The following is a 288,358-nucleotide window of genomic DNA, read 5'->3' on the forward strand; positions in this document are numbered from 1 at the left end:
AATGGGTTCAGTGACTTCATTAGCTGTGGTTCCTGATGCGTATATGGTTGAATCATCATCATACATGGACACACATGCTTTGTTTAATGCCAGTGGCATGTCATTGGTAAAAATAGAAAAGAGTAGAGGGCCTAGAGAGCCTAGAGAGCTGCCCTGCGGTACACCACACTTTACATGTTTGACATTAGAGAAGAGAGGAGGACAGAGGAGAGAACCTCCCCCCTTCTACTCAAAGTGTGCACTCGCTTCATGGATTTGCCCTTAGTGCAGAGATGTATTATAGGTATTGAGTGTGTATGGGAATGCTAGACTTTGTGGTGCAGCAGAAAGGTCAGTGTACCTCAAATCCCAGGTGGGGTCATACTTCAGTTGAACAGCAATAACACATGAAATTGCACATGTGAAAAAGATATGACTTCGTGAAGTGAAGTGCTCCAAAAACATTTTATTTCACATTTGAAATGTCACGTGAAATGTTCCAAAAACATGTTTTCACATGTGAAATGTCACGTGAATTGTTCCAAAAACACGTTTTCACATGATTTCACGTGTGAAATATCACGTTAAGATTTCCAAAAACTAGTTTTCAAATGTGAAATGTTACATGTGAAGTGTTCCAAAAACATGTTTTCACATATTAAATGTCACGTGAAGTGTTCCAAAAACACGTTTTCACAAGATTTCAAATCTGAAATGTCACATTTGAATTGTTTCAAAAACACGTTTTCAAAATGTTACATGTGAAGTGTTCCAAAAACATGTTTTCACATGTGAAATAAGGTGATTTTCCATGTGAAATCATGTGATAACATAGAATTACACTGTTAGCAGATGCTCTTATCCAAAGCGACTTACAGTAGTGAGTGCATACATTTTTGATCTGGTCCCCCGTGAGAATCAAATCCACAACCCTGGCGTTAGAAGCACCATGCTCTACCAACTGAGCCACACAGGACCAAAATATTATATATTTACTGTCAATTTCAATGAATTTGGGTAGGCTACTTTTTTGGCCCGTCCTGCAATTTAACTTGGCATGCCTCACTTGCAATTGTATTTAAGCTTATAGAATACATTAGATGCACTTATTATTTTATAGTAAGTTACCGGCTACTAAGTTGCGGTGAAAATAGTGGAAATAACTTTTTATGTATTTCTACTGCTGAACTATTAGATTAACTGGTAATAAAAATAGCAGTGCATATGGCACTCTTTTGCTAAGTGCAGAGATGTATTATAGGTAATGCATCTGTAGGTGACTTTCTTAGAACGCTACAGACTTTGTGGCACTGCAGAAATATCAATATACCCCCAATCCAGAGGTTGTGAGTTCAAATCCCAGGTAGGGTCATACTGAATGTCAGCACTAAGTGATCGTGTCAAATGTAATCATACAACATTTTACCTGAACAGTGCACCACTTACCTTAAAAATATCATACCATTTCATTACTTCCCTTACAAAAAAACGCATGTTAAATGTACAGTTTCACATGTGCATTATTTATTTTTTATTTTTTACAAATGTACTGTTTTTTTAAACGTGAAAACAAAAGAGACTTGTGGTCAGTTGCTCACATGTGAAACCATATGTTCACATATTACATTTAGAGTTCACATGTTAACACCACCTCACATGTTAACACCACGTGAGGAGAATAACATGTTTGCAAGTCACGTGAAAAACTTTCACATGTGAAAATCGAACTCTCACATGCTTTAAGAAAATCTTGCAAATGTATAATAAATGTAACACTGAAATATCTCATTTACATAAGTATTCACACCCCTAAGTCAATACATGTTAGAATCCTCATTGGCAGCAGTTACAGCTGTGAGTCTTTCTGGGCAAGTCTCTAAGAGGTTTGCACACTTGAATTGTACAATATTTGCACATTATTCTTTTTTATTTTTATTATTCAAGCTCTGTCAAGTTGGTTGTTGATCATTGCTAGATAGCCATTTTCAAGTCTTGCCATAGATTTTCAAGCCAATTTAAGTCAAAACTGTAACTAGGCCACTCAGGAACATTCAATGTCATCTTGGTAAGCAACTGTAGTGTATATTTGGCCTAGTGTTTTAGGTTATTGTCCTGCTGAAAGGTGAATTTGTCTCCCAGTGTCTATTGGAAAACAGACTAAACCAGATTTTCCTCGAGAATTTGCCCGTGCTTAGCTCTATTCCATTTCTTTTTATCCTAAAAAAATCTGTAGTCCTTGCCGATGACAAGCATACCAACAACATGATGCAGCCACTACCATGCTTGAAAATATGAAGAGTGGTACTCAGTGATGTGTTGTGTTGGATTTGCCCCAAACATAACGCTTTGTATTCAGGTGTCACGGATTCAGCCGAGGCTGCCCCTCCTCCTTGCTCGGGCAGGCTTCGGCGTTCGTCGTCACCGGAGTACTAGCTACTACCGATCCATGTATCTATGTTCGACTTGTTTTGTCTTAATTGGTCACACCTGTTTCCCATCATGTAGTTATGTCTTCCCTATTTAACCCTCTGTCTCACACTGTGTGTTGTGCGTGTTTGTTCATGTTTTTGTTTTAGTGTGCGGGTTTGTTCCCTCCCTGCGTGGAGGTTGTTGTTCATTATTTTACCTACGAGTAAAGTACGCCTTTTGATTAGCTCTGTGTCCTGCGCCTGACTTCGCCTACCGCATTACACTGACGCCTTGACATCAGGACATAAAGTTAATTTCTTTGCCACATTTTTTGGCAGTTTTACTTTAGTGCCTTATTGCAAACAGGATGCATGTTTTGGAATATTGTATTCTGTACAGGTTTCCTTCGTTTCACTCTGTCATTTAAGTTAGTATTGTGGAGTAACTACAATGTTGTTGATCCATCCTCAGTTTACTTCTATCAGAGCCATTAAACACTGTAACTGTTTTAAAGTCACCATTGGCCTCATGGTAAAATGGTGGACGCCTGTATCTTTGTAGTGACTTGCTTTATTGATACACCATCCAAAGTGTAATTAATAACTTTACTATGCTCAAAGGGACACTCAATGTCTGCTTTTTATTTTTACCCATCTACCAATAGGTGCCCTTTGTGAGGCATTAGAACCTCCCTGGTCTATGTGGTTGAATCTGTGTTTGAAATTCACTGCTTGACTAAGGGACCTTACAGATAATGATATGTGTGGGGTACAGAGATGAGGTAGTCATTCAAAAATAATGTTAAACACTATTATTGCACACAGAGTGAGTCCATGCAACTTATTATGTGACTTGTTAAGCACATTTTTACTCCTGAACTTATTTAGGCTTGGCATAACAAAGGGGCTGAATACTTATTGACTCAAGAAATTTCTGCTTTTCATTTTTTATTAATTTCTAAACATTTCTAAAAACATAATTCCACTTTGACATTTTGGGGGTATTTTGTGTAAACCAGTGACACAAAATGAATACTTTCTGAAGGCACTGTAGGCCTCTTGTTTTTTTGGCTACGTGTGGATGCCTCTGCCTTGTCAGAAACGTATCCAAAGCATGGTGGATCCCTTCTCAGGCTGTTTCCCCTCTTATCAACTCAGCACTTTAGAGGGGATACAGAGGATCCAGTATAATCACAATGAATGCGTGTGCCTGTCTGCCTGTGGAAGAAATATGGTTCTGGTTTAACGCCTCATATCTTTTACAGTGTCTCTGAGGCCCTCTCCCCAACACACACACACGCTATGTCTTACTATACTTGTGAGGACTTTTTGGCGACCAACAATTGATTCCCATTCAAAATTATATTTTCTCTAACCCCTAACCCTTACCCTAATCCTAACTCCTAACCCTAAACCTAATCACTAACCTTAACCATAATTCTAACCCTAACCCCTAAACCTAAACCTAAAATAGCCTTTTTACAAGTGAGGACCGGCAAAATTTCCTTACTTCTCCGAAATGTTTGTTGGTTTACTATTCTTTGAGGACTTCTGGTTCTCAAAACTATAGTAAAACGTGCACGCACATGCACACACACACACACACAAACACACACAGCATACTGTTTTAAGGGTCTTTGTTTTACACATAACACAATTCAAATGTACACACACCGTTTCCCACACGTTAAAAACACAGACGTTTGGTTGCAAATGTAATCCATGTTCTATAATTGCAAGTGGAAAATATACACAGGGAGCAGTGAGGTGATTGAGTTCATAGGCTGATGATCTGGTGGTACTCCTCTCCATCTCTCTGTCCCTGTGTTGTGTGTGTGTGTATGTTGGGTTGGTTAGAGTGTTGGGTCGGTGTTGATGTTGACACTACCGAACACGTCTTCCAGAAGAACAGAGTAGTTAATGCTCTTCACCTCTGGGCCCCTGGCCTCCCTGCTCCAGTCCACGTTAAACTGTGGACAATCAATGAAGTTGATTAAATTCAACAACAGCAGGACAAAGGGCTCAAGACAAGACAAGACAAGAGAACACACTGGACTGGACTAGGCCCTCATTGAGGATGACAGTTTACTTGCTTGGTTAAATAAAGGTTAGATGTACAAAATGAAATCACTGACACACTAAAGTAACATCCCTGAACTTAGAGGTAGACATGGGTTATGCACACCAAATACATTCACAAAACATGACAGCATTGGCTTTAAAATAGTGCAGTGTTAGTGGTAAAAAAAACGTGAATTATTGTTCAAACAGTGTGCTCCACAGAGACAAGAGTCCAAGGCGGATACAGGTAAATGCCAGGCATCAGCAGAAGACAATCAGGAAAATAACAGAGCCTGGATGATGGGCCAATCAACACAAAGCAAGTCCTCAAGCAGAATTAGGCAACTCTTCTGATGTCATCACATTGAGACAGAAATGTGAGGACGTGAAGACGCAAAGTCACGGCAGCCATTGTCACTCCTCTCACGTGCGTCCGTGGAGCTGGTTTAGAAAGGCAGAGTAGCCCACCAGAGGATCACTGACTAGTTTGGGCTTTAGACATTGCGAGGAAGAGAGGAGCTGGGAACCAGTGATAGTACACTGTTAGAGAACGAAGAGAGAATGACAGAGATAACACAGACGCACAAGCTCTCACACACACATGCACACGCAAACTCACGGGCATGCACACACACGCTAAGAGACTGATTTTCAAACAGTGCCCAACATTTACACCCACTGCCAGCATGCCACTATCACTAGCCCCCTCTGCTGGATCAGCTCTAGTACTGCATCTCTCTCGCACAGATGGTTCTTCTTAGCTGGCTCTGTGCCAAATCTCTCTCACGCTAAATAACCCACTGAGTCTCTCACCTTCAGGGTGTCGTCAGGCAGGACAGGGGGAGCAGGGTTCTCTCTCCAGTTGATCCCTGCCAGGAAGGCATGGTAGTCTATCTCCTCAGAGCCTGCATCAAACCTGGACACACCACAGGACTCTCAAAGATTAACTATTGTATTAGCACACTTCTCACTCCCTGTGCTACTCCTCTTTCTTTCAGTTCCTCTCTATCTCAGTCATTTCTTACTTCTTGAGGAGGGCCCTCAGCAGGTCCTCAGACAGTGGCAGCTGGAAGGCCTTACAGATGATCCTGGCCTCCTTGGTGGAGAGATGCCCAGTCCTGGAGACACAGACCAGACCAGACGAGCACAGATATTAGGCAGGGGAGACCAGATGAGCACAAATATTAGGCAAGCACAGATGAGAAATCATCATTTATGAAAGGCTTGAGTGTGTGTGTGCGCGAGTGCATGCATGCATGTGTGTGAGTGTGCATGTGTGTGTGAGAGGCCACAGTTGTTTTCCCTGTGTTTTTGAGTAGTCTGGAGCCAGTCCTTGACATTATGACATACCGTCTTCATTACAGGGGCATTGGATAGGGAGGAGGAGGAGGAGGACATTTAAGACAAATCTGAAACTAACCCAGGGTAACTACATGGCCACATAAACAAGCTATGCTGATTGACCCTGTAGCGTGGCTAGCTATCAATTTCCTTTATGCCACAGGTCTACTGTGTGTGTGTGTGTGTGTGTGTGTATGTGTATGTGTATGTGTATGTGTATGTGTATGTGTATGTGTATGTGTGTGTGTGTGTGTGTGTAGCTGCTACATGCCATGCAGGTCTGTGGGGATCATCTGGTTCCAATGCTCCACTCACACACTGCTGGAACTAATTGCTGCTACTCAAGCAGCTAAGGATCTGGGGCCGCTGGCCAGCTGATTGATGGCTGGCCATGACGGTAACTGCCTGTGTGGCTCTGTGTGTGTGGGTATGGGGTATATACACAATATATACAAAAGTATGTGGACACCCCTTCAAATTAGTGGATTCGGCTATTTCAGCCACACCCGTTGCTGACAGGTGTATAAAATCGAGCACACAGCCATGCAATCTCCATAGACAAACATTGGCAGTAGAATGGCCTTACTGAAGAGTTCAGTGACTTTCAACTTGGCACTGTCAAAAGAAGCCAACTTTCCAACAAGTCAGTTCGTCAAATGTCTGCCCTGCTAGAGCTGCCCCAGTCAACTGGAAGTGCTGTTATTGTGAAGTGGAAATGCCACACAAGCTCACAGAACGGGACCGGCGAGTGCTGAAGCGCGTAGCGCGTAAATATCGGCTTGTCCCTCGGTTGCAACACTCATTACCGAGTTCTAAACTGATTCTGGAAGCAACGCCAGCACAAGGACTGTTCGTCAGGAGCTTCATTAAATGGGTTTCCATGGCCGAGCAGCCGCACACAAGCCTAAGATCACCATGCTCAATGCCAAGCGTCGGCTGCTAAAGCTGGCCGCCATTGGACTCTGGCGCACTGGAAATGCGTTCTCTGGATTGATGAATCATGCACCATCTGGCAGTCCAATGGACAAATCTGGGTTTGGCGAATGCCAGGAAAACGCTACCTGCCCAAATGTATAATATAAACTGTTCCAGTGAAGGGAAATCTTAAAGCTACAACATACAATGACATTCTGGACGATTCTGTGCTTCCAACTTTGTTGCAACAGTTTGGGGAAGACCCTTTCCTGTTTCAGCATGACAATGCCCCCGTTAATTAAACATTAACTTCCTGCGAAGCAGCTGCCATTTAAGTACTCAAAAATGCACAGTAACATTTACGTCATTTAGCAGAAGCTCTTATCCAGAGCGACTTACAGTTAATGAGTGCATACATTTTCCATACTGGCCCCCCGTGGGAATCAAACCCACAACCCTGGCGTTGGAAGCGCCATGCTCTACCAACTGAGCTACAGGAGTACACCGCTTGATTGTCACTAGCTCTTTAAAAAATTGCAGACCTGTCCATGTCAAAAGAGGTGCTCAACCTTAAACAACACAACGAAAAAACCACTTAAACTGGTACAACATTCCGACTGACGGTTCGCACAAATACAACATATGCCCTCAAATATGCTAATGAGCCCCCGCCAGCACATTGCCCTACCAACATTGCCCTACCAACATTTAAAAGTGCGGTATAGCCGCATTCACATGCTAGTCGGAACTCTGAAATTTCCGACTTGCTAATTCATTGAACGCGGCAAGTGATTAACTACAACCAGTTAGCGAGTCGGACATTTATGAGTTTCCTAGCTTAATGCTGCGTTCGTAACCAAATGGAAAGTGGGAATTTACCACATATGACTAGGAAAAATCCACTTGAATGGTCCTCCAACTGGTAATTGCTAGTGGGAAACTCGTCCGTCATCCTGAGCTCCCCCTTCTCCCACATGCTGACCTCTGACGTCACCTACCGTATTTTCCGCACTATAAGGCGCACCGGATTATAAGGCGCACCTTCAATGAATGGCCTATTTTAGAACTGTTTTCATATATAGGGCGCACCGGATTATAAGGCGCATAGAATAGAAGATACTGCAGTCAAACGTTTGACTGGGGTTGCGTTATGCATCCACTAGATGGAGCTGTGCTAAAGGGAATGTCAACAAAACAGTCAGATAAAGTCAAACTTTATTAAGCATTCTGACAACAATTTTGGGGTCTTTATACACACACAAGTGGTGTGGGACTGTGAGTAAGCACAGTACCGGTGTTTACTGACTACTGTAGCCGTAATGCTGCAAGCGGTGCGGCTTTGTAGTTTACCAGTCGTACTGAAACATTTCATTATTATTAAATCGTTTTTATTGGTTTTTCATACTGAAACATTTTGACAGAGTGCCTTGAGCGCCGTGTACAACCAGTATGGATCAACCAATTAACCAATTGATCCATTTATAAGGCGCTCCGGATTATAAGGCGCACTGTCGTTTTTTGAGAAAATGAAAGGCTTTTTAAGTGCGCCTTATAGTGCGGAAAATACGGTACTAAGGATATTACCTTTATAACAGCATTTTTGGCAGTTAAATGCAACAACAAAACATTATTAATAAAAAGCAATCTATTAATATGGTTTTTGAACACTATATTTTGTTTGCAAGCATGATAGCTGTACTTTAAGATGATGGTTTACGCAGCTTGTTGGCCATTAGCCAATCAGCGTTTCTCAACAAGTTGAAAGCACATGAATGCATCCAACTGGTATTTATGACTTCACAACTGGTAAATTGCCACCTCCCAAATGGGTATGAATGCAGCATTAAATGGAATATATTGGGTAGAAAAATGTACCATTATACTAGATTATCCGCACAAGTACTCTAAAAGGTACCAACCACTACCATGTGAGTTCCTATGTGTACCTCTTTACCTTTTTGTACACCAGGGAACAACACTGTACCGTAACGTAGTTATACCTCCGTCACTGCCAAAACACCAGCTATGCAGGTGTCGGCTATCGCGTGTTTACGCTTGAATCTAGGCCTTAATATCAAGTGTCCCTGAACACTGCTACTTTTTCGTTGGTGTTGTCGGATAATCACACAATTATTGATTTAATTCCGGGCAACCTTTAGCAAAGTGCAGAAATGCATTCTTGCCAATAAATCTGTGATCGATCTCTGTCATTGCCACAGACCTGGTGGCAAAGCAGGAATTTCAGGTTGTTGGAGTCCAAGAGGTTGTGAGTTCAAATCCCAAGTGTGCTAACCAATGTTGAGGTCAGTTCCAGTCAATTCAGAAAGTAAACCAAATTCCACTGAAAAAAATTGTAATTTCTGAATACAGTTCGTAGAAATACATTAAAAGCGCATCTAAAGTATCCTATAAGTTTAAATACAATCGCAAGTGAGGCATGCCAAGTTAAATTGCAGGATGGGCCAAAAATGTGCCTACCCATGTACATTGCGATTGACAATAAATATATAGCAAAACACTAATACAGTAGAAATGTACAATGACAAATATTTCCCACAAAATTAACAGCTATGGCTAACAGTGTAATTTCATGATACATTATTTCACATGTGAAACGTGAAAACTTGTTTTTGGAACACTTCACATGTAACATGTAACATTTGAAAATGTGCTTTTGGAACACTTCAAATGTGACATTTCACGTGAAATAATGTTAAAACGTGTTTTTGGAAAACCTTACGTGACATTTCACATGTGAAATCATGTGAAAACTTGTTTTTGGAACACTTCAAATGTAACATTTCACATTTGAAAACGTGTTTTTGGAACACTTCAAATGTGACATTTCACATGTGAAATCATATGAAAATGTGTTTTTGGAACATTTCACGTGACATTTCACAGGTGAAATCAAGTGTTTTTGGAGCACTTCACATTTAATGCCCCTGTGCACAAAGCGAGGTCCATACAAAAAGTGTGCGAGTTTGAGCATGTGTCCGTTAGGCCTATGGAATTATTATTTCTTAATCAGCACTAATTAGATTGAGCAATAAAAGCCCTACTCGTGGTCTTCTTAAATTAAACTTGTTTTTGACAATATGGAGGACAACACGAGGGACTTTAGAAGGGAGGAACACCCTTTTATTCCATATGACTGGGAACTGCACTGCAGCAAGAGCGCATTTTTCACTGGCTGTCCACTGGTCGCAAAAACAATGATTGATAGGCAGTTTAAAATTCTTCAATTCAACCATTATTGGGTTAAAATACACATCTACATTTGTGAACAGCCATCCAGAACAACCACCATAAGGCGCAAATAGCTAAATTAGAGAGCAGCAATTTGATTCACATCAATGCGCTATGTAGATATCAATAATAAGTGAAATCAGTATCGCAGGTAGGCTAAGTACCACTGCTGTCGTCCTTACCTCCAAGTGTTTATTCAAGTTGGATAATCTTTGGATGCCAAAAGGAGTCACACCATTGGAAGACATAGCTTTGACTGTAGCCTACAAAAGACTACTCCTGCTCTTTTCCCGCAATCCATTAAACGCATTTGGTGTGTCATCATAGTGGTCTCTGATTTGTGGTCAGACTTGCTTAGGCAAAATAAACTTAAAATTGCTGATTTTAATGTGATTGAGAAAACCGAAAGGTGTGAAGAAACACTCACGCAAACATCCTTTCTGAATGTAAAATTAATCCTAGAAGCAATCATGTAGCATGTGCCTGTATTTCTGTGCTTACGTGTGTGTATGACTCCTTACCTGTGTCGGTCCTCGTGTGTGAAGGCTCTGGTCATGTCGGAGAAGCTCTCAAAGTGTTTCTTGCGTAGGTGGTCCTGAGCCACAGCCAGCATGAGGCCCACTTCTGCTTCAGGCTGCTGGCGCTCACAGAAACAACGACCTAGCATCATCACCTCGTGCTCCGACAGACCACACTCCAGACCCACCAGCAGGCCTCTGGCAAACACACACACACACACACACACACACACACACACACACACACACACACACACACACAACCAGAAACATTTGCTTCAAGGGTCTGCTTATAAAACAGCTTATGAACACCATAGTTTGGTGACTACAAAATCTTGGTACTGGGGCACTAGTTCCTGGCCTCAATCTCATTTGGTTCTGGATTTGTTTTTGATCTGAGGAAAAAAAAAAGAGGAGTGTACTACCTGAATAGTTCGTAGGGGATCAGTCCAGTGTTTCCAGGATCACTGAGGGTGAGGAACTGTTTAATCTCATTCTGTTTGTCCTCAGGGATGGAGCGGATCTTACTGATGATGGAGCCCATGTTAGCCCTGGGGAACTGGATAGAGAGGAGAGGATGAGATGAGAAGAGAGGAGAGTAGGAGAGAGGAGAGGAGGAGAGAAAAAAGAGAAGAGTGGGGAAGGGGAAGAGAAGAAAAGAGAAGAAACAAGAAAGAAAGTGCATCCCACCTCCTCAGCGTGTTGCTCCATGTAGTTGAAGGCGTACTCATCAGCGTCGATCAACTGGAAGCCCTGTTTGTTGAGGTTGAGCCTGGCTCCTACATACAGGTCCTGGGCACTGAAATACTGGGACATCTCACTCTTAAACAGCTCCTGACCAGGCTTCTTCACCCTGCCACGCTCCAGGAACTTACCCGCCAACACACCTGGGGGGGCACATAAGGGACGTTTGAATATGTGGAAGAAGTAATCTCAATCTGTCAAAGTAGAGACTTCCACTTGCCTTCACTGCAGAAGAGAGGAGGAGGAGAGGAAGGAAAGTAAGACCCATTAGTATGTCTACTTGTGTCTTATGGGTATTCTAGAAGTGTCTACTGGTTGCCTGGTCCTAGCTAGACAAACGGTCCCTACCGGTGTTCCTCTGTGGCGGTTCGAACACACAGATGGTGTCGTCACTGAGGTAGAAGGAGATTATGAAGAGTCTATCTCTGTCGATTGGATTTTCAGTCACCATCTTCCCCATAAACCTCAGCACGTTGCTCTCAAGGCCCTGTCTGGCAGGGGGAAACACACACACACACAAGCACGCAGACAAGCAGGCAGGCACTCTCACACACACACACACAGCGAGAGGAGTTAACACATTTCTAGACACTTACAGTAGATCTAAGGAGAATACATATTACTGTCAAGTGTCTACAATACAACCCCTTTAAATTGCTGGCTGTAAGGCCAAAATGGGAGAATCGAGCAAGGGCTGAATACTTTATATAGGCACCGTAATAGGTATAAGGTTTCAAGTATTTATTTGGACAGTGAAGCTAAAATGTGTAAATTTGGCTCTATACTCTGTAGATTTGGTTCTATAATCTGTAAATGTGGCTCTATAATGAGTGAGACAGTTAGCGACACAAGTTCATACCCCGAAAAAATGCTTACCTCTCACCATTACTAATAACAGGGGAGGTTAGCATTTTTTGGGTGGTATGATCTTTGTGCCTCTTTAACTTTCTCACTCATTATTATCATTATTCACGATTGTCCATAATCACGGTTGCAGCCACATTAATGTAGAAGTGTTCAGAAACATCTTCTATTCTTATTTACAAAGGTTTGTAGTCACAAGCTTGATGTATTCATTGTGTGCTAGGAATATGGGACCAAACACTAAACTTTGGACTATATTAATACACTGTAAGTGAATTTGTCCAAATACTTACAGTGGGGAAAAAATGTATTTAGTCAGCCACCAATTGGGCAAGTTCTCCCACTTAAAAAGATGAGAGAGGCCTGTAATTTTCATCATAGGTACACGTCAACTACGACAGACAAATTGAGAAAAAAAAATCCAGAAAATCACATTGTAGGATTTATTATGAATTTATTTGCAAATTATGGTGGAAAATAAGTATTTGGTCACCTACAAACAAGCAAGATTTCTGGCTCTCACAGACCTGTAACTTCTTCTTTAAGAGGCTCCTCTGTCCTCCACTCGTTACCTGTATTAATGGCACCTGTTTGAACTTGTTATCAGTATAAAAGACACCTGTCCACAACCTCAAACAGTCACACTCCAAACTCCACTATGGCCAAGACCAAAGAGCTGTCAAAGGACACCAGAAACAAAATTGTAGACCTGCACCAGGCTGGGAAGACTGAATCTGCAATAGGTAAGCAGCTTGGTTTGAAGAAATCAACTGTGAGAGCAATTATTAGGAAATGGAAGACATACAAGACCACTGATAATCTCCCTCGATCTGGGGCTCCACGCAAGATCTCACCCCGTGGGATCAAAATGATCACAAGAACGGTGAGCAAAAATCCCAGAACCACACGGGGGGACCTAGTGAATGACCTGCAGAGAGCTGGGACCAAAGTAACAAAGCCTACCATCAGTAACACACTACGCCGCCAGGGACTCAAATCCTGCAGTGCCAGACGTGTCCCCCTGCTTAAGCCAGTACATGTCCAGGCCCGTCTGAAGTTTGCTAGAGTGCATTTGGATGATCCAGAAGAGGATTGGGAGAATGTCATATGGTCAGATGAAACCAAAATATAATTGTCGTGTTTGGAGGACAAAGAATGCTGAGTTGCATCCAAAGAACACCATACCTACTGTGAAGCATGGGGGTGGAAACATCATGCTTTGGGGCTGTTTTTTCTGCAAAGGGACCAGGACGACTGATCCGTGTAAAGGAAAGAATGAATGGGGCCATGTATCGTGAGATTTTGAGTGAAAACCTCCTTCCATCAGCAAGGGCATTGAAGATGAAACGTGGCTGGGTCTTTCAGCATGACTGATCCCAAACACACCGCCCGGGCAATGAAGGAGTGGCTTCGTAAGAAGCATTTCAAGGTCCTGGAGTGGCCTAGCCAGTCTCCAGATCTCAACCCCATAGAAAATCTTTGGAGGAAGTTGAAAGTCCGTGGTGCCCAGCGACAGCCCCAAAACATCACTGCTCTAGAGATCTGCATGGAGGAATGGGCCAAAATACCAGCAACAGTGTGTGAAAACCTTGTGAAGACTTACAGAAAACGTTTGACCTGTGTCATTGCCAACAAAGGGTATATAACAAAGTATTGAGAAACTTTTGTTATTGACCAAATACTTATTTTCCACCATAACATTTCGGTGTTCCTCAAGGTTCCGTTTTAGGACCACTATTGTTTTCACTATATATTTTACCTCTTGGGGATGTTATTCGAAAACATAATGTTAACTTTCACTGCTATGCGGATGACACACAGCTGTACATTTCAATGAAGCATGGTGAAGCCCCAAAATTGCCCTCGCTAGAAGCCTGTGTTTCAGACATAAGGAAGTGGATGGCTGAAAACTTTTTACTTTTAAACTCGGACAAAACAGAGATGCTTGTTCTAGGTCCCAAGAAACAAAGAGATCTTCTGTTAAATCTGACAATTCATCTTGATGGTTGTAAAGTCGTCTCAAATAAAACTGTGAAGGACCTAGGCGTTACTCTTGACCCTGATCTCTCTTTTGACGAACATATCAAGACTGTTTCAAGGACAGCTTTTTTCCATCTACGTAACATTGCAAAAATCAGAAATTTTCTGTCCAAAAATGATGCAGAAAAATTAATCCATGCATTTGTTACTTCTAGATTAGACTACTGCAATGCTCTATTTTCCGGCTACCGGATAAAGCACTAAATAAACTTCAGTTAGTGCTAAATACGGCTGCTAGAATCCTGACTAGAACCAAGAAATTTGATCATATTACTCCAGTGCTAGCTTCCCTACACTGGCTTCCTGTTAAGGCAAGGGCTGATTTCAAGGTTTTACTGTTAACCTATAAAGCGTTACATGGGCTTGCTCCTACCTATCTTTCCGAGTTGGTCCTGCCGTACATACCAATACGTACGCTACGGTCACAAGACGCAGGCCTCCTAATTGTCCCTAGAATTTCTAAGCAAACAGCGGGAGGCAGGGCTTTCTCCTATAGATCTCCATTTTTATGGAACAGTCTGCCTACCCATGTGAGAGACGCAGACTCGGTCTCAACCTTTAAGTCTTTACTGAAGACTTATCTCTTCAGTAGGTCATATGATTGAGTGTAGTCTGGCCCAGGAGTGTGAAGGTGAACGGAAAGGCTGGAGCAACGAACAGCCCTTGCTGTCTCTGCCGGGCCGGTTCCCTCTCCACTGGGATTCTCTGCCTCTAACCCTGTTGCAGGGGCTGAGTCACTGGCTTGCTGGTGCTCTTTCATGCCGTCCCTGGGAGGGGTGCGTCACTTGAGTGGGTTGAGTTACTGACGTGATCTTCCTGTCTGGGTTGGCGCCCCCCCTTGGTTTGTGCTGTGGTGGAGACCTCTGTGGGCTATACTCGGCCTTGTCTCAGGATTGTAAGTTGGTGGTTGGGGATATCCCTCTAGTGGTGCGGGGGCTGTGCTTTGGCGGAGTGGGTGGGGTTATATCCTTCCTGTTTGGCCCTGTCCGGGGTTTCTTCGGATGGGGCCACAGTGTCTCCGGACCGCTCCTGTCTCAGCCTCCAGTATTTATGCTGCAGTAGTTTATGTGTCGGGGGGCTGGGGGTTAGTTGGTTATACCTGGAGTACTTCTCCTGTCTTATCCAGTGTCCTGTGTGAATTTAAGTATGCTCTCTCTAATTCTCTCGTTCTCTCTTTCTCTCTGAGAACCTGAGCCCTAGGACCATACGTCAGGACTACCGGGCATGATGACACCTTGCTGTCCCCAGTCCGCCTGGCCTTGCTGCTATTCCAGTTTCAACTGTTCTGCCTGCGGCTACGAAACCCCTACCTGTCCCAGACCTGCTGTTTTCAACTCTAAATGATCGGCTATGAAAAGCCAACTGAGAGACCTGAGCCCTAGGACCATACGTCGGGACTACCGGCCGTGGTGACTCCTTGCTGTCCCCAGTCCGCCTGGCCTTGCTGCTATTCCAGTTTAAACTGTTCTGCCTGCGGTTATGGAACCCCTACCTGTCCCAGACCTGCTGTTTTAAACTCTAATGATCGGCTATGAAAAGCCAACTGAGATTTATTCCTGATTATTATTTGACCATGCTTGTCACTTATGAACATTTTTGAACATCTTGGCATGGTTCTGTTATAATCTCCACCCGGCACAGCCAGAAGAGGACTGGCCACCCCTCATAGCCTGGTTCCTCTCTAGGTTTCTTCCTAGGTTTTGCCTTTCTAGGGAGTTTTTCCTAGCCACCGTGCTTCTACACCTGCATTACTAGCTGTTTGGGGTTTTAGGCTGGGTTTCTGTACAGCACTTCGAGATATTAGCTGATGTAAGAAGGGCTATATAAAATAAAATTGATTGATTGATTGATTGATAATTTGCAAATAAATTCATAAAAAATCCTACAATGTGATTTTCTGGATTTTTTTTCTCATTTTGTCTGTCATAGATGACGTGTACCTATGATGAAAATTACAGGCCTCTCTCATCTTTGTAAGTGGGAGAACTTGCACAATTGGTGGCTGACTAAATACTTTTTTTCCCCACTGTATGACTTCTTCAAATGGGGGGACTAGATACATAAAGTGCATTCATTTCTAAATGGTAAAACAGATAAGTATGAAAATACCCTCAAATAGAAGTTGACATTATGTACTGTCGCCTCATATAAAACATTTGATCTCAAATCCAAAATGCTGGAGTATAGAGCCTAATTTATCAATTTTAATTCACTGTCCAAAAAAATACGGAGGGGAGTGTATTAAGTTTAAAAAAGAGAGAAAAACTTATGAGAGGTAAGTTACAAACTACAATGTCTTATGGCACTTTGACTTGAACTAGAGTGAGCTATCCTAAGTAGTATCTCCTGAGTGATGCTTTCCTGACTCTCACCTGTCTTTCTCCATGAGTTTGCGGAAGTCTTTCTGGGGGGGTTTGGGCAGCAGGCCCTGGCAGGAGCACAGAGAGTCCTCTTCAGAGCCAAAGCCATTGTAGGGAGGTACAGGCCTGGGGGGCTTAAGGGCCGGAGGCGCCTTGTACTGTACTGGGCTGAAGTCCTCTGAGAGAGAGGACAAAGAAATGGATAAAATATATATATATATATATATATATATATATATATATTGTGATGCCACGAGAGGCTACAGCTTCCAGCGGGATTGCCCAAGTAGTGCAAGGAGACCAGGTTCAACCAAAACAAGGATTTTATTAAAGGTCTTCGGCAACTAACGAAATAATAACACCATTCTGTCTCTCCCAGAGCCCAACCTCGAGACCGTGTCTCTTCTCTTCCACCAAACTTCAGCCCATCAGCCCCCTCATTGGTTTCAGCTGCGTCGGAAGATTGGCCACAGAGGGTTGGAGTTCCCGACCATACCAGCAGATGGAGCCATAGCTGTCTGGGTTTGCAGCCATCTCAGGGGGATGTAACGTCCCTCCAGGACACAGCCTCTCGTGACATCACACATCCCCCTCCTCGGGACCGACGTCCTCGTCGGGGTAAAGGCAGCGAAGCAGGCATCACGCCGGGAGAGGGCGTCCGCATTGCCGTGGTGCTTGCCAGCCTGCTCTCTCTTCAACTCCTCCACCTCTAGGACCAGGGACTCAGCCTCCTGTTGTCTCTCCTTGAGTTTCTTACTGAACGCATCAGCCTTGGTTTTAGCAGAGTTTAGCTTCTGTTGAGCAGCTTTCAGTTCCTTCTCTCTCTCTGCCTCCGCATTCTTCATCTTGTTCTCCAACACCTTGTACTTCTCCTCTGCCTTCTTCTGGACCTCCTTACTACTGCGCAGGGTCTCCTCACACTCCTCGATGGTCCTGCGCAGCCTCTCCAGCTCCTCCTGTTGCTTATGGAAGGAGCTCTGTTGGAGTTTAGCCTGGAGGATATCTAACTCTTCTGTCTTCATGTCTAACTGTTGCTTTAACAAACGATACCTCTCAGCGGTCCCCTTCAGACCAGACAGTTCTTTGTCCAGATTCTGTAGCTCCGTCTCTGTGTCGGTCTGGGCACCTGCCATCCCTATCAGAGCCCGGGCGGGAGTGAGTAATTCGGAGGATTGCACCGGAGCCTTCCCAGGATGAGTCTTGCCTCTCCGTTTCCGAGGTACTCGGGTTATCCTCTCCTGAGACTCTCTCCAGAGTGGGTAAAAGGCTGGGCAGTCTCGTCCAATTAGGACAGGGACGGGGAGGGAATCAACCACCCCCGCCGTCGTGTGTATGGTTCCCCGTGTGCTGGTCATTGTAAGTTCAGTAATGGGGTATTCTCTGGTGTCCCCATGGACACAGGAAACTGGGAGGACTTTCCCCGGGGTCAGACACGTTGGGCCCACCAAATCCTTACGCACCAGGGTGGCCCGGCTACCAGAATCCAGTAAGGCCTCCACATCATGGTGATTCACAGTTACCGGGCAGGTGGGGGTCGATCTGGGCCGCCATCTACGACTCCCAAGAGCGAGGCAAAACGGTGTGTGGGTGCTGAGCTGGAGGACTCCGCAGTGGGCATAGGTTCATCGGCTGGTTTCCCACACTGCCAGGAGATATGTCCCATCTCCCCACACCGGTAACACTGTCGAGTTTCCCCCTCCTGGTGTACTCTTCTTGGACCCGCCTGGTTTCTGGCTCCCCCTGGAGCCGGGATAAGTCCTGACGTGGCTGGGTTCGAGACCTTGGGGTCCTTTGGACGGGTTCTTCCCATTTGTGGTGGGGCCGCCCTCCTGGGGTCTTTTCGGGAAGCATTCAGCATCTCCGCTGTGGCCTGGTACTTTTCCACAGCTTCCACGGTCAGATCAGCCGTGGTCAAGGCCTGTTGACTGATGAACCGTTTTGCCTCATAAGGCAGGGCGCGTAGGTAACGATCCACCACAACGGCCTCCACCACCGCCGCTGCTGTATTCCTCTGCGGGTCCAGCCATTTCCTTGCGATTCGGACAAGTTCATGCATCTGCGCCCGAGGAGGTTGGTCTGGTTGGAAGGTCCAGCTGTGAAAGCGCTGGGCCATACCAAACTTTGTGAGTCCATATCTGCTGAGGATCTCAGACTTCAGGGCATCATAGTCAGTAACCGGGTCAGGGCCCAGGTCCCGGACAGCATTCAGCGATTCCCCGGTTAGAAAGGGGGCTAACAGCCCAACCCACTGTTGCTTGGGCCAGGCTTCCCTAGTGGCCGTGGCCTCAAATGCATGCAGGTATGCCTCAATGTCATCGGTAGCTCCCATCTTAGATATAAAGTCACTTGCCTTTATTGGGCGGGTATTTTGGACAACCCTCTGTCTCTGCAACTGCAATTCCTCTGCCTTCAGAAGGTTGGCTTTCTTTTGCTCCTCCAAGAGAGCCACGGTTGCTTGCATCTGGGCTTGCTGGCCAGCAACAAGGGCTTTCAATATGTCCTCCATTTCAGTCGGCGGGGAGCCTACGGCCAACTTGGAAAACTGGGTGATCAAACCTTCGGTATCCTCCTCCGACATGCACTATCAACGCTTGAGCGTGCCCGTATTCTCCACCATCTGTGATGCCACGAGAGGCTACAGCTTCCAGCGGGATTGCCCAAGTAGTGCAAGGAGACCAGGTTCAACCAAAACAAGGATTTTATTAAAGGTCTTCGGCAACTAACGAAATAATAACACCATTCTGTCTCTCCCAGAGCCCAACCTCGAGACCGTGTCTCTTCTCTTCCACCAAACTTCAGCCCATCAGCCCCCTCATTGGTTTCAGCTGCGTCGGAAGATTGGCCACAGAGGGTTGGAGTTCCCGACCATACCAGCAGATGGAGCCATAGCTGTCTGGGTTTGCAGCCATCTCAGGGGGATGTAACGTCCCTCCAGGACACAGCCTCTCGTGACATCACAATATATATATATATAGAGAGAGAGAGAGGGGGGGGCAGAGAGAGAAATAGAGAGAGACAACAACAGTTGAAGGAAGAGAGGAGAAAGAAGGAGAAAGAGTAGAGATGGAGAGAGAAGGCAACAGGGGGTAACAGTAACCTATATAACCTTTGACCCCCTGAAGTCCCCACCAGGCCTCTCCATCATTGACGAGGCCCTGCCAGGATCGGCTGTGACTAATACAGGGAGCCCCCCATAGCCAGCCTAACCTAACCTAGCCTAGGAACACGGGGGGGAGGGGGGGGGGGGACTAACGCCCACAGACAAGAGTTTAGTTACTGCAGACTGGTTGAACCCCCCAAGAGCCCCCCCCCCCACCAAGAGCCCTCCCATCTACAGATAGTGGGCCCCATTTTGATGGCACAAAGCGGCAGATATGTTACCGAAAAAACAAGCGCATGAATCATGCTGATGCTGATAGCGGCTTCATTTGAAAGCTTCTCGCTCAGAGCGGCCAAATGGCTGGCGGCGGTGGGGCGATCATTGGTATCTAGTGTCGGTCAGGAACAGGGAGACTGATAGGCCTGGAGCTGTTGTCCTCACTTTGAGCACCTGGAAAATGTTATATATCTGAAATCTATACTTCCACAGCCTTCAGGACTCTCCTATGGAGTCAAAGCTTTGTTTACTATAATGTCAGTGCTGCAAACGCCACTCTATCACCCAAGTCCACCATTGTTGGTCCAGGCCTGGTCACTGTAAAACACTTTGTGACAAATGTTGTTTCATACAGTATATAAACACAATTTGATTGATTGCCAGGGATTATTGTAGGGCTCGCATGGTTTTGATACAATGGAGAGATTTGCATAACACATTTAATAATAATAATAATAATATTTAAAATGATTATAATTATGTTATTTTAATCTCCAGCATGTCACAAATTGAGCCTTCATTAAATCTGAATGACAACATCTGAATTAGGGATATGAAGAGCATCTAAGGGTACATTTTAAACGTTTTCAGATTATGGGAAATACTTGACAGTGGCACTGAAAACAGCAAAATAACATTGACATTGCAAAACAGGGTTACTTGAGTTTGCCTGGTCAAGGTAGTGAAACTTACAGTTTATTATACTTATACTGACACCCTGTGGTTATACACTACAACTGCAGGTGATGGGCTTGGGTGTGGGATATGGCATTGTGTGTGCGTGCGTGTGTGTCTCACCAATGCCGTATTTGGAGCGGTAGAACTCTTTGGTGAAGTTGTCACAGTCACAGATGATCACCCTGCGTCCCCAAACATTGACCACGCCCCCCAGAGTCAGGTCACTGTCCTTATAGAACTGCTCATGGACCGCACCTGTCTGACAGAGAGAGAGAGAGAGAGAGAGAGAGAGAGAGAGAGAGAGAGAGAGAGAGAGAGAGAGAGAGAGAGAGAGAGAGAGAGAGAGAGAGAGAGAGAGAGAGAGAGAGAGAGAGAGAGAGAGAGAGAGAGAGAGAGAGAGAGAGAGAGAGAGAGAGAGAGAGAGAGAGAGAGAGAGAGAGAGAGAGATAATTGATTGAATGTGTCATTGAACCAATTGCACTTTATGGCAGCGAGGAGTGGGGTCCACTTGCAAAACAAGATTTCACCAAATGGGACAAACACCCCATTGAAACCCTGCATGCAGAGTTCTGTAAGATTATGCTACATGTTCAGAGGAAAACTACAAACAATGCATGTAGGGCAGAATAAGGCCAATATCCACTAATAATAAAAACTCAAAAAATAGCAATTAAGTTTTGGAAAATACAGTGACCCCCTCTCATATCATTACCAAGCCCTGCAATGCCAAGAGCTGAGCAAAGAAAAGAGTCCCCTCATCCAGCTGGTCCTGGGGCTGAGTTCACAAACCTGTTCTACTAACACACTGAAGCCTCAGGACCAGAACATCCAATCAATCAGAATAAACCAAATTACAACACAGTCAAAACAAAACTACATTGCTTATTGGGAACTACATTGCTCTCTCTCTCTCTCTCTCTCTAAAAATTCCTGTTCGTGCCCTTAGCAGGAGGTAAGCAGGAGGTAAGCTTCTCATATGGTGTTGAGTAAAGCTTAAACCATGTATTAGATCGTAGGTAGGTAGTTAGTTGTAGTTAGGTATTGTAGTTATTGTAGGTTAGTATTGTTGTTATTGTAGGTTTCCGTAGGTAATTATTGTAGGTTAGTATCGAAGCACGAGGCTAGCTAGCTAGCGGGTAGCTACTGGTAACGTTTAGCAACGGTGGAGAGCTGTTTCCAATGTTAATGTGCTGCTAGCCAACGTTTAATTTTTGCTGCGTTATGCGTTATGAAAGGAACTAGACACGGACATGAATTATCTGTTTAGTGTGTTAACACACTCTTGGCAGTTTGTTGTAACCAAGTATTGGTGCTAAACTGTGTGTTAATGGATGCTAGCATGCTAGTTAGCTATGGCGTCATAGCTAGGCATCGTGGGTTGTTGTGGGTAGTTACTGTAGGTTGGCAGTGTCTTCGGCCGTGCCGGCTGTAGCACGAAGCGAGCTAACTAGCCGTTTTTCGAACAGAGTCAGAGTCAACACAGTAGCCATTGTGTGCCGGGTGTAGCACGAAGCTAGCTAGCTAGCCGTTCTCCAAACAAAGTCAACACAGTGGCCATTGCTAGCTACCCAACACGACCAGCTAACTGTACTGTAGTAGCTAAATACAATATACTTGTCCTAGCTAGCCAACGTTTAATCATTGCTGCGTCATGAAAGGAACTTGACACAGACACGAATGATCTGTTTAGTGTGTTAACTCACTATTGGTGGTTTGTTGTGACCAAGTGTTGGTGCTAAACTGTGTGTTACTGGATGCTAGCATGCTAGTTAGCTAGTTAACACACTATTGGTGGTTTGTTGTGACCAAGTGTTGGTGCTAAACTGTGTGTTATTGTTATTGGATGCTATCATGCTAGTTAGCTATGGTGTCATAGTTAGCTAGCTGAATAAAGTGGGTTGAGTCTATTCCTTTAAACATTGAACCGCTGTGGTTCACAACAATTCTGATTTCTAAAGGTGGAAGTTGGGAGAGTTTTTGTTCGGGTGGTTCAGTGAAACAATTTTAGTTTCTGAGGTAGAAGTTTTTGGTGAGGGAGGCCCTGCTCTCTCCTCTCCCAGATGCTTAGCTCATTTCATTCCGATCTCCTCTGCATTTTTGTAGCCATTTGCTACAGCCTGTCAACTATGCCTCTGCCTATCCCTGTTCTCTCCTCTCTGCACAGGCTACACAAACGCACCACACCGCGTGGCTGCTGCCTCTCTAACCTGGTGGTCCCTGCACGCACCCCACACCTGGAGTTCCAGGTCTCAGGCAGCCTCTGGAACTGCCGTTCTGCTGCCAACAAAGCTGACTTCATCCCAGCCTATGCCAACCTCCAGTCCCTCGACTTCCTGGCGCTGACGGAAACATGGATTACCACTGAAAACACTGCTACTCCTACTGCTCTCTCCTCGTCTGACCATGTGTTCTCGCATACCCCGAGAGCATCTGGTCAGAGGGGTGGTGGTACAGGAATCCTCATCTCTCCCAAGTGGACATTCTCAATTGTTCCCCTAACCCATCTGTCTATCTCCTCATTTGAATTCCATGCTGTCACAGTCACTAGCCCATTTAAGCTTAATATCCTTGTCATCTATCGCCCTCCAGGTTCCCTTGGAGAGTTCATCAATGAGCTTGACGCCTTGATAAGTTCCTTTCCTGAGGATGGCTCACCCCTCACAGTTTTGGGGGATTTCAACCTCCCTATGTCCACATTTGACTCATTTCTCTCTGCCTCCTTCTTTCCACTCCTCTCCTCTTTTGACCTCACCCCTCTCACCGTCCCCCTACTCACAAGGCAGGCAATACGCTTGACCTCATCTTCACTAGATGCTGCTCCTCTACTAATCTCACTGCAACTCCCCTCCATGTCTCCGACCACTACTTTGTTTCCTTTTCTCTCTCGCTCTCCTCCCACACTACTCACTCTGCCCCTACACAGATGGTAATGCGCCGCCGCAACCTTCGCTCTCTCTCTCCCATTACTCTCTCCTCTTCCATCCTATCATCTCTTCCCTCTGCTCAATCCTTCTCCCTCCAATCTCCTGATTCTGCCTCCTCAACCCTCCTCTCCTCCCTTTCTGCATCCTTTGACTCTCTGTGTCCCCTATCCTCCCGGCCGGCTCGGTCCTCCCCTCCAGCTCCGTGGCTTGATGACTCATTGCGAGCTCACAGAACAGAGCTCCGGGCAGCGGAGCGGAAATGGAAGAAAACTAAACTCCCTGCCGACCTGGCATCTTTTCACTCCCTCCTCTCTACATTTTCTTCATCTGTTTCTGCTGCTAAGGCCACCTTCTACCACTCTAAATTCCAAGCATCTGCCTCTAACCCTAGGAAGCTCTTTGCCACATTTTCCTCCCTCCTGAATCCTCCCCCCCCTCTCTCTCTGTGGATGACTTCGTCAACCACTTTGAAAAGAAGGTTGACGACATCCGATCCTCGTTTGTTAAGTCTAATGACACTGCTGGTCCTGCTCACACTGCCCTACCCTATGCTTTGACTTCTTTCTCCCTCTCTCTCCAGATAAAATCCTGCGACTTGTGACTGCAGGCCGCCCAACAACCTGCCCGCTTGACCCCATCCCCTTCTCTCTTCTCCAGACCATCTCCGGTGACCTTCTCCCCTACCTCACCTCGCTGATCAACTCATCCTTGACCGCTGGCCATGTCCCTTCCGTCTTCAAGAGAGCGAGAGTTGCTCCCCTTCTCAAAAAACCAACACTCGACCCCACTGATGTCAACAACTACAGACCAGTATCCCTTCTTTCTTTTCTTTCCAAAACTATTGAGCGTGCCGTCTTTAGCCAACTCTCTTGCTATCTCTCTCAGAATGACCTTCTTGATCCAAACCAATCAGGTTTCAGGACTGGTCATTCAACTGAGACTGCTCTTCTCTGTGTCACGGAGGCTCTCCGCACTGCTAAAGCTAACTCTCTCTCCTCTGCTCTTGTCCTTCTAGACCTGTCTGCTGCCTTTGATACTGTGAACCATCAGATCCTCCTCTCCACCCTCTCCGAGCTGGGCATCTCCGGCGCGGCTCACTCCTGGATTGCGTCCTACCTGACCGGTCGCTCCTACCAAGTGGCGTGGCGAGAAGCTGTCTCCGCACCACGTGCTCTCACCACTGGTGTCCCCCAGGGCTCAGTTCTAGGCCCTCTCCTTTTCTCCCTATACACCAAGTCACTTGGCTCTGTCATATCCTCACACGGCCTCTCCTATCATTGCTACGCTGACGATACACAACTAATCTTCTCCTTTCCCCCTTCTGATAACCAGGTGGCGAATCGCATCTCTGCATGTCTGGCAGACATATCAGTATGGATGACGGATCACCACCTCAAGCTGAACCCTGGCAAGACGGAGCTGCTCTTCCTCCCGGGGAAGGACTGCCCGTTCCATGATCTCGCCATCACGGTTGACAACTCCGTTGTGTCCTCCTCCCAGAGTGCGAAGAGCCTTGGCGTGACCCTGGACAACACCCTGTCGTTCTCCGCTAACATCAAGGCGGTGACCCGCTCCTGCAGGTTCATGCTCTACAACATTCGGAGAGTACGACCCTGCCTCACACAGGAAGCGGCACAGGTCCTAATCCAGGCACTTGTCATCTCCCGTCTGGATTACTGCAACTCGCTGTTGGCTGGCCTCCCTGCATGTGCCATTAAACCCCTACAACTCATCCAGAATGCCGCAGCCCGTCTGGTGTTCAACCTTCCCAAGTTCTCTCACGTCACCCCCTCCTCCGCACACTCCACTGGCTTCCAGTTGAAGCTCGCATCCGTTACAAGACCATGGTGCTTGCCTTTGGAGCAGCGAGGGGAACGGCACCTCTGTACCTTCGGGCTCTGATCAGTCCCTACACCCAAACGAGGGCATTGCGTTCATCCACCTCTGGCCTGCTGGCTCCCTTCCTCTGCGGAAGCATAGTTCCCGCTCAGCCCAGTCAAAACTGTTCGCTGCTCTGGCACCCCAATGGTGGAACAAGCTCCCTCACGACGCCAGGACAGCGGAGTCACTCACCACCTTCCGGAGACATTTGAAACCCCACCTCTTTAAGGAATACCTGGGATAGGATAAAGCAATCCTTCTACCCCCCCACACACACAGCGGAGTCGCTCACCACCTTCCGGAGACATTTGAAACCCCCACCTCTTTAAGGAATACCTGGGATAGGATAAAGTAATCCTTCTACCCCCCCCACACACAGCGGAGTCGCTCACCACCTTCCGGAGACATTTGAAACCCCACCTCTTTAAGGAATACCTGGGATAGGATAAAGTAATCCTTCTACCCCCCCACAGCGGAGTCACTCACCACCTTCCGGAGCCATTTGAGCTTTCTACTACCAAGGATTACTATTCTCAAACTATACAGCAAATGCTCTGGAAAACAAACAGAAACCTGAAAACACCATCCAACCTGGAACTGAGTGAGTAATGTTTAGTATGAAGCTATTTTTCACTTTCAAAAACCAAGAAGAAAAATTCATTACAATTATATATTTTATATTATAAGGACTGAATTCTAAGGCTACCAAGCTTAAGCTTGCTACAAAGAGATACAATTTCAATTAGCACTGACGTGTGAAGTGAGAGGTGTCAAAGCCCTTGAGCCCAACAATGGCAGGAGAGTCGTACAGTCTACCCCAACTAAATGGAGAGGCCTTAGAAGCACCCCCCACTGTTCAGAGGTCATTAAAATACAGTACCCTCTGAATGTAAAAAACGACAAGACACGAAAAGAGTACAAATTGAAACTTATTTTGGGGAAGCACGAGACACTTTTTGCTGATTTGTATAAAAATGGGAACATAAGCAACCTTATCTTCCACACAGACCATCCCCTGGCATGGCACAGTGCTATACTAGCACACTACCCCTCTGTTAAGAGGGGGGGTGTTAGCGACGGGTGGAAACTCAGGATACTGGACAATGAGGACTCTGAGTCGTCTAATATTAATCTCTATAAATCTGGAACCGTTTTGGTTCAAGGCAACACCAAACAGTTCCAGCTGGACTTTCACCTAATCAAATAAATAGCTCAGCAGGTGAAGCTCTCCCTTGAGAAAGATACTCCTACCCCGAGCAGGTCAGACCAGACCTCTTCATTAAATAACCCCACAGAGCAACCCCAAGCAGAAACTCAACTTCCCAGCACAGAGTACTACTCCCTCATTGAAATGAAGGATACATTCACCCAGCTGGAGGTAAGGCAGGTGGAGCTGGAACAGCAGGTGAACACACTCCAGTCAGCACAGACCCAGACAACAGTCCAGCACAACAACACCCCCTTAACTAGACCTGGAGAGCTGCAGGTGGAGAGAGACATGTCTGCACTCTGGACTGTGGTGAGACAACATCAACAGGAGAAAGAGCAGGAGCAGGAGAAGAACAGAGCACTAGAGGAGAGGATCAGAGTGCTGGAGGAGAAGGTGAGAACGATGACGGGTGACATTGAACAACCCATTAGAGAACAGCCCACCTCAGATCCTGGCCAAAGTCTCGACACCGCAGCAGAACAGTACACCCTAGACCCTGACCATAGCCTCGACATCACACCCAGACAAACAAATGAAGAACCCCAAGCCCTGGGGACCCCAACCCCTCTGAGCAACCCCCCAGTCAGACACCCTGATAGCCCTCATGACGACCCCCCCACACCCACTGAGGACATACACAAGCCACAGATTGTACTCCTTATGGACTCAAACGGGAAATACATACAAGAAAATAAACTTTTTCCAAAACACACAGTGTCTAAACTCTGGTGTCCAAACACCCAGCGCGCCCTAGACCTTCTGTCTAAGGACCGACTAGGATCACCCAGCCACATAATAATACACACAGGTACAAACGACCTGAGAACACAGCAGGAAAGGGTGGCCATATCACTCAAGGGAGTGATAGAAAAAGCTTATTCTACTTTCCCCAACGCACAAGTGGTTATCTCAACCCTGCTACCACGAAAAGACTTCCACCCTGCTACCATACAGCGGGTAAACGCAAGTATTTCCTGTGACTGTGCATCAAAACCAAATGTCTTCCTGGCCCACCACTCCACCCTGGACGTGAACAGCCTTTACGACCAGGTCCACCTATACAAGGCAGCAGTGCCCACCTTCGCCGGACCCTAAAGGATATCGCCCTCAACCGCAGACCCAACACCTCACACAGGAGCAACAGATCAACAGACACCCCGCCCAGACCAGCGAGACACTCTCCCAGACCTGCGGGACCCCCCCCCAGGTCCTACACATAGAGGACCCCCGCAGAGAGGACCTACATCCAGACCACAGCACCATCAACCACATCTACACCCCCACCCCAACCAATTAACTCCCCCCCAAGTCAACCATGCCCACACCCCATTTAGGCCCCCTCAGATCAGACCTATGCCCCTCCTACCCACCCCAAGCCCCCCACTCCCACAAAGAGGGCCTCAACATGAAAGTCACACATACGCCCAGGCCGTGAGCAGGCAAACAGGCCCAACACCCACTCTTACACTAGCCCAAGCCAATGGCATGTACCAGATGCTCAGCAGGCTCTGCTCACAATTACTGGCCTGAGGCCAAACCACACAACCAACAACATTAGACACTTTATGGAACACAAAGCCTTCACTATTTCATCCTGGAATATCCAAGGCCTGAGGTCATCTGCCTTTGGCCTAAAGAGCAGGAATCTGGACTTCACCAAAGAAATCGGAAATACAGACATTGTCATCCTACAAGAAACATGGTATAGAGGAGACGGACCCACTGGTTGCCCCACTGGTTACAGAGAGCTGGTAGTCCCATCCACCAAACTACCAGGTGTGAAACAGGGAAGGGACTCAGGGGGTATGCTAATTTGGTATAGAGCAGACCTAACTCACTCTATTAAATTAATCAAAACAGGAACATTTTACATTTGGTTAGAAATTCAAAAGGAAATTATCTCAACTGAGAAAAATGTCCTCCTGTGTGCTACCTATATCCCCCCACTAGAATCCCCATACTTTAATGAAGACAGTTTCTCCATCCTGGAGGGGGAAATCAATCATTTCCAGACCCAGGGACATGTACTAGTCTGTGGCGACCTAAATGCCAGAACTGGACAAGAACCTGACACCCTCAGCACACAGGGGGACAAACACCTACCTGGAGGTGACAGCATTCCCTCCCCCATATGCCCCCTAGGCACAACTATGACAACATAACCAACAAAAATGGGTCACGACTCCTGCAGCTCTGTCGCACACTGGGTATGTACATAGTCAATGGTAGGCTTCGAGGGGACTCCTATGGTAGGTACACCTATAGCTCATCTCTTGGCAGTAGTACTGTAGACTACTTTATCACTGACCTCAACCCAGAGTCTCTCAGAGCGTTCACAGTCAGCCCACTGACACCCCTATCAGACCACAGCAAAATCACAGTCTACTTGAACAGAGCAATACTCAATCATGAGGCATCAAAGCCAAAAGAACTGAATAATATTAAGAAATGCTATAGATGGAAGGAAAGTAGTGTTGAAACCTACCAAAAAACAATTAGGAAACAACAAATTCAATCCATTCTAGACAACTTCCTGGACAAAACGTTCCACTGTAATAGTGAAGGTGTAAACTTGGCAGTAGAAAACCTAAACAGTATATTTGACCTCTCAGCTTCCCTATCAAATCTAAAAATATCTAACAGAAAACCAAAGAAAAGTAATAACAGTGATAAATGGTTTGATGAAGAATGCAAAAACCTAAGAAAGAAATTGAGAAACCTATCCAACCAAAAACATAGAGACCCACTATGGTGAATCACTAAAACAATACAGAAATACACTACGGAAAAAGAAGGAACAGCATGTCAGAAATCAGTTCAATGTAATTGAAGAATCCATAGACTCTAACCACTTCTGGGAAAATTGGAAAACACTAAACAAACAACAACACGAAGAGCTATCTATCCAAAACGGAGATGTATGGGTAAACCACTTCTCCAATCTGTTTGGCCCTATAACAGAGAACAAACAGCAAAAAAATATACATGATCAAATGCAAATCTTAGAATAAACTATTAAAGACTACCAGAACCCACTGGATTCTCCAATTACATTGAATGAACTACAGGACAAAATACAAACCCTCCAACCCAAAAAGTCCTGTGGTGTTGATGGTATCCTCAATGAAATGATAAAATATACAGACCACAAATTTCAATTAGCTATACTTAAACTCTTTAACATCATCCTTAGCTCTGGCATCTTCCCCAATATCTGGAACCAAGGACTGATCACCCCAATCCACAAAAGTGGAGACAAATTTGACCCCAATAACTACCGTGGGATATGCGTCAACAGCAACCTTGGGAAAATCCTCTGCATTATCATTAACAGCAGACTAGTTCATTTCCTCAGTGAAAACAATGTACTGAGCAAATGTCAAATTGGCTTTTTACCAAATTACCGTACGACAGACCACATATTCACCCTGCACACCCTAATTGACAAACAAACAAACCAAAACAAAGGCAAAGTCTTCTCATGCTTTGTTGATTTCAAAAAAGCTTTTGACTCAATTTGGCATGAGGGTCTGCTATACAAATTGATGGAAAGTGGGGTTGGGGGGAAAAAATATACGACATTATAAAATCCATGTACACAAACAACAAGTGTGCGGTTAAAATTGGCAAAAAACACACACATTTCTTTCCACAGGGCCGTGGGGTGAGACAGGGATGCAGTTTAAGCCCCACCCTCTTCAACATATATATCAACGAATTGGCGAGGGCACTAGAACAGTCTGCAGCACCCGGCCTCACCCTACTAGAATCTGAAGTCAAATGTCTTCTGTTTGCTGACGATCTGGTGCTTCTGTCACCAACCAAGGAGGGCCTACAGCAGCACCTAGATCTTCTGCACAGATTCTGTCAGACCTGGGCCCTGACAGTAAATCTCAGTAAGACAAAAATAATGGTGTTCCAAAAAAGGTCCAGTTGCCAGGACCACAAATACAAATTCCATCTAGACACCGTTGCCCTAGAGCACACAAAAAACTATACATACCTCGGCCTAAACATCAGCGCCACAGGTAACTTCCACAAAGCTGTGAACGATCTGAGAGACAAGGCAAGAAGGGCCTTCTATGCCATCAAAAGGAACATAAAATTTGACATACCAATTAGGATCTGGCTAAAAATACTTGAATCAGTTATAGAACCCATTGCCCTTTATGGTTCTGAGGTCTGGGGTCCGCTCACCAACCAAGAATTCACAAAATGGGACAAACACCAAATTGAGACTCTGCATGCAGAATTCTGCAAAAACATCCTCCGTGTACAACGTAAAACACCAAATAATGCATGCAGAGCAGAATTAGGCCAATACCCGCTAATTATCAAAATCCAGAAAAGAGCCGTTAAATTCTATAACCACTTAAAAGGAAGCGATTCCCAAACCTTCCATAACAAAGCCATCACTTCCTAACCTCCTGCCAAATGTATGACCATATTAGAGACACATATTTCCCTCAGATTACAGCGATCCACAAAGAATTCGAAAACAAACCCAATTTTGATAAACTCCCTTATCTACTGGGTGAAAAACCACAGTGTGCCATCACAGCTGCAAGATTTGTGACCTGTTGCCACAAGAAAAGGGCAACCAGTGAAGAACAAACACCATTGTAAATACAACCCATATTTATGTTTATTTATTTTCCCATTTGTACTTTAACTATTTGCACATTGTTACAACACTGTATATATACATAATATGACATTTGAAATGTCTTTATTCTTTTGAAACTTCTGAGTGTAATGTTTACTGTTAATATTTATTGTTTATTTCACTTTTGTTTACTATCTACTTCACTTGCTTTGGCAATGTTAACACACGTTTCCCATGCCAATAAAGCCCTTAAATTGAAATTGAAATTGATTTGAATTGAGAGAGAGAGAGAGAGAGAGAGAGAGAGAGAGAGAGAGAGAGAGAGAGAGAGAGAGAGAGAGAGAGAGAGAGAGAGAGAGAGAGAGAGAGAGAGAGAGAGAGAGAGAGAGAGAGAGAGAGAGAGAGAGAGAGAGAGAGAGAGACACTTTAGCTGAGAGTAATCTCCCTTCTTTCAGTAAACTATGCTGGATCAAAATGACCCTTTACACTCAAAGAAACAGACATAAAAACATTTGGAACCAAACTGCTGTTTCTACAACATCCCTTATTTTCCGTATAACATTCAATATGGACAAATGTGTCACTTTTTGTCTCTAAAAAGACAGCACCTACTTTGAGGCTGTCCAGGATGTAGCGTCCTCCCTGGCCCATAGGACCAAACACGTTGAGCACCGTACGGTCTGTGATATCCCCGGGCTGACGCTTGGGGATGGGAGCATGCTGCAGGAGAGAACAGAGGAGAAAACACACCGATAGAGAAGAGTCAGAAACACACACACACGCATGCATGCACACGCACACACACATACACACACACACTTACACAGTACAGACACACACGCATGCCAAGCTAAAACACACACACACACACACACACACACACACACATACACACGCACACACACTACACCAAACCACACAACACCAAACCAAACCAAACACTACACCAACCACACCACACTACACCAAACCACACCACACTACACCAAACCACACCACACTACACCAAACCACCACCATAACCACAGCACACAAAGAGTGGCTGGTACTTGCCTCCTGGTTCTTGGGCATGGAAGCAACATAACAGGAAGAAAGAGAAAGAACACAGACAGACCAAATCATCATAATTTGTCTTGAGGGACAGATTTAATTTGTATCTGGGGAGAATCGTTATGTCCAACTGGCTAGGAGGTTCAGATGCAACCTTTGAGGTTGACATTTAGAGAAAGGCAACTGAACAAACAGCATGATAATCACTGGATTTTAAAAAAGGAAAACAGCTGGAAAGGAATGAATGAGCAAGGGCCATCTTTCATGATGAGTTAGTGTCTGAACAGTGACTAGAGAAGAGATGAGGAAAGATGCTTCAGGGAGGCTAGACGTTACTGCAGACCTTTCAGAGTGGATGAGAGCTCTGTGAAGGAGGGAGGCCGAAGCCATTCAAGCAGAAGAGGAAGAGAGGCACCTTTACTCTTTTGACTATACTTCAACCGAAACATATCACTCCCCTTATACAAGTGATTCAAAGCAGCGAAACAATGGTAGTTTAGACTTCCCATCTTCTGCCCTTCCTTTAATTTCCTCTTGAACATTTTGGCAAAATGTAGATTCCCGCCTAAATAGACATACCCAAAAGTAATAATTTTTCATGAGATGGCCATAAACACTAACTAGCAATGCTGCATGCAAGGTCTGGAACTCACCTTTATGGTAAAAATAGTTCTAAATTACTCACTTTTGAGGACACAAGCTCAAGTACATAGTACAAATATTATTAAAATATTAAAAATCATATAACGATAAGGCTTGAAATGACTGACATGCTTTCTAAATAGAGTAACAATCAAATTATAAACAACTTACTGTAAGATTTCACCTTTCTTATAACTGTAAAATAAGTATAATAATATTTAGTGACAGTACAAATTTGGCCCCATTTCATATAACTGAGGACAGAGCATGTGTCCTCTGAGCGACACAGAGACAACATTCAAATATCTGAAGACTCGTTACAACTTCAGCTTTCCGCACAAAGTGATTTTGTCCTTCTGTGACCAAAATAAAGTGATCGTGTTTTAATTATACGAAATGATTTAGTATTTTTTAATGTTGAGAGATCTAAATCCGGCTGAGAATATCACAGCAAGATTTTAAAAAACAGCTGCTGGATTCGCTAGACTGTCCCCTCTCATATGCCGTCTCCCAGGCTGGGCTCTGTCGCTCAGAGGCAGAGCAAATCGATTCTTTGTCTGGATAGGCCAGAAAATGTGACACACCATTCCCTATGCAAATGTCGGGTGTGAAACCTGACCCTGCAAGTCAGCTCTGCTGACAGAGTGATGCGGAAAGCAAACAGATGGGGCTTTCTGCTACTATAAGGCAGTGGTTCCCAAACTGTGGGGCGCATGTATTTATTTATTTATTTTTAAACTCAGTCGCGCTTTCAACTTACTCTTGAAAGTTGTAATAGTAGAATGCTAAAGGTGACATTTCGAAATTCGGTAGTGCATCAGCAGTTTTCCTCTTGTCATGTCAGTCATTGCAGACGTTAGAGAGCTATTTATAACTTGTCGGGAATGTCCAGATCAACTAGCCCATGTCAGCTAACATTTTGTAGCTAGGTTTTTTTGCCCATTTAATTTGTTGTAATGTCTGAGTCACTCAGATATCACATGAACACACATAGGACATGACAAAATGTGTAGAATAACAGGAAATGTGCTTTCAAATGGCAACAGCAACAAAAAACACCCCATGCGGGATGTTCCCCAATTATGAAAGCAGGACCCGAGTGAAAAAGTTTGGGAACCACTGGTAAGGCACTGGACCCTGCGACGTTCACAGAGCGCTCTGTACACCAAAATATCAGTTGGAACCGGTCCATAACCGATCAAAGTTCCTTAAATAGGGGACATAACATCTAAGAGTGAACACCACACCAAGGCAGGACCACGGCTAGCTCCCATGTCCTGTGTGAAATCACCTTGGGCAACTTGCTAGGAACTACATTTCTCATGTGACCTTGGGCAGCTTGCTCCTAAATCTTTGTATGAACTACATTTCCCATCTCACCTTGGGCAGCTTGCTACGGTGCAGGAACTTGGGGGTGGCATCCCGGCCTGAGTTGGGGTAGATGACCTCCCTGATCTCTATGGTGTCATCGGCCAAAAAGTAGTGCAGGGTGAGCTCGCGTGGGTCCCCGAACATGTTCTCTGAGTCGTCCCAGTGGCAGTAGAACCGCAGTACATTGCGGTCGTGGTCCAGGAACTGCTTGAGCGTGTCCAGCCTCTCGTATGGACGCAACGGCTTCATACTCTTTTCCATCTGTGGATACACACACAGATTATTGATAATACTGTATACTTTATCAAAACATAAAGTCTACAGTATACAGCTTGGTAGCTACAGATAGTTTCTGTATGTCCAGAAGTCATGTAATTGTGATAATATTCGATAAATAGATGTCAGTCATTGTTTTCTGACAGGTGGCATCCGTGCAGTGAGCTGCTCTATCTGTCAGAGGACAATGTAAATCAATCAGCCTGAGTAGTTTCTGCTCAGTGTGACATGTTTCTCAGGCTGGCACCTTGGCATTAGATCAATAGTAAAGCACTATGTTCAACACGGAAGATGGTACCACTAAATCGATAATATCACCTTCTCCGTTATCCCTCTCTTCCTCCCTTTCACCCTCCCTCATTCCCCCTCCTTTCTAATCCCACCTCTTGTCGTAGGTTGCTGTAGGGGTCCAGGGGAGTGGAGGTGGGGGGGTTGAGCCGTACCCCCATCTTCCTGAGGAAGTTTCTGGTGAAGGGATCACAGTCGGTGACCATGAAGGTGCGTGAGTACAGCACCATCTGCTGGTTGATGTTGAAGTCGTGCACCGTGTAGAAGCGCTCATCATCTGGAGGGGACAGTGGGATGCGGTGACGACGAATCAGCGTTCCTGAAAATAGGAAAGATCTATTAAAACATTTAGATTTTGTCACAGTTAAACCCCTTTAACATTGAGGACTTTTCCTGTAATCAACTGTATTTTTGCAGGTACCGGTTTCTGTTTGAATAGGGTAGAAATTCAGGTACAGTTGAAGTCGGAAGTTTACATACACTTAGGTTGGAGTCATTAAAACTTGTTTTTCAACCACTCCACAAATTTCTTGTTAACAAACTATAGTTTTGGCAAGTCGGTTAGGGCATCTACTTTGTGCATGACAAGTAATTTTTTCAACAATTGTTTACAGACAGATTATTTCACTTATAATTCACTGTATCACAATTCCAGTGGGTCAGAAGTTTACATACACTAAGTTGACTGTGCCTTTAAACAGCTTGGAAAATTCCAGAAAATGATGTCATGGCTTTAGAAGCTTCTGATAGGCTAATTGACATAATTTGAGTCAATTGGAGGTGTACCTGTGGATGTATTTCAAGGCCTACCTTCAAACTCTGTGCCTCTTTGCTTGACATCATGAGAAAATCAAAAGAAATCAGCGAAGACCTCAGAAAAAAAAATGTTGACCTCCACAACTCTGGTTCATCCTTGGGAGCAATTTCCAAACGCCTGAAGGTACCACGTTCATCTGTACAAACAATAGTACGCAAGTATAAACACCATGGGACCACGCAGCCGTCATACCGCTCAGGAAGGAGACGCGTTCTGTCTCCTAGAGATGAACGTACTTTGGTGCGAAAAGTGCAAATCAATCCCAGAACAACAGCAAATTACCTTGTGAAGATGCTGGAGGAAACAGGTACAAAAGTATCTATATCCACAGTAAAACGAGTCCTATATCGACATAACCTGAAAGGCCGCTCAGCAAGGAAGAAGCCACTGCTCCAAAACCGCCATAAAAAAGCCAGACTACGGTTTGCAACTGCACATGGGGACAAAGATCGTACTTTTTGGAGAAATGTCCTCTGGTCTGATGAAACAAAAATAGAACTGTTTGGCCATAATGACCATCGTTATGTTTGGAGGAAAAAGGGGAATGCTTGCAAGCCAAAGAACACCATCCCAACCGTGAAGCACGGAGGTGGCAGCATCATGCTGTGGGGGTGCTTTGCTGCAGGAGGGACTGGTGCACTTCACAAAATAGATGGCATCATGAGGAAGGAAAATTATGTGGATATATTGAAGCAACATCTTAAGACATCAGTCAGGAAGTTAAGGCTTGGTCGCAAATGGGTCTTCCAAATGGACAATGACCCCAAGCATACTTCCAAAGTTGTGGCAAAATGGCTTAAGGACAACAAAGTCAAGGTATTGGAGTGGCCATCACAAAGCCCTGACCACAATCCTACAGAAAATGTGTGGGCAGAACTGAAAAAGCATGTGCGAGCAAGGAGGCCTACAAACCTGACTCAGTTACACCAGCTCTGTCAGGAGGAATGGGCCAAAATTCACCCAACTTATTGTGGGAAGCTTGTGGAAGGCTACCCGAAACGTTTGACCCAAGTTAAACAATTTAAAGGCAATGCTACCAAATACTACTTGAGTGTATGTAAACTTCTGACCCACTGGGAATGTGATGAAATAAATAAAAGCTGAAATAAATCATTCTCTCTACTATTATTCTGACATTTCACATTCTTAAAATAAGTGGTGATCCTAACTGACCTAAGACAGGGAATTTTTACTAGGATTAAATGTCAGGAATTGTGAAAAACTGAGTTTAAATGTATTTGGCTAAGGTGTATGTAAACTTCCGACTTCAACTGTATATCTCGATCAGCAATTTACCTGCTCAAGACCTAGGGTAAAATACCTCACCTTGTGGTATCCCACTGTTCTTGAATTCAGGCTCTACCACCTGGATGGTGTCGTCTTCCAGGTAGAAATAGATCTTACACTTCCTGACACGGTACTTCTCCTCTCGCTTCTGAGGCACAGCCTCCTGGAAGAACGCATTGAAGCTCAGCACCTGAGGGAGGGAGAGGGAGGGATGGTGAGAATGGAGCAGTCTGTCTGTCTGTCTGTCAGTCTGTAATCTACTGCACCTTTCAAGGATTATTTGGAAAGCACAAAAAGTTAAATGACAGACCTGCTTGTCGAAGGCCACCCATGAGGGAGTGTCACTGCCCTCTCCATTGGGGAAGACAGAATAGTTTAGTTGAGACTTCTGGCCCAACAGAAACTCCCCTCCAATGCCTGGCTTCCCTGAGCCCACCATCATAGGGACCCCGTTGGAATAGTCAAAATGCTGGGACTTGTGGAATTTGTCTTTCCCCAACTGGAGGATAAGGATGTCACAAGTGAGTCAAGTAAAGACAAGAGCCAAATGCAGGGAAAATATTATGGTTTGTGGTTAGAGGATAATGTCAGAAATAGCAGAAATTCATCATATTCAATTTATTTTCTTAACGTACTTGCAGCAAACAGGAATGCATTTTAATCCAATAGATTTGCACAATCTATGGACGCTGCTGCTAGGGAACATAGTGTAGCTAGCTAGCGCTGTGTTGTTCTGTTCGCCTTAATTCGCGAAGTAGGCTAGATAGGGTCAATACTCAAAATAATCTCACACGTATCCAGTAATTTAACAGGAAACATTGCACAAAACTTACGTTTTTGTTGAGAGAATTGCCAGGCAGCATCGGCAGTGCCATAGTGGCATTAATTGGGATATAAATATAATTTTTCCTCCGTCCAACTCTTGAGCATTTCTTTCTTCCGTCCCGTTTGAGGTTGCCATGGAGCGTGCTGTTTTCTTGCGTTGCCTGGCAACGGTGCAGCGTCAGAATCTAGGCTTGCACCATTTTAGCAACATTCTTCTCAGAAAATTGTAACATTGCACAGAAACATTTTGCTACATTGTAACATTTTATGTATAATATACAAACTAGACCTAGTAATGATGACTAACTTGAAAGATGAACGCTGACTCATTAAGGTAATTTAACTCAAATAGTAGGACAGGCAATTAACTGCACCCTAAATGCATAGCTGTAGGAAGGACACAGACATATTATTTCATCTGAAATAAAAAAAGAAAACCATGATTGCTGCATTGTCTTTTATTAAGGATATATACACAAAGTACAACAACATTGTCATTCAATGAAAGGTAAATTGCTTTCCTGTGAAAGAGAAGACACAAAAGAGGCTACACTACCTCTAAGCAAATATTGCACTGCTTGTAAAGACAAAATAATATATAGTCATAGTAATCCTAAATCACTCAATATAATGTGATTGAAGTATTAACTCATACAATGAAAATGACATGTCATGCATAGTTTCCTGAGCAACATGATGCACTGCATGATTGGAGTATACTGGCGGTGTAGGACTATTGACCAGAATAACAATCGAACTGGAAAAGAACTAGACCCAAATGTAATCAATAAGGTCCAGAAGTACAGCCCAATAAGGTGTGTGCCTGTAACCAATGCAACAGTACACTCTACATATACTGTACTGTACATAGGTCCCGTGTAGCTCAGTTGGTAGAGGATGGCGTTTGAACGGCAGGGTTGTGGGTTCGATTCCCACCAGGGGCCAGTATGAGAAGAAAAAAAATTTATGCACTCACTAACTGTAAGTCGCTCTGGATAAGAGCATCTGCTAAATGACTAAAATGTAATATTCTTCTATGGGCTCCATGGAAGTCTGATGAAGACCACAAGGTCGATCTCAATAAATACAGTATGTGGTGTCTTCCTATCCTTTTTATGTACATACATACTTTGATCTCCAGCACCTGCTCAAAGCCATTGGATGAGTGTATGTTTCTATCTTTTCATATGATGAATACATGAATCAGTGGGACAGGACCACTAGATCCCATGTACAGGATCACAACACGTGTGCTCTTACGGAGTGTTGATTAACTGTTTTGTAGACCAGTGTTTCCCACAAGACCCACTGACTCCTTTAGGTCGTGCCCAATTTTCTTGAATCAAAGCTAAAGCCTGACTAGAAACATGGTTTTGTTTATTCGGTGGAGCAGCAGAAAATCTTGGTTCCAGTTTCAAGTGGCGCTAAAACCATGCATTTACATGGTAGATGCATGGGTAGGTATTGTGTACAGTGGGGGAAAAATGTATTTAGTCAGGCAACAAATGTGCAAGTTCTCCCACTTAAAAAGATGAGAGAGGCCTGTAATTTTCATCATAGGTACACGTCAACTATGACAGACAAAATGAGAATTTTTTTTCCAGAAAATCACATTGTAGGATTTTTAATGAATTTATTTGCAAATTATGGTGGAAAATAAGTATTTGGTCAATAACAAAAGTTTCTCAATACTTTGTTATATACCCTTTGTTGGCAATGACACAGGTCAAACGTTTTCTGTAAGTCTTTACAAGGTTTTCACACACTATTGCTGGTATTTTGGCCCATTCCTCCATGCAGATCTCCTCTAGAGCAGTGATGTTTTGGGGCTGTCGCTGGGCAACACGGACTTTCAACTCCCTCCAAAGATTTTCTATGGGGTTGAGATCTGGAGACTGGCTAGGCCACTCCAGGACCTTGAAATGCTTCTTACGAAGCCACTCCTTCGTTGCCCGGGCGGTGTGTTTGGGATCATTGTCATGCTGAAAGACCCAGCCACGTTTCATCTTCAATGCCCTTGCTGATGGAAGGAGGTTTTCACTCAAAATCTCACGATACATGGCCCCATTCATTCTTTCCTTTATACGGATCAGTCGTCCTGGTCCCTTTGCAGAAAAAACAGCCCCAAAGCATGATGTTTCCACCCCCATGCTTCACAGTAGGTATGGTGTTCTTTGGATGCAACTCAGCATTCTTTGTCCTCCAAACACGACGAGTTGAGTTTTTACCAAAAAGTTCTATTTTGGTTTCATCTGACCATATGACATTCTCCCAATCCTCTTCTGGATCATCCAAATGCACTCTAGCAAACTTCAGACGGGCCTGGACATGTACTGGCTTAAGCAGGGGGACACGTCTGGCACTGCAGGATTTGAGTCCCTGGAGGCGTAGTGTGTTACTGATGGTAGGCTTTGTTACTTTGGTCCCAGCTCTCTGCAGATCATTCACTAGGTCCCCCCGTGTGGTTCTGGGATTTTTGCTCACCGTTCTTGTGATCATTTTGACCCCACGGGGTGAGATCTTGTGTGGAGCCCCAGATCGAGGGAGATTATCAGTGGTCTTGTATGTCTTCCATTTCCTAATAATTGCTCCCACAGTTGATTTCTTAAAACCAAGCTGCCTACCTATTGCAGATTCAGTCTTTCCAGCCTGGTGCAGGTCTACAATTTTGTTTCTGGTGTCCTTTGACAGCTCTTTGGTCTTGGCCATAGTAGAGTTTGGAGTGTGACTGTTTGAGGTTGTGGACAGGTGTCTTTTATACTGATAACAAGTTCAAACAGGTGCCATTAATACAGGTAACGAGTGGAGGACAGAGGAGCCTCTTAAAGAAGAAGTTACAGGTCTGTGAGAGCCAGAAATCTTGCTTGTTTGTAGGTGATCAAATACTTATTTTCCACCATAATTTGCAAATAAATTCATTAAAAATCCTACAATGTGATTTTCTGGATTTTCTTTTCTCAATTTGTCTGTCATAGTTGAGGTGTACCCATGATGAAAATTACAGGCCTCTCTCATCTTTTTAAGTGGGAAAACATGCACAATTGGTGGCTGACTAAATACTTTTTTCCCCCACTGTAACTGTAGGTACACATTACAGAGTATTTACAACCTTTTGCAGTTTGTGTAATTACACTTTGGCTCATTCTGATATAGTGTGCTGTGCATCTGTTCTTGTTTTTCCCATCACCATTTAAGAAGGGCACTTTACTTCACAGCCATGATAAAGCAGACCTCGCAAAAAAAGCCTCAATAAACTGCAGGTCTCCATTTTTTATATCTTAGGATGCCAGTCCAAGCAAGAAGCCTCCGAAGAATCCACTGGTGATGATTATGTTTGTCTTCACAAACTCTGTGGACTGCGAGAGAGAAAGACAAATAAATATGCAAAATTCATCAATTGAATTAGTAGTCTGTACAAGTAAGCAGAGTCAATATTATGTTAGTAGGTGTAGTTTAAATTCACATTGCTTTGTCCCTTGTAGGATGAATAAAATATTGTATGATTAAATATTAGACATGTTATGTTGACCAGCTACAGTGGGCTACCTGGTCAATAAAAGAGTTAAACTCTGGTACAGCCCTGTCGGCTTTCTTCTTCAGGTGTCTCTTGGCTTTGTTGACATCCTTCTCCACTCTCTTCCAGTCCACCTGCACATAGCCACTGTGGTTGGCTATCTGGAGATTAGAAAAGGAATAGAACGTTAATATTTTCGGGACGACCAAGACCCAGAGCAAAAACATAATGTACTGTAATCGATGACAATAAGGATTGTGGCTAATAATGACATTCAGACAGTCCTATGAAAAATGTTTATGAAATGTGTTTATAAAACATTCAGATGTGTTATTCATTGATAAATCCAAGTCCAAGCTCCTCTTTGAAGTGGGTTGCCAGCTGACAGAACTCATTTAGACTTTTATACTGTAAATCAAGAACTTGTGTTGAGTTCCTACCTGTAATAACAGGAATCCTCCACCCACAGCGGTGGCTGCAATCTTCCCCACCTTTTGGAAAAGATATCCTGCACACCTGCCAGTGAGAGACAATGCAAAACTGAAATGACACCCTATCCCCCATAAAGTGCTCTTCAATATTCATGGGAAAAAGCATAATCTACAGCAGGAGCCTTTGTATTTTGACCATACCATGCATAAAGCACCGTAGCATTGAGCAACATGTGAGAGAGATATCACATGATACTAAAGAAGTACTGAGGATGCATAGCATAATCAATAAACCCTGGCCTGGCCTGGCCTGCATGACTTACCAGCCACTCAAGCCCCCCAGTACTATTTGTGTGGCCACCGAATACTTCCCAGACATAGGACCCGAATTGTTCCCACCAAATAGGCGGCCCCACCATTGTTGACGTCTGACATATTCTGTTAGGTAGACCACCTCGTATGTGTCCTCTTCCTTCTCTGGGTCTTGGGAGACAAACAAAATAGAGCTTGATGTACAAGGGGAGAATAATTAGCAGCAGCACAAGTATTTAAAAAAATCCTTATCAGACATTTTGGTTAATTTTACCATATGCAATTGCCAATTCTATTTCGTTTTCGTAATAGGCAGTCTAAAAAAAGTAGCCTACTGTAAATCATGTAGGAGCACGAGAGGATTGAATCTGCAATTTGTAGACAAATCTTGACATAAGAATTAATCCGCGTATGTGGGGAAATATAACTCTAAAATGTCAAGTATCACAGCGTTATTTTAGCCACTAGCCTATCATAATCATCTTGATAGAACCTATGACGTTGATACATTGAAACCCACGGAGGGAGTGCGATCAGACAGACCGAGAGAATAGGTCAAACAGTTTTTTTTTTGTTGCGAATACTTTGCCACATATTTGATACATTTGGATATGACTTAATGCTCTATTAAGTACATTCAAGATGCAATCATTGGTCCAAATATCGAAACATAAAGGCCACTTACCCGCTTCACGATCCGCCATTTTGGAGTGCTCTGACTTAAATGCTGTCCCAGGCATGATGGGATGGTAATGTTATACGTCGTTTGCATAGCTTGTCAGACAGTCAAACATTTTAATTTCAGCATTGATTATACAAAATATAATGCTTATTTAAATGACCTTATTGGAAAGTCTCAATGCAGTTTATCATTCAATGCAGCTGTCATGAATTTAGGTTTCCTCACAAAACAAAACTGACTTAAAAATTTTTTTATTGACTTTTAACAAAACATTTGCCCATTTGTATACATATTATACAACTGCACACAGTTAAAGCTACTGCAGAATAGGCTACTTCAGTCTGGGATTGAGGAGCAGGGTCGGTTCCCTAGCTTTAATAGCTGAGTGAGGTCCGTTGCCTAAATTACTCTGATCAATGTTTTTATGTTTATTTTTTTGTATTCCACATTTACAACCATCAGAGTCATTTATGAATAATATAGCCTTTGGTACTATTGTATGGTATGTGGTATGTCTGTAGTATGCAACTGGGATTCTGGGAGATGTTTTAGGATGACACCTGAACTAACTCAACATCTCCAATACCTGAGAGCTCTTGACCCTTATGGAAAAACCACATGATTTTTTTCACATGATTTCACATGAGGAATGACGTGTGAAATCATGTGATTTTCTGTAAGGGTGAGCTTTATGTAACTAGGCCTGTTCTATGACTGCATGGTCGGTTATTATTTCATTTTTATTGAAAGCCAAAATCCAGAGTCTGTGTTTCATCCCTTCGGCAGCCCAACAATTTAACTGACACATTTTTATCAGACAGACTCCAAGTGCAAAAGTTCTCTGTGTTTCTACAGTATTTCTATAATGCTAAAATATGTAGAGTTGAATCTTGGGTCAAATAATAAGCAGATTTAGTAGGCTTATGAATATTGGGCTTGCTGCCTATGTGTTTGATAATCACTATTCTTAATTGAAACCAGGAGTTTGATTTGATCCTTCCTTTGTCCCTCATACTTCACTGCTTCCTGTTCCAACACACTGACAGGTGGCCATCTATCTCTGCCACCATGACAGTGATGACAGATTTACAGCCCAGTCAATCTGTGGTAGCAGAGGGGGGCTTGTGCGTATTCCAATCAAACTGAAAAGTGACCTCTGCTCTGAGTTATCATGTCTGATTGACAAAGCCACATCGTCTGGAGGAGACAAGAACAACAGCCAGCAGGACTCAAGACTCCCCATATACCGGATCAAATATCAGCTCTTCCTCCAATACCCAAACCTTCACCTTATGCCATATGAGTTGAACATTAAAAACAGCCCAAACTCCCCAAGGCGTGTTGTGTTGTGATGGGCATGTTTTGTCAGCTCCCATATGAGTATTCCAGCATCAGGCCATTGGCATATGTCTGAAGATATCTTGCCTACAATAGCAACTTGCGAAGACATACTTGTCTATGCATAAACACTTATATATATATATATATGGTCTACTCACATGAGGAGTTTAAGTAACCAATGTTGGGGAATGTTGTTGAGGACAGGACAGTCTTGGGCTGATTATACAGCAGAGAGTATGCTTGCTGTCAGTTGAGGTAAACTAAAGTGAACCTATTAGCATCAAGCAGCCATAGTGAATAGGATAGGTATGGATAGGTTTATAAAAAGGAATATTACACTTTAGTATAAAAGGTTTATAAGTGAGTATAACACATTTTTGCGTATGTCTATATATTAGGGATCTGTTTGATATAGATATAGGAACAGAACCCATACATACAGTGATAATAGCCACTGAGATACAACTATGACAGCCATACTAATAGTGAAGTATTAAATGCTATAATTTTGTAAATCACATATTACACTGTTATAACAAGCTGATAACAAAGCAATACCATCAAATAGCAACACTTTAGCAGTAACGCTTGATCCTTGGCAGCTGACCTGTACCGCCTCTCATACTGGCAACACTCAGTTACCTTAACCAATAATATACTTCAAAGTACAGTTACGTAATCATAATACAACATGGGAAACCAATCGAAAGAAGCTGAGGAGATGCGTGAAGTTGATGGTTTGTTATAAAAGTGTGTCTGAGGAACGAAAAATCAAGTCACATGACTACACACAGATACATTCATTGGTCACGGAGAGGGGAGGGCGTTCTTACGGTGGCGGCGTGCGTTCGCCTATGTGACAATTACAACAACTTTGAGCTGTTCTGTGGGGGGAAGTTTACGATATTACCAAATAACGCCCTATCGTAAAATCCGGCATCAACTTTACTCCATGCATTAATTGGCAATGAAATACATGTAGTATTTTGTGTACAACCATGCGAGAAGAAGGCTTTTTTGGACGGGTCTTGTTTTCCTTGAGGATTTGGCAATCACTCGGCTAAGCTACGTTTTCAGTGCTGGATAAGGTGGTGTACTTTCGTACTTATTATATTTTGGTGAAGTTTGTCGCCGCTTCCCTGTTGTTTTTCCATGAAATCGTGCGGAGTGTCGCTCAACGTCGCTGCTTCTGCTACTGCTCGAAGTCTCAGCGCTGCTGGTGATGAGGAAAATAAAATGGCGGCGGGAAAAGCGAATGAAATAGAAGAGGACTTTCCGAAGCTAACAGCGCAGGAGAGAGAAAGCTTGTTCGAAATTGACAGGTTAGCGAATTAACAATTAACTTATTTTGTATATGTTTTTCTGTGTTGAGTTTTCGTGCATTCAATTCTTTAAAAACGACGTATATATCCCCAAAGTAATACGGAACCGCCTGTGTTGTCGTATACTTTGCAGTTCACTGTTTGGATTTCAGAGGCTTCATGAAGATGGCGCCAGAACGAAGGCCTTACTGTTAAAGGTATGTCACACATAGGACAAGTTCGCCCGTCTCCGCTAGCACTCCTGATTCCTGCAGATCATCTGGAATAAGTGCCAGGGACCTCACAAAACCCTACTTGACAGCTGGACATTTACTAAACTTAACCAAAATTCCCTTACATTAGCAAGAGGCCAGGCGGACTTAGCAAGTGAGTGAAGATTACATTATGACCTTTCCAGTGTGAATAGTTTTATGTTGACTATCACCAGTCATGCACTTCTACCATATCACAATAGCACAGACCTGGCTTCGGAATTACATGGTAGGAAGCTAGTTAATATTATTACCATCATTTACCTTGCTGGCTATGTTAATTCTTGGGGGGCATTGCTGGCCGGTGGCTGCACACTTTTGACAGCTGAACAAACAAGAATGGTTCTAGTTGGAAGGCAATAAGTTGGTCAGGAAATCATCATTCGACTGTCCCAATGCCACCCACTTCACTTGCTGCTGAAATAGTGGTCCTGACATTTTGTAACATTATGCACGCGCAGCAATCAACGATGGACAGCTCGCGACAATGTAACGTTTTCACGGCCCAAGTTAGGAGCGTCCTGTCCCGTGTAGCTGGATAGCCAGTGGATACTTAGCTAGCTAGCTGCTGTTAGCATACCGTACGGGTCCTTTCCCATATATTGCCAGGACATTGGTGTTAGGTGTGCTCGAATGAGATGTTGTTTTGTTAATTTAACGTAATAAGTCACTAGTAATGGCTGCGGATCAGCCCAAGATGGCGGGGTTGGTAGGAGAGGAGTTGGCTAACTAACGTTAGCTAGCTAGTCTATATAAAGCTAGCTAGCTACGTTATGTCAACTGTGTATATATATATATATATATATATATATATATATATATATAAATGAAATGCGACCAAACTAAATTACATTTACATCATTTAGCAGACGCTCTTATCCAGAGCGACTTACAAATTGGAATTGAATATATTTGCATGAGATTATTTAACTGCTAAGCATTGAATCAAGATGAGTAACAAAAAAACGTTTTGTTTCTCGCTGCTGTTTTGAATATCCGTCGGTAGTTTGTGTAATGTAACTAATTAGCTATCGTTAGTGCAGCTATCTGGCGAAACAGGCTAGCTAATGTTGAAGCTAGCTACGTCTCCAGTGTGTCATCATCAACATGTGGCTATCACCACAACCCCAAACAAAAGTAGTTCGCCGACCGTCTAGTAATTTTTTACCCTTTCGATTCTCCAGTCTCCACCATTATTATAATGTCATGCAATTGAGAAACAAATCCACGATTTGTTCTGCAGCAGATGAGTATTATGTCAGAGCTCGAGCTCTTATGGATGGGACACTCAGGGGGCCAGCTAGCTCACGCACCGACTACACACGCACTAAGTACTTTGTTTTGAAATGAGGCGTCTTTAAATGAATGACTCTTTGCAGTCATTTTTTGTGTTGGTGACAGATATATGAATATGTCCCATTCACATTGGAGCTTGCCCCATCATATAACTGCGATAAGCTCAAATAATATGCAGTGTGATCAGAGATAGTTGGGGGGAGGGGAGGTTTGTGGACCACTGGTTTACCCCACACTACTATGTACAGACGCATGGCTGATGAAAGACATAGGCCTGTTACTTACTGGTGTACTTCTCCTTTTTGTATATGTATTCTGAGTTTTTGTTTAGTAAATTAACCAAGTTGGAAACCATTAACCTAACTCTGTCATCTACATAATACAACACTGGTACATTAATATTAGTCATGTAATATTTATTGGACTGGTTAGGTAATAACCCATGCTGTTAGACTGTGACGAGATGAATAATGTCTGATGTAATGAGTAGAAATGTTGCTGATGCTCAGTGGGCTCTGGTAGGCCAGGTGTCACGCAGAGCAGAGAGAGCTGTGCTTCTGCTGGAACTAAAGACATGTCACTTAAAGGGATTCGGACCACTGGGGATCCATCCAGCACGCCACAAAACATTCCTCTTATTTCCTCTTTTATTTAAACCCTCTTCTCTTGACACATTGCAGGCTTTCAGCTGATAATTAAATGTAATTAAAAAAAAAAAATTAAGGAGAGAAAACAGAGCACTAGTGTTTGCTCTGTACCTGCTCCATAAAGAGGGGGGAGGGAGAAAAGGGTTGCCTTGAATTGGAAAGCTTTGTTCGGTTACTGTACCGTACCATGTATGCACTAGTTCCTATTATAGAGAGGAACTCTTAATGTTTTTGGTTCTTCATGCCAATGGATGGACTAGCAGAAAGGGTAAGCTTAATGTAGGCTAGCCTTTTATTAGGGCATATTTGGGGAGGTGGTTGGAGGTACTGTATAGGGTTAAATATTTTCCCAGTATTTTACAAATGTTCCATCCCAAGAATAAATGTATTTTCTCCCGGGTAACCTGGTATTTCCCACCAAAACCATAATTGTCATTCAAAAACATTATAAAGCATATACAAGTCTGGATTTGATAAGAGCTTTGATCAGCATGAAAATTCAAACCTGATGCTACCTGAGCCTGGTGAGCCATATATTAAATACAATTTATGAGGCCAAGCCCAAATGATTGTGCCGTTATCCAATACATATATGATTTAGGCACAATATGCGCGACAGAAAAACATAAAAGCAAATAGATGTAGCTAGCTATATGCTCTCTTGGGTAAATAAATGAAACTAGACAGTAGGCTAATCTTTTTGAGTGTGAACTGTATTACTGTACTGTATTGTTCGACGAATGGCACCGGAGGGGATGGCTGCCGTTTTACGGGCTCCTAACCAATTGTGCTATTTTGTGTGTTTTTTCGCATTGTTTAATTTATTTTATGCATAATGTTGATGCTACCGTCTCTTATGACTAAAAAGAGCTTCTGCATATTTTTATTTATTTTTAGGTGTAGATCAGCTTTAATATTGCAGATAGATTGTAACTTCCATCAATGTAATTGTCTGCATCACTTCCAATCCCCCATATGTTTTTATTTTCTCACATATACATACATACATACATACATACATACATACATATACACTGCTCAAAAAAATAAAGGGAACACTTAAACAACACAATGTAACTCGAAGTCAATCACACTTCTGTGAAATCAAACTGTCCACTTAGGAAGCAACACTGATTGACGAAAAATTCCACATGCTGTTGTGCAAATGGAATAGACAACAGGTGGAAATTATTGGCAATTAGCAAGACACCCTCAATAAAGGACTGGTTTTGCAGTTGGTGACCACAGACCACTTCTTAGTTCCTATGCTTCCTGGCTGATGTTTTGGTCACTTTTGAATGCTGGCGGTGCTTTCACTCTAGTGGTAGCATGAGACAGAGTCTACAACCCACACAAGTGGCTCAGATAGTGCAGCTCATCCAGGATGGCACATCAATGCGAGCTGTGGCAAGAAGGTTTGCTGTGTCTGTCAGCGTAGTGTCCAGAGCATGGAGGCGCAACCAGGAGACAGGCCAGTACATAATAATAATAATAATATGCCATTTAGCAGACGCTTTTATCCAAAGCGACTTACAGTCGTGCGTGCATACATTTTTGTGTATGGGTGGTCCCGGGGATCGATCAGGAGACGTGGAGGAGGCCGTAGGAGGGCAACAACCCAGCAGCAGGACTGCTACCTCCACCTTTGTGCAAGTTGGAGCAGGAGGAGCACTGCCAGAGCCCTGCAAAATGACCTCCAGCAGGCCACAAATGTGCATGTGTCTGCTCAAACGGTCAGAAACAGACTCCATGAGGGTGGTATGAGGGCCCGACGTCCACAGGTGGGGGTTGTGCTTACAGCCCAACACCGTGCAGGACGTTTGGCGTTTGCCAGAGAACACCAAGATTGGCAAATTCGCCACTGGCGCCCTGTGCTCTTCACAGATGAAAGCAGGTTCACACTGAGCACATGTGACAGACGTGACAGAGTCTGCAGACACCGTGGAGAACGTTCTGCTGCCTGCAACATCCTCCAGCATGACCGGTTTGGCGGTGGGTCAGTCATGGTGTGGGGTGGCATTTCTTTGGGGGGCCGCACAGCCCTCCATGTGCTCGCCAGAGGTAGCCTGACTGCCATTAGGTACCGAGATGAGATCCTCAGACCCCTTGTGAGACCATATGCTGGTGCGGTTGGCCCTGGGTTCCTCCTAATGCAAGACAATGCTAGACCTCATGTGGCTGGAGTGTGTCAGCAGTTCCTGCAAGAGGAAGGCATTGATGCTATGGACTGGCCCGCCCGTTCCCCAGACCTGAATCCAATTGAGCACATCTGGGACATCATGTCTCGTTCCATCCACCAATGCCACGTTGCACCACAGACTGTCCAGGAGTTGGCGGATGCTTTAGTCCAGGTCTGGGAGGAGATCCCTCAGGAGACCATCCGCCACCTCATCAGGAGCATGCCCAGGCGTTGTAGGGAGGTCATACAGGCACGTGGAGGCCACACACACTACTGAGCCTCATTTTGACTTGTTTTAAGGACATTACATCAAAGTTGGATCAGCCTGTAGTGTGGTTTTCCACTTTAATTTTGAGGGTGACTCCAAATCCAGACCTCCATGGGTTGATAAATTTGATTTCCATTGATAATTTTTGTGTGATTTTGTTGTCAGCACATTCAACTATGTAAAGAAAAAAGTATTTAATAAGATTATTTCATTCATTCAAATCTAGGATGTTATTTTAGTGTTCCCTTTATTTTTTTGAGCAGTGTATATACACATACATACACACAGTTGGAAGTCGGAGGTTTACATACACCTTAGCCAAATATATTTAAACTCAGTTTTTCACAATTCCTGACATTTAATCCTAGTAAAAATTCCCTGTTTTAGGTCAGTTAGGATCACCACTTTATTTTAAGAATGTGAAATGTCAGAATATTAGTAGAGAGACTTATTTATTTCAGCTTTTATTTATTTCATCACATTCCCAGTGGGTCAGAAGTTTACATACACTCAATTAGTATTAGGTAGAATTGCCTTTAAATTGTTTAACTTGGGTCAAACGTTTCGGGTTGCCTTCCACAAGCTTCCCACAATAAGTTGGGTGAATTTTGGCCCATTCCTCCTGACAGAGCTGGTGTAACTGAGTCAGGTTTGTAGGCCTCCTTGCTCCCACACGCTTTTTCAGTTCTACCCACACATTTTCTGTAGGATTGAGGTCAGGGCTTTGTGATGGCCACTCCAATACCTTGACTTTGTTGTCCTTAAGCCATTTTGCCACAACTTTGGAAGTATGCTTGGGGTCATTGTCCATTTGGAAGACCCATTTGCGACCAAGCTTTAACTTCCTGACTGATGTCTTGAGATGTTGCTTCAATATATCCACCTAATTTTCCTTCCACATGATGCCATCTATTTTGTGAATTGCACCAGTCCCTCCTGCAGCAAAGCACCCCCACAGCATGATGCTGCCACCCCCATGCTTCACGGTTGAGATGGTGTTCTTCGGCTTGCAAGAAACCCCCTTTTTCCTCCAAACATAACAATGGGCATTATGGCCAAACAATTCTATTTTTGTTTCATCAGACCAGAGGACATTTCTCCAAAAAGTACGATCTTTGTCCCCATGTGCAGTTGCAAACCGTAGTCTGGCTTCTTCCTTGCAGTGGCTTCTTCCTTGCTAAGCAGCCTTTCAAGTTATGTCGATATAGGACTCGTTTTACTGTGGATATAGATACTTTTGTACCTGTTTCCTCCAGCATCTTCACAAGGTCCTTTGCTGTTGTTCTGGGATTGATTTGCACTGTTCGCACCAAAGTACAGTGAGGGGAAAAAAGTATTTGATCCCCTGCTGATTTTGTACGTTTGCCCACTGACAAAGACATGATCAGTCTATAATTTTAATGGTATGTTTATTTGAACAGTGAAAGACAGAATAACAACAAAAAAATCCAGAAAAACATTATGTTATAAATTGATTTGCATTTTAATGAGGGAAATAAGTATTTGACCCCCTCTCAATCAGAAAGATTTTTGGCTCCCAGGTGTCTTTTATACAGGTAACGAGCTGAGATTAGGAGCACACTCTTAAAGGGAGTGCTCCTAATCTCAGCTTGTTACCTGTATAAAAGACACCTGTCCACAGAAGCAATCAATCCGATTCCAAACTCTCCACCATGGCCAAGACCAAAGAGCTCTCCAAGGATGTCAGGGACAAGATTGTAGACCTAAACAAGGCTGGAATGTGCTATAAGACCATCGCCAAGCAGCTTGGTGAGAAGGTGATAACAGTTGGTGCGATTATTCGCAAATGGAAGAAACACAAAATAACTGTCAATCTCCCTCGGCCTGGGGCTCTATGCAATATCTCACCTCATGGAGTTGCAATGATCATGAGAACGGTGAGGAATCAGCCCAGAACTACACAGGAGGATCTTGTCAACGATCTCAAGGCAGCTGGGACCATAGTCACCAAGAAAACAATTGGTAACACACTATGCCGTGAAGGACTGAAATACTGCAGCGCCCGCAAGGTCCCCCTGCTCAAGAAAGCACATATACAGGGCCGTCTGAAGTTTGCCAATAAACATCTGAATGATTCAGAGGAGAACTGGGTGAAAGTGTTGTGGTCAGATGAGACCAAAATCGAGCTCTTTGGCATCAACTCAATTCGCCATGTTTGGAGGAGGAGGAATGCTGCCTATGACCCCAAGAACACCGTCAAACATGGAGGTGGAAAAATTATGCTTTGGGGGTGTTTTTCTGCTAAGGGGACAAGACAACTTCACAGCATCAAAGGGACGATGGACGGAGCCATGTACCGTCAAATATTGGGTGAGAACTTCCTTTTCCTCAGCCAGGGCATTGAAAATGGGTCGTGGATGGGTATTCCAGCATGACAATGACCCAAAACACACGGCCAAGGCAACAAAGGAGTGGCTCAAGAAGAAGCACATTAAGGTCCTGCAGTGGCTTAGCCAGTCTCCAGACCTTAATCCCATAGAAAATCTGTGGAGGGAGCTGAAGGTTCGAGTTGCCAAACGTCAGCCTCAAAACCTTAATGACTTGGAGAAGATCTGCAAAGAGGAGTGGGACAAAATCCCTCCTGAGATGTGTGCAAACCTGGTGGCCAACTACAAGAAACGTCTGACCTCTGTGATTGCCAACAAGGGTTTTGCCACCAAGTACTAAGTCATATTTTGCACAGGGGTCAAATACTTATTTCCCTCATTAAAATGCAAATACATTTATAACATTTTTGACATGCGTTTTTTCTGGATGTTTTTGTTGTTATTCTGTCTCTCACTGTTCAAATAAACCTACCATTAAAATTATAGACTGATCATGTCTTTGTCAGTGGGCAAACGTACAAAATCAGCAGGGGATCAAATACTTTTTTCCTTCACTGTACGTTCATCTCTAGGAGACAGAACGCGTCTCCTTTCTGAGCGGTATGACGGCTGCATGGTCCCATGGTGTTTATACTTGCGTACTATTGTTTGTACAGATGAACATGGTACCTTCAGGCGTTTGGAAATTGCTCCCAAGGATGAACCAGACTTGTGGAGGTCTACAATTTTATTTCTGAGGTCTTGGCTTTCTTTTGATTTTCCCATGATGTCAAGTAAAGAGGCACTGAGTTTGAAGGAAGGCTTTAAAATACATCCAAAGGTACACCTCCAATTGACTCAAATGATGTCAATTAGCCTATCAGAAGCTTCTAAAGCATGACATCATTTTCTGGAATTTTCCAAGCTGTTTAAAGGCACAGTCAACTTAGTGTATGTAAACTTCTGACCCACTGAAATTGTGATACAGTGAATTATAAGTGAAATAATCTGTCTGTAAACAATTGTTGGAAGAATTACTTGTGTCATGCACAAAGAAAATATCCTAACCGACTTGCCAAAACTATAGTTTGTTAACATGAAAATTGTGGAGTGGTAGAAAAACAAGTTTGAATGACTCCAACCTAAGTGTATGTAAACTTCCGACTTGAACTGTGGACATTTTCCTTTAAAAAAATATATTTCCCTTTATTACTGTCCAACCCCACCACCCCTTCCCTAATTTGAGTAAACTAGTGAACAACAATGCTTAGGCCTCTACTTCCAGCTTATACATACTATATACATTTTATGGACACAGTCAATTTTACAATAATTCTATTTAGTTTGTTTTTACTCCTGAACTTCCTCTATCCTCAACCTCTCCGATCATTTTCATGATGTCCATCTGGTTTTCTTCTATATGCTATATCTTTCTAATTGTGCTCTTTCACAAACGCTCTCAACCTATAACCTATATACTTATTATGGACACAGTATGCTTACATTATTAGTTATCTTGTTGTTATTAGTTGTTGTTTTTAGTCCCATCCTTCAACTCCATTCAACACCACCCATCTACCTCCATCCATATAGGATTTCTATTTGCCATATATTTTTCAACTGTACTGTGATGTTTTACAAAAGTTCTGAACCTTTCTATTCTCATTGTTTCTACAGATTGTAAATTGAAAATAAACATTTTTGCTAAAAGTATTATTATATTATTGATCGATTGACTATGACTTTTCAGATCACCCAGTAATGCTATCTGCAGGGTTAGCGCCAGGTAAATATTGCAATCCTTTAGCCATTCCTGGACCTGTGTCCAAAAACAAGCTATAAATGGACAGTACCAAAACAAATGATCGAATGATTCTGTTTCTTCGCAGCAAAATCTGCAGAGCTGGGAAGATTGTATCCCCCATATAAATAACATTCTATTGGTAGAAAGAATTTTATATAATAATTTAGATTGAAAAATTCTAAGTTTTATTCCGGCGTCGTTTTGCGTATCAGTTCATAAACACTATGCCATGGGATCGGTATGTCAAAAATCTCTTCCCAACTATTTTGCAATCTATATGGGATGGCTGTCAATCCTTTGGTCCTTAAATGAAACTGGTATACTTTATTCATCACAGTTTTCCTTAACCAATTATGTTCTTTAATGCAAGGCCGACAGACAAGTTCCTTACATTTTCCCCCTTCCACTTTCCTCTTCCATTTTTGCAGTAATGCTGCAATTATTTGGTTGTAATTTTGGGTAGAGCAGACATTTCCATATGTTTTTGTTAGCTGCATGTGCGACAACTCCACCAGTCCTACCGATAATATCATTTACGAAGATTATACCTTTTAAAAAACATTTTGTCAAAAAAAAGAAGGTTTTTTATCAATTAGTATATTTGAATTTAACCACAATATGTGTTGCATTATTTGTTCTGTCGTTTCTGGAGGATTAAATTGAAATTGCAACCAACTTTCTATGGCTAGTTTTAGAAATAGTGATATTTGGGAGATTCTTTCCTTTTCAAATAATCTGAATAAAGGGAAAAAGGTCATTCTTGAACATTGGGTGAGACAATCTTACTAATTTGTTTTAGAACCAGTTCAGATTTAAGTATAACTTTTGTATGACTGAAGCTTTTAGTGATAGGTCTAATGCTTTAATATTTAATAATTTCTGTCCTCCGAATTCATATTCATTATATAAATAGGCCCGTTTAATTTTGTCAGGCTTGCCGTTCCAAATAAAATTGAATATTTTTTTCTCTTATAATTTTAAAAACTCTTCGCTAGGTGTAGGCAAGACCATAAGCAAATGGGTAAACTGGGATAATACTAAAGAGTTAATCAAGATGACTTTTCCACAAATTGACAGGTATCAAGATTTTATCTATTTTTGCTAACTTTCTATTAATGTATTGGAGTGAGATCATTTATTTCATTTGGGATATGTATTCCGAGTATATCCAAATCACCATCAGACCATTTTATTGGTCAACTACATGGTAATGTAAAATGTTAATTTTTTAGTGATCCAATACGTAATATAGTACATTTATCATAATTTGGTTGTAATCCAGAGAGGTTAGAACATTTATCTAGATCCTCTATGAGGCTGTGGAGGGATTCAAGTTGTGGATTTAAAAGAAAACATGAATCATCAGCGTTCAATGACACCTTTGTTTTTAAGCCCTGGATTTCTAATCCTTTGATATTGTTGGATCTGATTTTAATAGCTAACATCTCGATGGCCATAATAAATAGTTATGCCGATGGTGGACAATCTTGTTTCACTCCTCTTGACAGTTTAAAACTTTCTGAGAAATAGCCATTATTTACTATTTTACACCTAGGTTTACTATACATGATTTTAACCCATTTTATAAGAGATTGTCCAAAATTGAAATGCTCCAGGCATTTATATATAAACCCCAGTCGTACTTTATCAAATGCCTTTTCGAAGTCTGCTATGAATAGCAGGCCTGGTTTCCCAGATTTTTCATAGTGTTCTATTGTTTCCATTACTTGCCTTATATTATGTCCAATGTATCTTCCATGTAAAAAACCTGTCTGATTAGAATGAATAATCTCACAATATGAGCTATACATTTTGATAGAATATTTGCATCACAACACTGAAGTGTAAGGGGCCTCAAATTTTTTAAATGGACTGGATCTTTGTATTTTCCACTTGTATCCTGTTTCAGTAATAATTAAATCAGACCATCTTCTTGAGTGTCTGATAATCTACCATTTACATAGGAGTGGTTAAAACATGCTAATAACGTTCCTCTGAGTATATCAAAAAAGGTTTGGTATACCTCGACTGGTATGCCATCCAACCCTGGAGTTTTCCCGGACTTAAAGTCTTTAATTGCATCCAGAAGTTCCTCCTCTGTAATTTCACCTTCACGTGAGTCTTTCTGTATGGCTGTTAATTTTACATTATCAATAGAAAATAAATCTCTACAATTATCTTCAGTTAGAGGAGATGGAGGCGACTGAAACGAAAACATATGCTTAAAGTACTTTGTTTCCTCCTTCAAAATATAATTTGGTGAATCATGGGTGACTCCATCATTTGTAACCAGTTTCAGTAAATTCCTTTTGGTAGCATTCCTATGCTGAAGATTTTCCCCATATTCCATCCAGTTTGCTTTATTTTTATAATATATTACACTTGATCTTTCTTGAATAAGTTTTTCCATTTCTTTTTGTTTTTCCTCTAATTTATTTTGAGCCTCTATGTTACAGTTTTTATTGCTATCTATCTGTTCTCTTAGACCTTCTATTTCCTTTGTTAGTATGGACTCCTTTGACCTTAATTGCTTTTGTTTTCGAGATGAGTACTGAATTGCATGGCCTCTAAAGGCACATTTAATGAGTTCGAGACTATCCTACCAATGGGACATTAACTGTAATACGTTATGTTTCACCGAGTCGTGGCTGAACGACGACACGGATAATAGACAGTACGCTGGGTTTTCCGTGCATCGGCAGGACAGAACAGCTACGTCCGGTAAGACGAGGGGTGGGGGTGTGTGTCTATTTGTCAATAACAGCTGGTGCGCAATGTATAATATTAAGGTAGTCTTGAGGTATTGCTCGCCTGAGGTCGAGTACCTCATGATAAGCTGTAGACCACATTATCTACCAAGAGAGTTTTCATCTATATTTTTCGTGGCCGTCTATTTACCACCACAAACCGACGCTGGCACTAAGTCCGCACTCAACGAGCTGTATAAGGCCATAAGCAAACAAGAAAATGCTTATCCAGAAGCGGCGCTCCTAGTGGCCGGGGACTTTAATGCAGGCAAACTTTTTTTTCCTACCTCATTTCTACCAGCATGTCACGTGCAACCAGAGGGAAAAAACTCTAGACCACCTTTACTCCACACACAGACACATACAGAGCTCTCCCTCGCCCTCCATTTGGAAAATCTGACCATAATTCTATCTCCCTGATTCCTGCTTACAAGCAAAAACTAAAGCAGGAAGTACCAGTGACTCGCTCAATACGGAAGTGGTCAGATGACGCGGATGCTACGCTACAGGACTGTTTTGCTAGCAGAGACTGGAATATGTTCCGGGTTTCATCCAATGGCATTGAGGAGTATACCACCTCGGTCACCGGCTTCATCAATAAGTCGACGACGTCGTGACCGTATGTACAGGCAACATGTTCATTGTTACAGCTCAACGTTCAACACCATAGGGCCCTCAAAGCTCATCACTAAGCTAATTACCCTGGGACTAAACACCTCCCTCTGCAACTGGATCCTGGACTTCCTGATGGGCCGTCCTCAGGTGGTAAGGGTAGGCAACAACACGTCTGCCACGCTGATCCTCAACACGGGGGCCCCTCAGGGGTGCGTGCTTAGTCCCCTCCTTTACTCCCTTTGCACCCACGACTGCGTGGCCAAGCACGACTGCAACACCATCATTAAGTTTGCTGACGACACAACAGTGGTAGGCCTGATCACCAACAACGATAAGACAGCCTGTAGGGAGGAGGTTAGAGACCTGGCAGTGTGGTGCCAGGACAACAACGTCTCCCTCAAATTGAGCAAGACAAAGGAGATGATTGTTGACTATAGGAAAAGGAGGTCCGAACACGACCCCATTCACATCGACTGGGCTGTAGTGGAGCGAGTCGAGAGTTTCAAGTTCCTTGGTGTACACATCAGCAACAAACTATCATGGTCCAAACACACCAAGAAAGTTATGAAGAGTGCATGACAATGCCTTTTCCCCCTCAGGAGACTGAAAATATTTGGCATTGGTCCCCAGATCCTCAAAGTTCTACAGCTGCACCATCGAGAGCATCTTGACCGGTTGCATCATCGCCTTGTATGGCAACTGCTCGGCATCCGACCGTAAGGCGCTACAGAGGGTACTGCGTACAGCCCAGTACATCACTGGGGCCACGCTTCCTGCCATCCAGGACCTACAGTACCAGTCAATTTTTTTATTTTTACTATATTGTAGAATAGTAGTGAAGACATCAAAACTATGAACTAACACATGGAATCATGTAGTAAACAAAAAAGTGTTAAACAAATCAAAACATATTTTATATTTGAGTTTCTTCAAAGTAGCCACCCTTTGCCTTGATGACAGCTTTGCACACTCTTGGCATTCTCTCAACCAACTTCAGGTAGTCACCTGGAATGCTTTTCAATTAACAGGTGTGCCTTGTTAAAAGTTAATTTGTGGAATTTCTTTCCTTAATGCGTTTGAGCCAGTTAGTTTTGTTGTGACAAGGTAGGGGTGGTATACAGAAGATAGCCCTATTTGGTAAAAGACCAAGTCCATGTTATGCCAAGAACAGATCAAATAAGCAAAGAGAAACGACAGTCCATCATTACTTTAAGACATGAAGGTCAGTCAATACGGAAAATGTTAAGAACTTTGAAAGTTTCTTCAATTGCAGTCGCAAAACCCATTAAGCGCTATGATGAAGCTGTCTTGAGGACCGCCACAGGAAAGGAAGACCCAGAGTTACCTCTGCTGCAGAGGATAAGTTAATTAGAGTTACCAGCCTCAGAAATTGCAGCCCAAATAAATGCTGTACAGAGTTCAAGTAACAGACACATCTCAACATCAACTGTTCAGAGGAGACTGCGTAAATCAGGCCTTCATGGTCCAGTTACTGCAAATAAACCACTACTAAAGGACACAAATAAGAATAAGAGACTTGCTTGGGCCAAGAAACATGAGCAGTGGACATTAGACCGGTGGAAATCTGTCCGTTGGTCTGGAGTCCAAATTAGAGATTTTTGGTTCCAACCGCGTGTCTTTGTGAGACGCAGTGTAGATGAACGAATGATCTCCGCATGTGTAGTTCCCACCGTGAAGCATGGAGGAGTAGGTGTTATGGTGTGGGGGTGCTTTGCTGTGATCACTGTCTGTGATTTATTTAGAATTCAAGGCGCACTTAACTAGCATGGCTACCAGAGCATTTTGCAGCGATACGCCATCCCATCTGGTTTGGGCTTAGTGGGACTATGATTTGTTTTTCAACAGGACAATGACCCAACACACCTCCAGGCTGTGTACGGGCTATTTGACCAAGAAGGAGAGTGATGGAGTGCTGCATCAGATGACCTGTTCTCCACAATCACCCGACTTCTAACCAATTGAGATGGTTTGGGATGAGTTGGACTGCAGAGTGAAGGAAAAGCAGCCAACAAGTGCTCAGCATATGTGGGAACTCCTTCAAGACTGTTGGAAAAGCATTCCAGGTGACGCTGGTTGAGAGAATGCCAAGAGTGTGCAAAGCTGTCATCAAGGCAAAGGGTGGCTACCTGAAGAACCTAAAATCTAAAATATATTTCGATTTTTTTGTGTGTTTTTTTGGTTACTACATGATTCCATGTGTGTTATTTCATAATTTTGATGTCTTCACTATTATTCTACAAAGTAAAAAAATAAGAAAAACCTGTGGTCCTCTGTAGCTCAATTGGTAGAGCGTGGCGCTTGTAACGCCAGGGTAGTGGGTTCGATCCCCGAGACACCCATACAGTGAGGGGAAAAAGTATTTGATCCCCTGCTGATTTAGTACGTTTGCCCACTGACAAAGACATGATCAGTCTATAATTTTAATGGTAGTTTTATTTGAACAGTGAGAGACAGAATAACAACAACAAAATCCAGAAAAACGCATGTCAAAAATGTTATAAATTGGTTTGCATTTGAATGAGGGAAATAAGTATTTGACCCTTCTGCAAAACATGACCCTTGTTGGCAATCACAGAGGTCAGACGTTTCTTGTAGTTGGCCACCAGGTTGGCACACATCTCAGGAGGGATTTTGTTCCACTCCTCTTTGCAGATCTTCTCCAAGTCATTAAGGTTTCGAGGCTGACGTTTGGCAATTCGAACCTTCAGCTCCCTCCACAGATTTTCTATGGGATTAAGGTCTGGAGACTGGCTAGGCCACTCCAGGACCTTAATGTGCTTCTTCTTGAGCCACTCCTTTGTTGCCTTGGCCGTGTGTTTTGGGTCATTGTCATGCTGGAATACCCATCCACGACCCATTTTCAATGCCCTGGCTGAGGGAAGGAGGTTCTCACCCAAGATTTGACGGTACATGGCCACGTCCATCGTCCCTTTGATGCGGTGAAGTTGTCCTGTCCCCTTAGCAGAAAAACACCCCCAAAGCATAATGTTTCCACCTCCATGTTTGACGGTGGGGATGGTGTTCTTGGGGTCATAGGCAGCATTCCTCCTCCTCCAAACATGGCGAGTTGAGTTGATGCCAAAGAGCTCGATTTTGGTCTAATCTGACCACAACACTTTCACCCAGTTCTCCTCTGAATCATTCAGATGTTCATTGGCAAACTTCAGACGGCCCTGTATATGTGCTTTCTTGAGCAGGGGGACCTTGTGGGCGCTGCAGTATTTCAGTCCTTCACGGCGTAGTGTGTTACCAATTGTTTTCTTGGGGACTATGGTCCCAGCTGCCTTGAGATCGTTGACAAGATCCTCCTGTGTAGTTCTGGGCTGATTCCTCACCGTTCTCATGATCATTGCAACTCCATGAGGTGAGATATTGCATAGAGCCCCAGGCCGAGGGAGATTGACAGTTATTTTGTGTTTCTTCCATTTGCGAATAATCGCACCAACTGTTGTCACCTTCACACCAAGCTGCCTGGCGATGGTCTTGTAGCCCATTCCAGCCTTGTGTAGGTCTACAATCTTGTCCCTGACATCCTTGGAGAGCTCTTTGGTCTTGGCCATGGTGGGGAGTTTGGAATCTGATTGATTGTTTGCTTCTGTGGACAGGTGTCTTTTATACAGATAACAAACTGAGATTAGGAGCACTCCCTTTAAGAGTGTGCTCCTTATCTCAGCTCGTTACCTGTATAAAAGACACCTGGGAGCCAGAAATATTTCTGATTGAGAGGGGGTCAAATACTTATTTCCCTCATTAAAATGCAAATCAATTTATGAAATTTTTGACATGTGTTTTTTCTGGATTTTGTTGTTGTTATTCTGTCTCTCACTGTTCAAATAAATCTACCATTAAAATTATAGACTGATAATTTCTTTTGTCAGTGGGCAAACATACAAAATCAGCAGGGGATCAAACACTTTTTTCCCTCACTGTACGTAAAAATGTATGCACACATGACTGTAAGTCGCTTTGGATAAAAGCGTCTGCTAAATGGCATATTATTATTATTATTATTATTATTTATATTTTGAATAAATCGGTGTGTCCAAGCTTTTGACTGGTACTGGATATATTAGGCAGTGTCAGAGGAAGGCCCCAAAAATTGTCAAAGACTCCAGTCACCCAAGTCATAGACTGTTTTCTCAGCTTCCACTCGGCAAGCGGTACCGGAGCGCCAAGTCTATGTCCAAAAGGCTCCTTAACAGCTTCTACTCCTAATCCATAAGCCTGCTGAACAATTATTCAAATGCCCCCCCTTTTGTTTTTACACTGCTGCTACTCACTGTTTATTATCTATGCATAGTCACATTACCCATACCTATCTGTACAAATTACCTCGACTAACCTGTACCTCCGCACATTGACTCAGTACAGGTACCCCCTGTATATAGCCTCATTGTTATTTATTTTTTTATTATTTTTTTTACTTTAGTTTATTTAGTAAATATTTTCTTAACCAACAATGCAGTTTTAAGAAGAAATAATTAAGGGCTTGTAAGTAAGCATTTCAAGGTAAGGTACCTGTTGTTTTCGGCGCATGTGACAAATACAATTTGTATTGTATTATATGGACTGGAATTACGCCCATCATTCAAACCATGATAAAGCATTTACATTTACATTTACGTCATTTAGCAGACGCTCTTATCCAGAGCGACTTACAAATTGGTGCATTCACCTTATAGCCAGTGGGATAACCACTTTACAATTATTATTATTGTTTTTATTTTTTGTGGGGTAAGGGGGGGGGGTGTAGAAGGATTACTTATCCTATCCCAGGTGTTCCTTAAAGAGGTGGGGTTTCAAATGTCTCCGGAAGGTGGTGAGTGACTCCGCTGTCCTGGCGTCGTGAGGGAGCTTGTTCCACCATTGGGGTGCCAGAGCAGCGAACAGTTTTGACTGGGCTGAGCGGGAACTGTGCTTCAGCAGAGGTAGGGGAGCCAGCAGGCCAGAGGTGGATGAACGCAATGCCCTCGTTTGGGTGTAGGGACTGATCAGAGCCTGAAGGTACGGAGGTGCCGTTCCCCTCACAGCTCCGTAGGCAAGCACCATGGTCTTGTAGCAGATGCGAGCTTCAACTGGAAGCCAGTGTAGTGTGCGGAGGAGCGGGGTGACGTGAGAGAACTTGGGAAAGTTGAACACCAGACCGGCTGCGGCATTCTGGATGAGTTGTAGGGGTTTAATGGCACAGGCAGGGAGCCATTGCCATTAATGGCGAGATCATGGAACGGGCAGTCCTTCCCCGGGAGGAAGAGCAGCTCCGTCTTGCCAAGGTTCAGCTTTAGGTGGTGATCCGTCATCCATACTGATATGTCTGCCAGACATGCAGAGATGCGATTCGCCACCTGGTTATCAGAAGGGGGAAAGGAGAAGATTAGTTGTGTGTCGTCTGCGTAGCAATGATAGGAGAGGCCATGTGAGGATATGACAGAGCCAAGTGACTTGGTGTATAGCGAGAATAGGAGAGGGCCTAGAACTGAGCCCTGGGGGACACCAGTGGTGAGAGCACGTGGTGCGGAGACAGCTTCTCGCCACGCCACTTGGTAGGAGTGACTGGTCAGGTAGGACGCAATCCAAGAGTGAGCCACGCCGGAGATGCCCAGCTCGGAGAGGGTGGAGAGGAGGATCTGATGGTTCACAGTATCAAAGGCAGCAGACATGTCTAGAAGGACAAGGGCAGAAGAGAACATGGGATTCTGGTGCAGCACATGCGGCCTACAAATTTACAAATATAGGCTAGCGAATTTGATTTTAATTTTGAAATATAATAGGGCCTATTTGTATACTTAGTTGGCTGACACATATATACCTTTCATAATGTTTCCCCTAATGTTTTTAGCCTACCTCCTCTTTTTCTCTCTATTGTCGCTTCGTTCCTTCCTCGCTTTCAACAGTTGAATGAAATAAGTTTTGTTGTCCTTATCTTCATCATTCTAATGACATACTAGAATAATATAGGACTAGAATTAGATGCAGAAGGCTTTCTCTTCACGAACATTGAATGGTCTGAATAAATAACTGCTATAGCCTACCGCCATCGCGCATTCACTCTTCTTTCAAACAACCCATGAGATCTATTGGCTGCTGTATTTAACATTCAGCAAAAAAAAGCTGCCGTCCCTCTTCTAATAGTCTATTGCTATAAGAAATGCAAAGACATTATGTTCAGCTAGCTATTCTAGTGTAGCTTTTCCTGCATGGGACTCCAAGAGATTTAAGGAGAGGCCAGCAGAGCACAGTTGCTTGCGTATTGCGCAAGAGCCAGTCTCCAGACCTGAACCCAATAGAACATCTTTGGAGGGAGCTGAAAGTCTGTATTGCCCAGCGACAGCCCCGAAACCTGAAGGATCTGGAGAAGGTCTGTATGGAGGAGTGGGCCAAAATCCCTGCTGCAGTGTGTGCAAACCTGGTCAAGACCTACAGGAAACGTATGATCTCTGTAATTGCAAACAAAGGTTTCTGTACCAAATATTAAGTTCTGCTTTTCTGATGTATCAAATACTTATGTCATGCAATAAAATGCAAATGAATTACTTAAAAATCATACAATGTGATTTTCTGGATTTTTGTTTTAGATTCCGTCTCTCACAGTTAGTGTACCTATGATAAAAATTACAGACCTCTACATGCTTTGTAAGTAGGAAAACCTGCAAAATCAGCAGTGTATCAAATACTTGTTCTCCCCACTGTATATTGTGATGTCACGAGAGGCTGTGTCCTGGAGGGACGTTACATCCCCCTGAGATGGCTGCAAACCCAGACAGCTATGGCTCCATCTGCTGGTATGGTCGGGAACTCCAACCCTCTATGGCCAATCTTCCCACGCAGCTGAAACCAATCAGGAGCTGATGAGCTGAAGGTTTGGGAAGGGAAGAGACACAGTCTCCAAGCTGGGCTCTCTGGAGGACAAGAGTGCTGCACGTCCACTTCCATGAGGAATATAAGGATTTGGAGATACTTACCTTTGGGAAATACTCACCTTTGGATATATGCACCTGTGGAAATACGTGTGGGACATTTGGAAGGACGTTTTGCTGGGTTGGCCACTAGCTGCAACGTGGAATACAGTAAGACTGGGGAAAAGTTATTTGAGCGAGGGAGAGTTATGATTTTGGATGTGGAAGAGACATCCCTGAACTGTTAACCCTTAAAGAGCCACCAGAGAACAGAATTGTGTTATACTTTCGTTAGTTTCCCAAGACCTTTAATAAAATCCTTGTTTTGGTTGAACCTGGTCTCCTTGCACTACTTGAGCAATCCCGCTGAAAGCTGTGTAGCCTCTCGTGACATCACAATATATATATCTCAAACATTTTGAATGCAATTTGAATGGAGTTGATGGAGAGAGAGACAGAGTGCTTGCACGTGCACTGATTTTAAAGCAACGGTATTCGAGTGACAGGCTGTTCTTAAACTCTGAAGCTGCAATAAAAAAGAAAACATCTTTACAATTACACAACAAGGTGATCCCAGAAAGCCAGATGGAGATGGGTAAATTAGACGCACATTCAGTCTTTGTTACTGTAGCATAGGCTATGCTGCAGCAAATGTAGACATACATGTCACAAGGAAAACAGTTACAATGATGAGATGATAGGTCTACACATACATTGTGAACTGCGCTCCTTTCTGAGATGGGCTGTCTGTCCCCACCCTGAGTGTTGATTCATCATGCAGATGCCATAGAGAAGCCATATTTGGACATCACATATAATTTAACAGTTCATTTCACGCAATGCTGTTCATATAAATAATTTACCGGTTTCTCGCAGTTATTTATCCTGGGAAAAGGGAGTGGTTTTGGGCGGTAAATCTCGGTACCTGGGTTTCCGACATAAAAAAAAAAGACATTTGGCAGACATTTGAATACTAAACCTGGGTGACATTTGAATACTAAACCTGGGTGTGTGTTTATTGCTGGGCTGGAACAAAAGCCTGCCCACCACATAGCTCTCCAGGACCAGGGTTGGTTGGGGGACCACTGTATTTAAAGCAGGGGTTGGAACAAAAAAATATTTTCCAATTGTTTAGTTCTGAACAGAAGCACTATTTGTTTTGTTCCATTCCACTGTTCTGACCAGCAAAATAAAGTTCTGAACCGGTTCAAATGCCCAAATAAGTACCGTTTTATATCGTTCCTTTGGTTCCTTTTTTTAACCTGTGAAATCAACAGTTTTTTACATTTAGCTCATTAAATTACTTCACCAATCAGTGCGTATAGAGCAGGCAAGCTAGTTGTTTACATGCGTGATAGACTAGTGTAGCCTATGGCGCAAGAATTTTGCGTGTGGGAAGAGGGTGAGAGAGGGTTGAGGAAGAGGCTTGAAGCGCTGGACATCTTGTTCTGACATGCATTATCTGAATTAGGTCCACAGAATTATACCTAGGAGGAGCAACTTCTATGGAGGAACTTTGAATGTCCTTTGAGCTAGCTAGATAACAAGCTTTTTTTGTCAATAAATCCAATGTGACACGCGATAACTAGGCCTATAGTATCCTAAACTAGCATTGAAAAAGTTAATTCTTATCTAGCTAATTAAAAATCTCTATCTTCTGAATCCCGCATGTAACGTCAGTACGGTAGCCTATGCTTGAGAGGGGCAGGTAGCCTAAACACGCACACACTTGCAAAGATTTTCAGCTTGCAGGCAGACACGTGGTCAAAAATATTCAGCGGTTTGCTGATATCAATGTTGTGCACAGAGTGCCCCATGGTGGGGTTATGGTATGGGCAGGCATAAGCTCATGTTTCAGCATGATAATGCACAGCCCCATGTCGCAAGGATCTGTATACAATTCCTGGAAGCTCAAAATGCCCCTGCATACTCACCAGACATGTCACCCCTTGAGCATGTTTTTGGATGCTCTGGATCGACGTTTACGACAGCCTGCTCCAGTTCCCGCCAATATCCAGCAACTTCGCACAGCCATTGAAGAGTGGGACAACATTCCACAGGCCACAATCAACAGCCTGATCAACTCTATGCGAGAAGGAATGTATGCACGCATGACTGTAAGTCGCTTTGGATAAAAGCGTCTGCTAAATGGCATATTATATTATTATTATAAGGAGATGTCGCGCTGCATGAGGCAAATGGTGGTCACACCAGATACTGACTGGTTTTCTGATCCACGCCCATAACTTTTTTTTAAGGTATCTGTGACCAACAGATGCATATCTGTATTTCCAGTCGTGAAATCCATAGATTAGGGTCTAATTAATTTATTTCAATTGACTGATTTTGTTATGAACTGTAACTCAGTAAAATCTTTGAAATTGCTGCATATTTATATTTTTGTTCAGTGTAAAATAAATGGAGTCCGCACACTCATAAGCTCCACCACGTACTTTTATTAATAAACAAACAACGTTTTGATCCTGCAAGGATCTTCGTCAGGTCATTTCACCGGAAGTGTACCATACCCATATTTATAGACATAAGACAAGCACTAATTAGGGCGGTCTATACATATTTAAGTTGAAAGGAACAATGCAAAAACAATAATATACACTGAGTGTACAAAACATGCTCTTTCCATGACAGACTGACCAGGTGAATCCAGGTGAAAGCTATGATCCCTTATTGATGTCACTTGTTAAATCTACTTCAATCAGTATAGATGATGGGGAGGAGACGGGGGTAAAGAAGGATTTTTAAGCCTTGAAACAATTGAGACAAGTATTGTGTGAATATTGTAACTGTATAACCATTCATATCAGGTAAAAAAAACGAATGTTGCCATACCCAACAGTGGTTGTCATAATGATACATGAATCACATGGTGTTCACAGGAAATGGCTAATGGGAAAGTCCTCATTAAGCCCTTTTGGAGACATGGTTTCCAATCGGAATATCCAGTAGGATTCTCTTTGCAATACATTTACATTTACATTTTAGTCATTATCCAGAGCGACTTACAGTTAGTGAATACATATTTTTTTATACTGGCCCCCTGTGGGAATCAAACCCACAACCCTGGCGTTGCAAACGCCATGCTCTATCAACTGAGCTACATCCCTGCCGGCCATTCCCTCCCCTACCCTGGACGACGCTGGGCCAATTGTGCGCCGCCCATGAGTCTCCCGGTCGCGGCCGGCTGCGACAGAGCCTGGATTCGAACCAGGATCTCTAGTGGCACAGTTAGCACTGCGATGCAGTGCCTTAGACCACTGCGCCACTCAGGAGCTTCATAGAAGTCTATTGATTTTCCCCCGCTCGCCTCAGGACTTTGACATGCTCGATACCATGTACTAATGAGGCAACATTGTGTCTGGCAGGCATAAAGTGCATAGCGACTGGACTTTTGGGGTCTTGGTTTCTGATGCTACTCCTATGTTCGGATATGTGGGTGTGGTACACTTCCGATGAAATGACCTGACGAAGATCCTTGTAGGATCTAAACGTTGTTTTGTTTATTAATAAAGGTATGTGGTGGAGCTTAGGAGTGTTCTGGCTCTTTTTATTTTTATACCGACTTTTTTCGGCCCTGCACGCCAATAAACAATGTGCGTTTGATCACACTTTACTACCTCCCTAGTCACTACAATACCTGCTCTGCAGTGTCAGTGGACGCTGGACATTTTGGGTCAAATGAGGAGCACATAAACACAGCTTTACCCTAGGTTCCTGGAATACCATTGCTCCTGCACTGGGATTACAAACCTAATGACTGCAAATGTCGTTTTGATATCAAGTTGGAGGATTTGAATGATTGAAATGGTTCGAGCAGACTGCTCTCTTCTATGACATGCTATGGGCTGAGTGGCGAGGCTATATCCTGGTCCTGGTAATGATATATACCTGTGTTGCGCGTCCTTCCTATTCACCCAGTGAGGCTCCAGCCTACTCTCTCATTTAGCAAAACTGGGGACAAACTCACACATTCACTTCCCTCTGTGATTATTCTGTGGTTCTAACTATCTGGATGATTTTTGTGGCCGCTATTTAAATCTTTCCCGGGTATAACCCACAGATTTGGTATTTGAGCTGGCCTGGAACCATGCAAAATGACTTGGAAAGGCCTTGCAATGCCCTCTCCCACTGAAAGGACATCCGTTGGCTCTGTGTGTCTGGGTCATCCTCTGCCATAAACCTGTATCAATTCTATGAGAGGATCGGTGATATGGTTCAGTGATATTCAAGCTAGGTGAGGGACTTGCATGTTGCTGTTTTGTAAATCATTAGATGGCTGTTTATTGTTTTTAAGTAATTCTTGCAATAATCACTTTTTCCTGGCATTATACAGAATGGTTATTTTTTTTTCTTCTGGAGATTTAGGCCTAGATTTTGAAGATCGAACTGATTTTAAGTGTGGATTTCTGAAAGTTGTGGACCTTCCTTAGGCCACCGTGTAATAGGCTATGGGGTGTTGAAATGATTGAAATGTAACCTCCCTCTCCCATCTCTCTCCAGGCTGTAAGCTGCTATGACTCTGTCATCCTGAAGGCAGAAGGGAAGGTAGAGCCAGAGATGTTCTGCCAACTGGGCCACTTCAACCTCCTCCTGGAGGACTATCCAAAAGGTGGACATGCATGCACGTGTATACACACACACACACACACACACACACACACACACACACACACACACACACACACACACGGTCCACACCAGACATCATTTGAGTTGATTGAGAGATCACATCCTGAATTTAAGCTGTACCAATTTGCCGTAAGTTTCTGAATTGCAGCTGACATTCAGCAAAGCAATTTAGGCTACTGCAGCCCATTTTTAGTTTTGTCCTTAATGTAATAGCAATGCTTTTGTAATTGTATGTTTGGCAGAACGTAGTATTTTGACATTGGGATTTAAAGCAGCATCCACCAGACAGACTACACGCCCTCTTAATCTCCACAAACCATGTAAAAAGCGACTGGGAAATGATATACTAGACTGTCATGTTTGCATGTGGAGTAGGGGTGTAACAAATGGAAAACATTTCTTAATGTTTAAACTAGGGCTGTCAAAAATAGCGCGTTAACGACGTTAATTAGTTGTTTGCTGTTAATTACGTCAATTTTTTTAACGCATTTCACGCATGCGCAGTGTGACAAATTATTCAGGTCAGGAAAGTGGTTGGGAGCTAGAGGCGAGATGGAGCAAGGTGAGCAAAGTGGGCCTATTGACGGATTCAAATATAAAAAGAATGATGATGGTACAGTTAACAAGTACAAGGTTATTTGCAAGATTTGTAAGAAGGAGTTTCAATTTCACCGGAGCTGTTCAAGCTTGAAGTACCATGTCAACGCCAAACATGCGTTTGCTGGGCCGTCAGATTCAGCAAGTGGTTTGCGCCAGACCACGCTGAATGTTTGCAGGCAATTAACAAAATCAACCTCAGATAATTTGACCAACACAATAGCAAAATGGATTGCAAAGGATTGTAGACCCATTAGCATTGTAGAAGACTCAGGTTTCCTTGATGTTTTGCAAGTGGCGTCTCAAGACTCATTCTATAAGCCACCGTCAAGAGCCACAGCCAAAGACAAATATTATGGTGTGTAGTATGTTTCAGCTTGATTTAAAACACCATTATTTGGCTGTGTTAATAAACAGACATAATATGAAAATTATGTATCTGTGTCCTGTTATTTATCTTTTGGTATGCATTTCAGAAAAAAAATGGTTAGGATTCAGGTGTAATTGCAAATAGTGATTAATCATGATTAATCCACTGAAAATTCTGATTAATTTGATTAAACATTTTAATCATTTGACAGCCCTAGTTTAAACAGCAATTTACTTATTGGTTTTCTGTTAAGACGATAAGAAAAATCCATATAATTCCACGTGAATTCACAATGCAGCTGCACTGCTGCCAGTAACGGTTTAGGTCTGACGGTGTGTCCCTTTCAGATGGTTAAGCATTGCACCTATTCTACCATTACTGTACCTCAGTTGCAATTCCTTCTCATTTAACTTCTCAAAGTATTGCCATACAGGACTTTGCTGCTGTTGTTGCCGTTCTCTGCCATTTTCCCAACTTTTAAAGACGATGACGTAGTGGTGGAGAGTCGACTCCAAAATAATTGATTCATCCACTCCTTGCACGTCGACTCAGTGTCGACTCCCATTTCTGAGTGTCAAGATTCGATTCCGCTAGGATTCAGTATATTTGGAACAGAGGAGCCTGATTAGTTGCCATACTTCCGAGAACACAAACACTTGCATCTTTCATAGTGAGCAACTTCAGTAAAGCAGGGCCTATCATCAATGAATAGGCTAGGATATTGAGATGAGTGAGATGCAACACTTTGCGGTCACACACAGTATCTGTGCATGGGTTAGCTCCACACTGTTCACAGTGTCGTAGCCAGGGCACCAAAACAGTGGAGAAGTTGAGCCTCATGCTTCAACCCTCTTAGATGTTGCGGAAATTTACTTTCTGCATCTACTTTATATTGAGTGTACCTTTTTTAAATTACACAACTTTCCCGTCTAGTTAGGTTATAACATAGGAAATATGTTTTGTGACAACTGCACTGTGACTTTTAATTTTGTGAAAAAACAAACAAAAACATATTTTTTCAGTTAGGGATTTTTCTTAACGTTAAAGATACCAATTCCGTTTAAATGTTTTAAACGTTCACACCCCTAATGTGGAGTGGTCTGCTCTCTCTGCTGTCACACTTGATTGTCTGAGCATTCTCTCCATTGCCGTTATGCAAATCCACTGCCATTGAATTGGCTCTAGGCATTATATGACTAAAAGTCTGAAGGAGTTGCCTGAAGATGTCTCTAGTGTCCTAAACTTCCAGTTTTCTGGAATGCGTGCTTATTGGGAGTGTTAACTTCAAATAACGGTTTCTTTTTATGCCCTGGGCAGAAATTCAGTCCAATATTGCCTGAGGTAGTGGCACCACAAGATTGAATGGAAAGAGTCTGTGTTATGGAGATGGTGAAATGTAGACTTATTGTAACCCCATTGTATTTATCTTCAGTAACTATGTTCTCTTTCTCTCGCAGCATTATCTGCATACCAGAGATACTACAGTTTAAAGTCGGACTACTGGAAGGTGAGTGGCTACTTAAACATCATGTATCCAAGCAGATCTAGCTGTTGACTGTTGATGACCCCTGGTTCTCTTGGCTTACAACTGCATAAAACAACTGTGACGATAATAAAGAGTGCTGTGAATGGAGTTAGACAAGGGTTAGACCAGTAACTGGGTCACCTCATCCAGCCAGGCCAGCCACCAGCTCTCTGGTGGTGTGGCCTCTCCCTGTTCCCAGTGTGGCTGGAGAAGAGGTGGATGGATGTTGAAGTTTCAGTCTGCAGTGGTGCCCTTTGGAGGGTGAGATGATGTGTTGGGGGTGTGCCAGTGATGGGGGCAGACAGTGTTGGGTTTCACTGCTGCAGAGCTGGGAGAGAGTTTGAGGATCTATCCTGGGCTGGGGTTAGGGAGCTGGGACAGGGGCTGCCTGGGAGAGAGGGCTAGGGCTTGAGACCGGAGGAAGGAAGGGCTGAAGCTGGTGTGTTGAGCTGGGCTAGGTCTTGGACTAGGGTCTGACTAGAACTGGCTTGGCTTGGGTACAGGGTTTGGGGCTTGAGTGTGAGGCTGTGTGAGAGTGGACAGATCTAGGGTATAGCCTAGCACTTAACTGAGCTACCAGTATGCTGAGACTGGGCGGAGCAGGATGGCAGGTTGAACTAAGAGGGAGAGCAGTCTGGAAGAAATGGTTAAAACATTGACTGAACTTAACTGGGTCTCTCTGTCTCCCATGGGATAGATACATGAGATGAATGAATATGTAGGATAGACTAACAGGCTTTCAGAAACATCCTTACTCTGACTCACGCTTCCTCTGTTTCTCAACTCACACATTGTTTCGCCCTCATGTCCCCTGTTTTCTAAAACCCAGCTATTCTCAGCTCTTTCTAGACTTCACACTTTTGAGGGCTGGTTGAAGCAGCATTAGTTCCTTCCTTCCTGTCCTGCTCTCTCTCTCGTGTTTTGGTAGTGAAGCACTCTGAATGGCATTGTTATGTACAATAGTTACATCTGATTGGTATCGAACGTGAGATTAATTTTCCACATGATTTGTGTGTTTGTCTGAGTAGGAGGTGCTGTGGTTAGAGATTTAACACCCCTGCCGGTTTCGGTTCTGACTATTACTACAGTTTGTCATATGAAACTGGGCCACAACAGTTACCTATGAAAGGTGAATTTCAGACTCTTTCAAAATGAACTGCACTATGTATTTGGGCCTCTACTCTACCAGTTACCCTATGGACATACAGTAGAATGCACTTTAATCCTGTGAGGGATGAGATGGCTACTGTTTCTGTCTCCGTTAGCTAAACTATATCTGTTGCAGTAATATAGTGACAGTATTGAGGTGTGTAGGTGTGTTTCAACAGGTATGTTTCTCTACCTGAGCAGGTGTGACTGGAGAAGCAGTTTAACCCCCGCAGACTCCCCTGCCTCATTACACACATACAAACACAGGGGACTGGCACAGGGATATGTTTGTGTTAGCCATTGACCTCTGATACTTTCCAGTGAGATTGCTCAGCCAGGACTGTATTTTATTAGTGATCTGGTTGTTTTTATGGCCTATTTTGTTTAAACTTGAGTGAGTAATCAGTCTTGTTCAGTCACGGCATCTTTAAATAAGTGCTCTGGTGCTGTTCCTGTCACTCATTGTTTTTCTCCTCCTCTCTTTCAGAATGCTGCCTTTTTATATGGCCTCGGTATGGTTTACTTCCATTACAATGCATTTCAGTGGTAAGTAGCTACACATCCTGAGTATTTTCCATTGCACTCTAGTGCGTTTTATTAGCTAGAGACCTGAGACCTATATTTGCTTTGCTATTTCAGCATTTAATGACCTCATGGGCTTTGAAATGAGTCCTGAAATTATGTGTATGGTAATACATAGGCTACTACAGTACATTATATTTGTCTAGCTATTGTATGATCCATACTGTGTGTGTTTTCATTTAACCCTTACCTGACTGGTGGGAGTCACTGTTGAGGAATAGGCTACCTGTTATCTTGTTGTAATTACTGTGTCAGTCATGCATTCAGCCTGTCGGTGCTGTCATGGCTTTATATTACGTTTCGTTTTTCGAAGAATGTTGCCATTTACTGCTTCTGCCACTTGAAGGCCAAATATAGCCTAGAACACTGCTTACAGCAAATATAGAATGAGCCGCCCTTGAAAATGTGATATGCAGAGAGACTAGAGCCTGTTGGTGCTTCAGGGGGTTTGGAATGAGGAACTTTGCTGACAGTTCAGGGAAAGGAAATCCTTTACTGTAGACACGCTCAAGTTATGGTCATGAAAAGGTTAAATTGTGGGAATAAGAAGAGGATGTAGTGTGATATGCTATGTTGTCCAGTGTTGTTGTGGTCAGAGTGTGGGGGTGGGGGAGGGTGCATTTCTCTGCAAACTATTCAAAGAAGTTAATATCCCAGTGTGGAGTTAGGCAGGGCCTGTCTTTTATGCAGTCAGTTCATGCACAGGCTCTCATACACACGTGCTCTCACACACACTCAGTCTTGACAGGGATGGCTTGCTGTTGATGCTGTCGGCACGCGCGCACATGCACACACACACACTCTGCAGTGGGTGCTCTGTGTGTGTAATCCAGGGTTCACGGTCTGTTTTCCCCCACTGCTCAAGCTGGTATTTAACCCCCCCTCATGACAAAAAAATCCCCATCAAAATCCGTCAGTTTAAGCTAGAGATATCTGTTTTTTAGTGTTGGATGCGTCTCAATCCACCGCATCCGCCAGTGTCGCACTTCGCATCTGTGGTGAAAGGTGACAGAACTAGAGTGGTGTTTGTCAGACCATGAGACATTCCGAAAAATCGGTCTTCTCACGAAAACATCTGTAGCGTCCGAATGGTTTGACCTACGAACTACCACTCTATGGAAAGGGGAGACTCTCACGAACATGATGGTGTTCTCCGTTTTGCTCTACGCCCCCCACAAGTCACGGGACTTGTCTGAAGGTAACCAGTACTGGTTTTAAAAAACAAGATGGTCATACTATGGATCATTTGGCTATCTGATTTTGAATTTTAGGTCACCTTTAGGTATAATAAAACAAATATATTGATTTTGGCCATTACTACTGAAGCCCATAGAAACACATTGAATAACACATTCATAAATGGCAAAAAGGACAGTAAAAAATAAAGCAGCTAAAACACACTAGGAGAGGTGCCACTATAAATTAATAACTGAATAATTTTCCTACATTGCACCAGAAGCGTAGTAACTAAATACCCTCCCTCCCCCCATATACCTGTGATGGGGAATGTATTACTGTACTTTAGAGTTAAAGTTGGGTCCTTGATGAGTAAGTGCTTTGCTGAGGCTGTGTAGTGCTGCTAGGTGTCTGTGGCATTGCCTGATATTGACTACTGTAGGTCCCCTTTCTCCCTGTCTAGGCCAGTGCAGCCCCCCTCCTCAGAGGCCCAGGCAGGACAGCGAAGGTAGGCCCCCTCTATTAGTTTCCATAGGGAGTAATATTGCTAGGATGTGTCTTTGATGCAACTGGCTGTCATCTTGTATCTAAATGTTGTCTAGGCAGTCATTATGCATCTACATGTTAGTTATTTTATCAAGAATAATGCAGCTAGTGTTACTGCTGTGATTAGGAGCCATATTGAATCTAAATGTTGTAAAGCCAACAGTCAAGCCATCGATTCAGGTTATTTTCCATTTCTGTTTTGCTTCTCTCCAGAATGTATTGTTGGTAATGGGTAATGCACTGGCTGCCTGTGAGTTTTAGAATTAAGATTCTTCAATTGGTTTTAAAATCAATCCACGATTATGCACCCCAATACATGTCAGACATGCTTTTAAGTTATGTACCCAGTAGGTCCCTCAGGTCCTCTGGCACTGGCCTTTTAACTATCCCAAAGCCTAGGACCAAGAGGCATGGAGAGGCATAGCCTGCAAGAGAACATGAGGGGGGCCGAAACTGTGGACACATTTAAGAGATCTTAAAACATATTTTTAGGTTTACTGTTCCTTAGTGTGTTTTTTTAGTTGTTCAGTTTGTCCTTCTTTTGTTTTTGTATCTTATGTTTGTTGTGTAGTGAATGTGTAGTTCTGTGAGGTTGTGTGGCCTACCACTGCGCGGGAGAGCCGTTGTTGCGCCTAGACGTTTCCACTTCACAATAACAGCACTTACAGTTGACCAGCAGCTCTAGCAGGGCAGAAATTTGACGAATTGGAAAGGTGGCATCCTATGACTGTGCCATGTTGAAAAGCACTGAGCTCTTCAGTAAGGCCATTCTACTGCCAATGTTTGTCTATGGAGATTGCATGGCTGTGTGCTCGATTTTACACACCTGTCAGCAACGGGTGTGGCTGAAATAGCCGAATCCACTAATTTGAAGTGGTGTCCACATACTTTTGTGTATGTAGTGTAGCCCATCTCTCTCCCAGGGGAAGGGAGTTCCACATGGGGGGAGGTGGGCTTTGAGAGGGGGCTACAGAGAAGCGGGTCATCTGGGTTTCTCCCTCTATGTAGGACATGTTACATCACCAGCTAGAGGCTACAGAGGAATGCAGAGCTGTCAGATGTAATGTTACCTCATAGGGCCAGAGCAGTGGTCACCAATAGAGATGAGGGGGAAAATTGACACAGTTACATATTGGGATATTATTTTTGAAGATGTAACGTTTTGACAATATATCTATATTATTTGTTGCGCTAGTTGGATGTACCTGCACCAAAACTCCAGTGTTTTTCCTTCACAGCTTGTTCTCCATCTTTTTAAATAGGGAGCCAATTTATTTTCGGCACTTTTATTTCCATGACTGATCAAAACAATATGTTTTGAACATCGAATGGCAATATATATCGTATCGGCACCAAAGTACAGTCCTAGTCACCAACCCTGTTCCTGGAGAGCTACAGGGCTAGAGCAGTGGGTTAAATTGCCGACATCAGATTTATAATACAACAGGACTTTGTCACTAATAGCATAACTCTGGTATAATTGGGGTTCAGTCAGAGAACACTTGGCATTGTTTAGTGTTCTCCCTCTGCCTCTATCAGTCTCTGTCTGTCCTGTGGAAGGTATTCTCTGTTAGCTTGTCTGCCGTGCGCTCTATGTCACTGCCAATGTGTTCCAGCCTAGAGAAGCTGGAGTGCTTAGCACTCTGGAGAGAACAAATGAAAGAGAGCGGGAGGAAGGGAGGATTGGAACAGGGATAGGAGGGGGAGAGAGGCCAATGGGTTCAGAGCGCTTTGCTTCAGCACAGCACTGTGTGTGTGTGTGTGTGTGTGAGTGTGAGTGTGAGCGAGCGCTGCACAGGCAGCCTCAGCAGTGAGATCAGTGTTTCTACTGTAGTCTCTCTTGCTGTGGCAGACCTCCGTGGTGACATACGATAGCCTTTGTTTTCACAACCGCACTGTGAGTGGATTTATTTGTGTTTGTGTACGTTGTTATAGTTGGTGTTTATGTGTAGGATATGTGTATTTGTATAGGATAGGGGTGGAGCAGTGGAGTATGTTTCTTTTGTCGCCTATATGGGGTGTCTTATTTGTTTGTGGTTTATATGAGGGTGGTTGTGGGTGGGGGTAATGTTGGTGACAGCAGTGCTTGCTCTCCTGCTTCTGCTTGTTTCTCTCTCTCTCTCTCTCTCTCTCTCTCTCTCTCTCTCTCTCTCTCTCTCTCTCTCTCTCTCTCTCTCTCTCTCTCTCTCTCTCTCTCTCTCTCTCTCTCTCTCTCTCTCTCTCTCTCTCTCTCTCTCTCTCTCTCTCTCTCTCTCTCTCTCTCTCTCTCTCTCTCTCTCTCTCTCTCTCTCTCTCTCTCTCTCTCTCTCTCTCTCTCTCTCTCTCTCTCTCTCTCTCTCTCTCTCTCTCTCTCTCTCTCTCTCTCTCTCTCTCTCTCTCTCTCTCTCTCTCTCTCTCTCTCTCTCTCTCTCTCTCTCTCTCTCTCTCTCTCTCTCTCTCTCTCTCTCTCTCTCTCTCTCTCTCTCTCTCTCTCTCTCTCTCTCTCTCTCTCTCTCTCTCTCTCTCTCTCTCTCTCTCTCTCTCTCTCTCTCTCTCTCTCTCTCTCTCTCTCTCTCTCTCTCTCTCTCTCTTCTCTCTCTCTCTCTCTCTCTCTCTCTCTCTCTCTCTCTCTCTCTCTCTCTCTCTCTCTCTCTCTCTCTCTCTCTCTCTCTCTCTCTCTCTCTCTCTCTCTCTCTCTCTCTCTCTCTCTCTCTCTCTCTCTCTCTCTCTCTCTCTCTCTCTCTCTCTCTCTCTCTCTCTCTCTCTCTCTCTCTCTCTCTCTCTCTCTCTCTCTCTCTCTCTCTCTCTCTCTCTCTCTCTCTCTCTCTCTCTCTCTCTCTCTCTCTCTCTCTCTCTCTCTCTCTCTCTCTCTCTCTCTCTCTCTCTCTCTCTCTCTCTTTCTTTCTCTCAATTCAGGGATGCTCTAGCAATCAGAATCAACAGTCCTTTAGTTATTTGCCATAGCTCTGATGTCAATGACAAATGTTTGTCAGGGTCTGGTTTTTCTTACTCGCTCGATTTTATTCCAGGAAAAAAAGCAGCCTCATTTTTAATTTCTGGTTATTTCCACACATTTTTGCTTTTGTGAATTAAAGTATTTTTTAATGTGTGTGGTTTTGTTCAACCCTATCCTCCTGTCTCTCTCTCTCTCTGTCCGTGTGTGTGTGTGTACAGGGCGATAAAAGCGTTTCAGGAAGTGCTCTATATTGACCCCAGTTTCTCCCGAGCAACGGAGATCCACATGAGACTGGGCCTCATGTTTAAAGGCAACACAGATTATGAGTCAAGTCTAAAGGTATGTACTGCTAATACTACTACTGTTAGTACTACTGCTGCTGCTACTACTACTACTGTTAATACTACTACTATTATTAGTACTACTGCTGCTACTACTACTATTAGTACTACTGCTGCTACTACTATTACTGCTACAGCACAGGATAAGCCTAGGTACAGTGGGGGAAAAAAGTATTTAGTCAGCCACCAATTGTGCAAGTTCTCTCACTTAAAAAGATGAGAGAGGCCTGTAATTTTCATCATAGGTACACGTCAACTATGACAGAGAAATTGAGGGAGCAATTATTAGGAAATGGAAGACATACAAGACCACTGATAATCTCCCTCGATCTGGGGCTCCACGCAAGATCTCACCCCGTGGGGTCAAAATGATCACAAGAATGGTGAGCAAAAATCCCAGAACCACATGGGGGGACCTAGTGAATGACCTGCAGAGAGCTGGGACCAAAGTAACAAAGCCTACCATCAGTAACACACTACGCCGCCAGGGACTCAAATCCTGCAGTGCCAGACGTGTCCCCCTGCTTAAGCCAGTACATGTCCAGGCCCGTCTGAAGTTTGCTAGAGTGCATTTGGATGATCCAGAAGAGGATTGGGAGAATGTCATATGGTCAGATGAAACCAAAATAGAACTTTTTGGTAAAAACTCAACTCGTCGTGTTTGGAGGACAAAGAATGCTGAGTTGCATCCAAAGAACACCATACCTACTGTGAAGCATGGGGGTGGAAACATCATGCTTTGGGGCTGTTTTTCTGCAAAGGGACCAGGACGACTGATCCGTGTAAAGGAAAGAATGAATGGGGCCATGTATCGTGAGATTTTGAGTGAAAACCTCCTTCCATCAGCAAGGGCATTGAAGATGAAACGTGGCTGGGTCTTTCAGCATGACAATGATCCCAAACACACCGCCCCGGGCAACGAAGGAGTGGCTTCGTAAGAAGCATTTCAAGGTCCTGGAGTGGCGTAGCTAGTCTCCAGATCTCAACCCCATAGAAAATCTTTGGAGGGAGTTGAAAGTCTGTGTTGCCCAGCGACAGCCCCAAAACATCACTGCTCTAGAGGAGATCTGCATGGAGGAATGGGCCAAAATACCAGCAACAGTGTGTGAAAACCTTGTGAAGACTTACAGAAAACGTTTGACCTGTGTCATTGTCAACAAAGGGTATATAACAAAGTATTGAGAAACTTTTGTTATTGACCAAATACTTATTTTCCACCATAATTTGCAAATAAATTCATTAAAAATCCTACAATGTGATTTTCTGGATTTTTTTTCCTCATTTTGTCTTTCATAGTTGACGTATACCTATGATGAAAATTACAGGCCCCTCTCATCTTTTTAAGTGGGAGAACTTGCACAATTGGTGGCTGACTAAATACTTTTTTTCCCCCACTGTATGTAGCATAGCTAGTACTGTACTCATCCCTATGGACATTGCCTGCACACACAGCAGCCCTCTAGGACCAGGAGTGACCTAGTGCCCCAGTCCCGTGTGGCTCAGTTGGTAGAGCATGGCACTTGCAATGCCAGGGTTGTGGTTTCGATTCCCACAGGGGACCAGTACGAAAAAAGTATGAAAATGTATGCACTCACTACTGTAAGTCGCTCTGGATAAGAGCGTCTGCTAAATTACTAAAATGTAATATAAATATCAACAGGTCCCCCTCTGGGTAACTAATGGCCTTAGCAGCCTCTCTTCTGCCTGTTCAAAACAGGTCCTTTATGACTCTACTGTAAAATATGAGACAGGCTATCTTCCCTGCTGGATTATGTGTAAGAATAGTGTGTTGTTTGATGGGTGTGTAGGCCTGTGTGGTGCCATTGACACTATAAGCCAGGGTGGCTCTCTTTGTCTATTCCCCTGTGAAAGTGATACATCTGAATGTATATTTTGTTTTGTCCAGGCCAGACAGAGAAACGTGCGCACACCTACCTGAGGGCTTCTGACCCAGACAGTGTTGGAGCTGCCATACATTTGATAGGTGTTGAAAGGTGCTATTATTCCCAGTAGAGCTCATAGAAGGGTTAGCTGTAGTAGTCGGAGTCTGCTTTTGACTGTTTCTGAGTCGTTATTTACAGCCAGCAAAGGCTGTAACTATGGGTTTGCATGCAGTATATTTGCTAATGGTCATAGTCCTAAGGGATCTGTCCAAATAAGGCTGCTTCAGCTGCAGCTCTCCCTCCCAGCATGTTGAATTCCATCACCCTAGACAGTAGTGTTGTCACGATACCCGTATCGCGATACTACAATACCAGATTTTCCTTGGCAATAAAGAAAACACGAAGCAGACTTTTCTCTATGGACCTTTAGCCTACTTTTGTAAAATATAGTGTGCAATAGCTTGCAAAATAAGAACATGTTACTCTGGGTGAAAACATAAGGCATTTTTTTCCCAACATAAGGACTGTTTCCCTCAAGAAAGGAAGTCTGCTTCATGTTTTGTTTCCTTTGCTCTCTTACTTCCCTGCACTAGATCGTGACTTACTGTAAATACCTGTTGTAGCTACAACACATACAGTGAGGGAAAAAAGTATTTGATCCCCTGCTGATTTTGTACGTTTGCGCACTGACAAAGACATATAATTCTATAATTTTAATGGTAGGTTTATTTGAACAGTGAGAGAATGAATAACAACAAAAAAATCCAGAAAAACGCATGTCAAAAATGTTATAAATTGATTTGCATTTTAACGAGGGAAATAAGTATTTGACCCCTCTTCAAAACATGACTTAGTACTTGGTGGCAAAACCCTTGTTGGCAATCACAGAGGTCAGACGTTTCTTGTAGTTGGCCACCAAGTTTGCACACATCTCAGGAGGGATTTCGTCCCACTCCTCTTTGCAGATCTTCTCCAAGTCATTAAGGTTTCGAGGCTGACGTTTGGCAACTCGAACCTTCAGCTTCCTCCACAGATTTTCTATGGGATTAAGGTCTGGAGACTGGCTAGGCCACTCCAGGACCTTAATGTGCTTCTTCTTGAGCCACTCCTTTGTTGCCTTGGCCGTGTGTTTTGGGTCATTGTCATGCTGGAATACCCATCCACGACGCATTTTCAATGCCCTGGCTGAGGGAAGGAGGTTCTCAACCAAGATTTGACGGTACTTGGCCCCGTCCATCGTCCCTTTGATGCGGTGAAGTTGTCCTGTCCCCTTAGCAGAAAAACACCCCCAGAGCATAATGTTTCCACCTCCATGTTTGACGGTGGGAATGGTGTTCTTGGGGTCATAGGCAGCATTCCTCCTCCTCCAAACACGGCGAGTTGAGTTGATGCCAGAGAGCTCCATTTTGGTCTCATCTGACCACAACACTTTCACCCAGTTCTCCTCTCAATTATTCAGATGTTCATTGGCAAACTTCAGACGGGCCTGTATATGTGCTTTCTTGAGCAGGGGGACCTTGCGGGCGCTGCAGGATTTCAGTCCTTCACGGCGTAGTGTGTTAACAATTGTTTTCTTGGTAACTATGGTCCCAGCTGCCTTGAGATCATTGACAAGATCCTCCCGTGTAATTCTGGGCTGATTCCTCACCGTTCTCATGATCATTGCAACTCCACGAGGTGAGAACTTGCATGGAGCCCCAGGCCGAGGGAGATTGACAGTTATTTTCTGTTTCTTCCATTTGCGAATAATCGCACCAACTGTTGTCACCTTCTCACCAAGCTGCTTGGTGATGGTCTTGAAGCCGATTCCAGCGTTGTGTAGGTCTACAATCTTGTTCCTGACATCCTTGGAGAGCTCTTTGGTCTTGGCCATGGTGGAGAGTTTGGAATCTGATTGATTGATTGCTTCTGTGGACAGGTGTATTTTATACAGGTAACAAACTGAGATTAGGAGCACTCCCTTTTAAGAGTGTGCTCCTAATCTCAGCTCGTTACCTATATAAAAGACACCCGGGAGCCAGAAATATTTCTGATTGAGAGGGGGTCAAATACTTATTTCCCTCATTAAAATGCAAATCAATTTTTAACATTTTTGACATGCGTTTTTCTGGATATTTTTGTTGTTATTCTGTCTCTCGCTGTTCAAATAAACCTACCATTAAAATTATAGACTGATCATTTCTTTGTCAGTGGGCAAACATACAAAATCAGCAGGGGATCAAATACTTTTTTCCCCTCACTGTAGCTGGGTTGGCTGTGGATGGATACACATTGTTGTGTCTGGTTTGATTAATGTGCTAATGAAAGCGGTCAGATGAGCCATGTAGTCTCTGAAGTCCCAGACCTAGGGCAGCAACAGCACAATGTCTGGGATTAAGGGATACTTTTAGATTTTTTAAATCTACTTCCCCAGAGTCCGATGAACTTGTGTATACAATTTGTATGTCTCTGTGTCCAGTATGAAGGAAGTTAGCATGCTAGCAAATACCCATAGACTTCCAGTCATTGCACTAACACTAGTTAGCATTGGCATGCAAAATTACCTCTAACTTCCTTATATTGGACACAGAGACATAAAAATGGTATCCACGATAGGGTTGGGCGGTGTCCAGATTTTGATAGTCATTTCGTTTCTGTACCATACTGGGGTATACGGTATTACTGAATGTGCACACAAGGGGCGCTATTTCAAAAAAATATATAATTTCACTTTTTGACGCACAAAACAGTTTAGGCAACAGGGAGGGGATTGAATGTCTCTGCTGTATATTCTTTCTTATAGTTATACTTAACCTTGTATACTGAACAAAAATATAAACACAACAATTTCAATGATTTTACTGAGTTACAGTTCATATAAGGAAATCAGTCAATTGAAATAAATAAATTAGGCCCTAATCTATGGATTTCACGTAACTGGGCAGGGGCGCAGCCATGGGTGGGCCTGGGAGGGCATAGGCCCACCCACTTGGGAGCCCAGCCAATCAGAATGAGTTTTTCCCCACAAAAAGGCTTTATTACAGACATAAATACTTATCTAAAATGACGTTGGAGGCGGCTTATGGTAGGGAAATTAACATTCTCTGGTGGACATTCCTGCAGACCGCATGCCAATTGCACGCTCCCTCAAAACTTGAGACAACTGTGACGTTGTGTGACAAAACGTGTGACCCCAGCGCAAGATGCACCTGTGTAATGATCATGCTGTTTAATCGAATGTTTAATCAGCTTCTTCATATGCCACACCTGTCAAGTGGATAGATTATCTTGGCAAATAAGAAATGCTCACTAACAGGGATGTAAACACATTTGTGCACAGAATTTGATAGAAATAAGCTTTTTGTCTGTATGGAACATTTCTGGGATATTTTATTTCAGCTCATGAAACAACACTTTACATGTTGCGTTTATATTCCTGTTCAGTATATATAAAATACACATTTTAAAATGTAGACCAAGCGATTGTTGGAAAGAACAGATGACTCGGTCGACCAATATAATTGTATTTTGTCGGGAACTAATCTTCGGTGACGTTGTCTGTTCTTTTGACCAAACGATTGGTTGAAATGTTTTTCCGTATTTTTCCATAGATAGACACATCTATCTATGTGTTTTAATCAAATCAACTATTTGCACTGAGCTTGTCTGATGCTATAAGCACACGAAATAATGAAGACACAAATGACTAGAGGGTGTCCTACCGCAATTTATTTGATTGTGCCGGGATCAGACTTGCTGTGTAAAAAAAAGAATTACCAGCGAGTGACTGTGTGACTAGCACCCGTTGTTTCTCTCTCCTCCCTGCTGCAGCAACCACCACGGAACATCAACAGTGTTTATCGCTCTGTCCATGTTGCTGAAGCTGCAACATAATTACAACAATTTCTGACTGAAAAGTTCTGTTACCAAAATCCCTCATTTTTTTAAGGAAAAACATTCCCTTTTCCCTTAACCCTTGCTCTCTTTACATGACACATGTATGCATCGCATGCACGTACGTGACCAATAGGGCCTGACCTATAGCATATCATAATCACATCAATAAATTGGTTATAACAAACTCTGAACACTGTAACGCGTGACAGCAAAATGGATGAATGCAGAGGACGTGACAAACTTGAACAGGGGCATGTTTACTGGTTGCTCAGGAGGTAAAGGGGATGTCAGATGTGTGGAATAAATTTGACTAGTTGTAGAGAATACTGGAGATCAAGAAAAATAAGGTAAGGAGCAAGCGCTGCGTGCATATGATGTGTGCCAAACAGGTGATGTTAGATTACAATATAATTTTTCTGACCGTTTGGAACAAAGTAAACAGCATTAAATATATTTTAGCGTACTAGAGTCGCTTTGTTGTTTTATTTTAAAACTAAAATGCTTGATTGCATTTCCAATCATGAATGACTCGTATGCTGTGTGATGACATGAACGAATAAGTGATTGATTGATACAGTAGCCTATATACGTAAGCATTGAAATATAGGCCTGAGTAAGTTAAGACTAAACAGGATGCGCTCTTAGGCCTACAGCTCGATGGTAGTTATACAAGGCTGCTATACTAAGCCTACTAATGATAATGACATGACATAACTTATTATTAAGATGATAATAATAATGAGATCAAGAAAAAGGAGGATTATTAATATACAGTGGGGGAAAAAAGTATTTAGTCAGCCACCAATTGTGCAAGTTCTCCCACTTAAAAAGATGAGAGAGGCCTGTAATTTTCAACTATGACAGACAAAATGAGGAAAAAAAATCCAGAGAATCACATTGTAGGATTTTTTATGAATTTATTTGCAAATTATGGTGGAAAATAAGTATTTGGTCAATAACAAAAGTTTCTCAATACTTTGTTATATACCCTTTGTTGGCAATGACACAGGTCAAACATTTTCTGTAAGTCTTCACAAGGTTTTCACACACTGTTGCTGGTATATTGGCCCATTTCTCCATGCAGATCTCCTCTAGAGCAGTGATGTTTTGGGGCTGTCGCTGGGCAACACGGACTTTCAACTCCCTCCAAAGATTTTCTATGGGGTTGAGATCTGGAGACTGGCTAGGCCACTCCAGGACCTTGAAATGCTTCTTAAGAAGCCACTCCTTCGTTGCCCGGGCGGTGTGTTTGGGATCATTGTCATGCTGAAAGACCCAGCCACGTTTCATCTTCAATGCCCTTGCTGATGGAAGGAGGTTTTCACTCAAAATCTCACGATACATGGCCCCATTCATTCTTTCCTTTACACGGATCAGTCGTCCTGGTCCCTTTGCAGAAAAACAGCCCCAAAGCATGATGTTTCCACCCCCATGCTTCACAGTAGGTATGGTGTTCTTTGGATGCAACTCAGCATTCTTTGTCCTCCAAACACGACGAGTTGAGTTTATACCAAAAAGTTATATTTTGGTTTCATCTGACCATATGACATTCTCCCAATCCTCTTCTGGATCATCCAAATGCACTCTAGCAAACTTTAGACGGGCCTGGACATGTACTGGCTTAAGCAGGGGGACACGTCTGGCACTGCAGGATTTGAGTCCCTGGCGGCGTAGTGTGTTACTGATGGTAGGCTTTGTTACTTTGGTCCCAGCTCTCTGCAGGTCATTCACTAGGTCCCCCCGTGTGGTTCTGGGATTTCTGCTCACCGTTCTTGTGATCATTTTGACCCCCACGGGGTGAGATCTTGCGTGGAGCCCCAGATCGAGGGAGATTATCAGTGGTCTTGTATGTCTTCCATTTCCTAATAATTGCTCCCACAGTTGATTTCTTCAAACCAAGCTGCTTACCTATTGCAGATTCAGTCTTCCCAGCCTGGTGCAGGTCTACAATTTTGTTTCTGGTGTCCTTTGACAGCTCTTTGGTCTTGGCCATAGTAGAGTTTGGAGTGTGACTGTTTGAGGTTGTGGACAGGTGTCTTTTATACTGATAACAAGTTCAAACAGGTGCCATTAATACAGGTAACGAGTGGAGAACAGAGGAGCCTCTTAAAGAAGAAGTTACAGGTCTGTGAGAGCCAGAAATCTTGCTTGTTTGTAGGTGACCAAATACTTATTTTCCACCATAATTTGCAAATAAATTCATTAAAAATCCTACAATGTGATTTTCTGGATTTCTTTTCCTCAATTTCTCTGTCATAGTTGACGTGTACTTATGATGAAAATTACAGGCCTCTCATCTTTTTAAGTGAGAGAACTTGCACAATTGGTGGCTGACTAAATACTTTTTTCCCCCACTGTATGTATGTATGTATGTGTGTGTGTGTGTGTGTGTGTGTGTATGTGATTATATATATATATATATATATATATATATATATATATATATATATATATATATACTGCTCAAAAAAATAAAGGGAACACTTAAACAACACAATGTAACTCCAAGTCAATCACACTTCTGTGAAATCAAACTGTCCACTTAGGAAGCAACACTGATTGACAATAAATTTCACATGCTGTTGTGCAAATGGAATAGACAACAGGTGGAAATTATAGGCAATTAGCAAGACACCCCCAATAAAGGTTCCTATGCTCCCTGGCTGATGTTTTGGTCACTTTTGAATGCTGGCGGTGCTTTCACTCTAGTGGTAGCATGAGACGGAGTCTACAACCCACACAAGTGGCTCAGGTAGTGCAGCTCATCCAGAATGGCACATCAATGCGAGCTGTGGCAAGAAGGTTTGCTGTGTCTGTCAGCGTAGTGTCTAGAGCATGGAGGCGCTACCAGGAGACAGGCCAGTACATCAGGAGACGTGGAGGAGGCCGTAGGAGGGCAACAACCCAGCAGCAGGACTGCTACCTCCGCCTTTGTGCAAGGAGGAGCAGGAGGAGCACTGCCAGAGCCCTGCAAAAATGACCTCCAGCAGGCCACAAATGTGCATGTGTCTGCTCAAACGGTCAAAAACAGACTCCATGAGGGTGGTATGAGGGCCCGACGTCCACAGGTGGGGGTTGTGCTTACAGCCCAACACCGTGCAGGACGTTTGGCATTTGCCAGAGAACACCAAGATTGGCAAATTCGCCACTGGCGCCCTGTGCTCTTCACAGATGAAAGCAGGTTCACACTGAGCACATGTGACAGACGTGACAGAGTCTGGAGACGCCGTGGAGAACGTTCTGCTGCCTGCAACATCCTCCAACATGACCGGTTTGGCGGTGGGTCAGTCATGGTGTGGGGTGGCATTTTCTTTGGGGGGCCGCACAGCCCTCCATGTGCTCGCCAGAGGTAGCCTGACTGCCATTAGGTACCGAGATGAGATCCTCAGACCCCTTGTGAGACCATATGCTGGTGCGGTTGGCCCTGGGTTCCTCCTAATGCAAGACAATGCTAGACCTCATGTGGCTGGAGTGTGTCAGCAGTTCCTGCAAGAGGAAGGCATTGATGCTATGGACTGGCCCGCCCGTTCCCCAGACCTGAATCCAATTGAGCACATCTGGGACATCATGTCTCGCTCCATCCACCAACGCCACGTTGCACCACAGACTGTCCAGGAGTTGGCGGATGCTTTAGTCCAGGTCTGGGAGGAGATCCCTCAGGAGACCATCCGCCACCTCATCAGGAGCATGCCCAGGCGTTGTAGGGAGGTCATACAGGCACGTGAAGGCCACACACACTACTGAGCCTTATTTTGACTTGTTTTAAGGACATTACATCAAAGTTGGATCAGCCTGTAGTGTGGTTTTCCACTTTAATTTTGAGGGTGACTCCAAATCCAGACCTCCATGGGATGATACATTTGATTTCCATTGATACTTTTTGTGTGATTTTGTTGTCAGCACATTCAACTATGTAAAGAAAAAAGTATTTAATAAGAATATTTCATTCATTCAGATCTAGGATGTGTTATTTTAGTGTTCCCCTTATTTTTTTGAGCAGTGTGTATATGTGTATGTGTGTATGTGTGTGTGTGTATGTGTATATATATATATATATATATATATATATATACTCAGCAAAAAAAGAAACGTCCTCTCACTGTCAACTGCGTTTATTTTCAGCAAACTTAACATGTGTAAATATTTGTATGAACATAACAAGATTCAACAACTGAGACATAAACTGAACAAGTTCTACAGACATGTGACTAACAGAAATTTAATAATGTGTCCCTGAACAAAGGGGTCGGGTCAAAATCAAAAGTAACAGTCAGTATCTGGTGTGGCCACCAGCTGCATTAAGTACTGCAGGGCATCTCCTCCTCATGGACTGCACCAGATTTGCCAGTTCTTGCTGTGAAATGTTACCTCACTCTTCCACCAAGGCACCTGCAAGTTTCCGAACATTTCTGGGGGGAATGGCCCTAGCCTTCACCCTCCGATCCAACAGATCCCAGATGTGCTCAATGCGATTGAGATCCGGGCTCTTCGCTGGCCATGGCAGAACACTGACATTCCTGTCTTGCAGGAAATCACGCACAGAACGAGCAGTATGGCTGGTGGCATTGTCATGCTGGAGGGTCATGTCAGGATGAGCCTGCAGGACGGGTACCGCATGAGGGAGGAGGATGTCTTCCCTGTAACGCACAGCGTTGAGATTGCCTGCAATGACAACAAGCTCAGTCCAATGATGCTGTGACACACCTCCCCAGACCATGATGGACCCTCCACCTCCAAATTGATCCCGCTCCAGAGTACAGGCCTCGGTGTAACGCTCATTCCTTCGACGATAAACGCGAATCCGACCATCAACCCCGCTGAGACAAAACCGCGACTCGTCAGTGAAGAGCACTTTTTGCCAGTCCTGTCTGGTCCAGCGACGGTGGGTTTGTGCCCATAGGCGACGTTGTTACCGGTGATGTCTGGTGAGGACCTGCCTTACAACAGGCCTACAAGCCCTCAGTCCAGCCTCTCTCAGCCTATTGCGGACAGTCTGAGCACTGATAGAGGGATTGTGCGTTCCTGGTGTAACTCAGGCAGTTGTTGTTGCCATCTTGTACCTGTCCCGCAGGTGTGATGTTCGGATGTACCGATCCTGTGCAGGTGTTGTTACACGTGGTCTGCCACTGCGAGGAAGAGCAGCTGTCCGTCCTGTCTCCCTGCAGCGCTGTCTTAGGCGTCTCACAGTACCAACATTGCAATTTATTGCCCTGGCCACATCTGCAGTCCTCATGACTCCTTGCAGCATGCCTAATGCACGTTCACGCAGATCAGCAGGGACCCTGGGCATCTTTCTTTTGGTGTTTTTCAGTCAGTAGAAAGGCCTCTTTAGTGTCCTAAGTTTTCATAACTGTGACCTTAATTGCCTACCGTCTGTAAGCTGTTAGTGTCTTAACGACTGTTCCACAGGTGCATGTTTTATTAATTGTTTATGGTTCATTGAACAAGCATGGGAAACAGTGTTTAAAACCTTTACAATGAAGATCTGTGAAGTTATTTGTATTTAAAAAAAAATATTTGAAAGACAGGGTCCTGAAAAAGGGATGTTTATTTTTATATATGGAACTGTGTAAACACTACATCTCATCTATCAACTCTGCTGCTGCCTCTGCTGCATTGTTTTCAACACCAATATGCTGGTTAACTTTACTAATATGCACATAGCAACATGGTCTAGGAAAAGGCGCCAATTCAACAGCTTACTGATGTTTTAGAACCGCGGACAGCGACCGCTATCAAATGCTGTAGAAAGTGCATTTGTTATAAAATAGTATTTTTATTAGTGTTGCACCATTGTCCTAAACCATATACAATTTCAGTAGCACATATCTTAGTGATGGACTGTGCCATCCCCAAGGCCGCCACAATGGATTAGTCTACTCAGACAGGCACGAATCAGACATGTCTTGTACACCATTCATATTTTTGTTTTTTTGCTACTGCTCGACTAAAGAATCTCGGTCGACCAACAGCCTATCGACCAAACAATTGACCTGTCTGAATACTTATGTAAATAAGGTATTTCTGTTTTCTTATTTTTGATAAATTTGCTAAGATTTTGAAAAACCTGTTTTTGCTTTGGCATTATGGGGTATTGTGTGTAGATTGATGAGGGGGGAAAACAATTTAATCTATTTTAGAATAAGGCTGTAACGTAACAAAATGTGAAAAAATTGAAGGGGTCTGAATACTTTCCGAATCATGGGCATTAATATGGAGTTGGTCCCCCCTTTGCTGCTATAACAGCCTCCACTCTTCTGGGAAGGATTTCCACTAGATGTTGGAACATTGCTGCGGGGACTTGCTTCCATTCAGCCACAAGCATTAGTGAGGTCGGGCACTGATGTTGGGTGATTAGGCCTGGCTCGCAGTCAACGTTCCAATTCATCCCAAAGGTGTTAGATGGGGTTGAGGTCAAGGCTCTGTGCAGGCCAGTCAAGTTCTTCCACACTGATTTCGACAAACCATTTCTGTATGGATCTCACTTTGTGCACGGGGCATTGTCATGCTGAAACAGGAAAGGGCCTTCCCCAAACTGTTGCCACAAAGTTGGAAGCACAGAATCATCTAGAATGTCATTGTATGCTGTAGCGTTAAGATTTCCCTTCACTGGAACTAAGGGGCTTAGCCCGAACCATGAAAAATAGCCCCAGAATATTATTCTTCCTCCACCTAACTTTACAGTTGGCACTATGCATTCTGGGAGGTAGCGTTTACCTGGCATCTGCCAAACCCAGATTCGTCCATCGGACTGTCAGATGGTGAAGCGTAATTCATCACTCCAGAGAACCCGTTTCCACTGCTCCAGTGTCCAATGGCGGCGAGGTTTACACCACTCCAGCCGACGTTTGGCATTGCGCATGGTGATCTTAGGCTTGTGTGCAGCTGCTCGGCCATGGAAACCCATTTCATGAAACTCCTGACGAACAGTTATTGTGCTGATGTTGCTTCCGAGGACAGAAGTGAGTATTGCAACCGAGGACAGAATTTGTACGCGTTACGCGCTTCAGGACTCGCCGGTCCCATTCTGTGAGCTTGTGTGGCCTACCACTTTGTGGCGGAACCGTTGTTGCTCCTAGACGTTTCCACTTCACAATAACAGCATCTATCTTTCTAAAATCATACCATCGGTATTTCGAATACCCGGTATACAGTATATTGCTCAATCTTGCTAGCTCCTATTTTGTGTCCGGGGGATGTTTACGCTAGGGCAACAAGCGGATAAGGCAGTGACGTGAGAAAGCCAGATGTCCCAACTCCGCCCTTTCCTCTATGCCAAAGTGACGTTGTATACGTACAGACATGTTAAGCTGGAACATTGGTATATTGTAGGAGGCAACCCTTTAGCCTTGAGAGACTAGGAGCCATGGGGAGATTGTACCCAGGATGGGTTCTCTCAGACTGGGGAGATGGGCCGGGATGGACACCCTTCCCTGGGAGAGGAGGGGAATGAGCCAGGTGTCTAGTGTTTCTGGTCCTGCACTGGCTTCCCCTTGATTGGCTACTGACAGTGTATCAGTTCTGTGGCACACTGTGTGTGTGTGTGTGTGCGTGCGCAAAGAGCAGTATTGAACTGAAAAGGCTGCACACGTGCTGCACGTCCTCCCTTGCCTTAGTCACACACACGCCCCACTGAGCTCTACGGCACCCTGCCAGCCACGCGCGCACACACACACACACACACACACACACTGGCCCAGTTATCTACGGAGAGAGGGAAGAGGAGGTGTGAGCAGAGAGAGAAAATAATAGGGTAGGGAGAAAGGAAAGAGGAAGGGAGGAGAGATGTAGAGGGTATGAGTAGACGGAATAGAGGAATGAAAAGAAGGGAGGCTGAGTGATGAGTGTAAAGGAGGGGAGAGAGAAGGGAGGGGTGGAGACCTCACAGCATACAGCCTTAGCGACAATTGCTTTCCCTCCTTCCTGAAAGAGCGGGGGGAGGGGGGAGAAAGGCAGTGGTACGTTTGCTGGATGTAGAAAAGGCTTAGCCATAGTGACAGTTTAGAAATGCTGTTTGTATTTTCATGTAAAAGGAATCAATGAACAACCTATGGAAATACTCAGCGATTTTGCATAACATGCATGCTCTTGCCAGTTGCCACCAGCTGCTACTGTACCTACAACACACACACCTACCTCACAATTTAGGCAGTGAGAGAGACAGAACAAGAGCGTGAGAGGGAGGAAGAGAGTAATTGACTGGTGCATATTAGTCAGGTGATGAGAATCCTCCTTCCTGTGTGACCATAGAGAAGATTCTCAGTTGGAGGAGAGAGCGAGAGAGCGGGGGAGGAAGATGAAAGCTTGCCTGGATTTATCGTCATCTCTCTACTGCAGCCGTCTGCTCAATAGTAATCAGTGACACAGAGAACGGAGAGACTGAGGGAGGGAGTGGAGAGAGAGCGAGAGGGAGGAAAGGCAAGCTGACAATCCTGCTGCATTATCTGCCTGGTAGTGGAGTGGTAGAGCTATAGAGGGAGAGAAAGGGAAAGAAGGAGAGAGCTGCTGGAGGATGTAATGGCGTTTCAGGGAGGTCCTGCACCGTACCAAAGGCTTGGCATGTATGTATGGTAATGTATTTGTGTGTGTGTGTACATTTGATGTGGTGGTATATTCTGGATGACCAGTGTGTGTTGTTGAGTAGGTGTGTGTGGCTTTGAAGATATAATCTCCCACTCCTCGGTTGGTGTGTGTGTGACAGTAATGACCCTAACTGAGGCAGGAGGGAGGTTGGCTGAGCTGCCCTGATTTTTATGTCTGACATGGACCACTTCTGCTGCAAGGCAGATGATTCTTAACTGTGTGTGACACCTTATTTTTATTTTAGACCGCCGCCTCTGTCTGCAGCACCATGTTATGATGGGGTGTTGTGCCTGGTCTTGCTGCGTTAGCTTTGATTTGGGTTACATTCTCTTGCCTCCATTTTCCAGTGTTGCGTTACCAGTAGAGACTAAAAGTCAGCGTCTGCGTTTGGTACAGTATGTCCTTTCTAATGCAGTAAGCTATGCTCTGTAGGTGTGTCTTAGTCACAGGCTGGTGAGATGGCGAGAAGACATTGTAAAAGACTTGACAATGATGCATGCTGCAGAAGTAGGTTATTAACTATTTGTTTAGGCGTTATGGTTATGATGTATTTGTATAGGGGGATTATCCTATGGCCTTTATAGTGCTGCTGGCTGTTCTGTCTTCTGTGGTCTTCACTCCTTGTGCTGGAGAACTACAGCGTGTGCAGGCTTTCACTAACACCTGATGCCTATTGAAGGTTGTGATGAATCCGGTGTATCAGGTGTGTTCGTTAGAGCTGGGCTGGGCTGGAACTAAAGACTGTAGCTCTCCAAGACCAGGGTTGATGACTTGAGGTCCAGATCATGTCTTCCTTCACATGCTTCCTGAAACGGCACTAAGTGCTGCAGCCACCAGAACAAGCAACTGAAACCAGTAGAGGCCTAGGCTACATGTTGAGACTGTGGCCTGCTGCCTGCCCCAGGTACAGGAGGGGGAGCTACTGCTCTTAGCCAGGTGGCTGGACTGACTGACTGGTTGACTGGAACGTCTGCTGCAGATGGCTTTCTGCTTCGCTGACTAGCAGGGATTATTAGTAGGGATTGGGCCATTTGTTGCTAAGGTGTCAGACAGGGCAGGATGAGGATGAAAGTGATTCAAATCTCCACCCTGTCCCAAAGCAATGAGCGTAGACTTGGCCTCCCTCCTGGAAAGCTTGGTGGCCCTGACCCACCACCTGGCTCTGTGTTCTGGGTTAATCTCTCTGTGAGCCCTGGGTGGGGTTAGCGGTTAGCTACAAGTTAACATTTGCAGTAGCATCCAGGCTAAGCTCCCATCCGCCAAGCTTGAGCATTAGTGTCCAGGCTGCTCCTGAGTCCTGTCATCTGTGACAGACAGACAGTTACTAGGTAGAGGGAGGATTAAGTCTCTCTGTCCTTCCAAGGATGAACAGAAGGAATGTCCGCTTTGATAAGATGAATGGACATATGATGTGGTGAGATGAAGGATCGGAGGAGGATGAGGACATTCTGCAGGTCGCCTCTGTTATCCCCCAGCATCCCCCTCCCCTTCTGTTTCTCTCCCCCCTCTCTGTCATGTTGCTGCAGTGGGCCTCCCGAGTGGCGCAGTGGTCTAAGGCACTGCATCGCAGTGCTAGCTGTGCCACTAGAGATCCTGGTTCGAATCCAGGCTCTGTCGTAGCCGGCCGCGACCGGGAGACCCATGGGGCGGCGCACAATTCGTCCAGGGTAGGGGAGGGAATGGCCGGCAGGGATGTAGCTCAGTTGGTAGAGCATGGCGTTTGCAACGCCAGGGTTGTGGGTTCGATTCCCACGGGGGGTATGACAAAAAATAAAAATAAAATAACAAATACAAAAAATGTATGCACTCACTAACTGTAAGTCGCTCTGGATTAGAGCGTCTGCTAAATGACTAAAATGTAAATGTGTAATGGGGTCATAGATGCTGAGGCAGCTGTGTGCGTGTGTGTATTTAAAGGCTGCTTTCTGCTGCAGTGAAAGGCTGCTGCTCTGCTATGTCTGCTGCTGGTGTCTGTCTGAGTCACTAGCCTTCCCCTTCCCCTGGTGGGTGGACATCTGAAGAGACTGGATAGTTATACATTATATGTCAGGAGGAGCCAACTGGAAGGTTAGGTGAGGCTACCGCCATATTGGTTACACCTATCCAGTCTCATTCAGATTTACAAACGCTAGACTAGGGGGAGTTGGGAAAATGATTGCATCCACAGAGAGTTGAGGAGACGTTGCAGCAGGGTTGTTGAGGCTAGTCCCATAGGCCAGGGGTTCTCAAACCTCTCCTCGTGGGACCCTCAGCCGTTCTATGTATTTTAACTATTTCACAGCTATAGCACACCTGCTTTTTGAAATGGTCAACGTATCACCAAGCCCTTGACTAGGTGAATCTGATTAGTTAGTTCAGGGCTACAACAAAATTGTGAAACCTCATGGGGTCCCCATGGAGAGGTTTGAGAACCACTGCCATTGGCAACCCTGCCTTTGTGGACACACTCTCTGTCTGTTGCCCTGTCAGACCATCCATTGGATAAATTCCATGTTTTTAAGCATATGTTTGTATCCTTCATGTAAAATACTGAACCTTTGTCATATTGAACCAAAGTTGCATGGAAACCCTCCAACATGACATGCTTTCTCTTCTCTCTGCAGCATTTTCAACTGGCTTTGATTGACTCCAACCCCTGCACTTTGTCCAAAGCTGAAAGTAAGTAACATTACACCCCCATTTCTCTCTACATGCGTGATAAAGGCACACACACCATTCCTCTCCTGTTTGGTACCATCACTGAAACCCCAATTCCTTACCTCTCTCTCCTGTTCTCTCCCAGCATGTTGAGTTAGGTAGGCGAGCTGATGTGTTGCTGGATTATTAAATATGACATTGTTATTTTGACAATTTGTCAGTAATAACCACATAAAGGAAAGGCCACGGAATGCCGGCTGGATATTTTGGTCATTTGATTATTTCCTCCCAGTTGTCATGCCATTTCCGCACAGCCCATTCGCCTGAGCCGGAGGTTGTCAAGGAGACACACACACACACACTCCGAACGCCTGCCTAAGACTGGGTTGCCTAGGAGACAGCATTAGGGGGGATCGGCATAAAGTACCTCGCCAGAGCTGAGACTCTAACACACACACACACACACACACACACACTTACATGTGAGCAGTTTTATCTACACACACACACACACACACACACACACTGGGGACCTAACCTCCCCCACTCCCATCTGTAGCCACACACCATGCAGACTACTTCGTCTGCACCCATCTTTTCCCCACAGGGATACAGAAGCAGTACATGGATTTTTTTGCTATAGCTCTTGCTGTAAAATCATGAATTTTAAGAATTTCTACCGGTTGTTGCTGTAGCTTCTGTTTTGGTTTCATCACTGGGGGAAATGTGAGCTTGCACTCTATGTAGGTGATTTTTCTCCTGTCCTGTGTATCAGTTTACAGCTCTCTCTCTCTCTTTTTCTATTCACAGTTCAGTTCCACATCGCTCATTTATATGAAATTCAGGTAAGAAATAATAATAAATAATATAATATGCCATTTAGCAGACGCTTTTATCCAAAGCGACTTACAGTCATGCGTGCATACATTTTTTGTGTATGGGTGGTCCCGGGGATCGAACCCACTACCTTGGCGTTACAAGCGCCGTGCTCTACCGAAATCCATCCTTATTTCCACCTCTTCTCTAGTGCTGGTAGTAAAGGCTGCACTGCTGTAGAAGCCAGGTTTTTACCTCAGGTGGGTGCTACATATTGGTGGTGGGTCAGTTGAGTGTGCCCCATATAGTGAAGATCTTCTTGTTACCTAGTGAATATCTCTCATATATATATATATATATATATATATATATATTGTGATGTCACGAGAGGCTGTGTCCTGGAGGGACGTTACATCCCCCTGAGGTGGCTGCAAACCCAGACAGCTATGGCTCCATCTGCTGGTATGGTCGGGAACTCCACCCCTCTATGGCCAATCTTCCCACGCAGCTGAAACAAATGAGGAGCTGATGAGCTGAAGGTTTGGGAAGTGAAGAGACACAGTCTCCAAGCTGGGCTCTCTGGAGGACAAGAGTGCTGCACGTCCACTTCCATGAGGAATATAAGGATTTGGAGATACTTACCTTTGGGAAATACTCACCTTTGGATATATGCACCTGTGGAAATACGTGTGGGACATTTGGAAGGACGTTTTGCTGGGTTGGCCACTCGCTGCAACGTGGAAGACAGTAAGACTGGGGGAAAGTTATTTGAGCGAGGGAGAGTTATGATTTTGGATGTGGAAGAGACATCCCTGAACTGTTAACCCTTAAGAGCCACCAGAGAACAGTATTGTGTTATACTTTCGTTAGTTTCCCAAGACCGTTAATAAAATCCTTGTTTTGGTTGAACCTGGTCTCCTTGCACTACTTGAGCAATCCCGCTGAAAGCTGTGTAGCCTCTCGTGACATCACAGATGGTGGAGAATACAGGCACGCTCAAGCGTTAATAGTGCATGTCAGAGGAGGATACCGAAGGTTTGATCACCCAGTTTTCCAAGTTGGCCGTAGGCTCCCCGCCGACTGAAATGGAGGACATATTGAAAGCCCTTGTTGCTGGCCAGCAAGCCCAGATGCAAGCAAACGTGGCTCTCTTGGAGGAGCAAAAGATAGCCAACCTTCTGAAGGCAGAGGAATTGCAGTTGCAGAGACAGAGGGTTGTCCAAAATACCCGCCCAATAAAGGCAAGTGACTTTATATCTAAGATGGGAGCTACCGATGACATTGAGGCATACCTGCATGCATTTGAGGCCACGGCCACTAGGGAAGCCTGGCCCAAGCAACAGTGGGTTGGTCTGTTAGCCCCCCTTTCTAACTGGGGAATCGCTGAATGCTGTCCGGGACCTGGGCCCTGACCAGGTTACTGACTATGATGCCCTGAAGTCTGAGATCCTCAGCAGATATGGACTCACAAAGTTTGGTATGGCCCAGCGCTTTCACAGCTGGACCTTCCAACCAGACCAACCTCCTCGGGCGCAGATGCATGAACTTGTCCGAATCGCAAGGAAATGGCTGGATCCGCAGAGGAATACAGCAGCGGCGGTGGTGGAGGCCGTTGTGGTGGATCGTTACCTCACGCGCCCTGCCTTATGAGGCAAAACGGTTCATCAGTCAACAGGCCTTGACCACGGCTGATCTGACCGTGGAAGCGGTGGAAAAGTACCAGGCCACAGCGGAGATGCTGAATGCTTCCCGAAAAGACCCCAGGAGTGCGGCCCCACCACAAATGGGAAGAACCCGTCCCAAAGGACCCCCAAGGTCTCGAACCCAGCCACGCCAGGACTTATCCCGGCTCCAGGGGGAGCCAGAAACCAGGCGGGTCCAAGAAGAGTACACCAGGAGGGGGGAAACTCGACAGTGTTACCGGTGTGGGGAGATGGGACATATCTCCTGGCAGTGTGGGAAACCAGCCGATGAACCTATGCCCACTGCGGAGTCCTCCAGCTCAGCACCCACACACCGTTTTGCCTCGCTCTTGGGAGTCGTAGATGGCGGCCCAGATCGACCCCCACCTGCCCGGTAACTGTGAATCACCATGATGTGGAGGCCTTACTGGATTCTGGTAGCCGGGCCACCCTGGTGCGTAAGGATTTGGTGGGCCCAACGTGTCTGACCCCGGGGAAAGTCCTCCCAGTTTCCTGTGTCCATGGGGACACCAGAGAATACCCCATTACTGAACTTACAATGACCAGCACACGGGGAACCATACACACGACGGCGGGGGTGGTTGATTCCCTCCCCGTCCCTGTCCTAATTGGACGAGACTGCCCAGCCTTTTACCCACTCTGGAGAGAGTCTCAGGAGAGGATAACCCGAGTACCTCGGAAACGGAGAGGCAAGACTCATCCTGGGAAGGCTCCGGTGCAATCCTCCGAGTTACTCACTCCCGCCCGGGCTCTGATAGGGATGGCAGGTGCCCAGACCGACACAGAGACGGAGCTACAGAATCTGGACAAAGAACTGTCTGGTCTGAAGGGGACCGCTGAGAGGTATCGTTTGTTAAAGCAACAGTTAGACATGAAGACAGAAGAGTTAGATATCCTCCAGGCTAAACTCCAACAGAGCTCCTTCCATAAGCAACAGGAGGAGCTGGAGAGGCTGCGCAGGACCATCGAGGAGTGTGAGGAGACCCTGCGCAGTAGTAAGGAGGTCCAGAAGAAGGCAGAGGAGAAGTACAAGGTGTTGGAGAACAAGATGAAGAATGCGGAGGCAGAGAGAGAGAAGGAACTGAAAGCTGCTCAACAGAAGCTAAACTCTGCTAAAACCAAGGCTGATGCGTTCAGTAAGAAACTCAAGGAGAGACAACAGGAGGCGGAGTCCCGGGTCCTAGAGGTGGAGGAGTTGAAGAGAGAGCAGGCTGGCAAGCACCACGGCAATGCGGACGCCCTCTCCCGGCGTGATGCCTTCTTCGCTGCCTTTACCCCGACGAGGACGTCGGTCCCGAGGAGGGGGATGTGTGATGTCACGAGAGGCTGTGTCCTGGAGGGACGTTACATCCCCCTGAGGTGGCTGCAAACCCAGACAGCTATGGCTCCATCTGCTGGTATGGTCGGGAACTCCACCCCTCTATGGCCAATCTTCCCACGCAGCTGAAACAAATGAGGAGCTGATGAGCTGAAGGTTTGGGAAGTGAAGAGACACAGTCTCCAAGCTGGGCTCTCTGGAGGACAAGAGTGCTGCACGTCCACTTCCATGAGGAATATAAGGATTTGGAGATACTTACCTTTGGGAAATACTCACCTTTGGATATATGCACCTGTGGAAATACGTGTGGGACATTTGGAAGGACGTTTTGCTGGGTTGGCCACTCGCTGCAACGTGGAAGACAGTAAGACTGGGGGAAAGTTATTTGAGCGAGGGAGAGTTATGATTTTGGATGTGGAAGAGACATCCCTGAACTGTTAACCCTTAAGAGCCACCAGAGAACAGTATTGTGTTATACTTTCGTTAGTTTCCCAAGACCGTTAATAAAATCCTTGTTTTGGTTGAACCTGGTCTCCTTGCACTACTTGAGCAATCCCGCTGAAAGCTGTGTAGCCTCTCGTGACATCACAATATATATATATATATATATATATATATATCTTATCTTTTAATATCATTACTCCTAAAAGGGAGGCCTGTTTCTGTTAAAGGCACAATCTGTTATTTATTTGACCGCTGAGATGGCAGGAAGAAGTAGGCCTATGCAAACTGAAACAAAAACATGCAGATTCTGCTTTTAAACATGTTGTGGAACTCTACTGTGGATGTCCCCATGGCGCACAGAGCTAAATGTGGAGGGAAACCAAACCAGTTTGTTTTCATATGTCTTTTGCATGTGTCTTTCAGTGCCGCAGAGATAAGTGAGAAGTAATTAGTCAAGGCTGTCCTGCCCCCGAATACACACACACACACACCCACCACTTGTGCCTTGTCTGCTGGTGAGGATGGAGTTGTAAATAATGATCACACTAGAGACAGCATTAGGTCCCAGAGATAACTCTGTGGAGATTTTTCTGTCTCCACAGCATCTTGAATGATGTGCCACACCATTCACACCCCTGTGTGTTCAGAATCGGAGCTCTGGAGAAAGGTGTAAGAAGAAGGTGCCTGTGTATGTACTACGAACAGATTTAGGATCAGCACATCTTGGCGCACAGATCTAGGATCAGCACATCTTGCTTAAATCCTGATGTGAACCGTTAAGGGAAAAAACACAAAACTGACCTTAGATCAGTGTCCAGGGAAAGCGAGCCAGGAGAACGCTTTAGTCGCAGTGTTATCCTATATTCTGCCCCCCCCCCCCACTCATTCCTCATCCAATCAGCTCCTCTCTGCCGTGCCTGGAGCTGTGGTGATGCCATGGCAACAGCCAATAGGGTTTAAATTGTCCATGGGTAGGGCTGTGGCGGTCATGAAATCTTGTCAGCCGGTAACTGTCATGCAAATAACTGCCTGTCTCACAGTAATTGACCGCTAACCCTTTGACGCGTACGATCACATATGGGGAGACCCATGGGGCGGCGCACGCGACCGGGAGACCCATGGGGCGGCGCACAATTGGCCCAGCGTCGTCCAGGGTAGGGGAGGGAATGGCCGGCAGGGATATAGCTCAGTTGGTAGAGCATGGCGTTTGCAACGCCAGGGTTGTGGGTTCGATTCCCACGGGGGGCCAGTATAAAAAAAACAAAAAAAAACAACTAATGTATGCACTCACTAACTGTAAGTCGCTCTGGATAAGAGCGTCTGCTAAATTACTAAAATGTAAATGTAAAATGTACCATTGCAAATATGTGATTGGAACGGTAGCAACAGAACGTATGATGCAACAAACGCGTCTAAACAGCATTGTTGTCTGAAACGCATCTAAACAATGTTGTGTACTGATGGAAAATAAAGGTCTTCACAACTTTATTCCTCAATTTCACCTTTTATTGTAAAAGATAAATACGAACTTCATCATCCACGTGTCACACGGAACACATCCACAGCCAAATTCCATAAACCAGTCTAAATAAAAGGCTGCGCAAAAAAAATAAAAAATAAGTACGTTAGCGGCCTAATAGCTAGACTTCTTTACAATGTACCACATTTCTGGTGAGCACAAAGGAGAATTGTAATATTGTTTAGAAAAACTATGTGTCCGCTAAGCTAACAGCAGCTAAATTATTTATGATGGCAGCCATGTTTATTTGTGTTTAACAAGCGAAAACTCCCTACTACATAAGTATTCAGAACCTTTACTATGAGACTTGAAATTGAGCTCAGGTGCATCCTGTTTCCATTGACCGTCCTTCAGATGTTTCTACAACTTGATTGGAGTCCACCTGTGGTAAATTCAATTGATTAGACATGATTTTGGAAAGGCACACGCCTGTCTATATAAGGTCCCACAGTTGACAGTGCATGTCAGAGCAAAAACCAAGCCATGAGGTCGAAGGAATTGTCCGAGGCACAAATCTGGGGGAAATGTCTGCACTATTGAAGGTCCCCAAGAACACAGTGGCCTCCATCATGCTGCCAAAGGTGCTTCAGCAAAGTACTGAATAAAGGGTCTGAATACTTATGTAAATGTTTAATATCCGTATTTTTTTAAATATATTTTTTGCCATTATGGGGTATTGTGTGTAGATTGATGAGGAAAAAACCCAATTGAATCCATTTTAGAATAAGGCTGTAACGTAACAAAATGTGGAAACAGTCAAGGGGTCTGAGTACTTTCCGAATGCACTGTATATCATGTTTTTGTCCACCCACTTTTTATGTGAAATCCTCACCACCCACTGATTAACTTGTCATATAGCAGATACAAATATTTTGAGCTAGTAAAATGTCAATATATCTTTTAGAAAGTAGCTATGACATACATAGACAATTAATATAACACAGCTTTGGATTTCACCCCCGTCTCAAAAGCGAATGGTTTTGACTGTTTGGAACTTTACGGAGGATAGCTGCTCACTTCTCCCGTAACGACCAATGCGGCTTGCAAAAATTATTGCTGTCCTTGTTATGAAATTACACATTTTAATTACACCTGTTCGTGTAAAAATGACCACTATTTTAAAACAGAACTACCAAAAATATTCTGTACGGTGAACCTGGCAATCGAAAGCCCCAATCAGAAGTTAGATGTGCAATCAGCAAGATGTGAGTTGTGACCACTCCGGTAGCATATACAGCACACTGGTAAAACACATTTAGTAACAATGATTTGATTTTGGCTGTCATTGACATTGGTCTTATTGATTTCGTTCGAGTGCCTATACATAAGGCCAACTTTACCATATAATCCTGGAAGCATAGTTACACACCCAGTCTCATTACTTTGCATGAATGATATCTCTCAACTTTGAACAATGCGGAATTCAAAATCATTTGTTTAGTGTCTTTCTGTACTGTGACTGCATGAAATAGCAAACATAACGCGAAACACATTACGAAAATAGATTAACTGTATAGGAAGCTCTGGGGACAGGTTGTCTGGATACTGGACAGCCAATAAATTGGCAGATGCAAACAGATTATCATATTTAGCGGACAACAGTTCTTGAGTGCTTGAACAAAAAAAGTGATTTGTGATTTTTGTTCATACTGGTGAACCGGCGTTTTGAGTTGTGTGGTTGCAATATCAACAGTCCCTTAACTCTGGTGTATCTTGACATGCATCATTGAAGACTAAGTTTCAATTGTGTGCAGCACAATGGACATATAATGCACAATGTCTCAGGAAAGACTGTCTGGGTTGGCAATACTCAGTATAGAAACAGTCGGGCCCGCAACCTGGACCTACAGGCCGTGATGAAAACATTTGCACACAAAAAAGGAGGACTTCAGGAGACCCGGGGAGTCTCAAGTTAGATTTAATTTAGGCCTAATTTAATCTATCTTGAATATTGCAGTCCATTTGTGTAGGCTATTAGCCAACTACTTTTTTCCTCATTGCTAGGCTATTTGATGTGTAATGTTTATATATATTTTTATAAATAGCGCCTACATCGCAGTTAAAGTCTAGGTTTGGGCAGTATCAAGATTTTCATATCGTCATACCTTCCTTCTCTCATCCCGGGATTTATGGTATTACCTGCTTAGTACACAAGGGGGCGCCAGAAAAAGCAAAAAAGCCCATTGGGCGTCTTTGACCAGACTACTAACCAAATTAGCACAAGTAATAGCGCATTTCCATGGAGGCTGCAAGCTAAATATGCTAATGAGCACAAACTAGTGCTCCTAAATAAAGATTATAGGTCGCACAGTTAAATATTTAGGCGCATATGCGAGTAAAATGTAGAGCCCTGTATGAGTAAAACACTTTAGTGAACCAGCAATCGTAATGTTTGAATTTGTTTTCATACCGATGCATGATCGGCAATCTAATATTTTAATAAATAATGCTTGGTGACACTGTGATATTTGAGATGTTTTTATAGGTGACCTGGTTGCTCATTGAAGTTTCCAGCAGCACCCCCATAATCCCTGGCCTAAATGGATGTGGACATTGTGACCACGCTCCAGTCTAGCTACATCTTTACTTGTTTTTATTATGAAACATGAGCAGCATCTGATGCAGCTTCATATTAAATGTAATCTCCTTGGTGTCCGCATCATATAAATTACAGCTGAGGAGATGTAGCATGTACACTGCCATCCCTGTTTTAATCACATACAGTGCATTCGGAAAGTATTCAGACCCCTTGACTTTTTCCACATTTTGTTACGTTTCAGCCTTGTTCTTAAATTGATTAAATAAATAAAAATGTCCTCATCAATCTACACACAATACCCTATAATGACAAAGCGAAAACATGTTTTTTGAAATTTGTGCAAATGTATTACAAATAAAAAACAGATACCTTATTTACATAAGTATTCAGACCCTTTGCTACGAGACTCGAAATTGAGCTCAGGTGTATCCTGTTTGCATTGATCATCCTTGAGATGTTTCTACAACTTGATTGGAGTCCACCTGTGGTAAATTCAATTGATTGGACATGATTTGGAAAGGTACACACACCTGTCGATATAAGGTCCCACAGTTAACAGTGCATGTCAGAGCAAAAACCAAGCCATGAGGTTGAAGGAAATGTCCGTAGAGCTCCGAGACAGGATTGTGTCGAGGCACAGATCTGGGGAAGGGTACCAAAACATTTTTGCAGCTTTGAAGGTCCCCAAGAACACAGTGGCCTCCATCATTCTTAAATGGAAGAAGTTTGAAACCACCAAGACTCTTCCTAGAGCTGGCTGCCCGGCCAAACTGAGCAATCGGGGGAGAAGGGCCTTGGTTAGGGAGGTGACCAAGAACCCAATGTTCACTCTGACAGAGCTCCAGAGTTCCTCTGTGGAGATGGGAGAACCTGCCAGAAGGACAACCATCTCTGCAGCGCTCCACCAATTAGGCCTTTATGGTAGAGTGGCCAGACGGAAGCCACTCCTCAGTAAAAGGCACATGACAGCCCTCTTGGAGTTTGCCAAAAGGCACATAAAGACTCTCAGACCATGGGAAACAAGATTCTCTGGTCTGATGAAACCAAGATTGATCTCTTTGGCCTGAATACCAAGCGTCACGTCTGGAGGATACCTGGCACCATCCCACGGTGAAGCATGGTGGTGGCAGCATCATGCTTTGGGGATGTGTTTCAGCAGCAGGGACTGGGAGACTAGTCAGGACCGAGGGAAAGATGAACGGAGCAAAGTACAGAGAGATCCTTGATGAAAACCTGCTCCAGAGAGCTCAGGACCTCAGACTGGGTCGAAGGTTCACCTTCCAACAGGACAACGACCCTAAGCACACAGCCAAGACAACTCAGGGGTGGCTTCGGGACAAGTCTCTGAATGTCCTTGAGTGGCCCAGCCAGAGCCCGGACTTGAACCTGATCGAACATCTCTGGAGAGACCTGAAAATGCAGCGACACACCCCATCCAACCTGACAGACCTTGAGAGAATCTGCAGAGAAGAATGGGAGAAACTCCCCAAATACAGGTGTGCCAAGCTTGTAGCGTCATACCCAAGAAGACTTGAGGCTGTAATAGCTGCCAACGGCGCTTCAACCTGGTCTGAATACCTATGTAAATGTAATATTTCTGTTTTTTATTTTTAATACATTTGCAAACATTTCTAAAAACCTGTTTTTGCTTTGTCATCATGGAGTATTGTGTGTAGATTGATGAGAAAAAACTAACAATTTAATCCATTTTATAATAAGGCTGTAACGTAACAAAATGTGGAAAAAGTCAAGGAGTCTGAATACTTTCCAAATGCACTGTATGTATCACGGGCAAAGCCTCATCTTTCTATGCCATTGGCCGCTGGAGGGATTGATCATCTGGGTTAAGAAATGTTTTCCAATCAGAGCTATTGAAAGGGTAAACAGTATCTCTCGTGTTGAGGTGTTAAGTTGGTAATGGTTGGTGGATTAGAACCTAGTTGCTGGGTGTGTTGCCCTATAGTCACTGTTTGTTTAGCCTGACATTTTATGGTGCCCAGACAGGAAGAGCCCAGGGCCAGACTGCTTTACTGCGTGTGCATGTGTGTGTGTCAAGGGCTTTCGGAGCTGCAGACATGGAGGCAGGTCACTCTAGTGATGGAGTAAAAGCAGATAAGAACAGAGACCTCCAGACTACACACACACAACTGGATCAGACTCGAGGTCAATTAGAAAAATAAACACACATCTCTGTCCAGAGAGGGCTTCTCAGGTTTCCCCAGATAAAAACTGCGCTGAAGGTGGGATGATTACCACATGCATACACACACACACACACACACACACACACACACACACAGAGACACACACACACGCTACTTAAAACCTGTCCGACGTGTTAAGTCTGGCCTGTCCTGTCCCAGACTGACCCTCCTCCTGCCGTGTGTGTGTGTGTGTGTGGTTGTTTGTGTTTGTGTGTGTGTGGTCAGTCTGAAAGGCCTCACGTTGTTGGTTTGATCTGAGGTGGTGTCCAGACTTCTTTGTATCCGACCAGTGAGACCATAAAACACACTGACCCTTCTGTCTGGCTAAATCAACCCTTCTCTCTCTCTCTCTCTCTCTCTCTCTCTCTCTCTCTCTCTCTCTCTCTCTCTCTCTCTCTCTCTCTCTCTCTCTCTCTCTCTCTCTCTCTCTCTCTCTCTCTCTCTCTCTCTCTCTCTCTCTCTCTCTCTTTCCCCCTTGTCATTCTGCAGAAGAAATTCAGAGCAGCTAAAGAAGCGTATGAGAGTTTACTACAGACAGACAATCTTCCTGCACAGGTGAAGGCTACTACACTGCAACAACTGGGTAAGTCCTTCTCACGGTCTCTCTCATATATACTACTGTCAAAGACAATATGTAAATTGTTCAAAGCAAATGCATTACTTGTTGACATGTCATTTTCGTAACATTAACCAATAATTTTCTTTGGATCTTGTTGAATATGTTTAAAAACGTTTCGTCGTTTTTCTTTTTGGATGGTTTCGATATGAAAAGTGCAGTCTTTTACATTTTATAGTCATAAGTGAAAGTGCAACACATATTTTTCAAACTATAGAAATTGTTTGCTAGAACTTTGTAGAGCAGTGTCTATAGGTGGTGTGTTTGATGTATTTAGTTGTCAGTAACTGACCGCATTTGTGCCCCTTCAAAATAGCCTAGGCTAAATACCCTGTAAAAGTATTGCTAAAGATACATTTGAATTGATGTCTCTAGTGCTTTGTATTTGTTGTTGATGGTACTAATATGAACCAGGTGTATAAGGTTGATAACACAGGGTTGCATCATGCATTGTGTTCTGGGAGATGTTGTGCACGGTATTCCCAGCTGGACAGTTTTCCCAGATCACTTCTTCCCTGCTCCCATCCCTGTTTTCCCAAGTCTCTCCCAATCCTCCAGTCTTTCTCTGCCCTGGCGTGTCCGATGCAACAGCTCATTATGGTGGTGTTAGTTTGTGTACCCCAACCCCCACGCTACACACATAACCACACACACACACCTCCCCAATGTCGTCCTCTCCAAACACACAGCTCTTGTCTTTTTTCTTGCCAGCCTCCCTGGTTAAGAATGTTCCCTCGGTCGTAAAACCATTCTCTCTTTCTGCCCTGACGGCCATTCTCTCTTTCTGCCCTGACGGCGGCTCTGCCAGGGTTGTCATGGTGACCTCAGCAAGGCTCGCCACAGGTGTTGAGGGGAGCGAGTGGGAAGTGTCTGTCTGTGTGTATGCCCGTCCTTAGGGAAGTGTGTGTGTGGAGAAGGGAGGGAGCCCCAGGGGTCTTGTTTAGACCTTTGAAGACATGGCTGGTGTGTGTATGGAGGAGGAATCTCCCTCCCTCCCACTTTCTGCTCTCTCCCTCCCTCTTCTTTTGAAAGCTGTAGACAGACAAGCCATTTGGTCCGTTTATGAGACTGGTGCTTTTACACACCAGACAGACAGAGCAGTGTCACCCCTCTGAGCCTGACAGTGTAGTGTAGTACTATACCAGTATATATTAGTGTAGTATAAGCCACTCGAGTTGTACCATTGTTATCAGAACTAGCTAGCCTTGGTAATAGACTAGCAGAAAGACCTGCTTGATCAGTGGTGTTGAGAGTTACTATTGCAGACAGCGAAGTGTAGGGTGTTGGTAGCTAGTGGTGCTGTTGACCAGCTAGCAGAAGGCTAGCCCTGCACCCAAACTAGTGGTGACAGCTGTTTGATCCACCCTCCTAACTCCCCTGGACTGGTCTCCTCTAGGCTGGATGCATCACACAGTGGAGCAGTTAGGGGACAAAGGCACCAAGGACAGCTATGCCATCCAGTGTCTGCAGAAGTCGCTAGAAGCAGACCCCAACTCTGGACAGTCCTGGTACTTCCTCGGCAGGTAAGAGGCTTTCCTTTTTCTTTTGTTGACATTTTCTTTCATTGTGAATTCCTGCTGGCTCTAGTTACCCTTTAGCAGGTGTGTAAGGCTCAACAGCAGTGTATTGAATAGGACTCTGCCCGGAAGGCAGCAAAGCTCAACAGTCTTGTCTGTTCTCGTCTACTGGGTTCAGCCCCAGTTTCACCTGTTTCACTACACTCTACAGGCCTAGACACTCTAGCTGTTTCAGAGCCTCATTGTCTGCTCTTCTGAACGCACTGATTATTGATCAGTCTACTCACTGGGAAGACAGCTCATTCTTGTTACACAGACACCTAAAGATGTCATTTTATGTATTTTTTATTTCAGTTTGCCTTTCTGCTATTCCACACACTTTTATCATGGCTTAGGCTTACTTATTTTATCCACTTTATTATGGATCATTAGGGTACAGTTGACATGGTTGGGCTAGTGCTAACCTAACGTAGCATGTGTAAAATAAATGCCTGAAACTAGATCCCCTACATACTGGTCTTGACGAGAATACAAAAAACTGTCGGGGGAGGTTCTCCTGCACTGCTTAACAAATCTGGTAAATGTGGAGGAGTTAAAGGTGTTACATATAGTTTTTATTTTATTTCATTTTTTGCATTGCAATTTCTGAAAATGTCCATAATATATCTGCAGTAATAGTGGAATGATAGTGTTTCACAGTATTACTTACCTGACGGTGTTGTGATTGGCTGTGATATTCTCATATTGATTTCTCCCACCGGCATCTGACTGTGTTATCTAGTGGAAATCGTGTCAAGCGGCCAATGTAGAAATCGCGCTGTCATTTCCTGGTTGCTAAAATTCTACACTGTTTCGCTCAATTTCAGTTTATGTGAGACAACAAGCACTGAATAATGTAGGGAATCATTGTACCATCAAAATTGCTGTGAAATATATTTTCAATAACAAAAAATCGTTTTTACAGCTGTTTGAAGCTGGTGGACCAAAACCAAAAGTAAAAGGCTCAAGCGTGTTATGGGGAAATGGGATGTGGGGCAGGGGGAGATTTGTTTTTAATGCAGCTTAGTGCTGTTGCAATTCACCTAGTTTCCACATAGGGGAGACATTCTAGGTGTAGCACCTTTTAAGATGGAGTGTCGCCTTGTTAACATCCAAAAAAGTCACATCACAGGCTCTCTACATTTCCCCTGAAAACCGGAACATTGTTGGGTACTCGGCGGAGGCTAGGCTAGTGCAGCCAGTGTTGCAGTGGATAGATGCCCTCTTGTCTGTCAGCCCAGCCCTTTAGTCCAGGTGCTAGGATAGGCTACATCCTGTAGTAAAACGGAGAGCTGTAGAATGTTGTTATGTTAGCGACTATGAAGCTAATGGCTAGCAGGAGTGCTATAGCTGGGGAGCTGCTAAAGCTTAGTGCTGATACGGTTTGCTATTGTTTGTAGTCTAGTGTGGTAATGTCAGAGTAGTGCCACTCTGAATGCAACGGCTGAGCTGTAGTCACACTGGGCTGTTTAGTCTGCTGTATCTGGGTGTGGAGTGTTAGCTGTAGGGAAGCTAATAGTTACTAGCAGACCATAGGAAGGCTGGTACATATGGCACAGTTATATAGTCTAGCCTACTAAATGCAAAAACTGAGGGCTGTAGCAAAGCAGTGTATGTCTGGCTGGCTATCTCTGTCTGTTGCAGGCTGACTGTCTGTCTCTCTGACTGTCTCTGTCTATCTCTCTGACATGCTGTCTCTCTGACTATCTTTGTATTCATATTCATATTGATAGTAACTAAGCATAATGTGTGTTTCTCTCCAGGTGCTACTCCAGTATTGGGAAAGTCCAGGATGCCTTCATCTCCTACAGACAGTCCATTGACAAGTCTGAGGCCAGCGCTGACACCTGGTGCTCCATAGGGTAAGACCTGACACACTGCAGCCAGTGTACAGTGAGGGAAAAAAGTATTTGATCCCCTGCTGATTTTGTACATTTGCCCACTGACAAAGACATGATCAGTCTATCATTTTAATGGTAGGTTTATTTGAACAGTGAGAGACAGAATAACAACACAAAAATCCAGAAAAACGCATGTCAAAAATGTTATAAATTGATTTGCATTTTAATGAGGGAAATAACTATTTGACCCCTCTGCAAAACATGACTTAGTACTTGGTGGCAAAACCCTTGTTGGCAATCACAGAGGTCAGACGTTTCTTGTAGTTGGCCACCAGGTTTGCACACATCTCAGGAGGGATTTTGTCCCACTCCTCTTTGCAGATCTTCTCCAAGTCATTAAGGTTTCGAGGCTAAGGTTTGGCAACTCGAACCTTCAGCTCCCTCCACAGATTTTCGATGGGATTAAGGTCTGGAGACTGGCTAGGCCACTCCAGGACCTTAACGTGCTTCTTCTTGAGCCACTCCTTTGTTGCCTTGGCCGTGTGTTTTGGGTCATTGTCATGCTGGAATACCCATCCACGACCCATTTTCAATGTCCTGGCTGAGGGAAGGAGGTTCTCACCCAAGATTTGATGGTACATGGCCCCGTCCATTGTCCCTTTGATGTGGTGAAGTTGTCCTGTCCCCTTAGCAGAAAACCACCCCCAAAGCATAATGTTTCCATCTCCATGTTTGACGGTGGGGATGGTGTTCTTGGGGTCATAGGCAGCATTCCTCCTCCTCCAAACACGGCGAGTTGAGTTGATGCCAAAGAGCTCGATTTTGGTCTCATCTGACCACAACACTTTCACCCAGTTCTCCTGTGAATCATTCAGATGTTCATTGGAAAACTTCAGACGGGCCTGTATATGTGCTTTCTTGAGCAGGGGGCCCTTGCGGGCGCTGCAGGATTTCAGTCCTTCACGGCGTACTGTGTTACCAATTGTTTTCTTGGTGACTATGGTCCCCGCTGCCTTGAGATCATTGACAAGATCCTCCCGTGTAGTTCTGGGCTGATTCCTCACCATTCTCATGATCATTGCAACTCCACGAGGTGAGATCTTGCATGGAGCCCCAGGCCGAGGCAGATTGACAGTTCTTTTGTGTTTCTTCCATTAGCGAATAATCGCACCAACTGTTGTCACCTTCTCACCAAGCTGCTTGGCGATGGTCTTGTAGCCAATTCCAGCCTTGTGTAGGTCTACAATCTTGTCCCTGACATCCTTGGAGAGCTCTTTGGTCTTGGCCATGGTGGAGAGTTTGGAATCTGATTGATTGATTGCTTCTGTGGACAGATGTCTTTTATACAGGTAACAAGCTGAGATTAGGAGCACTCCCTTTAAGAGTGTGCTCCTAATCTCAGCTCATTACCTGTATAAAAGACACCTGGGAGCCAGAAATCTTTCTGATTGAGAGGGGTCAAATACTTATTTCCCTCATTAAAATGCAAGTCAATTTATAACATTTTTGACATGCGTTTTTCTGGATTTTTTTGTTGTTATTCTGTCTCTCACTGTTCAAATAAACCTACCATTAAAATGATAGACTGATAATTTATTTGTCAGTGGGTATACGTACAAAATCAGAAGGGGATCAAATACTTTTTTCCCTCACTGTATACACACCTGTCAACTGTCTGGCTGTAGGACCCTTGGAGAAGTCATGAAGGATTACTCAATCTGATGGAGTACAGTGTTTCCCCTAGGATTTTTTTCAGCAGAGGTGGCAAAGTTGGGGTGGGCGTGGCGGCTGTGGGCGTGGCCAATGGCACAGTTTTAGAGGCTCTCTTGGATGCAGAGACACAATTTTGCGGTTTTCAAGCTAGTTTCCTGCAATTCTACACATTTTGCCATGGCTTATGCCATGTTCTTATGTTATCTGAGTGATTCAAGCATAATAACAAAATCAATGGGGGCTGTCTAGTTTTTATTTTGGAGATTGTTAGTTCTCAAAGATCTTTATTTAAAAATATATATTGCGCCAATATGTTTTCTACATACTTTATCTCTGGTTTTAGTCATTTAAGTTTACACTGGAACTTTTTACCACCCCCTATATGCTAAATGCATATAGGGGAAACACTGTAATGTGTGGATGTGAGTGTTGGCCATAGCAATAGGATTGGAACAGCAGTATTAGCCTATGTCTCTACAGTCTTGGTGCAGTACCGTCTCAAGGGATAACTGCAGCTGAGAGGGCCCTCAAAGGGGCTGGTCTGGACCCTAGGGGACCCTGCAGCTCCGCACTGCAACGGCAGAGGGGGAGGGGGAGTGAGGGGTCCCTAGCGAGTGAAGTATGGATAGACTTTGGGTGTGGCCACCTCAGGGAGAGAGTACACTAAAAACCCTGCCCCCCTCTCCCCGTCACTTATTCTTTCTCACTTTCTCTCTTCCATCCCCCTCTCTCTCTCTCCGTCCCTCCCCTAGTGTGTTGTACCAGCAGCAGAACCAGCCTATGGACGCACTGCAGGCTTACATCTGTGCAGTGCAGCTGGACCACAGTCACGCAGCTGCCTGGATGGACCTGGGCACGCTCTACGAATCCTGCGGGCAGCCGCACGACGCCATCAAGTGTTACATCAACGCCACGCGCAGCAAGGCCTGCACTAACACCGCCGCCCTCACACACCGCATTAAACTGCTACAGGTAGGCAGGGAGAAGAGATACACATGCAGAGATGTACACACACACACACACACACACATATATACAGTGGGGGAAAAAAGTATTTAGTCAGCCACCAATTGTGCAAGTTCTCCCACTTAAAAAGATGAGAGAGGCCTGTAATTTTCATCATAGGTACACATCAACTATGACAGACAAAATGAGATTTTTTTTCTCCAGAAAATCACATTGTAGGATTTTTTATGAATTTATTTGCAAATTATGGTGGAAAATAAGTATTTGGTCAATAACAAAAGTTTCTCAATACTTTGTTATATACCATTTGTTGGCAATGACACAGGTCAAACGTTTTCTGTAAGTCTTCACAAGGTTTTCACACACTGTTGCTGGTATTTTGGCCCATTCCTCCATGCAGATCTCCTCTAGAGCAGTGATGTTTTGGGGCTGTCGCTGGGCAACACAGACTTTCAACTCCCTCCAAAGATTTTCTATGGGGTTGAGATCTGGAGACTGGCTAGGCCACTCCAGGACCTTGAAATGCTTCTTACGAAGCCACTCCTTCGTTGCCCGGGCGGTGTGTTTGGGATCATTGTCATGCTGAAAGACCCAGTCACGTTTCATCTTCAGTGCCCTTGCTGATGGAAGGAGGTTTTCACTCAAAATCTCACGATACATGGCCCCATTCATTCTTTCCTTTACACGGATCAGTCGTCCTGGTCCCTTTGCAGAAAAACAGCCCCAAAGCATGATGTTTCCACCCCCATGCTTCACAGTAGGTATGGTGTTCTTTGGATGCAACTCAGCATTCTTTGTCCTCCAAACACGACGAGTTGAGTTTTTACCAAAAAGTTCTATTTTGGTTTCATCTGACCATATGACATTCTCCCAATCCTCTTCTGGATCATCCAAATGCACTCTAGCAAACTTCAGACGGGCCTGGACATGTACTGGCTTAAGCAGGGGGACACGTCTGGCACTGCAGGATTTGAGTCCCTGGCGGCGTAGTGTGTTACTGATGGTAGGCTTTGTTACTTTGGTCCCAGCTCTCTGCAGGTCATTCACTAGGCCCCCCGTGTGGTTCTGGGATTTTTGCTCACCGTTCTTGTGATCATTTTGACCCCACGGGGTGAGATCTTGCGTGGAGCCCCAGATCGAGGGAGATTATCAGTGGTCTTGTATGTCTTCCATTTCCTAATAATTGCTCCCACAGTTGATTTCTTCAAACCAAGCTGCTTACCTATTGCAGATTCAGTCTTCCCAGCCTGGTGCAGGTCTACGATGTTGTTTCTGTGTCCTTTGACAGCTCTTTGGTCTTGGCCATAGTGGAGTTTGGAGTGTGACTGTTTGAGGTTGTGGACAGGTGTCTTTTATACTGATAACAAGTTCAAACAGGTGCCATTAATACAGGTAACGAGTGGAGGACAGAGGAGCCTCTTAAAGAAGAAGTTACAGGTCTGTGAGAGCCAGAAATCTTGCTTGTTTGTAGGTGACCAAATACTTATTTTCCACCATAATTTGCAAATAAATTCATAAAAAATCCTACAATGTGATTTTCTGGAAAAAAAAATCTCAATTTGTCTGTCATAGTTGACGTGTACCTATGATGAAAATTACAGGCCTCTCTCATATTTTTAAGTGGGAGAACTTGCACAATTGGTGGCTGACTAAATACTTTTTTTCCCCCACTGTGTGTGTGTGTGTGTATATATATATATATATATATATATATATATATATATATATATATAGTGGGGAGAACAAGTATTTGATACACTGCCGATTTTGCAGGTTTTCCTACTTACAAAGCATGTAGAGGTCTGTAATTTTTATCATAGGTACACTTCAACTGTGAGAGACGGAATCTAAAACAAAAATCCAGAAAATCACATTGTATGAATTTTAAGTAATTATTTTGCATTTTATTGCATGACATAAGTATTTGATACATCAGAAAAGCAGAACTTAATATTTGGTACAGAAAACTTTGTTTGCAATTACAGAGATCATACGTTTCCTGTAGGTCTTGACCAGGTTTGCACACACTGCAGCAGGGATATTGGCCCACTCCTCCATACAGACCTTCTCCAGATCCTTCAGGTTTCGGGGCTGTCGTTGGGCAATACGGACTTTCAGCTCCCTCCAAAGATTTTCTATGGGGTTCAGGTCTGGAGACTGGCTAGGCCACTCCAGGACCTTGAGATGCTTCTTACAGAGCCACTCCTTAGTTACCCTGGCTGTGTGTTTCGGGTCATTGTCATGCTGGAAGACCCAGCCACGACCCATCTTCAAAGCTCTTACTGAGGGAAGGAGGTTGTTGGCCAAGATCTCGCGATACATGGCCCCATCCATCCTCCCCTCAATACGGTGCAGTCGTCCTGTCCCCTTTGCAGAAAAGCATCCCCAAAGAATGATGTTTCCACCTCCATGCTTCACGGTTAGGATGGTGTTCTTGGGGTTGTACTCATCCTTCTTCTTCCTCCAAACACGGCGAGTGGAGTTTAGACCAAAAAGCTCTATTTTTGTCTCATCAGACCACATGACCTTCTCCCATTCCTCCTCTGGATCATCCAGATGGTCATTGGCAAACTTCAGACGGGCCTGGACATGCGCTGGCTTGAGCAGGGGGACCTTGGGTGCGCTGCAGGATTTTAATCCATGCCGGCGTAGTGTGTTACTAATGGTTTTCTTTGAGACTGTGGTCCCAGCTCTCTTCAGGTCATTGACCAGGTCCTGCCGTGTAGTTCTGGGCTGTTCCCTCACCTTCCTCATGATCATTGATGCCCCACGAGGTGAGATCTTGCATGGAGCCCCAGACCGAGGGTGATTGACCGTCATCTTGAACTTCTTCCATTTTCTAATAATTGCGCCAACAGTTGTTGCCTTCTCACCAAGCTGCTTGATTATTGTCCTGTAGCCCATCCCAGCTTTGTGCAGGTCTACCATTTTATCCCTGATGTCCTTACACTGCTCTCTGGTCTTGGCCATTGTGGAGAGGTTGGAGTCTGTTTGATTGAGTGTGTGGACAGGTGTCTTTTATACAGGTAACGAGTTCAAACAGGTGCAGTTAATACAGGTAATGAGTGGAGAACAGGAGGGCTTCTTAAAGAAAAACTAACAGGTCTGTGAGAGCCGGAATTCTTACTGGTTGGTAGGTGATCAAATACTTATGTCATGCAATAAAATGCAAATTAATTACTTATTAATCATACAATGTGATTTTCTGGATTTGTCTCTCACAGTTGAAGTATACCTATGATAAAAATTACAGACCTCTACATGCTTTGTAAGTAGGAAAACCTGCAACATCGGCAGTGTATCAAATACTTGTTCTCCCCACTGTGTATATATATACGCACACACACACACATGCACACACCAACCAAACAGTAACAAAAGATTTCAGCTGGCCCTTTTCTGTTAAACGTTGTGGTGTGTGTTGGGTTGTTTTGTGCTTTGTTGTGTTGTGGTGTATCATGCAAGTGTTTTTAAGAGCTCTATTTTGTACATTTGTTTATTGTTTATTTTACGGACTGTGATGTAATTCTGTGATTTTTGATTTGACTCATTGAGATATGAACACTGATTCATATTGATGCGATACTACACATTCTCATCAGTAATCGTAAAGACAATCTCATGGCATTGCCCATTCTTTGAGTGATTCTTTTCATTTGACTTTATCTCATCTCTGAAGAGGCTGTATTTCATGTACAATTACCTATACTATAACTGATTGACTTAGTAGATAATATTACAGTACTATACTCCACAAGGTGCTCAGTCCGTAGTGTCAGTGGATTGTCCTACCGTACCTTAAACCAGTACTGAAATGTGTCTTTTACGCCATTTCCTCCTATAGGCTCAGTTGTGTAACCCTCAGCCAGGTAGTCTTGCAGGGGGGAAGGGTACTAAAATGCTTCCTAGTATTGAGGAGGCGTGGAGCCTGCCCATCCCCGCTGAGCTCACCTCCAGACAGGGGGGCCTGAACACTGCAGCAGGCAGCCCAGGGTCACAGACACAGCAGCAGCAGGTGAGACCACAAGAGACCCCCCCCCCCCAACACCTCCCCAGCCCAAACAGATACTACTACTGCCTAACCTGTCCTGGTGCATCTCAATAGTCTTCTCCTTTTCTCTCCTCTCATTGGCACTGATCGGAAAACTCATGATAGGTGAAATACAGTGGATGCCCACTGCAATATTTGCATTCAACTGTCTAGAAACGTTTGCATCAGTGCAGAAAGAGCAAAGGAGTTGAGACGAGAGAATCGTCCTCACTAACACTAACCTCACATACAGTAGATTTAGTAGATGTAATTCTCTGTGTGGTTCCTAATACAACAGTACAAGTCATCAGTCAATGGTACTCTCACTCACCCATCAACTCTGTTTAAATATGACATGCACAGAATGAATGGAAACTACTGATATGTTATTGTTATATGTTAGTGACACTGAATGATATCTGATGAATTCTCAACTTGCCTGCCTTGCCTTTTTTTCTTGGACGACCGTTTGACATTAAAACTACCTTGGCACCAAAGGTTTGATGGCAAACGGTGGTAACCCAAATATTTAATTTCCTTACATTTCATATCAAATTCATCTCATTCCTCCTGCCAAGAAAAAAGACAAGACTGTCACACACTGTTGGCTCTGAGATTCCTGATTAGAAGTATCAATTAGGTTGTTGTCGGGGTTGTGGTATCTGTTCTTAGTCCAAACCCTCTACACATAATAACAGAACCATCCCCCCCTTTCCTGCCTCTCCCAATAACCCTCCTCCCCCTCTCCCCCATAACCCTCCTCTCCTGCCTCTCCCCCAGGCGTCTAAATCCCACCAGGGTGGTGAGGGAGGCCAGGTCCAAACGCACGTCTCCCCCCATCCCAGCCACACTGATGGTCAGGCCAGCCCCGCCAAGAGGAAACGTACCGCCAGCCCGGCTAAGGTATGGTTCAGTCTTTAACAATGTTCCTTCCATTTTTTTCCGGCACTGAGCAAATTTCAGGTCTGCTGAGCGCAAACTTGAACGCTGTAAAGATTCTGTGCAACTTCTGGCCCGCATATACTGTGAACACTGAGGCTGTACCCGCTTTAAGTTAGTTATAACAGTGGCCAAGTAGGCTACTGTGGCTATTTGATCATAATGTAGGCCTATCAGAGTGGCCTACCATAAAAAAACAATGGAGAAAATGCATCCCATAACATTTAAAATGGAAATAGCTGTTCTATCATTCCTTCAGCCTACAGTAGTAGCCAATGTGTGGTGTTCAATGTAGGCCTATATTCCATGAGACTTTTGAAAAAAACATGTAGGGATTGACATTAAGCTGTTTATCCAGTTGTCCTTCAGACAAGGAGGTAACTGAAAATGTTGTTGAAGAAACTACTTTACAAAATAAAATGCATTATTATTCCCATACCATTATTACAGAGAATCCGACAAATTATGCTACCCTCTGCCTATTGGCTACTTAGCTTATTCAACACTGCCCCAAAATACAACACTGCCCCTTACAGAAAAAAAGCTCTTTACCTGACTTGCTTTTCAAAGATGGCTAGAAATGCACGTTTTTGTGCTCTTGTTGGAAGCAACCACTCCCCCATTGCTGACTAGAAATTAGATATAACTGGGCTAATAACTCACTAGCAAAGAATATGAACAAATATACACACCTGGCTACATGCAGTTCTTGCTTTGATCTCAAAACAACTGCATTTACTCACGACCACTCATGCTGTAAACACAGTCCAGTTCAAAGTGAATGGCACAGATCCATATGTACAATGGTCTATTTGCATATAGGGATACTGTAGCTCTGATTGGTTATGGCGCACCGGTCTGTGTAGAGTACGGGCCTGAGTCATGACTGTCAATGCAATCGAATCCTACTCCAATGCGCTCTGCCTACAAGAAAATCTCTTGCATAGTTCGTTTTGTTTCGGTATGTTGCATTGAAAGTGGCTGATATTGCGTTGATTCGATCACAATTTGCACAGTAGAGGGAAACGTTGATAGTGTTAACTAAAGGGGAAAACTAGAAAGTTGAGTGAAGTTCAATCTCGTGCTTCTCTGCGCGGGCTGATATTTCTGCAGTCCTGGGGGAGCTGCGCGCAGCTTAGAGGGACCATTGGTCCTTAACCCAGCCTAATCTCAGAACCCAGAACCAAATGTCTGTCACGCCAACTGACCCTATACCAGCTTTGTGAAAGCAAATAGGAATGATGCTGAAATTGTTACAAGCTTTATTGCCAAGTATCTCTCTATGATCCCACAGAGTGCTGTGGACTCGTGGACAAACCACCCGGTACAACAGCAGATCCCCAGCTGGTACCTAACACCACAGAAGCTACAGGTGGGTTCTGCTCTTCCAATCAAACCATACCAGTGTCTGATTCTAATCAAATGAGTCAGACCTGAACTGTATTTGTTACATGTGAGTCATTTTACAGACTCTACAGCCCTTCTCCAAAGCAACTTTGCAGTATAAAGCAACTTGCGTACTGAATAGTAAGCATAAAAAGCCATAAGCAAAACACTTCAGAATGTAAATAGTTAACGATGGTTCTAAATGTCATTACATTTCCGTCCTCTTCTAGCTCCTGGATCAGCTCCGGACCAACCGTGCCAGTCTGAAACCACCACAGGTGCAGATGCTGGACCAGCTGGAAAACCAGTTCTCCCTCATGCAGCAGCATCAACATCAGGTACACACACTCACTGACACCTGGGGCTTTATGTATAACTTCAGCCAGCATTCCCCTCCACTATGTAAATACATTTGGAGTGATATAGATAAGCAAACACCACACATTTTTGTATAAACAGTATTCAAACTGTTCTGTCTCGCTCCCATCACCCCTTTAATTGGCTAGGTGAGACAGCAGGCTGCAGGACAGTTGCGGCCCACCCTACCCAATGGCCCCTCGCTGTCCCCAAACTCCCTCCCCTCCCCTCACCCCCTCTCCCGGACTTCACCCGTCAGTCAAACCACAGCCCGCCCCCCCTGCACTGCTCAGCCAATGGCCAACATACCTTTATCTTCAAGTCCCCTTGGGCGGCGAGGCAATCCAGAGGCGGGAACTGTGGGCAATAATCGCACTCCCGGTCTACCGGGTGCAGGGACGTTACCGGGCGGTCTAATGGGAGGTGGCGGGAGTAACGGAAACGTGCCTTACCTACAGCAGAACTGTCTACCTCACAACTGCACAGCCACCAGTACCAGTAATCTCAGTACCCCCACCAGCAACAACACCAGTCACAGCAGTAATAATACCAGTAATGCAGAGGAGGCCTGGAAGAGCCAGCAACGCACCAACTCCACTCAGGTACATATCTCTTTGTTTCAGTCTCTCTTTAATTCTGACTAGTTCTTTATCTCGCTCTCACTTTCACTCTTGTTCTTTCTTGCTTGCTAACTGTCTATCTGTATCTATGTTGTAGGGATGTAACTTTTCACCGATATGCATCGGTCCCCGATTCAAATGTTAAAGATAAGACTGCATCGGTCCGCAGACCCCTAACCGATCCAAATGTAGCATGCATCGGGCGGTCAGGAAATCTATTTAAATGTTACTAATTGCCAATTCATTAAAATGTTTTGCTCATATTACTTTCTTTCTAACTTCCGAAAATACCTCCCATCTTTTGTGACAATTGATGCGGCCTCCCCTTCAGTGTCGAACTAAGCATATAACTGTTGAGTCATTGATCTACAAGTCATTTTTGCATGCCGAACAACCCTAGGTAATATCAGTAGCCTAATCAAACTGTGCACTGTTCCCAGCTCCGTGCACTGACCAACGCGAGGTAGGCAGCCTGTTCCTGATCTTGCACATCTGCGCGGCACCTTAAGCATTCAAATGCTAAAATGGCTAGCCTGATATTAAGCTTCATTAGTTGAGTGACAACTTGCTAGGTTATTGTTACCAATGCACTATTATAAACTGGGTGGTTTGAGCCCTGAATGCTGATTAGCTGACAGCCGTGGTATATCAGACTCTATACCACGGGTATGACAAAACATGTATTTTTACTGCTCTAATTATGTTGGTAAGCAGTTTATAATAGCAATAAGGCACCTCGGGGGGTTGTGATATATGGCCAATATACCACAGCTAAGGCCGGTGTCCAGGCACTCTGCATTGCATCGTGCGTAAGAACAGTCTTTAGCCGTGGTATATTGGCCATATACCACACCCCCTCTGGCATTATTGCTTAATTGACAATGGTGTTATAAAAGTAAGCTACTGGAGAGACAACTCTCATCTGGCTATACCTGCTGAACGGGGCTTACAATCATTTTATTTTGATTGTTCAGGTTCACCATCCGCAATAGTTTCGGTCGTTTTGCTTTAAACAATCAGTGTACAGCAAACATTAGGAACACCTTCCTAATATTGAGTTGCGATTTTGAGATGGGGGGGGTGAAATCCAAAATCCATTCAAGGAGATGCACACAAACGCAGAAGTCAGCGCAGACAGATCCAGCTCATGAGCTCAATCAGCAGCAGATTTTAATTTAGAATGGAAAATGTTTATGCAGCAAAATGTTAGTGAATCGTATCGCATCAAACCGAATAATTTCAAACTAAAACGTATTGTTCCTGTATCGGAGCCCATGCATCTAGCTAGATACAGTGGGGAGAACAAGTATTTGATACACTGCAGATTTTGCAGGTTTTCCTACTTACAAAGCATGTAGAGGTCTGTAATTTTTATCATAGGTACACTTCAACTGTGAGAGACGGAATCTAAAACAAAAATCCAGAAAATCACATTGTATGATTTTTAAGTAATTATTTTGCAATGTATTGCATGACATAAGTATTTGATACATCAGAAAAGCAGAACTTAATATTTGGTACAGAAACCTTTGTTTGCAATTACAGAGATCATACGTTTCCTGTAGGTCTTGACCAGTTTGGCACACACTGCAGCAGGGATTTTGGCCCACTCCTCCATACAGACCTTCTCCAGATCCTTCAGGTTTCGGGGCTGTCGCTGGGCAATACGGACTTTTAGCTCCCTCCAAAGATTTTCTATTGGGTTCAGGTCTGGAGACTGGCTAGGCCACTCCAGGACCTTGAGATGCTTCTTACGGAGCCACTCCTTAGTTGCCCTGGCTGTATGTTTTGGGTCGTTGTCATGCTGGAAGACCCAGTCACGACCCATCTTCAATGCTCTTACTGAGGGAAGGAGGTTGTTGGCCAAGATCTCGCGATACATGGCCCCATCCATCCTCCCCTCAATACGGTGCAGTCGTCCTGTCCCCTTTGCAGAAAAGCATCCCCAAAGAATGATGTTTCCACTTCCATGTTTCATGGTTGGGATGGTGTTCTTGGGGTTGTACTCATCCTTCTTCTTCCTCCAATCACGGCGAGTGGAGTTTAGACCAAAAAGCTCTATTTTTGTCTCATCAGACCACATGACCTTCTCCCATTCCTCCTCTGGATCATCCAGATGGTCATTGGCAAACTTCAGACGGGCCTGGACATGCGCTGGCTTGAGCAGGGGGACCTTGGGTGCGCTGCAGGATTTTAATCCATGACGACGTAGTGTGTTACTAATGGTTTTCTTTGAGACTGTGGTCCCAGCTCTCTTCAGGTCATTGACCAGGTCCTGCCGTGTAGTTCTGGGCTGATCCCTCACCTTCCTCATGATCATTGATGCCCCACGAGGTGAGATCTTGCATGGAGCCCCAGACCGAGGGTGATTGACCGTCATCTTGAACTTCTTCCATTTTCTAATAATTGTGCCAACAGTTGTTGCCGTCTCACCAAGCTGCTTGCCTATTGTCCTGTAGCCCATCCCAGCCTTGTGCAGGTCTACAATTTTATCCCTGATGTCCTTACACAGCTCTCTGGTCTTGGCCATTGTGGAGAGGTTGGAGTCTGTTTGATTGAGTGTGTAGACAGGTGTCTTTTATACAGGTAACGAGTTCAAACAGGTGCAGTTAATACAGGTAATGAGTGGAGAACAGGAGGGCTTCTTAAAGAAAAACGAACAGGTCTGTGAGAGCTGGAATTCTTAATGGTTGGTAGGTGATCAAATAATTATGTCATGCAATACATTGCAAATTAATTACTTAAAAATCATACAATGTGATTTTCTGGATTTTTGTTTTAGATTCCGTCTCTCACAGTTGAAGTGTACCTATGATAAAAAGTACAGACCTCTACATGCTTTGTAAGTAGGAAAACTGCAAAATCGTCAGTGTATCAAATACTTGTTCTCCCCACTGTACGTAGCGAATCCTCTTGAAAGGGAAAGGTGCATATCCCTGCTATCTTGTGAATTCTCTATTGCTCCCTCTTTCACTCAACCTATTTTTTTTTGCTCTGACTTGGTCTGTCACTTCCTTTCTTGTTTTGCATCTCATTAACTGTCTTGACCCTCATATCTGATCAGTCTTAGTTTTTTTTTTTCTCTCTATCCAGGGGCTTCACAAAGGTCCAGGTTCACATTTGGCAGGTCCCAATGGAGAACACCCTTTCTCTTCTCCCTCCTCCCATCCCTCACAGGCCGCTGGCTCCAGTGATCAAATTCTAAATCAGGTCGGACATTCCACCGGGCCCTGCCCTGCCTCCTCTTCCTCCTTCTCCTCTTCGCTCCAGAGGGGCGGGGCCCCCAACCACCTCCACTCCGCCACCACTACCTCAGGGGCCCAAACCAAAGAGGCAACGCCTTCAGGAAGCAACAGCAGCAGTAGATTGGCTACCACCGCAGGAACGTCGCTCAGTCCCGGTACCACCGCCCCTACGCAGGGATTGGCTAATCACATCCAGCAGGGGGCGGTGACTACCACAGACAGCTTGTGGAGCCAATCCCAGCCCGGCTCTCCTCCTCCGGGCACACTCAGTTCAGACAATCCTCAACTCTCAGCCTTGCTCACGGGAAAAGCCAGTAATAAGGATGTTACTAACCACAATAAGAATAATAATCACGGTGGTGTTAATCAAGGAGCCACCATGGACAATAACATCAAGGTAAACAACATCCACCCCGGTGTCCACCACAGAGGTCCCAAACCCCTGTCGGAACACTCTGTGGCCTCCTCGCCCCTCTCAGCCATGTCCGCCTCCACCCCCTCCCCCCCGCGCTTCACCGACCCCCACCCCCCCACAGCCAACAGCCTCACCAGCCTTATCAGCAGCCCGTCCAACAGCGGGACCACCGGTACCGCCACCACTACCCCACAGGTCAACGGTAAGGGGCTAGAGGACTCTCGGAGCCCAGTGAAGGTGTTTCACAGCAGGCCGGCCCTGGCCCCATGGTCCTCAGTCTCCATCTACCCCAGCTCCAGCCAGGTGCTCAAAGCATGCAGGTAGGACATCATATCCTTCTGTCCCATCAGTCACATTTCATTTGCAGCCTTTTAAGTGCTTTTTGAAATAAGTGTATGGCCATAGGAGGGATGTTTCAAATGCTATGTGTTCTAATGCAATGTAGTGTCTTTTCCTTGTAAATGCCATACCAACTAGAACAGTGATATTCAAACTTTTTCAGCCGGGACCTCGTTTTTTCTCCCCAGAATATCTGGGGACCCCATTTTTGGGCTGGAATTTGACTCCAAATCTAATGACACAACCTTCAAATCTGCAAATAACCGTAAATTCATTATTTTCATCTCCTATCAAAATGAAAAGAAACCAATAAATACATTTACTTATTTTCTTCCTTCAAATTAGCTTTCTTGTATATTGTCCCATACAACAATCTGTACTCTTAATGTTATGTTCCAATTTTGGCGACCCCACTGCAATTCCCCCGCCAGCCCAACTTTTAATACCCTGAACTAGAGTCAACTGTCTGTGTCATATGGAGTTTACTGTGGTGGTCTCTGCTGACTGTTTGTTTTTGGTGAGAAAGCTGACTGTTTGGTTTGAGTTGCCACTTGAAGGTCTTGGTGCTGTAGCTGTCCAGCCTGGCCGTATTGGCCAGTTAGCCCCTAGCCTGGCCTGGCCTGTTTCAGTTCTGGGCTGCCAAATAGTTTATTTGTGGCCCACAGACTGTGGGGAGTGTGCTCTGATGTAGGTCAGGCCATCAGTGGGTTGGAGAGATGTTGTGCTGATGACTAGGTAGGTGGCTAATGTTTCCAAAGGGGTATATATGGTGTGTACAGCGAGTGGCCAGTAACTGACATGGCTGTAGAGCTACTGACCAGTAAGCCATGTGTACACAACCTGAGCCATAGGTGTTATTCTACTGTACATATGACTATATGACTGTAAGTCGCTTTGGATAAAAGCGTCTGCTAAATGGCATATTATTATTATTATTATTACTATAGCTTCGGTGAACCGCTACTCTAGGCTTCTTTCTCTTACTGAGCCTCATAGTACAGGTTCCAGTTTTTCTGTTTTAACGGGGATCTGTTTTAATTGTGCTCCACAGTGCTTGTCTGTCTAGATTCCAGACTCATTGTGTTGGCTTGTGCTGCTGCTATTAGCTGAAACATGGTTCATCTCAGTGTCATTGAGCAGCCAGACATGATCTCTATCTCTCTCTATTCCCCCCCCGTTCCTATGTCTTTAGGAACCTGGGGAAGAACGGCCTGTCCAACAGCAGTATCCTCCTGGAAAAGTGTCCCCCGCCCAGACCACCTCCGCCACCCTCTCCGTCACTGCCAAAGGACAAACTCAACCCCCCCACACCCAGCATCTACGTGAGTATACAGCCAGAAGGGTTTTTCATCATGTCTTGTTTGTTGGGATTTCATTACTTTTTACTTGCAACAGTAAATGTCGTTTTCATCCTGAAGTTTGTAGTTGCGTCCATCGCTGTCCCAGGAAAACCCCTGTGGCAAAGATCTTAGACTTCATTAGAACTGTCTAGTTTGCAAGTCAAAAGTCTAATCTGTGTGTGTTTCTCTCCCGTGGTGTATAGCTGGAGAATAAGAGGGATGCGTTCTTCCCTCCACTCCATCAGTTCTGTACCAACCCCTCCAACCCTGTCACCGTCATCAGAGGGCTGGCCGGGGCGCTCAAACTGGGTGAGTTTTACACACACACACACACACACACTGATGGTAATCCTATACTGTCATTACACACTACTGCTGGGGGCATTACACTTTGCTTACACACTCTAGCAAAACAAACATTAGTCTTCTGTCTAGTCCTGATTGGGATCTCATTAGAATTTTGCTTGAACGTTTCTCCCTTAAGGACAGAAATAAAAGCTTTGTGTGTCGGTACGCACTCATTTGCTTATGTGTGTGAGGGTGTGTGCGCTTGCGCTCATTCACTCGCTCACAGGCTTGGGTGGGTGGGGGTGTGGGTGTTGAACAACTTAACGTGTTGAACAACTTAACATGTATGACAACAGCACCACCTGCAAGCAGAGAGTGTCATTACATGTACAGTAATATAGCATCTGAAGTAAAGTAGCTAACTGCTGCCAAGAAAAGCTATTGGCTCCCTCACTTCATCAGCTAGCTCACTACTGCATCACTGTGCTGTAGCACACCACACACACACACTAGAAACTCACTCTGAATCATTGGATGGATAAATAGCTTTTAGTTCATTAAGCTAGTTCTTCTGAACTCTGTGTTTTACTGCTCTGGGAAAGACTGTGCAGCCATAGCCGAAATTGGCTGATTTTCACTGACAGATGTTTTGTTGTTGCCCATGCCAGTTGGGAGTGGTACTAAACATCACATTTACCTTTTTTCCACCCTTCTTTCTCTCCCTCCATCCTTCTCTCCCTCCATCCTTCTCTCCCTCCATCCTTCTCTCCACCCCTCTCCCACCATCCTCCCTCCATCCCACCCTTCTCCCCCCTCCCCTCTGTCAGACCTGGGTCTGTTCTCCACTAAGACCCTGGTGGAGGCAAACCCAGACCACCTGGTGGAGGTGCGGACCCAGCTGTCTCAGCCCACCGACGAGAACTGGGACCTGAGTGGCACAAGGAAGATGTGGCGCTGTCAGAGCAGCCAATCACACACCACCATTGCCAAGTATGCCCAGTACCAGGCCTCGTCCTTCCAGGAGTCACTACGGGTTAGTAGAGGGAGATGTACGCACACACACACACACACGTACACAAAACCACCACCATCATTGCCAAACACACTCAATACAAGGCCTTGTTGAATAGAAAGTTTTGAGTGGTATGTTTTGTGTGGGGTCATTTAAGGTTACCGACACGCACTCACCCACAGGCTCCTGTTCTCTGAGTGGTGTGTGTTCACTGGGCTGAGACGAACCCTTGTCAGGGAGCTGTCAGACAGTCACTGAATATTCACATGGTCACTCCTGACGTAGCTTTGTCACTTAAACAGAAAATCTTCCCAGCTTAGAATGTTTGTTATACTGCTATCCATTTACTGAAATCACACAATGAACAGCTCCAAATAAACCTATATTAAATGTATTTTCCAGGAGGAGAATGAGAAGAAGAAGGAGCTGGAGGCAGAGGCAGCCAATGCAGAGAGGTACGACGTCTCTCTCTGTCTGTCTGTAGGCATGCATTGTGTGATATCTCTCTGCTCTGTCTAAACTACATCTCCCATGATCCCACAGTGCGACGCGGCGGAGGAAAGGGCCCTTCAAACACATCAAGTTTGGCACCAACATCGACCTGTCTGACGAGAGAAAGTAAGTGTTCCACCCAATATTATGTGGTTCTGTTCATGAAATAGACTACTGATGTTTTGTCTTTAATATGACAATTTTCATATAAACAAGATTATAGCCTGGTCCCAAAACAACCCTTGTCCTTTCACCTATCCAGTCCCTTCAGATTTATAAACACAGAAGGCGTATGTCCTAGGTAGAAGGACTGGGCATTGGTATCATAAAGAGGATCCCTCAGGTTGGGAGCGGTGTGTGTCTGTGCTGTAGTGTTGACCTCTGACCCTTGCTCTGTGACCTCCTCCCAGGTGGAAGCTGCAGCTGCAGGAGCTCAGTAAGCTGCCAGCCTTTGCCAGGGTGGTGTCTGCTGGCAACCTGCTCAGCCACATAGGACACACCATCCTGGGCATGAACACTGTCCAGCTCTACATGAAGGTCCCCGGGAGCAGGACGCCAGGTTAGACACACACAGCGAGAGGCACACATGCCGCAGAGACACCCACCCACATGCATTAACACACACGTCCACACACATAATGTTTTCTTCTAGTAACTGTACTGTGTTTTGTTTTACAAGGTATTTGTGTCTTGTCTTTTAGGTCACCAGGAGAACAACAATTTCTGTTCAGTGAACATCAACATTGGCCCGGGGGACTGTGAGTGGTTTGCTGTGCCCGAACATTACTGGGGAATCATCAACGACTTCTGTGAAAAGTACGTAAACAAATATCTCCTACCTCTAACCCAAAACAAAGTTGATATGCTACCTCTGTCTCTTTACAGCCAGTGCAGTCTGTAAGGTTAGAGATGTCTTAACTCAAGTCTAACTCCGATTTAAGTGGTGTACTTGGCACCAATAAAATGAAAGTGAATATCTCGTCTTTTCATTCATTGCAAATGTACATTTTATTTTTTATTTTTGAACTACCCAGAGTATGAGTAGGGGTCTTCAGAGTATGAGCGAGTGTCCATGTGCGTCCTCTGTTTCTAAGATCGGATGTGTGTGTCTGTCCTGCAGGAACAACATAAACTTCCTGATGGGCTCATGGTGGCCCAACCTGGAGGACCTGTACGAGGCAGACGTCCCTGTCTACCGCTTCATCCAGCGTCCCGGAGACCTGGTGTGGCTCAACACAGGCACCGTCCACTGGGTCCAGGCCATCGGCTGGTGCAACAACATCGCCTGGAACGTAGGACCTCTCACCGGTAAGACCGGGAGGGATATGGAGAACAGAGGGATATGCTTAAAATGGGAATACACGGTTGTTTTATGTAGAATTTGTTGGGAAATCATTCAAAGATGATATATGGATGCTGATTTGGCGTGGACTGACACTTTGAGATCGATGACCGACCAGCTCGATTCGGTCTTATGTAACAACATTTTTATGGTGTTTTTTACATTGGATAAAAGTAGAGACTCCGAGCTAGAAAATGGTACACTACAGTTGAGAAACAATGAGAAAGTCACCCATGATTCACCAAATGATATTTTGAAGGAGGAAACAAAGTACTTTAAGAATATGTTTTATTTTCAGTCGCCTCCATCTCCTCTAACTGAAGCAAATTGTAGAGATTTTTTTTGTATTGATAATGTAAAATTAACAGCCATACAGAAAGACTCATGTGAAGGTGAAATTACAGAGGAGGAACTTCTGGATGCAATTAAAGACTTTAAGTCAGGGAAAACTCCAGGGTTGGATGGCATACCAGTTGAGGTATACCAAACCTTTTTTGATATACTCAGAGGACCGTTATTAGCATGTTTTAACCACTCCTATGTAAATGGTAGATTATCAGACACTCAAGAAGATGGTCTGATTTAATTATTACTGAAACAGGATACAAGTGGAAAATAAAAAAATTAGAGGCCCCTTACACTTCAATGTTGTGATGCAAAAATTCTAGCAAAATGTATAGCTCATAGAATTAAAAAGGTATTGTCGGACATTATTCATTCTAATCAGACAGGTTTTTTACATGGGCGATACATTGGAGATAATATAAGGCAAGTACTGGAAACAATAGAACTCTTCGAAAAGGCATTTGATAAAGTACAACGGGGGTTTATACAGTGGGGGAAAAAAGTATTTAGTCAGCCACCAATTGTGCAAGTTCTCCCACTTAAAAAGATGAGAGAGGCCTGTAATTTTCATCATAGGTACACGTCAACTATGACAGACAAATTGAGAAAAAAAATCCAGAAAATCACATTGTAGGATTTTTAATGAATTTATTTGCAAATTATGGTGGAAAATAAGTATTTGGTCACCCTCAAACAAGCAAGATTTCTGGCTCTCACAGACCTGTAACTTCTTCTTTAAGAGGCTCCTCTGTTCTCCACTCGTTACCTGTATTAATGGCACCTGTTTGAACTTGTTATCAGTATAAAAGACACCTGTCCACAACCTCAAACAGTCACACTCCAAACTCCACTATGGCCAAGACCAAAGAGCTGTCAAAGGACACCAGAAACAAAATTGTAGACCTGCACCAGGCTGGGAAGACTGAATCTGCAATAGGTAAGCAGCTTAGTTTGAAGAAATCAACTGTGGGAGCAATTATTAGGAAATGGAAGACATACAAGACCACTGATAATCTCCCTCGATCTGGGGCTCCACGCAAGATCTCACCCCGTGGGGTCAAAATGATCACAAGAACGGTGAGCAAAAATCCCAGAACCACATGGGGGGGCCTAGTGAATGACCTGTAGAGAGCTGGGACCAAAGTAACAAAGCCTACCATCAGTAACACACTACGCCGCCAGGGACTCAAATCCTGCAGTGCCAGACGTGTCCCCCTGCTTAAGCCAGTACATGTCCCGGCCCGTCTGAAGTTTGCTAGAGTGCATTTGGATGATCCAGAAGAGGATTGGGAGAATGTCATATGGTCAGATGAAACCAAAATAGAACCTTTTGGTAAAAACTCAACTCGTCGTGTTTGGAGGACAAAGAATGCTGAGTTGCATCCAAAGAACACCATACCTACTGTGAAGCAGGGGGGTGGAAACATCATGCTTTGTGCCTGTTTTTCTGCAAAGGGACCAGGACGACTGATCCGTGTAAAGGAAAGAATGAATGGGGCCATGTATCGTGAGATTTTGAGTGAAAACCTCCTTCCATCAGCAAGGGCATTGAAGATGAAACGTGGCTGGGTCTTTCAGCATGACAATGATCCCAAACACACTGCCCGGGCAACGAAGGAGTGGCTTCGTAAGAAGCATTTCAAGGTCCTGGAGTGGCCTAGCCAGTCTCCAGATCTCAACCCCATGGAAAATCTTTGGATGGAGTTGAAAGTCCGTGTTGCCCAGCGACAGCCCCAAAGCATCACTGCTCTAGAGGAGATCTGCATGGAGGAATGGGCCAAAATACCAGCAACAGTGTGTGAAAACCTTGTGAAGACTTACAGAAAACGTTTGACCTGTGTCATTGCCAACAAAGGGTATATAACAAAGTATTGAGAAACTTTTGTTATTGACCAAATACTTATTTTTTACCATAATTTGCAATTTAATTAATTAAAAATCCTACAATGTGATTTTCTGGATTTTCTTTTCTCATTTTGTATGTCATAGTTGACGTGTACCTATGATGAAAATTACAGGCCTCTCATCTTTTTAAGTGGGAGAACTTGCTGACTAAATACTTTTTCCCCCCACTGTATATAAATGCCTGGAGCATTTCAATTTTGGACAATCTCTTATAAATTGGGTTAAAATCATGTATAGTAACCCTAGGTGTAAAATAGTAAATAATGGCTATTTCTCAGAAAGTTTTAAACTGTCAAGAGGAGTGAAACAAGGTTGTCCAAGATCGGCATATCTATTTATTATTGCCATCGAGATGTTAGCTATTAAAATCAGATCCAACAATAATATCAAGGGATTAGAAATCCAGGGCTTAAAAACAAAGGTGTCATTGTACGCTGATGATTCATGTTTTCTTTTAAATCCACAACTTGAATCCCTCCACAGCCTCATAGAGGATCTAGATACATTTTCTAACCTCTCTGGATTACAACCAAATTATGATAAATGTAGGTATCGGATCACAAAAAAATAAAAATGTTACATTACCATGTAGTTTACCAATAAAATGGTCTGATGGTGATATGGATATACTCGGAATACATATCCCAAATGAAATAAATGATATCACTCCAATTCATTTTAATAGAAAGTTAGCAAAAATAGATAAAATCTCGCTACCATGGAAAGGTAAATACCTGTCAATTTGTGGAAAAATCACCCTGATTTAACTCTTTTTGGTATTATCCCAGTTTACCTACTTGCTTATGGTCTTGCCTACGCCCAGCGAACAGTTTTTTAAATTATATGAGATAAAAATATTCCATTTGATTTGGAACGACAAGCCAGACAAAATTAAACAGGCCTATTTATATAATGAATATGAATTCGGAGGACAGAAATGATTAAATATTAAAGCATTAGACCTGTCACTAAAAGCTTCAGTCTTACAAAAGTTATAATAATAATAATAATAATAATAATAATATGCCATTTAGCAGACGCTTTTATCCAAAGCGACTTACAGTCATGCGTGCATACATTTTTGTGTATGGGTGGTCCCGGGGATCGAACCCACTACCTTGGCGTTACAAGCGCCGTGCTCTACCAGCTGAGCTACAGAGGACTTAAATCCGAACTGTTTCTCTAGCAAATTAGTAAAATTGTCTCACCCAATGTTCAAGAATGGCTTCTTTCCCTTCATTCAGATTACAACCTCTCACTTTAAGTTATTTGAAAAGGAAATAATCTCCCAAATATCACTATTTCTAAAACAAGCCATAGAAAGTTGGTTGCAATTTCAATTTAATCCTCCAGAAACGACAGAACAAATAATGCAACAAATATTGTGGGTAAACTCAAATATACTAATTGATAAACCCTTTTTTGACAAAATGTTTAAAAAAGGTATAATCTTCGTAAATGTTATTATCGGTAGGACTGGTGGAGTTATGTCGCACATGCAGCTAACAAAAACATATGGAAATGTCTGCTCTACCCAAAATAACAACCAAATAATTGCAGCATTACAGCAAAAATGGAAAAGGAAAGTGGAAGGGGGAAAAAGTAAGGAACTTGTCTGTTGGCCTTGCATTAAAGATTATAATTGGTTAAAGAAAATTGTGATAAATTAAAACGTATACCAGTTTCATTTAAGGACCAAAGGATTGACAGCCGTCCCATATAGATTGCAAAATAGTTGGGAAGAGATTTTTGACGTACCGATTCGATGGCATAGTGTTTATGAATTGATACGCAAAACGACGCCGGATTCAAAACTTAGAATATTTCAATTAAAATTATTATATAAAATTCTTGCGACCAATAGAATGTTATTTATATGGGGGATACAATCTTCCCAGCTCTGCAGATTTTGCTGTGAAGAGACATTTACATTACATTTGACATTTTAGTCATTTAGCAGACGCTCTTATCCAGAGTGAGTGCATACATTTTTCATACTTGAATTTTTCAAATTTGAATCCACATGTGACATTTTATGTCATTACGTGAAAATCCATGTGAAACTTCATGTGAAATATTAGATCATTTGTTTTGGTACTGTCCATTTGTAGCTTGTTTTTGGACACAGGTCCAGGAATGGCTAAAGGATTGCAATATTTACCTGGAGCTAACCCTGCAGATAGCACTACTGGGTGATCTGAAAAGTCATAGTCAATCGATCAATAATATAATAATACTTTTAGCAAAAATGTTTATTTTCAATTTACGATCTGTAGAAACAATGAGAACAGAAAGGTTCAGAACTTTTGTAAAACATCACAGTACAGTTGAAAAATATATGGCAAATAGAAATCCAATATGGATGGTGTTAAGAGATAGATGGGAGGTGTTGAATGGAGCTGAAGGATGGGACTAATAACAACAACTAATAACAACAAGATAACTAATGTAAAGCATACTGTGTCCTTAATAACTATATAGGTTATAGGTTGAGCGCTTTTGTGAAAGAGCACAGTTATTAAAATATGGCATATAGAAGCAAACCAGATGGACATCATGAAAATGATCGGAGGAAGTTCAGGAATAAAAACAAACAAAATATAATTATTGTAGAACTTGACTGTGTCCATAAAATGTATATAGAATGTATGGTCTGGAAGTAGAGGCCTAAGCATTGTTGTTCACTAGTTTACTTCAATTGGGGAACGGGTGGTGGGGTTGGAAAGTAATGAAGGGAAATATAATTTAAAAAAGGATATGTGTATGTGTATGGATGGATGGATGTATATATGTATGTATGTATGTATGTATATATATGTGTGTATGTGTATGTGTGTGTATATATGTGTATGTGTGTGTACAGTGAGGGAAAAAAGTATTTGATCCCCTGCTGATTTTGCACGTTTGCCCACTGACAAAGAAATGATCAGTCTATAATTTGAATGGTAGGTTTATTTGAACAGTGAGAGACTGAATAACAAAAAAATTATCCAGAAAAACGCATGTCAAAACTGTTATAAATTCATTTGCATTTTAATGAGGGAAATAAGTATTTGACCCCCCTCAATCAGAGATTTCTGGCTCCCAGGTGTCTTTTATACAGGTAACGAGCTGAGATTAGGAGCACACTCTTAAAGGGAGTGCTCCTAATCTCAGTTTGTTACTTGTATAAAAGACACCTGTCCACAGAAGCAATCAATCAATCAGATTCCAAACTCTCCACCATGGCCAAGACCAAAGAGCTCTCCAAGGATGTCAGGGACAAGATTGTAGACCTACATAAGGCTGGAATGGGCTACAAGACCATCGCAAAGCAGCTTGGTGAGAAGATGACAACAGTTGGTGCGATTATTCGCAAATGGAAGAAACACAAAAGAACTGTCAATCTCCCTCGGCCTGGGGCTCCATGCAAGATCTCAACTCGTGGAGTTGCAATGATCATGAGAACGGTGAGGAATCAGCCCAGAACTACACGGGAGGATCTTGTCAATGATCTCAAGGCAGCTGGGACCATAGTCACCAAGAAAACAATTGGTAACACACTACGCCGTGAAGCACTGAAATCCTGCAGCGCCCGCAAGGTCCCCCTGCTCAAGAAAGCACATATACAGGGCCGTCTGAAGTTTGCCAATGAACATCTGAATGATTCAGAGGAGAACTGGGTGAAAGTGTTGTGGTCAGATGAGACCAAAATCGAGCTCTTTGGCATCAACTCAACTCGCCGTGTTTGGAGGAGGAGGAATGCTGCCTATGACCCCAAGAACACCATCCCCACCGTCAAACATGGAGGTGGAAACATTATGCTTTGGGGGTGTTTTTCTGCAAAGGGGACAGGACAACTTCAGCCAGGGCATTGAAAATGGGTCGTGGATGGGTACTCCAGCATGACAATGACCCAAAACACACGCCACGGCAACAAAGGAGTGGCTCAAGAAGAGGCACATTAAGGTCCTGGAGTGGCCTAGCCAGTCTCCAGGCCTAAATCTCATAGAAAATCTCTGGAGGGAGCTGAAGGTTCGAGTTGCCAAACGTCAGCCTCGAAACCTTAATGACTTGGAGAAGATCTGCAAAGAGGAGTGGAACAAAATTCCTCCTGAGATGTGTGCAAATCTGGTGGCCAACTACAAGAAACGTCTGACCTCTGTGATTGCCAACAAGGGTTTTGCCACCAAGTACTAAGTCATGTTTTGCACAGGGGTTAAATACTTATTTTCCTCATTAAAATGCTAATCAATTTATAACATTTTTGACATGTGTTTTTCTGGATTTTTTTGTTGTTATTCTGTCTCTCACTGTTCAAATAAACCTACCATTAAAATTATAGACTGATCATGTCTTTGTCAGTGGGCAAACGTACAAAATCAGCAGGGGATCAAATACTTTTTTCCCTCACTGTATGTATGTATATGTATATATATATATATGTGTGTATATGTATAAGTATATACAGTGGGGAGAACAAGTATTTGATACACTGCCGATTTTGCAGGTTTTCCTACTTACAAAGCATGTAGAGGTCTGTAATTTTTATAATAGGTACACTTCAACTGTGAGAGACGGAATCTAAAACAAAAATCCAGAAAATCACATTGTATGATTTTTAAGTAATTAATTTGCATTTTATTGCATGATATAAGTATTTGATCACCTACCAACCAGTAAGAATTCCGGCTCTCACAGACCTGTTAGTTTTTCTTTAAGAAGCCCTCCTGTTCTCCACTCATTACCTGTATTAACTGCACCTGTTTGAACTCGTTACCTGTATAAAAGACACCTGTCCACACACTCAATCAAACAGACTCCAACATCTCCACAATGGCCAAGACCAGAGAGCTGTGTAAGGACATCAGGGATAAAATTGTAGACCTGCACAAGGCTGGGATGGGCTACAGGACAATAGGCAAGCAGCTTGGTGAGAAGGCAACAACTGTTGGCGCAATTATTAGAAAATGGAAGAAGTTCAAGATGACGGTCAATCACCCTCGGTCTGGGGCTCCATGCAAGATCTCACCTCGTGGGGCATCAATGATCATGAGGAAGGTGAGGGATCAGCCCAGAACTACACGGCAGGACCTGGTCAATGACCTGAAGAGAGCTGGGACCACAATCTCAAAGAAAACCATTAGTAACACACTACGCCGTCATGGATTAAAATCCTGCAGCACACGCAAGGTCCCCCTGCTCAAGCCAGCGCATGTCCAGGCCCGTCTGAAGTTTGCCAATGACCATCTGGATGATCCAGAGGAGGAATGGGAGAAGGTCATGTGGTCTGATGAGACAAAAATATAACTTTTTGGTCTAAACTCCACTCGCCGTGTTTGGAGGAAGAAGAAGGAAGAGTACAACCCCAAGAACACCATCCCAACCGTGAAGCATGGAGGTGGAAACATCATTCTTTGGGGATGCTTTTCTGCAAAGGGGACAGGAGAACTGCACCGTATTGAGGGGAGGATGGATGGGGCCATGTATCGCGAGATCTTGGCCAACAACCTCCTTCCCTCAGTAAGAGCATTGAAGATGGGTCATGGCTGGGTCTTCCAGCATGACAACGACCCAAAACACACAACCAGGGCAACTAAGGAGTGGCTCCGTAAGAAGCATCTCAAGGTCCGAGAGTGGCCTAGCCAGTCTCCAGACCTGAACCCAATAGAAAATCTTTGGAGTGAGCTGAAAGTCCGTATTGCCCAGCGACATCCCCGAAACCTGAAGGATCTGGAGAAGGTCTGTATGGAGGAGTGGGCCAAAATCCCTGCTGCAGTGTGTGCAAACCTGGTCAAGACCTACAGGAAACGTATGATCTCTGTAATTGCAAACAAAGGTTTCTGTACCAAATATTAAGTTCTGCTTTTCTGATGTATCAAATACTTATGTCATGCAATAAAATGCAAATTAATTACTTAAAAATCATACAATGTGATTTTCTGGACCTCTACATGCTTTGTAAGTAGGAAAACCTGCAAAATCGGCAGTGTATCAAATACTTGTTCTCCCCACTGTATGTATATATGTATATGTATATGTGTGTGTGTGTGTGTTGTGTGTGTGTGTGTGTGTGTGTGTATATATATATTTGCGAGATAAAAAACATATGGGGGATTGGAAGTGATGCAGACAATTACATTGATGGAAGTTACAATCTATCTGAAATATTAAAGCTGATCTACCCCCTAAAAAAACAAACAAACAAAAAAACAACAATGAGAAAGTAATTCTACTTTGAAAGTTGATAAACTTGTAACCCCACTTTTGAGAAAATGGCCTTGAATGTTTTGGTACACCTACTGGAGAGCTTTTCTTTGTCTACACCCATTCAGCATCTTTCACACCCGCTTAAGCCTTAGCCCCACACATCTCTTTAAGGATTCACATGTGAGGTGGTATGCTGAACAACCAAAGATTTCAAGACTAAAGGCTGGTTTATACTACGTCTATCGACATGTCTGTATACAGTTGTCGCAGTGACATCATAAATATTCGATTGTCGTCCGACATCAAATTTACAGTGCATTTGGAAAGTATTCAGACCACTTCCCTTTTTCCACATTTTGTTACGTTACAGCCTTATTCTAAAATTGATTTTAAAAAAAATAATCATCATCAATCTGCACACAATACCCCATAATGTCAAAGCGAAAACCACGTTTTTAGAAATGTTTGCAAATTTATTAAAAATAAAAAACAGAAATACCTTATTTACCTAAGTATTCAGACCCTTTGCTATGAGACTCGAAATTGAGCTCCGGTGCATCCTGTTTCCATTGATCATCCTTGAGATGTTTCTAAAACTTGATTGGAGTCCACCTGTGGTAAATTAAATTGATTGGACATGATTTGGAAAGGCACACACCTGTCTGTGATATGGTCCCACAATTGACAGTGCATGTCAGAGCAAAAACCATGAGCCATGAGGTCGAAGGAATTGTCCGTAGAGCTCCGAGACAGGATTGTGTCGAGGCACAGATCTGGGGAAGGGTACCAAAAAATTTCTGCAGCATTGAAGGTCCCCAAGAACACAGTGGCCTTAATTATTCTTAAATGGAAGAAGTTTGGAACCACCAAGTCTCTTCCTAGAGCTGGGCGCCCGGCCAAACTGAGCAATTGGGGGAGAAGGGCCTTGGTCAGGGAGGTGACCAAGAACCCGATGGTCACTCTAACAGAGCTCCAGAGTTCCTCTGTGGCGATTGGAGAGCCTTCCAGAAGGACAACCATCTCTGCAGCACTCCACCAATCAGGCCTTTATGGTAGAGTGGCCAGACGGAAGCCCCTCCTCAGTAAAAGGCACATGACAGCCCGCTTGGAGTTTGCCAAAAGGCACGTAAAGGACTCTCAGATCATGAGAAACAAAATTCTCTAATTTGATGAAACCAAGATTGAACTCTTTGGCCTGAATGCCAAGCTTCACATCTGGAGGAAACCAGGCACCACTCATCACCTGGCCAATACCATCCCTACGGTGAAGCATGGTGGTGGCAGCATCATGCTGTGGGGGTGTTTTTCAGCAGCGGGGACTGGGAGACTAGTCAGGATCAAGGGAAAGATGAACAGACCAAAGTACAGAGATCCTTGATGAAAACCTGCTCCAGAGCGCTCAGGACCTCAGACTGGGGGCAAAGGTTCACCTTCAAACAAGACAACGACCCTAAGCACACAGCCAAGACAACGCAGGAGTGGCTCCGAGACAAGTCTCTGTATGTCCTTGAGGGCCCCAGCCAGAACCTGGACTTGAACACGATCGAACATCTCTGGAGAGAACTGAAAATAGCTTTTCAGCGACGCTCCCCATCCAAACTGACAGAGCTTGAGAGGATCTGCAGAGAAGAATGGGAGAAACTCCCCAACTAGAGATGTGCCAAGCTTGTAGCGTCATACCCAAGAAGATGCAAGACTTTAATCGCTGCCAAAGGTGCTTCAACAAAGTACTGACTTTAAGTACAAACTTTAGCTAATTTGTATTCATTATTACAGGGAAATAAACTCACAAGATCATTATTTACAAGTTAATGGCAAGCTAATTACAGAAAATAGCTCATGGTTGTGAGTGTGACAAAATAAAAGCAGGGCATCTACCGGAGAATTTTAGAACTTGGACGTTGTCTCGTTGGCCTAACGTTATTGCCTAATTTGACTTTGGTCCAGGTCATGTTGTTCTTCACATTACAGTCTCTTGTAAACACACACTATATCAAAGTGTATTTGTCACATGCACAGTATATAGAAGGTTTAAATGGTACAGTGAAATGGTTACTTGCATAGTGGAGTCTTTTGTTTAGACATGTAGCTAACTAGCTAGCTAAACAATGAACCATAATCCCAACTCATAATGTTACTACCATGCATGAATCGACAGGTAGCTAAAGCTAACCAACTAGATTCATTGTTAGCTAGCTAGCTAACATTAGGCTATAACTAGCAATGCTATTTGGCTCGGCGATATGAATAATATTACTACACAGATCATACACGTAACGTTAGCTAGCCAGCCAGCCAGCCAGCCAGCAAACGTTAGCTAGCTAGCTAACAGTACACTTTAACTTGCAATGAAAATGACTTTCTGACTAAATTAGAAACTTATAATATCTGAAAATGTAGCTAGCTAGACTCGCTTACCCATATACAATGATTAACGCTTCTCCCTCTCTGTCACGGATGCCATGGTTGCCCTTAGCTTGAAGATGTAATCCGGAGACAGGTGTTTTATACAACAGCCTTTGTGTGTTCTCTTTTCGACTCCCTCTGCATATATTTGCAATCAAATGCCTGAATTCTCTCCATCTCCTTAGCTATCATACTCTGCTTCCACCGGGCATTCCACTGATTTCAAAACTCGGTCCTCCAGAAAGTGGAGAGTATTATCAACATCTTCACAGATCTTCGTAATATCTTTCAAAAAAGTTGTGTTTGAAAGGATTACCTACACATACTGAGCAGCTCATGTTATAGACAGAAGCGTGCTACATGGTAGACCAATCCGAACGCATCTCTCTGCATGTCTTGCCCATCCATTATCTCAGCCAATCATGGCTAGCAGGAAGGTTCCTGTCTTTTTCCGTGGCTAAACCAACTAGGCTCGAAATTTAACAATTGTATTCGTATTTACAGATGGCAAACAAGTTTGTTTTTAAGACACATGAAAGTTCACCTGTTCCAAAAGGTATTTCTCCCAAAAATATATATACAGTACCAGTCAAAAGTTTGGACACACCTACTCAAGTGTCACCAGCAAAGCACCCCCACACCATCTCCATGCTTCATGGTGGGAACCACACATGCAGAGATCATCCGGTCACCTATTCTGCGTCTCACAAAGACACGGCGGTTGGAACCAAAAATCGTACATTTTGACTCGTCAGACCAAAGGACAGATTTCCACTGGTCTAATGTCCCATTGTGCGTGTTTCTTGGCCCAAGCAAGTCTCTTCTTCTTATTGGTGTCCTTTATTAGTGGTTTCTTTGCAGCAATTTGACCATGAAGGCCTGATTCACGCAGTCTCCTCTGAACAGTTGATGTTGAGATGTGTCTGTTACTTGAACTCTGTGAAGCATTTATTTGGGCTGCAATTTCTGAGGTTGGTAACTCTAATGAACTTATCCTCTGCAGCAGAGGTAACTCTGGGTCTTCCTTTCCTGTGGTGGTCCTCATGAGAGCCAGTTTTATCATAGCGCTTAATGGTTTTTACGACTGCACTTGAAGAAACGTTCAAAGTTCTTGACATTGACTGACCTTCATGTCTTAAAGTAATGATGGACTGTCGTTTCTCTTTGCTTATTTGAGCTGTTCTTGCCATAATATGTACTGGTCTTTTTACCAAATAGGGCTATCTTCTGTATACAACCCCTACCTTGTCACAACACAACTGATTGGCTCAAACGCATTAAGAAGGAAAGAAATTCCACAAATTAACTTTTAACAAGGCACACCTGTTAATTGAAATGCATTCCAGGTGACTACCTCATGAAGCTGGTTGAGAGAATGCCAAGAGTGTGCAAAGCTGTCAGCAAGGCAAAGGGTGGCTACTTTGAAAAATCTCAAATATAATTTTATTTGTTTAACACATTTTTGTTTACTACATGATTCCATGTGTGTTATTTCATAGTTTTGATGTCTTCACTATTATTCTACAATGTAGAAAATTGTGTAAAAAAAACAACAACCCTTGAATGAGTAGGTGTGTCCAAACTTTTGACTGGTACTGTATATGTTTACGTTCAAATGCCTCTCCTGTGAAGTAGTGACACATGTGACTTGTTTCAGGAAACTAGGCGTATGACCGTGTCAACTTGTGGCTATGACATAGTTAAATTTGAAATTGAATTGTGCCATTGATTCTCTTCTTCCTGCTTCTTTTCCACCTTTATCCCATTTTCTCTCTCTTTCCCTCTCCTTCCATGTCTCCCTCTCTCCAGCATACCAGTATAAGCTGGCAGTAGAGCGATATGAGTGGAACAAGCTGCAAAGCGTCAAGTCCATCGTCCCCATGATACACCTCTCCTGGAACATGGCCAGAAACATCAAAGTGTCCGACAGCAAGCTCTTCCAGATGATCAAGTGAGTCACACGCGCACACACACGTCATTCTTTCTTTCTCTCTCTCACTCAGATTCACTCACTCTCTCACGCACACTTACAGCTAACCCCTGTGCATCTCTGTGTGTCTCTGCTAGGTACTGTCTGCTGCGGACATTGAAGCAGTGTCAGATGCTGCGGGAGCTGCTGCAGGCGTCAGGCAAGGAGCTGGTGTGGCATGGCAGGACCAGGGACGAGCCCGCACACTACTGCAGCATCTGCGAGGTACACACACTAGGGATGTGACAAAGGGACCATCTTTCTTTAACGTTTAAACTGCAATTTTATTTTAGTGGTTTTCATAAAATGTCATGTCAAATCCTATTGCGTGGTATGACCGCTCGGGGGCAATGAAGTTCTACCGCAGTCATACAGTAGGCGGCATCTGGAATCTGCTTCGGGCAGCTGAATTGTTGTCCCGAAAGCAACCTTTAATTCACGTTGACTCTAGTGTTCTTTCCATTTGTTATTTTTATTTAACCTTTATTTAACCAGGCAAGTCAATTAAGAACACATTTTTATTTACAGCGACTACCTGGCAAGGGGCAAAAAGCCTCGTGTGCATTAGCGACTCACAACAAAAAATAAACTTAGCCAAGTGATCACATTTCTTCTTCCTACATTCTCTTTTCTCTCCGTTACGTGTCTCTCACTCAATTTCGATCTGACCGCTCCCTCTACACCCACGGGTGCTGCGCGCCCAAGCTCCCATTGTTGCGTTAGGTAGGCCTATTTGTAAACTGTTTTCCCTTTATGATGATGATCGGGAGCTGTTAGTGGTAGTTTTGTGATAACTGCACTGTGATTTAAGTTTTGTGGGGGGGAAGATAATTGGTTAGGGATTCAACATTTTAACGTTTAAACGTTCACATACACACACACACACACACACACACACACACACACACACACACACACCTACCTCCTTTCACAATCTCACCTCTCTCTCCATCTGCAGGTGGAGGTGTTTGACCTGCTGTTTGTAACCAGTGAGAGCAACAGCAGGAAGACGTACGTGGTGCACTGTCAGGACTGTGCCCGTAGGGGGAGCTGTAACCTGGATAACTTTGTGGTGCTGGAGCAGTACAAGATGGACGACCTCACCCAGGTCTATGACCAGTTCACACTCGTAAGTCAGCAAGGACACTAGTGATTTTATGATGACCAATAGGTTAATGACCTCGTCACATGAATAGTTTACAGCAGTGTTTCTATTAACTGGTAATTGCCGGCTCTTGGTCGATAAAAATATAAAGCTAAAAGTCCACATCATTTTTCTTCCCTCTTCCTCTAATCTAATGCCTGGTCGAGTAGTGTGCTTAGAAATGCTAAAAACAGTGCAGATCAATTTAGCTAGTTAGTTAGCTAACTAGCTACTCTACCAAGGATGGAGGCATAAGCAAGTGGAAAAATTAATCGACACAAACACCATATTGACAAGTCAGAGGGACAGAGGGAGACGTGCATTGTGCAAAGAGCCAACATTCACTTGGTAGGCTATCATTCCTCCTTGCATAATTACTGCAGTCACTGCCATGTGGTATCATTGAAGACTCACTCTTTAAAAAAACATTACACTACACAGGTGACAGTATTGAAAGTAGTAAGTCTACATACTAGTGAGTCAGAATTCACATACGTTCAAGTAAGAGTATATGAGCATGCACACTTTGTAAAAGTTCACTAGTAAGGCTTTAGGAGTTTACTGTTTACATAGCCAAAATGAATCTCATCCCAGTCTCTCTCTCTCCCTCCACAGGCGGCTCCTCTGCCTTCCTCCTCTTGACGGTAACATTCTGTTGTTCTGAGGACAATAAGAAACCTTCCTGGACTCCCGGAACCCACCAGAATACCTTTTTCTGATATTCAGGAAGTGAGCCAGCAGTCCTCCACTTCTCTCTGTAGCTATCCCACAAGGCAGCTGTGTGAAAAGCTGTGTGTCTATGCAACCTGCCCAGAGCAGAGGTGTCCTCCCCCTAGAGGACTGGAGGGGGAGGGCACTACTCCTGCCAGCTACTGTTACCAGACTGTTCCAACGCTGCCTGGCTCAGCTGTAACTTCTCTAGAAAAACACACAAAAACGGACAAAAAATAATGACTGCCGACTTTTTGTATATATTATGTTATAACTGGCAACAACGTCACACAGACTACTGACTTGCAGAATTGTTCCTTTTTTAAATTCTGTTTGTGGGCTGATATACACCTTCTCTAAGTTTGTTTCCCCTTGAGAGTTTAAGTCCTAGCATAGCGGGTCTTTTGTATGTTAGATAGACACTTTGGGCAAGAAAATAATAAGAAAACAACATTTTGTTATATGAAGAGTTAGAGCGATTTATATTTTTTTTTACAGCTTTTATTGTTATTTTGGAACCATAATAATGTTTTGGTTTTGTAGGTAAAAATAAAAGGGGAATAAAATGAGAGAAAAAAACAGTCACCAAGAGAAATGGGTTGCACATAGACTTTTAAGGAATAAACTTTAATTTGTGATTTCTGTTTTGTTTCTAATCTTGTTGTAAATTGACCTTATTTATAAAAATGCATATTTATTGCTTGAAAATCTTTGTTTGATGGAATGCTGTAATTTTTTCTTCAGAGTTCCTGCCATTACATTTGAAGGAGTCGTGTCATTTTATACACGGCCCCTCCTGTTTTCTAAATGAATAAAACTGCTTAAGTAAAGCATTGTGCAGAGACAGTCCTTGAAATACTTTTATTGTTTGAAGGATGTTTTATGTGTTATCTTTATTTACATCTGGAACCTCTCATGTTTCTTTACATTTTCATCTCTCCTCTGATGCACAGAGCTGCTGTGACCAGGTTCACTAACTGAAAGTAGCTAGCTGAAGTCTGAACTGCTGTGACCGCTTCACTACATGAAAGTAGCTAGCAGAGATCAGAGCTGCTGACCGGTTCACTATCTGAAAGTAGCTAGCTGAGGTTTGAAGCAGGTAAGCACTACACTACAGGCAAGCACTACAAGCTGTTAAGTACTACAGACTTCACATACACTGCCCCATGGAGAAGCACCACCCCCTTTGTGTGCATAGTCAATTCAGCTCAGTGCATAGTCATTCCAGCACACAACACTCCAGAGTCCCTTTGCCAGTCTAATATCAAAGCTCTGCAGTCCCACCAAGTTTCTGGATCCCAGGTCATATGTACTCTGGGCACATGTGGACTTAACATTGTCTATGGCTGTAGCAGGGTAGTATGGGTATTGTAGTCCTGCCAGCTCTCAGTAGTCCTGGTTGTATCTGCACTCTGGGTACCTGTAGGTGAAGCGTGGGTTGCAGGGCCTCAGGGGTTTTAGCAGGTCCATCAGAGATCCTACTGCTGCCATGATTCTCCAGTCAGGCTGGCTAGGGTCTGCACACACACCCAGCAACAGGGGCACGTCTCTTGCCAACCTCCCCGCCTCTGCCTCACCCTCCATGGGTAGCCTGGTTGGCTGGGCCCCCCTCTCTGTGAGCAGCAGTCTGGGCAGGAGGGCTGTGCAGAGCAGAGTGAAGCTCTGGGTGGGGCGGACAGAGCTGCAGGGAGGGGAGCGATGGCAGGGGGACGCACCCTGACCCAGGCAGGAGAAGATGTCCCCGCCAGAGCCTGTTTGGGAGGGAGGGTCTGGGGGAAACCCTGGAAGAGAGAGAGGGTGAGTGTGACCTTATCCAAATGCTTTGATCCTAACTAAAAAGACTGGATAAGTGTAGGTGATATCAAATGTTATTTGTCACATGCTTCGTAGACAACAGATGTAGACTAAAGCCTTGTTCACACTGCAGGCCTTAATGCTCAAATAAGTTTTGTTTTTCAAAATTGTCTCTTCAGACTGCAGGAAAAATAACAGATTTGAATCAAATATGCCAAATGATTGGATTTGAGTCTCTTCAAACTGTCAATATGAACACGGCTTAGCAGTGAAATGCTTACTTTCGGGTCCTTTTCCAACAATGCAGAGTTAAAGATCAGATGCAAAATAAAATAACACATTTTTTAGATGAGGAGAGTATGTCTCAATAGTAACCATGGACTGATACATATTGATACATACACTGAGTATACAAAACATTAAGAACACCTGCTCTTTCCATGACAGACTGACCAAGTGAATCCAGGTGAAAGCTATGATCCCTTATTGATGTCACTTGTTAAATCTACTTCAATCAGTGTAGATGAATGATTTTTAAGCCTTAAATCAATTGGGGGGTTGCAATTCAATATTAGGAAGGTGTTCCGTTCCTAATGTTTAGTATACTCAGTGTATACATTTAAATACATATACTGTATAATTTCTCTGCATCCATTCCCTAGTTTGTAATATCAACAAACAAGGTTGGCCATTGAGTCCTCTTTTGCTGCTGATATGACAGTCATTATAGGGATAAACTTGTCAAAACTCTGCTTCGCTTCCCTAGTCTGTGTGTGGGCCTATTGCCCACGTTATTCCAACCCAATCTTCCACATGATGCCACTGCAAGGATACTGACCAACACAAAGATAACAGACATCATTAAATGTCCCCACTGAGCTTCTGTATATCTGATACAGTGGAATATATTATCTTTGTTTCATAAAGAAAGGAACTTCACAGTTCATTCAGACAACTAATGCCTTTGAATTTAGGACTCTGATTATTTGAATTTTCTATCTGACTGTTTTTAGATGTTTGTATTTCTTTTTTATTTCTTTTTTATCTACTCTCACTACTGGGGAGCTTTTCGTCTGTTGTAGGAAATTACAATTGTGTTACAGCACACAGCATCTCAGTAGAAGAGCTAAAAGAGACACCATTGCCACCGATTACTAGCACACAAAAGAAACCTGGGTTGGTTATGTTCAATAGGGAGAAAACTTTTTGAAACGGGGATGTTCTACCTGAACTTGTCCGATAAGAGCACAGATGTTTGTGACCCCAATATAATGATTTGCAGGACAGAAAAAGAGGAAGTGTGTTAAATAAAAAGAGGAACAGGTCAAATATATCCTTCCTGTGTGAGGTTATAAATAACACCACTATCAGCTACATCTGGCTGATAATGATTAAAGATTTAACCTTGATAGTACAGTTTCTGGAAAACTCCCTGTCTGCTGTGTGTTTCTATATGCATTACTACTATGCAGTGGATCAGACAGACATGCTTGTGTAAGCCACACAATAAGCTCATAATGATAGGTACTTTTAATTGTTTTAATTACGAAATAATATTCAAAGGAATATTTATTCTGATCACATCTCTTGACTCTTTCTGACTCTCCCAGCTATGAACATATATTGTATTTTCAAATGTCATTGTTATGTATGAGGTGAGCCCGCCCCCTTTCCCCAACCCCATGTAAAAGAGATTTGAATACTTTGGGAAAGTGGAATCCCTTGTCATCATCATCCACATCATATTTGCTGAGTCCCCATACCCTCTGATAACGACAGCGCCAGTACGCATTTGTTCCACTCACCCTGCTCCAGGTCAATGACCCCTATGCTGCTGGCATCTGTGAGGAACACTCGCTGGTCGTCCAGCAGGCCGAACATATCCTCCCCTAGCCTGGTGTAGTAGAGCAGGAAGCCCAGACTGTTGTGGCCCAGTCCCTGGGTGATGTGGAGCAGCTGGTAGGCCATGTCCACCCTCTGGAGGAACTCCCTGGAGGAACCATAAAGGCCCCACAGAGGCCTGGAGCTTGCCCACACCATCAGCCTGCCACACGAGCCCTGGTAGCGGGGAAATGGCCAGCCCTCGGTGCCTGGGAACATCTGAGGAGGGGGAGGGGAGGGGAGGGAGGGGTTTAGGAGGACGGGAGATGAGGAGAGGATTAAAAGAAAATAGGAGAAGAAAAGAGAGGAGGAAAACGGATACAGAGGAGAGCAGCAGAGGAGAAGAGGAGAGGAACATGGTGAGCAAACATCAGCGGGCTGGGTTGTTTGTTTTGGTTACAGCTACAGGGGGAACCGAGGGAAGCAGCTGGATCAAAGGTGTTCCTTCTGTTCTGGACACAGTCATCTGAGGTCTCTGCTGCTTTTATTGTGTATCAAAATCTCCATGGTCAGTGTATTTATAGGATACCAATTGCTTTAACCTTTCTATTGTCAGTATTGTTAAAGTATAGCTATATACAGTAACTGGTGAACCCACAACCTTGATTACATCGGTCATCCAAATCCGTCCAAAACCGAATCCATTACACAACGATGTCCACAAGGTTCCTGGTTTTGCACTTAGGATGCTACAGTATACTTATGCCTACACTCAAGGGCTGGTTTCCTGGAAACAGATTATTCATAGTCCTTGCAAAAATAAACACTTTCAGTGGAAAATCTACATTTGAACATGCTTTTTAAGTCCTAGGATTTATCTGTGTCAGGGAAACTGGCTTTGAGTGTCTATGTATGTCTCTGGCCCACCTGTAGTATGAGAGGCTGTTGATTGACAGCTAGCGTGTAGAGCAGCCGTAGTTTGTCTCTCTCTGAGAAGTGCTTCATCTGAACACTGCCCACGTCCACCACCTCAGCATAGCGGCGCACAACGCGGTCCAGCAGCCTCTGGGAGGGACAGCGCAGCAGGGGAGGTGCCAGACCCTGGATGGGGTGCAGCCAAGGGTTCAGGAGGGTGCCACGTTACAGAATGTTGAAGTTTACTCACCTGTTTGCACATCTGTACCCATACACACCTCTACCTGTTTACATCTATTCACACCCCTACCAGTCCCTAAGTCATATACAGTATACACTACATGACCAAAAAGTATGTGGACACTTGCTCGTCTAACATCTCATTCCAAAATCATGGGCATTAAAATGGAGTTGGTCCCCCCTATGCTGCTATAACAGCCTCCACTCTTCTGGGAAGACTTTCCACTAGATGTTGGAACATTGCTGCGGGGACTTGCTTCCATTCAGACACAAGCATTAGTGAGGTCGGGCACTGATGTTGGGCGATTAGGTCTGGCTCGCAGTCGGCATTCCAATTCATCCCAAAGGTGTTCGATGGGGTTGAGGTCAGGGCACTGTGCAGGCCAGTCAAGTTCTTCCACACCGATCTCGACAAACTATTTCTGTATGGGCCTTGCTTTGTGCACGGGGGCATTGTCATGCTGAAACAGGAAAGGGCCTTCCCCAAACTGTTGCCACAAAGTTGGAAGCACAGAATCGTCTAGAATGTCATTGTATGCTGTAGCGTTAAGATTTCCCTTCACTGGATCTAAGGGGCCTTGCCCCAGACCATTATTCCTCCTCCACCAAACTTTGCAGTTGCCACTATACATTGGGGGAGGTAGCGTTCTCCGGGCATAAGCCAAACAAATTTGTCCGTCAGACTGCCAGATGGTGAAGCGTGATTCATCACTCCAGAGAACGCGGTTCCACTGCTCCAGAGTCCAATGGCGGCGAGCTTTACACCACTCCAGCATGGTGATCTTAGGCTTGTGTGCGGCTGCTCGGCCATGGAAACCCATTTCATGAAGCTCCCGACGAACAGTTCTTGTGTTGACGTTGCTTCCAGAGGCAGTTTGGAACTCGGTAGTGAGTGTTGCAACCGAGGACAGATGATTTTTGTGCACTACGCTCTTCTGCACGGTCCTGTTCTGTGAACTTGTGTGGCCTACCACTTTGCAGCTGAACCGTTGTTGCTCCTAGACGTTTCCACTTCACAATAACAGTACTTACAGTTGACCTGGGTAGCTCTAGCAGAAATCGGACAAACTGACTTGTTGGAAAGGTGGCATCCTATGACGACGGTGCCACATTGAAAGTCACTGAGCTCTTCAGTAAGGCCAATCTACTGCCAATGTTTGTCTATGGAGATTGCATGGCGGTGTGCTCGATTTTATACACCTGTCAGCAACGGCTGTGGCTGAAATAACCAAATCCACTAATTTGAAGGGGTGTCCACATACTTTTTTTTTATATAGTGTACATATCTCTATTTATATTGCTCTACCTATACGTACTTTCACCATATGGGGCAGCAGAAGATGTGATTGGTTCAAGCTCTGGAATCTGGGCGTGGCCCTGAGGACGGCCTCGATGCTGCAGGGACCCTGCCGTCCCACCGAGCGACAGATGGAACGGTCGGCGGACGAGTGCAGACGGGGGGAGGAAAGGAACGACAAGACCACCGGACGCCAGCTTAATGAATCATCCGTAAGGTTACCCGGGAAACTCTGCTTCTCATCCAATGGGAGTGTGGTATCCAGGGACATCCACCAATCAAACCTGGGGCGAGGAGATGAGGGGGTGATTCAAGCTGCAGAGAGGAAGCTACTTAAGACTATTGAGATGCACCCAAAGTATCCTTTGAAATACTGTGTGTTAAAGGAAAAGCGGTGTGGAGAATGTAACTAGACCAAACCTTGAGTTGGACACTTGAACAGTTGCCGATATGGTGGCTTGTCATAAGAATAAGGTAAAAATCCTAATCAGAAAACAACTTTATTACCCTGATATTTTCTATGTTCGTCTTGTTAGTCTATGCTAGTCTTGGATCACAGTTGAGGCTCAGTTGATCTTTCCTGGCCATTGTGCGGCATCTGTTGGAAACAATTGAAGTGGAAGCATTTTCTCTGGCAGATGGCAGAAGTTTGACAGGTGACTTGGGACATTGTGTGCCGTGTGTTTTGGGTGTATCAACGTTAACTACTGTATGTGGAAAATGTTTTGTCATAATATTCCTTAAGACTTTACACTCAAGGACTCTTGCCACACATTACTGTAACATTGAAGTGTGTTAGGAACATACAGTACTAAGTGCACAGGAAATATGTTTGTGAGTGTTTTCCCCCAGAATCATGACCACAGTGGTTGGTGGACACCCATTCAGCTAGGACAGCAGGTCACAGACTATTACAGATGTCTATCTATGTCATAACACCGTCAACTCACTAAGACTAACTGTGACATGTTCATACATGCAATCCCTCCTGCTGTTCAGAGCTCACTGTAAAGGGACTTACACGTATTTAATAGTTGAGAGGCGAGAGCAAAGTCAGCACTATTGTACCCAGCTATTGATTCTTAGTAAGACAGACAGATAGAGAGAGCTGTACCTACCTTATCTGGTCCTTCAAGAGCTTCTTGCAGATGGACGTCCCCACGCAGGCATTGCACTTGTCCAGCCCCAGGAAGGCTCTCCGCAGGCTGAGGGCTTTTTGCTGGGGAGCAGGGGGAGTACCAGCAGCCTCCACTACTGTTGGAGCCCAACACACACACAGCAGCCAACCCAACACACACACTGTCAACCTCACAAACCCCACGGCCCTCTGATCAGGACGCTTTAGGGGCATGATGGGATGAATCGAGAGAAGGACCACACACACTCACTACACACACACTCTCTCATACACATATCACAAATACGTTCACACAAGCATAGACATACTGACACACACTACACACATTTACACATGGCATACACACACTCACACTGATACGTTCTCAGACAGAAGCTTATTGCAAACAACTCAGCTTTGGGCTCATCAGTCTTTTCTTTCTCTCCTCTCTCTCTCGCTACTCTTTTTTCTATTTCTTTCTCTCCGACTCACCCTGAATAGCAGCACCTCAACAGGAAACACATGGAGGATGCAGATAGCCCTGTTGCCATGGATGCACTTCCTCACCCCTCACCCCTCCGACCTTGGACACAACCCTGAGCTAGCCTGTAACACGTGACCCCTAACCACTCAGTCCCATCGTACCTCCTTCATGTGGGCGTTCCAAACCTGACACCGGAGGCCTAGTAGCCTGACTCACAGAAGTGGGTGAGATGCCCTGAGTATTGACAATGACCAAGATAGCACAAACAGATCTGGGACCAGGCTAGAAATCCACTGGTCCGGAGGCACAATTCCCTATTATGCATGACCGACTGTCCTATCAGTTTTACACAATCTATTTCTATCTGAATGTTCTATAGTGTTGCAGCCTCCCGAAGAGAGCTCAGGTGGGGCCATCTTGAACCTGACACAGAGACAGAATGGTGCCGAGGTACAGTAGTACCGTAGCATTGACATCATCACTACTATCTCTTCAATGCATTGCTAAGGGCTTCTATGTCCTTATCACATAAGTGAAACACAACTGGATACGTATCCAATTCATTCAAACATGCTTCCTTGATGTATTGCCGTACTTATAGATATTGGATATTAAAATGAATCTTTAGTTAAGTATGAACATCTTGGGCTTAGTTGTAGCCTGCAGAACCAATGCATAACCAGAAGGTGTCACTCTAGCTAAGCTTGAGAGAGGTCGCCCAATGGTGAGTCTGATGTGGTGACACCCACCCACAGACACACACCCCCACACACACCCACCCACAGACACCTCCACACACACCCACCACCCATACAAGAAAGCGCAGATCCTTAGTTCAAAGCAGTTATTAAATGCTGAAGGTGTATTCCAAGTGTGTTACTCACAAAGTGACTCAGCTGGTGTGTGTTCCATTCCACTTTGTTTTAACTCTTATATCCCGTGAGTCACACACACTTCGGCACATAACACACATGTCAATGTTTTGGGAGAGGAAATGGGATGTACTGGGGGGTAGCATTATATTTCTGAGCTCAAGTACAGATGAAAGATCTTGATTTGATCAGTCTAGTTGCTGAAAGTTTTGCTAACTTGTAGTGTATTCAAGGATTTAAAAAACGTATAACGTTTGTAATTTACAGAGTTGATTTGCCGATACAAAAAATGTATCAACCTCTACAAAAAATGTCCATTAACTATAATCAACATTACCTGTTGCTGTAGGATTATTTTCCTGCTGTAGCAAACTGGCTCAAATTAAGATCCTACATCTGTATTTTCACCAGCCCAGAGGGAAGCACAGTAATTTGTGGAAGTTGTGGGTTGGTGAAAAATGTGACGGACAAGGTTAGTTGGGTTAGAAGCATGTTCATTGGATTGATGGAGAGAGAGCAAGGATTGGTGTCATGTAGGAGATGCTGTTTCTCAACCAGAATAAGCTAATAAGTGGAAGTTATATTTTATGCTAAATACAGTTCATGAAATTATATATGATGCTTCAGGCAATACAGAGGCTGTATCCTTGGTTGATGATGGGCAGTCTTTATCACTTCTATGCACCATCAGGACCACCGCAGTGCAAACGTTGTCATGATGTAGTTTATTCCCATTCTGCTCATGATTTGACAACATGTTTGTGACTTGTTTAGACTGTTTCCCTGTTAGTTGTATGCACTAATTAAATATTTAGGTATGTTTCCCCCTCTTTGAATTATTTTGAATATGGCAGCTTTCTTAATTACATTATCCAACTTTCACTAGGCCTATAGGGCAAGTATATCTTAGTTCCCATAGCAAAGGTGTTAGAATGCATAATCACATTGCCATTCAGTTTTTCAAAATAGAAACAGTCAACACTGGAATAAACAAGAACAGTGTAATTAAGAACACACAGATAAAAGCACTGTTCCAGAATCTGACTAAAGGGCTCTCTCTGTCCTTAATATTCAAAGTATATGTTGTCTACTACTGTCTCTCAACTAAGCTAAGTTGAATCTTGTGCCTCCCCATGTGCGCATCGCTCTATATATTCGGTCCAGAAATAGGCTCCTCGCGCGCCCCGTGAGTCACCACGCGCTCATGCCATTGCGGATGTGTGTCGTGCGCGAGGAAGCAGGAATTTCTAAATGGAGTGAGTAAACACACCTACTCATTCAAGGGTTTTTCTTTATTTGTACTATTTTCTACATTGTACAATATTAGTGAAGACATCAAAACTATGAAATAACACATAGAATCATGTAGTAACCAAAAAAGTGTTCAACAAATCAAAATATATTTTATATTTAAGATTCTTCAAAGTAGCCACCCTTTGCCTTGATGACAGCTTTTGCACACTCTTGGCATTCTCTCAACCAGCTTCATGAGGAATGCTTTTCCAACAGTCTTGAAGGAGTTCCCACATATGCTGAGCACTTGTTGGCTGCTTTTCCTTCACTCTGCCGTCCAACTCATCCCAAACCATCTCAATTGGGTTGAGGTTGTGTGATTGTGGAGGCCAGGTCATCTGATGCAGCACTCCATCACTCTCCTTCTTGGTCAAATAGCCCTTACACAGCCTGGAGGTGTGTTTTGGGTCATTGTCCTGTTGAAAAACAAATGATAGTCCCACTAAGTGCAAACCAGATGGGATGGCGTATCGCTGCAGAATGCTGTGGTAGACGTGCTGGTTAAGTGTGCCTTGAATTCTAAATAAATCACTGATAGTGTCACCAGCAAAGCACCCCCACACCCTCACACCTCCTCCTCCATGCTTCACGGTGGGAACCACACATGCGGAGATCATCCGTTCACCTACTCTGTGTCTCACAAAGACACGGCAGTTGGAACCAAAAATCTCAAATTTGGACACATCAGACCAAAGGACAGATTTTCACCGGTCTAATGTCCATTGCTTGTGTTTCTTGGCCCAAGCAGGTCTCTTCTTATTATTGGTGTCCTTTACTTTAGAAGTGGTTTCTTTGCAGCAATTCGACCATGAAGGCTTGATTCACGCAGTGTTCTCTGAACAATTGATGTTGAGATGTGTCTGTTACTTGAACACTGTGAAGCATTTATTTGGGCTGCAATTTCTGAGGCTGTAACTCTAATGAACTTATCCTTCCTTTCCTGTGGCGGTCCTCATGAGAGCCAGTTTCATCATAGCGCTTGATGGTTTTCGCGACTGCACTTGAAGAAACGTTCAAAGTTCTTGAAATGTTCTGGATTGACTGACCTTCATGTCTTAAAGTAATGATGGATTGTCATTTCTCTTTGCTTATTTGAGCTGTTCTTGCCATAATATGGACTGGTCTTTTTACCAAATAGGGCTGTCTTCTGTATACCACTCCTACCTTGTCACAACACAACTGATTGGCTCAAACGCATTAAGAAGGAAAGAAATTCCACAAATTAACTTTTAAGAAGGCACACCTGTTAATTGAAATGCATTCCAGGTGACTACCTCATGAAGCTGGTTGAGAGAATGCAAAGAGTGTGCAAAGCTGTCATCAAGGCAAAGGGTTGCTACTACTTCTACAATGTAGAAAATAGTAAAAATTATGAAAACCTTTGAATGAGTCGGTGTGTCCAAACTTTGGACTGGTACTATATATATTTCACAGACAAACAGGTAGCAGCAGGGCATGTGCATGCAAATTAAGTAGGCCTAGCCTACACTGTCAAAAAACAAGTGTTTGGGATCTGAACACAAAACGAAACACCTTTCTGTAACACTTTTTAAGCATCTCAAGGCATTTAAAATGTCAATTAAAACTTGTCAGTGTTTAGATTGTAAACACCAGAACATGTTTCTTTTCACTGTAACACTTTTTAAACACATGAACACTTTATTCAGCACAAGGCATTTAGGTTTTAAAAACTAAACACTGGGGGTGTTGTTTGAACAGGATGTAAAGACATATTTGCATATTTCCCAGCATGCCTTTCTAGTGAATATGAGTGTTACCCACCCATGACTGTGTTTGTTAGTGACAGAAACATAATTGTTGCATTTAAGCATTTATATTCCTGAAGTTTTCATAAAGTGACTGGCTAAGTGTATGTGTTTATTTTAAATTATAAATTGGCTACTTAGAGCCATGAATGCTGAAAGGTGTGGTATATCAGACCCTATATCACAGGTAAAACAAAACATATATTTAATTTTTCGAATTACGTTGGTAGCCAGTTTATAATAGCAATAAGGCACCTCGGTGGTATGTGGCCAATATACCACGGCTAATGGCTGTATCCAGGCACTCTGCGTTGCGCATAAGAACAGCTCTTAGCCATGTTATGTTGGCCATATACCACACCTCCTCAGGCCTTATCGCTTAATTAAAACCTTCATGACCACATATTACAAATTGTATCCCCAATATTGGGGTCTGAAATCCTGGCTCATTGGCAACATCAGATCCTCAAGTCACACTATGCTGGTTTGTGAAGTGAGTAGTAATTCCTATCAGAATCCAGACAGAGTGAGGAAATCCAACAATTTGAATATTTTATCACCCATAACCTGCACTAAGCATGATTGCTATAGTGAAGTACTCAACAATCAATACTACCTAAACCATGTAAACTGGAACAACCATCTCAGTAACGGGTGCAATAAGTCCAACCCCGTACAGATTGGATTAGTTTTAGACAAATTTAAGTTATTCATCTTTTTATAGTTTAAAATCAATGAATCCATCAACGTGCATGAGGAAACATAGATATTAAAACAAATTATTCAAAAAAATCTACCTGCAACAAAGCATGCTGGGAAATATGATAATGAGACCCCTTTTCGCTCTAAGAGAGTTAACGGAAATGAACTCAACAGAGTCGAGTAACAACAACACCACGAGATTTAAAATAATTATTGTGCTGTAATGTAGGTAAAGTGACAGATATTCCTAACACTGATCTGAATAAAAGGCATGGAAAGTTACATCAATTTCTAATGACTAAATACACTCTAAACAAGACGATGTGAAAGTAAACACTAGTGTTTAAAATGTGAACACGTAGGAGATACATTGTGTTCTCCTGCTTGCAAACTGACTGGAAAAAGCTGACTAGCATGTTTAATCTTTCATTCTAAATGCCTGTGTTTAAGGTAAGAACACTCATTGGCAGATCTAAATGCCAACTTTTTTAGTTTTAAATACTGACGTTTAGGTTACAAACGTGTCACGTTTCATGGTTTTACAGTGTAACGTGCTCTATAACTAAAGTCTTAGCCCACACTGTATGGACTTATTATTTATTGGCAAATAAATGTGTGCACATGAATCATGTTGCAGAATAAGCTATGCCTAGGCTAGCAGAATTTGATTTCTCAAAAGGGCCAGCCTCGTGCAAGGGCACGTAAAGTAGGCTAGCCTGCTATTGCCAAATAAGCCTTTGGGTTTTGACTTATTCATTGATCTAAATTGCAATTGAATTGAATATGTATATATATACAGTGAGGGAAAAAAGTATTTGATCCCCTGCTGATTTTGTACATTTGCCCACTGACAAAGAAATGATCAGTCTATAATTTTAGTAGTAGGTTTATTTGAACAGTGCGAGACAGAATAACAACCAAAAAATCCAGAAAAACGCATGTCAAAATTTTTATGAATTGATTTACATTTTAATGAGGGAAATAAGTATTTGACCCCTCTCAATCAGAAAGATTTCTGGCTCCCAGGTGTCTTTTATACAGGTAACGAGCTGAGATTAGGAGCACACTCTTAAAGGGAGTGCTCCTAATCTCAGCTTGTTACCTGTATAAAAGACACCTGTCCACAGAAGCAATCAATCAATCAGATTCCAAACTCTCCACCGTGGCCAAGACCAAAGAGCTCTCCAAAGATGTCAGGGACAAGATTGTAGACCTACACAAGGCTGGAATGGGCTACAAGACCATCGCCAAGCAGCTTGGTGAAGCTCGCATCTGCTACAAGACCACGGTGCTTGCCTACGGAGCTGTGAGGGGAACGGCACCTCCGTACCTTCAGGCTCTGATCAGTCCCTACACCCAAACGAGGGCATTGCGTTCATCCACCTCTGGCCTGCTGGCTCCCCTACCTCTGCGGAAGCATAGTTCCCGCTCAGCCCAGTCAAAACTGTTCGCTGCTCTGGCACCCCAATGGTGGAACAAGCTCCCTCACGACGCCAGGACAGCGGAGTCACTCACCACCTTCCGGAGACATTTGAAACCCCACCTCTTTAAGGAATACCTGGGATAGGATAAAGTAATCCTTCTACCCCCCCCTTACCCCAACCCAAACCACAACCCCACAAAAACATTGTAAAGTGGTGATCCCACTGGCTATAAGGTGAATGCACCTATTTGTAAGTCGCTCTGGATAAGAGTGTCTGCTAAATGACGTAAATGTAAATGTAAATGTAAGGTGACAACAGTTGGTGTGATTATTCGCAAATGGAAGAAACACAAAATAACTGTCAATCTCCCTCGGCCTGGGGCTCCATGCAAGATCTCACCTCGTGGAGTTGCAATGATCATGAGAACGGTGAGGAATCAGCCCAGAACTACACGGGAGGATCTTATCAATGATCTCAAGGCAGCTGGGACCATAGTCACCAAGAAAACAATTGATAACACACTACGCCGTGAAGGACTGAAATCCTGCAGCGCCCGCAAGGTCCCCCTGCTCAAGAAAGCACATATACAGGGCCGTCTGAAGTTTGCCAATGAACATCTGAATGATTCAGAGGAGAACTGGGGGAAAGTGTTGTGGTCAGATGAGACCAAAATCGAGCTCTTTGGCATCAACTCAACTCGCCGTGTTTGGAGGAGGAGGAAGGCTGCCTATGACCCCAAGAACACCATACCCACCGTCAAACATGGAGGTGGAAACATTATGCTTTGGGGGTGTTTTTCTGCTAAGGGGAGAGGACAACTTCACCGCATCAAAGGGATGATGGACGGGGCCATGTACTGTCAAATCTTGGGTGAGAACCTCCTTCCCTCAGCCAGGGCATTGAAAATGGGTCGTGGATGGGTATTCCAGCATGACAATGACCCAAAACACACGGCCAAGGCAACAAAGGAGTGGCTCAAGAAGAAGCACATTAAGGTCCTGGAGTGGCCTAGCCAGTCTTCAGACCTTAATCCCATAGAAAATCTGTGGTGGGAGCTGAAGGTTCGAGTTGCCAAACGTCAGCCTCGAAACCTTAATGACTTGGAGAAGATCTGCAAAGAGGAGTGGGACAAAATCCCTCCTGAGATGTGTGCAAACCTGGTGGCCAACTACAAAAAACGTCTGACCTCTGGGATTGCCAACAAGGGTTTTGCCACCAAGTACTAAGTCATGTTTTGCAGAGGGGTCAAATACTTATTTCCCTCATTAAAATGCAAATCAATTTATAACATTTTTGACATGCGTTTTTCTGGATTTTTTTGTCTCTCACTGTTCAAATAAACCTACCATTAAAATTATAGACTGATCATGTCTTTGTCAGTGGGCAAACGTACAAAATCAGCAGGGGATCAAATACTTTTTTCCCTCACTGTATATGTACAGTGGGGAGAACAAGTATTTGATACACTGCCGATTTTGCAGGTTTTCCTACTTACAAAGCATGTAGAGGTCTTTAATATTTATTATAGGTTCACTCAGAAAATCACATTGTATGATTTTTAAGTAATTAATTTGCATTTTATTGCATGACATAAGTATTTGATCACCTGCCAACCAGTAAGAATTCCGGCTCTCACAGACCTGTTAGTTTTTCTTTAAGAAGCCCTCCTGTTCTCCACTCATTACCTGTATTAACTGCACCTGTTTCAACTTGTTACCTGTATAAAAGACACCTGTCCACACACTCAATCAAACAGACTCCAACCTCTCCATAATGGCCAAGACCAGAGAGCTGTGTAAGAACATCAGGGATAAAATTGTAGACCTGCACAAGGCTGGGATGGGCTACAGGACAATAGGCAAGCAGCTTGGTGAGAAGGCAACAACTGTTGGCGCAATTATTAGAAAATGGAAGAAGTTCAAGATGACGGTCAATCACCCTCGGTCTGGGGCTCCATGCAAGATCTCACCTCATGGGGCATCAATGATCATGAGGAAGGTGAGGGATCAGCCCAGAACTACACGGCAGGACCTGGTCAATGACCTGAAGAGAGCTGGAACCACAGTCTCAAAGAAAACCATTAGTAACACACTACGCCGTCATGGATTAAAATCCTGCAGCGCACTCAAGCCAGCGCATGTCCAGGCTCGTGTGAAGTTTGCCAATGACCATCTGGATGATCCAGAGGAGGAATGGGAGAAGGTCATGTGGTCTGATGAGATAAAAATAGAGCTTTTTGGTCTAAACTCCACTCGTCGTGTTTGGAGGAAGAAGAAGGATGAGTACAACCCCAAGAACACCATCCCAACCGTGAAGCATGGAGGTGGAAACATAATTCTTTGGGGATGCTTTTCTGCAAAGGGGACAGGACGACTGCACCGTATTGAGGGGAGGATGGATGGGGCCATGTTTCAAGAGATCTTGGCCAACAACCTCCTTCCCTCAGTAAGAGCATTGAAGATGGGTCGTGGCTGGGTCTTCCAGCATGACAACGACCCGAAACACACAGCCAGGGCAACTAAGGAGTGGCTCCGTGAAGAAGCATCTCAAGGTCCTGGCGTGGCCTAGCCAGTCTCCAGACCTGAACCCAATAGAAAATCTTTGGAGGGAGCTGAAAGTCCGTATTGCCCAGCGACAGCCCCGAAACCTGAAGGATCTGGAGAAGGTCTGTATGGAGGAGTGGGCCAAAATCCCTGCTGCAGTGTGTGCAAACCTGGTCAAGACCTACAGGAAACGTATGATCTCTGTAATTGCAAACAAAGGTTTCTGTACCAAATATTAAGGTCTGCTTTTCTGATGTATCAAATACTTATGTCATGCAATAAAATGCAAATTAATTACTTAAAAATCATACAATGTGATTTTCTGGATTTTTGTTTTAGATTCCGTCTCTCACAGTTGAAGTGTACCTATGATAGAAATTACAGACCTCTACATGCTTTGTAAGTAGGAAAACCTGCAAAATCGGCAGTGTATCAAATACTTGTTCTCCCCACTGTATGTATATGTATTTATATGTATGTATGTGTATATGCATGTGTATGTATGTACATATATATATATATATATATATTTGCGAGAAAAAATTCATATGGGGGATTGGAAGTGATGCAGACAATTACATTGATGGAAGTTACAATCTATCTGCAATATTAAAGCTGATTTATCCCCCAAAAAACAAAAAAACAACAACATCAATGCCACTCTAGAGAATGTTGGAAATGACAGGTGTTACTGCTTTTTTGAAGAAGTGCAGAGTCACCGTGCACATGCACAGAGATGGGCAGTATTTATGTTACATGTATTTGAAATACTTATTTTAATTACTTCTGAGTATTTTGTATGTTGTATTACACTGGGCTGATCTACACTCCAATGTATTTTGTAACAAGATACTTTCAAAAGATGTAATTTGTATCTTCAAAATAATTTTCTATACCATTGCGTTATAGCGGTTGACAATTTTGTGGCCCCCTTTCACCCTAAATTGGTATCAAAAGTCTGATGGCACTATGGTGTAATAAGAGCGTCTGCTAAATGTAAAAATGTACAATTACAAAGCATGCTGAGTATTACTCTAATGGGCTCCACCCCAAAACAAGGCCAATGACAATACCCAGTGTGCTTTGCAGTTGTTCATTTTCACATATACTGTACATTTACATTTTGGTCATTTAGAAGAATCTTATCCAGAGTGACAGTGCATTCAACTAAGGTAGATAAACAACAACATATCACAGTCATAGCAAGTAAGACGTTTCTGTAACCGTTACTGAGAATGTTGTTCCTTTTCGGCCAGGTACTTGCAAATGTATTTTAAAATTGAGAATACATTTTAATTAAATATAATACTTTGCAAAAGTTTTTTTATATTTTAATTTGTTACATCAGTCTTTAGAGTATTTTGTAGTTGTATTTTGTGTAATTTGTAATTTATGCACATCCCTGCACATGCATAATTACTGTAAACAAACCTTAAGCCTATAACCTACTGGCCACTAGATACGGTTAAGTTATGCCTGTAAAGCCAATGAGGAAGAATTCTCCTGGATTCCTGAACTGGCTGTTCTGGTGCCATGACTCATTGGATGTGGTGGGTTATGTTTCAAGGGGTTTGAGTTGTTATGCACCGAGTCACCGGATATATTTCATATACAAGGTGTAAAATAAACTACCTCACTTTGCTTTCATCACCCGTCGGTACCCGTGGCCATGTTGTGAGGAGTGGAACACTCAATGGGAACCTTTGTCCACTCACGCTATGTTTGTCAACACCACTCCTGTGCATTCCTACAATCCCTATGACTGATTTTGGAGTGAAGGCAGATCTGGTGATTAGGACCTCTGGGTCGCTCTGCAGTGAGTCATGGATGTTAAATTGGTTTGGATCCCAGACCTCCAGGCTCAGAGTTTTTACCTACAAGCCATCAGGCTACTGAACTCTTGAACCGGGACTGACCACCGGCACAACAAAAGTCTGCTACCACCCTAACACACACACACACTCTCACTCTCTCTCTCACTCACTCACTCACTCACTCAATCACTTGCACACTCACTCTCTCATACAGCTAACCTTGTGGGGACACACAATTCATTCCCATTCAAAATCCTATTTTCCTAATCCTAAAATCTTTACCCTAACCTTAACCCAAAAACCTAACCCTAATACTAGCCCTAGCTCCTAACCCTTAATGTAATTCTAACCCTAACACTAATTCTAACCTTAACCCTAAACCCCCTAGAAATAGCATTTGACATTGTGGGGACTAACAAAATGTACCCAGTAGGTCAAATTGTTGTTTGTTTACTATTCTTCACACACACACACACACACACACACACACACACACACACACACACACACACACACACACACACACACACACACACACACACACACACACACACACACACACACACACACACACACACACACACACACACACACACACACACACACACACACACACACACACACACACACACACACACACACACACACACACACACACACACACACACACACACACACACACCATGACTTATTGCACAATTCCCCGGCACATGTGTAAATGTCCTACTTCAATTAGTTTGAGTGCCTTCTTGTGTTATATTTTAGCTACATTTTTATCCTATTTTTATTCATTGAGCTTTTATTTTTTATTACCGTTTATTCACTTAATTACTTTTCTATTGTTGTTACATTGTCTAGAGGTGAAGCTGCAATTAAGCATTTCGTTGCACTGTGTACTCCACGTATATCATGTGCATATGACTAATAAACAAACTTCAACTTGAACACACATTTCGCACTGGGCAAAAACCCTTAACAACATAAGGGCATTTAGCCTTTTTTTCACCTAACTTTTAACCTACATCCAACGACATGGTGAAATGTTTTGTTGATTTCACGTTGAATTCACGTTACTTGACAGCACAACCATATGTAAATCAAAACTATACGTTGAACTGATGTCTGCCCAGTGGGTTGGTAGTTTTTTGTTTGCGCCACAGATAATTCTTGCCTGGGGCTTATGCTCTCCAACTCAATTTGATAGGACATTCCACAAACCTTAGTTTCTACCAAACATTATACATTTTATTGTTAGAAGGACTGCATTTGGGAAAGATATTGTTGACCTTAGTTTCTATTCAGCTACTGTACCAGCACAAATGTGAAGAACTAGACAAGCATCAATATACTGTAGTAGGCTATCTCTGTGGTCACTTTGCTACTTGATGCATGTGGTCAGTTTACAAAGAAAAACCATGTGGTGGCAGTGTCCACAACAAATATGCATCATCATCACATGATGTGGGACTTTTCTCAGTGGGAGTTAGATATCACTGGAGTATAACTTTTGTTACTCCCACAGGTGAAAGGTTTTCCCAAAACTGCCTTAATTTCTATCAGTTGAGTGTAGTAACTGTTTTTCAAAAAAAGTGTGACAATCACCTTTATTTCTAAGAGGGATGTGCCAGTAAGTAGGCAACAATGTGTCTGTGTAGCATATTGCTCATTTGATCCATTGTGGCAAAGGTTTAGTCATATTTAGAGACTTTATTATCATACAGCATAAAGTAGGTGAAAGGTCAACACTGAATAATATGCATCATATTATTCAGAGTGTTGACCTTTGTACCCCCCTATCAACATCGACGGGACAGCAGTGGAGAAGGTAGAAAGTTTTAAGTTCCTCGGCATACATATCACTGACAAACTGAAATGGTCCACCCACACAGACAGTGTGGTGAAGAATGCACAACAGTGTCTCTTCAACCTCAGGAGGCTGAAGAAATTTGGCCTGTCACCTAATACCGACATCCTGTCGGGCTGTATCACTGCCTGGTACGGCAACTGCACCACCCATAACTGCATGGCTCTCCAGAGGGTGGTGCGGTCTGCACAACAAATCACCGGGGGCAAACTACCTGCCCTTCAGGTCACCTACAGCACCTGAAGTCACAGGAAGGCCAAAAAGATAATCAAGGACAACTACCACCCGAGCCACTGCCTGTTCACCCCGCTATCATCCAGAATGTGAAGACAGTACAGGTGCATCAAAGCTGGGACCGAGAGACTGAAAAACAGCTTCTATCTCAAGGCCATCAGACTGTTAAACAGCCATCACTAGCACAGAGAGGCTGCTGCCTACATACAGACTTCAACATCATTGGCCACTTTAATAAATGGAACACTAGTCACTTTAATAATGCCACTTTAATGTTTACATATCTTGCATTACCCAGCTCATTTGTATATACTGTATTCTATACTATCTTAATGTTGTTTACATATCTTGCATTACCCATCTCATATGTACAGTGCCTTGCAAAAGTATTCATCCCCCTTGGCGTTTTTCCTATTTTGTTGCATTACAACCTGTAATTTAAATGGATTTTTATTTGGACATACACAAAATAGTCCAAATTGATGAAGTGAAATGAAAAAAATATATTGTTTCAAAAAATTCAATAAAATAAATAACTTAAAAGTGGTGCATGCATATGTATTCACCCCCTTTGCTATGAAGCCCCTAAATATGATCTGGTGCAACCAATTACCTTCAGAAGTCACATAATTAGTTAAATAAAGTCCACCTGTGTGCAATCTAAGTGTCACATTATCTCAGTATATATACACCTGTTCTGAAAGGCCCCAGAGTCTGCAACACATTTACAGTACATTTACGTCATTTAGCAGAGCAAGCGGCACCATGAAGACCAAGGCGCTCTCCAAACAGGTCAGGGACAAAGTTGTGGAGAAGTACAGATCAGGGTTGGGTTATGAAAAAATATCAGAAACTTTGAACATCCCACGGAGCACCATTAAAATCATTATTAAAAAATGGAAAGAATATGGCACCACAACAAACCTGCCAAGAGAGGGCCGCCCACCAAAACTTGCAGACCAGGCAAGGAAGGCATTAATCAGAGAGGCAACAAAGAGGCCAAAGCTCCACAGCGGAGATTGGAGTATCTGTCCATAGGACCACTTTAAGCTGTACACTCCACAGAGCTGGGCTTTACGGAAGAGTGGCCAGAAAAAAGCCATTGCTTAAAGAAAAAAATAAGCAAACACGTTTGGTGTTCGCCAAAAGGCATGTGGGAGACTCCCCAAACATATGAAGAAGGTACTCTGGTCAGATGAGACGCTATGTCTAGTGCAAACCCAACACCTCTCATCACCTCGAGAACACCATCCCCACAGTGAAGCATGGGGTGGCAGCATCATGCTGTGGGGATGTTTTTCAGTCTTCCAGAGATTTGAGACTGGGACGGAGGTTCACCTTCCAGCAGGACAATGACCCTAAGCATACTGCTAAAGCAACACTTGAGTGGTTTAAGGGGAAACATTTAAATGTCTTGGAATGGCCTAGTCAAAGCCCAGACCTCAATCCAATTGAGAATCTGTGGTATGACTTAAAGATTGCTGTACATCAGCGGAACCCCATCTAACTTGAAGGAGCTGGAGCAGTTTTGCCTTGAAGAATGGGCAAAAATCCCAGTGGCTAGATGTGCCAAGCTTATAGAGACATTTATTTTATTTATTTTTATTTCACCTTTATTTAACCAGGTAGGCCATTTGAGAACAAGTTCTCATTTACAACTGCGACCTGGCCAAGATAAAGCAAAGCAGTGCGATAAAAACAACAACAACAACACAGAGTTACACATGGGATAAACAAAACATACAGTCAATAACACAATAGAAAATCTATATACAGTGTGTGCAAATGTAGTAAGTTATGGAGGTAAGGCAATAAATAGGCCATAGTGCAAAATAATTACAATTTAGTATTAACACTGGAGTGATAGATGTGCAGAAGATGATGTGCAAATAGAGATACTGGGGTGCAAATGAGCAAAATAAATAACAATATGGGGATGAGGTAGTTGGGTGGGCTAATTACAGATGGGCTGTGTACAGGTACAGTGATCAGTAACCTGCTCTGACAACTGATGCTTAAAGTTAGTGAGGGAGATAACAGTCTCCAGCTTCAGAGATTTTTGCAGTTCGTTCCAGTCATTGGCAGCAGAGAACTGGAAGGAATGGCGGCCAAAGGAGGTGTTGGCTTTGGGGATGACCAGTGAGATATACCTGCTGGAGCGCATACTACGGGGTGGGTGTTGCTATGGTGACCAATGAGCTAAGATAAGGCGGGGATTTGCCTAGCAGTGATTTATAGATGACCTGGAGCCAGTGGGTTTGGCGACAAATATGTAGTGAGGGCCAGGCAATGAGAGCGTACAGGTCACAATGGTGGGTAGTATATGGGGCTTTGGTGACAAAATGGATGGCACTGTGATAGACTACATCAATTTACTGAGTAGAGTGTTGGAGGCTATTTTGTAAATGACATCGCCAAAGTCAAGAGACTTGCAGCTGTAATTGCTGCAAAAGGTGGCTCTATAAAGTATTGACTTTGGGGGGGTGAATATTTATGCACGCTCAAGTTTTCTGTTTTTTTGTCTTATTTCTTGTTTGTTTCACAATAAAAAATATTTTTCATCTTCAAAGTGGTAGGCATGTTGTGTAAATCAAATCTATTTTAATTCCAGGTTGTAAGGCAACAAAATAGGAAAAATACCAAGGGGGGTGAATACTTTCGCAAGGCACTGTATATACTGTATTCTATACTATCTATTGCATCTTAGACTATGCCACTCTGATAATGACATTGCTCATCCATATATTTATATATTCTTATTCCATTCCTTTACTTAGATTTGTGTGTATTAGGTTTTTGTTGTAGAACTGTTAGATATTACTTGCTAGATATTGCTGCACTGTTGGAATTAGAAGCACAAGCATTTCGCTACGCTCGCAATAACATCTGCATGTGACGAATACATTTGATTTGATTTGATCATATCTCAAATGACTTTATTACTAATGTAACAGTTGAGAGGGAACAGCTGGATGGAGGCTTGAACCAGTGACTCTGTGGTTATTATGTGCCATAAAAGTCCAGACCTCTTGACAGATGCAGTAGTACATGCTTATTGCTTACATACAGGATTATACTTTTCTACCACGGCATTTAGGACATTTCTTTAGATTTTTGTTAATAAAAGCAATTTTAGCGCCCTGAGTATTAGTCTTCCGGACAGGTTGTACAGTATAGGGCAGGCTAACCTACAGTACCTACCTGGGATACAGGGGGAACTCCACTGCTCTAATGACTAGAAGGATTAGCTACACTGAATTACAAATATAAACACAACATGCAAAGTGTTGGTCCTATGTTTCATGAGCTGAAATAAAAGATCACAGAAATGTTCCATACGCACAAAAAGCTTATTTCTCTCAAATCTTCTGCATACATTTGTTTACATCCCTCTTAGTGAGTATTTCTCCTTTGCCAAGATAATCCATCCACCTGACAGGTGTGCCATATTGAGAAGTTGATTAAACAGCATGATCATTACACAGGTGCCCCTTGTGTCAGAGACAATAAAAGGCCACTCTAAAATGTGCAGTTTTGTCACACAACACAATGCCTCAGATGTCTCAAGTTTTGAGGGAGCATGCAACAGGCATGCTGACTGCAGGAATGTCCACCAGAGCTGTTGCCAGAGAATTTAATGTTAATTTCTTTACCATAAGCCACCTCCAACGTTGTTTTAGAGAATTTGACAGTACGACCAACTGGCCTCACAACCGCAGACCACGTGTATGGCGTCGTGTGGGTGAGCGGTTTGCTGATGTCAACGTTGTGAACAGAGTGCCCCATGGTGATGGTGGGGTTATGGTATGGGCAGGCATAAGCTACAGACAGCGAACACAATTGCATTTTATCGATGGCAATATGAATGCACAGAAATACCTTGACGAGATCCTGAGGCCCAATTTTTTAAGGTACACTACATGACCAAAAGTATGTGGAGTTGGTCCCCCCTTTGCTGCTACAACAGCCTCCACACTTCTGGGAAGGCTTTCCACTAGATGTTGGAACATTGATGCGGGGACTTGCTTCAATTCAGCCACAAGAGCATTAGTGAGGTCGCGCACTGATGTTGGCCGATTAGGCCTGGCTCGCAGTTGGCGTTCCAATTCATCCCAAAGGTGTTTGATGGGGTTGAGGTCAGGGCTCTGTGCAGGCCAGTGAAGTTCTTCCACACCAATCTCGACAAACCATTTCTGTATGTACCTCGTTTTGTGCATGGGGACATTGTCATGCTGAAACAGGAAAGGGCCTTCCCCAAACTATTTCCACAAAGTTTGAAGCACAGAATCGTCTAGAATGTAATTGTATGCTGTAGCGTTAAGATTTCCCTTCACTGGAACTAAGGGGCCTAGCCCGAACCATGAAAAACAGCTCCAGACCATTATTCCTCCTTCACCAAATCTTACAGTTGGCACTATGCATTTGGGCAGGTAGAGTTCTCCTGGCATCCGCCAAACCCAGATTTGTCCGTCTGACTGCCAGATGGTGAAGCATGATTCATCCAGAGGCAATTTGGAACTTGGTAGTGAGTGTTGCAACCGAGGACAGACAATTTTTATGCGCTTCAGCACTCGGCGGTCCCATTCTGTGAGCTTGTGTGGCCTACCACTTTGCAGCTGAGCCGTTGTTGCTCTTAGACGTTTCCACTTCACAATAACACTTACAGTTGACCAGGGCATCTCTAGCAGGGCAGAATTTGACGAACTGACTTGTTTCAAAGGTGGCATCCTATGACGGTGCCACATTGAAAGTCACTGAGCTCTTCAGTAAGGCCATTCTACTGCCAATGTTTGTCTATGGAGATTGCATGGCTGTGTGCTCGATTTTATACACCTGTCAGCAATGGGTGTGGTTGAAATAGCCGAATCCGTGACCAACAGATGCATATCTGTATTCCCATTCACGTGAAATCCGTAGATTAGGGCCTAATTAATTAATTTCAATTGACTGATTTCCTCATATGAAGTGTAACTCAATAAAGTCATTGAAATTATTGCATGTTGTGTATTTTTTTCAGTATAATTAGCTATCAGGATAACACACACACACACACGCGCATGCACACCATTTCTGTCCCAGCCCACCCTTACAAAAAAACACATTTAAAAAATCACGTGAAAAAAAACACATGGTTTTCTGACACGTGTGAAGTTTCACATGTTAATTTGTCACGTTTTCCCTCATTAAAAAAAATCCCTGTGTGACATTTTTTCCCCACATTTATTTTTCACCACTCACATCCAGGGACCGACCAGGACTAACGCTGCTTGTATTCAGAGGCAAACCAGCAGTGGGATGCAGGGTACTATTTTGCTGGAATGAATGTGCCAAAACGTACAACTGTAAAAAAGGCAGCGAAAGCCAGGGTAACATAACCAAAGATAGGAAAATTGCAGGAAAGAGGGGGAGGTGTTTTATTTAATCGCGTTATCATACTATATATATATATATATATATATATATATATATATATTTTATTTTTTTTGCATCCATTTACAATTTATTTGTTCTCAAAAAATGTTTTATTATTTCCTTGCAATATTTTGTTTTGCTATCAATAGTTTGGGGTTTATGTTTTGCTTTCAATATTATTATTTTTGTTTGCAATACTAAGAATTGTGTTCCCCACTTCAGAAGTTTTGCTTGATTTTAATGGCACTAAAGTAACTCATTCACTAGAGGATTGCACCATGTAATAACACTAATACTCTATTAAAGGTGTTTAAAGCGGCAATACTTAATTGAAACATTAACAAAGTCTCCCCGCCACAGTTTCAGTAAAAAGCTGAGTGGAGAAATTCAATCACTCTCAAATCCATAGACTACGCTATGGATGCAAGGACTTATAGTTATATAATTATAGTTTAACCATGTGGTTATTTACATTTACTTTGTTTACAAACATTGGAGTAAAACAAGCTTATATTTTGGGTTCTGATGGGGTACGACAGTTTAACTAAGCTCATGAGGCATTTATACGTTATATTCTTCAAGAATCATTGGGGACATAACATTAATTTATAAGTCAAAAAATGCATGTAGAAACTAAGGATTGCCCCTTTAACAGGCAGTGACCTTTATGCAGCAGAACTATTTCACCATTTGAAAGTGATCCATTAACCTGCCCCCCAAAAATGTATTCTGTCCACTGTTCCGCGAATGTCACGTTAAATCATTCCCTTGGCCCGCCTTTAGGATTTTTAGATGTGCTAACCCTAATTCCACCGGTGGAAACATTGCTACTGCAACATGTTAACACCATCAATTCACATGAGGAGAATAACATTATTTCAACCCCAGTTTTTTTTTTACATGTGAAAAGGCAAACATGATTTTCAAATGTGAATGTTTTTTGACATGTGAAACTGCAATTCACATGTGAGGTGAAAACCTTTTATTCTCCTTACATGTTAAAAGGTGGTGTTAACATGTGACCTCTAAATGTAATATGAAAATATGGTTTCATGTGTGAAATTTAAGCTCAACATGTGAAAACAGCTATTTCACATGAAAATGTGACATGTTTTTTTGGTAAGGGCAGCCCAACCCTGCCCAGCCTGTCTCCTCTTTGTTCTCACCTCCTTCATTGCATCTGGTCCTGAGGTGCTCCTCCACCCAGCACACTCCCCTCTCCTACCCCAACTCCAGAGCTCTCTGTCTGGCTGTGAGTCACTGCCCTGCCCCTCTCTGAAAGGACTACCAGAGAAAGGAAAACGAATCTCCATGGAAAGGTTCATACTGACTGGACTGGTCATTGGGTCAATGGACAGGGGCAATAAGTATGCTTTCTATTCAACTGAGAGGGAACGTGAATGTGGTTAAGATAACAGAGTGTGTGTGTGTGTTTGCTTGTGTGTGTGGAGGATAGGGAAGTAAGGGGATTTTGGACTGAGTGAGTCCCTTGGCTCCGACCCAGTGGACTTGGAGCAGGGCTTCAGTGAACCATAGTTCTCATAGTAATCCTAGTGATATTGTTGAACCTTAACTTTAACCATTGATACATAACATAATAGATAGAGCATGCACTTGCTCATCAGATTTTGGCCAGTTTGTCTGTTCAAATAGGCATATGTTTGACATAATGTCAAATCTTTGGGAAAGACTCAAAGAGAGGACAGATCCATTAAACCAAATCTGTCCAACAATTATTTTGACTGTCCAGTTTAATCTTGTCTAGTCTACTGTTCTTTTCTGGTCTGGATTGGACTGGCTGTGATGAGCTGTACAATTCTGTAATAGAACATTGAAATTAAGATTGTAAAAGCTTCTCCGTCAATGGGCCCACACATCTCTTAGGAGTGACCTACTGTGCTCTATGGAAGTGTGACGCAGGTGTTGAGTAATACCTTGCCCGATTATAACTGAATGACATCATGCATGCAGCACTGATGTGTGTAAACATCCTTAACGGCACCACAAAGCACACACACGTGCACAAGTACCCGCACGCTCACAGGTACATGTGAAAATGTAATTCCACATGTGAAAGGGAGATTTTCACGTGAATGTTTTACATATCCAATTTTCACATGTGAATGTTTTTTACTGGGAGTCCCATAGGGCGGCGCACAATTGGCCCAGCGTCGTCCGGGTTAGGGTAGGGTTTACTTGGCTCATCGCGCTCTAGGGACTCCTTGTGGTGGGCAGGGCGCCTGCAGGCTGACTTCGGCCATCAGTTGAATGGTGTTTCCTCTGATACACAGCTGGGTTAAGCGAGCGGGTGTTAAGAAGCGCGGTTAGGCGGGTCACGTTTTGGAGGACGCATGGCTCAACCTTCACCTCTCTCGAGCCCGTTGGGGAGTTGCAGTGATGAGACAAGATGGTAATCACAAAGAGGGTGTGAAAAAAATAATGCCTTGGGGTACACACACCCTACAGCTGCTAAAGATCCTGCTGCCTTCACCATTGCAGGTGACGTCAGGTGTGTGCTGTGTGTGTGTGCGCACTATGTTGGTGTGTGTGTTTGTCAGTGTGCATGGGTTTGCGTATACAGGTTGCTTTGGGATGTTTGCACAATCAGCTCGGCAGCACACCTTGGTCACAAGGTAAACTTTCCACTGTGCTCATAGAAAAAGACCTCCGCTTCACACTTGAGTAACCAGGGAATGGCCTACATTTACTGAGGCACCGGCGCCAATGAGTTACAGACAGATGTCTGTGTGTGTGTGAGTGTGTATGTGTGCTTGTGTGCGTGCATGTGTGGCGTGCTTGTGTCTGCATGTGTGTGTGTGTAGTATCCTGTTACATACTTCTAGTGCCACTGTAGCAAGTTGTCTCTAGGAAACATGATGATTCATTTCATGGGTTTTATCCATTACAGTTTTATAATAATAAAATAAGATTTTTTATGTCAATGGACTTTCTTGCTAAAATGCAATGACATGATCATGTGTGTGGTGTGAGAGTCAGATTGATTTACATGTAGTAATTGTGCTATTCCTTCATCAAAAGTAGAACTGGGAGAGTATGGGAGCCTAGTTTTTACAATTAAAGGATAAGATTGATTTAGTAAGGTTGGGCTTCATTCCATTTCAACTTGCTCAATCGATGAATTGAACATTTCTCATACAGAGTACAAAGAAAAGGCCCAATTGAAATGTAATGAATGACTGAGCTGTTTGTAGACCTGTCTGTAGACCTACTATACATACACCACAGAGATCCATTCACTGTGGCTGTTGCTAATGGTCACCCAACCTATTTAAACGATACAAATATAGACCCAATGAATCAAACTCCGATGACTCCGATGATTGCTGAGTGATGATGGATGACTGGTCTCTTCAATTTGTCAACGACCTCTTTACTCACACATGCACACAATGTACACACACACAAGTTGTCATACTCACTTGTTCCACTCTCTGTCCCCTTAAAACCTTTAATTCTAAGAGGAAGTAGGTTGGGTTGGGGTGGGGGTGAGGGGAAGAGGGGGAGGGAGGAGGAGTGAGGGAAGCAGGGAGGGAGGGCAGGGTTAAATCAGTAGTGTGGAGGAGAGGAAACGTTGTCATATCCAGGAGGAAGTGTGACTCAGCCTGGCACATTCCTAGAGTCTGAATCAGCCCAAAGCAGGAAGTGGGGGAACGGTTCAGCGCCAGAAGTGACAGAGCAACATCTGTGGTGGTGCGACGCTGAAAGCGGTCCCCCTTCGTGGCTTCCTGTCCAGCCTTGTCAGACCAGAGACAGCACTAATTACCCTGGAGGGGAGGAGCTGTCAGTCAGGAGGAGGGAGGGATGGAGAGAGAGGGGGTTCTGTCAGTCAGAATAGCAGAGGGACAGCCCAGGATCTTCCTCAGAACAAGGGAGCGATTCCTCCTCTTTTCTTCAAACCATAGAAATCCCCAATCCCCACTTCCTCTGTCTCTCGCTCTCGCTTTCTCTCTGTTTCCTCAGTCAGTTCTCAGGTTTCAGTCTCTGCTATGTGAGGTTAACCCTTTAGTTTCCAGAGCTGTCAGACATTTTGGTTCCCTTTATAACAACTGTGACATTCAAGAATCTCAGTACAATTGAATTGAATTGAATAACTTACCCATTTGTCACCACTCACCCCATATCACCCCTCACCCACTGACCTCCTCACCGCTCTCACCCTTTAACCATCCTACCCCGCTTACCCTTTCACCCACTGACTGATTGTTTCTCCCAGGGCTGTGGGTCAGTCTCAGGGTCTCTGACTCCCTTATGATAAAACATACAGCAGCTTATCACTAGTTTCCATTCACTCTCAGTTCAGTTACATAACATAAACTATACTCTAGGAGGAAGTACTGTCTGCTGTGAATGGGAAAAGTGTGTGTGTGTGTGTGTGAGAGAGAGAGCGAGACAGAGAGAGACACGTGGTGTGGAACAGGTTTTCCACATGAGATTGTCCTCCCCAGTGGAAAAAGTGTGCTCAGCTGATTACTACACACACACACACACAAATACAGTCGCACCTCGCACACACACACACACTCACATGCACGCGCACACACACACACACACACACACTCACTCTTTCTCTTCCCCATAGAAAACCATGTTGTATAGCTGGAGTGTTGCTAGGAGACGCACTAATTCCAAACCTCTTGAAACAGGTCTTACTCCAGATTGTCTCTAAAGCCACAGAGAGAGAGAGCCAGACAGAGAAAGACAGAGAAAAAGATAGAGGGGAGGAGAAAAAGACAGAGAAAGTGAGAATGAAAGGGATAGAGGGAGAGGGGAAATGAGGGGAGCTATAGAGCTGTCAACCTCCACAGTCCCAGAGTCCTATTGGAGATGCAACAGAGATATCCATTCAGGGATTCAGGGATCTGGTCATGTACAGATCATAATTTGAGTCGGTTTGCTACCGCAGGAAAATGATCCTGCAGCAACAGGAAATGTGAATTATTATGTGGATTATAATTAATTGACATTTTTGTAGGTGTTTAAAAAAATTTCATAAGGGAAAATCAAGTCTGAAATTTCAAAGTGGAAATTACAAACTTCAAAAGCCTTTTTAAACCTCAAATGCACTACACATTTTAAATTTCCTGCATTGCAGGAAAGTTCTCCTGGAACAGGGTGATCAAATTAAGATCCTACATCTGTAGCAGTACAGCACTCTCTAACCATACATGTGATTTCAAAAACAATTCCTGGCCTAAACTATACCCTGATCCTAACAAACCTAATCCCAAAACAAGATCAATCACATTCTGATGATAGTGCCACCTTTCTCTGTCCTAAATAAAGTAGAAGTGGAAAACGTTGTTATACCGGGGGGAATTGGTTTTGCAGCAGAATCACGCATGGCCATCCATTAAGGGCAATATAAGGTTGTTATGTAGCAGGCATGTTAGCTGCCAGGTGCTTAGTAATGTTAGTAGATAATCCAGGCTCTCAGCAGTCCTGAGGGTTCACACACGCATACACACGCACACACCACATTAAAATCCTGACTAAACGAGCTGACAATCACCACAGCCTCCTGTCATGTGCTCCTCATTTCCAACATACCATCTCTCTTTCTCGCTTCCTCTTTCTCTCCCCATCTCTCCGTCTCCCACTCTCTTCGTCCTCAATGTCCCTCTGCCCTCCTCCCCCCTACTCTCAGTATTGCTCCACTGTCCCTCTCCCTCTCTGCTGGTGTGGGTCTGTGAGGTCAGATATTTTTCACTCTGTGACATGCTCTGCATGTTTTGTCAGGGTTTTCCCTGCATGGAAACTAAAAGAGTTAGCATGTGTTGATTGGACATTCTACAGAACCGCTTCGTGGTGGACCTGCATCGGCGGCCATTTTAACCCTTGTCAATAGTGAGGTTAAAGTTGAAGATGATGTCACAATTTTTTTGTTTCAAAACAGTTTGTTCTCATGATCCCATGGTTCTGTCAGTTCTCAAGGCTTAACGTTTAGATGGCTGTGGAGTAGCTAAAGTGGGAATGTACAGTACATCAAGCTATGCTACGTTGCTGTGTGGCGCTAGAGACTATGGATGATGTCATAGACCCCAGTCAAATACAGGTGACCCCTGGTTGTCATCAGTTGGGGTCAAGGTTCAGAGGTGAACTATTCCCCAAACAATCCACAGACACACTCCAAAGGTGTGTAGTCTACCGGCCTGCTTAAAGATAGAGACCCAAACCACATCACAGGAAAGTGATGGCATAGTCTAAAAGCAGACGTCACCTTAGCAATGTGTTTGTTGGATAGTTCACCTCTGACCCTTGACCCCTAGTGACATACCCCAGAGATCACCAGGGGTTGGTGACATTATACTACCGCCGTTTCCAGCACCACACAGCATAACTGGATGTGACCAATGGAAAGACAGGTATTTTCTGTGGAATATCGGTGAGCTAAAGTTGACGCAGTCATCAACACGCATGACTGACTTATTCCATTCAGGTAAAGAGAGAGGAGGGAGGGGGTAGTAGAAAGGAGAGAGAGGGAGAGAGAAAGAAAGAGAGAGAGTTTTATTAGGAGCTGTGTGCTGCGTACACAGCGCGCATCAGGAACCAGTAACCACCACAACCCTCTCACCAAGCCCTGTGCTCTGGGATGGTACACCTCTCCCTGGTGACTCACACGGAGTCTGGTAAATTTGAATATTACCAAGCACACACACACACACACGCCTGCACAGATACAGACATGTTGAGATCTGCCATCATTCCCAACACTAGCAGTCCTGGTGAAGTGTGGTGAAACAGGGGACACTAATGTAACAATGATACCACATTGCCTGCTGTTATGTGCGCTAGATTAGAACATCCAGTTCCCAACGAAGTAAAGTCATAGTATTAATGTTTGGTTATTCACCATTCAAGTTGGTTGCGGTGATTCACCAAAAAGCATTGCCAGTGTGTCATTAGCCATTGCATGTACAGTTGAAGTCGGAAGTTTACATACACCTTAGCCAAATACATTTAAACTGAGTTTTTCACAATTCTTGACATTTAATCCTAGTAAAAATTCCCTGTCTTAGGTCAGTTAGGATCACCAATTAATTTTAAGAATGTGAAATGTCAGAATAATAGTAGAGAGAATGATTCATTTCAGCATTTCTTTCTTTCATCACATTCCCAGTGGGTCAGAAGTTTACATACACTCAATTAGTATTTGGTAGCATTGTCTTTCAATTGTTTAACTTGGGTCAAACGTTTCAGGTAGCCTTCAACAAGCTTCCCACAATAAGTTGGGTGAATTTTGGCCCATTTCTCCTGACAGAGCTGATGTAACTGACTTAGGTTTGTAGGCCTCCTTGCTCCCACACACTTTTTCAGTTCTGCCCACAAATGTTCTATAGGATTGAGGTCAGGGCTTTGTGATGGCCACTCCAATACCTTGACTTTGTTGTCCTTAAGCCATTTTGCCACAACTTTGGAAGTATGCTTGGGGTCATTGTCCATTTGGAAGACCCATTTGCGACCAAGCTTTAACTTCCTGACTGATGTCTTGAGATGTTGCTTCAATATATCCACATAATTTTCCTTCCTCATGATGCCATCTATTTTGTGAAGTGCACCAGTCCCTCCTGTAGCAAAGCACCCCCACAGCATGATGCTGCCACCCCCGTGCTTCACGGTTGGGATGGTGTTCTTCAGCTTGCAAGCGTTCCCCTTTTTCCTCCAAACATAACGATGGTCATTATGGCCAAACAGTTCTATTTTTGATTCATCAGACCAGAGGACATTTCTCAAAAAAGTACGATTTTTGTCCCCATGTGCAGTTGCAAACTGTAGTCTGGCTTTTTTATGGCGGTTTTGGAGCAGTGGCTTCTTCTTTGCTGAGCGGCCTTTCAGGTTATGCCGATATAGGACTCATTTAACTGTGGATATAGATACTTTTGTACCTGTTTCCTCCAGCATCTTCACAAGGTCTTTTGCTGTTGTTCTGGGATTGATTTGCACTTTTCGCACCAAAGTACGTTCATCGCTAGGAGACAGAACGAGTCTCCTTCCTGAGCGGTATGACGGATGTGTGGTCCCATGGTGTTTATACTTGCGTACAATTTTTTGTACAGATGAACGTGGTACCTTCAGGCATTTGGAAATTGCTCCCAAGGATGAACCAGACTTGTGGAGGTCTACAATTCTATTTTTGAGGTCTTGGCTGATTTCTTTTGATTTTCCCATGATGTCAAGCAAAGAGGCACTGAGTTTGAAGGTAGGCCTTGAAATACATCCACAGGTACACCTCCAATTGACTCAAATGATGTCTATTAGCCTATCAGAAGTTTTTAAAGCCATGACATAATTTTCTGGAATTTCCCAAGCTGTTTAAAGGCACAGTCAACTTAGTGTATGTAAACTTCTGACCCACTGGAATTGTGATACAGTGAATTATAAGTGAAATAATCTGTCTGTAAACAATTGTTGGAAAAATTACTTGTGTAACCGACTTGCCAAAACTATAGTTTGTTAACAAGAAACTTGTGGAGTGGTTGAAAAACAAGTTTTAATGACTCCAACCTAAGTGAATATAAACTTCCGACTTCAACTGTATGTAGGCGTGTTTGTGTGTGCGTGTGTGTGTGTGTGAAATGTACATATTTGTTCCACAGTTATGGTTAATGCGCACCAGTTCTGTAGTGAAATACATTTTGGTATTAAAAAATTACATTGCTTAGGGTCAATGTACTTTTAGTTGGAAGTTTACTACTAATATAATATTATTGGTACATGTTTGAAATGTTTCCATAGCCTTATGTCTCCTGTGTGTGAGATATGAGGCTGATTGAACAGGACCACACATTGATATGGGACCACAGCAGAGGTAATACAGAGGACTGATATCCACATTCAGAAAGTTCCACTGTCCAAGGACATTAAAGCCACAATCTGGAGTTTGTGTTTCAGCCCAACAGCAGAGAGACGTTTCATTTCCCCAGCCCCATCACTCAGATTACCAAAGATTACAAAGTGCAGGGTCAGGCTGTTGAAATTGCAGATTTAGCCTTCAATGTGTTTTATAAATATAATACATATTCTAGGAAAATCAATGAATATTCCATCAACTAAAATGACTGGACATCTAACAGACTGTTGCTTTTAAAGTTTCATCACCTTCCCTGGAGCTAGGTTTGTCAGGTCAGGGGTGGAGGTGAGAAATCTATGCTTATGACATCCCTACGTCTGTCTATGACCTCCTTATGTCACCTGTTATAACAGTATGTCAATCCCCTTCTCTTATCTGCTACACTGTTCCTGGGGAACCCCCCTCTAGAGGACACACACACCATCACAACTGGAGATGAATGACTGATGGAGAGAGAGAGATTGAGGAGAGAGAAAGAGAGAGAGAATGTGATAGCCAATAAAGCTTATTTGAACTAAAGGAGAGAGAGAGTTTCCACAAGCCTCTAATGTATCATTGAGGAGTGTACATGCAGTGCTTTGATGTTATCAACAGAATTAAAGAAAACAACAGAGAGATACAGAGAGGGAAGGGGGGGGTGGGGTAGTGTTTACTTATAGTTGGAGTGACGTGAGGGTGGCCATGGCAACACAAGCCTCTCACATCACAGGTCTGATGATGACGTCAGTGATGGCCCTTTCATTCCTTGACCTTTGAACTCCAGCCTGTTGATTGTGCTGTTCTGGCTTGGACGAGGCCTACTTACTGTACTTATTTACTCACTGTTGTTTGTGACGTGTTATGAACGTGTGCTGTCTCGATCGTCTAAACCCTCTCTCTGTTTCTCTGTCTGTCTGTAATATACTGTAAGTCAGGCTCTCTCTCTCTCATTCCGACTCCTCTCTCTCTCTCTCTCTCTCTTTCCCTCTCAGGAGGTTACTGTAGGTTGTGGTTACATCACTCTGAGGTCCTGTTGCTTTGCATAGTGATGATGCCCTGACAAGCTTCTAATCGCCCTCCAGGAACCACTCTGATGTCATCGGTCTTTAACTTATCAAAGGAACAATTTAGCGCCCCACACCCGTCGCATTATGCATCATTACAAACAATTACAGAGCATTACAGAGCACTCATAATGTACTATGCAGTTACATAGTTGGTTAGTTCTTACGGTTTGTCCTTTCGCAATTGATTAGTAGAGGTCAGTGGTACATTGTCACACAAGTTTGGTTCAGGTCCAGTGCATCGTCACAATGGTCATACGGTCTGTCTGTATGTTGTCCCCCATTGTGTGTGTGGGTGTGTGTTTTTGTGTGTGCGCGTGTGAGTGTTTGTGTGAGCAGGAACCTGGTAGGTATGTCAGTTAAGGAAGAGCTCGTTATAATATATCTGGATTCCCCTGTAGGATACACAGGCAGAGATGTGACAGTCATGACCTGTTATTTCCGCTCTCTCTCTCTCTCTCTCTCTCTCTCTCTCTCTCTCTCTCTCTCTCTCTCTCTCTCTCTCTCTCTCTCTCTCTCTCTCTCTCTCTCTCTCTCTCTCTCTCTCTCTCTCTCTCTCTCTCTCTCTCTCTCTCTCTCTCTCACCGCTCACTGCCCTGTACCTTGTATGCCTAGTGCATATGTGTTCTGTTATACATGGGTAGTCAGGTTAGTGTGTGTGTAGAGAGAGGCCCCTGATGAATTTGGAATCAGAAGGATCATAGCCTGCAGAAGCAGAAAGGAGTGAGGAGAGCAGTCCTGCTCAGCGTGTGTGTGCTCAGTAATTCATCTGATCTAATATCTGATGCATCACTTTGGATTGCTGTGTGAAGTCTGCACAACTGGTGGCTGGATCTTTCTGAGCCCCTATAGATACATTTACATTTACATTTTAGTCACTTAGCAGATGCTCTTATCCAGAGCGACTTACAGATACATCTGTTTGTGTGTGTTTGTGTGCGCATGACACGTGTGCATGTTTGTGTGTGTTTGGATAGAAACTGGGTAAGACGCTTCTGGAATCATACAGATAAACCTCTGAGTTTGTGTCCATGCACAAGTGTGCGTTTATGTCCATGTGTGTATATCCACAGGCGCACAGATGGATGATGAGGATAAGGCACATTGTGGATACCTCTGGCATTTCAGTATTAATGTGACATTGTGTGTGTGAATGTGTACTAGGTTAGAGAGCCCTAGCCTGTTAATAAGGAGCCTGATGCCTGCAGCCTGACAACCAGTCAACATTGTGCTCTAAGGTGTGTTGATATGTGTGTTTCTCTCTCTCTCCATACCCTGTAGGATAGGACTAAGGCCAGCCAGAGTTGGCAAAGACAACCCATATGGAAAAAAACACATGATTTCACGTGACATTTCCACGTTTTCTTTTTGGAACACTTCACGTGTGCTAATGTGGATTTTTTGAAACATTTCACATGTAATGATATTTTATGTGAAGTTTCATATGTAGATTTTCACATGTGAAACCATGTGTTTTTGGAACACTTCAAGTGATAATAGTTCACATAACCTTTCACATGTGGATTCAAATTTTCAATGAGATTTCACAGGTGATGCCCTGCAAACAAAATGTGTCATTATGATACACAGACAGTGCTTTTAACATACAGTGTTCTCAACTTACATATCTGACACGCTGCGCTATACATGACTATACTGTGCATGTTTATACAATAATTATTATTATGTCCTTACCTGGGATTATGAACTCACAACCTCTTGGTTCACGGCATTCCGATTTTCCTGCTACACCACCATACAGTGCATTCGGAAAGTATTCAGACCCCTTGACGTTTTCCACATTTTGTTACGTTACAGCCTTATTCTAAAATGTATTGAATATTTGTTTTCTCATCAATCTACACACAATACCCCATAATGACGAAGCGAAAACAGGTTTTTAGAATTTTTTGCAAATGTATTACAAATAAAAAACAGAACTACCTTATTTACATAAGTATTCAGACCCTTTGCTATGAGACTCAAAATTTAGCTCAGGTGCATCCTGTTTCCAATGGTCATCCTTGAGATATTTCTACAACTTGATTGGAGTCCACCTGTGATAAATTCAATTGATTGGACATGATTTGGAAAGGCACACATCTGTCTATATAAGGTCCCACAGTTGACAGTGCATGTCAGAGCAAAAACCAAGCCATGATGTTGAAGGAATTGTCCATAGAGCTCAGAGACAGGATTGTGTCGAGGCACAGATCTGGGAAAGGGTACCAAACAATTTCTACAGCACTGAAGGTCCCCAAGAACACAGTGGCCTCCATCATTCTTAAATGGAAGAAGTTTGGAACCACCAAGACTCTTCCTAGAGCTGGCCGCCTGGCCAAACTGAGCAATCGGGGAAGAAGGGCCTTGGTCAGGAAGGTGACCAAGAACCCAATGGTCACTCTGACAGAGCTCCTGAGTTCCTCTGTGGAGATGGGAGAACCTTCCAGAAGGACAACCATCTCTGCAGCACTCCACTAATCAGGCCTTTATGGTAGAGTGGCCAGATGGAAGCCACTCCTCAGTAAAAGGCACATGACAGCCTGCTTGGAGTTTGCCAAAAGGTACCTAAAGACTCTCAGACCATGAGAAACCAGATTCTCTGGTCTGATGATACCAAGATTGAACTCTTTGGCCTGAATGCCAAGCATCACGTCTGGAGGAAACCTGGCAGCATCCCTATGGTGAAGCATGGTGGTGGCAGCATCATGCTGTGGGGATGTTTTTCAGTGACAGGGACTGGGAGACTAGTCAGGATCGAGGGAAAGATTAACGGAGCAGAGTACAGAGAGATCCTTGATGAAAACCTGCTCCAGAGCGCTCAGAACCTCAGACTGGGGCGAAGGTTCACCTTCCAACAGGACAACAACCCTAAGCACACAGCCAAGACAACGCAGGAGTGGCGTCGGGACAAGTCTCTGAATGTCCTTGAGTGGCCCAGCCAGAGCCCTGACTTGAACCCAATTTAACATCTCTGGAGAGACCTGAAAATAGCTGTGCAGCGATGCTCCCCATCCAACCTGACAGAGCTTGAGAGGATCTGCAGAGAAGAATGGGAGAAACTCCACAAATACAGGTGTGCCAAGTTTTTAGCATCATACCCAAGAAGACTCAAGGCTGTAATCGCTGCCAAAGGTGCTTCAACAAAGTACTGAGTGAAGGGTCTGAATACTTATGTAAATGTGATATTTCAGTTTATTATGCTTTATACATTTGCAAAACCTGTTTTTGCTTTGTCATTATGGGGTATTGTGTGTAGATTGATGAGGGGAAAAAACAATTTATCATGTGGTTCAACATGTGATAACATGAAACTAGATTGTTAACCATTGCTGTTAATTCTACTGTTAATTTCTACAGTAATATTATACTCTATTAGTGTTTTGCTATATATTTACTGCCAATCGCAATGCAATTGGCATTTTTTAACCCATCATGGAAATTTGCATGACTCATTTGCAATTCCATTTAAACTTATAGGATACTTTAGATGCACTGATGGCACAATTTTCCTGTACTTTTATAGAAAGTTACCGGCTACTGAGTTGCGGTGAAAAAAGTGCAAACTATTTAAAAAATATATATTTTGTATTTTGTCAGTAAATATACAACCATGAACAAGAAGTATACAGAAATTCCAATGAACTTTCTGAATGAATTGGAATTTAAATGACCTCAAAATTGGTTAGCACCCTTGGAACACAACCACACCAGGGATTTGAACTCACAACCTCTTGGATGTCAGCAACCTAAGTTCACCACCAGGTCTGTGGCCATGGTTTATTGGCAAGAATACATTTCTGTGCTTTGTTAAAGTTGCCCGGAATCAAGTCAATACTTGTGCGATTATCTGACAACACCAACAAAAAAGTAGCAGACACTTGACATTAAAACCCATAAGAGTCTATTTGTTTTAGAATTTTAAGACCCCTTGAAGTATCAAAATAATATATGAAATAATTCATTTGCTATTATTAGCCCATACAAACGCATTGAATAACAGATTCACTACATGGAACAACAGATAGTCCCCAAAGAAATCTAAAGGAAGTTTGTTCTGAAGTGTCTGTCCTATATCTGAGCGATACTGTATAAGATGATCAGGAAAAGTACAGTGCCTAGCAAAAGTATTCATCCCCCTTGGCGTTTTTCCTATTTTGTTGCATGACAACCTGTAATTTAAATGGATTTTTATTTGGATTTCATGTAATGGACATACACAAAATAGTCAAATTTCGTGAAGTGAAATGAAAAAAATAACTTAAAAGTGGTGCGTGCATGTGTATTCATCCCCTTTGCTATGAAGCCCCTAAATAAGATCTGGTGCAACCAATTACCTTCAGAAGTCACATAATTAGTTAAATAAAGTCCACCTGTGTGCAATCTAAGTGTCACATGTGTGCAATCTACGTGTCACATGATCTGTCACATGATCTCAGTATATATACATCTGTTCTGAAAGGCCCCAGAGTCTGCAACACCACTAAGCAAGGGGCACCACCAAGCAAGCGGTACCATGAAGACCAAGGGGCTCTCCAAACAGGTCAGGGACAAAGTTGTGGAGAAGTACAGATCAGGGTTGGCTTATAAAAAAATATCAGAAACTTTGAACATCCCACGGAGCACCATTAAATCCATTATTAAAAAATGGAAAGAATATGGCACCACAACAAACCTGTCAAGAGAGGGCCACCCACTAAAACTCACGGACCAGGCAAGGAGGGCATTAATCAGAGAGGCAACAAAGAGACCAAAGATAACCCTGAAGGAGCTGCAAAGCTCCACAGCGGAGATTGGAGTATCTGTCCATAGGACCACTTTAAGCCATACACTCCACAGAGCTGGGCTTTACAGAAGAGTGGCCAGAAAAAAGCCATTGCTTAAAGAAAAAAATAAGCAAACACGTTTGGTGTTCGCCAAAAGGCATGTGGGAGACTCCCCAAACATATGGAAGAAGGTACTCTGGTCAGATGAGACTAAAATTGAGCTTTTTGGCCATCAAGGAAAACGCTATGTCTGGCGCAAACCCAACACCTCTCATCACCCCGAGAACACCATCCGCACAGTGAAGCATGGTGGTGGCAGCATCATGCTGTGGGGATGTTTTTCATCGGCAGTGACTGTGAAACTGGTCAGAATTGAAGGAATTATGAATGGCGCTAAATACAGGGAAATTCTTGAGGGAAACCTGTTTCAGTCTTCCAGAGATTTGAGACTGGGACGGAGGTTCACCTCACTAATGCTCTTGTGGCTGAATGGAAGCAAGTCCCCGCAGCAATGTTCCAACATCTAGTGGAAAGCTTTCCCAGAAGAGAGGCTGTTATAGCAACAAAGGGGGGACCAGCTCCATATTAATGGCCATGATTTTGGAATGAGATGTTCAACAAGCAGGTGTCCACATACTTTTGGTCATGTAGTGTATGTACCTGTGAAGTGTACCTTTGACCTTTTTGTAACCCAGGAAACAACACTGTAGGGTACCCTAACCATACCCTTATTTTCTTAGCAGGAAGTTTGAACCTGGTGGCACTGCAGAAACATCAACTGCGCTCCAACCAAGAGGTTGCAAGTTCAAATCCCCAAGGAGTAAATGTATACTCTATGTTATGTGTCCTTGAGGACTGCTATGTTGGCGGTGATCATTTGACATTATTTACTTGATTCTGGGCAGCTTTTATCAAAGTGCAAACATGCATTCTTGCCAATAAGTCTGTGGTCATATCACTTTCACGCTAACAGATCTGGTGGTGTAGCTGCACTGTAGCAGGACATTTCCGGTTGCTAGCGACCGAGAGGTTATGAATACAAATCCCATTTAAAGTTGCAATATATACGTTTTTGGGCGCTATTTCTGTGCTTCCCGTTCTTAAGTTTTGTTCTTGTGTCTTTTACTTTTGAACACAAGCTTCAAACAGCTGAAAATACAATCATTTTGGTTATGGAAAATATATTTCACAGCTGTTTAGATGGTACAATGATTCTCTACACTATGCTTGCTTGTTTTGTCACATAAACTGAAATTAGGCGAACTATTAGAATTTTAGCAACCAGGAAATGGTGGAGCAATTTCTGCATCGTCCATCTTTAAGGCTGAGTCACAATTGCGGTCACAGTACAAAATTACAGAAGATTTTACAGTAACTGAAATCAAAATACAGCAGCATACTGTCATTTTATTAAAAAATAACACCTTCAAGTTGTATATTTATTTTTTATTTTTACTGCAACCTTATTCAAAGTGCAGAAATCTATTCTTGGCAATAAATATATAGTGAATCTCTATTGTATCCACGAACCTGGTGTAGCAGCAGGAACTTACATTTACATTTACATCATTTAGCAGACGCTCTTATCCAGAGCGACTTACAAATTGGTGCATTCAACTTATGATAGCCAGTGGGACAACCACCTTTTTACAAAATAAAATAAAAAAAATATGGGGGGTGGGGGAAGAAGGATTACTTTATACTATTCCAGGTATTCCTTAAAGAGGTAGGGTTTCAAGTGTCTCCGGAAGGTGGTCAGTGACTCCGCTGTCCTGGTGTCGTGGGGGAGCTTGTTCCACCATTGGGGTGCCAGAGCAGCGAATAGCTTTGACTGGGCTGAGCGGGAACTGTGCTTCCGTAGAGGTAGGGGAGCTAGCAGGCCAGAGGTGGATGAACGTAGTGCCCTCGTTTGGGTGTAGGGTTTGATCAGAGACTGAAGGTAAGGAGGTGCCGTTCCCCTCACAGCTCCGTAGGCAAGCACCATGGTCTTGTAGTAGATGCGAGCCTCAACTGGAAGCCAGTGGAGTGTGCGGAGGAGCGGGGTGACATGAGAGAACTTGGGAAGGTTGAACACCAGACGGGCTGCAGCGTTCTGGATAAGTTGTAGGGGTTTAATGGCACAGGCAGGGAGCCCAGCCAACAGCGAGTTGCAGTAATCCAGACGGGAGATGACAAGTGCCTGGAATAGGACCTGTGCCGCTTTCTGTGTAAGGTAGGGTCGTACTCTGCGAATGTTGTAGAGCATGAACCTGCAAGATCGGGTCACCGCTTTGATGTTAGCGGAGAACGACAGGGTGTTGTCCAGGGTCACGCCAAGGTTCTTTGCACTCTGGGAGGAGGACACAATGGAGTTGTCAACCGTGATGGCGAGATCATGGAGCGGGCAGTCCTTCCCCGGGAGGAAGAGCAGCTCCGTCTTGCCGAGGTTCAGCTTGAGGTGGTGATCCGACATCCACGCTGATATGTCTGCCAGACATGCAGAGATGCGATTTGCCACCTGATTATCAGAAGGGGGAAACTTCAGGTAGCTAGCAACCAAGAGGTTGAGCATTCAAATCCCAAGGGAGGTTAAGTCCCAATATAGCAGTATACTGTCCATTAGCACCTCAAATTTGCTGTAAAAACACAGAACTTATTGTATTTTTACCTCAACTAGACAAAAACCTCCACGGGACCATAACACAATGTTCAGAGAACATGGGGACCATGACTGTTTAAATTTAATTAATGTAAATTAGGCCTTTTAAAGTAAAATATTCTAAATAACATTTGATGCCTGGGCTTTCACATGTGCTCAAATGCTATCACGTGTAGTGTCATGGTATCACATGTTGAAATTTTGCATCCCCATGTTGTCAAATTTATTTCACATTCATTTCACATGAGATTATGCTCCCATGTTGTCATGTGTAGTTTTATGTTATCACATGTTGCTTCACATGTTGTCACATGTTGTCACATGATCACCTGAGATCACATGTGTTCACATGTGAAATTCATGTGGTTTTTCCATATGGAAATATTTAAACAACTGTAGCTAGACATGTTAAGTATCAGTATATGTTTGGTTTTGAGTAATTTTACACAGGCATTTATTCTAAATACAAATAATTTCTAGATAAATAAATTGCCCCTGCAGATTCCATCCAGATTCTGTCCAGCTGGTCCCAGCTCTGTTTGTGCTCTTGCCTACTCCATTGTCAAGCCAAATATATATTTGTCCCAATGTGATATTTCCCTATAAAATAACACTTGAACTGAAAACACTTTACACTTTCATATGAAAAACCAGTAAACAACCATATAATTGTATATATGTTTATTAAAAGATATTCAATTTCATTGTATTTTTAAGGTGAAACATTTGACACACAGTGGCAGAATGAATGTGAACTTACCTTGTTGAGTTATTGAATAGTTGATTAATTGAGTTATTGAATCATTCAGCTGTTGAAGGCTGCTTTTGTTGCCAGCCTGAAACCCAGCAGACAATGTAGCTGTAGCTTAAACCACACAGAAATCTACATTGTATGCTAGGTCCAGGACCAAGCAAATATGTCTCGTCAGCTGTCACACACACATACGCACACATACACATACGCACACACCCACTGTCTCTGACAGAGTAATCATAGAGAGAATGTGACATTTCATCTTGCCTGTTCTCTATAGACAGATTTCTAGGGAAACTGCAGGCATCGCATCCTAACAGTGTTTTCTCTCCTTTCTTAAAGGCTCTGTGCTATTGTGCCTGACATGTTTGACATTTCCTTCAACTCTGGCTTGCTTTTCTCTGCTCTCGTCAATCTCTTTTCTATGAGCCGAGAGTCAACATCTTTTAGAAAACAGCACAATTCAGAGAAGAATACCAAGAAGAGTTTGAATGACTCTCGCCAAGGATTGTGCAGAGGGAGAAAATATTTGAGAGGAGAGAAAAATAATAAGAAAAAAATGACAATAAAAAACTGACAAGCATAGGCATAGAGAGCGTCCTGTGCTGTAACCTCCCATATGATAACATACTAGCCAATCAGAGAGAAATTGAATGTGCAATTAGCCAATCAGTTGGAAATGGGATGTATCACCTGGCAGGAAGTAGGGAGTGGGCAGTGGCGTGTGTTCAGAGACCCAGTAGCCAGATGTAGCTGCTGATAATTACACAGGATCTACACTGCCTACTGAGCAACTGATCAACACACAAATACAGGGGGGGGGGATAGAGGGAATGGGCTGCAGATATTGATAAAGGATCCACGTTGATGCATTTGCATTGCCTTCATCATAGTCTTCATCCTCATATGATCATTGGGTCCATTCTGGTTAGAGAGAGAGAGAGAAAGGGGAGAAAGAGATGGTCATTATTGGGTAAGGAATCATAAGGTAACATTGACTGCAGCTACTAAGAGAGAGGAGAAGGAAGGGGGAGGGAGGAGAAGAAACAAGGAGAGAATGGGGTGAGAGGAGAGGGGGGAAGGAAGAAGAGAAGGGTGACGAGGGAGAGACAGAACAGACAGAGAGGATGGGGTGAGGGGAGAAGGGAAGGATATGGGAATTATCTCTCTATGGCTATCTCTAAGCATTATCAGTTTCAGATTAGTGACATTCTTTCCCATTAGGCCTGGGGCAACTGGAGGCAGCAGCCACTGCCATGTCAGCTCCACAGCGGCTCTGATGCCACACTTATGGGTCTCGCATTCTATCTCTCTTAGGGAGAAGTTTCCTTTAGGCACTTTGCTCTAGGTACTGATCAGCTTACCCTCTCCAAATCCTAACCTGAACCATTAGATGCAAACTTTACTACTGATCTAGGATCAGGATGGAGGGGTATGTATGCTGGGCTCGCCCACTTGTCCCCTGTCCAGTTTTGCCTCTGCATACCTGAAGCCTCATGACCATATTGATCAAACATAGCAGTCTAGTACCCTACTCAACCAGCTGATGCTCACTTGACTCCAATTTCTCCTTATTAAGGAAAAGTCTCTCTCTCTCTCTCTCTCTCTCTCTCTCGCTCGCTATTTTGGATTCTAGCAATCTGTGTGGCCCAAGACTACGGCCCTTTCTCCTTCACCCTCTCTTTCTCCTTCTAGCATTGTGTGCTCCTGGAGTGTTTTGGCTGGGTTTAATTGTTACCATGGTGATGACATTGGTGTTGAGAGTTCCTTGTGTTCTGTGAGTTTGAGTCCCATGTCAAGACTGATGCAGGAGTTGCAGTGTTGACTGAGTGAGCGAGAGAGTTGTTGAGTGTGTTGAGTGTGTGATGCAGGGCTGACATTGGTGATGACTGTTGTAGAGAGGAAAGTAGTGCCACATCAGTCAGAGGTGGTGGCAGTGAGGTCACTAGATCAACTAGGCAACGGCATGAGCCAAACTTTGGAGTGTGCTCATGCACTTGCTCATCACTTCTGATGATATTGTCACTTCTGTACTTTTTAGCATTGGCCAATAGTGACTACTGGGCAGTGGTGTATGTACTGTATGTGTGGTAGGGTGGTGGAGCATGGCCTGGGGCTGTGGGGAGGAATGCACTTCCTGGATCCACATGAATGAATTGAGAAGGACTTGGTACATTCCACAGAGAGAGAGAGAGGAGGGGGGTTATAAAAAGAGAGAGGAAGGAATGAGAGAGGAGGGGAGGGCACTACACAACTGTTGTCAATCAATCAATCCATGACTTGCAGGAGGGCGCCACTGAGCTACAAAGCAGGGTTGGGGTCAATTCAGTCATTTTGATTATGTTCAGTTTTTTTTAATTCAGGAAAAGAACATTATTTTGACCCTGACCCTCCTATTGAGCATGCCCAGTCCCCAGAGAGCTTTCTGATTGGAGGAGGAATACAGCGTATAGCTGTTGCTATAGGACTTTAGGAGGGCTGAAATACAGTATCTTACCTGTAGACAGATGTTAGAACTAGGATAGCAAATGTCTTGTGGTAGTTGAAGGTCATCGTGGTGGCTGACTGCACAGTGCTGTTGTGAGCATGGTCATCCTAGGGACCGTTGCTTGGTACACTCAGGACTGCTCTGACACCTATAACACATACAATGCAACAGGTCAGTGTCAGGGGTTCATGTTTCACATCTGATCATAACTTGATCAAGACATACAGTGTCAGTAAACCTGTAATCTCTCGTGGACAGATCTACGTAAACATAACTGGTATGGTAGAATCTGTCAGGAAGGAATGGGATGCGTGGGATAACGAGCAGCATTAGTTCCGGTGTTTGTTTTTTTTCGTCACTGGTTATTCGGACAAATCACGATTCCGCAGTTGTTAGCATCTTTCGAGTTTCGGAAGGGGAGGGGACATTTGGCTTTTAACTGTCAAAAAGAGAGGGTGGAGCTCCTCGTTCCGGTTCCGCTCCTTGCTCTAGTATCTCTTCATCTCTTCTCTTAACACGTATGGATCCAGAACTTAATCGAGCAGCTGACCAATTACGTGATACTTTAGTTCAGGGTTAACCGAGATTAGTAAACCTGGAGTATACTGCAAACCCAGTGAAAACATTAAAACCTGAATATTGTGTGACTGTGTGTGTGTGTGTGTGTAATGATAACAGACCTCAACCAGTTAGACTTAGTTTACATGATCAGTGATAACGTGATACAGTATGTTCCACTCTCCATCCTTCTCCATCCCTCTATCTTATCCGCTTCTTTCTATCCTTTGATGATGTTGTGTGTGTGTGTGGGCGTGCGTCTATGTGATACTGCCACTCTGGCCGATCAGAAGTGGTCAAGTGTATGTAAATGGAAACCCAAAGCCTCCAGTGAAACCCAAAGCCTTACAGTTGAGAGGGACACTACAGATGTAGGATCTTAATTTGAGCCAGTTTGCTACAACAGGACAATAACCCTGCAGCAGGAAATGTGAATTATTATGTGGATTACAATTAATGGACATTTTTATAGGGGTTGATACATTTTTGTTAGGCTAAATCAAGTCTGAAAAGTGGAAAAGACTATCTTTAGTAGCCTTTTTAAAACGCAAACACACTACAAGTTTGCATTTCCTGCTATGCAGGGAAATTCCAAGCAACAAAAGAGTGATCAAATTAAGATCCTACATCTGTAGTCTTACTAACTAGGAGAAGGTCAATGGAAGCACAATCACACACCATACAGCCATAGGAGTGGATCCTTTTCTGTTCACACTGATGTACACTAGTCCAAACTCCACTGACAAAAGCAAAATACCATTTCAGTTATAGATACAGTAGGTTAGCAAATCTACAACACTTCAAGCCAGCAAGCATCAAAATACAAGCTGTAGTAGGCACATACATTTATATAGAACACAATATAAAACATAGTGAAGAGAGATAAAGAAGGTGTGAGACCAGTGCTGTGTGTGTGTGTGTGTGTCTGTGGTTGGTGTGTGTGTGTGGGGTGTGTGTGTGTTTGTGTGTGTGTGGGGGGTTGGTGTGTGTGTGTGTGTGTGTGTGGTTGGTGTGTGTGTGTTTGTGTGGTTGGTGTGTGTGTGTGTGTGTGTGTGTGGTTGGTGTGTGTGTGTGTGTGTGTGTGTGTGTGTGGGGGGGTGTAAATGTAAGGCTATTCCTGGAGTGTGGCGCGTGTTTCAGTTGATGTGGGTTTCCTCCTAGCTGCCTGGCAGATGACTGGCCCTGACCACATCCACGCACGCACGCACGCACACATGCAGGCACACAAACACACACACACACACACACTAAGAGGAGCCAAGAGGAACTTAATCATTACCCTGCCCTGGCCTCAAAGCATGGAGCGACCACCACTGTATGTGTGTGTGTGTGTGTGTGTGTGTGTGTGTTTATTGGGTGGCAGTTGGGTATTATGGATGTGTGTGGGTGTTGGCGTTTACTGAAGTATACAGTATGTGGGCATGTGTGTAGGATGTGTAAGTTGGGTGTGTTTGAGGGTGTGTGTTGGGAGGACAGACCATGCTTGTTATTGCTTATCATCAGCTTTGAGTCCAAGACAAGGCAGTATGAGTTCTATTTCTCCCTTTTTCATCCATAGTTGAGAGCCACAGGTTGCTTTTCCACTAAATTCAATTCACATGAGAGATGAACAATTTCCATAACCACTCTTAGTCTACAGCACTCTCACTAACTGGTCCTCATTCAGCACCAACGTTCCACCAATTAGAATGTAATTCCATCAGAGCATCGGCCAATCAGATACTCAGCTCCAACGTTCTGCCGAGCCAGATCTGGAGAGTCTGATTGGTTCGGCCGGATCTGAGGAACGGTCCAATCAGAGAGAGGGAAGCCATTTCCTGGTCTGTGGAGACCTGGAGGTCATGGAACGTCAAAGGTCCCTGCCATCCCGTTTACGACAATGTTCCCAATCTCAGAATATTCCCATTGTTCTAGATACACCCCCACTCCCCCCCTCTATCTCTCTCACACACACACACACTCCTTCTCTCTCTCCCTCTCTCATTTCCTCTCTTTCTAATACATCATCTGCTTTATTAGGGTAAAGCAGGGAAGATGTAACAGTTTGAAAGTGAAAGGGGACCCTGAATGGTTCATCTGGGTGTTGGCTCGGCCAAACAGTGGTCCTGGAGCCTACAACTAAAGACTCAGCTCCAGACGCTATTTCAGCCCCAACTCAAGCCGCATCCCTGTACCCCCGTACCAGTCCTATACCCCAGTCCCAGCCCCACTCATATCTCCAGCCCAGAGAGGAGTGTCTGTGGGACCTTCCAAAAGGCTGGACTGATGGGAAAGGGCTGGCAGGGCGAGGAGAGGATCTAGGGAGAGGAGGAAAGGGGAGCTCCCTGGTGTCTTTATGAAGGCTTGGCAACCTCTCTCTCCTGTCCCACATACAGACACATACAGAGAGATACAGAGAGAGACAGAGAGACAGAGCGAGAGAGAGAGAAAGCGAGGGAGAGAGCTGGATGGATGGAGGATGGCCCAAAATCCCTAGATCCTGTAAAGCTGAGTTTAATGTGTTTCTCTCTCCCTGTCTGCTTTAGGGTTACTGGCTCCATGCTCAGTCCTATAGCATTACACTGCCCCATACAGACATTACAGCATGCATACACTTTCCAACCAATCCTATTGATTTTAATTTATTTTTTATATAGGGGAGTGTACGAACACAGTCCCCCACTACCAGAAATTGTCCAGTCGAGATTCCTACATTTGGGGAATTCGCAGGGGTCAGCACAGCCGGAGTGCAATGGCTGAGCCTCGCCCTCATCCTGCCTTCTTGATCACGGTATCTCCCTTGCTGGGTAAGTATTGTCCTACTGTAATGTTTGTTATCCAATGGGTGGAAAATGTGTTGAAAATAATAAATGATGTAAAGCCACGCTTTCAGGCACCTTTTAGAAGGTGAACTCTCTCTAATGTCAGAGACACATTCTACCTTCCTTGAACTTTCAGCTGACTGAATTCTAACCTGAATAGCTGACTGGCATCTCACCATACATTTCCGGCAAATTCTGTCAAAAATGTACAATTGATGAGAGTTTCCATTGTAGCAATATCAGGCAGGAAAATCCCTGTTTTTCTATTTTCTATGTATCCAGTCTCTTGGGAGTGTAGTCAACGGTGGATAAAGAGTTCCACTATAACACTCATAACTTATGTACCCTGTGAGTCATAGCTCCAGCTGATTACAGTCAGAAAAAAGATCTCCTTCAAACACAGATCTCAGGCCTTGCTCATTCATCCTGCTGTTTCATGACGTGCTTCCGCTCTAGTGTCTCTTTCCGGCGCCCCGACTTATTGGAATTCAATGCACTCTCAATGAGGCGCCAGGTAGGGGAAGCTACGGCCATATATGGGCATAGGGACACACACAGTGCCAGGTGGGTGTGTGGAGAACACACACACACACACAAGAGTGTGGTGACATCAAACCAAATGCAGTGAGCAGCTCTTGTGACGTCTAAGATATGCAGTTAAGCTCTTTGCCTGAACTCCTTTCTCTACAAATGACAGACTTCCAGTAAGAGTGACTCTATTGTTGTATAAACAAAGCAAAGTCAGCTCATGTGAAAAGGAAAGATATAGAGTGGTTTTCAATAGGATTGCTCTAGTTATATAAACTGACCTCAGCTAGTGAGAAGAGCCTCACCTAGTGACGTGATTAAAGATCCCGCCAACACACTGATGATGACCTCACATTATTCAACCCTACCTTTACCACCAAAATACTTTGCCATGGAAAGATTTTAATCTGACAGACTTTGCCAAGTAGGACAGGTCAGAGTGCATAGGTATTGAACTAAGACAGAGGGCAGATTCCAATATTATCTACCTCTGAGAATTTTCTCAACCATCAAGATACCGGCAACGCATCTTACCGACAATAGCTTGATTATCACATCTGGAAACGCAGGCACGATAAGCACAGATACGCAGATAGTAAATGCAATTCACAAAGTTTATGGCTGACTTTTATCACCTGCACACACACACACACACGCGCAGGCACACACACACACACACACACACACACACATTTGTTTTACTATACTTGTGGGGACCAAACAATTGATTCCCATTCAAAATCCTATTTTCCCTAATCCCTAACTGTAACCCTCAACTAACCCTAACCTTAACCCCAAGCCCCTAACCCTAACTCTAACTCCTAACCCTAAACCGAACCCTAACTCTAACCCTAACCCTTAACCTAACCCCTAAGCTTAAAATAGCCTTTTTCCGAAATGTCCCCACCTGTCCAAATGTTCCTTGATAGTAAAACCAAACACACACACACGCGCTCAGTAAACGACCAATAAAAGTATTGCATGAGTGTGACTTTTGGCCAGACAGTTGGACTGGGAGAGTGAGGGAGCCAGAGTAATCTGAGGTGGAGCCATAGGAGTGGATATCATTGTACTGCAGTAAAACAAAGAGAAAGGGTGTGTGAGTGTGTGGGCGGGAGCAGAGGGACTAGCACGCAGGGTCACGCATACACACACACACACACACACACACACACACACACACACACACACACACACACACACACATACACACACACACACACAGAGAAACACACAGTGCCCTCTGAGGGATCCCATGTCTATGGCAGGTAGCCTTGAGATCTAATTTTAGGTTGGCCATTGTTCACGTTTGTTTCCATTTGTTTCCGTATGAGCAGCGCTAAAGTAATTAGGTTAGTATGCCACTACAGTTCAAGACCTGTCACAGCCCAGAGAGAAGGAGCAGAAGTAGTGTCTAACTCTAAGGGAAGTGCCACCACACAGCATTTGTATTCCACCCTCTATGTGTTATGAACTCACTTGAGTAAATAAATACAAAATCAATTCAAAACCATATCATTGCCTGATGGATATTCAACATTTAAAGACTAACCTGGAGACACACATATGCAGACACACACACACACACACACATACGCAAACACGCACAAACATACATACGCAAACACACACACACGCACAACCTTCAGAACAGCTGGTAACCGGGGGAGAGCAAGGCAACCGCAGAAGGTTACTCTAAACACCAGTGATTGCACCCTGCTGTCCATTCAGAAATTATTCTCTTCTCTCAACCAATCAGATCGTCCACTCAGACTGCCCATTCATAAAGAAACAGCACTGAGTTCCGCGTGCAGTAGGATATAGTATACATTCACTTCCCCATCTACAACACATCCCCCTCCCCCCTCTCCTTTGTGCTTTGAGTTCATTTATTCCTTCTGCCACTGGGTACAAGGAGTGGACTGTACCATTACCCAAGTATATGGGGGAGACAGCATGACAGAGGCTGAAGGGGAATACGTAGACAGGAAATTATATTACAACATGACTATTCCCTCCGAGATACGGTATCAACCCGACAGAACAAGTCATTGACTGAATAGATAAAATAGACATCAGCTACATAATATGACTGATATCCTAATGATGAAAAAAATGACGTTTGCCCTATACAATATCACGTGCTATTTACAGCTAATTTAAGGAACTCACATTTGGAGACCGCCGAAGAGCTATAGCTCTCTCATACAGCTGCATCCGTATCATTCTAACGATGTACAAGCTATACGCTATTATTATGTAACAGCTATGTAACAGCTATGTAACAGTGAATCAGCTATGTTGTAATATAACTAGTATAGACAAACTATGAGGTAACACTGTCACTAGTAGTCCCCATTTAATACAGCACAGCACTAACACATTACAGTGTTTCTCAGCCTTAATGTGGACCATATGATATCCATCAGAAGCAGCAGTGTTAGCTGAGATATAATATTTTTTCACTTACCCTCTCTGAGCATTTCCTCCTGACGGCTGGGAGCCTCTTACCAGGTTTGAAGGGTCCCCTTCTCTTTCTCTATGACTCTCACTGTCTCTGTTTGTCTGTCTCTCTGTCTGTTTCCCTCTTCTTCCTCCTCTTTCTCTCTGCCCCTGCTCTCTCTCTATCAGATAATATGGGGTTCCTCTCCAGTTTGCCTCTCTCAGGAATAGAGAGAGAGAGAGAGAGAGAGAGAGAGAGAGAGAGAGAGAGAGAGAGAGAGAGAGAGAGATAATTGTCTCTCTAACCCTTCCACAACTTCAGTTTCTGTGAAACTAAACTAAACCAAATTCAAAAGAATCCGTCCTTACATCTCTTTCTTTTTCTTTCTTTCTTTCTTTCTTTCTTTCTTTCTTTCTTTCTTTCTTTCTTTCTTTCTTTCTTTCTTTCTTTCTTTCTTTCTTTCTTTCTTTCTTTCTTTCTTTCTTTCTTTCTTTGTCAGTCTTTTTTTCTCCTCCAGTTGCATTCTACAGAGTGTAATCAGTAACAGGCTTAAAATGACAGCGCTGTGCTGAAGCCGACACACATCTCTCTCTCTCTCTCTCTCTCTCTCTCTCTCTCTCTCTCTCTCTCTCTCTCTCTGTATGAGTCCCTCTGGGATAAAGGTGCTTTCCCAGCACACTCGAGACGCCGCTGCCGACCACGCTCTCACAGCCCGGCCCTGCTACTATCATATGTTACACAGCACTAAGACTCTCTTTCTCCCTCTGTCCCTCTCTCGCTCTCTGTCCTCCTCTCTTTCTGTTACTACCTCCTTCTCTTTCTCTCCCTCTCTGGCTCCCCTGCTCTCCTTCTCCTTCAGCCCCTCTGACGCAGACAGACACACACACTCTCTGTTACACACACTCCGAGCCGAGTCTCTGTGCTCTTATAGTCTATGAGCCTGGCTGTAAGGGGCGGAGCCTTTCTCTGTGAAGGGCATTGTCCGGTAACACTCCTCTCAATTGAGAGGTTAGAGAGAGGACACCCATTCAGAAAAAAAGAAAGGGAGGGAGGAGAGGAGGAGAGAGGATGAGAGGAGAGGAAAGAAATGTCGGGCTGAGGCAGCTTCAGTAGTGTTCTGTGTGTGTGTGTGTGTGTGTGTGTGTGTGTGTGTGTGCGCCTGGGGTCTTTAAAAGCAGGAAACTCCCCTACCAAAGTGTCGGGGCGTCTGTAGAAAAGCCTGTCTCTAAAAAAGGGAAACGATAGGCAGCACTGAACCACAGATTCTAGTCTCGCTATTCACTTCTATCCCATCTCAATGGTCCCGCTTAACTGTCTATAGTCTACACCACAGAGAAAGTACCTGGATTTACAGTCAATCTCCTCTGAGACACCTGAGAAACAGGAAGATAAGCTGAGCTATCAGACAACACAGCACTTATGACATGTACAAGACAGAAGCTTGGATGTCCAGTAGAGAGAACGACAGAGAAAGAAAGAACATCTTCATCTGCCAGAACTCACCTCCATATAACCTTCTCACAACCATACCTTCCCTTACTCTGTTACCAAGAGTACATGAAGAGGCTCAGAAACTGCCACTCCAATAGAAATCCCTGATCACGCTGCTAAGCAGTATTGTCATGGAGTTTTTGGCTAGCTCAACCAATCAGCAGATGTACAGAGACACCTGACCAGAACAGTGTATGTGCATTATGACACTCCTTGTATAAAGTTGTTTTAATGTTAAAAGTTACAAACATTTCGTTTTAACGTTAAAAGTTACAAACATTCCGTTTTAATGTTAAAAGTTACAAGCGTTCCGTTTTTAAGTTAAATGTTACAAATGTTCTGTTTTAATGTTAAAAGTTACAAACTTTAAGTTTTAATGTTAAAAGTTTCCAACCCCCACACTCTACCTGTCCTTACTCCCTAGTTTAACCTATACCTCATTTTCCTACTTTCAACCCCTGCCCCATCTCTCTATACCCTACCTGCTGTCCCGTCCTCTCCTAGCCCTACCCTCCTTACCCCTCACTACTGGGTGTTCCCTGCCTTACCTTAGCCCTTCCTATCCTCTTCCTCCTGACTACCACACCCTTCCCTCCCTGCCCTCCTCCTACCCCTCTCTTCCCCAGGGGTTGGTTTGGGCTAGGGTTCGGATGGGGCTGAGCCTTCTCCCAGAATCACATAGTTGGGCTCTTAGTCAGAGGAGGGCATGTGACTCATCAGAGAGCTGCACACAAACGACACTCTTTATGGTCTTCTGTTAGACTACTACGCTTGTGTACACACACATATGTGCACATGCACACACACGATACACACGTGCATGAGTGGTACAGCATGAACACACACACATACGGATACAAAAATGGAAACATACATACACGACCAGTCATAGTAGTATGGGATGTGGGAGAAACGTCTGGGGCTGACACAGTCCATTCATAATTATTTTAAATGGACAGCGTGAGTCACATTGACGATAGACCTGTATTACACACACTGCTTTTCTGGCTACTAAAACCTTACACGTTCATGGAGCTGGAGGCTGTAGCTACATAAAGACACTGTTATATCACTGTAGATACTCTCATGGCTTTCAAAAGACAATGACTGTAGGAAATCAAAATGACTGAAGTAGGTAAATTAGGAAATTTAAATGATGTCAAATATACATTTGAAATTAGGGATTTTTTTACTGTCATGCCAGTATAAAATCATTGTTATGACCCAGTTACTACAGAATGCATAGTGGTTGGATGGGGCTCTAGGAAACCCAGTTACTACATAATGCATAGTGGTTGGATGGGGCTCTAGGAAACCCAGTTACTACAGAATGCATAGTGGTTGGATGGGGCTCTAGGAAACCCAGTTACTACATAATGCATAGTGGTTGGATGGGGCTCTAGGAAACCCAGTTACTACATAATGCATAGTGGTTGGATGGGGCTCTAGGAAACCCAGTTACTACAGAATGCATAGTGGTTGGATGGGGCTCTAGGAAACCCAGTTACTACATAATGCATAGTGGTTGAATGGGGCTCTAGGAAACCCAGTTACTACATTACATTTACATTTACATTTTAGTCATTTAGCAGACGCTCTTATCCAGAGCGACTTACAGGAGCAATTAGGGTTAAGTGCCTTGCTTAAGGGCACATCGACAGATTTTTCACCTAGTCGGCTCGGGGATTAGATTAGACCTTTCGGTTACTGGCACAACGCTCTTACCCACTAAGCTACCTGCCGCCCCTAATGCATAGTGGTTGGATGGGGCTCTAGGAAACCCAGTTACTACATAATGCATAGTGGTTGGATGGGGCTCTAGGAAACCCAGTTACTACAGAATGTACAGAGTGTGGGTGGGTGTGTGTGTATGAATCACAGCTTGCCATGTGTCAGCAGCAGAGTGAAACTATTGCTCTCTGTATGTCTCTCATTTTGTTCAATGGGTGGCGCTCAGCTCTGGTAGCTAGCTAGCGTTAGTGTGGTTTAGCTAGCATGACTCATCGCCATGACTGGCTAAAGGACTCTAGAACTGGGGGACAAACAGCTGGAATTACCTTTATTTAGCTAGAAAGGCGTAATAGTGGGGTACTAACTGCAATGTCAGAGAATCTTATTCCTCTGATTTTGAGTAGGATGAGTATTACTTCTGTAGAATAGGGTTTTGAATAGGCTGTGTTAAAATATTTAATAGAGTCTTGATGTTTTACTTAGAAGAAAAGTCTGTTTACTTCGGGTGTGTAAGTACATTTTTACTGTATTAATTCTAAACAGCTAAATAAATTGTTCAAATTCTTAACAAAAACTGTAAAATCTGTATAAAATTAATTTGTATAATGAATTTTTAAAAATGCAATTAATTGTTGCAAATTACAATTAAATAATTAAAATGATGTGAATTGTTGATTACCCTAGTTGACAGAAACCTTTGTACAACTCATGCTGACTTTTGTTTCCCCATAGGTGAGTTTAAAAACAATTATTTAAAATGTACATTTAAGTAAATTAGTAAATTACAGTTATGTAATTCCTTGTTCTGGAAAAGTCTAAAATATTAGGGTAAAACATGACGTTTTAAAATGTATACACATATTAAATATGAATTTATATATGCAGTGACTTTGAAATTAATGTAGCGATATATCAGATTCAGAAAAATGTAAGACTAATTTGATGAGTGAATTCATTATAAATAAAGGATATAGGATCTTTGAGCCATCTTGCTACAGCAGGAAAATAATCCTGCAGCAACAGGAAAAGTGAATTATTATTAATGGACATTTTTTGTACGGGTTGACACATTTTTCGTTAGGGGAAATTATGTCTGACATTTTAAAGTGGAAATTACTAACTTTAGAAGCCTTTTTAAATCTTGAATACACTACAAGTTTGCATTTCCTGCTGTGCAGGAAAATTCTCACCAACAAATGAGTGTTCAAATTAAGATCCTACATCTGTACTGTAAATGCATTATACATCTCAATCAATCATTTTTACATCATATTCAATAGAATCAATATGGTAAATAATGACCCAAATTGTATGTCAAGCAATGGATGTATTCAAAGTCACCTACTGTAAATAATTTAGATTCATATGTTTGTAGCGATGCAATAAGGCAATACCCAACAATCACTGAGCAGCAGCATCAGAAATGACCCTGATAACTGTGTGTGTGTGTGTGTGTGAGTGAGTCACTCTATTGTGGTCCAACACTGAGAGTGCTCCCTGCTCCCTCTCTGGGTGGATGTACGGGCGTAGTACTATGTATTTCAACACACACAGGCGGGGTCTTTCATATCACCACACACACACTCACACATCCACACGCACACACACACACACAATGGCGATTGGTGCTCCCACCTCGCAGTGGAAATTAAGCTGGGAATTCCAGAGATTCCTGAAGAATAAAAGGTGTGAACCCCGACAGCCCAGCGACCTGGGAATACTGCCGGCTGGCCCCAAAGACACAGCACTTTAACGGGTGACTGACCTCGTTAAAAGGTAGAGAGAGAGAGAGAGAGAGAGTACCTGCCCAGTGAACCACTGCTCTAAGAATATTTAAATTCTTATTGCAACTTAAGAGGGCTAAAGCTAAATGATTAACAAGTAGTGTAATGCATATTAAAATATACACTCTAAAACCATGAAACATGTGACACATATATAACCTAAACGTCAGTGTTTAAAACTTAAACATTAGGCATTTAGATTTGCCAACAAGTGTTCTCAAAACAGTTGTTTAGAATGCAAGGTTAAACATGATAGTCAGCTTTTTCCAGTCAGTTTCCAACCAGGAGAACACAATGTATCTCCTAAGTGTTAAGATTTTAAACACTAGTGTTAACTTTCCTATCGTCTCTCAGAGTGAAAAAGATGTGAGAGGGGCCACATTATCATATTTCCTAGCATGCTTTGTAGCAGGTTGATTTTTACAATAGTTCCCTCATACACATTGATTGATTAATTGATCTTATACTAAACAAAGATAAATAACTTACATTTTTCTAAACTAATCAAATCTGTAAGAGGTTGGATTTATTGCACCCGTTATTGAGATGGCTGTTCCAGTTTAGATGCTTTAGGTAGTCTTGTTTGTTAAATCTTTACCATAGCAATCATTCCGAGTGCAGGTTGTGGGTGATAACGTACTCAAATTGGTTGTGTATCCTCCTGTTAGCTGGATTCTAATAGGAAGTACTAGTCACTGACATTGCACATAGGCCAAGATTGTCAGACCATGATGTTGATGATAGCTGAAGGCCATATAGAATGTATATGGCCTAATAAGTGGCCATAAAAGGCTTCATTTTAATCAATACACATTCACTCACTTGGTGAAAGCCTTAGTAAAAATAATTTATGAATGCAACAAGCATGTCTCTGTCACTAACATACAGTCATGGGTGGGTGTCTCTCATATTCACTCGAAGGGCATGCTGGGGAATATGCAAATACAGCTTTACACTCTACAGTAGTGTTTAAAACCTAAATGCCTTGTGCTGAATAAACGTGTTAATGTGTTTAAAAAGTGTTACAGTGAATAAACGTGCTGGTGTTTACTAAACACTAATGCGTTTTCATTGAAATTCTAAATGCCTTGACGCATTTAAAAAGTGTTACAGAAAAGTGTTTAGTTATGTGTTCAATTCCTAAACACGTTTTTACAGTGTACCTAATTGGCATTTGAGGAATATCTCATCAACAAATAACATTTAAATGAATTTAAGTGTTGTGAGTGAAAACTAACTTATTTAATATGGTTAATGTATCATTTATGTTAATTACTTTCTGTTTTTCATTTGGTAATGAATTAAATCGTCTTTCCCCTGCCTGTCCCTCATCACACCAATAAATAATATGTGATAAATATGACACAACATGAATATAATTAAACCAAACATCAGTGATGATGATTCAAATAAATACATTCAGCTGAGTTTAAATTGTTTTCAAATGTAAATAAAGAAATCAGTGTGTATATTATTATTACAGACGTTTAAAGTCATCCACATTAATCTATATAACACAATGTAAAGAAATATAATAATGTTCAAAAATTATAATACACGTCACTGAAAATGCCCCTGTAATACGTCTTATTGAATTGTGTGCGATCTACTATGTCCATACATTTCAGAAGCCCCAAACTATCAGGTAATTGACAGTTAAAGCAGCATTATGCCAAAACTCACAATCAATAACCTAGTGGCATCACATCACAGAGCACAGAGGATACCTTTAGCCTATGATGACAATGATCCCATGACCATGCACGCACGCACTCACAAACATACACTGATCTCTAAATAAGATAATATTTTACAGCCATGTTGGAATGTCTCAGTCAGCTGGAATTCGACGTCGACTGATGTAAGGGAGACGTCACACGCGCACCCCCCAGCCAAGAGAGTGCATGCCAGACTAGCCCACTGTCCCTGGTTGTGTGTCTGTCTGGCAGCAATGTTGATGGCTATATTAGGCCGGTGGTGTCGTTTGCCCAGGGACAGAGGAAGGGTGAGAGACGCAGCCGTGATGTCATAGTCACGCTGCCAAGGCATGACTTCACGTCTTATCACATGACTTCACCTCTTATCTCTCTCCAGATAGCCCCGCTTGTTTTAAATTCTACCCCACTGCCCACCTGGGGTGTGTGTGTGTGTGTGTGTGTGTGTGTGTGGGTGTGCGTGCGTGCATGTGCTGTCTGCCCTGCTCTTTTAACCTTTTACTGCAGTTGGCTAAATCAGGGTCACACAGAGTGTTTCTTGGTAGTCAAATCTACTTTGAAACAAAAGTGAACACCTCACACATGGTTATGGGCTTCAAGAAAAGAAGACACCTGTACCATGTCAGATACAGAAATATATTCAATTTTGAGTTTGCATCCCAATATACATCACAGAAGACTGAAATATAACAACACTGTTTGACATAGAATCACCGGCTTTTCGGCATTAAAAATAAGTTTATTAATTATACAATTATGAATAACATTCCACCAATGAGGCCACTAGGTCATTTGAATGCAGAAAAGGGCCACAGCCACAGTGACAGGCAGACAGACAGGCAGTATTATATTCTACAGCAGGGGTTCTTAAGACTTTTCAGCTAGAGACCCAAATGAGAAATTGCCTTTAGCTACCCTCTACCCCTCCCATCTATCTCTGAAGACCATCCAGTTTTGATTTCTAGCTGCCATATATTTTTCCACTGCGCTATGATGTTTCACAACAGTTCTGAACCTTTCTATTCTAATAGTTTCTACAGATTGTAAATTAAAGATAAACACCTTTGCTAAGAGTATTATTATATTATTGATCGATTGACAATCGATCAATAATGACTTTTCAAATCACCAGCAGTGCTTTTTGCAGAGTTGGATCCACGTAAATGTTGCAATTTTTCACCCATTCCTGAACCTGCGACCAAAAACAAGCGACATACTTTATGGGCAGTACCAAAACAAGTGATCTAATGATTCTGTCTCTTCACAGCAAAATCTGAAGAGCTGTATCCCCCATATATTTAACATTCTATTGGTTGCAAGAATGTTGTATATTAATTTAAATTGACAAACTCTTTTTTTTTGTGTGTGACATAACTCCACCAGTCCTATTTATAATATAATTTACAAAGATTATACCGTTTAAGATTATACCCTATATATAGCCTCCCTTCTGCTATATATAGCCTCCCTACTTATCTCTTTTTTTACTTACTTTTTATTTTCTTAAAAACTGCATTGTTGGTTAAGGGCTTGTAAGTAAGCATTTCACTGTAATGTCTACACCTGTTGTATTCGGAGCATGTGGCAAATAACATTTGATTTGATTTGATTAAACCGCTATTTTGGAGATTATTTCTTTTTCAAATAACCGATAGTGAGAGGTCGTAATCTGAATGAACGGAAAAAGGCCATTCTTGAACACGGGGTGGGTGAGCCATTCTTACTAATCTGCTAGAGAACCAGTTTGTATTTAAGTATAGTTTTTGTATGACTGAAGCCTTTAGTGATAATAATAATAATAATTTCTGCCCTCTGAATTCATAATCATTATATAAATAGGCCTGTTTAATTTTGTCTGGCTTGCCGTTCCAAATAAAGTGGAATATGTTTTTGCTCATATAATTAAAAAAACAAGTCGTTAGGTTTAAGGAAGGGCCATAAGTAAACTGGGCTATGACTAAATAATTAATCAGGGTGATTTTTCCACAAATATGGTGGCAAAATCATATCTAATTTGCCTAACTTTCTATAAAAATGTATTGTAGTGAGATCATTTCTTTCTTTCGGGATATGAATACCGAGTATGTTCACCTCACTGTCGGACCATTTTATTGGTAAACTACACGGTAGTGTATACGTTTTTAGAGATCCAATACGTAATATGGTGCATTTATCATAATTCGGTTTTAATCCAGAAAGGTTAGAAAAATTATCTATGAGGCTGTGCAGGGATCCAAATTGCGGATTTAAAAGAAAACATGAAACGTCAGCGTACATATTATTGATATTGATATTATTGTTGGATCTGATTTTAATAGCTAACATTTCGATGGCCATAATTAATAGATTTGCCGATAGTGGACAACCTTGTTTTACCCGTTACTGACGATGCTGTACCAAATGATTTAATGTGTATAGGGGACAGATCAGAGTGACAGTAAGTCTTAAACCTTTACTTATTTGAATGAATGCTTTAGTTTTTTGGTAATTGTTTGTTTGTTTTTCTTTTTATTTAATTAACTTAAATTGGATTGATTATTTATTGTTTGAATTGTTTATAAATGTTTAAGTTTAACTAAATTTGATTTGAAATGTTAACATGTATTAAGTTTTGGAAAAAACTAATAAATTGACCATAAACCTTTACTTTACGCCCAGCACCAACCCCAGGTTTTTCCCGGTCCCAACCCCAGCTGCTGGGTATTATTCTAATGAGCTCGCCCTCAAACTGTTTTGATCAAATTTGGTTTGGGGGCGGAGCTCATTGGAATAATACCCAGCAGTGTGCTTTGACAAGCACAAGCATATATACATTTACATTTTGGTCATTTAGCAGATGCTCTTATCCAGAGCAAATTACAGTGCATTAAACTAAGGTACAGTGGGGAAAAAAAGTATTTAGTCAGCCACCAATTGTGCAAGTTCTCCCACTTAAAAAGATGAGAGAGGCCTGTAATTTTCATCATAGGTACACGTCAACTATGACAGACAAATTGAGAAAAAAAATCCAGAAAAATCACATTGTAGGATTTTTAATGAATTTATTTGCAAATTATGGTGGAAAATAAGTATTTGGTCACCTACAAACAAGCAAGATTTCTGGCTCTCACAGACCTGTAACTTCGTCTTTAAGAGGCTCCTCTGTCCTCCACGTTACCTGTATTAATGGCACCTGTTTGAACTTGTTATCAGTATAAAAGACACCTGTCCACAACCTCAAACAGTCACACTCCAAACTCCACTATGGCCAAGACCAAAGAGCTGTCAAAGGACACCAGAAACAAAATTGTAGACCTGCACCAGGCTGGGAAGACTGAATCTGCAATAGGTAAGCAGCTTGGTTTGAAAAAATCAACTGTGGGAGCAATTATTAGGAAATGGAAGACATACAAGACCACTGATAATCTCCCTCGATCTGGGGCTCCACGCAAGATCTCACCCCGTGGGGGTCAAAATGATCACAAGACGGTGAGCAAAAATCCCAGAACCACACGGGGGACCTAGTGAATGACCTGCAGAGAGCTGGGACCAAAGTAACAAAGCCTACCATCAGTAACACACTACGCCGCCAGGGACTCAAATCCTGCAGTGCCAGACGTGTCCCCCTGCTTAAGCCAGTACATGTCCAGGCCCGTCTGAAGTTTGCTAGAGTGCATTTGGATGATCCAGAAGAGGATTGGGAGAATGTCATATGGTCAGATGAAACCAAAATAGAACTTTTTGGTAAAAACTCAACTCGTCGTGTTTGGAGGACAAAGAATGCTGAGTTGCATCCAAAGAACACCATACCTACTGTGAAGCATGGGGGTGGAAACATCATGCTTTGGGGCTGTTTTTTCTGCAAAGGGACCAGGACGACTGATCCGTGTAAAGGAAAGAATGAATGGGGCCATGTATCGTGAGATTTTGAGTGAAAACCTCCTTCCATCAGCAAGGGCATTGAAGATGAAACGTGGCTGGGTCTTTCAGCATGACAATGATCCCAAACACACCGCCCGGGCAACGAAGGAGTGGCTTCGTAAGAAGCATTTCAAGGTCCTGGAGTGGCCTAGCCAGTCTCCAGATCTCAACCCCATAGAAAATCTTTGGAGGGAGTTGAAAGTCTGTGTTGCCCAGCGACAGCCCCAAAACATCACTGCTCTAGAGGAGATCTGCATGGAGGAATGGGCCAAAATACCAGCAACAGTGTGTGAAAACCTTTTGAAGACTTACAGAAAACGTTTGACCTGTGTCATTGCCAACAAAGGGTATATAACAAAGTATTGAGAAACTTTTGTTATTGACCATATACTTATTTTCCACCATAATTTGCAAATAAATTCATAAAAAATCCTACAATGTGATTTTCTGGATTTTTTTCTTCTCATTTTGTCTGTCATAGTTGACGTGTACCTATGATGAAAATTACAGGCCTCTCTCATCTTTTTAAGTGGGAGAACTTGCACAATTGGTGGCTGACTAAATACTTTTTTCCCCCACTGTAGATAAACAAGAACATATCACAGTCATAGCAAGAAAAAATATGATGTTACTCTTACCGAGAATATTGTTGTAGTTAAGCGAGCTACTTGCAAGTTTATATTTGTATTAAGAAAATACAAAATACATTCTAATTAAACTGTTTTAAAATACATTCATTGTTATTCAGGCCAGTGAAATACTAATGACAAAATAGGTATTAAAACTATTGAAATACCTATTTCAAATACATGTAACAGAAATACTGCCCATTGTGGGCACTAAATCTGCAATGGTTTACTAACCACTGTGCTTCCAGTAATGCACTGTCAATTCTAGAAATTCAGCATGTAATATGCTGTAAATTTGTGTTTCAGTAAAGGTTGGCTTGGCACAGGATATATGAGGAGGAGTGTGACCAAACAAGGGATCAGAGAGTGAAGTGTGTATGTGCATATAGGTAGACTAGAGAGAGAGAGGGGAAAACCATCGGTGGAATGGGGCACTAAAATTGATAGCGAGTCTACTGTAATTTACTGTACATTTACAGTAACCTACTGGCTACTGCCCTGACAGTAATTTACAGTAAACATTACTGAAACATGTTTACAGTGTGTGGGTGGTGTTCTCCAGGTCTGTATGTGTGGGTTTAAAGACAGTGGCTCTGTATGTGTTGGGTGGTGCTCTGTAGATGGAGGAAGTGTCTGTGGGTGTTATACAGTGTGTGGGAGGTTGATTAAAGGTGGCAGAGTGTGTGTGTATATGTGGGTGTTGGGTGGTGCCCCGAAGGTGTGTGTGACAACACGGAGACTCCTTTAAAGGAGCCTGCTAGTCTGCTTCTGCAGCCCAGCCCTGTCCCTTCCCCTCATTCTCCTTTCCTCCTCTCTTCCTTTTCCTCTTCCCTTCCTAGGAAAAAGGTGTCAGAGGAAATGCAGCTGATGGCGTCTCTCTTCCTCTTCTCTTTCTCTTCTTCGTTTCCACTCTCTCTCTCTGACTCGCTATCAATTTTAGTGCCCCATTCCACCGATGGTTTTCCCCTCTCTCTCTCTAGTCTACCTATATGCACATAGACACTTCACTCTCTGATCCCTTGTTTGGTCACGCTCCTCCTCGTATATCCTGTGCCAAGCCAACATGAGTGTCACATCCTCTCTCACACACATGCACACGCACAGAGGCATGAGCAGACGCCCTCATCCTGGATATTTGCAGGCGAAGCGTGTTCTTTTTAAACGTTCCATTCTCCTCCACCACACCAAGCAGGGTTTCCTGCTCTCTCTGTCACACACACCCCTCCCTCCAACGGCTTCCTCTCGCTCTTCCTCCAGCCGCTCGCCCCGTTCGCCCCCATACCTACCCCCTCCTCACCCCATGCCTCCTTCAATACCTAACCTTCCCTTGCCCCTCTCCACACCCTCCACACCCCACATTTACCCACAACTTCCCCCAGGACTGACGCCCTGCCTCTGGCCAGACTAGTGGACTCACGCCCCGGGTGTCTCCTGGAGAACCACCTACTGTACCATTCTCAGCTGCTGGACAAAGAGCTGAGGGTTACTATGCACAGTACACTGCACTGAGCAGTCATTTCAGGTTCCTGGAAAAGCACTATGAATCCATTGGGGGTAGTAAACGTGGAGGAGAGGGCAGGGGAAGAGAGAGAGAGAGAGGCGGGACTCTTTTCACAGCTGTTCAGAGATGGAATGTCACAAGGTCTACTTCCTGCAGTGCACGCCTGTCTCTCTCCATCTCACTTCCTGTTTCCCTCAGGGGAATCCGGGAGCTGTGTGTGTGTGTGTGTGTGTGTGTGTGTGTCCCTAATTCAGGACCCCCCCCCACCACAGTGTCAGAGTGGTCTCTCCCTCCCTCAGACTTCCTGGTTGTCTTGTATTGTCCGCTGGCTCGTGCCATTGCATGTGACAGAAGGGTCTGAGGACTGGACTTCTGGACCAGGCGCCACTTTGTGTCTGTCTCCCTTCATGTTCTGTCTCTGATTACACAATGTTTTCCTCTACAATATAATTACGATATGATTTTTGAAACAAAGCCATTTTACAGCAAAGTACATTTAGTCTCATGTAATACAGGGTCATGTTCATTAGGCACCAAACGGAAGAAAACAGGGAGGGACTACCTAGATTTGTCCGGTAAAGCTAATTTTGGTTTTCCATTGCAAAACGTTTTCCATCATATGCCCTAATGAACACAGTTCAGGTTTGTGTTTTTTTATGTTTTGTTATTTACCACACACATTGCAATTCACCAGAGAGACCACTAGGGAGCGAGTTTTGAGTCCAAACCACTTTCTTTCACTCAGTCACATCCAGTATGACTAAAGCTGCATTGGAGAAAGATCAGGACAACGCATCTGTCTGTTTCTCTGTTCTGTTCCTCCCACCTTACTATGACTTATACACCATATGACCACTACTACAGTTGATGACTAATGGTTGTGTGTGTGTTTGTGTGTGTGCGCGTACGTGTGTGTGTGCGTGTATAATTGTAGGTATGTATATGTGTGTGTGTATGTGCATGCTCGCTTTCATGTGTACGTGCTTGCGTGTGTATAATACTTCTAGTCAGACCATATGGGAGTGCTGTACTGGGCTTTCTGTTCATTTTTTCCTAGAGAACACAGAGAATTCATATAGAAGCAGTGGTGGAAAAAGTACCCAATTGTCATACTTGAGTAAAAATAAAGATACCTTAAAAGAAAATGACTCAAGTAAAATACTACTTGAGTAAAGGTATTTGGTTTTAAATGTACTTAAGTATCAAAAGTAAATGTAATCGCTAAAATATACTTAAGTATCACAAGTAAAAGTAAAAGTATAAATTATTTCCAATTCCTTATATTAAGCAAACCAGACGGCACGATTCTCTTGTTTTTTGAAATTTACGGATAGCCAGGGGCACACTTCAACACTCAGACATCATTTACAAACGAAGCATTTGTGTTTAGTGAGTCTGCCAGATCAGAGGCAGTAGGGATGACCAGGGATGTTCTCTTGATAAGTGCGTGAATTAGACAATTTTCCTGTCCTGCTAAGCATTCATAATGTAACTAGTACTTTTCGGTGTCAGGGAAAATGTAAGGACTAAAAAGTACATTATTTTCTTTAGGAATGTAGTGAAGTAAAAGTAAAAAAGTTGTCAAAAATATAAATAGTAAAGTAAAGTACAGATACCAAAAAAAAACGACTTAAGTAGTACTTTAAAGTATTTTTACTTAAGTACTTTACACCACTGTATAGAAGGCAGGGTAAAGTCAATATGAGAGGATTCTGCCAAGACTGTCTGAGCTGCAGCCAACTGTCTGAGAGGAGAGGAGACGGAAAAAGCAGACAGACAGGGTGACAAACCCTCTGCTAAACTTCATATGTCTTGTATCTATGTTTTATACATCTGTACAAATCTGTATATTGAAGAGTTTTATCCACAATGCTATATCAACCAATTTTTCACAGTTGTGTTTTTGGCTTATGGGTTCCTTGTGTGTGTAAAATATTACTGTTCTCAGATTTTTTATTCATAGATTTTCGTATTTTTTTGCAAAACGCTATGAATATTTTTACATTTTAGTAGACACTCTTATCCAGAGCGACTTACAGTTAGTGAGTGCATACATTTTCATACTGGTCTCCCGTGGGAATCGAACCCACAACCCTGGCGTTGCAAGCACCATGCTCTACCAACTGAGCTACACGGGACTATGTATACATTGTTTAGCTGGAATGGAATGTTTGTATCCTGTATATTTGACTGTGATACGTGGCTGTCTCACCTAGCTATCTTAAGTTTAATATACTTAATGTAAGTCACTCTGGATAAGAGCATCTGCTAAATTACTAAAATGTCAATGTTTTACATACAGATCTAATATTACTGTATTGAATCATCTTTAAAAAATAATATTGATGTCACAAATGTATCATTTGTACATTTCTTTATTAAAAATGTATTTATTTGTTACATTTGACTGTGTAAAACGTAGCAGTATACTTATTTCTCTGAGAGTGAGGCTGATATATAAAAGAAATTCTGAAAAAACATGATTATTTGTCTCTCTGAAATGAAACCATCAAGTGCTAGATTTTAAACAAATACGTGTCTGTCATTGAACAACCCTATGCCATGACTAGATAGTGAAAAAACACACCAATATCTTCCAAAATTTCTTTCAACAATAAAAAGTAATTTACCAATATTTGGGAAAATTGATATATTGCATTTTGGAATGAAACTCTTCATATATTAACTTTTAAATGAGACTAAAATCTGGAGAAATGTATGAAACAGACGCACAATGTTATAGACTTCAAAACAACAGATCAATCTTGAGCTAATCTTTACCTAATCCTAAGATTACAGTAACTGCATCACTGCAGCTCCAACAGCAACTGTATTTAGATTGATCTGTGTGTGTGTGTGCGTGTGTGTGTGCTGTGGGGCAGAGCTCTCTTCCCACCCACCCACTCTCTCTCTCTCTCTCTCTCTCTCTTCCTCTCTCTCCCACTCCCTCTCCCACTCCCTCTCCCACTCAGCCCCAGCCTCTACCCTGAGTGAGCATATCCCAGTATGAGAGCCTCCGGTAGGACACACATACAGTGAGCATGGACCCATGGGTCTGGAGCTTTGGATGGCTTTCATTCTTTCTCCCACACAGACACACACACACGCTTGTGCGTACACACACACACACACAGTCTACCCACACGAGGAACCCACACTGAGCTTGAGAGCTCCCTTTCAATTATGTCATGTGTCTTACATCTGAGGAGAGCAGAGTGTGTGTGTGTACTGTATGAATCACTCTGCCTTTTGAATTCAGTTTACATTCAGCCAAACCACACACTATTAGAAAAAAGGGTTCCAAAAGGGCTCTTCGGCTGTCCCCATAGGAGAACCCTTTTTGTTTCCAGGCAGAGCCCTTTTTGGTTCCAGGCTTAACCCTTTTGGGTTCCATGTAGAACCCTCTGTAGAAGGGCTTTACATGGAACCCAAAAGGGTTCTACCTGGAACCAAAAGGGTTCTACCTGGAACCAAAAGGGTTCTTCAAATAAAGAACCCTTTTAGGTTCTAGATAGTACCTTTTGTCTAAGAGTGTAACTACTCTCTTGTCCTTCTTGGTAGACATGTACTCACAGGAGCTAAATTGCTCAGATAGCTCTTATTGCCAGAGCTAAATAGCATCCAGTCCCTCTCAAAAGACATCAAGAGTCATGACTCATGATCTGATGATTAGACACACTGTAGGAGGTATTATGTTAAGCCAGAGGAAGAACAGAAGGAAAGATTGAAAGAACTGAGAGAATGAAAAGACGATCCTCTGAATTCTGGCTATATAATTGTAATAATTGTAATTGTAAAATAACTATATAATCCTTGGACTGAATAAGACATTAAACATCCTTGACCCAAAACCCTAGAAATGGTGAGCTAATTCACTTAATAGATAAACAAAGTCACAGTCAAAGAGTCTGACTATAGTCAAACTGAACATATAGGGCGAGAGCTAGATTGGTACACTACTTCTTCAGATATCACCACTTGAGGGCAATGGAAACTTAATAACAGGTATACAGTATTTTTTAGCAATCAAGATGTTTCGTTTGAAAGTCTACATCGGAGGGCCTGGACACACAGGGAAATGTAATTCCTCCATAAACTCTGTATAACAGCTAGAAAAATACAAATTACCTGTAGAAGGATGGATGACCAATGTCAATCATCTCCACCTTATCAATCATCATCATCTTGACGATTTCAGGTTCTGAAAGACAGGTTCTGAAAGAGAACATTATATTATATATTATATCCTAATTAGGTTCTCATTTTCACTAACTCGCTCATCAAACCAAAATCATGTAGGGGATAGAGAAGTCAAACAAATAATAACGACGTAAAATCCCTGGAATAATTTTACAGACATTGAAACAGACTTGGTTATGTTCACAATCAATTGCATAATACATGCCTGTAGTGTGAAGTGTATTGGTATTCAGACCGGCCAGATTGCTCATTAGAATATGTAACATTTGTGTGTGGGCGATTCTCGGCAGTCCCTATCCTTCCAGTTCCCCATCTAGTTCCAACAACTAGCAATATCCTCCAAGGAACAACCAAACCAGAACCCTAACCTCATCGTCTGTCCACTTATTAGAATATACACTGTTTTGCATGTCCCATTCACTATGACTAAACTTAACTGTTGTCTTTACAACTCTTCAATAAGATGTTTTAAAGAATCATTCACATATAAAACATTGATTAGAAAAATGATTATATTCTATAGATGTAGGCTATGTGTTTCATGTTGGGTATTTCATCATGTGTCTTTGGTAAGTGTTACAATACAAGCCCCTCTTACTGTAGTATATCAGCACATGGTGTCTGGAACATGAGACTGTTGTGTGTGTCTCACAAATGCCCCCTGTTGTATGACTTCAATATTAACATCCTTTTCAACTCCGATGGTACAGGGATAGCAGTGTTTGCATGAAACCATTTGTAACAGGTCAACTGTTAAGGCCATTTAACCATTGGTCCCATTGTGAATGCTTGCTTTGTTGCTTGAAAGGCTTTTTTCTTTGAATGAAATGTCACAAGGATATGATGATGATGGTAACTATTATTACTAGTAGAAATACTAAAGTCACCGGCATGTCAATCATATCACCAATGACATAAATGGAATCGAAAATATTAATTTATCCTGCCTTCTCTCTCTCTCTCTCTCTGTCTGTCTGTCTGTCTGTCTGTCTGTCTGTCTGTCTGTCTGTCTGTCTGTCTGTCGTCGTCGTCGTGTTGTTGGTTGTCTGTCTGTCTGTCTGTCTGTCTGTCTGTCTGTCTGTCTGTCTGTCTGTCTGTCTGTCTGTCTGTCAGTCAGTCAGTCAGTCAGTCAGTCAGTCAGTCAGTCAGTCAGTCAGTCAGTCAGTCAGTCAGTCACAGGGTCTCCCCTGGGGTAATCACATTCCAAAACACACACAAGAATGTCCTCCAGCCCAGCTCGCATACCACCCCTCCTCACACACGCACGCACGCACGCACACACACACACACACATCTAGCTTGACTTGCATACCACCCCTCCTCCCTCAATTTAAAGAAGGGAAAACACACAAAGAGATCCTGTCTGCACCCAACCACACTCTCAGATCTCTTCTCTCTCTCTTTCTCTCTCTCTCAAGCAAGCACTAACCCTCACGTTCACACACACACACACAGTCTGCAATACTCTTGCCAAAGCCAAGGCAGACCACACACTGTTGCAATGCCATGCTCACCAACAGATTTGCCAATGCTTCTTTGGTCTTTGTCACACAATGCAAATTGTAGAATATGATAGCCTACATGTAGGTCTAACCGACGAAATAATGACATTTGTCTAAACATGAATCTAAAACCTAAAGGTGATGTTGATTATGAATGTGAAAAAAACTGAGCAAATAAAACAATAACATATCCATAGAATTAACATTGTATAAACAGTGTATTTTAGCATGTAAAGATGAGACGGCGAGTCCATAGCTGTTGCTTACTTTGTGGTTGTCTGTCTCCAGGGTCGAGGCTCCTTCCTCTGCTCCTTGCTGCTCCAAACACCGACAGCTGTGCAGCAGAGAGCCCAGGGTTGCAGACACCTTCCGTGGGCTCGACACTCGGCAGTTATCTGCTACAAACACAGGCGACAGACAAAATAAACATCACCGAAGGCTGAAAGGAGTTTGTCTAACAAACGAATACAAAAAGAAAATGACTCTTTCTCAATCGCGAATTCACTTTATGTTAATAACCATCAGTCATCTGCGACTCCCTCAAGTAATTTCCCCTCTACCCTTATCGCTGGCTAGGCGGGGCTTTTCTCCTTGTGCATACCGAATCAGTCGGAAATGGCACTGGGTTTACTGCTCCAGTTAAGGTAAAGGGGAGACATGCTATTCACCTCAGCCGGGCGATAGGCTTGTCCCCCGCCCGTCCTGACACCGACCTCAATGACCTAACCCTTTCACCCGGGGCCGTCCCTGTCTCGACCAATGTGCGTGTACTGACACGTAGGCTACGATTTCAGGAAAGTCCACTCTTATGCATAACACGACTTGACACAGAAATGATAAGGCTAATGAAGTTTCATGGTTTCCAGAATATATGACTAGCCTACATTTTTTCTGCTCTTCGTTTAGAAACCAAATTTGGTTCCTTGAATTAGACTGATTTATTGGTCTGGAGTAGATTTTTCATCCCATTATGGAATGTCATTCTAATGTCAATGAGGAGAGAGTTTAATACTAGCCCAGATCTCTCTCCATCTCTTCCTCCAACTCTCCCAATCTTTCTCTCCTTCATCTTCTATCTCCTTCATCTTCTCTATCTCTCTCCTTTACTGTAACAAATGGCTGTAAATTTACAGCAAAACGTTAACAGTTAGCTACTGTTATTCTATATTACAGTACAGTACTGTAAAGAGCAATGCATTATGGGTGTCTCAATGGCATTTCTCTACACTGCTGTACATTTATTTAACAATACATTTGACAGTAAAGTACTGTATTACCTGTTTTGTTGTATATTTACAGCAGCGTACTGTGAATTATGGCGTATTGTTGGAAAATGTTGTGGGCAGTGAAAGAATCTCTGGCTCATTAACATATTTTGAGGCATGCCTTGTAATTGGCTATATTTGTGGCACCCATTAGTGAGAATGCTGTACCAGTTGAACTGATATGTGGTAGTAGTGCCCCTATACTTTCATATATATATAGAAAGCTTTTGTTTAGGCCTCTAGAAGTGTAAGTGATTTATAACACCAAATATAAAAAAAAACATGCTGTTATACACAAATACCTAGCAGCCATCCTGCTTGTGCTAATCCCATGTAATTACAGTAAAATATCAATTTACCAACATGATAACAATAGCATTTACTTTCTCATAGTATAGGAGGCTAAATTGACAGTATTGCTCTGTATCGTTGCTCTGCATTTTCCATTAATTTACAGGAAGATGGTGGCAAGTTACTCTGAATATTACAGTAATGTACTTTGCACTAGCCAGAGATGGGCAAAGATACATCACATTTTTGACACTACGAAGTTTTACATGAACACTCAAAATTTAACACTTTAATCAGAGCACTTGTTACACTCTGTAGAGTGGGAACGTGTTATCTGAGGTAGTGGTAAAATGAACTCTTTAAGAATTGATTTATCACTGCAAAATGTACTATGCACCCTCCCTACACCTCTGATGAATATCACTTGAAACCTGTTCGATCACCATGTACTGCAAAATCATTCTGGCTATGGATGCATAAACCTTTTCTTTTTAGAGTGTACATCTATCTTCTATAGCCTACACTCTCCCCTTCACGCCTTGTCCATCTTTCATCATCAATCAATCAAATTTATTTTTAAAGCCCTTTTTACATCAGTAGATGTCACAAAGTGCTATACAGAAACCCAGCCTAAAACTCCAAACAGCAAGCAATGCAGATGTAGAAGCATCACTCCGTTATCGGTCCTCCATCCTTCCTCATCCATCCTCCATCACGCTCCATCTCTCCTCCATCTTTGCATTCTCCATTGGGCAGTAATGTTCATGTCTTTACAGTGGAGGATAACAAGGGGTTTTACCATCATGAGATGTGAGGAAACAACTGCAATGGGATTTCACCTACAGTATACTGGTCACGCTCTCTCTCTCTCTCTCTCTCTCTCTCTCTCTCTCTCTCTCTCTCTCTCTCTCTCTCTCTCTCTCTCTCTCTCTCTCTCTCTCTCTGATAGGATGATGGAGGGGAGTTGATCTTTTACATTTGTACATTTTAGTCATTTAGCAGACGCTCTTATCCAGAGCGACTTACAGTTAGTGAGTGCATACATTTTTCATACTGGCATTGTAAGGGGGTGTACGACAATTTGCATACATTTCCCAAAATTGCCTTTGAACTATTTTTTTTCCCACTGTCCCTTTCTCTTTTGTCACCCTCTCAATTTGCCATGTAAGAGTGTTCATGTCATGGTCATTTAGAAAATTCACAAATGTCACTTGAGTCTTATCATTTGAGAATTGAGTCATATGTGACAGTTGTCAGTAGTTCAGATCTGTGGTATGTCAATCAGAGTCATTGCATTCATATTGTGAAATTCCCTGAATAAATTAACACTTGTTTTCTCATCTGAATATCGAGTCAAATTCTCTGGTATTTTAAACTAGTATCATGTCATCTACCAGTCCAATGACTACAGTTACATCTGCTGTCTTATTCCCTTCAGAAATCAATGGGTGCAAACATCAGGCCCTGTGCCAGTATTATTGGGAAAGGTGTGGGGGGACTTCAATGGACTGTGACATCAGGGTTAGGTCTATTGACCAGTCCTTTAGAAGCCATGTTGCGTTTGTTTGGTTAAACTGCTATTGATGGAATTAACTTAAACTGTTGTTAAGATGTTTTTTTTCTGTTTCATAGAGAGTCTGGCAAACAAGCATCATGAAAAGTTGTGTAAATCACAGCCAAATTCTATATTTAGAATGTTGAAATGATGGCATGGTGTGGCATTTCATTTCCATGGCAATTTCCAACAATCCACTAAGGCAGGGGGTCCAATCTGGCCGGCATGTTGTAATTTTTTTTTTATTGAAACAATTATTTTGGGGGGTGGTGGGACAAACTCAGTATACTTTAAAATGACTAAAACCAAATCGAAACTGTGTAGAAATGATAATGGACCTATATTCTTGACTGTGTCCAACTCACTTATAATCATAGAAATGAAAGCTAGACAGTCAGGGAGCATAAAAAATTCCTAGAGGACAATATTTTGCAAATTTTGACAGCTAACCAATTTTCAGTACGGCCCTCCGGACCTCGTTGAAGACCGAATGCGGCCCCAGGAGCAAAATGAGTTTGACACACCCCTGCACTAGGGGCAACGAGAGTGCCTGTTACCATCTAGTAGTTACTTGAGCTACGGCGCCGAGCATCGTGGGTTCAATCCCAGCACTAGGCACCTGTTTCGTTTTTATGTTTTAACCTTATCCCTAACCTTAACCCTAAACTCAACCAGTCGGAATTAGTGCCAGTATGAAAATGTATGCATTCACTAACTGTAAGTCGCTCTGGATAAGAGCGTCTGCTAAATTACTAAAATGTAAATGTAAACTTATAGACATGTTCCGGTACTTTGGCGACTAATAAGTATTTTTTAAACCTCCCACTTTGGGCTGAATGTGTCAATGTGTAGCTCATACATGCATATTCTATGAGCAGAATTACTGTCTTACCTCAACTAGCCACAAAATCCCTATTTTGAAAGCGACTGTTTTCTGGATGCTGTGCTGTGCCATTTTCCCTACATTTCCCCCCACATGGGCCAGCCCCCTAGCAATTAGAGTTCCAGCCAATGAGATTCAGCCCTTCGCCATTTGAGGGACAGCTAGCAAGAATCACACACAGCAGAGCGAGAGAAATGACATGGCGTAAATATCTGCACATATGTGATGTAGTACGCAATTTTCAGGGACCATTTTTGGCTCGTGGGCGCTACTTTTAGTACTACAGGCTAAAACGTATAGAAAAGTACTGGAGAATCCCTTTAAGTTTCGGTTTCATTTTTGCACAGTTTGACTGACAGCTAACATATGGCAAAATATGCAGTAATTAAAAGGGCAAGACATGCCATAAATCATGCGTTGGAGTTATTGATCGATTTGTGTGAATTTTCTAATTCTGCAGGTGTATCTCAAGTAAATCAAGTCAGAGATTAATAAAAATGTGTAAAGGTAGTCTACACATGTGTGCATCTGTCCTAGAGAGGGTATTACCATTCAGGCCAAAGTAGAAGACCAGTAGTTAATCTCGCTCTCGCTCTGAATATCGAGTAAGTGGTTCCTTCCAAAGTGCACCACGGAGCAAAGATATGCTAAGCAGGAAGCTATATACTCTAGTGCAGGGTTTCCCAAACTCGGTTCTGGGGTGCCCCCTGGGTGCAAGTTTAGGTTTTTTGCCCTAGCACTACACAGCTGATTCAAATAACCAATTCATCATCAAGCTTTGATTAGTTGAATCAGCTGTGTAGTGCTGGGGCAAAAGCCAAAACATGCACCCAGGAAGCGCCCCAGGACCAAGTTTGGAAACCCTGCTCTAGTGCGTGTCGACAGTATCGTCAGAGAGAGAGTGTTGAGTGACATAAACAACGTTTGATTTGATTTTAGCTGCCGATGATGGGCAGGACTTGCAGGAGGTATGTTTGTAAATTAATTTGATCAAGCTATGTAGCTTATTGATTCCTTCTTGATAATTAAATAAAATAAACATGTTTTGTTGTTTCTCTGTAATACTAGCCACCTAGCAATTTTATTAAGTTGGCTTTAGCTAGCCAGCTAGATAGGTTCCCAATCTCCCAACCCCATAACTAGCTACCAAGAAATTTCAGGCTATCAATCAAGTTAGAGTACCTTATCTAACTATCTTAGCTGGCATGGTTGCTATACTTTAGAAAATACAAATTCTTGGGTTATGGTACTATTAACACACTGCTTATTTGCATATTTCCCAGAGTGCCTTGCCTTTCGAGTGAATTGTAGAGTTACCATCCATGACTGTTTTTGTTAGTGACAGAGACATGGTTGTTGCATGCATCCATTTCTTGTCCTATGGACTTCACCAAGTGAGATCAGGTAAAGTGGTATGCTTAGATAACCTATGCAGAAAAATATACTTATTTTTTTTACATAGAATTTGGCATAATGATTATGGCTCTAGATTGCAGGAAAAAAAGCTGTTTCAGGTGTTTGAAAAATGCTAAATTCTAAGAATTCTGCCGGGGGCATCCTCACGTACTCTGTGCCCCCTCTAAAATAATGGAAGCATAACGCCCCTGTGTGTGTGCATGCGTACGTGAGTGAGCTAGTGAGCGAGTGCGTGTGTGTGTTCCCCTCCTGATTCCTATGGATCTGTCGTTAAAGCCTCTTAAATATCCCTCTGGCTTTTGTCCTCACGTTTCAGCTGAAATTCCCCACATTCATCCACCATTCAGAAGCTGTGTGTTAGAGAACACTGTAAGGCACTGGGCTTGACAGGTGCCTGGGCTGGGTGTGCATGTGTGTGTGTGCGTGGATGTGGGCGGGTGCTCGTCTGTGCATGTGAGTGTGTGGTTGGTTACGTGGGTGTTGGGGTGAATGGGTGCATGGCTCTCAGTGACTGAGTGCACATGTGACTGTGTAAGTGCATGTGTGGGTGTAAGTCTGTGTGTGTGTGTGTGTGTGTGTGTATAGAAAAGGTGAACAGTATGTGTGTACATAGGTATTTGTCTTTCAGAAACTGAGCATATAACTTTTGTGTTTAACAGTTTAAAACAATTCTGAAACAAATGTGCAGACACATTCTCTCCTCCTTACCCTAACACACCCTCACTAACCCACAAGCACGCATGCACACACAACCCAAACACACAGTTTCACACAGCATCAGCCGTTTGTCTGATCTAGTTCCCTCTTTGCTTTGTGAGCGACCCGCTGCGATAAAATAAACACAAATACGTGATAATCACATTCCTCACATAGCTCTCCCCCCTGAGGGACGTTTTGGCTGGTTCTCCACAAGAGGAGGGGTGTGTGTGGATGTGTGCGAGTGTGTTTGTGCCTGTGAGCGTAGTTTGTGTGTGTGTGTGTGTGTGTGTGCATGTGTGTTATTCCTCTGTTCTCTTTCGGCCCCACAGAGAAAGAAAGTTAGGGAACAAAGAGATCTGGGGCCAAGTCTCACACATTCCACAACAGTACCACCAGTACAAAACTTCAGCTCAGATATACTCCCAGTGAAACACAGATATACTCCCAGTACAAACCAGTAAAACACAGATATACTCCCAGTACAAACCAATAAAACACAGATATACTCTCAGTACAAATCAATAAAACACAGATATACTCACAGAACAAACCAGTAAAACACAGATATACTCACAGTACAAACCAGTAAAACACAGATATACTCCCAATACAAACCAGTAAAACACAGATATACTCCCAGTACAATACACATATACTTCCAGTTAAGCACTGAAATCTCGAAAACGGTAGGATCGATACCCTCAGAATTATTTACTTTTTTTCAATGTTACATGTGCAGATAAATCTCACCATATATTACATCTGTGCAATTCTATATTTTTAATATACTCACATTATGCACAAATCTCCAGTGAATAATTTACATAATATATATTCCAACCGGGGGTATGCATTGATGGGAGACAGAGATGCAGACAGATAGAGAGAGAGACACAGAGAGAGACAGGGACAGAGAAACAGACATAAAGACAGAGAGAAATAGAGTGTCAGGGAGAAACAGACATGTACAGGGACAGAAAGACATGTCTTCTAGGAGTTGGAGTTGTTCTTACCTGAGCACATGGTCCACATGCTGCAGAGCACACTTCACTTCCTCCGTCAGCATGCTTTGTCTCTGCTCCCTCCGCTGGCTTGTCTCTTCCCCCTCTCGCTCTCTCTCTCTTCTCTTCACTCACTCACTCACTCACTCACTCACTCACTCACTCACTCACTCACTCACTCACACACTCTTCCTCTCTCTCTCTTTCTTTCTTTCTTTCTTTCTTTCTTTCTTTCTTTCTTTCTTTCTTTCTTTCTTTCTTTCTTTCTTTCTTTCTTTCTTTCTTTCTTTCTTTCTTTCTTTCTTTCTTTCTTTCTTTCTTTCTTTCTTTCCAGTGAGGATGTCTCTCATAGTGAGAGTGATCCATGAAGGGGCTGCTGCCAGTCTTAACAACACCGCCTCTCTCTCCACCCCCGAGCCTCATGGTGTGTGTGTGAGTGTGTGCGCACACACCATGAGGCTGTTTGTTTGAGTGGCGGTTTCCAGTCAACTCCCCCACACAGCCCACCTTACACATACACACACAGTCATAAACACAACAGTATTTTTCTGTCCGGCATTCATTGTCAATTGCAGTCTCTCATCTGTATGCTGCAGGCCATCTTCACCTCTGCAAAATATGTATTTGAATATGCCTGCCAGAGAGTGAGAGAGCTGAGTGAGTTGACAGTGATGCCAGTATGTATCCATGCCATTTATGTAGAAATCCATGCCATTTAAAAGAAAATGTAGACTGCATCCCTCTACCATGCACTGTGAATGGTGTGTTGTCCGAGGGACATGCCGTACCTCGTCCTACGGAGGATGCAAGGACGAAGAGAAAACATATATGCCTGTTGTCGTTGCAATCAGAAATTCCAAACTGCTTTCGCTGGGGCACAGCAACCCAAACAGGGCGTAGTCAGAGGCAATGAATGTTGTCCATAACCTGCCCGTTGTCTTTTCCACCGCTCCCAAATATTATCCGATGTTTCCACAGTGCTCCATAATATTATGGAAAGGAAGTGTGTGGGATCTCAGGGTTTTGCAGCTCGTGAGGCAGTGGTTGTCACAGAGTCACTGTACAGATTCTGTTTCTACAGTAGGATGATCATAATGATGTCTTTCTGGTTGAAGAGAAGTCAGATAACCAGATTACATCTAGGTTAAGACATCTTTTTCATGACAACATCAAGTCACCTGGGAAAGACTTCACATTTCAGTTGTTATCTGGTCAGATTACAACCAGGTAAAAATATATATTTTGGGGTTTCCAAAAAACATCCTTTTACAACCAATATACAACTTAACCATGACACCACTAAAGATGTCAGCCTGACGTCATTGCAATCAGTTTTGTATGCAGTTGGGAACGCAGAGAAACATCATTCCATTTACAGCAGGTCAAAGTCTGAGATTTGTCTCTCACTGTGTATTGAAATCTGCAAAAGGTGCTATACTGTAAGCTATGAAATCAACTGTTAGTGGATAAAGATGGGAACAGAAGGTCATAGACATGAATCAAAGTACCTTTTCACCCACTGATTTCTGATGTAATTTTCTAAGTGTGTCAGACAGAGCTGTGGGTGACTGCTCTTTGCCCCCCCCCCCGGATAATTTGTTTTGCAGTGTTAAAATGAATTTCCTTGCAATTCTTCACATTTTGCCATGGGGTGTAGAGAAAATGTTGTAGTTTTAAAACTAATTTATGCAATTCTACTCATTTTGCCATGGGGTGGAGAGAAAGAATATCTGTTTTTAAGCTCATTTCTTGCCATTCTACACATTTTGCCATGACATGCCATGTTCATGTGATATCTGAGTGAGAGTGACTAACAAAATCAATGGGGGCCCCCTGGAGGTCAGGGCCCCTGAGCACATGCCCTGCGTGCACCGGTCAGTCAGTAATTTGGTGATGATTAGTACAAGGTTTACCTAGCTGGCTAGACTACCTTACCTAGCAATACCATTTTTTGACATGGGCTAATTGAGTGATGTGACACTCTGGCTCTAGGACTTGTGTATGTGAGCTAGAGTGTATGTTGTTTTGTTGGGACTTGGGTGTATTTCTATGTTGGTTAGTCTAGGTTGTTTGTTTCTATGTTTGGTCATTGACTCCCAATCGGAGGTAACGAGTGTCAGCTGTCGGCTCGTTATCTCTGATTGGGAGCCATATTTATACTGTTGTGTTTCACTGTTTGTTTGTGGGTTTTTGTTCCAGGTTCAGTATTTTGTCTGTTGGACTTCACTATCGTCTTTTGTTGTTTTTCCGTGGTTGCTTTAATTATTAAAGTCATCATGTTCACTCGTAACGCTGCGCATTGGTCTGCTCATTTTCAAGACGATCGTGACAGAAAAACCCACCATCAAAGGACCAAGCAGCGTGTCCAGGAGCAAAGAGACTGGACATGGGTGGAGGCGCCGGGTAAGGAGATCGAGAGGCTGGCGATGGCCCAGGTGGGCAAATCGTGGTCCTGGGAGGACATGCTCGGGGGCAAGGGACCTTGGGGGAAGATCAAGGCCCTGGCGAGAGAGGAGCATCGGCGGCAGCAGGTTTTTCGTCGGAAGGACGAGAGGCAACCCCAAGAAATTTTTTGGGGGGCACATGGCTAGGCGGCTGGGCAGCAGGAGGCTGCCACAGGGAGAAAAGGAGAAAAGGCTAACGGAGTACGGGAGCCATTGGCGAGTAGAGGGAGGGAAGTGTTTGTGGCACGGCGTGAAGGACTGATGTGTGTTGCCAGTCCGGTCCGGCCCGTTCCTGATCCTCGGTTGAGGCCAGTGGTGTGTGTTCCTGGTACGGACCGGCCTGTTCCTACTCCAAGCACCAGGTCCACGGTGTGCTACGCCAGACCGGAGCCGCTAGAGCCTTCCGCCAGACAGGAGCCGCTAGAGCCTTCCGCCAGACAGAATCATACACCAGCGATGGAATCAGCAGGAGCCGACGCAGCCCGTACAAGACTGGAAGCCCAGGTTCGGGTCCAGCAAGAGCAGCTCCTGCAGATGGGAACCGTCCTGCGGGAGGTGATGACCACTCTCCGAGGCTGGGGTCCGCCTCCACCGCCAGCCGCTCAGCTTGCACCGTCAGCCAGCCATGAGCAGCCAGATCCGTCAGCCAGCCATGAGCAGCCAGATCCGTCAGCCAGCCGCGAGCAGCCAGATCCGTCAGCCAGCCACGAGCAGCCAGATCCGTCAGCCAGCCATGAGCAGCCAGATCCGTCAGCCAGCCATGAGCAGCCGGATCCGCCAGAGCGCGTCCAGCCAGGATCCGCCAGAGCCGTTCCGCCAGGATCCGCCAGAGCCGTTCAGCCAGGATCTGCCAGAGCCGTCCAGCCAGGATCCGCCAGAGCCGTCCAGCCAGGATCCGCCAGAGCCGTCCAGCCAGGATCCGCCAGAGCCGTTCAGCCAGGATCCGCCAGAGCCGTCCAGCCAGGATCCGTCAGAGCCGTCCAGCCAGGATCCGCCAGAGCCGTCCAGCCAGGATCCGCCAGAGCCGTTCAGCCAGGATCCGCCAGAGCCGTCCAGGCCGGATCCGCCAGAGCCGTCCAGCCCGGATCCGCCAGCCAGCCAGGATCCGCCAGAGCCAGCCAGCCCGGATCCGCCAGAGCCGTCCAGCCCGGATCCGCCAGCCAGCCAGGATCCGCCAGAGCCAGCCAGCCAGGATCCGCCATTTAGTCCGGTACTGCCCCTTAGCCCGGTGCTGCCCCTTAGCCCGGTGCTGCCCCTTAGCCCGGTGCTGCCCCTTAGTCCGGTGCTGCCCCTTAGCCCGGTGCTGCCCCTTAGTCCGGTGCTGCCCCTTAGCCCGGTGCTGCCCCTTAGTCCGGTGCTGCCCCTTAGCCCGGTGCTGCCCCTTAGCCCGGTGCTGCCCCTTAGTCCGGTGCTGCCCCTGAGTCCGGTGATGCCTCTTAGTCCAGGGCTGCCCCTTAATCCTGTGGGGGTTTAGTTGGGGGGTGGTCATGTGGAGGAGGTTACACAAGCGGGTAGTGACTATGGTGGGGTGGGGACCACGACCAGTGCCTGAGCCGCCACCATAGACAGACGCCCACCCAGACCCTCCCCTAGACTGTGGGCTGGTGCGCCCGGAGTTCGCACCTTTAGGGGGGGGTACTGTGACACTCTGGCTCTAGGACTTGTGTATGTGAGCTAGAGTGTATGTTGTTTTGTTGGGACTTGGGTGTATTTCTATGTTGGTTAGTCTAGGTTGTTTGTTTCTATGTTTGGTCATTGACTCCCAATCGGAGGTAACGAGTGTCAGCTGTCGGCTCGTTATCTCTGATTGGGTGCCATATTTATACTGTTGTGTTTCACTGTTTGTTTGTGGGTTTTTGTTCCAGGTTCAGTATTTTGTCTGTTGGACTTCACTATCGTCTTTTGTTGTTTTTCCGTGGTTGCTTTAATTATTAAAGTCATCATGTTCACTCCGTAACGCTGCGCATTGGTCTGCTCATTTTCAAGACGATCGTGACAAGTGACTCTCAGTGACTGTCAGTAACTGACATAACAAGTGGAAAACTGCTGAAGCACTACCACATTTTGAAATTGCACCTTTTCTAACTCTCAACAGTAAGTTGAGACCCTGACTGAGTTCCCCCAAAAAAGGCGTAGTCTCAGTATAGGCAGAGGCGTTTATGCTCCCCACTGCCTCGCCCATTCAGCTGTGTGAGGAGTAGGGCGAGGGAAGACATTTATGTGGGTTTGACAGTGGTACTAACTGCGCTCTCTGTCCTCTCTGCCTTCCCTGCCTTCCCTTCCTCCCCCACCCAGCTGTGAGTGTCGGGTCTGTGGGAGTGGGAGGGCGATATAGAGGACTACTTTGTGTGGGTTTAACAGTGATAAGACTTCCTCTGGCCTCCATTATATTGTGATGGTAACAGTGCTTTTCTCTCTGTACTGCGAGACACAGAGAGCTGTCATTTACATGGAGGTAATAGACTGGCTGGCGGGCAGAGAAGAGGATAGAATATGTGTGGGTGGTATATGATGGGAGCCTCTCACTCTCCCCTTTTCACTTATTCTCTCTCTCTCTCTCTCTCTCTCTCTCTCTCTCGCTCTCTGGCATTCTGACTTCTTTTCTCTCTCTCCTCGCTGCTCTCGCTCTTCTCCCCCTTTCTTTCCTTTACATTGTGTATCCCTAAAAGGAATAATGTTACTTCTGACAGCAAACTAAACATGTATAACTATAGTGTAGATAGCATGTGTGTGCCTCTACAGGTTAGAATACATGTTGAAAGGACTTCCACTGCTTTTACAGATAGTACTAATTGTAGTGAAACAGTCAGTGAACATGATTTCTGAGATTTATGGAACTTGCATAGGCACAGCATAGACATTGTTCTGATGGGGTTTTCCAAAAAGCAACCCCTAATTTTAGAGGGCAGCTCCACCACTTTTCAACCTCATTTCAGTATCTCCAGCACAATACCAGTGTCTACATATGTAAAAACTACCCATTTCTACATTTTGAAGAAACAAATATAAGTTAAAAAGTTCTACCCGATGACATCATCAATTTTTTTTATTTTCAAACACATGAGATTCACGGTGATGTGGGGAGCAAGAAAATGCCATCCCTCTGGCTTGAAACTTGTTGCAGTTTTTAAAAAACTATTAATCTTACCCTGTAATGTCACAGATAATCATTTTTCGGAACTTCCTTATCTTTTTAACCACACTGCTAGTCGTTTATTTTATTTTATCAGTTGCTTACTATATTAATCAACAGTATGATACTGTATAAACTGAATAAAATAGATTACAATAGAATGCACAGTAAAAAATACCATACATTTGTTTTACAGCACACTCAAAGACCTTTCTGTAATTTCAACAGTAAAACACTGTATAATGAACAGTAAAATACCATAAATGTGTTTTAGAGTATTCATTATGGTTCATTGTGGGGAAATGTTATGGTCAGAGAAAGAGTCTCTGTCTCATTAACACATTTTAAGGTGTGCCTTGTAAGAGGCTATATTTGTTGCACCTGTGAGTGAGAATGCTGTATTCCCCACAGAATACCATAATATACTGTATTTTAGGAATTCTACTAACCTTGTCCTGAAACTCTACAATAGCTTACTGGCCAATTGCTGCCAGTAATTCACTGTAATTCAGAATACAGTACCATACCGCATTTTTGGAGTGCCAGAAACCTTTTGAACACTAGCAGGTGCATGGTATTGTTGTTTCTCGCTCATTAACATATTTTGAGACGTGTCTTGTAAGAGGCTATATTTGTTGTACCTGTTGTGGTAGTGGTTTTCTAACAATTACATTTATATAGAGGACAGATCAGAATGTCAGCAAGTCGCAACCCTTTAATGGTTGATTGTTTTTTTAAAATTAATTAATTGATTGCTTTTGTTTGATTGGATTATGTTTTTTTTGCCTAATTTATTTGATGATGTATTGTTTAAATTGTACATTATTTGGAATTTTAAATTAATGATGGATTGAATTTTAACTTGATGAACATTTTAAACTGTAATGAATTTTGGAATGACCAAATAAAATGACCTTTAATGGTTAAACATTTACCCATGTCATTTGGATGCCTTTGTTTAGGCCTCTAGAAGTGCAAGTGACATAAAACAACTAGTATTCATTAATATGCAAATGCATAAAGCCTCTTCCCACTTAGGAGGCAAAAAATATTTTGCATGGGCCCTCAGATCCTCAAAAACTTCTACAACTTCACCATTGACAGCATCTTGACTGGCTGCATCACCACTTGGTATGGCAACTGCTTGGTATCCGACCGCAAGGGCTACAGAGGGTAGTGCGTACGGCCCAGTACATCACTGGGGCCAAGCTCCCTGCCATCCAGGACCTCTATACCAGGCGATGTCAGAGGAAGGCTCTAAAAATTGTGAAAGACTCCAGCCACCCAAGTTATAGACTGTTCTGTCTGCTACCGCATGGCAAGCCTGGGACCAAAAGGATCCTGAACAGCTTCTACCCCCAAGCCATAAGACTGCTGAACAGTTAATCAAATGGCCACCCTGAATATTTGCATTGACCTCCCTTTTCTTTGCACTGACTCTCTTGCACCGGCTCTATGCACACTCACTGGACTCTACCCGCACACTCACACATACTACACTGACACTCCAACACACACATACACACACCCTACATACACTCACACACACAAAACACACGCATATTGATGCCACACACATACACACACATAGACACACTTTCACACTCTTTCGCACGCTTCACATACCTACACTGCTGCTACTCTGTTTATTATCTACCCTATCCTGATTGCCTAGTCACTTTTACCCCTACCTACATGTACATATGACCTCAATTACCTCAACAACCTCGTACCCCTACACATTGACTCGGTACTGGTACTAATTGTATGTAGTCTCATTATTGTTATTTTTTGTTACTATTTCCTTTTTTGCAAATATTTCTTACTTTTTAACTCTGCATTGTTGGGAAAGGGCTCATAAGTCAGCATTTCAAGGTAAAGTGTACACCTGTTGTATTTTTTTAACTAAAACAACATTTTCAGTAAATATTACAGAAACTTCTTACTTGCTATGACTGTGATGTGTCGTTTTTTTTATCAACCTTGGTTGAACGCGCTGACAAGAGCACCTGCTAAATGACCAAAATGTAAATGTTGATGTGAAAAATGAAAACTTGAAAAGAACACAGGCTAATATGTCGCTGCATGGGAAATTCCAGTAGTATACTGTAAATTAGATTACAGTAACATTTTTGGTATGTTTTTGCAGTAGCAGTACTGTAAAATAAGTTACAGTAACTTACTGGCCAATTGCTGCCAGTAAATTACTGTACATTTTTCTGGAAATTTTTTTCTACTGCACACAGATCATAGAAACACGCCGATTTTACATGGAGATAATTGATATCAGGTTGAAAAGTGGTGTAATTATCCTTTAACAATGCCCCTCCTACCCCATGGTAAACCACTCGTGAACATAGGCAAAACCACCATATACCCTTTCCCTCATCCCTACCATGCAAATAACCAGTTGCCCACAACCCATCCCTTCTTCCGCCCCTCTCTGTTACTATAAATGGTGAGGGGTCTTACTCATCCATGGGTCATGTTTTCACTGTAGGCCAGTAGTCACCTTATGAAAATAACAATGTTTTACCCTCACACCCCATGATGGAGATGTGAATGGACCAACTGCATCTAGACTTTCCATGCATTGGATAGGTTTATCCAATTACGGGGGGCCAGTATGGAAAATGTATGCACTCACTAACTGTAAGTCGCTCTGGATAAGAGCGTCTGCTAAATGACTAAAATGTAAAAATGTTTATTTCACTATAACTTAGTTTCCAAATGTAGCGCGCACCATTCTGCTTTGCGATTTGACCCCATGCTCACAACAACACATCATCTTTCATGAAGCACCACTATTAACGCTGACCTATTAAAGGCATCAGAGGTAATAGTACTACAGGTCTTAGGGAACCTGACATCACTGTGGGATGCTAAACTAGCTCCTACTAGCTAGCTGAAATTCACTACACGTGCGTTGTTTAGGGGTGCGTTCACGAAAACCAAACTGTTGGTAAATTACTGTAGTAATTACAAAGGTGTCGATAAATGCAGGTTGATGGATAAAGTTGTCTACTATACTTTACTACACAAACTAAACATGTCTTGGTGGCCTATGGTATTTTTCTGTTGTTCAGATGTCTTCATTTACAATTATCTCTGTTAACGGTGCCCAGGAAAGCAGCAAAACCCACACAAGACAAGACAAGTGAACATATTTAGAGGAAAACTGTCCAGTTCAACTGTGTTGCTTTCTTTTAGGGAAAACTTTAACTTTAACCATTTGTGGTTAAAAGCGAGAGACAATAACTGAATAAATACAATGTAATCAATGAGAATCTAATATTTATTGCACACAAAGTGGAGTATATGATAGATAGTAAATCATTTTTAAATGCGACAATGAGGTGATCATTTGATTTGGGGACTGGATTTTTTGACGAGTATGGCTTTCCCCAAACAAAGAAAGGTGTGGTCCCATGTGTGATTTTGATATTAATGAAAGAGACAAAAGTCAGTAATGCAACTATTTGGTATGAGGGGTGTTATGCTCATTAAAAAGGGAATAGCTGTGGTTTTCAGGGTGCTTTTCCACAGTGAGAAATAGAGAGTGGTGGTCTCATGTGTACAGGAAACGCTAGCCACAAACCGCCGTTACCCCTTCACCACACACACACCCTTCCCAACAACTCTTCTAGCCCTTCTTATATGGGTTACTAAGATATGTGATATTCAAGGATCTCTTCAAAATACGAATGAATGCATGCAATAAATGCAATGCAATGATGAATGTAATGATCCATGATCCAAATTATACATGTAAATGTTTGTGGGTGTGTGCATTTGTGTCTGTATAGTTTCCCTTTGCCATAGAGCAGGGGTGTCAAGCTCATTCCATCGAGGGCCTAGCGTCTGCTGGTTTTTGGTTTTTCTTTTCAATTAAGACCTAGACAACCAGGTGAGAGTAGTTCCTTACCAATTAGTGACCTTAATTAATTAATCAAGTACAAGGGAGGAACGAAAATCCACAGACACTCGGCCCTCCGTGGAATGAGTTTGACACGTGCCATAGAGGGAATTCCCCTTAGCTTTCACTGCAGAAGAGAAGTCAGATCTCATTTAATAAATGAAAACATCTTACTCACCACCCTGGAAAACGTTCAAATCCACTGTTCCCTCCCTCATGTCTCATATGAGGGCAGCAGGTAGCCTTGCGGTTAGAGAGTTGGGCCAGTAATTGAAAGGTCGCTAGTTTGACTCCCTGAGCCAACAAGGTGAACATCTGCAATGTGCCCTTGAGCAAGGCACTTAATCCTAATTGCCGTTGATAATGGCAGACTCTGGCCGTGACCCACTGTCTTAGAGTGTCTCAGTGGGAGTTGGAATATGCAAAAAACACATTTCCAATCCACACATGCGTATAATACACACTAGAACATGTGTGAAGTAGAACAAATATAAGCACCAACCTAATTATTATTAGCAGCTTTAGGTCTTTAATAATACTGCATTATAGCTACTGTTTCATATAATACTTAAAAAATCATTTTGCCATTTAAAATAATAAACTACCACGTCCCACTTAATACATTGGATGCTTCATACCATAATAATTGAGTATTACAAAAGATCTCTATCTTCACTGTGTATTGTTTGTGTCAGTACATGGTAGGCTATTTGCTGTTTGTTTTATTAACACCTAACCACCTTTCTAAGTTAAAACAAATAATTAGATGAGAGCAGCTGCCAATATTAGTACACAGCAAATTCGCCATTGTTAAATCAATACTGAGAGTGTTAAATTAACACTGTAAGTGTGGATCTGTATAGACACTGGAACAGTGTTAAATTCACACACTGCTTGGTGTAAAGCCTTATTTCCCAGGGTGCTTTTCAAGTGAAGTGTAGCATTGCCACCCATGACTGTATTTGTTAATGACAGAGACATGGTTGTTGCATTCATCCATTTTCAGTTCTATACACTTCACCAAGTGAGATCCTGAGCATATATGTTATTATTAAAATGTAAAAATTTAAATAATTACATTGAACTATGGCAAATTCACTTAGGATCTCACTTGGTGAAATCCTTAGGACTGAAAATAGATGGATGCAACAAGCCTGTCACTAACCAGGTTTCCATCCAACCTTTTTATGTGAGTAAAGTACAAGTCGGATGACAGGCCTGATGGAAACAGAAAATGTTTCGGTAAACTTTCCAAATGTCGACGAAACAAAATACACTAGATAAGGTGTGATCATTTTGTGTCTGTAAAATTAATTACGAGACAAATGGTGGAAATATTAATATAATAACCATATCAAAGTAAATTTGGGAGTCACATGATGACATGTTGTCTACGACTCCTCGGGAATTATTTCCAAGAAATATCAAGGGTCTTATTCTGGTGACATGATAATCGATGTTTGGCTGCCGTTAGATTTTTTTTTTTTTTTTATCGCTCTTTTGTCGATAATAATCTCATCATGTGTAGGACATACGTGCGCTCTTGTGTTGGCTAGAGCGCACGTCCCAATACCAGAGTGGGCACACTCGCTATATAACGCAAACATTTTTGTGAGAAAACCATCAGTAGAGTTGAAAATGCGATGGAAACCCACTTAACTAGAATTTTCTATTTGGTACATGGAAATTTAAACGCAAAATGTATTTTTATTAGCACTACGTCATCATGCACAGCCTTTTATCTGCAACAAGTGAATTTGATGGAAACGCATCTCTGGTGGGAAAATGTGCGGATTTTTGAATATTTGCATGAAAATCTGTCTTCCTTCTTCTTCGTATTTCCCTTTCAAGTGAAGACTGGAGTATAATTTCAATTCAAGACTGGAGTATAACTCCCTTATACTTTGCAAAAAAAATTTGATTAAAAAATAATAACAAAAATCAACAAATACCCTACCATCTAACCCTACACTCATTAAAAACTCACCACCCTACTCCACTATTTAAATATATATAGTCCTACCTCAGGCCAACAGCCTGAAAGGAAGGGACACCACCACTCAACACACCCTGTAACTCTTTTGACGTCAAGTCTGGTACACCCAAATACCTCTCTGCAACTGCCACCACAACCTCAATTTTCTGCAACTTACTTTCCATCCCTGCAGTACAGTTGATAACCATTGCTATAAACGCAAAAAAATCCAAACTTACTGAAGCTTATATCACTTGTTGGCTTATCCCTCTGTACTGGTACAGATCTACTACTCACACCACTCCTCTCAGGATCCCTCCCCCTTGACCTATCTTCCTCTACTTTCTTCACTGCCTCAGCATACGACACCCTCTGCACTACTCTAACCCTGGAAACCTCAACCTGCCTCTCTCGCACCAGACATTTCTGATCCCCAGACCCATTGGCACCCCTACAATTAACACATACTGCTTCTTTCCCCAATACTACACATTCCTTTGTCTCATGCCCTTCTGCACACTTCTCACACCTAGGAACCTCCCTCCTACACACTGCTGCCACATGCCTATAAGCTTGACACCTGTAACAATGTAATGTATTCGGCATAAAAGCTTGTACGGGATAACTTACATATCCTAACATCACTTTGTCGGGCAAAGACTCAACACAAAACTCAAAAGAACAGACAATGACTCTTCTGTTTCACCTCTCACGCCACCCTGTCTGCGTCACACCAAACGACGAACATCACAAACACCAGGAATATTCCCCTTCAGTTGCTCAACTTTCACATTTACAGCTACCCAAGTAATCACTCCTTTCAATGGCTCCCTTTTATTGAGAGCAAAACAATTCACATCTCTTGTCCCCATTCGTTTGACACAGAGCGCCTTCTCCCTCTGACCAGCAGAAACTTTTTACAAGAACACTTCTGGTTACCTTCACTGATTCCACAGCACCCAAGTCTGTTTTCACCCACCTGAAACCACAAATGGATCAGCCAAAAGGCAAAGGTCCACTTTGTGAAAATCTGTCGCCAATTGGATGGTAACCTAGCTTCAATTCACTTGAAAGGGAAATATGCCAATCAAGCTTTACACTAAGCAGTGTGTTAATTCAACACTTTCAGTGTTAATTTAGCACTGGGGAATTTGCTATCTAGTGAGAAACACAGTCACTACTTTTCAATTCAAGGAGTTTCAAATCTCCAGAGCTGTTGGCTAGGATCAACCCCATTATGTGACACATTAATATCAAAATTGCTTAAACCCACGCAGTGTGATGGAGTGTCCTTTAAACAGATGGGGTTGAGCTGGAACTGGTTGAACTGCTGCACTGCCGTTTGGAGCAAACACAGGACAGGAGTCAACAGGAATGTCAGCCATTTTGGGGCAATAGGGGGATGCTTCAGTGGACTGGGTGTATCTGAGAAGATGGAGTGCTCTCACTGTAGTCTCTTCATACAAAGGTTCAGTAAGAGAGAAAAGAAACATGAATTCTGACTTCTGTAGTCAATTCAAAAAGTTTAACACCCTAATACCTGCTTGGGAACTACATAACAACTACCATAAAGATACATTAACACTCATTAGATAATATGGTACTGGAAACTATTCAGAATTGCATGATGAATGGTATGTAATGGAACATAATTCCCATAGGTAGACTATGCTGTTTCATTGCAGCTGAGACTGTGTGTGTGGTGTAGGTGTGGTTGCTGGTTTGTATAGCTGTTATTTAGAGCGACAGTGTTGTGTTTTATTTTATTTTGCCCACCAAACCTGAGGTGGTTCTGTATCATTGCTGGTGACCCACCTGTCTCAATACATTACACATCACAGCAGTGTGCACGCGCATGTGTGTGTGTGAGGGCCAGGTTTAAGTATATTTCCCACCTGACCCTGACCGGTGCTCTGTCTGCTGTCAGCACTGTATTTGCAGTAGCATGAAAATAACTATTTATCTAACTTGTTACAAGTGTTATGCTTATTGGTGGGGAGCATGGAAATCAAACCAACCCATTGGGTCATAACATACACTGTAACGGAAAATGCTAATCTATATGGCAATTTGAGGTATTATCAACAGTAAAAAAATCTCTGAAACTTTTTACTGCAGCATACTGTAAATGATTGTGTATTGTGGGAAAATTGCTGTATTTCGAATGGTACTATAATTCCATCCCACAGAATACAGAGAGGGGGTGGTATACAGAAGATAGCCCTATTTGGTAAAAGATCAAGTCCATATTATCGCAAGAACAGCTCAAATAAGCAAAGGGAAACGACAGTCCATCATTACTTTAAGACATGAAGGTCAGTCAATACGGAACATTTCAAGAACTTTGAACGTTTCTTCAAGTGCAGTCGCAAAAACGATCAAGCGCTATAATGAAACTGGCTCTCAAGAGGACCGCCACAGGAATGGAAGATCCAGAGTTACATCTGCTGCAGAGGATAAGTTCATTAGAGTTACCAGCCTCAGAAATTGCAGCCCAAATAAATGCTGTACAGAGTTCAAGTCACAGGCACATCTCAACATCAACTGTTCAGAGGGGACTGTGTAAATCAGGCCTTCATGGTCGAATTGCTGCAAAGAAACCTAAAGCACACGAATAATAAGAAGAGACCTGCTTGGGCCAAGAAACACGAGCAATGGACATTAGACTGGTGGAAATTTGTCCTTTGGTCTGAGTCCAAATTGGAGATTTTTGGTTCCAACCGCTGTGTCTTTGTGAGACGCAGTGTGGGTGAATGGAATATCTCTGCATGTGTAGTTCCCACCGTATAGCATGGAGGAGGAGGTGTTATGGTGTGGGGGTGCTTTGCTGGTGACACTGTCTGTGATTTATTTAGAATTCAAGGCACACTTAACCAGCATGGCTACCACAGCATTCTGCAGCGATACGCCATCCCATCTGGTTTGGGCTTAGTGGGACTATCATTTGTTTTTCAACAGGACAATGACCCAACACACCTCCAGGCTGTGTAAGGGCTATTTTACCAAGAGGCAGAGTGATGGAGTGCTGCATCAGATGACCTGGCCTCCACAATCCCCCGACCTCAACCCAATTGAGATGGTTTGGGATGAGTCGGACGGCAGAGTGAAGGAAAAGCAGCCAAAAAGTGCTCAGCATATGTGGGAACTCCTTCAAGACCTCAAAGCATTCCAGGTGAAGCTGGTTGAGAGAATTCCAAGAGTGTGCAAAGTTGTCATCAAGGCAAAGGGTGGCTATTTGAAGAATATCAAATATATAAATATATTGTGATTTGTTTAACACTTTTTTGGTTACTACATGATTCCATATGTGTTATTTCATAGTTTTGATGTCTTCATTATTATTCTACAATGTAGAAAATAGTACAAATAAAGAAAAACCCTTGAATGAGTAGGTGTGTCCAACCTTTTGACTTGTACTGTATACTGAACAAAAAATAAATCTTCCATACGCACAAAAATATTATTTAAAATATATCTCAAATTTTGTGCACAAATTTGTATACATCCCTGTTAGTGAGCATTTCTCCTTTGCCAAGATAATCCATCCACCTGACAGGCGTGGCATATCAAGAAGATGATTAAACAGCATGATCATTACACAGGTGCACCTTGTGCTGGGAACAATAAAATGCCACTCTAGAATGTGCAGTTTTGTCACACAACACAATGCCACAGATGTCTCAAGTTTTGAGGGATCTTGCAATTGGCATGTCCACCAGAGCTGTTGCCAGGGAACTGAATGTTCATTTCTCTACAATAAGCGCCTCCAACGTCGTTTTAGAGAATTTGGCAGCACGTCCAACCGGCTTCACAACCGCAGACCATGTGTATGGCGTCGTGTGGGCGAGCAGTTTACTGATGTCAACATTTTGATCAGAGTGCCCCATTTTGGCAGTGGGGTTATAGTATGGGCAGGCATAAGCTACGGACAACGAACATAATTGCATTTTATCAATGGCATTTGAATGCACAAACATACTGTGATGAAATCCTGATGCCCATTGTGAGGCCCATTTCTTTTAAGGTATCTGTGACCAACAGATACATATCTGTATTCCCAGTCATATGAAATCCATAGATTAGGACCTAATTTATTTATTTCAATTGACTGATTTCCTCATATGAACTGTAACTCAGTAAAATCTTTGAAATTGTTGCATGTTGTGTTAATATTGTTGTTCAGCATAGATAGAACACAACATATTCATTAATACCTAGCAGCCAACCTGCTTGCACCAATTCCTTGTAATTACAGGAAAATACTCTTAAATACGAACCTCTTCTTCCCTCAATGAATTTAATCAATTCATTAACTGTTACGGTATTGTACTGTGTGTCATTACACAGTACTTTCTTTGATACCATATTTATATTATAGTAGGTGTACTGTAATATTAAAAACAGAATTATGCTGCCTGTAAATTACTGTCAAATTCATGGTAACCCCTTTACAGTTTAGGAACTGTACTGTGAGAATAGCCTGGACTGGTGCTCTGGTATGGATGAGTTGTATGATGGAGGAGGAGGAGTAGGAGGAGAAGGTTGTGGTGAAGGCAGATAGATGAGAGGAAATGATGTTGTCTTTTAAGATCTCCTCTTCAACTCTCTGAGCACACCTTCACACCAATGTATTCTATCTCACCTTATCCCTCTCCTCCTCCTCTCTTCCTCCTCTCTTTCTCCTCTCTCTACGCCTTCTCTTCCTCCCTCTTCTCCTCTTCCACTTCTTTCTTTAAGAGAAGCTTTCAGCAATATGCATTACATCTTAATTTAAGATCACGTGTGGGAGCAGCTAACAATGAACTGAATGTCTTTCTAAAACTGATATCAAACCTCCCTGACATTTTCCCAATAAAAACAGCATTAGGGTTCATTCATATCACAAGGCTGAAAACCCTGCCTGGTTTAAAGATGAGATTCTGATATTGAAGAGTTGAGTTTAGAGGAGAAAAGTAAGACTAATACAGAGAATATAGAAAAAACTGGTGCCAAGAGAGCATTGTGTGTGTTTCCATAAAATCTGCTCTCTCTTTCTCTCTCAGTATGTGCCTCTATCTGTCTTCTATCCCTTTCTCACTCTGTGTCTTCCTAGAGCTTGGGTTGTGATTGTATGACTATCTATGTCTTCCTCTAAACCAAGCCATTCACCTGACCAGGTTCAATGCCACTTCTATTTATCCAACTAATAACAAGGTCGGAGAGGAGAGAGAAAGGAAGGAAAGAAAATGTATTATGTTTGGTTTCCAAGCAACAGTGGAAGATCTGAGTGCAGTGAAAGCTGTAAAAGCCTAAGGCTGGGTTCCCATGTTTTTAGGTTCATCTAAAGAATCTCCTCCTCAGGAATTTGACCTGTGCAACCCCTCTAGATAGTTCTGGATTTAACCAGCCCATAAACACACGGTAGCACTGTGCTCTGAGCTACAACCTTTATAAAAGTTTATATCTAAATGTATTTCATAATTCATTGCAAAGCTGCTATCCCTGTTTTAAAGTAATGTACATGAACGATGTGTGTGTCTCTCTGTGTGTGTGTGTGTGTGTGTGTGTGTGTGTGTGTGTGTGTGTGCATGTGCGTTCGTGCGTGTGTTTTGGGTCTGTGAGATGAGTAGCCTGGGTTTACTAGATCTTTTGATTCAGTCTTTATTCGTCTGTGTTTAAGTTTATAGGTTTTTCCAACCACTGATAATTGGCAACTCTGCTGTAGATAATATATGTGTAGCCATAACCCTGATTCCATGAACATACTATTCACTTCACATCTCTCTCCCTTCATTATCTTCTAGCCCGGTCACCATTCAGTTTCTGCTTCAACCAACCCCATCGTCAGACTGGAAATAAGTCAAGCTGAATGATAAATAAACAGTATCTACAGTATGTATCGTTGTATATTTGTATGCATTGCATACAGTAGTTCCTACAGAAATAGCTTAGAATATACAAGAAAATTATATATTTTTATTATATTTTTTGGTCATTTAGCAGACGCTCTTATCCAGAGCGACTTACAGTTAGTGAGTGCATACATTTTTTTATTTTTTTATTTTTTTAATGACATTATATAGTGTACAATTAACATTATTGCTCATTGTAAAATAAACAAGTGGTTTATTAGGCTATAGGTTTTTACTGGACAAAAGAATGCTCTGAAATAGATATCGATGATCCTGAATTATTTTAGCTTATTTTTCATTAGAGTTCTTTTCCAGCCAGTGCACATTCTGTGTGGCAATTAACATCTGAAAGACGAAATAATTAATGTCAGAGTTGTTTTAATTGCTTAAAAAGCATAGGGATGTACTGTAATTATACAGTGTTGTACATTAATTAACACTTTTGATAGATATTGTTTACAGAACTGGCCTGGGCCTGTCAAACACACTACTGGGGAAAACAATGAGCTGCTGAAATGGAACCCATCACACCAAATCTAACCTTCACAGATAATTTTGTATATGGTTTTGGAGCTTGATTTGCTGTCCGTGTTCCAGACAGAAGGTGTGTGTGTGCTAACTGACAGGCAGGCAGGCTGCATCGTGGGTAAATCATTAGGCATATGGGGGATGAACAGACAGAAGGCCATAGCTGAGTACAGCACACACACTTTACCATCTGGACACACACACACACACACAGTGTGCTTATAATCCTCCCTCGAATTTCAATTATCCCTGAACCTTTGCTAGTCTTCCACCTGTCATCGTAGCTAAAGTTTGTCATCATAATAAACACTGATTTCCTCAGTTACGCATCACCATACGCTCTCAGTACAGTGAAGAAATGGTGTGAAGTAAATATTTTGGGCTTGGAGTGCGCTACGTACTTTGAACTTGCTCAGCACACACACGCACGTGTTTTAACACTATCCCAAATCTTAACCCTTACCTTAACCATTCGGAATGAATGCCTAAACTTAACCTTCAAAACTTGACGTTTATGGATAAACGTCAGATTCTGAAGTGAGACTGTGAGAGTTTGTTAACACACACACACACACACACACAAACACTGGTTTTTCAGAAGTGTTGGAGAGAGTTGACCTGTACACCCATAATCACCAAAGCTCTATCTAGTGTGTTATATAAGCCTCCTACAGATGCCTCATCCACCAGTCACGACTCACATGTAGAGGCCCTCTCTCCATCGACTCTTCATCTCTCTCTCTCTCTCTCTCTCTCTCTCTCTCTCTCTCTCTCTCTCTCTCTCTCTCTCTCTCTCTCTCTCTCTCTCTCTCTCTCTCTCTCTCTCTCTCTCTCTCTCTCTCTCTCTCTCTCTCTCTCTCTCTCTCTCTCTCTCTCTCTCTCTCTCTCTCTCTCCATCCACTCTACCTTTCTCTGACTCTCTACATCTCTCATATCTAATGCTGAACTCCCCCTACACTACGCTGGGTTTGCCCATTGTCCGACACACAGAACCACATGGATGCATATGCACAGCCTCTCTCTCTATCTCACACACACACACACAAGCACACACACACACAGACACACGCACGCACGCACGCACGCACGCACGCACGCACGCACGCACGCACGCACGCACGCACGCACGCACGCACGCACGCACGCACGCACGCACGCACGCACGCACACACACACACACACACACACACACACACACACACACACACACACACACACACACACACACACACACACACACACACACAAATCTAATTTAACTGCTGGCATGTGTTACTTGATGTGGAATAGAGTTCCATGTAGTCATGGCTCTATGTAGTACTGTGCGCCTCCCATAGTCTGTTCAGACCAACAAATATTCTTCACATCAACAGCATAGGAACCACTACAGAACTTCTCGTATGCCCTCTTATACACAATATTAGGCCCAGCCTTTGGAACTTTGGTTTTCCTAGATATGGCTACATTCGATGGATTTTGATACTGCTTTCAAACTAATTTCTGCAGCATTAGTAAAGATATGATCAATACATGTTGATGATTTTATTCATGTACTGTTTGTAATTACCCTGGTAGGTTGATTGATAACCTGAACCAGGTTGCAGGCATTAGTTACAGTTTGAAGCTTTCTCTTGAGTGGGCAGCCTGATGAAAGTCAGTCAATATTTAAATCACCCAGAAAGTATACCTCTCTATTGATATCACATATATTATCAAGCATTTCACACATGTTATCCAGATACTGACTGTTAGCACTTGGTGGTCTATATAGTGCCTTGCGAAAGCATTCACCCCCCTTGGCATTTTTCCTATTTTGTTGTCTTACAACCTGGAATTAAAATGGATTTTCTGGGGGTTTGTATCATTTGATTCACACAACATGCCTACCACTTTGAAGATGCAAAATATTTTTTATTGTGAAACAGAACTTGAGCTTGCATAAATATTCACCACCCAAAGTCAATACATTTACATTTTAGTCATTTAGCAGACGCTCTTATCCAGAGCGACTTACAGGAGCAATTAGGGTTAAGTGCCTTGCTCAAGGGCACATCGACAGATTTTTCACCTAGTTGGCTCGGGGATTAGAACCAGCAACCTTTCGGTTACTGGCACAACACTCTTAACCACTAAGCTACCTGCCGCCCCAATACTTTGTAGAGCGACCTTTTGCAGCAATTACAGCTGCAAGTCTCTTGGGGTATGTCTCCATAAGCTTGGCACATCTAGCCACTGGGATTTCTGCCCATTCTTCAAGGCAAAACTGCTCCAGCTCCTTCAAGTCGGATGAGTTCCGCTGGTGTACAGCAATCTTTAAGTCATACCACAGATTCTCAATTGGATTGAGGTCTGGGCTTTGACTAGGCCATTCCAAGACATGTAAATGTTTCCCCTTAAACCACTCAAGTGTTGCTTTAGCAGTATGCTTAGGGTCATTGTCCTGTTGGAAGGTGAACCTCCGTCCCAGTCTCAAATCTCTGGAAGACTGAAACAGGTTGCCCTCAAGAATTTCCCTGTATTTAGCGCCATCCATCATTCCTTTTCTGACCAGTTTCACAGTCCCTGCCGTTAAAAAACATCCCCACAGATCTGGTGCAAACAATTACCTTCAGAAGTCACATAATTAGTTAAATAAAGTCCACCTGTGTGCAATCTAAGTGTCACATGATCTGTCACATGATCTCAGTGTATATATACACCTGTTCTCAAAGGCCCCAGAGTCTGCAACACCACTAAGCAAGGGGCACCACCAAGCAAGCGGCACCATGAAGACCAAGGCGCTCTCCAAACAGGTCAGGGACAAAGTTGTGGAGAAGTAGAGATCAGGGTTGGGTTATAAAAAAAGATCAGAAACTTTGAACATCCCACGGAGCACCATTCAATCCATTATTAAAAAATTGAAAGAATATTGCACCACAACAAACCTGCCAAAAGAGGGCCGCCCACCAAAACTCAAAGACCAGGCAAGGAGGGCATTAATCAGAGAGGCAACAAAGAGGCCAAAGATAACCCTGAAGGAGCTGCAAAGCTCCACAGTGGAGATTGGAGTATCTGTACTTAGGACCACTTTAAGCTGTACACTCCACAGAGCTGGGGTTTATGGAAGAGTGGCCAGAAAAAAGCCATTGCTTAAAGAAAAAAATAAGCAAACACGTTTGGTGTTCGCCAAAAGGCATGTGGGAGACTCCCCAAACATATGGAAGAAGGTACTCTGGTCAGATGAGACTAATATTGAGCTTTTTGGCCATCAAGGAAAACGCTATGTCTGGCGCAAACCCAACACCTCTCATCACCCACGAGAACAGGGACTGGGAAACTGGTCAGAATTGAAGGAATGATGGATGGCGCTAAATACAGGGAAATTCTTGAGGGAAACCTGTTTCAGTCTTCCAGAGATTTGAGACTGGGACGGAGGTTCACCTTCCAGCAGGACAATGACCCTAAGCATACTGCTAAAGTAACACTTGAGTGGTTTAAGGGGAAACATTTACATGTCTTGGAATGGCCTAGTCAAAGCCCAGACCTCAATCCAATTGAGAATCTGTGGTATGACTTAAAGATTGCTGTACACCAGCGAAACCCATCCAACTTGAAGGAGCTGGAACAGTTTTGCCTTGAAGAGTGGGCAAAATCCCAGTGGCTAGATGTGCCAAGCTTATAGAGACATACCCCAAGAGACTTGCAGCTGTAATTGCTGCAAAAGGTGGCTCTATAAAGTATTGACTTTGGAGGGATGAATAGTTATGCACGCTCAAGTTCTGTTTTTTTGTCTTATTTCTTTTTTGTTTCACAATAAAATATATTTTGCATCTTCAAAGTGGTAGGCATGTTGTGTAAATCAAATGATACAAACCCCCAAAAGATCCATTTGAATTCCAGGTTGTAAGGCAACAAAATAGGCAAAATTCCAAGGGGGGTGAATAGTTTTGCAAGGCACTCTACATATACATTGATATTTAGTTAATTTAGCAGACACTTTTATCATACCATAGTGCTGTCAGACTTCTGATACCAATGCAGGGTGAAAGGGGTGTCACAAAACGTGAACCGCTTTGTTCCCCTTTAAGAACAAATCTAAACCTTTATTTCTGAGAGTGTACGTACTAAGGACTCTATTCAATCCGTATTGCGGAAGTTCAGCGCTACAGCGTGATTAAAATTTTAAGGCAATGTTCCCGTGTTAGCGGAGACTGCAGTCACAGTAAACGCTGCATATGTCAGCTCACTCAGAAATTACCTTTACATTTCTATCGCGCAATCTGTAACGCTTCAACGATCCAGATTGAATTGTCAGTTTGGATGGTGGGGGGGATGGTTAGTGATGGGGAAACAAAGCTTGCTGAAGCATTGAGGTTTTTCAGCCAATTGTGTCGAAAATAGTTTCATTACTCGAGGCTTTGATCAACACATTGTACACTAGTGGCACCTGCTAGTCAAAAGAATTTAGAGCAGCCAAATTATTATAGATGATGTCCCACACGCTGTAGCGCGTGTGCAGCGTAGCCTTTTTGTCTTTTACCAAAACCAATACCAAACCAAGCAGGTGGTTGTTCAATTAAATGAAGCTTTGGACGTCATTGATCACATGCTTCTGATAAAGTGATACAGGCATCGGCACACTGTTTAGAAGTACACTGCTTAGCGATTTCGACACATGCCTCGGAGCTCTGACATCAAATGTAACATCACTAGGGATGGTTGGACATGGGTTGGGAAACAAATGGAGAGAGAGAGAGAGAGAGAGAGAGAGAGAGAGAGAATGGAGGGATCTGTACAGTAAATAAATATGAAGATAACCTGCACCTCTACTGGTTCTAAGGAGAAATCTCAGCTTTCAAAATTCCTTCAGGGAATGTGTGTAGGATGGGGTGGGTGGGTGGGGGGTCACAGGGAGTCATCCTTAACCCTTTATTATCTGTATGTGTGTACGTACAAGCCTTGGTATATGTATAAGTGTGCCCGTGGCTTTGTGTGTGGGCGGTAGTGTGTGGGTGTTCACTGTGGCTTTTTGACAGAGCCTCCAGTAGCATGTATTGGTGAATCTTTTGTTTTACTGTCAATCTACTATTCAGTTCACCATTAAGCCCAATCCCCTCAAGTACAGCACTAGGACTGTACATGCTGTAAGTGCCCTTAACTGAAAAGAAACAAAGAAACAAACAATGGTTTATTAGAACTACTATTCAAAGGTCATTCTATTTTAATTACATTGTTCTCTGTTGATAGTAATTCAAAAAGACAACTTTACATTGGGCATAAATTATATAATTGCTTTAATTATGAGTTCATACATTCAGTCATATTGGCTGAACAAATATCTACACACAAACTGTAAAAACAATTGTTATTCACACAATTCCTTAACAACAGCATATTACACACAATGGCTATAATATGTATGTAACAGTGTTCAACAATTAGAATGAAAGCAATAGACAGAAGCCCTCAGACACTGAACACACACAAATACCAATAGTTCATACTGAGCTGAGAGAGCTGTCCGAGTCAAGGCCATATTAGACCAGAGACAAGTGGAATGTCTCTCTTTAGCTTGTTATTGCAGCTAGGATCTGCTTGGTATGTGTTGAAATGTATGTGTCACGTCAATATATCCCATGACAACAAAGCTTCTGGGAATCGAATTGAATTTATCTGAATTGCATTGAATTGAGAGTAGACAGAGGTCACTGAATGAATTGACACATAATGCAAAGGGTGGTTGGGGTATTCTGTGATTATGTAAATGTTGTTTTGTGTGATCTCTGTATATGTTAATAATGGTGGTGGTTGGTGTACTTTCTGAGCTTGGGTATTTGGGTAGTTTGATGGGAAACTGGTGTGGGTGGGGGATTTGGCATTTCCTATCCTGCCGTCTGTCTGATTCATCTGTCACTCCGTGCTGCCTATCGGCCAGCTAATCATACTGAAATAAATTAAACAATTTGTAGAGACTTACAGTAAAAGGCACATCTTGATTATCTAAAATGGATCTGTGTCCTTTCCTTGATCTGTCCACAAAAGTCATCCACCATATTGCTTTCACCTGTCCTTTCCTCAATTGAGATGAAGGAGAGATAGAGGAGGCCACTTCACATGAGATGATTCCATAGTCTATAATATTATACTATAGCCTACTTCTATGTATATGAAGGCAGTTACATATACTGTAGCTATAATGTACTCACACATTGTCACGTTTGTTGTATAAAGGATCGGACCAAGGTGCAGCATGGTATGCATACATAGTCATTTATTATTATAAACACCGACAAAATAACAAAATCCAACAGAACGTGAAGGTCAAGAGGCTAAACATCCAACAAGCCAAACAGAAACAAGATCCCACAACTAAAGGTAGGCAAAATGGCTGCCTAAGTATGATCCCCAATCAGAGACAACGATCGACAGCTGCCTCTGATTGGGAACCACAGCCGGCCAACATAGAAATAGAATAACTAGATTCTATCCAAATCACACCCTGACCTAACCTAACAGAGAATACAGGTGATCTCTAAGGTCAGGGCGTGACAGTACCCCCCCAAAAGTGCGGACTCTGGCCGCAAAAACCTGACTCATTAAGGGAGGGTCCGGGTGGGCTTCCAGCCTCGGTGGCGGCTCCGGCTCCGGCTTCGGACGTGGTGTAGGCAGTAAACTCCTCTCCCATCCTGCCTCCCCGTTGCACGCCCGGTCCGGTCTGGCCCCCGGCATGATGCTCCCCCTCTCAGTCCTCCCACGATGCACCAAGCCCTGTCTGGACCCTGGTGTGGGAGCCCTCGACCCTGGAGAGGGGCTGATGTCTGGTCCTGGACCGGCAGTCCTCCCACGATGCACCAAGCCCTGTCTGGACCCTGGTGTGGGAGGCCCCGACCCTGGAGAGGGGTTGACGTCTGGTTCCGGCTCTGCAGTCCTCCCACGATGCACCAAGCCCTGTCTGGACCCTGGTTTGGGAGGCCCCGACCCTGAAGAGGGACCGACGTCTGGTTCCGGCTCAGCAGTCCTCCCATGATGCACCAAGTCCAGTTTGGACCCTGGTGTGGGAGACCCTGACCCTGGAGAGGGGTTGACGTCTGGCTCCAGCTCGGACCCCGGTGGAGCGGATGGCTCCGGCATGGAGGAAGAGTAGACACCCAGACTAGGCACCGGTGGAGTGGACTGCTCTAGCACTGGAGTGGAGCAGCTGACCGGAGCTGGACTTTGCACCGGTGGAGCGTACTGCTCTGGCCCTGGAGTGGAGCAGCTGACCGGAGCTGGACTCGGCACCGGTGGAGCGGACTGCTCTGGCACTGGAGTGAAGCAGCTGACCGGAGCTGGACTAGGCACCGGTGGAGTGGACTGTACTGGCACTGGAGTGGAGCAGCTGACCGGAGCTGTACTAGGCACCGGTGGAGCGGGCTGCTCTGGCACTGGAATGAAGCCGAGGACCCTCGCTGGAGGTCTGGTGCGTGGTGCTGGAACAGGCCGTACCGGACTGGAGACACACACCACTGGTTTGGTGCGAGGAGCAGGTACGGGCCGTACCAGACTGGAGACACGCACCACTGGTTTGGTGCGACGAGCAGGTACGGGGCGCACTGGGCTGGAGACACGCACCACTGGTTTGGTGCGACGAGCAGGTACGGGGCGCACCGGGCTGAGGACACGCACCACTGGTTTGGTGCGAAGAGCAGGCACGGGCCGTACAGGACTGGAGACACGCACCACTGGTTTGGTGCGAGGAGCAGGCACAACCCGTCCTGGCTGAATGCTCATTTTAGCCCGGCAAGAGCGGGGCGCGGGCACCAAGTGCACCGGGCTGTGAATGCGCACTGGAGATACAGTGCGTATCACAGCATAACAGGGTGCCTGTATGGTCCCACGCTCCTTAACGCGAGTGCTACTCTGAAACCTGGCTCCGCCAGCCTCTGCTCTAAGGACTGCGTTCTCTTTTGCTCTAGGGTTAACTCCTCTCTCAGCTCCTCCTGTTGTCTGGCCAGCTCCTCTCTCCGTGCATCCACTAATTCCTTCTCCCTGTGGGCCTCCTGCAGCGCCTCCCTCTGAAGGGAGCTCTCCTGCTCTCTCTTAGCTAACAGCCCCCTTAAAGTAGTTATCTCCTCTCTCAGAGTGCTGAGCTGCATGTCTTGGAGGGCCTCTATTATAGCGGCCTCCTCTTCCTCCACAGTCAGCCCTTTCAGGGCCTCCTTCTGCTCCGTGTGCCCCCCCCCCCAACATTTTCTTGGGGCTGCCTCTCGTGCTTCCTTCGCGGTCAGCACCGTCGGCGTCGATCCTCTCCTGCCTGGGCTTCTTCCTTCGCCCAGGGTCCTTTACCGGCTAATATCTCCTCCCATGTCCAAAATGTCTTCCCCACCTGTGTCCAGGGTGTCTGCTCCTCCTGGCTACGCTGCTTGGTCTGTTGGTGGTGGTATCTTCTGTCACGTTCGTTGTATAAAGGATCGGACCAAGGTGCAGCGTGGTATGCATACATAGTCGTTTATTATTATAAACACCGACAAAATAACAAAATCCAACAGAACGTGAAGTTCAAGAGGCTAAACATCCAACAAGCCAAACATAAACAAGATCCCACAACTAAAGGTAGGCAAAATGGCTGCCTAAGTATGATCCTCAATCAGAGACAACGATTGACAGCTGCCTCTGATTGGGAACCACACCCGGCCAACATAGAAATAGAATAATGGGGCGGCAGGTAGCTTAGTGGTTAAGAGCGTTGTGCCAGTAACCGAAAGGTCGCTGGTTCTAATCCCCGAGCCGACTAGGTGAAAAATCTGTCGATGTGCCCTTGAGCAAGGCACTTAACCCTAATTGCTCCTGTAAGTTGCTCTGGATAAGAGCGTCTGCTAAATGACTAATTATTTATTTGCCCTTGAGCAAGGCACTTAACCCTAATTGCTCCTGTAAGTTGCTCTGGATAAGAGCGTCTGCTAAATGACTAATTATTTATAATTATAATAACTAGATTCTATCCAAATCACACACTGACCTAACCAAACAGAGAATACAGGTGATCTCTAAGGTCAGGGCGTGACACACATGCACACACACACGTGCACACATTCACACACACAAACACTAAAAGTGATGTCCTATCTACTCCATAATAAGATTAAGGTCTATAGACCTTATGAGGAGAATCTACAGTAAGTGTACCTTACAATAACACCCATCAGCACACAATACACCTCATCTCACACTCCATATGCCTAAAAGAGATGTCATTCTCAATTTCCCATGCAATGCATATTTCAGCTCTACCACAGAACACAAAGACACTAAACCAACTAGCACTGGCAGAATGTAATGCTTGATTTGTATTAAACTGTGTTGTTATGAATAAAATATTGTATAGTTACAGTATGGAAGGTGTGTGTGTGTGTTCCTGGGGGTCTGTGTGGGTGTGTTCCTGGGAGTGTGTGTTCCTTTGTGTGTGTGTTTATGTGCCTTTGTGTATTTGAATGAGTGCATGCACGTGTGTGTGCATGCGTGTGCAAGTGTAAGAGAGATGTGGTGACAGTGAGTTCATCATCACCTCACCATGAATGTAGACCTGGGTAGAACATGAACAGACAGAAATGTTATCATTTTTCTACGGATCGCCTTGAATGAACCTACATGGTTGTTAACCAGAAGGCATGTAAGACACATTGGACTCTATTTTAACAAACCTTAGGAAATGTACGCCTTTCCTATGCACGCATTTCCTATGTACTTCTCAGTAGTTGGTATTCAGAATTACCTAATGCAGGCGTGTAATGCACTCTACAGGCGTGGCTACCTTGCGTGCGCTGAATACAATTAATTCAACCAGCTGAAAACCCTCCCACTTGCTGGCCAACAGAGTTTTTTGGGAAGTTTTCATTCAATAGGGTTTCCAGTACATTTATCTTAAGCCATCCCTTGAAATACGATGTACCTTTAATTAGAAATTTGGCGACACACTAGAATACATAGAGAGAACGGGTTTGGAAAATTGGGATCAATGAACGAATCCCATCCAAATTTCATCCACGCAAATCTTGAGGGCACACAATTACAATTCTGAATAATGGCACAGCTATTTATAGCCTACTTCACTGTGGAAAAGGGGCTGCAATACATGTCATGTTGATATGATTGTCAGTTTGCTTCCATATGACTGCTTTCACATTCATCTCCAGGGATAATAAGGAAAAATCATCTAAACGATGTGTATTTACAATCCCCTTCTCCAAACGGATTACTCATTAACCTAGCATTTTATAAATAGCTCTTATCCATTTATAAATTACAGTGCATGGAGAATTAAGTTAATTATTATATGAAAAAAATAAAGTAGATGCTGTTTCCACTTGGAACCGGCAGGTTTGCTAGACCTTATTCATGGTTTCCTCGTGTGTAAAGCTGGTGGAATTATGAGGGAATTAAGTCAAGGTCATAATAGGCTTATCTGTAGACACACCTCTGCCACACCTTCATTACTTATATCTCCACCCTGAATGAATAACGGGTGAATAGCATGCTATTCTCATGCTTAAGTTCAAGGTCAGAATAGGCATAGAGAGAAAGTGCATAAAAAGGGAGTACTGTTGCATTTACTCGCACTTAACTCGGGTTGGAATCGGGGCCTAAATATATAGATGAATCGAAAATACAGTGGTTTGATTGATCCAGAAAGTTGTTTTATTTTTTATTTTAGACCACTCTCGTTTGGTTTCCATGTGCCATATATTTTTCAATTGTGCTATGATGTTTTACATACATTTTGAACCTTTCTAATCGTATAGTATCCACAGATTGTGAGCTAAAGATGAAAACCTTACCTACGAGTATTATTATATTATTTATTGACTGACTATGGCTTTCCAAGTCGCCCAACACTGCTATTTGTAAGGTTAATTTTAAGTGAATGTTGTGATTTTTTAACCATTCCTGAACCTGTGACCAGAAACAAGCTACATAGGGGCAATACCAGAACAAATGATCTAGTGATTCTGTCTCTTCGCAGCAAAATCTACAGAGCTGAGATTGTTGTATGCCCCATATATATAGCATTCTGTTGGTGGCAAGAATTTTGTATAATAATTTAAATGGAAAAACTGAAAGTGTTGAATGAAGTGTTGTTTTTCATACCAGTTCATAAACCAGGTGCCATGGAATCGGTGCATCGAAAATCTCTTCCCAGCTATTTTTCAACCTGTATGGCGCAGCTGTCAACATTTTTGTCCTCAAATGAAACGGTTATATTTGTCTATTTATGCCAATTCCTTTCAGCCAATTTGTATCTTTAATATATGGCAGACAAACAAGGTCCCTACCTTCTCCCTTTCCCACTTGCCTCCTCCATTTTTGTGGTAATGCTGCAATCAGTTGGTCATAAGTTTGGATTGAGCAGACATTCACATATATTTTTCGATAGCTGCATATGTGACATAACTCCACCATTAATATTCATAATATCATTAATAAACATAATACAATTTTCTAACATTTTTCCCATAAAGAATGTTTTTTTATTAGTCAGTATATTTGAGTTTAACCATTTGTTGTAATATTTGTTCTATCTATTCTGGAGGATCAAACTGAAATTGTAACCAGCTTTGAATGGCTTGTTTAAGAAAGGGCGATACTTTAAACAAAATTTAATTTTCAATTAGTCGGAAATGAGAAGTTGTAATCTGTATAAAGGATGATCCTTTCTTAATAATCTATTGGAGAACCGTTTTGGGTTTAAGTAGAACTTATGTATGAAATAAGCTTTTAGTGAGAGGTTTAAAGCTTTAATATTTAATAATTTTAGCCCCTCAAACTCATATTCATTATATAAATAGGCACGTTTAATTCTGTCTGGCTTAGCACTCCAAATAAAAAGCATTTTTTTTTGCTCATATGATTTAAAAAACGAGTCGTCTGGAGTAGGCAGTGCCATTAGTAAGTAAGTAAACTGTGATAGGACCAAAGAGTTAATCAATGTGATTATTCCACTTATAGACAAAAAATATATATATTTACCTCTCCATGGTTGCAGAATCCTATCAATTTTTGCAAACTTTCTATTGAAATTGATTGTGGTAAGTTCATTTATATTTTTTGAGATGTGAATACCAGGTATGTCTATTTCACCATCCGCCCATTTTATTGGTAAACTAAAAGGTAGTGTAAACACTGTGTCTTTTAATGATCCAATACATAATATGGTACCCTTGTCATAATTAGGTTTTAGTCCAGAGAGACTGTGCAGGGATCCAGATTGCGGACTTAAGAAAAAACTTGAGTCATCGGCATACATTGACACTTTTGTTTTTATCCCCTGGATTTCTAACCCTGTGATGTTCTTGTTGGATCTAATTTTAATAGATAGCATTTCAATGGCCATAATAAATAGATATGGAGAAAACAGACAGCCTTGTTTTTCTCCTCTTAACAGCTCAATACTTTCTGAGAAGTAACCATTATTTACTATTTTACATCAGGGGTTGCTGTACATAACTTTAACCCACTGCTTTATCAACCGCCTTTTCAAAATCTGCTATGAAGACCAGGCCTGGTATCTTTGATGTTTCATAATGTTCAATTGTTTCAAGTAATTGTTGTATATTATCTCCAATATATTGTCCATGTAAAAAAACCTGTCTGTTCAGGATGAACAATATCTGGTAAAACCTTTTTTATTCTATGTGCTATGCATTTCGCCAGGATATTCACATCACAACATTGAAGTGTAAGAGGCCTCCAGTTTCTTAAATGGACTGGATCTTTATACTTACCACCTGGGTCCTGTTTTAGTACTAATGAAATCAGACCTTCTTGTTGAGTACTTGAAAGTCTACAATTTTTATAGGAGCAATTAAAACATGCTAATAATGGATCAAAGGTCTGATATATGCAGTACCAGTCAAAGATTTGGACACACCTACTCATTCAAGGGTTTTTCTTAGTTTTTTACTATTTTCTACATTGTAGAATAATAGTGAAGACATCAAAACAATGAAATAACACATATTCCCCCCTATATATGAATTGTAAATGATGCAAAAGCATGATGGAAAAAACCTCACGAGTAGACCATTTAAAAATTTTTTATGGATAGGCTACTTGGCTAATGCATGGCCAGTCGACAGACCACACCTCATTTAATTTCCAACTTTTTACCTCTGAAATATAGCTAACGGATTTTCTAATGTTGCTAGCTTAGTTGCTAAATGTTGATAGAACTGCTAAGTAAGCAAAAAGGAAAGAAATTGTAAGCATTAGATAATACATATCACGAAAACAGCTGAATGTTGTCAAGCTTTACCTTTTCAGAATTGGAGTCCTTTGACGGGGGCGTTTTACACAATCTGCAAAAAATAATTTTGAACTTTGAACCATTCACTTTTTGACACCTATCACTGTTGGCTATGTTTTATCTTACAACAGCTACATATAGGCAGTATTTAGTCAAATGTTACAATGTCTGCATCAATATTAAACTAATTGGGACACTAATTTTCCTTACAGATAACATCAAACAAAAAACGTGGGTACACTTTCAGTTATTGTGAAAACTTTCATCATCACCTTTCAATGCCTTAGCTTTGAAATGTAAATATTTATACATATTCAGATTGAGTTATCTTTCTAAAATGTGTATAGTATGCCAAGTTATTTACCACCACAGCATGGAGAAAGTAAAGAGGAAGCAGTGGAGTGAGGTGGACATGTTCCATGCCATGGCGGACTGCGGGGCAGGGATGGCTATCCGCCAGGCTGCCAAGGTTAGGCATCTTTTGTTTTTAGGAGATTACCACGTTGATGTGAATTTTATCTGCTAGTAACAGTTTTCTTTTCTTATCTACCAAGGTGCATGGTGTACCTCGGCAGACCCTGGCGGACAGGCTGAGCGGCCGGGTGACCCATGGTTGTCGCAGTGGACCACCCACATTGCTTGAAAATTCTCTGGTGCAGTACTCTATCTACTGCGCCAGCCATGGGTTCCCCTTCACCAGACAGAGGCTGATGAAATACGTCGACAAAATACGCAGGTATTTGGTGTTCTATGTGTTTATGTATGTAGAATGCTGGACTGACTGTTCTCAATGTGTGTGATGTAAATGTGGATGTGTAAGGTGATGCCAAAACAAACATTTTCATCCTGGATGGACAATTATATATTCTATTCTATTGTAGGTTTCGGCACCCAGGGGAAACAATCCCACCACTGGGGAAGAGGTGGTGGGAAATGTTCAGGAGGAGGCACAAGAACCTGAGCATGAGGAGGCCGGACACCCTGGACAGGGGGAGAGCTGAGTGTGGCACACGTCCGACGATGGACACCTTCTTCACTTCTTATGAGAAGCACTTGGAGGAGAGTGGGTTGAGGGAGAAACCCAGACAAATCTATAACTGCGATGAGTCTGGGGACCAAGGAGCACATCACAGTGCCGGCCTGCTTCAACACATCTGGGGAGGACGTCCCCCCATTTATCATCTACCCCAAGTGTTTCCCCGGTGGCCACTACACACTGGGAGCCCCCCCCCCCCCCAAGCCTTGTATGGGCGGTCAAACAGTGGCTACATTGATGGGGACCTGTTCAGGAAGTGGTTTCAGCAATTTATTAAGCATGCATTGAAGGAGCGCCCTCTCCTTCTCCTCTTCGATGGGCACAAGAGCCACATTGACCCGGAGGTGTCGCGGCGGCACTAAGGGAAGGGGTTATACTTCTTTGTCTTCCACCACACTGCACCCATGTCCTGCAGCCGCTGGACGTGGCATACTTTGGCCCTTTAAAGGCTGAGTTCTCCAAGGCAGCTAAAGACCTTAGCCATTTTGACCACTCCTACATGGAAAACAAATCAGAATTTGCCCGAGTATTCCGCTACCCGTACCAGCGCTGCAAGGACATGCGCTATGTGGTGGAAGGGTTTAAGAAGTGTGGCCTCTTCCCTTTTGACCCTTCAGCCATTGAAGGGTCCCGTTTAATGCCGCCTCGGTCCCTACCGGGTCCCACCCCCACCTCTCCTGGAACCAACAGCACTGTGCCGTCCATCAGCACCTCCTCCCCAGTGACCACAGGAGGACCTTCAGCCCCTGGTCCAGTCCCAGCCCCTGCTCCAGTCCCAGCCCTAGCTCTAGAAGAGCACCCCCTAATAGAGGGGGGGCTGATAGCGAAGGACCTGGGGCACATCCTTACTGTCCTGAAGTATCGGCTAGACCGATACAGAAGACTCCCTGTGGTTGCCACATGCCTCACTGGGGAGGAATACACGCACCAGTGGCAGGAGAGGGGTGAGAAGGAGAGGGCCGAGGCAGAGGAGAAAGAGTGTCAGGCAGCCCTCAGAACACAGAGAGCACAGGAGAGGGCTGCCATGGATGAGACCATTGATGCCATCGCCTCTGCTGGAACCCCTGCTGGAACCACTCCTGACAGCTGCATCACCACTGCCAGTGCCTCCCAGTGTGCAACACCTGTAGGAGCCGCCGGAGTCCCCAGCTGCAGAAGAAGGCCACGTGCCAACTCTCCCGGCCACACCATCGTCGGCCCCTCAACCCCACCATTACAAACACCAGCTCCTCCATGCCATCGTCAGCGGTTTTGTCCACCACCACCACGATGCACCCCACCCCCCCTGTCTGTCACCACCAACACGGCCTCCTCTGGACCAACTGCCTCCTCCGTCTCCCCTGGTCACACCACCATAGCAGCCTCATCTGGTGTCCCTGCCCCCTGCAATTTGAATACAGCCACCTCCACAGGTAAACACTTTAAATTATGAAAAAATGACTGTTTGTTATCTGTTTTATAAAAGAAAAATCTCTCTTTACATATCTACAGTCCATAGCACCAGCCCTCAAGTCATCTCCACCTTCTCCAAAACTTCTGCAGCTTCCTCCAGAGGTCTTGATGTAAAAAAGCTGAAAAGGGTTTTCATGAAACATGCTCTGTCTAACACTATTTTTTCTCAAACTGCAGCACAGAAAAGGAAGAGAAAAGCTCCACCGGTCACACCTGTCGCGCCACCAATGGCACCACTCTCAGGTACTTCATAATTTATTTTTCTCTCTCTCAGTTGTATCAATTACTATTGTTGTTGAACAACTTCTACATTTTGCAAAACCATGTTAATCAATTTGGTTATTTTTTTATGTTTATAAAAGAAGACACCTCCTGCTGTGCTTGCTGCGGGGAGCATGATCCGCCTGCAAGCTCCCCTCAGGAGTGTAGATCCGAGGTGCCATGGGTGTGCTGTGACTTCTGCCAGCACTGGTTCCACTGCAGGTGTGTGCAGTGGGATCCAGAGGTAGCGGTGGAGCTGGATTTTTATTGTGATTTTTGTGACAATATAGGGACGGAGGTCGAGATTTAATTGTTTGTTTTGTTTGTGTTCATATGAAATTATTTATTTGTACAAAAAAATCTAAAATATCTAAAATATAATTTATATATTTATTCAACCCATCTTGTGTATTTCTTCCTTTACTTTCCAAGTGCATCTGAGCAACACAAATTCCAACAGTGTTTTCATTGTTTATATCAATGCACATAACTGAAATTAAAGTTTTATTTGATGTAAATTATTCATACTCATTTATATTTGAGTATTCAACTGTTATCTACTTTCTCAAAACATAAGATTAATCTGTAAAATAAATTATGAGACATTATTTGGTTACAACACTGAATATGTTGGTGAAGAACCTGGGTACGCAATGAAAAGTTGACTGGCAAGTCATCATTTTTTACCAGAAGGCTAGCCAACTAGTCAACTATCTAGTAAACACTTCGGATACGAGGTTGGATATATCTTGTAATTTAACCAAATTGTAAGGTGGCCAATAACTGGGGACCGTATGCCGATAATACGGGACGTATTCTTTTGCTAAACCGCTTATCAAAAAGCTGATAATAGTAGTATTTCCACTGAAATGTCAAACATTTTTACGACACCAATAATCACAAAACATTGATGGCTTGATCACAAGATAACACTGTTGAAGGTAATATATTTCTTAAACGCTGTTGAATATGCCAATAATACCACACTAAATACGAGTGTCACCGGATCATCTCCTCGATCATCTCATCTCTGTTCCATGATGGGCATATAGTCTACATGGAGGGTTTTTAACGCAGATCACAAATTATAACAGGAGCTGGCTAAAATAATGTACAATAGCCTACATAGATAAAAAGAATATGCTCCCAAACTTGATCTTTTAATAAAGCTTTGGTGATTAAGATTTATTTCAAAGCAGTCTCACGCGCCAACCCCTTTATGATAGTCTTGACTACTTGGCGAATGAATTGGGCAGGACAAAGAAAACTGCCTTCATTGAAAGGAGGGGAGGCTATGCTTGGTTTTTAATCAAATTACATTAGTTTGAATGTTAAAAACATTAGTTTTTTATGTTTCCAAATACGAGGTTTACTGTCACATCTCTCTTGTTCCATGTGCATATGGGCACTGTACGTTACGGTTGGATAAGCTGCGCTTCCGCTGTCAAAATACATGCCATAACCATCGACTCCATGAACAGAGATGTTGAGTCAATGATGCATGGTGTGCTATAGAAGGGGTTTTCTACCTCATTAGTTTAGGTGAGCCAGTTACCAGCACTGGATCACTAGATAATGGAAGTCTGTTTGAGAGAGGGAGACGGAGTGGGAGAAAGTGATTAGAGAGTGCTAGAGAGGGAGGGACATGTGATAGGTTCAGTTGTCACCAACCTTTTCTGAGTCCAGATCACTTTCTGAGTCAAAATGCAAGCCGAGATCTACCGCTCAGATTTTTTTTTTTACATTACTTAAACAAACGTAAGCCTATGCAACATTAACCAATTAAAAACAGTTCTGTAGCTATGAGGTTTGTGCAGTAGGCTACAGGCCCAATACATCATCACTGCATATTGGCTACGCTTGAAATTATATTTCAGATTTTTAGATATATGATCACACTGGTAATACAGTATATATTTTGTTGTATTACTTGTGAGGCACAGCTGAGTGAGCATAATCATTTGCTTTTTTATTTTACTGGACTGATGGCCTGCATTTGATGGCCAGTCTGAGGCGAGGGAGGGAACAGCGGTGAGGCTACCTCTTACCCAACTCACCGTCCCTCCTCTCCCCTCCTTTGCTGTACTCATTCATTGCAGCTGCAGTGCTGATTGTATCGTGAGTGAATGTAGGGAGAACGCGCATTTTATGGCTTATAAAATTGTTGAACAAATTGTTAACAGTGCTGAATAACAACTTAAACATGAACTTACTAATAAAAACATCAGCTCTTTGCTGTATTCGTTGAGTCTCTCTCTAGTCATGGTTTTACAAGTTTTGAAATCTCACATTATCAACTTGGCTGTGCGTTCGAGGCTTCTTTTTACACTCTATGGCATGAGTAAACTGTGCAGACATGGTGATCTGAGCTATCTGATTGGCCAGCGGTAGGCCAATAGGTGCACTTGATTTGATCTCTGGGCCTGCCAGTTAGGCTGCGTTCTACCTTCAGACCAGTGGCGGTTGGTGCCGTTTAAGATGAGGGATGATGATATTTTCTATTAAATCATATTGGATGATTGTCATTCATATTCCATTCACCCAGCTCAATGTAACATCGATAGGTTTAGGCTACTACATGATACTTGAATTTCCCCTGTAACCATCATGAGGTTGCTACAACCTAGCCTATGAATGAAAGTTAACAATGTAGATAATCAGGGGTGTATTCATTCCTCCGATTCTGTTGAAAAACGTTTCTTAAACGGAAGCAAATTTGTCCAATAGAAATTCACATGTTGCACATTCTGTACCGCCTTGCGCACTCTTGTCTTCATTTAGCTGATCTAGGGAGTAATCATTAGTGCAACAGTTGCAAATGTGAATTTCTATTGGACAAATGTAGGTATTGTTATCCCCGTTTCGTTCCGTTTGCTTCCATTTAAGAAACGTTTTTCAACAGAATCAGAGGAATGAATACACCCCTGATCACGCGCAAACACAGTTCACTTTCATAGCAGCCACATAAAAACAGCGTGATCATTTTGCTCGTTGTATATATAATTCCTTCTCGCAACTATCTACGCGCTCTCCTCTCACCTTTTCCCTTCACTTGTGGACTTCCTTGCACAACACATCAGCTGTCTTTGACCAAGCTAAAAATAAAATCCAAGCCAAACCTTCATACTATATCATGACCGCTATGACCACTATACACAGCCTAAATCATTGTCATGTCACAGTCAACATAGCTACTAAACTCAGCAAAAAAAGAAACTTCCCTTTTTCAGGACCATGTATTTCAAAGATAATTAGTAAAAATCCAAATAACTTCACAGATCTTCATTGTAAAGGGTTTAAAAACTGTTTCCCATGCTTGTTCAATGAACCATAAACAATTAATGAACATGCACCTGTGGAACAGTCGTTAAGACAATAACAGCTTACAGACGGTAGGCAATTAAGGTCACAGTTATGAAAACTTAGGACACTAAAGAGGCCTTTCTACTGACTGAAAAACACCAAAAGAAAGATGCCCAGGGTCCCTGCTGATCTGTGTGAACATGCCTTAGGCATGCTGCAAGGAAGCATGAGAACTGCAGATGTGGCCAGGGCAATAAATTGCAATGTCCGTACTGTGAGACGCCTAAGACAGCACTACAGGGAGACAGGACGGACGGCTGATCGTCCTCGCAGTGGCAGACCACGTGTAACAACATATGCACAGGATCGGTTCATCCGAACGTTACACCTGCGGGACAGGTACAGGATGACAACAACAACTGCCCGAGTTACACCAGGAACGCACAATCCCTCCATCAGTGCTCAGACTGTCCACAATAGGCTGAGAGAGGCTGGACTGAGAGCTTGTAGGGCTGTTGTAAGGCATGTCCTCACCAGACACCACCGGCAACAACGTTGCCTATGGGCACAAACCCACCTTCGCTGGACCAGACAGGACTGGCAAAAAGTGCTCTTCACTGACGAGTCGCGGTTTTGTCTCACCAGGGGGGATGGTCGGATTCGCGTTTATCACCGAGGCCTGTACTCTGGAGCGGGATCGATTTGGAGGTGGAGGGTGCGTCATGGTTTGGGACAGTGTGTCACAGCATCATCGGACTGAGCTTGTTGTTATTGCAGGCAATCTCAATGCTGTGCGTTACAGGGAAGACATCCTCCTCCCTCATGTGGTACCCTTCCTTCAGGCTCATCCTGACATGACCCTCCAGCATGACAATGCCACCAGCCATACTGCACGTTCTGTTCATGATTTCCTGCAAGACAGGAATGTCAGTGTTCTGCCATGGCCAGCGAAGAGTCCGGATCTCAATCCCATTGAGCACGTCTGGGATCTGTTGGATCAGAGGGTGAGGGCTAGGGCCATTCCCTCCAGAAATGTCTGGGAACTTGCAGGTGCCTTAGTGGAAGAATGGGGTAACATCTCACAGCAAGAACTGGCAAATCTGGTACAGTCCATGAGGAGGAGATGCACTGCAGTACTTAATGCAGCTGGAGGCCACACCAGATACTGACTGTTACTTTTGATTTTGACCCCCCCTTTGTTCAGGGACACATTATTCAATTTCTGTTAATCACATGTCTGTGGAACTTGTTCAGTTTATGTCTCAGTTGTTGAATCTTGATATGTTCATACAAATATTTACACAAAATAAATGCAGTTGACAGTGAGAGGATGTTTCTTTTTTTGCTAAGTTTAGAACTATCGCGTTAGTAAACCCACTAACTATACTTCTAGCCATAGCCAGCTAGCTAACATAGCATCCCTCTCTGTTTGAGCCGAGTGTTTGAGTAGGCTAAACTAGCTAGCTGCATTCTCTAGCTAAGTGAAAGTAAAAGTTTAAAAAAATACAATCAAATATCTCTCTCTCTCTCTCTCTCTCTCTCTCTCTCTCTCTCTCTCTCTCTCTCTCTTGCTTCTCCTTAAATTTGGAATAAATTAATTGGTTCAAAACTGTTCAACTATTGTCTTTCACTCTCTTTGAGTCAACTACTCACCAAATGTTATGCTCTGCAGTGGTAGCTTGCTGTAGTTGATGCTTTCAGTACTAGATTCATTTTCTGATATTTTGATTGGGCGAACAACATGTGAGTTCATGCTGCAAGAGCTCTGATAGGTTGGAGGACGTTCTCCGGAAGTTGTTATAATTACTGTGTAAGTCTATGGAAGGGGGTGAGAACCATGAGCCTCCTAGGATTTGTATTGAAGTCAATGTACCCAGAGGAGGACACAAGCTAGCTGTCCTCCGGCTACACCATGGTACTAACCTACAGATTGCTGCTGAGGCTACTGTAGACCTTCATTGCAAAACAGTGTGTTTTAATAAATTATTTGGTGACATTAATATTTAGTATAGCTTTATTCAAAAATGATAACTTTTTTTATGTTTCACTATTTGTATTTTTATGAAATTCACTGAGGAGTATGGTCCTCCCCTTCCTCCTGTGAGGAGCCTCCACTGCTTCAGACACATGAAATGGTTCAAAATGGGAACACTTTGCCTTCCCAGCTCTAGGCTGCTGAATCAAGTGCACCTACTGCCAACAGCGTGAAACGAATAAAAAAAATAAGAACACAAGACTTTATCATTGGGGTTTTTACAGAAATGTTTGGTGATTGACTAGGAATGGCTTGGAGAACAAAAAGTATATTGTGATTGACCGGTTGGCGACTACTGTGATAGGTCATACATTAAGCACTGACAGGTCCTTTCTTCTGGCATGGCCTGTGGTCCTTCACTTCCTCTCTCTCTCTCTCTCTCTCTCTCTCTCTCTCTCTATCTCTCTCTCTCTCTCTCTCTCTCTCTCTCGCTGTCTCTCTCTCTCTCTCTCTCACTATCCTTCTCTCTCTCTCTCTCTCTCTCTCTCTCTCTCTCTCTCTCTCTCTCTCTCTCTCTCTCTCTCTCTCTCTCTCTCTCTCTCTCTCTCTCTCTCTCTCTCTCTCTCTCTCTCTCTCTCTCTCTCTCTCTCTCTCTCTCTCTCTCTCTCTCTCTCTCTCTCTCTCTCTCTCTCTCTCTCTCTCTCTCTCTCTCTCCTTCTCCCACATTGCCCCCTATCAGGCGGAACCTCTGTCAGGGTGGGCCTTGGTGCACTTGCTTGTTTGTATGTGTGTGTTTGTGTGCACATGCCTGTGTGTGTGTGTGAGGTTGCAGGTCCTACCAACAAAATACAATCTAGCACTCTGGTACCCTGCAAACCATGATCTGTTTTTTATCTCACACGAGTCAAATATAATGGAGTCTGTTGAGTATGTTGTTAATGGTTTCCGCTCATACAGTACAAAGACCTGTACATAGCTAGACATGACCGCCTTGTCGACCTGATAGCTACTGACGTGAGATAGGTATTCCCACCAACAGTACACATTCACAAACATTCTCTTGTCAGTGGAGGCTGGTTTGATGTTGATGATGATGTGTTTTCTTGTATGCCAAATGTGCCAGATATTGTTGTTGTGGGGGAGCCAGAGGGAGGTGCTCATTTTGGAATTAGTTGATATTTTGAGTCTTACATGGAACAGACCTTTGCTGACAAGTTACTGAAATACCAGACCCTCGTGTCACGCCTGAACAGCCTCGATTATCAGTGCAAGCTTGTGGTGCTGATATTTGGGAGTCTCGGCCAACATAGGCTGACAGTACGTAGCCTTCAGATTGCAGGCCTGCAAAAGACAAAGGCAAAGCAGCTAGTGAGGTACTGCTCCGTGTCAGCGGTCATGGGCAGCTTTGCTGTGTGGAGAAGAAGTTGCTACCTGTATTTATAAGTGTCCAGATATCCGTGTCCTTTGAAATGTTTGAATCCTTCTTGACTGTAATGTGATTTGTGGATTCAAATAAAGTATTTCAAATGTGTGTGTGTTTGTGTGTGTGTATGTGCGTGCACAGGTTTGTGTTTAATGTGTGTGTGCAGAGGAAACATCCAACATCAAAGACTGAACATGTTACTTCATAACTCTAATGCTTGGGACTCATCTCTCAGAAATGTGAGGTTGTCTGGCATGCAGGAGGATGTTAGGGGAGAGAGGGGCGAGAGGGGTGATGCGATATGGGGGTGAAGGAGGCATGAAGGGGGCGTGGAGGGGGTAATCAGTCCAGGCATGAGGGGGCATGGCAGGGGGGTGAGAGATTCCCAATTCTTTCATGGTATGTCAGGTATGGATGTGAGGGAGGAAAAGGTCAAGATTCTCCCAAATATTCATACTTACGGGTGTGTCAGGTGTGCGGTGCATACTGTGGATTCCTGGGTTTGAGGGGTGCGTGTGGGAGCAGAGAGCACCTAGCTGGGAGGTGAGTCACATAGGAAGGCAATCACTCTGACATTTAGATATAATGAAACACTGCTTAGATAATGCCATTTTGATACATTAGCAACACCACACACACGTACTGTACATACACACACACACACACACACACACACACACACACACACACACACACACACACACACACACACACACACAGAGGAAGGCCCAAAAAATTGTCAAAGACTCCAGTCACCCAAGTCATAGACTGTCCTCTCTACTACCGCACGGCAAGCGGTACTGGAGCGCCAAGTCTAGGTCCAAAAGGCTCCTTAACAGCTTCTTCCCCCATGCTATAAGACTGCTGAACAATTCATCAAATGGCCACCCGGACTATTTACATTGACACCCCCTTTGTTTTTACACTGCTGCTACTTGCTGTTTATTATATATGCATAGTCACTTTACCCCCACCTACATGTACAAATTACCTCGACTAACCTGTACCCCCGCACATTGACTCGGTACCGGTACCCCCTGTATATAGCCTCATTATTGTTATGTAATTTTATTGTGTTACTTTTTTTTTTTTTTCTATTTAGTAAATATTTTCTTAACTCTATTTCTTGAACTGCATTGTTGGTTAAGGGCTTATAAGTAAGCATTTCACGGTAACATTTGATTTGATTTGACACACATTCCGCATCCCCCTTTTTGAACACCTCTCACTTTAGCTTAATGCACCACTCGTTTTTAAGCCCCTGACTCTCCCATAAATGAGGAGAAATTAAGACAGAAAGATGCAAGAGGTGGCAGACATGGTAGCAGTCAAAAGGACACTCAACATTAACAGAGGTGGATACAGGCTGGAGAGGGGAGAGACGGCTGCAGTCACTGGCTGATGCCACCATGACGGAATGACAAAACTTCTATGGAAAATACTTGTCATTAATGACATCTTAAGAGACTGTTTATGGTGAAAGCAACAGTCTGAAAGTAAGTTCAGTAACTGAAACTGTCTGGATGCAAATGACTTATTCTGAGTTTGAAAGTGAGTGAATGTACATGGGGTTTTTGTGGTTTGCTGGGTTTCTCTGGAAGTGTGTGTGTGTGCATTAGTGATGCATGGATTGACTAATAACCCGCAGTCCCACGGGGCTGGTGGGTTTAGGGTCGTGAAATATTGTGTGGGTTGAATAAAGAGAAAACAATATATAAAACACATCTATAAATATATAATTATTGTGCAATTTACATCTATAGGCTACATTGAGGTATTTCTTTAATTATTTGTAGGTTATCTGGCATTATCAGTGAGCAAGCCTTAGGGCCTAACTCTAGGCATACGCGCGCAGAATAGCCTACATGCCAATCCACTGGGGCAAAAAGGACAATGTCAGAGTTTAATTAAAAAGGGTCCCAAACCCAATTTAGGAATGTATGCCTTTCCTACGCATGCCTTTCCCACGCACTTCTCAGTATTTGGTATACAGACTTACCTTATTTAGTTGCGTAATGCGCTCTGCAGGTGTGGCTACCTTATGTGCTCTGAATAAATGTCATTCAACCAGCTGAAAACGCTCCCACTTGCTAGTCAACAGATTTTCTCGTGGAGTTTTCATTCAATCGGGTTTTCAGTACATTTATATTAAGCCATCCCTTTAACTATGGCGTACCTTTAATTCTAATTTTGTCGACAAAATAAAATACATTGAGAGAACAGGATCCGAAAATAGAGATCAATGAAACAATGCCATCTACGCATCTTCATCTCCATTTCAGCACCAACTGGTAGATTTAAAAACACTCTGATCTTGTAGATTATTTAGGGACATTTTTGGGTTAGGAAAGTATCCAAAAAAACAGGTTTGGAGAGCCTTTACGCACAAAATATATTGATGAATAAAAAATACAGTGGTTTGATTTATCCTAAAAGTTGTCATATTCATGTTCAATCCATGAAAAATTGGAATGTGGAAAAAGTGTAGAATAGGGGTTGAATAGTCCTATAAATCTACCTAATTCTCACTAATTATAGAACTGTATGACAACGGTCCAGTCGTCGTGAACCGTGTGCCAGGCTCCAAGTTTAACCTGCCACGTGTGGTTTGAGTTTCATAATGATTCAAATAGGCTACATGTACCAAATTATTGCACAATGTTAGCCTAATATGATCCACTAATGCTAGCAACATTCAGGAACAACTTACACAGACACAAAAATCATCTAAAACAATTGCTATGTGTATTTACAATCCTCTTCTCCAAACCTATTAGCTAGCTCTTATCAATAGCTCTTATCCATTTATAAATTACAGTGCATGGAGAATGCTGTTATTTCTATCTGAAAAAATAAAGTAGATGCTTTGCTTTTTCCACTTGGAACCAGCAGGTTCACTCGACCTTATTCAGCTGAGGGGTGGGAGATTGTTTGTCAGCTCATACAGAAGTAATAAAGGCCTAGTTCAAAAATTATGTGATTGTTGTATTTTCTTATTATATATATTTGTTTGATTTATCAGGGGGTGCTGCAGCACCCTCAGCACCCCTACTTCCCGTAGGTATGGGTGCGGGTGAACAAACAGCTGACCAGTGCACCACTAGTGTAAATGTGTGCTTATGTGTGAGAGTATACTGTATAAGGTCAGCATTGATGTCACTGTGATCATGGATGGTCAGTCCTTGCACCCATAGCTCTTTCTATGAATTTGAGAATGGTTACATTTCTCCAGCACCATCCCTCAGCTTTTTACAGAAACAGTGGTGGTAGAACGCTTTGTTAGTGTTTCAACTGCTGATTGCCCCTTTAATGTCACCTTGTCATATCGTCATCTCTCAGGGAAACCACTAAAATATATCACATGTATGTATCTAGTTTGACATAACATAGCAGTCTGTGTGACTTTCGCACATTATTATTATTTATACTGAACAAAAATTTAAACACAACATGCAACAATTTCATTGGTTTTACTGAGTTACAGTTCATATGAGGAAATCAGTCAATTGAAATAAATAAATTTGGCCCCAATCTATGGATTTCACATGACTGGGAATTCAGATATGCATCTGTTGGTCACAGATACCTTTTTTTTTAAATGGGCCTCACAATGGGCCTCAGGATCTCGTCATGGTATTTTTGTGCATTCAAATTGCCATCGATAAAATGCAATTGTGTTTGTTGTCCGTACTTTATGCCTGCCCATACCATAACCCCACCGCCACCATGGGGCACTCTGTTCACAACGTTGACATCAGCAAACTGCTCACCCACACAATGGTGCGGCCGGTTGAACGTACTGCCAAATTTTCTAAAACGACGTTGGAGGCGGCTGAACATTCAATGAACATTCAATTCTCTGGCAACAGCTCTGGTGGACATTCCTGCAGTCAGCATGCCAATTGCACGCTCCCTCAAAACTTGAGACATCTGTGGAATTGTGTTTTGTGACAAAACAGTCAATTTTAGAGTGGTCTTTTATTGTCCCCAGCACAAGTTGCACCTGTGTAATGATCATGCTGTTTAGTCAGCTTCTTGCTATGCCACACCTGTCAGGTGGATGGATTATCTTGGCAAAGGAGAAATGCTCACTACAGGGATGTAAACAAAATTGTGCCCAAAAGTTGAGCGAAATAAGGTTTTTGTGCCTATGGAAAGTTTCTGGGATCATTTATTTCAGCTCATGAAACATGACCAACACATTGCATGTTGCATTTATATTTTTGTTCAGTGTATATGTCAAATATGTTGAGAAATGTTTTGAAACAATTGACTGAGTTCAGTTCTATCTTGATAAGAATAGCTCTGAAAAGAGTTTCAGCATAACTTTGTTACTCTTATGTATACTTTCTCTCCAAAGGGTTGTGGACTTGCCCCTGCCCACACAAGCACTCTGAGATTGAATCTCTGTGAAGTTTTGATGTTTTTGACGCATTTCAAGGCTATGTGGGTTTGGGACATTGTGCCTCTGAATCTTTCTCTCCTTTGTTCTATTCTTCTCTTTTTTTCTCTTCAACATTTCTGTGCTGATATATATCTCAGTATGGGTAAATGGTGAGCGTGTGTGTGTATGCTATCAATAGGGAGAGGAAGTACCCTTGAAAGTATGGTTGTTGCTAGGGTAACAGTGACTAGTGAAGTAAGGAGTGTGATGGTTCATCTTCATCTCAGTTCCACAGACAAAAATCCAAAACAGTTTGAGGTAGAAGTTGCCCTAACCACAGATCTAGGATCAGATTCCCCTACCACCAATCCTAACCTTAACCACTGGGGGTTGAATGAAATCGGACCCTGTATCAGTGTAGGGGCAGCTTCTATCTATTCCTTCAGGACAGGCTTGTTTCCGCTGAGCAGTGTCCCAGAACAGAGGCCTCTCCCTGGGTTCTCTCTCCCACAGGATCCCTCTCCTGACCTGGAGCTATCTATGGAAGCCTACAGTATGCTTTGCCCCAATGCATTTTTGAAAAGTTAAAGAGGAACTAAACAAACAACAAAAACATTCCCTGGTTGAAAACGGCCTATGTGGCATCGGTAGTAGTCATAAACATAAATCTGAGTCATGAACCACAATTTCTCATCAGGGTCTGTATCCACAAAGCCTCTCAGAGTAGAAAATTGGTCGTAAGTGCTGAGAATAGAGACATTTTACTCCCACTCTTACAGTGGGGAAAAAAAGTATTTAGTCAGCCACCAATTGTGCAAGTTCTCCCACTTAAAAAGATGAGAGAGGCCTGTAATTTTCATCATAGGTACATGTCAACTATGACAGACAAAATGAGAAGAAAAAAATCCAGAAAATCACATTGTAGGATTTTTTATGAATTTATTTGCAAATTATGGTGGAAAATAAGTATATGGTCAATAACAAAAGTTTCTCAATACTTTGTTATATACCCTTTGTTGGCAATGACACAGGTCAAACGTTTTCTGTAAGTCTTCAAAAGGTTTTCACACACTGTTGCTGGTATTTTGGCCCATTCCTCCATGCAGATCTCCTCTAGAGCAGTGATGTTTTGGGGCTGTCGCTGGGCAACACAGACTTTCAACTCCCTCCAAAGATTTTCTATGGGGTTGAGATCTGGAGACTGGCTAGGCCACTCCAGGACCTTGAAATGCTTCTTACGAAGCCACTCCTTCGTTGCCCGGGCGGTGTGTTTGGGATCATTGTCATGCTGAAAGACCCAGCCACGTTTCATCTTCAATGCCCTTGCTGATGGAAGGAGGTTTTCACTCAAAATCTCACGATACATGGCCCCATTCATTCTTTCCTTTACACGGATCAGTCGTCCTGGTCCCTTTGCAGAAAAACAGCCCCAAAGCATGATGTTTCCACCCCCATGCTTCACAGTAGGTATGGTGTTCTTTGGATGCAACTCAGCATTCTTTGTCCTCCAAACACAACGAGTTGAGTTTTTACCAAAAAGTTATATTTTGGTTTCATCTGACCATATGACATTCTCCCAATCCTCTTCTGGGTCATCCAAATGCACTCTAGCAAACTTCAGACGGGCCTGGACATGTATTGGCTTAAGCAGGGGCACACGTCTGGCACTGCAGGATTTGAGTCCCTGGCGGCGTAGTGTGTTACTGATGGTAGGCTTTGTTACTTTGGTCCCAGCTCTCTGCAGGTCATTCACTAGGTCCCCCAGTGTGGCTCTGGGATTTTTGCTCACCGTTCTTGTGATCATTTTGACCCCACGGGGTGAGATCTTGCGTGGAGCCCCAGATCGAGGGAGATTATCAGTGGTCTTGTATGTCTTCCATTTCCTAATAATTGCTCCCACAGTTGATTTCTTCAAACCAAGCTGCTTACCTATTGCAGATTCAGTCTTCCCAGCCTGGTGCAGGTCTACAATTTTGTTTCTGGTGTACTTTGACAGCTCTTTGGTCTTGGCCATAGTGGAGTTTGGACTGTGACTGTTTGAGGTTGTGGACAGGTGTCGTTTATACTGATAACAAGTTCAAACAGGTGCCATTAATACAGGTAACGAGTGGAGGACAGAGGAGCCTCTTAAAGACGAAGTTACAGGTCTGTGAGAGCCAGAAATCTTGCTTGTTTGTAGGTGACCAAATACTTATTTTCCACAATAATTTGCAAATAAATTCATTAAAAATCCTACAATGTGATTTTCTGGAGAAAAAATATCTCAATTTGTCTGTCATAGTTGACGTATACCTATGATGAAAATTACAGGCCTCTCTCATCTTTTTAAGTGGGAGAACTTGCACAATTGGTGGCTGACTAAATACTTTTTTTCCCCACTGTATGGGTAAAAATAAACACTATGCATAATAGTCCCACTTAGTCGACAGATATTTAGGAGCCCTCATGAGCTGTCCTAACCAGTTAAGAGTTCCCAGCAGGTCTTGATAATAAAAAAATGCAGAGAGTCAGTGGTTCCTATTTATTCTTTTCTTTTATTTTATTTCACCTTTATTTAACCAGGTAAGCCAGTTGAGAACAAGTTCTCATTTACAACTGCGACCTGGCCAAGATCGGAGAGTACGACCCTGCCTTACACAGGAAGCGGCACAGGTCCTAATCCAGGCACTTGTCATCTCCCGTCTGGATTACTGCAACTCGCTGTTGGCTGGCCTCCCTGCCTGTGCCATTAAAACCCTACAACTCATCCAGAATGCCGCAGCCCGTCTGGTGTTCAACCTTCCCAAGTTCTCTCACGTCACCCCCCTCCTCCGCACACTCCACTGGCTTCCAGTTGAAGCTCGCATCCGTTACAAGACCATGGTGCTTGCCTATGGAGCAGTGAGGGGAACGGCACCTCCGTACCTTCAGCCTCTGATCAGTCCCTACACCCAAACGAGGGCATTCCGTTCATCCACCTCTGGCCTGCTGGCTCCCCTTCCTCTGCGGAAGCATAGTTCCCGCTCAGCCCAGTCAAAACTGTTCGCTGCTCTGGCACCCCAATGGTGGAACAAGCTCCCTCACGACGCCAGGACAGCGGAGTCACTCACCACCTTCCGGAGACATTTGAAACCCCACCTCTTTAAGGAATACCTGGGATAGGATAAAGTAATCCTTCTACCCCCCCCCCGAAAAAAAATAAATAAAAAAATAAATAAAAAAAATAAAAATAAAAAATGTGTAAAGTGGTTATCCCACTGGCTATAGGGTGAATGCACCAATTTGTAAGTCGCTCTGGATAAGAGCGTCTGCTAAATGACGTAAATGTGCCCTTGAGCAAGGCACTTAACCCTAATTGCTCCTGTAAGTCGCTCTGGATAAGAGCGTCTGCTAAATGACTAAAATGTAAATGTAAATGTAAGATAAAGCAAAGCAGTGTGAAAAAAACAACAACACAGAGTTACACATGGGGTAAACAAAACAAAAAGTCAAAAATACAACAGAAAATATATATACAGTGTGTGCAAATGTAGCAAGTTATGGAGGTAAGGCAATAAATAGGCCAAAATAATTACAATTAGTATTAACACTGGAATGACAGGTGTGCAAGAGATGATGTGCAAACAGAGATACTGGGGTGCAAATGAGCAAAATAAATAACAATATGGGGATGAGGTAGTTGGGTGAGCTAATTTCAGATGGGCTGTGTACAGGTGCAGTGATCGGTAAGGTGCTCTGACAACTGATGCTTAAAGTTAGTGAGGGAGAGTCTCCAGCTTCAGAGATTTTTGCAATTCGTTCCAGTCATTGGCAGCAGAGAACTGGAAGGAATGGCGGCCAAAGGAGGTGTTGGCTTTGGGGATGACCAGTGAGATATACCTGCTGGAGCCCATACTACGGATGGGTGTTGCTATGGTGACCAATGAGCTAAGATAAGGCGGGGATTTGCCTAGCAGTGATTTATAGATGGCCTGGAGCCAGTGGGTTTGGCGACGAATATGTAGTGAGGACCAGCCAACAAGAGCGTACAGGTCACAGTGGTGGGTAGTATATGGGGCTTAGGTGACAAAACGGATGGCACTGTGATAGACTACATCCAATTTGCTGAGTAGAGTGTTGGAGGCTATTTTGTAAATGACATCGCCGAAGTCAAGGATCGGTAGGATAGTCAGTTTTACGAGGGCATGTTTGGCAGCATGAGTGAAGGAGGCTTTGTTGCGAAATAGGAAGCCGATTCTAGATTTAACTTTGGATTGGAGATGCTTAATGTCAGTCTGGAAGGATAGTTTACAGTCTAACCAGACACCTAGGTATTTGTAGTTGTCCACATACTCTAGGTCAGACCCGTCGAGAGTAGTGATTCTAGTCGGGTGGGCGGGTGCCAGCAGCGTTCGATTGAAGAGCATGCATTTAGTTTTACTAGTGTTTAAGAGCAGTTGGAGGCTACTGAAGGAGTGTTGTATGGCATTGAAGCTCATTTGGAGGTTTGTTAACACAGTGTCCAATGAAGGGCCAGATGTATACAAAATGGTGTCGTCTGCGTAGAGGTGGATTTGAGAGTCACCAGCAGCAAGAGCGACATCATTGATATACACAGAGAAAAGAGTCGGCCCAAGAATTGAACCCTGTGGAACCCCCAAAGAGATTGCTATAGGTCCAGACAACAGGCCCTCCGATTTGACACATTGAACTCTATCTGAGAAGTAGTTGCTGAACCAGGCGAGGCAGTCATTTGAGAAACCAAGGCTATTTAGTCTGCCAATAAGAATGCGGTGGTTGACAGAGTCGAAAGCCTTGGCCAGGTCGATGAAGACGGCTGCACAGTACTGTCTATTATCGATCGCGGTTATAATATCGTTTAGGACCTTGAGCGTGGCTGAGGTGCACCCATGACCAGCTCGGAAACCGGATTGCATAGCGGAGAAGGTACGGTGGGATTCGAAATGGTCGGTGATCTGTTTGTTAACTTGGCTTTCAAAAACTTTCGAAAGGCAGGGCAGGATGGATATAGGTCTGTACCAGTTTGGATCTGTGTCACCCGCTTTGAAGAGGGGGATGACCGCAGCAGCTTTCCAATCTCTGGGGATCTCTGGGCAAGTTGCAGCGGAGGGTGCAGAGCTGGTGGCTGGGGTAGTGGTAGCCGGGTGGAAAGCATGGCCAGCCGTAGCAAAATGTTTGTTGAAATTCTCGATTATTGTAGATTTATCGGTGGTGATAGTGTTTCCTAGCCTCAGTGCAGTGGGCAGCTGGGAGGAGGTGCTCTTATTCTCCATGGACTTTACAGTGTCCCAAAACTTTTTGGAGTTAGTGCTACAGGATGCAAATTTCTGTTTGAAAAGGTTATCCTTTGCTTTCCTAACTGCTTGTGTATATTGGTTCCTAACTTCCCTGAAAAGTTGCATATCGCGGGGGCTATTCGATGCTAATTATTTTTATTTTTTTTATTTCACCTTTATTTAACCAGGTAAGCCAATGCAGTATGCCACAGGATGTTTTTGTGCTGGTCAAGGGCAGTCAAGTCTGAGGAGAACCAGGGGCTATATCTGCTCCTAGTTCTAAAATGTTTGAATGGGGCATGCTTATTTAAGATTGAGAGGAAAGCACTTTTAAAGAACAACCAGGCATCCTCTACTGACAGAATGAGATCGATATCCATCCAGGATACTTGGGCCAGGTCAATTAGGAAGGCCTGCTCGCTAAAGTGTTTTAGGGAGAATTTTTGGTGGCCTTCCTAAGCCAGGATTCAGACACTGCTAGAATATCAGGGTTGGCAGAGTGTGCTAATGCAGTGAATAACTCAAACTTAGGAAGGAGGCTTCTGATGTTAACGTGCAGAAAACCAAGGCTTTTACGTTTACAGAAGTCAACAAATGATAGCTCCTGGGGAGTAGGAGTGATACTGGGGGCTGCAGGGCCTGGGTTAGCCTCTACATTACCAGAGGAACAGAGGAGGACTAGAATAAGGATACGGCTAAAGGCTTTAAGAACTGGTCTTCTAGTGCGTTGGGTACAGAGAATAAAGGGGGCAGATTTCCGGGCGTTGTAGAATAGATTCAGGGCATTATGTACAGACAAGGATATGGAAGAATATGAGTACAGTGGAGGTAAACCTAAGCGTTGGGTAACAATGAAAGAGATAGCATCACTGGAGGCACTGATTGAGCCGGTCTCGGCGTGTATGGGGGGTGGAACAAAGGAACTATATGAGGCAGTTTGAGAGGGACTTGGGGTTCTACAGTGAAATTGTATAATAAGAACTAACTGGAACAGCAATAGGCAAGGCATATTGACATGGGAGAGAGGCATAAAGCAATCACAGGTGTTATTAGAGAGAGCTAAGACAACAACTGGTAATGGCGATAAAGTTTGGGCTGAGGCTAAACAGATAAACAGGACAGGGTACCGTGTAAAGGAACAGTCCAGCAGGCATCCTGGGCAACATGCAATTTCTTTGGAGTTGTTAAAAGAATGTTTAGATATTTCTATATGATCAACCCATAAATAATCTAAATATACATGCGACAGTAACTCTTGTGCGTTTGACAATGATTTCACATGAGGCCTAATTCACATGATATTCCTAAATACTTATAACCACTAGGCTAACAAATAATCACGTTTTTCTTTTGATTATTGAATTACCTATCATGTTATTTCAAGTTATCCCTTTGGAGCGCAACATCACGTTGTTAAAAAAAGATGCCTAAATTGGAAATGCCTATAAATTGGGCAATTGAAGGCATCTAGGGCTCATATTAAAACCCTCTAAGGTCGATGTCTACATCAAATTAGCATAATCAAAACATCTCCATAAAATCTGTCAGTTTAAGATCACCGCATCCACCTATGTAACACTTCCGCATCTGCAGTGAAAGGTGACAGAGCTAGAGCGGTGTTTGTCAGACCATGAGACATCCCGAAAATCGGTCTTCTCACAAAATTGTCTGTTGCATCCGAACGGTTTCTCACGAACACATACATGCCGGTTCCAGTCCAAAAAATGAATGGAAGTATATATGGAGACTGTTTAGTGACAAAAATAAGGGGTTAAATATATGGGGGGGACTATCTGTTGTTCCATGTAGTCAATCTGTTATTCAATGCATTTGTATGGGCTAATAGCAGTAAGGCCAAATACATTTTTTCTTCAAATTATTTTTTGATATACAAAAAAATTAAATAAAAGCAAATAGCAAAATTATCCTTGGTATGACCGTCTTAAAACAATTCCACAAAGCTTAGTAGAACCCCACCCCTCCCCTGGCTTAGACAGGGGTTAGACTCTTATGGGATAACTTTGATTGTGTTAGTTGAAAATGTTGTACGCAACGTTGTATGCAACACTTGATGCCTACTGTACCAAAGCTATTTAGAGTTGTTAAACGGTGAGTGATGAGTGGGTAATATTGTACAAATTCAGCTTTTAACAACCATCAGAATTGGTTAACGAAAAGGTTATGCATGCTAACATATTAGACAATAATTAAGAGTAGGCAAATTGATCGTGTCAGGCGAAAATTATATAAAATGTTTTACCATTGCAACATTTGATGTACAGTCACATTCGCCATGGTTTTCTGAAGCGTGGCTATGTTCACAGCTGGCTATTCCTCACTAGTTTCCATCATTTTCAACAATGTCAATGAGCGTCATCACTATCTTTCCTTTGCGGTACCTCAACCTGTCGTGATTACCAGCTGAGATAAACTTTTATGAGTTGATTTTACTCCTGGCTCAGAGTTTGTCTGAACAGTGTCTTAGCATCATCCTAAAACCTACTCTGAGCTGGGTTTTCTTTGTTGTTGTCTTAAAACAGGTTTTAACAGGATTCCTAGGACCTTTTCTGAAATGCTTTGTGGATAAGGGCCCTGGTCTCTAAGCCCTCTAAACTGTGATGTTATTTCATGTTGAGTCCTCCAGACAGAAAATAAATCCCTATGTAAAACAGAGAGTCACTTTCAGACTAAAATAGTGTCGGTTTAATCAAATCAGAATCATCACCTTTTCAGTTGTACACTCTTAGAAAAAAGGGTTCCAAAAGTGTTATTTGCGGAGGAATAGGGTTCTACCAAGAACCATTTTGATCAGAAGAACCCTTTTTAGAAGACAAGGGTTCTTTGATGATTCTTTGGAAGGCAAGAACGTTTCTTTGGAAGGCAAGAAGGGTTCTACATAGAACCATATATAATATTTCCCAGCATGCTCTATTGCAGTGAGATTTTCAGAATTGTTTGTTTTACTGTAATATCTGTGTTTTTTCATTTACATTGATTGCTTAATACATTTTATGCTACACAAAAATAGATAACATACCATTTTCTAAACTACTCCAATCTGTTGGATTTATTGCACCTGTTACTTAGATGGTTGTTCCAGTTTAGATGGATGAGGTAGTCTCAATATTCAATTTTCCCTACCCTGGCAGTCATTCTGAATGCAGGTTGCGAGTGATTAACAATTCCACTTGTTGGATATCCTAACTCAGGCTGGATTCCAATAGGAATTACACATCACTTTGCCAGCCAGCATAATGTGACTTGCAGGCCTGATGTGGCCTTTAAACCAGGAGTTTCCTAACACCACTGTGTTACAGTATAATTAGGCCCTCAAAGAAAGTCCTTATGATGTATGTAATGTATTGTCATAAATAATAACATTTTAAAGGCTAATAAGGCGGGTGGAAGCATTCATAGAGGGTTCTAGGAAGAACCCTCCAAAGATAAAAGGGTTCTCGGTAGATCCCTTCATAGGTGGTTCTAGGAAGAACCTTTAGATGATAAAATGGTTCTTGGTAGAACCCTTCATAGAGGGTTCTAGGTAGAACCATATACAGAGGGCTCTTTGAAGAACCCTACATAGAGGGTTCTAGATAGAACCCTCTGCAAAGGGTTCTACCCAGCACCAAAAAGGGTTCCCGAAGAACCCTGTACGGTTCTACTTAGCACCTTTTTTTCTAAGAGTGTACTTTTAAATGAATCTGTGTTTCCCCTAACCGTTTTTTAAAAGAAGGGTAGAGGTGAAACCCATTATGGGCATGTGTTGGCGGTGTGTGTATGTGTGCGAGGCTATGTGTCAGCGGAGAGAGTGTGTGTATATGTTGGTGCAGAGTGTGTGTGCGTGTGCGTGTGTGTGTATGTATGGCTGTGTGGTGCACGTTGAGTGGGCTGCTGTGCATTCATCGAGTCTTATTCACGATGCTAGCGTGGGTGGCTAATTCTTGTTTGTATTCAACAGGTTTACCTAAGGGAGAAATGTTTTATTATATGCTGTCTTTGAAATCGATGACTAATTGTTTTCTTTTCCTCTCTCTCCTCTCTCTCTCTCTCTCTCTCTCTCTCTCTCTCTCTCTCTCTCTCTCTCTCTCTCTCTCTCTCTCTCTCTCTCTCTCTCTCTCTCTCTCTCTCTCTCTCTCTCTCTCTCTCTTTCTCTCTCTCACCCTCCCTCTCTCTGCTGTATGTAACTCTGTATCTCTCTGTCTTGCCTTGATTGTGTATTCTTTGTAGTAGTGGGGTAGGGGGATTGTAGGTGACCAGTAAGGTATTTGGGAGTTGGGTATAGGGGTGAAGGTAGGCAGTACAATGAGATACTTAGAGAATTCTACCTGACTATGCTCTGGGGCTATGTAGCGCAATGTCACATTATGTGACACTATGTCATGACACATTATAAGATGCTTACAACCTCCTAGGAGAGACACCCTGAAGTTTCCATCTATAGAGGTGTTAAGAGAGAGGGAGTCAGAGAGAGTGAGCAAGACGATAGAGAGGGCTGGCCTCCTGAGTGGCACAGTGGTCTAAGGCACTGCATCGCAGTGCTAGCTGTGCCACTAGAGATCCTGGTTCGAATCCAGGCTCTGTCGTAGCCGGCCGTGACCGGGAGACCCATGGGGCGGTGCACAATTGACACAGCGTTGTCCAGGGTAGAGGAGGGAATGGCCGGCAGGGATGTAGCTCAGAAGGGTAGAGCATGGTGTTTGCAATGCCAGGGTTGTGGGTCCGATTCCCATGGGGAGCCAGTATGAAAAAAATGAAAGAATAATAATATGTATGCACTCACTAAACTGTAAGTCGCTCTGGATAAGAGCGTCTGCTAAATGACTGTAAATGTAAAAATGAGAGCGAGACTAAAAGGACATAGACAGAGCAGGAGGGAAGGAGATGGTAGCAGAGAGCTGGAGAAGGAGAAGCAGAGAGTGATTGACTGGAAATGGGAGTGAGAAAGGAAAAGCGAGAGAGATTGACCCTGATGGAGAGAAAGATGAAGAGAGCGAGAGGGAGACAGAAAGAGAAAAAAGAGAGAGAGATGTACGTTCCCAGACATGAGTCACTTCTTAATTCCATAAGCCACGCACAGTATTTGCTATGGTCTGGAGAGAGAGAGAGTGAGTGTCAGTCACTGAACATGCTCTATACCTATTGCACTGTATCTATCACTCTGCATACACTGTAAACAATTTTTATCTTTGGATCAACCTACAAATATTACTTCAACTGGTTACATATTACATTTGTTGAAACCAAACATATGATTCAATGTCAACTGTTTTATTTGATTATTACCAAACTTAAAGTATATTTCCAGTTGGTGCAACCTATTTCTTTCAACACTCAACTTCATTTCTCCCCTTTGGGTAAACCTAATGAATAACAAATACAAACTAATATTTCCTGTAAATAAATAAAATGTTTAAATCTTGCTCCATGTAGATTTTTCACTTTGAAACTACCTATCTAAATGAATTCAACTGGGTTAAAGCAAGTAGATCAATTCCCTGTAAATCAAAATATGAAGTTGAATAAAATGTTATATTTCCTATAAATACAACCCTTAAAAAAGAAAATCTTGCTCCAAGTTGATTTTTCACCAAAACACAATAACAAGAAAAGCAAGGGCAGCAGTTAGCTTAGCGGTTAGAGCGTTGAGCCAGTAACCGAAAGGTTGGTGGGTTGAATACCTGAGCCAACAAGGTGAGAATTGTGCCTTGAGCAAGGCACTTAACCCTAATTTGCTGCAGGGGCACTGTACTACTATGGCTTACCCTGTAAAATAACACATTTCACTGCACCTATCCGGTGTGACAATAAAACATTTATTTTCTTTTTTAAATACAACCCTTTAAAAAAATCTTGCTCCAAGTAGATTTTTCACTTTGGAACTACAGTGAGGGGAAAAAGTATTTGATCCCCTGCTGACTTTGTACATTTGCCCACTGACAAAGAAATGATCAGTCTATAATTTTAATGGTAGGTTTATTTGAACAGTGAGAGACAGAATAACAACAAAAGAATCCAGAAAAATGCATGTCAAAAATGTTATAAATAGATTTGCATTTTAATGAGGGAAATAAGTATTTGATCCCCTCTCAATCAGAAAGATTTCTGGCTCCCAGGTGTCTTTTATACAGGTAACGAGCTGAGATTAGGAGCACACTCTTAAAGGGAGTGCTCCTAATCTCAGTTTGTTACCTGTATAAAAGACACCTGTCCACAGAAGCAATCAATCAATCAGATTCCAAACTCTCCACCATGGCCAAGACCAAAGAGCTCTCCAAGGATGTCAGGGACAAGATTGTAGACCTACACAAGGCTGGAATGGGCTACAAGACCATCGGCAAGCAGCTTGGTGAGAAGGTGACAACAGTTGGTGCGATTATTCGCAAATGGAAGAAACACAAAAGACCTGTCAATCTCCCTCGGCCTGGGGCTCCATGCAAGATCTCACCTCGTGGAGTTGCAATGATCATGAGAACGGTGAGGAATCAGCCCACAACTACACAGGAGGATCTTGTCAATGATCTCAAGGCAGTTGGGACCATAGTCACCAAGAAAACAATTGGTAACACACTACGCCGTGAAGGACTGAAATCCTGCAGCGCCCGCAAGGTCCCCCTGCTCAAGAAAGCACATATACAGGGCCGTCTGAAGTTTGCCAATGAACATCTGAATGATTCAGAGGAGAACTGGGTGAAAGTGTTGTGGTCAGATGAGACCAAAATCAAGCTCTTTGGCATCAACTCAACTCGCCGTGTTTGGAGGAGGAGGAATGCTGCCTATGATCCCAAGAACACCATCCCCACCGTCAAACATTAGGTGGAAAGGTGGAAAGATTATGCTTTGGGGGTGTTTTTCTGCTAAGGGGACAGGACAACTTCACCGCATCAAAGGGATGATGGACGGCGCCATGTACCGTCAAATCTTGGGTAAGAACCTCCTTCCCTCAGCCAGGGCATTGAAAATGGGTTGTGGATGGGTATTCCAGCATGAGCCACAACAAAGGAGTGGCTCAAGAAGAAGCACATTAAGGTCCTGGAGTGGCCTAGCCAGTCTCCAGACCTTAATCCCATAGAAAATCTGTGGAGGGAGCTGAAGGTTCGAGTTGCCAAACGTCAGCCTCGAAACCTTAATGACTTGGAGAAGATCTGCAAAGAGGAGTGGGACATAATCCCTCCTGAGATGTGTGCAAACCTGGTGGCCAACTACAAGAAACGTCTAACCTCTGTGATTGCCAACAAGGGTTTTGCCACCAAGTACTAAGTCATGTTTTGCAGAGGGGTCAAATACTTATTTCCCTCATTAAAATGCAAATCAATTCATAACATTTTTGACATGCGTTTTTCTGGATTTTTGTTGTTGTTATTCTGTCTCTCACTGTTCAAATAAACCTACCATTAAAATTATAGACTGATCATGTCTTTGTCAGTGGGCAAACGTACAAAATCAAATACTTTTTTCCCTCACTGTACCTATCAAAATTACTTCAACTAGGTTACAAGCCATTACATAAATTCCATGTAAATCAAGAAATGAAGGTGTTTCAATAACATTAAATAATGACTTCCAACTGATCTTTACATAAAACGTTCACATTTATTGGCCACATTATTGTAGACAAATGGTGACTTGTTAACAATGGAAGACTTAAAGTGGAACTGACACCATTTTAACAACTTTGCAGATATGAAACAAACAAACAATCATAATATCAGTTACAAATTCCCAGTTTATGCTACAAAACCAACTTTATAAGAGGTTTTAAAAATAGGTATACATTTCATGACATAGAGTAAGGCATTGTTGGCAGAATAGATAGAGACTGATGAATGTAACTAAGGCTGGGAATGCCAATAGAATCAAACTAGCCAATACAATCAAACCAGCATTTGCAATGATATCAAGTCAGTCATAACGTGGCTTATCTATTTAGGTAGCTATTTTTTTAGCAAGCTAAAAACACAGAGCCTAACGTTAGCTAGCTAGCTGCTGGGAGGATGTTGTCATTGGATGAGTGGGTAAGTGGCTGACTTTTCCCCCCATAACGTTTTTCTGTGGCTACAACTAGTGATGCAGGTGTCATTTGGTTAGCTAGCAAGACGTGAATCACTTTGCAAGCTAGCTATGCTGAACTTGAATGACTGTTATCCACAGTTAGCAGATCTCTTAGTTGTCAATCAAATGTATTAGGCATCGGTTAAATGGGTGGGCAGGCAGGCAAGTTCCCATTCAGTTGTCAAAACGTGGGTTGGAACAAGCATGCATTGGCAGGAAAGCTGCAGAAGGGTGAGCAGGCTTCATTGCAAAATGTTTGAGAGGGTTTATCTACTTTTGCCTCATTCGATTTTAGGTCATCTCGATCTGGCTAACATTAGTTGTTGATCTTGTTGATGTTGATGTTGATGTGCATAGGAAACTGAGGGAGAAAGCCTACCTTTTCATTGATGTTAGGACTGTAAAGATCCCAAATGTAAGAGGACTCCTGTGTTATTTACATATTTGCAGAAATCCATTCTGTGGTATTTTGTGGCTTTTGTAGAATGCTTTCTAATGATCTAAAGTCACGCTGTTGCTACTGCCTGTAAACACACAGTCCAGTTCAAAGTGAATTATGGGAAGCCCATGTGGGAAATGGCATATACAGTGAGGGAAAAAAGTATTTGATCCCCTGCTGATTTTGTACGTTTGCCCACTGACAAAGACATGATCAGTCTATAATTTTAATGGTAGGTTTATTTGAACAGTGAGAGAAAGAATAACAACAACAAAATCCAGAAAAACGCATGTCAAAAATTTTATAAATTGATTTGCATTTTAATGAGGGAAATAAGTATTTGACCCCTCTGCAAAACATGACTTAGTACTTGATGGCAAAACCCTTGTTGGCAATCACAGAGGTCAGACGTTTCTGGCTGAGGGAAGGAGGTTCTCACCCAAGATTTGACGGTACATGGCCCCGTCCATCGTCCCTTTGATGCAGTGAAGTTGTCCTGTCCCCTTAGCAGAAAAACACCCCCAAAGCATAACGTTTCCACCTCCATGTTTGACGGTGGGGATGGTGTTCTTGGGGTCATAGGCAGCATTCCTCCTCCTCCAACCACGGCGAGTTGAGTTGATGCCAAAGAGCTCGATATTGGTCTCATCTGACCACAACACTTTCACCCAGTTCTCCTCTGAATCATTCAGATGTTCATTGGCAAACTTCAGACGGCCCTGTATATGTGCTTTCTTGAGCAGGGGGACCTTGCAGGCGCTGCAGGATTTCAGTCCTTCACGGCGTAGTGTGTTACCAATTGTTTTCTTGGTGACTATGGTCCCAGCTGCCTTGAGATCATTGACAAGATCCTCCCGTGTAGTTGTGGGCTGATTTCTCACCGTTCTCATGATCATTGCAACTCCACGAGGTGAGATCTTGCATGGAGCCCCAGGCCGAGGGAGATTGACAGGTCTTTTGTGTTTCTTCCATTTGCGAATAATCGCACCAACTGTTGTCACCTTCTCACCAAGCTGCTTGCCGATGGTCTTGTAGCCCATTCCAGCCTTGTGTAGGTCTACAATCTTGTCACTGACATCCTTGGAGAGCTCTTTGGTCTTGGCCATGGTGGAGAGTTTGGAATCTGATTGATTGATTGCTTCTGTGGACAGGTGTCTTTTATACAGGTAACAAACTGAGATTAGGAGCACTCCCTTTAAGAGTGTTCTCCTAATCTCAGCTCGTTACCTGTATAAAACACACCTGGGAGCCAGAAATCTTTCTGATTGAGAGGGGGTCAAATACTTATTTCCCTCATTAAAATGCAAATCAATTTATAACATTTTTGACATGCGTTTTTCTGGATTTTTGTTGTTGTTATTCTGTCTTTCACTGTTCAAATAAACCTACCATTAAAATTATAGACTGATCATTTCTTTGTCAGTGGGCAAACGTACAAAATCAGCAGGGGATCAAATACTTTTTTTCCTCACTGTAGGCCTACTGTAGCTCTGATTGACTATGTCTCACCGGTCTGTGTAGACTCTGGTCCTGTACAAGACAGATCATTTTATTAGGTTTTATTTACTGCAGTGTCTATTAATTGTCCAAACGTACGGTCGCGTTCCCACTCTATATTGCTATAGTATTTTCACAAATGCCTTACTGTACGTCATTCCCAAACATTCTATGCTTGTCAGAAAATGTAAAAATCAGTTCCACTGTCAGTTCCACTTTAACCAAGCTTTTAAGAATGACATGCACTCATGCAAGTTTCATTACAGATTCAGTGCAGGCAGTGTCCTAGCAAAATTCTACATTGTGAATACAACAGATCAGATGAACTTGAATGACATTCACTCTCAATGGTGGCAAAAACACAACAACTGAAAGCCACACCCCAATTAAGCCACAGCTCCTCTTCTGATAGGCTGCCGCCGTTACGCTGCCCCCCACCACTATGAAATGCGCATGTGCTTAAGGTGTTGAAAGCAATTGAGAAGCTTTCATAAAAATAAAAAATAAAGATTGATCTGTCGAATTTGTTGTAGGTTTAATAGGTTTAATTGCCCAAAGCGTAATTTTCAATAATTCCAATCAGTAAAAGCACTTCAGATGAACAACAGTGTCGTCCCACGTTTTACATTGTGACAGCACAGAGTGCATACTCATGAATCACAGTTTTATTTTATTTACTTTAGTAAGATTATAAACAATTAGTGATGCGTGACAAGTCATGAGTGTGTCACGTAAACATTTACCAAAACTAACGGAAATACATTCAACCAAAACTCAAATATATAACAGTGACAATGAATCACAGGGAAACTGTTGAGTTTTTGTGAATGAGCATGATTTCAGCAATGATCTTTATGAGTGACTGTGTGCGTGTGCGCTGTGTGCGTGTGCGCGTGTCACTAAACCCAAAGAAGTGCTGCTTAATGTAACATAACCCAATCCCGTTCTTCACATACCTGAGACCACCATAACACCTTCACTCTACATTAACTCTACACACACCCACACATGCACGACCATACACTCACTCACACACAGTCCCATTCCACCAGTGAGACATGTCCACCCAACACCTTGACTGTGCAGGTACATGCATGTCTGTCTAGAGGATAAATATTTCACATCTAAATCATCCTTTTTTAAGGTCATATTTTCACTTCACTTTGAATTGGATTTTCAATTCTCTGCATTAGCCGCTTTCACGTTGTCACTCTGTATCTGTTCAGTGCCTGCACAGCAAATTCCCCAGTGTCAAATTAACACTGAAAGTATGGACCCATATAGACACTAAACAGTGTTGAATTAACACACTGCTTAGCGTAAAGCTTTATTTGCATATTTCCCAGAGTAATTGCCTTTCGAGTGAATGGTAGAGTTACCACTCATGACTGAATTTGTTAGTGACAGAGAAATGCATGTTGCATTCATACATTTTCAGTCCTGTGGACTTCACCAAGTGCAATTCTAAGTGAATATGTTTTCACAAAATGTTTATGAACAGTCAAAATCATGTTTTTTATGAAATGTTATGATATTTGAAGGAAAACAGCTCAAAGCATAGAAAATGACTGTTACTTTTACATTGATAAAGTTTTATCGTAAAGTTACTTGTCCTCTACCCCCTGTCAAACACTTGGATTCATTATTAAGGGGACAAGGTGACATCAGTGCACATCACCTTAACTCTCATTTTAATACACCAATGGTAACATGATAGTCTCTTACCTATTTTAAGTACGGCCTTGTAACCAACATCGGAAAAGGCGTTTGCAGAGGGGCGTGGTTTAAATAGCTAGATAGCTACTCACTGGTGCCAAAATGTGATGTAGAGTGTCAGCAAATATAATTAAAAGTTTACCCTATTCATCAATGGCAAAGATACTTATATGTTTCCCCTTTCATCTGTGTCTGGTGTTAGCTAGTTACTGGCTAGCTAGGTCTTCAGCCAGCATGGAACAAAGGGGGGTGAAGGGTCATTCAAAACTTTTGACGCAGTTGTCAAGTCAACGTATCCGTCAGTGCTGCTGTCAACTGCATCACAAGAGACATGCCAAATGGGAGAAGTATAAAAAATATATATATACAGTATAATTGATGCAATTTCAATGTTGTTTGAGTTGCTTTGTGTATTACCAAATTAGCTTGAGATTATTTTTACTGCAACACTGCATCCAAGTTCGTTGACATAGGTATTAAAAAGAGCTGTCAGTCAAGGTGAGCTCATGAATATAAGCTCACCCACTCAGCCTGTCTTTTCAAACTTCCTGGTAGTGAGCCAGGAGAGAAAAAGTACTTTAAAGAATATTATGGGTGACATATTAGTCACTCAAAAGGCAATTTTACATGGGAATCAGAATGACTAGTTGGGACCTTTTAAGAATGACTGCCAGGGTTGGGAAAGTTATAACATGAGACTACCTAAAGCATCTAAACTAAAACAACTATTTCAGTAACCGGTGCAATAAGTCCAAGTAACATATTGGATTAGATTAGAAAATGTATATAATTTATATTTGAGAAGCATAAGATGAATTAATCAATCAACGTACATGCAAAAATATAAATATTGCAACAAACAATTGTTAAAATCAACCTGCAATAGAGCATGCTGGGAAATATGATGATGATGGGCCTTGTTTTGGTTCAACTCCGGTAATTAATTGTAACACCGTGGTTATTGTACACCAATGAGTGTAATTGTTATGTTTAGAGCGTAGGCCCTTAAAAGAAGGCCTTATGAATGATAACATATTCACTCAGGATCTCACTTTGTGGAGTCCATAGGACAAAAAAATGATGAATGCAACAACCATGCCTTCTCTGTCACTAACAAATACAGTCATGGGTGGTAACTCTACAATTCCCTCGAAAGGAAAGGCACTCTGGGAAATAAGGCTTTACGCCAAGCAGTATGTTAATTTAACACTGTTCCAGTGTCTATGCAAGTCCACACTTTCAGTGTTAATTTAACAATCTCAGTGTTGATTTATCAATGGAGAGTTTGCATTTTTTAAAATATATTTATTTATTTATTTCACCTTTATTTAACCAGGTAAACCAGTTGAGAACAAGTTCTCATTTACAACTGCGACCTGGCCAAGATAAAGCAAAGCAGTGCGATAAAAACAACAACACAGAGTTACATATGGGGTAAAACAAAACAAAGTCAAAAATACAACAGAAATACATATAATATACAGTGTACAAATTTAGCAAGTTATGGAGGTAAGGCAATAAAATAGGCTATAGTGCAAAATAATTACAATTAGTATTAACACTGGAATGATAGATGTGCAAGAGATGATGTGCAAATAGAGATACTGGGGTACAAATGAGCAAAATAAATAACAATATAGGGATGAGGTAGTTGGGCGGGCTAATTTCAGATGGGCTGTGTACAGGTGCAGTGATCGGTAAGGTGCTCTGACAACTGATGCTTAAAGTTAGTGAGGGAGATAAGTGTCTCCAGCTTCAGAGATTTTTGCAATTTGTTCCAGTCATTGGCAGCAGAGAACTGGAAGGAATTGCGGCCAAAGGAGGTGTTGGCTTTGGGGATGACCAGTGAGATATACCCGCTGGAGCGCAGACTACGGGTGGGTGTTGCTATGGTGACCAATGAGCTAAGATAAGGCGGGGATTTGCCTAGCAGTGATTTATAGATGGCCTAGAGCCAGTGGGTTTGGCGACGAATATGTAGTGAGGACCAGCCAACAAGAGCGTACAGGTCACAGTGGTGGGTATTATATGGGGCTTTGGAGACAAAACGGATGGCACTGTCCGTTTTGTGGTAGCATCAGAGAGGCACTGGTGCTAGCAAGCACTAACTAATACAGCCTGACAGCATTTGAAAGTGGCTACTAACTTCACACTTTTTGAAAACAAACCCAGAGTTCATGACCATATACAGTGGGGAGAACAAGTATTTAATACACTGCCGATTTTTCAGGTTTTCCTACTTACAAAGCATGTAGAGGTCTGTAATTTTTATCATAGGTACACTTCAACTGTGAGAGACGGAATCTAAAACAAAAATCCAGAAAATCACATTGTATGATTTTTAAGTAATTAATTTGCATTTTATTGCATGACATAAGTATTTGATCACCTACCAACCAGTAAGAATTCCGGCTCTCACAGACCTGTTAATTTTTCTTTAAGAAGCCCTCCTGTTCTCCACTCATTACCTGTATTAACTGCACCTGTTTGAACTTGTTACCTGTATAAAAGACACCTGTCCACACACTCAATCAAACAGACTCCAACCTCTCCACAATGGCCAAGACCAGAGCGCTGTGTAAGGACATCAGGGTTAAAATTGTAGACCTGCACAAGGCTGGGATGGGCTACAGGACAATAGGCAAGCAGCTTGGTGAGAAGGCAACAACTGTTGGCGCAATAATTAGAAAATGGAAGAAGTTCAAGATGACGGTCAATCACCCTCGGCCTGGGGCTCCATGCAAGATCTCACCTCGTGGGGCATCAATGATCATGAGGAAGGTGAGGGATCAGCCCAGAACTACACGGCAGGACCTGGTCAATGACCTGAAGAGAGCTGGGACCACAGTCTCAAAGAAAACCATTAGTAACACACTACGCCGTCATGGATTAAAATCCTGCAGCCCACGCAAGGTCCCCCTGCTCAAGCCAGCGCATGTCCAGGCCCGTCTGAAGTTTGCCAATGACCATCTGGATGATCCAGAGGAGGAATGGGAGAAGGTCATGTGGTCTGATGAGACAAAAATATAGCTTTTTGGTCTAAACTCCACTCGCCGTGTTTGGAGGAAGAAGAAGGATGAGTACAACCCTAAGAACACCATCCCAACCGTGAAGCGTGGAGGTGGAAAAATCTTTCTTTGGGGATGCTTTTCTGCAAAGGGGACAGGACGACTGCACCGTATTGAGGGGAGGATGGAAGGGGCCATGTATCGCGAGATCTTGGCCAACAACCTCCTTCCCTCAGTAAGAGCATTGAAGATGGGTCGTGGCTGGGTCTTCCAGCATGACAACAACCCGAAACACACAGCCAGGGCAACTAAGGAGTGGCTCCATAAGAAGCATCTCAAGGTCCTGGAGTGGCCTAGCCAGTCTCCAGACCTGAACCCAATAGAAAATCTTTGGAGGGAGCTGAAAGTCCGTATTGCCCAGCGACAGCCCCGAAACCTGAAGGATCTGGAGAAGGTCTGTATGGAGGAGTGGGACAAAATCCCTGCTGCAGTGTGTGCAAACCTGGTCAAGACCTACAGGAAACGTATGATCTCTGTAATTGCAAACAAAGGTTTCTGTACCAAATATTAATTTCTGCTTTTCTGATGTATCAAATACTTATGTCATGCAATAAAATGCAAATTAATTACTTAAAAATCATACAATGTGATTTTCTGGATTTTTGTTTTAGATTCCGTCTCTCACAGTTGAAGTGTACCTATGATAAAAATTACAGACCTCTACATGCTTTGTAAGTAGGAAAACCTGAAAAATCGGCAGTGTATCAAATACTTGTTCTCCCCACTGTATATCAGTGTGCGTGGGATGGTCCATATTCCAGTCCCTGTCATCATCATTGCTCTTTATGGTCAGGGACCTGTGTGAAGTAGGCCGCTCTGATAAGGACAGGTGTGTTAACTTACAGTATGAGGAAGTGAGAGGGACCCGCGTGTCCTTTGATGGGAATTGATCGGATCATCAAAGACGAACGGCGAATAGAGAGAGTGGAAAACCTGGAATGGTTTCCCAAACACGTCCTGCTGATGCTCTCTGGACTTTAGTCGCTAGCTGCTGTAGAATCTCTGACATAGAGTTATACCTGCTCTGTCAGACTCCAGGCAGGAAGTCTCCTGTGGGTCTCCTGTAGCTCAGTTGGTAGCGCATGGTGCTTGCAACGCCAGGGTTGTGGGTTCGATTCCCACGGGGGGCCAGTATGAAAAATGTATGCACTAACTGTAAGTCTCTCTGGATAAGAGCGTCTGCTAAATTACTAAAATGTAAGTCTAACTGCAGAGTAACTGGGTTATGAGTCTTTGAGTAACAGAGTTTAGTAACCTAGTAAATGTCACCATAGGGATGCTGTAGAGAACACAGACCACAGCCTTTGGAACTGCCCAATTGGTCATAGCCCACTACTCTACTCACCTGGATACTGTATTATCCAATAATATCTATATACATATCTCTATTGATGGCAGGGGCACTGCATGAGTGAGAAGCGATAAGGATAGTTCTGAAGTTCAAGCATTGTTTCAGCAGCTATATGGTGGATGCGTAACGAGGTCAGTCCAGTGCAGCTTAGCTCAGCTCAGAAGTGTGAAGGGTAAATATACATACATACATATATATATATACAGTGCCTTCGGAAAGTATTCAGAGCGCTTGACATTTTCATACGTTACAGCCTTATTCTAAAATTGATTAAATAAATAAAGATCCTCAGCAATCTACACACAATACCCCATAATGACAATGTGAAAACAGGCTTTTAGAAATGGTTGCAAATGTATTAAAAATAAAAAACAGAAATACCTTATTTACAGAAGTATTCAGCCCCTTTGCTATGAGACTCGAAATTGAGCTCAGGTGCATCCAGTTTCCATTGATCATCCTTGAGATGTTTCTACAACTTCATTGGAGTCCACCTGTGGTAAATTAAATTGATTGGAAATGATTTGGAAAGGCACACACCTGTCCATTTAAGGTCCCACAGTTGACAGTGCATGTCAGAGCAAAAACCAAGCCATGAGGTCGAAATAATTGTCCGTAGAGCTCTGAGACAGGATTGTGTCGAGGCACAGATCTGGGGAAGGGTACCAAAACATGTTTGCAGCATTAAAGGTCCCCAAGAACACAGTGGCCTCTATCATTCTTAAATGGAAGATGTTTGGAACCACCAAGACACTTCCTAGAGCTGGCCGCCCGGCCAAACTGAGCAATCGGGGGAGAAGGGCTTTGGTCAGGGAGGTGACCAAGAACCTGATGGTAACTCTGACAGAGCTCTAGAGTTCCTCTATGGAGATGGGAGAATCTTCCAGAAGGATAACCATCTCTGCAGCCCTCCACCAATCAGGCCTTTATGGTAGTGGCCAGACGGAAGCCAGTCATCAGTAAAAGGCACATGACAGCCCGCTTGGAGTTTGCCAAAAGGCACCTAAAGACTCTCAGACCATGAGAAACAAGATTATCTGGTCTG

At 43.2% G+C, this 288,358-nt stretch overlaps 4 protein-coding genes, 1 long non-coding RNA gene and 2 other non-coding genes across 14 annotated transcripts; 1 reads left to right on the forward strand and 6 right to left on the reverse strand.

The window, feature by feature from the left end:
• Window positions 1-4,009: 4,009 nt before the first annotated feature.
• efhc2 (EF-hand domain (C-terminal) containing 2) lies at window positions 4,010-37,837 on the reverse strand. Its single transcript, XM_041868450.2, has 15 exons — window positions 37,719-37,837; window positions 37,196-37,384; window positions 36,925-37,075; window positions 34,877-35,100; window positions 34,227-34,478; window positions 31,767-31,874; window positions 20,654-20,792; window positions 16,492-16,657; window positions 11,564-11,706; window positions 11,162-11,358; window positions 10,897-11,030; window positions 10,475-10,669; window positions 5,474-5,566; window positions 5,262-5,364; window positions 4,010-4,357 (listed from the first exon to the last, which is right to left on the reverse strand). The coding sequence occupies exons 1-15, from the start codon at window positions 37,758-37,760 to the stop codon at window positions 4,241-4,243; spliced, it is 2,253 nt and encodes a 750-aa protein (XP_041724384.2). The 5' UTR covers window positions 37,761-37,837; the 3' UTR covers window positions 4,010-4,240.
• Window positions 7,133-7,205, reverse strand: trnag-ucc. The gene has a single exon. It is a non-coding gene; the product is annotated as a tRNA-Gly (tRNA).
• Window positions 37,838-40,738: 2,901 nt separating the features above from the next.
• Window positions 40,739-42,732, reverse strand: fundc1 (FUN14 domain containing 1). Its single transcript, XM_041870284.1, has 5 exons — window positions 42,653-42,732; window positions 41,979-42,138; window positions 41,665-41,740; window positions 41,257-41,385; window positions 40,739-41,066 (listed from the first exon to the last, which is right to left on the reverse strand). The coding sequence occupies exons 1-5, from the start codon at window positions 42,705-42,707 to the stop codon at window positions 40,989-40,991; spliced, it is 498 nt and encodes a 165-aa protein (XP_041726218.1). The 5' UTR covers window positions 42,708-42,732; the 3' UTR covers window positions 40,739-40,988.
• A 2,065-nt stretch (window positions 42,733-44,797) lies between these two features.
• Window positions 44,798-143,780, forward strand: kdm6a (lysine (K)-specific demethylase 6A). Of its 6 annotated transcripts, none has more exons than XM_045210816.1 (31): window positions 44,798-45,312; window positions 45,446-45,509; window positions 68,879-68,987; window positions 71,432-71,481; window positions 73,136-73,194; window positions 74,849-74,914; window positions 78,106-78,226; window positions 95,174-95,228; window positions 96,018-96,052; window positions 106,240-106,333; window positions 107,763-107,889; window positions 109,686-109,784; window positions 112,229-112,448; window positions 116,287-116,457; window positions 117,253-117,375; window positions 118,706-118,783; window positions 119,028-119,135; window positions 119,304-119,756; window positions 122,868-123,754; window positions 124,966-125,095; window positions 125,317-125,422; window positions 126,229-126,434; window positions 126,816-126,868; window positions 126,957-127,031; window positions 127,316-127,464; window positions 127,607-127,721; window positions 128,026-128,213; window positions 140,902-141,043; window positions 141,160-141,286; window positions 142,020-142,190; window positions 142,821-143,780. In XM_045210816.1, exons 1-31 carry the CDS (start codon window positions 45,143-45,145, stop codon window positions 142,845-142,847), a joined length of 4,578 nt encoding a protein of 1,525 aa, XP_045066751.1. In that variant the 5' UTR covers window positions 44,798-45,142; the 3' UTR covers window positions 142,848-143,780. The 6 variants fall into 6 exon arrangements, with proteins under 6 accessions (XP_045066751.1, XP_041724394.2, XP_045066764.1 ...); XM_041868460.2 differs by having other exon boundaries at window positions 74,870-74,914; XM_045210829.1 differs by lacking the exon at window positions 116,287-116,457.
• On the reverse strand, window positions 143,759-151,775 carry dipk2b (divergent protein kinase domain 2B). Of its 2 annotated transcripts, none has more exons than XM_041868472.2 (5): window positions 150,102-151,775; window positions 149,003-149,267; window positions 147,459-147,632; window positions 146,516-146,810; window positions 143,759-144,697 (listed from the first exon to the last, which is right to left on the reverse strand). In XM_041868472.2, exons 1-5 carry the CDS (start codon window positions 150,332-150,334, stop codon window positions 144,303-144,305), a joined length of 1,362 nt encoding a protein of 453 aa, XP_041724406.1. In that variant the 5' UTR covers window positions 150,335-151,775; the 3' UTR covers window positions 143,759-144,302. The 2 variants fall into 2 exon arrangements, with proteins under 2 accessions (XP_041724406.1, XP_041724414.1); XM_041868480.2 differs by lacking the exon at window positions 150,102-151,775 and adding an exon at window positions 149,491-150,086.
• Window positions 151,776-187,381: 35,606 nt separating this feature from the next.
• LOC121554750 lies at window positions 187,382-221,126 on the reverse strand. 2 transcript variants are annotated; one of them, XR_005997768.1, is made up of 5 exons: window positions 220,972-221,126; window positions 214,117-214,247; window positions 212,276-212,362; window positions 189,076-189,214; window positions 187,382-187,502 (listed from the first exon to the last, which is right to left on the reverse strand). It is a non-coding gene; the product is annotated as an uncharacterized LOC121554750 (long non-coding RNA). The 2 variants fall into 2 exon arrangements; XR_005997769.1 differs by lacking the exon at window positions 212,276-212,362.
• LOC121556452 lies at window positions 192,258-192,418 on the reverse strand. Its single transcript, XR_005998164.1, has one exon. It is a non-coding gene; the product is annotated as a U1 spliceosomal RNA (small nuclear RNA).
• Window positions 221,127-288,358: the final 67,232 nt, after the last annotated feature.

The sequence above is a fragment of the Coregonus clupeaformis genome, chromosome 4, assembly GCF_020615455.1.
Source record: "Coregonus clupeaformis isolate EN_2021a chromosome 4, ASM2061545v1, whole genome shotgun sequence".
Taxonomy (NCBI): Eukaryota; Metazoa; Chordata; class Actinopteri; order Salmoniformes; family Salmonidae; genus Coregonus; species Coregonus clupeaformis.

Coding starts and splice junctions, on each gene's coding strand:
- efhc2 (XM_041868450.2), bottom strand. CDS start 37,760: ATGGCACTGCCGATGCTGCCTGGCAATTCTCTCAACAAAAAC. Junction 31,875..34,226: donor ACCGTAGCAAGCTGCCCAAG/GTGAGATGGGAA, acceptor TCTCTCCTGCAG/CATGCTCCCATCCCCAAGCG. Junction 11,359..11,563: donor ACCGCCACAGAGGAACACCG/GTAGGGACCGTT, acceptor GTGCCCCCCCAG/GTGTGTTGGCGGGTAAGTTC.
- fundc1 (XM_041870284.1), bottom strand. CDS start 42,707: ATGCCTGGGACAGCATTTAAGTCAGAGCACTCCAAAATGGCGGATCGT. Junction 42,139..42,652: donor AATGGCGGATCGTGAAGCGG/GTAAGTGGCCTT, acceptor TTGTCTCCCAAG/ACCCAGAGAAGGAAGAGGAC. Junction 41,067..41,256: donor TTAACTCTTTTATTGACCAG/GTAGCCCACTGT, acceptor TCTCTCTCGCAG/TCCACAGAGTTTGTGAAGAC.
- kdm6a (XM_045210816.1), top strand. CDS start 45,143: ATGAAATCGTGCGGAGTGTCGCTCAACGTCGCTGCTTCTGCTACTGCT. Junction 45,313..45,445: donor AGCTTGTTCGAAATTGACAG/GTTAGCGAATTA, acceptor TATACTTTGCAG/TTCACTGTTTGGATTTCAGA. Junction 126,435..126,815: donor CCTTCCAGGAGTCACTACGG/GTTAGTAGAGGG, acceptor TGTATTTTCCAG/GAGGAGAATGAGAAGAAGAA.
- dipk2b (XM_041868472.2), bottom strand. CDS start 150,334: ATGCCCCTAAAGCGTCCTGATCAGAGGGCCGTGGGGTTTGTGAGGTTG. Junction 149,268..150,101: donor CTCTTGAAGGACCAGATAAG/GTAGGTACAGCT, acceptor TCCTCGCCCCAG/GTTTGATTGGTGGATGTCCC. Junction 146,811..147,458: donor AACAGCCTCTCATACTACAG/GTGGGCCAGAGA, acceptor CCCCCTCCTCAG/ATGTTCCCAGGCACCGAGGG.